The following is a 256,983-nucleotide window of genomic DNA, read 5'->3' as shown; positions in this document are numbered from 1 at the left end:
GGCAGGTACGAAAACAACATCAAGAAAACAATCCAGGCCTTTGCATGATGCTCAGGGCAGTTATTTATTTAATACTTGCTTTTGTGACGGGGCCAGCAAATGAACAGCTCCTGTTCTCCGCGAGAAAGCTCTCCTCTGTTCAGAGCTCCTTCAGCTTCTGCCAGAACCACCGCCCTACCTGCAACAGCAGGAGACACACAGAAACACCGGGATAAAATGCAGCTATGGAGCTCATTTTACAGCGCCACTACTGCTGACAGGGTTTTGTTTCTGAGCAGTTATTTTCATGCTGCAAATGGACATGTTGTTACTCATAAAGCACATATTATTCTGCAAGTGTTATAAACAATAAATCATTCTGCCAGATCCCAGTATCTCTGGCACACGCCAGGCTGCTGGTTTCTTTCCCTACATTGTCATGCTTTAAATCTTATTACCATCAGAAAGACGACCAGGAATTTCAAGCTACTCCAGTTCATTGCCACCCAGCCTTCCCCTCCCATGAGGAGTCCACAGGCTGCACCATCTGCAGTACTCATGAGTTAAGGACAGAAAATTAGGAGGTAATTACCCCAGCCAAGGGCTTTGTTCAGGAGGTGTTTAGACTTCGCTACAGCACGCAGGGCTCGTTCAGGGTTGCCAGTGGAGCAGCTTTTTCACTTGGTTCTGAATTCCCACTGCATTGTCCATACCGCACAGCACCACATAACTAGCTTGTCTCTACAGAACTACGGAGACATGTGAACAGGCTTTCACATCAGCAAAAGCAGTATAACCACACAAACCAGTTTACACTGCACCTGGATTATGCTGCATACCCATGCGGGACTGTCGCTCCAAGTGCCTGCCCTGACAACTCTGCTCACAACCAGATCTACAAAGGGCAACAAGGGAAAAAAAGAGGGTGACCAACATGGTGCTCTGGGACAGCAGGGCTGAAGAAGTTGCTTCTGTAAGTTCCCCCTTCCCGCTCCACCGCTCCACGATGCCTGCTGCTTCTCCGTTACACCCTTACCCAAGAGGCCAGCACAGCAGCCAGCCCGCACATCGCACAGCTACGGGGCCACGTGTGCTCTCTCACTTCCAGCAACGGAAAGCTGCTCTGATTTTCTCCTGCTGCCAGAAGCTCCGACAGGCTCTCAAAGAAGCTGGAGACTGCCAAGTGCAGGAATGATTTTGCACCTCTCTTTCAGACTACAGTGCCTGACTGCCAAAGGAGGCTCCCTAGAAGGTGCTCCGATGAGGAGTAAGCTGGTCTAACACATCGGGCCATGGCTGCTGGAGCACTGAGTTACCAGCATGGTCAGGGGGGAAAAAAGCTTCATGTTTGGCTACGTGAGAATGGAGAGTCACAGGCACTAATAAAAAGCTAGGCTCCAGCTCAGTGTCAAGCCTGTACTTTGGGAAGTAGGTATGTCCTGTCCACCGAAGGGTCTGGAGCCTGGTCCCTACCAAGACCCTTTCCTCTCCCTCCACAGTGACAGCACCGAGAAGCAGTGCGCCTTAGAAACGCTTCTAATGTGCTCCACAGCTCTGCGATGTTTGTGATACAACAGAACAGCTGAGATTTAGCCACCTCCATTTTACTTATCCTAGGAGCATTACTTCCAAACAAAACTTCATTATTTTATTATTGTAGTCTTGCTAACAATCAGCCTCTACTGTTAACACACAAGAGCCATTAGAAGAAACATGCACAAAAATAACTTTCATTCTCTCTCCTCCTGAAAGTTTTCAATAAATAACATCTCATAAAATATGAATTCATATCCCGTTTGCTTGCTCATCAAGTAAAAAGTAAACATGGATATCAGCATCTAAAAATCTGAATAAAGATCAGTAAATAAGTAGATAACAGATACTTAATGGGGATGCTTGAAAGGAAAGCATGTAATCTGACTTGTACTGCATAATTCTTTTTGTATTATTTATTTTACACTTTAAATGACCTCATTTTATTTAATGCATTCAGTCTCAGTAGCTCACTCTGACACAGAACCATTTAGCTCCAGCTCTGATCAAGCAGCTGCTCTCCAGTTCATTCAGTCCCCTTCCCAACAAGGACATTTGCTCTCCAAACTCAGTCCCATGCAATTACATGCAATAACCATTTGGCTGCTGAATACTTCTGCACCCTGCCAGGAACCTGAGGCCCCCCTCCACGTCAGAAGCCCCGTGCAGCTGTGTACCACCGCACTGCACAAGTCCCAGCTTCAGCTGAGTCAGCAGGAACTGAAGGGGCTTGGGAAGCTGGCTCCTAGGGAGGTCGGTCCTCTGGCTTCGGAGGGGCTGGAGCAGAGGGCACCCCGGGAAGGCTGGCCAGACAGAACTGGGAAGATCCTACTGGTGCTATACAGTCAGTCCAGTTCATAATATGAATTTCTGTCTCTGTAGTCATTACAGGGATGTTTTTGTGGCTGTAAAGGATAGCTTCATGATCTAGAATGACCTAGAAATAATTATGAGGCCAGAGCAAACACAGATGGGTTTACAGAAAGAGAGCACTTAGGTAAACCTCTTGCGGTCAACTAAGAAATGTAAACTGCACCGTTTTCTGATAAAATATGACAGTGAACTAAGATCACATGGTGGATTTATGCTTATAACAACTAATAAACCAAAAAGAAACATGTAATTTCCTGAAACCCTGTGAAGGAAGAGGAGAAGTGAAGGATGAAAGGCTTTGAATAGAGACGAATATAGTACGAAGCAGACACTTCATTATTTTAGAGCCTAATCCAAGCATATGCTGAATCCCTGTGCTTTTCATGTAAGTCAGCAAGTGCCAAGCAGCTTGTAAGAAGCCCTCTGCCTCTCTCAGAATCAGGACCCTAGTCTGCTATATCACCCAAGAAAACCATTGCCAAGTAAATGCATAACTGGTACTAAGCTCATGCCTAAATATACATAAATATATGTAAATAATCCGCTACAAAATTTTCAGTTCCTCCCGCCCCAAATATGCTACACATATATAAGTATATACCTATGTATACACATACATACATATATATATATATATTCCCCCGAACAGGCAGAGAAACGACAGACATAAGATGTGAGACGTGAGACGCTTGTGGGTCTCCAGCCAGAGCCCTCTGTGGCGTGAGGGCCAGGGAACCCCCCAGGGCAGCCACCAGCTCCCACTGGCAGCCACCAGCAGCGAGGAGCTGGAAGCTGGTGCCTGCACAGGGGCACCCCGTGCAACCTGAGACACCCTGGGGTAGCCGAGGATGGCAGATGTGGAACAACAGCTGGATGCCAAACAAGATGTGCCAGTACATCTAAAAGAGCATGGGATGCTCATCTTTGAGCAACAAAAACTTTGGGTGTTTTGAAAATCTCTGCACACGCAGTCTGTGGGGATTTATTTTTAATTTCTTCAAAGCAACAAAAGATCCTCCATATTCATAACTTTTTAAAGTATGGCACTCTCACATCAGAAGTCAGCACTGCGTATCGACTGATTTCTCCATGGAGATAAGGTACTCACTGAAACAGCAGAAGTGCCGTTTAAAAAAAATAAAAATCAATGGATTTCTGCTGTGCTGGGGTGCAAGTAAACCTGAAACGCTCAGTAATTAAAGTTAAGCGCTATTCTGGAAGAAGCTTTCCGTAAGATCCACATTAGGCAGCTATATTTATTACTGAATGCTTCTTGTTTTATCCCAGCTGAACACATTTGTATTATGGAGCATAACTCCTTAACTCCCAGGCTACATGTGATGCCTGCAGATACTGGTTTTGCAGCCTGCGTGTGCACATTTCTGATGTCCATAGCCTGGTCAGGGGTCTGCTCACACAAGGGTCATGACAACCAGCTGGAAATACCTATGTGCATATCTGTAACTACGAATGTGTATCTAAGCTGAAGAACAGAGCATATTATTCCTTATTTTTGGAGGGAAGATACCTTGGTCACATCATGGCATTGTGGCAAACCTTGCCAATGGCAGGGCTGTGGCTCTCCTTTCAGGGCACCACACAGCCCTCCCAAGGCACGCACAGGGACCGACAGCCCAAGAGAAGCCAGTGACAGGGTCAAACCCTGCCAGTCGGTGTTACTGCTTCTGCGGCTGGATAAACCTTGTTGTCTAAAAATCAGAAATAGCCTTCACAATCCAGGGCAGGTACAGTGAGGCAGAAGGATTTTAAACAAAACTGCAGTCTCCAGGACCCACAACACAACAACGCTGGTTTCCTCCAAACCCTGGAAAACCTACTATTCATTATATTTATACAAAACCAAAGCCCAGCTATAGAAAAAAAAGAAAAAAGGTAAAGCTACACCGATCCCTTTCTGTAATACATAGGTGAGGATCTCAGGCTTTTGGCCCCTTGCCTCTGTTTCATGTATACTCTGCATTCTCGCTGACCTAAGGCAACTGGGGATTTGTTACAGTGAAAGGAAAACTGGCATCCCTGAACTCACCAGCCCATGACAGTAGAGCAAGCTGCTTTCCGTAACGTACGTACAGGTGTCACACATTAATGAGTAGCCATTTCAGAATGCCTGGGTATCTATTGTGTGTTTGTCACACTGTCCTAAAACACCACAAATACACAGCTAATAAAGATGCCCAGACTGTAGATGCAGTCTTGCAACATGGACAGGCTACTTCCATCTAAATTAAGAAGGCTCGTTCTAATTCTGGATACAGAATGGCGTACAGCATCCTAGCTTTTTTTGCATGTAAATCCGTTAAGATTTTCAGAGTGATGATGATTTTGCACACAGAGACCTGTGCTTCCCCAGCTCCAGCAGACCCACTGGATCCTATGTGGTGCCACCGAATGAGAGGAAGAAGAGAAAGCAAAGAATTAGAAACCACTACAAAGGAGCCTTCCTGAATACCCCATCCAAAATTGTAGGGACAAGACGGGGACAAGAAGAGACAATATGTATCCTCATTTCCCTGCCATCTCACACTCCTAAATACCTCTACTTCCACCAGGAAAAGATAGAGGCAGTGAAAGCCCACTACCCCCAGCCAAGCCATCCCAGACAGACAGCAGGGAGCAGCAGTTTTGTAGATGTTACAGACATTTTCATTCCAAATTCTCCTGCATGTGCCATAGTTGTTGCTGAGCACCTCCCATACGGGCATCCACTCCTACACCCCTGCCAGTGTTTAATGCTTGCTCCCCTCAACCAGATACTGAGTTCTAAAACTAAATCTAAAGAATAAAACACCTTAATCTATTAGCCTCTTTTCCGCTTCTTTCCTAATAATGGAAAGGCAAAGGAGTCACTTGTGATATCTCTCCTTACCTCTCATAATCTGGCAAATATCCTTTTAAGTAGCTTCTTTACTCTCTCTCTCCAAGTTACCCTCCACTAGAGCAAACACACTTTTCTTCTGTTTATGGACCCTTTCACCCCAAGTACATGTCTCACAGTACCAGCACGCCAAGCATCAGTTCTAGCTCGTCATTACCAGGTCCATTTTCCCTTCCACAGTGACAAGCATGATTACATTTATGCGGTACAGCATATATAAATAATCTACCATGTAGTCATATGTTCTAAAAAATTGAGCTGCAATTGTTATCCACCACAGAACTTCATCCCAAATATTTATACCCATCATATCTAAGCTGCAGAGTCAAAAGTTGGCTGAATATGGATTACTGAAGCTGGGTTTTGGAAGCAGTAATTTGTCATTTATGTACCCAAGTCCTCCTTTCAAGGCTATGGTGATCTCATTCCCACAGGCCTTGACTCTGATTTTTGAAACAATGCTGAAATCACCTTTTCGTCTGGTAAACTTTTCTTTGGTCCCTGGTTCAGAAGGTGAGCACCCCTGCCCTCACGCACCGCTCCGCGCCTGGCGCCACACCGGCTCTCCATCCCCGCGCTGCGGTCTGCTGTGCCACAGGGCTGGCAGTCACACAGGGAACACGTGGGCAACACATGAAATTTGCCTGACGTCTTCAATAAGCAATGACTAATAGCTTTTTTAATTAACAAAACAGTGACGAAAATAAATGATATTTAATGTTACATTTCCACTGCCTCCTTATTCATATGTACAAAATATGCCCACATAATTGTATCAGCTAATCAGCTCTGCAGCGATTCAAATGCCTTTTCAAGTGCAGCTGTATGTATGCTAAAACGTAGATTTCTCATATCTGAATGATTGCAAACACACAAATCGGAAGTCTGATGAAGATTTGGCTATTTAATCTAGAGGATATTGCATACTGAGTAACACAATCTAAGTTTTAATATTGTGAATTATTGTTATGGTATCCCTTTACACACCTGCAGTTTCTGCATTAAAAAAAACCCTACACCTGAGTAATCGAAAATAAATCTGGTCAGAGACTGTTATAAAATTCAGAATGTGCAAAAGCTCCCACAAACACAACAAGCAAACCCGTGCAACTGGCACATTACACTTTATTTCCGAGTCATTCTGTCTTATTGGCTTATATTCCTATTGCTCTTAAAACCTTTACCTATGAGTTATTTTATGTCCTAATAAATGTTACTTTAAATCCTCCCATTTCTTTTTGTTTAATTTTGAAAATTTTATTGCTTGCAACTTCCAGTAAGTATCTGCAACAGTTACATTTAACCTTCCATAAGCCCCTCTTTCTCATATAATCATTTACCTTCTACGACAAAGACTGGTATCAAATTTCCTTTTTTATTATTATTATTATTTCTTCTTCCTTACTGCTAGATGGCAGGTGTAACCCCTAGCCATACAGTTTACTAAAAAACCTGTCAACACTTTTCAGCTTCCCTCAGCTTCTTTCCCCTCCACCAATTTATCACAATTGATTACACTTGGCAGTTCTAAAAACTTTAAAAATTTGGTCTGCTGAAACTCAACGCCGGTGCAAGATGAGATAAGGACAGTCTAAAACCTTGACAAGAGATAATGCCAAATTTTGAGCACACCTGTCTAGTTATCTTGACCGGTCTTATTTCATCTGCCATTCAATGCCTTGAAGTGTAACTGGGGCATACTACCCACACCACAAAACCAAACGTGCATTCCTTCCTATCCTAGAAAAACATCTTTCCTTCCCTTTCCTAGTCAATGAATAAACAAACATTTCCAAATTTTCCTCCTCCTCACTTTTGCAATACTCCAACCACTTTGAGTGAAACCACGCCATCTGACTGCTTTCCCTGAGGCAGATGGATACAGATTATTTTAACATATCTTCTTTTTTTTTTTCTTCAGAAGGGTGAGGCCAGCAATTTTTATACTAGACTAACAACATACCTGAAAGTCAAACTTTAACCAAATACTCTGTATACCTCCTGCCTTAATTTTAGCTCTGAAAATGAGTATTTCAGAAATCTTATGTTCATTTGAAACCTGAGAAATAATCACATGTGGCCATAACAGGGCCATGTATCTAGGAAAACAAACCCTGTCAGCTACACTGAGATATTTGCGTCGTATCTGGCCTCCTGGTTCTGCTCCAGCACCATCGCTCTAGCTGTGTCGGTGACTTACTGCCATGGGTCACCCGCTCATGGCAGTGCTCGGTGGCTTCTTCAAGGCGATTCACAGAGCATTGAGCTTGAGGTCGCTTCACACCACAACGAACCGTGCAACAGGCTGGAGCACACATGGCTCCTCTTCCTACGGAGCCCTGCCTCCTCCTGCCTGCACCTCCCCCCAGCAGCGGATGCTCCAGAGCCAGAGGAAGGAGGTTATCAGCCTGCAGATGTTTCCAAGATGTGTCCACAGTTAAGTGAAAATATTCCTTTGATTTTGTCCAGCTCAGGAGCAGATGAAAATAAAAGAACTTCTCCCCCGCCCCCCCCCCCCCCCCCCGATTCTTTCTTTTGCATTTAGTTACTTCTGAAATACTTTCCAAATGTTTTCTCAGCATTTGGCCTAAAATCTTGGTATGCTGCCTCCCAAAATTCTTCTCCAACATATGTTATTTGCCTTGAAGTTGATAGTGTCTTTCCACTTTGGAAAAAAACTTCAGTCAGAGGAACCATGAGATTCTCTATTTCCAGACCAAATCCATTCACTTATCTAGGAAAGAATTAGGTCTTCTACAAAACCAAGTTAGGGCACCCGCCGAGGAAGCCGACCCGCTGCGGGAGGAGGTGCTGGCTGCACACTGACGTGCCATATGCTGCCGCCTGCGCCCCGCTCGCACCCTCTGGGGAACCAGCTCTGGGTGCTGCAGCCCCCCCCCACCTGCCCCACGCTATGGGCCCTGTACAACAGGTGTCTAGATGTAGGCTAATGTCTTCTCACCCCACCCCAAGGTGCTGGAATATGTGTTCAGGCTGTAGGAAGGAGCAGATGCACCTTTCCCACACATGTTGCACCAGGTGATGGAACAAGGACACAGATTCCCCCGAGGGCCCGCGGCAGGCTGAGTCACACACCCACCGTGGCTGAGGGGGACAAGTGACAGTCTCTCACTCCATGTGTGACACTGGCTTTTTGTCTCTGATTCTCTGCGAGTAGCAAACAGGGTTGAGGTGAAGGGCAGCCACAGCGCTGTTCTGGTTCCCTGGCCCTGCATCAGGGGAGCAGGGGAGAGAGGCAGTGGGAGAAGACTGAAGCTCTGCTAGACCCAGCCTAAATCTATCCCTACCATGTGCTGTAGCAAACCAACTGCCTCACTACATGGCATCAAGGCTGAGCAGTGCCCCTGTGGAAAGGCAGACTCTTCAGTGCTCTGCCACACCAGTGCCCGTAAGGAGTCAGTGCTGCCCGGTGCAACAATCCTCAAAGCTCCTCCAGCTCCGTCCCTGCTTTCCCCAGCCATGCTTGTACCCAACTGCCAGCTTCTCAGCTCTCCCCAGGTGCAATAAACCCGTCGCCCTGAAAAAGCTTTGAAATGGAAGCTCCAGCCAAGATCCCCCTCTTGCAACCTCCCCTAAGCCTCCTCTCCCACTGCGTCCTGTGCGGCAGGTCACAGGCGGCACTGCTGCCACCGCACCCCTGCCTGCCTACCTCGTCCTCCCACCACCGGCACGTGGGCCCAAGGGCTTTGCCTCTCCCCCTCGACTGCCCCCGTGCCAAAGCAGACAGGATGGAGGCTGGGGACGGCGTCGCACGCGCTGCCCCTCTCCCCTCGGGAAGCAGAGAGGCTGTCCCCACGGGGAAAGGCACAGGGCCGTGGCGGAGCTGCTAAGTGCAACCACAAGGAAGAAAGTGCCCGGCCCGACACACACATTTCATTAAGGAGCTCTGTCAGATTTTCTGTTAAAAATGTTGAGTTTCCTTTAGGACTATGGATTTAACAACCTCTGCTGCTACCACGTTGTTTGTTCCAGAGGCACTTCACAGCATCTCAGAACACACAGTAGAAAATGTGGGTGGGAGATAAAAACTGATAAATGAAACTGCTTTTACACAATCACAAAACCCTAACTGTAACGGTACTAATACCATACTTATTGCCGTGCTGTTGAGAACCGATTGGTGTAGAAAAATGTAAAGTGGGTGAATAAGCAACATAAAAATGTTTTTAAATCCATCCTTGGATCCCTAGAAACCCACATGTTGTTTCCTGGCACTCCAACGCTTACCAGTTGGCTCAGATGAGACTATGGAAGCGGCAGAGGGATACTCGTTCCATTACCACATTCATTCATTACCTTCCATCCTCACTCTCACGGCATGAGAAGCAAGTTGCCTGCCACCAGGAAAATGGGCACAGTATCGTGGTCCCTCTTGCCTTTGCCTTCTCCATCCGGCCCTAAGAGTTTATGGTGTGGGGGGCATGACAGGAGTCGAAGGGAACACCCAGCCAAGAAGCCAGACCCTGACCCAGAGGCTCGGAATCGGCAGTTCTCACTCCGGAGGGCAGCTCAGTTCCCAGCCTCACAGCTCCAGCTCAGGGACTGCTGTCCCACCCCACTGCCCTTCCAAAGGAAACAGCAGGCTCTGCTCTGTCCTTCCCCGGGGCTGAAGGCAACTATGCCTGACGACCACCCCATTTTAACGGGACTCAGGGAGGTACCTGCTCACAGCTTTGACTCAGACTTGGCTATGCGGCAGGGGTTCAGAAACACTCTTGTGGAGAAAAAACCCAACAAATGATAATGACAACGCCTAGGCTGCAGCGCTTTCTGCAAACTGGCTGCACCCGGAATCTACACTGAAGAGCTCCAGATCCCTATTTTCCTGCCCGTTCCCACACTTTGCAGTACTCTGGTTTCCAAGAGCAGGAACCCAGCTGTGCAGGCTGCAGAAAAGCTTTGGGTCACGCTTTCAGTCACATCGTGCAAGAGCTATGTACGCTGCAGCAGAGTGACCAGGGAGCGTGGTGGGTGGGTGCTACAGAACAGGTCGCTCCGGGACCCACGGGCAGCACAGGAACCACATCTGGGGCTTAGCAGCTCATTCAGAAACCTCCAGTCAGGCATTGCCAAGCCTGGCAAGTAAGGAACTGCACCTTTTTTCAGAGGCAGCCCTGTGAACATGCAGCTGATGGCTGTGAAGCCACATCAGGGGCTGAGACACCCATTACCTCTGTGAATCGGGAAGCGAACGCATAAGATGAATGGAGACAAAACTTCTCGCGACGCAGAGGACAGAAAATAATGCCAGATGTACAGCTGAACAGCCAGAACACTGCTGTTCCACTTTGTTCTGGTACCACTGTAAGCCAAAATACCAGTCTGTGCAATTTTACACCAACTTATTTTAAATGAAATGAGATCATTACGCTTATATTATGACTATTTGAATACATTTAATGGCCAGCTGAAATGCCAGCAATGGATGCCTCAGAGTCAGACGATCTCTACCAGCTTTCATAAATGGAAATAGGATGGGAAAAGCAGTAGCTGATACCACACAATTCACTGGAAGGTTCAAGGAACCTCATAATGCGCAATCATGACATGTCTTGCTCTTTGGCGTGCTTTGCTCCTAAACCCAAACAGTGCATTTTAATTTACATTCTGAAAATAAGGGGTCTGATTTCTTTTATACCTTTCTATGCTATTTAGTATAACTGCAGCTGTGTCTCTTGCTTTATTATTTTGCATTGAAATCTCCAGTGATGCATAGAATAACTTAAAAATTGCAGAGTAGGATCTTTCTGTGGTACAATTGCTTTTTCTCTTTTCTTTTTAATAACAGTCCACTTCTGAGAATGCCAAGAGTGGTATAAACTGACATACTCTAGTGGATTATTGAGATTCACGGAAAAAGACAATTAAGAAAATATTGCGCTCTATCAGGATTGCAAATTATTTCTGTGAATTTCTCTGAGACCTGTACTCTGGCTCCTCGACAGTTCTGCCTGCAACCGAGGTTGGTTGAGCTAAGGCAGGTACCCACAGGCAATAACTAGGCCATTGGGAAGGAAAGCACTATCACAATCCTGTTAACTAGGTCATTACGGGCCTTGTTTGGCTCTTGCGACAAAGTTCAAGGCAAGGACCGCAGCAGACTATGCCAGGACCCTGAGGAGATCTCTGAGGTGATGGTGGTGAAAGGTGCTGGAAGGGAAGATGAAATCTTCCCTGTCTAATTAGCCCTGTCTAAGCTACTGCTGACACCATGAAGGCCAGGACGATGGTAACTGGCTTTTCTTTCTTCCAGGAAGACGTGATCCGAGTTTGAACAGGTATTAACAGCTCACCAACTGCACATGCCACCACTGCACCTACTGTTCATCTCACTCTTGCTTGTTAGCCTTCTACAAGCAAGAGCACCCTTGGCTTACAGCTGTAATAATTTAATTCACCCATACTTCCTGGGGTAAAAGAAGAGCAAACAGACACTATCCTTTTTGCAAGGATATTGAAGCATGCGTAATCAGAACAAAGGATGCCAAGGAAGCAAAAACTCGGGGAAAGAAAATCACGTCACCAACTCTCTTTGATCTTTAGATCATGCTTGGAAAATCTTCTCAACCAAGAAGGAGGCAAGAAAAGCCCAGGGAAATGCTCACTCCAGAGCCTTCAGAAAAGAAGCAGGCTGCTGCCGTTGTACATGAGAAATCCTCATCTGACTTTGGTTTTTCACAGTGATACAAGCAATGTGCCCCCCTTATAACACTTTTTATAAGCATCTCAATTAATCCAGTTCATGAAAACACATTGAAGTATGAGTCTTGGATCATACACCTGTCTTCTCTCACTTAACCTAAAGGAGGATCCCTTCATTTGGGGAATAATTTAATTTTAGATAGTATTAAAAAAGAAAAAAAAAAGGAAAACAGAGATCAGCATTTACAGCTGTAGTAGGTTGTTGCGTAACAGACCGTGTTTGGTATGAAACAAAAAAGCGTATTTCTGAGAAGCACGCACATACAGGTCACAGCGTTGAGCAGGTACTATCTGCCACAGCTACCACAGGCACCATCAGAGCCGGCAGAGAAACACAATGGCTATTAAAAATGATTCATCACACTTATTAACATGACAAAGCATACAAACTGTGAACTAGTAATTAGAATGTATGAGATTTGATAAATAAAAGGCTTTTAAATGTTCTGTAACACTCTTGAAACCCCTTACTTACACTAGTCTCCATCAGCTCCAGGATGCCGATATATTCTGTAGGATTGCTTGCGTGCATTAAGAATTACTGGAAAGGGTAAAGTCTGGCAAGATTAGGCACTGAATGTAAGCCCTTTTCACAAACTTTTATTTTAAAGCTAGAAAAGAAATAAAATTAGAAGTTTTACTCTTGCTTAGCCTAAGGGCAACACATTAGTAGCCTGTAACTCTGAAGGTTTTAACTCCAGACCACGGTACAAATACAAAGAGATACAAGAACAAACGTCTAGAGCTGAGATATGCTCTCATTCGTACCATGGCAGATCTGGGCAGGCTCCTTCGATCCACCTCAGCGTAGCAGAGAACACTTCCCTGCCGCCCAGCCAGGGGCTGCTCCCGCCGCAGACCCGCGCCCGCTGCTGGGGAAGCCCTCACGGCAAGGAGCCCCCAAGACCACCAGCAGAAGCTGAATGTGGAATATGGGTTTTAGGGAAACACTAGATTTAATACTAAACTGAGAAATATTTTAGTGACATTTACATTGAAGAATATATACACAGAAGGGGAGATTCGCAGTCTACAGTTACCAAATGCTGGGGCTCTCAAAAGCCGGGGAGATGTGCTGCTCCGGCTCTCGGCGGCTGAAGAACAGGTTGAGCATACTGTGCATTTCCAGGCCTCAAAGGACCCAACCTTTTGTTCCTAATCAGTAAGGATAAAATGGAGCCTTATACCAGCTTCAAGACTACTTCAACTTGTCATGAAAAGACTTTCTACATTTCTCTTATTTCTCTCTTTCATAAGTAACCCCGATCAGCTTCCCTAACCCATGCATATTTTCAAAGGCTTTAGAGTCATACCTGGAAAAGTCCTTTCTGAAACACCTTTGAAGACTTTACAGACATCTAATAACGTTAAAAACTACAATTCAGAAAGGCAAACCTTAATAAACGACCTTGAAAAACATGAGAGACAAGAACACAGCAAGAAAACTATTCTAGGTACAGAACGTGGAGCAAATCAGCTGTGTCTGAACTAGAACTAGAACGACGGGAGTTGCTCCTGCTGCCTTGTAGACTGAAGAGCAGAGACATCCCCAAGGCACTGATGTGGGACTGTGAAGGTCCCTTCAGCAATGAACACAAGCTCAGCCGAATGACAAGCTGGAAAAGGTACATAAAACTTCCCTGGGAACTAAGACTGAATATATTAACATGAGAACTGCCACAGGAACTGTGGCCACGATTAAATACAACAGGGTCAAGACTTTATTGTCTGCTTCTGGATATTGAAAGACATCATATAAGTGATGTCACTCAAAGTAAGCATGCCCATAAGCATCAATAGAAATCACAAACAAGCCCCTTGCGGCTTTGCTGATGGCTCAGGTCTGGCAGGTAAGGCTGGTCACTCTTCTGAGCACCGGGGTGAGCTCAGAACTAGGTCAGTGTGTGCTACTGCACACAAATGTAAGAGCTCAGCTGAACAACCATGTCTTGCAGCCTGAAAAGATGGCAAAAGGTCCAGTAATGGCAATGAAGTGGTACCAGCCTGTCCGTGGAGGCACATAGCAAGTCTGCCATCAAAACAGAACTGCAAATTCACTACAAGAAAAAACTAAAAGAGGAAAGGAAGCATGAAATAAGGAAAGGCAGTATCAATCTTGATGGTCTATCACAATCCTTATTAACTAGAAGCAAATTACAGTAATCTCCAAAAGCAGTAATTTCTGATGTCAGAATTAGAAACTAAAATTTCTGAGGATGTGCTCATGGGACATACCTGCTTTCTAAAGTCGTTCCTCCTTAACTCCATAACATTCTCAAAGGCAGCTTGTGAGGAAAGAGAATTCACTCTTGAAAACCAAGTAAAAAATTTCAACCTGGCAGGTCAGAATAAAGTAGAATCCTAACCCATACAGACTTTAGCCTTTGAAATATTTGAAAAGCTCTAAACTAAAGAGACTTTGTTTTCACTCAAGAGTTTTGTTGAATGAATTTATATTGTGATTGCAGAGTCTCCATGTAGGTGCCAGCTTCCCAGCTTCACCAGTTGAGAAAAATGCACTGATAATTTGAAGGAAAACAACTGTTTCTCCTGCTGTTCATCACAATCTGTTCAGCGCGGAGTACCTGGGGTTCTTGCACTTCACCCTGAGAAGTTCAAAACACCTCATCTTCCCTAAGCTCAGTCTACCCTTTATCCCGTTATTTTGACTGCTCAGCGATTGAGTGTTGACAATGCACTTTCTCTAGCAATTGTTTCCATCTAATTTCCAAAGCAGCATGTTCCTCTTTTTTTTTTTTTTTTTTAAATATATATAAAAAAAGAACATTTTTCTACACACTGAAAAATCCATCCATCAGTGTGATAACCAACTTCAGACAGCTGGGCTGTCTCCTGTCTGGCATTGCTTCACACCAACCATGCAAAACCATGCAAGCCACATGAGCTCAACTCATTAATGGGAACCACATACAGTTTCCTTCATTAATCTACATCACTTGTGTGGTTAAAATAGAGCATTCCCATCGTTGTTGACGCTGTATATGGTGTTCTGCCATTGCTGCGCACCCAATTCAGCATCACTTCAGCTGTAACCAAATTCCGAGTTTAGCTGTGAATGAAACCATTCCATCCCAGGCCAGGAACAGCCCAGAAATCCCAATCCCACCTGAACCAGCAGTGGGATAAGGCACAGAAATCAGGGCTCATGATGCATACAGTGAGTCCCATGGCAAGGGAGGGACGAAGAGGGGCAGGGAGGCGAAAGGGAGAGACTGGGAGATGATGCAAATTTTCACACCTTCAGTCACCCAAGTAAGCAGATCTCCCTAGAAGACACCTGTTTTCAGCTGAACAGGTAACAAAGCAGAATCTTCCTTGATTCAAAGCTGGTTTGATGTGACAAAGATTTAAAAGCAATAGCTTACATCCAGTTCTAACTGGAGAAATTAAAAAGTGGGTGGAAATGAGCTTCCCATTCAGCACCCAGGTCTGTTCAACACTCTGGGTAGATAAAATCCCAGTCTCAGAAATGAGCTGGACTGGAGATGTTTGGCATATTTTTCAGGGGTACAAGGCTTGGCACAAAAATTATTTTCACAGCTGTGCCAAACCCCTGGAGGATGGTTTATCCTAAATCTGACCAGTTTACTTCTCCTTTTTCCTTCATCTGCCCAGTGTCAAACATTTTATAGTTGCAGATGTCTTGTAATACAGACAGTGGGGTAAGTATGTGAAAGATGATGGCACGTGTGAGGAACTTGCTTCACAGCCAACGCATGATGCCTGCTTTACAGTCCATCCGAGAAACCTCATTTTCGGTTCATTCCAGTAACGTGTCTGACTAGAAACATTTTAGAAAAAATAATCACAGGATGGCCAGATATATACACATTCAGCATGGCTCTTCTCAGAAAATAAACACATTTATCATTCCTCTCCAAAGCTCCAAGGAGACCACACTCAAATCCTAGGTGTACCAAGCAAAGCCAATGTAGTGATGGACTTCACAGTGTCAGATTAACAGTTGGACTCTATGATCTTGAGAGTCTTTTCCAAACTAAATGATTCTATTAGGTGTCAGCACCCCTTTGCACCCAGGGAGTGGTGGAGTTCAGACGGAGAAGGGTACCACCAGTGCACTCACAGGTGTTCCCATGGAGCTCCTATTCCCTGAAGGGTGAGCACAGGCATCCTGGCATGAGACAACCCTGCACACACGGACAGGGCTGGATCTTACCATTATTCCCTGTCCAGATGACATCAGCCTATTCATTCTGCTAATGGAGCCATTTATAGAAGGCTGAGACAAATGGTTCAAACTCAGTTGTCAAAACCCCCCACATCACTACTATTTACAAAGTGCTTCTTGTGGATACCACCTCAGTCTCAGCACTATTTGTTTCTTCAAGAAACACAAAGCTCTGAAAAAGATGATGAGAATAATTTCCATAATCACCAGCACATGTAATTCTTTTGAAACAACACTGAAAGGATACATCTTTAATGCTTTATTTCTGTTTTGTCTCAGTTGCTTTAATATTCCTAGAAGCTTGGGTACAACATTTTTCCTTTTAAATGCTCATGTTCTTTCCCATTTGTCTAATATTGATTTACCTCCTGCCGGTTGCGCAGAACTCTAATTTAACACGCTTTAGTTGGATCCCTTGTTTTCAACAAACTTCATGAATGCTACCAAGAGAGCTCACAAAATGAAAGACACCAGTTAACCGAGTAGCACAGAGCATGGAGAACCATTATTTGCGTAGATATTCTGCAAACATAGTGGCTTTATATTTATTTTTACCAATAGGTGGCATCCCAGTTAGCAGCCTTTATTATCCTTATTTTTAATGTAGTCATGTAGAATCCTAAAAGACAACGAGAAAGAGATCATCTGGGACCTTTTCTACTCAGGAGTAGGAACATATTAAAGTGACTTGATTCAATTACCGTAGCCTGTAAAAACTCTTCTTTCAGTTTTCTGTCACTTGGAAAAAATACCACAAACCTCAGTTTTGCTTTAAAGTATTAGATTTTATCACCAAATGGTTGTGAAATGGCAAATTTGTTGGTATAACCTGAATGATTGTCAGAGATGCCAGTTCATGTGAAGAAGCTGGGAGACTGTACTTATCTTTTTCCAAGGTGGAAAAACATAAAAGAGATTTTAAGTTTTTAAGAAGAATAATGCTCCAGAAATTGCTCTTCAGTGGAAGATGTGCACCTAAAGTTAGTGCAAGCACTGAAAGGTTGAAAATGTAAAGCACTCCTCCTAAAGCTCATCAGCTTTTACTAAGACATCACAGATGATTTTTGAGTTGCTAAGGGCAGAAGGACAGAATTAAGAAAGCAGAGGGACCCCGGCCCCTCTCTCACCTTAAGACACGGGGAACGTGCGCCCATTCTGCTGGGACATCAAGGGGACAGCTGCCCGTCTTGCACCAGCCAGTATGACCAGCACCAGCCTTCAAAAATCTTTTTTTTTTATTCTGCTCACCATTTAACCAAACCACACAGAAAAGCAAGGAGCAAGGAAGAGGTCTTCCACAGACAAGACACTACACAAGAGGCACAGGAGCAACAGCGACTGACTTTCCGTATGGCTAAACTGCCGCCTGAAATAGGACATAGATTCAGCTGTGATGCACAGTAACAATGCACCAGGAAAGCAGTACAAAGCAACTTAAGTTGTTAGGTTTAATCAACAGGTACTTAAAAATTCCTGACAAACAAAGCATTAAGGACCATTGGTGATAAAATGTGCCATAATCAGTCTGATGAGGGCATTAATCTGAGTAGGGAAACATGCAAGTCACATAACTCAAAACTGATGTCTTAAACAAATAAGCTACCAAATGCAATGCAAGGCACGCAATATTCAAAAAGACACCCGGCCAGAGCTGATACGGCTTCTTCATTTTTTTAGTAGAGCTACAAAAAATTTTAAAAGGAACAATCTCCATCCTTATCACTTATATACATCTGCAAAGTTTTTCAACCCCTGCTGAGACCCAACTGTATCACAAAATTAATACTCTGGTCCTTGACTGCCTATGTCATTTTTAAAATAGGAAACTGGCTCCCCAATCACTTAGACCTTCCGAAAACGTTTAAGAGTTTTCACTACCTCCAGTTTTCTGTTTCTTCCCTTAATACCATTCAAATTGAACATTTATTTTTATCACCTGCTCAGTCTTCCAAATGCTGCCTCTCTTCCTGCCTTGCAAACAATCTGAGGACACGGTGATCACATCCAGTTTGGTCTTTCCCCCAGTTGCTCAAAACAAGCAACCGAATAGCTGTCTGCATGCAAGTTCACAAGCAAAAAGCTCTGCTGAGCATTCAGGAGACAACACTCCAGATCCATTCACTGCCTGGGTACTCTTACCCTGTACCAACAGTACCCATGCACGATGTTAGCACAGGTCAGCTACAGCATTGCTGGTTCCTGGCAGCTTTTCTGGCTCACGCTCCTCTGATGAGACTGGTCTTGTGCCACAGAAGTGCTACGAGGGTTTCCACAGCATAAAAAACCCCATCCAATGCCGACTTGATTACTGATCCCGTCTGACTGCAGACGGCACTGCGTTCAGTGCAAGGCGCAATCTGACTGCCTGGGAGCCATTTCTTAAACTGTCCTGAAATTGCAGTCATGCATTTGAAAGGATTTCTTCCAGAACCAAACATGATGATGACAAAGAAAAAGATGAGAATCATCTGAAGACCACCACAATCCTGGCTAAACAACCAGCAAAGAAATGCAACTCTTGTCAGTTTTATCAACACAGAGCTGCTAAAGGGAAATTAAAAAATGAACTTGCACATTTTAGGGCTTCAGAACAAGCCACGTAAACAAAGCTGGGTTTAATTAATGGGGACACTGCCAACAGATCCAGGCACCATGAGAGTTATTCATACACAGGACTATATTACATTTAAAAGCTGAGCTGAAACTTTCCTTTGTGTGCTGTTTTAAAACCACTCTGTAATTAAGCCCGAAGAGATGACAGACATCCATTGACAGTTAATGCAGCGCTCCCACGATGTATTATTAGGCACAGGACCAGGGGCACAAGGCCAGATGCTGTTACGTCCCAGTGAGTGCAGCAGTGCCTCAGATACCCACTGCCTGACAATGTCGGGGGATACTGCCGGTATTTTTTAAAAGGAAGAAGTCTTGAGTTTTCACAGAAACCAATATGCTGATTAACCCACCAAAATAAAAGTGTCGTGGAAAAAAAGACCGAGACAATTTGCCTGGTTTCGAACCCAGTTTCTCCACGCCCGGCGTGGCGCATGGGAAACCGCTGCCCTGCTCTGCCCCACCGCGCTCTGCTTCGGGCCACCTCGGGTCCCTCCTGCCTGGCTGGAAACGCTTCCCGGAAAGCGGGAACGTCTGCCGGCCTTTCCCAGGGAAAGGAAGTGCTGAATATTCAGCCATAGGTCTCCTTCCAAATGCTCCGCTTGTTTGTTTTAGGGAAGCCTTAAGATGAGCAAATAAAAGAGGTCTGGAGTCCTCCGAGCAACGAACGGAAGGTCACCCTCCGGCGCCTCGAACCGCAGAACATCGGGGGGGTGAGCTGAGGGCACCTCTCCCTCCGCAATAACGCTGCTGCCGCAGGCTGAGCCGAAAGCCTGCCCTGGGGTGGGGGCTCGCCCCCTGTCTGGGGCCAGGCAGCCCCCCCGGGGAGGGGGGCGCGCTGCGAAGCTCTCGCAGAAGCGCGTGCAGCATCGGTGCACGCACAGCCCGGCTGCCCGGTGCCGGCGGGGCCCCCCGGTGCTGCCCAGGGCTGGCGGGCCCCCCTGGCCGGGGCCGAGCCTCAGCCCCTCAGCCACGCACGGTGCGGTGCGCTGAGCCCGGGCTCCGTCACGACCGGCGGCCCGATCCCACCGAGGAGCCGCGCTCCAATTATCCGTAACGTTCACCAAACATTAACTGTGAGTAACGCGCATATTCGCAGCAAATTTTGCTTCGGATCCACGCTGAAATCCGGAGTCACGCCAGCCGGACACGTCGCTGAGCAGACGCTGCAACCTGACCAAGGGCCCGTTCTGTGCGCACCGGGGGGGACCCGAGCCGCGGGGGACCCTGCCCGAGCCACACCGCGGAGCCGAGGGCGCTGCACGCCCGGCCACCCTCCGCTCCGGCCACCCCTTGCTGTAACTCGGACGGAACGTCCCCCCAAACCCACCCGAGCAGGCAGGGGAGCGTTCCCTGGCAGGTCAGGCGCTGCGCCCCCCGCAGCCCCCAGCCCCGCTGCCAGCGCCGGCAAGGGACGACCGTCGGGCTCGGCAGCGGCCACCACGCAGCCCGGGCTGGGGGCACGGAGGGGACCAGGCGGCGGGGTCCCGCCGCGGGGGGCACGGAGGGACGGCACGGAGGGACGGGGCTCCGGCTGCGCCCCTCGCACCGCACACAGCCCGGGGCGCGGAGGGGAGCCGGTAAGTTAGCGGCCAAGTCACCCACGATCCCCCGCCCCTCGCCCACCGGGGCGACCCCGCCTCGCGGTCCGCTCACCTGGGGCTCTGGCCGCTCCCCGCCGGGGCCGGGGAGGGAGGCGGCGGCCACTGTCCGCTCCCGGCTGCCCCGCTCGGCCCGCCTGGCTCCGGCTCGGCGCGGCCCCACCGCCACCGCCAGTCCCGGCCGCAGAGCGCCGCCTGCCGCCGGGGGCACGGGGCCGGGGTCGCCCGGAGCCGCCGGGCTGGGAGGGCCGGGGTCAGCGGCGGTCCCGGGCAGCCCGCAGAGCACGGTGCTGCTCGGGGTGCGCAGCGGCGATGCTCAGCGCCGAGGGGGCGGCGGCGTTCACATCGCGGTTAATCAATTTATCCCCCCCGCCCCCCGGCGTCCCGCCGCTGGCAGCCCTCGTCCGCAAGCTGCCGGCGCCGTTCGCCCAAAAACTTAATCCCGAGTCTCGCTGTAACGCACTCTGGGGAGCGGCCGCGCTGTCCCGGCGGTGGGCTGTCCTGCGCGCGCGGCCGGGCCCCCGGCCCGCCGGAGCCGCCGAGCGCAGCCGCCGCCGGTGGGCGCTGCCGGGGAGCCCCCGGTGCGTGGGCTGCGCGCCCGCGGCTGCGGAGCGCCGCGCTGCCGAGCTGGGGCCGGGGAGCGGAGCCGCGCAGCCCCGCCGCGCCGTGTCTCTGCGGAGGGGGGGGCTTGCACGGGCCCCGCTCCGGGGGCGGCGTGGGCCGGGGGCTGCCGGGTCCCCCCGGCCGGCACAGTGGGGAGCGACGTCCGCAGACGCTCGGGCGCTGCTGTCTCCCCGGCCGGTGCTCGGCGCTGCCGTTTCCCCGTTCGGTGCCCGGTGCTGCGCCCCCCCCCCCCCCCCCCGCCGGGCCGGCAGCGCCGCCCTCGCAACTCCGCTGCGCCGGTAGCGGGGGTGCCCTGGTGCACCCGCTCCCCCCACTACTACAGCGAGTTGCAACTTACTTGCAAGGACTAAAACACATTTCCCGAGGCACCTGCGTGAGCTCCGGCCAGTCCTTTCTGAACGTCTCTGGCAGCATCTGGCTCCGGAGTTCTGTCAGTCTTTACATCCTTTAATTTATTTACCGTGTATCCTGGTATTCATCCCATTTTAATTTTTTTTTTTTAATTTTTCCTTTTCCCTCCCTTGTGGAAACTTCTGGCTAGTTCTGACATCTGTCATGATTTCTGCCTCTTAAGACCAAAGTAAAGATTATGTATGCATTAATTAGTGTCTTTTCTCAGTTAGTGCATCAGCTGCAAGAAAGGTCAGGTCCAACTGGATAAAAACCACCAGTCCCAGGCAGCCCCTTGACCCTGCAAGGAGCCAGCTCTGCATGTCGCAGGGAAAGAAACCAGCGTATAGTTTTATTAATACAATCTGTGGGTATTAGGGAGGTTTCCTTTGTACATACATACACATTTCATGCTTTTACTGATTATTGCTTACATTCATTCACTACAAAACCTATCAGGTTTCAAGGTAACGCTTCACTGTTCTTGAACTACTTGGTTTTCAAGGTAACACTGAAGAGGTAATTGTCAATTTAAACATATTGCCTTCTAATTTAATTTCATATTCTGTTGTTCTTGCAGTACGAGAAGACAAACAGGACCGCCCATTCAGCCTTGCTTATTCAACCTTCTCAGCTCCATCTTGGCACTGCTTTTGGCATGCTCTCCGCCAGCTCTCCCGCTAAAGTCTGGAAGCAAGACAGACATCACAATATCTGACCTTGGTTTTACCAGTACTAAAGAACCATTTGAAACCAATTGCCTTTCTCGTACAGCAAGATCTTTTTATTTTAATTTGTTTGCTGCTTGGCAGCACACCTAGCCTGGGACATATTTTGGCTGGCATGAGATTTTCATGCATTTACTTTTCTGTGCCTGTTCTGTTTATTTATCCATTTAGCTTCATCTGTATATGGCTTGCACTTCCTCAAAATTTTCTGTCTTAAAATTCACAGAGGTAAGCCTCTATTACTTCTTTTTTTACCCTCTAGTTCCTAACCAGTAATTAGACAAGGCCATGGACATTTGGAGCCCAATTCTGTTCACAAACCGATAGGGGTTCTGTTATCTTCAGAGGTTACCTTCTGGCTTGAACTGGGTCAAGCCCTGCTGCGTGTGGTTAATTGCATGGCCCCAGAAGCAAATAGCAAGCATGACTACACAGGTAAAATTCTGCTTTTGAATATGTCCAAAGCATTAAAAATAATCCCTCCCCTCCACCAAGTTCCACTGAGTTGCAAATACTTTACTAGGTGCAATAATTCGGGTGATAGTTAGTGGAAAGTGATAATGAGGGCCAATGCCAGACCCCCGTTATGGGGTCCATGCCACTTACCCTCAAACATCATATGATTCCACTTTTTTGAGCAGATGGAGAAAAGGTTGCATGGAGCAGTGAGCTGGTTTGGACAGGATCACATTTGAACAGTCTTGGCAGAAGTGATGGAAATCGGGGTCTCTGGCTCCAGCCGTCTTCATGCGGTGGCATCGCTTTTGCACTGCTTTGTGCCCCCGTTCCTTGCAGGCCACCTCGTGTGTGCCAGTCCCTGCCTCCTGTGGCTGCAGCAGCAGACCCTAGCAGCAAAAGTGGGCTGCAAAGGGTAAAATGGCAGCTTGGTTTCATACTTAGGCCTGTAGGAGAGTGGGACAGACACTGGTCCTTCTTATTCATGTTCCCAGGCTTGCCTGGAGTAAATGCAATTGATTCTGGTTTACAATCAAGCCTTCCTACTGCAGTTAAAAGGATATATATGGTTTTCTGTGAGGAGCTGTCTTTACATGGGAGTGTGGGTGCAGCCTCATCAGTCTTCCAGTTTAAAAATTCTGGTTTCTAGTTGGACCTGGTCCTGCTCCAAATGAAATCACCACCTGAAGCCCCCATTATGTCAAAGGGAGTGTGATTAAATGCTTTGCAGGTGTGTTTACCCATTTCGTCCCGATCCATCCCACCAGTGTTGCCATTGCTTCTGTTCCACAGATGGCAGCTACAATTGCAGTGACCGGGCAAACACAGAAGCTAGGGCACACCACAGTTTAATTTGTTCAATTAGTTTAAAATTTCTTAAATATGTTCAGATTTTTTAAAAAAAGTAATAAACTTAAAAGCGTTAGCTTTATATGCTTGCACTGCTCACTGAGGGCAACTTTCATAAAGCAACCCACTCCCCAGCTTCAAGTGCAATACTTACAGGTTTTTTACCTGAAAGCTGAGAAAAAACTGGACTGTTATCCCAGAGCTGCGAAGACAAAAAGTTAACTTTTCCTCTAGACTCACAATGTGATGACTTTTAGCATTGCTTTTTTGCTGATTTCTTTGGATTATTTTATCATCTCATTTGTTATTACTGCCACAATGAATTTGGTTTAGGGATTTGTATCATCTAATCCAGAAAGGATGTCACAGGTCAGTAAGATGTTTCAGCTGAGTCAAAAAGAACTCCTCTAATATCTTCAGCTTCTTGGGGCTCCTTTGGGTAAGTAGCACTAGGGATTAGGGGGTTTGTAAGTATTTATGTGTTTTACAGATTGAAAAACTGAGCCACCGTGGTTAAATAATTCCAAGATAAAATGAGGAATCACAAAAAGGGAGGGAAGGTGATAGTGCCCATGAACTTGGGGCACCTGGGGTGTGTGTAGGCCGTGGGGATGGATGTAGAAACTCGCTTCTCAGAATCGGTGGCAAGGACAAAAGAAAGCCCCTGGGAGCCTGCCCCCTAGTCCTCAGCTCCTCCCGGAGATGGGTGGGTGAACGTGCAGGTGAAGGCTATGTTAAAAACTATTGTTGTAATATTTTTGCTCGATTGTCACAAAGTATTGCTGAGTGTGCTTTTGAAGGGAGAGATGCAGACAGCAAAATCCTGGTACCTGTCATGGAGATAATTGTTTTTTGTAGCTGTAGGGAGGGGAAAAGGATGGGGGAAAAAACAAGAAAGGGAAATGAAGCATCGCTTGCTTCAGGTGAGAGTGATTTATTTTTTTTTTCCAAACAGGAGAATAATTAAGGTGAACTTCTATTTATGTGACTGCAACCAATTCTGTTCAGGGCAGCTGATGTGAACAAAGTTCTCGGAGCTAAGAAATAATGCTGCAAATAGCAATGCAGTGGGGAGGGATAGTACCATTGCACCAATGACAGCAGTAGAGAAAATACAGTATTTTCCCCCTGAAGTGATTTGTAAATCAAGTGGTCATTTGCACGTGTAAAACATTAATGATCTATTACAACAGTGGCCATGTGTATATATTACACAAATATAACTTTTTCTGTGTATTTATGTTCTTTTGTGTAGGAACAAGGAGAGTTTAGAGTTTTCTGCGAACTATATATAGAAATTATATAACCTGCTGCAAGCAGGATGTACTTTTTATATTAAAGTCAATTTTTCAAATTGTTCCGGGGAAAATTACCCAGGTTGGAAAATCACAAGAGTTAAATAAACAAAGGAAATTAAGAAAGTCATGGAAGACATCATAGAGGTACTGTGGTGATGGCTTGTAAACACTCCGTATCTTTTCTGTGTGGCAGTAATATTGCTGTGAGTTACAGCTCTGGTATTTCCTCCTTTATTAGACGCCAGGTTACGTTACTGCAGCTTTGCTGAGAGTCACAGCAACCAATTCAGGTCTTGATAATCTCCTATATCCAGTTGCAAGACCACAGTCATAATAAACAGCATACAAGCCACCTTGCAATTAAAGCTAAACTCAATTTTAAGGTAGTATGTGCAAATCTACCCTGAAACAGAAACCTCGTTAAGCTTGTTACGTACAGGGGTGTTCATTTTCCTCTTGTTGTGTTGATCTCCAGAGTCACGGGGGTGGTAGAGGGGCAAGTAACTCTGCCAAGCAAGAAACTGTTAGCTACTTGGCTCTTTGATTTGAACATGAGACCCCAGTATCCATATTAACAGCATTTATCAAAACAGGAGCCTTAGGAGAACATGGCATGTAGTTAGATTTCAGCTGCTTTTTTCCCCGAGCAGATGCAAACGGCTCTGTAGCGTGTCCCGGTGCTGTGGCCGCGCTGCCAGAGCCGGTGGCTGCCCTGCACCTCCCACCCAGGCAAGAGTGCCCTGGCCCAAGGCCATGCCATGTGTTCGGGAATTGCTCTCCTGCAAAGGCTTTGGATGTAAAAATCAACATAAGTCAGCCTCCATGCTGGTATAAGAAATCCCAGCCGCCGTGCTCAGGCTGGAAAGATATTTTGCCTGTGTTGGGATTTGCCCACTCAAAGTACCAAGGCAGAAAACATTCTATAAATGGGAAGAAACACAGAGCATAAACTGCAGGCAGTTTTGAAATTAGCTTTCATCTTTCAGACCTAATGCCAGGACCCAAAGCTCCAAAGATGAAACCTTTCTTACTGAATAAAGACATGTTCAGGCAGCCAAACACATGGAAAAACAATCCAACAGTGTTCAGCTCGATCCTGTCTTGATTTGGGCAAGATTTCAAGCTCAAGAGTTAATGCTTTTTAAATACAATTCATTGTGTAAACTCAACATTGTGCCTAAAATTATTGTATTTGCTGCATCACAGGCTTTGCGGTCTGAAGGGTTCTCCTAAGCCATTTGGCTGAAAATAAAGGACAATGGGAGAAGCATAACATCAGGATGATCTCTGTGGGGTTTATCTACACTGTGGTTCTTGGGGAAAAAAATAATCCAAATTGACTAGTTTCAGATTTAAAAAATGGATCATTAGACAAAGCTAAGCTCCTGTGTTGACTGTCATTCAGAACAGAGGTTTTCACAGTAAATGGTAGTTCATTTTGGAAAAAAAAAAAACAAAAAACCCCCCAAAAACCGTACATCCCCTTTAAGTCTGAATGTCAATACAGAGAAATTTAAAACAGTTTAACTAAACGACTCTGAAAGTTGATTCAGATTAATATTTAATCACCCAGCATTCGGGCTGTCTGGAGGCTTACGAACATGGCAAACAATGTGCTGCAAAGTAGCTTTTAGAGTTTCATGGAAGGCGAATACACCATTTTCAGGGAAGAGTAAACTACTGCTAGGGGTGGTCTACAGAAGGAGTTAGCCTATGGTAAGTTCAGAGTCCCCCTCACTCACTTCACAGTAACTTCCTCTATAGGCGTGCATCCAGATGGGCACAATGTATGCATTATTCAGCTTGCTTTGCATGGGTACAAAGCAGGTCAGAGCACAAACAGCGAGCGATGGCTATGTCTGCAATTAGGAGCAAAACGATGCCTGGCATCCACACTGTGTTTCAGGAGTTTTTTCCTCCCGCGCAGCTGTAGGGTGCTCCGGGGACCCAAAGCCCATTAGCAGCTGGGTGGCACCTTTCAGTCCAGCTCTGCAGAAGGACCCTGGGCTGGGCAGTGTGAGCCCGAGCACAGTAAATGGGGAGAGTGAAGGAACTATTTTTGAAAGCACGGTCCTAATCCGAACCACGACACCAGTGTAGACATTGCCAAGCCGAGCCTGGCACCCATGGAAGGGCTGGTCTGACACCAGGCTGGTTGCATGGCACGCCTGGGGTGACCAGCGCCCTGCAGACCTGCTGGCGGGTGGCTCAGCGCTCCTGGGGTTAGCAGAGACGTTGGTGTTTCCCATTTTGTGGAAAAAAGGATGCAGAAAAGCACTTTCCATCTTGATGCCTGTGGCACCGTTCAGGCGCTCACAGCACTTGAAGCAGAAGGAAGAGAGTTTGCTCAGCACACACAGAGCACCACGGCACACAAACCACATTACAAAGAGCGCACGCAGAACTGGCCCTGGAGCTTTCCCTCCCCCAGCCTGTTTGCCGCCAGAAACAACAAACTAAATGGCATCGTGAGCGCTGGACTTCTATACGTAATGAACGTGCAGCCCACTGAATTCACTGTGAAGCAAGAGGTCAGTGAGCTTAATGAATTTGCCTGGGTCTTTTAATTATTATTAATATAATAGGAATTAATAACAAATTACACATAATAAAGATGAGCCTGACGTGTATATATACACAGATGGGTCTTACATGCCCTATAATATAATATTAATATTATTATTAATAACATTTTCAGCTTCTTTATGTAAGCTGAAGTTACTGCAGAGCTTTTGAAACACATTTGAGGGGAAGGGATGTATTACCCCTGACTCCAGTGCTGTGTTTGTTAGCTATGGACATTGCTGTGACTATCATCTTCTGGCCGTGAATCCACTTCGCCATCAAACAGAAAAAATGAGGTAACTGATTTGCTCATGGTGCTGTTGCTGGCACGTGTGGCATCTTTCTCATAAGAAAACAACAGACCTACCGTTCCAGCGGCTTGCAACATAAATTAGAGAGAACAGTGAGGTTCTGCAAGTGTGGTTTTGCTCTTTACATGGCAATTCAGATTGAGAGGAACACAGCTGGCCACAGGTGGGTCCCAAGGAGCTGTGCACAAACCTCCGGTACCCCCCTAGGGCACCTGTTGGGATTCAGGTGGCTTTGGACAACCTGGGGGCTGTTCGTGAGTTCTTCTTGTGGATGCCAGCCTGCTCCTACAGGTGGCGATCGCAGGAGAGAGGTGGGGATGGCTGCTGACGGGAAGGTTGGGGCAGCCAGCTGCACATCGCATCATCTGTGAACGTTATGGGCTGCGACAGCAAGGGACAGTTGGGATTTGCAGGAGGCAGCGCAGATGCCAGCGTCCAGAGGAGGCTGCTCTGGAGAAGAGGGAGGGAATGCAGTCACCCCATTAATTCCAGCATGGCTTACATTGATGCTGTGTCTTTAAAAACCAAATAAGATGCTGCTAAGACTTGTAAAGGAAGGCCTGACGTATGTTACACGAGTTGTTAAGTTGAATGATGTTTAAATTTATTTATTTTTCTCCCGCAAATGCCAGTGGCTGAGCTATGGCATAAAGCAGAACAAAGCCACTGCAGTGAAGAACATGAGTAATTCCAGCAGTGCTACCTGCAGAATTATTTAAGCAGATTTGTGCGATAACTGGGGCTTTTCTCACAGTGTTTAGTCTTGATGAGAACAAGACTGATGTCCTATCTACAGCGCTTATCACATTTACTGCTTACTAGCAGTGGAGCTGCTGAAAACAAACAAACAGAAAATTGTCAGGGAAGTTGAGTGATTGCGTTACCACATAATGAATGCCCAGTTGCCAGCAGTATTTTTGGCAAATAAAAAAGGGATTTTCAGAATCCGCAGGGCTGGGATGATCATGGAGAAGCCCCTGTGGGGGCCGTGTCAGCGGGAGGCGTCACACCGGAGCAGCCTGCCCTCGGCTCTGCTCCCTCCTGGCGATGGAAGAACCATCTCCACTTCCACAGCAGGGAACCATCGCAGAGCAGAAGGATGGGGAAGCAGCAAGGGGAGGGAGGGAGGCGGCTTGTCAAGGAGCTGCAGCCACCTTGGGCGCCTTTGGCTCGTTTTCTGAAGCGCAGCCAGTTTGGGGAGAAGTGGGTGCTCTGGGAGCTGGTGGGCTGCCCCTTCTTGACCAGTAATTAACCCGAGCCACAAGATGAGGCCACTCCTTTGTGAAATGCTTATTGTCATATAATGGTCATGACAGAGATGAAACTGCTGGGGAGTGCAAGACTGACTCACTGATCAAGGTTATAACCCGGCTGCCGGCACTGCCAGCAGCCTGATCAAACCCTGCTTCGTGCTGGGGCGTTCTTGAGCTGAATGCCTGCAGGCAAAAGGTCGCACTCATTTTCCATTGCCCTCTTTCAGATACTTTGGAGATGCAGTTTTATTACTTTAAACAGAACCCAACAATCCTTTTCATACTGTTTTTTGAGCCTTTTTTTTTTTTTTTAGATAGATGTACCCCATAAACCTTTTTGTTTGATGGTACACATTGAGAAGGCATCTTTGCTGAACTATTCACAAAGATCTTGCCAGGTTATTTTTACTTTTTCTAAGTGGGGAAGTGGCAGCTCATTTAGAGCCCAAGAACATGCCCGAAACAGTCAGAGGAGTTCCAGCTGAGACAGCTCTGGGTGCCGTGTGAAAAAAGGGGGTTTGCTTGGCTGGAGAAGGTCACCTTACAGCAGGGCATCTCTCCTCCTCCTAGCTGTCTGTCTTCAGTAAAACCAAGGTGACAGATTAAATGTCATCAATAGCCTTTGCACTTTTCCTTTTAATTAATGGTTCCATGAGTGAATGAGCAGACACGCAAGACTCATCTTTGTTATGAGTAATTTGCTATTAAATCCTATTTCACTATTTTAGTTCAATGGTGCTATTGCTTCCTTACAACACACATGGCAAAACACTGTTTCAAAGCCTAAATGGAAATTAAAATTGATTAAACACCCAGTTACTTTGCCAAAAGCTGTATGAAAATTGAGCACGAATAGCTTCAGAAGCTAGAAGCTTTATTGTAAAGAATTTTCTTCTAATTACAGGTTCTCTGCCCCAGGTGAGTCCAGAGAATGATGCTGCTGTTTACAGGGATGCTGGCTAGGGAGCCCAAGCAGGCATCGCTCCCATGGGGCACATGAACCTGGGGGTCAGCTTGCCCCAGTCAAAGCCCAAGGGAGGCTCGATGGCTAGCTGGGGGGCTGCAGGCTGTCCCTGTCCCTGGTGGTTCTGAGGGGATGTTAGTTAGACCAGAATGTCTGTTAGAACAGAAACCCACCTAAAGTACTGAAAACTTTTTCTATGTTGCTAGGGAAAGCAGGACAGTGGGGCAAGGACAGTGTTTTTCTTTCTTCATCCACCCTCCAAATATTTGTAATTTCTGTGACCGGTCCCTGGGTGTGTTCTTCATTATCATTTTTGCAAAAAGTATTAATCTCACACTTTCTGGATAACAGTAACATTTCAAACCCCCTGATTTTTCTCAAGGCAGTACAAGTGAGACACACTTACCTTATTCTCCATGGGGCTCCTAAGCTGTAAGCAAAGCAGGTTGTAGGTCAACGAGATCCATCTTCTTTTTTCCTCCCCAGTTTCCTTTTTTGTAGGCTTTTTTTTTTTAATATAGTAAACAATTCCATTTTAACCTCTTAGCACCCACTATCTCTGAAGCTGACACACTGACAAAACAAGGCATTTAAGTTTTGCTATGACAAAAAGCTACCCCAGTGCAGCACAGAAGACACGGTACCCATGATATGCCCATGGTGTGCCCCTTGAGCTGCGGGGGCAGTGCGGGTGCTCAGCAAGCTACTGCAGAGACCTGAGGCTCAGACCTTGCTGCCTGAGAGGGCTGGAAGTAGCTGCAGCAGCTGCCCTTGGGTTTGCTATCAGGTGACAACCCCAACACAGCTGCCTTCCAGGGCTACAGCTTTTTCTCTGACCTGTCTTTCTGAGGCTTATTCCAATAAAAGCCACAGTTAATCATAATTTCTAGTTAAGAGAAATATATCTACTTGGGGTTTTTTTGTGATATTACCAAAGATGCTATTTCTCATTTCACTCTCTATTGTTGGAAAGAGTGCCATGCTGTGCTCTAATCCCATTGAAGTCAGCAGGTTTTTCTGAGCTTGCACCACGGAATTATACCAATTCTGTGTGTGTTTCTCATTGTGCTGCTCCCCTTGCTGCTAAAACCTTCCCATTTCCCTGCACTCTGCAGAACTTGTAATCACCGAATTAACAGATTCCACATCACCAGCTCCCACCCACCCTCACCCTCCAGTTAATTTACAGGTCATTCTGCCTGGGACACTGGGACACTGCTGTAGGGGAAAAGACGACCTCCCACAGCTGGGGCTGAGGGTCCCAGTCATCTGAGTGGGAACTCATGGCACCACCAGCTGTTGTTAATCTGCTCCCTGACCTGAAGCTCTAGAGAGAAACCACCCTGGTAGATCAGAGGAGCATCATGTACCAGAGCCCCGTTGCTGGACAGACATAACCTTGCAGTGCTACAGCATCTAGCAGCTAGCTTGGCAGTGGGAAAAAGAAACTCTTCAGCTGGGGTATCAATTAAAAAGATGCAGCATAATAAAGCTCAAGATTGTTATATGTTCTGCACATTAAGCAACATCTATCCAAATGCTTTTTCCATCCTACTACTTAATCAATTTATAATAATACAGCAATTGCCCAGGAGCATGAACATGTTCATATGCAGGAAGCAAATTAACTCAGTAAATTTCTGACAGAAACAAACAAACCACGTGTTTTTTGCTCCAGGACAACATCCTCTCAACCATTATCAAACAACAGACACCTGTGTGAAAAGGTTATACTTAAGGTGCCCTCCCCAGCACTTCACTATTCGTGATACAAACCCATGCAGTTTACTGCAGCATACAAGAAAATTATTTTTATCTGCAAATATTTTGCAGTAGCTCTTTCTTGCGTACGAATTACAGGTCATTAGCTACCAAATGAGAAATACGTACTCGCACATGTGGCCTGTAGCCACCTTAATGGGGACAGTGGATGTGTGTCCCCAGTTGTCACCCTGGGACATTCCTGCAGAGCCAGGCAGCTCTGGGTAGCAGCCTAGAGAAGCAGGGACTGCAGGAGATGCTTCCCCATCACTTCCAGCCTAGGCTGTACAGATGGCACTCACTCCAAACTGTTCCACTTTGTGTTAGAAAGTGTTTAATATGCAAGTTCAATCTATTTTATTCCAGGCTGAACATATCCAAGAACCTGAATCAAACTAGTCTCAGGGAAGGCGTTAGCACAACATTTGCAGCTTAACTTTTCACCAGACCCTGGAAGTTATCTTCAGACCTGCCTCTTGTGGGAGGAGTGTCAGTGAGGGCTGAGTTAAGCTGATAAATTTAATGTCAGGATTTAGACATCTAAACATATAGTTGTCTTCTTTTTTTCATCATAAGCGCTTTGGTTCCGGCAGCATGAGATGCTTGGGCTTTGACAGGCACCGTGCCAAGCGCCAGCATGGCCCAAGCCCTGTCCAGGTCCATTGGACTGGCCATGGTGGGACAGCAGTGAGTCACCAGCACATTGACTCAAACGGCTGGATAGGAAGGGAAGCCATGGTCTATGTCCAGAGGCTAAAGGCAGGTACGGAAATAAGAAAAATCACCACAACAAGTGCCACTTTATGGCTGCTTGGCCTGACCCCTCAGCACAGTGTACCAGGAAGCTGGAGAGGGGTGGGGGCAACTATGGCTGGGGGAGTGCAAGAGAAGAGGAGCTTCATCCCCAGGAAAAATAGTGTTGGCACATTCAAAGGTGCACAGTGAAACGAAGAAGTAAGCGCCAAACTTCCAGCCTAGTAAGAGAGAATGGGTTATTGCATCTTTGCAAGTTGCAAACGTGACCATAAAATAGCATTCTTCTGCAGAAAACTGAACACCAAGATAACGCTTGAGCAGGAAACTACAGTTACAGACAGAAAAATGGATGGTCTGAAAGAGTTAATCAGAAGAAAGAACAGAATGCCCAAAGAGCTGGATATTACAGAAAACATTGGACTGTGAAAAATCAGGAAAATATTTTATTTCTAAAATGGAAGGCACCATTTTTCAAATGGAACCTACCACTTGCAGTTTCATTATTCGTAACACGTTATTCACATTACTGATCCAGAGGTGGAGAGGACATTAGATGACCCAGGTAAAATCTGAAGAAGAGTGATCACAGATCTTTAAACAGGGGTGAACTGAAAAAAAAATATTAAAAAAGATAAAATACATCTGCAATTAAATTGTAACTCAGCTATAACCAAGTATGCACAAAGTAAAATGAGCTCTGGCTCAGTTTCTCAGAGAAAATTAGATAGTTCTGCTTAAAAAAAAAATAAGTGGGAGAGAAATGTATCCTTTTTGAAATGCATTTTTCTACTTATGCTTTTAACTACCAGCTTTTAAATCGTGTCTGAAGAGGCCTGGGAAAACACATTAGCACCTCTCCATGAGCACCGTGTTTGAACATGGTTGGCTTAGGGAGAGGGGAGAGAATGATTTCCAGACTCAGTATAGACAAAGCCCAACGGCTGTTGGCATAAGCGCAGATCAAGAATAGGGATTCAAGAAAATTGAAAGAAAATGACTTTAAAGCAGAATTTACCAAAAAGACATTAAACAGCAAACAAGAGGCAGGGCCTCTGAGAGCAGCATTTAATAATTGGGTCACTGCTCAGTTGCAGAGCTCTTTTGTGGGTGATGAAGGTGCTCTACAACAGGAGTCAGAAACCTGTTGAAAGCCAATTTGCCTGCCTCTGTCAGAAACCCTCCTGGATCTCCCGGTTCAGCTTTCACCTTTGTAATTATCGGGCTGCCAGGGCAACTGATACAGCAAATTGGCTGTTAACCTCCCGAGGTGCTCACCACTTGTCTTAAAAGAGTTCCCGCGGACTGGGAGGCAGCAGCTGCTGGCAGCCTGCCTCGGAGCAGCTCCCGACATTGTCTGGGGGAGTGACGGACTGGCCAGGAATTTTTGTGTGCACAGCATCGTAGTGCAATGCAAAATTACCAACTGCATTTAAAAAGTCTCCCTTTCTGTGGTCACTGCTCTCCTTTCCCTGCCTCCAGGCCAGCAGAGCCCTTGCACATGCACGGTGTTTTAAAGTGCAAACTGCTCTGGCGCTGGTAAGACCCTGGCAGACAATGCCATCCCAGTGAGGAGCAGCCAGTGATTGCCCCCTGCATCCGGAGGAGCAGTTCATGTTTGCAAGAGAAACGATGAGGCAGCTGCGTGCTGCCGGCAAGCGACGTGGGGGTAAGCAGAGAATGCCATCCGCCGGCGTGCAAGGCGAAGCATGTCAGCGGAGTCTCAGTGAATGTGTTTCCATTTCTTTTCTTCCTTTTGGCTTAAATATTTTATTATTTTCGAAAAGAAGAACATGTGAGCAATGAAAAAAACGGTGTGCGAAGGAGAGCAGTTGCATTCTCAAGGCAGCCTCTAGCTGGGAGAGATGGCACCTCAGAGGCAGGTGGATATAGATTTCCAATCAAACCAGTCATTAAGCTACGCAGAGCTGGGGGTGAAGCTCGGTGCGGGTTTAGGCAGGTCTGTGTGCAGCGTGGCTGGTTTTCCAGCTTGTGCTTCAACTGACAGTGTCGTTTTGTTTCCCAAGGAAAGTTTTGGCAGCCCGGGTATGGTGCGCCGGGCTGAGCAGACGGGGCTGCTCATGGCAGGACCAGGCACGGACAGAGAGCTGGGTGTGCGGGGCTGCCTGTGCCACTGCTTGCACAGTGCCGAGGGGCTCCTGCCTCCGGGAAGCGGAGATGGAACCAGCGTGAGGATCTGGGCAGTTGCGGTGGGCTTCAGGAAGGCAAGTGGGAGCTGCGGGCAGGGCTCATCTGTCAGCCAGAGCCGGCAAGGGCTTGGCCGGGAGCCAGAGCAGCACCAGCACCGGAGCAGAACCGCATCAAGAAAAAGCTTTGGCCCATCGGGGCAAGACTAGCGCTGCAGCCAGAAGCTCAGGCAGCCCTTAAACAGGAGCTGGTCCCAGCAGAGCAGAGGCACGGCGGAGCTGTGGCTGGCCCCAGGTACCCCCGGGAGTGCCGGCAGAGAGCAGACCCCGCTGCCTGCAGCCCCTCCATGCCCCAGGCTGGTGGGCTCCAGCCAGGAGACAGCCAGGCACCAAGTGGTTTCTTAGCCCAGTGGGAGCAACACTGTTCTCTGCTGTTCCTTCTTCAGTGCAATTAAATTTTGCTTCTCTTTTATGCTAAGGGAAATAGGAGAAAGCATCGATAATGCTCAGAAACTCTTCTGGGGAAATGTGTTATAGGTATAGGTGCTTGTGATTTTGTAGTACATATTTTGAGGGTTCTGTGTTATAACACACAGCTTACATAATTTAAAACCACTTTTCAAGGCTAAGATGAAGCTTTCTTTTATGTTTTTACACTAGTGCTGTATAATCATTATTTTAAAAGATGGACAAATCTTCAGTTTTTGTTTTTTAGTCTTGCCTTCCTGTGCAAGATCTGCTTTAAGCCATCTGAAATCACTGGATGAATTACTGAACGGCAAAATCTACTAAACTGTCATTGGGCTCTGTACGATTAATAGAGCTAAAGAAAGCGCTGGCATATGTGCCAGCATATGACATGACTGCTCCTAAAAAGAACCGTTACTCATTGGCTCACCATCTGAGATTAATTGGCTTTGCTTGTTACCAGGGGGAAATGAGCAAAAAATGAGCAAAAAGGTCAAGTTGCACTAGCAAAACCGTGCACTATCGCTTAGCCATCTCCTTCAGCAGGAAATATCCACCCATTGAGTGAGAAGGGTTGTTTGGTTTAGTGGTTTGTTTTTCTTCCCCCAGCCTCCCCACCCCCGCCGGTTTTGTTGTTTTTTTTTTTTTTTCCAGACGAATCCATTCAGTCTATGTAATTAGGGGCTGACACCAAGGTATGGACCCTGCGGGGCACTTCATTGCCCACCGCCAGTCCTGTGCCACTGGAATGTGTGGTCAGTGTCCTCGTTTATGTGAGATGAGTTCAAGGCACTTCTGACACTGTGTTTTTGCTGCGAGTTTGATTTTGCAGGAACAAATCAGGCCTGCTTTGGCAATGTTTGGTGCTGGTTTAGGGCCTACAAAGCTACTTAGTGTCAGTACAACAATCTGTGCAGGCAGCGATTGCTCAGCTGAGACCTTCATGTACTTTAAACCATCTTTTTTACAGCGTTTGCATGAGCAATTCTGCAATGCTATTTACAACTGAAGTGAAACTGTTGCTGAGTGGCTGCATGGAAAAATATTCCATCACAAAGCAAAACAGATAGAGGGAAGGTGTGGTGTAGGTACGCTGCTTACACAGCCAGCTATGGTGGCGTGAGACGTGTGGCTGGTTTAGGCTGTTTCTGAGTCAGCAGGGAGAAAACCATTATTAAAAGAAATATTGATAAGGAATTGATTTGCAAAGACTTAGAGATTTTGCAAAGTCCTTCAGTATCAGGGTGGGGAGGAGCATCCTAGGGGCCTGAGAGTGACCTTCTCCCCCCAAACAGCGAGAGTCAGTGCAGCCCAGCTGGGCTCCAGTAGCGTTGGCCACTACGCCCTTTGTATCACAGCTGAACATGGCAAACGTGGCACAGCCCAAGGCTTTCTAGAAGGTTAAAGGTCGTTAAGAGCTGTGCAGGATTTTCAGAAGAGGCCTAATCTCCTGCTCCAGGCAGGTTATGGCCTGAGCCCCAGCCAAAGAACAGCCACCTCTCGTGCAGCTCTTGGGAGCCTTGGGGACACTCATGGTGGTGTGAAGGGTGGGGGGCACAAAGGGAGTGCTGCGGAGAGGCACGAAGAGGAACTAGAGCAATGTGAGAGCAACTGCTTGTCCATCAGCTAGGAAAATACAAAGGTCAATGGGGAAACAGGGATAATTTGTTCCTCTTGAAGACATGGGTTTAATGACCTATATTTGCAGTTCTGGGACAGGGTGCTCACAGTGCATTGCAAATTTTTTTTTTTTTTATTCTTGTACATAAGATTTGAAACAGGGAAAAATGTAGAGGAAACCAATCATTTTCCAATAAGTTATTGGAAGAACTGAATTATGCTTCAAAAAGCAGAACCCTGATTTATGCTGTGAAAACCAGGATTTTATCTTTCATGCGGGTGATTCCATACGCAGTCAGCATTAGGCCAGATTTTTGACTAATTTCACTGAAAACACAAATAATCGTGAAAGCTCTTTGCTGAGCTTCTGAAGCCAGAAAAAGTAATTTCTCGTCTCCAGTAGTCTGGTGTAGGTTGCCACAGAAGGAAGACAGTCTACTTTTTCCTTTGAAAGGTAATGTCCTTCCAAAGCCACAGAATTTAATTAAAAAAAAAAAAAAGAAAAAAAAGAAAAAAAAGAAAAAAAAAAAAGAAAAAGAAAGGGTCAATAATGCAAAGCACAGAAATGCCATGTCTTTCTGAGCATCCTTTTTTGTCAAGGTTAATAGATAACAGCAAAATTACAAAACAAACAGCTCTGAGAAAATAACATCTGTAACGCAGATCCTGCAGACACCGGAGCCTGCAATGGCTGTCTCACGCGGCCGCCTCCCTGTGCTATGTTTGGAGTCACTCGTAGAATATCTTATGAGAGTGTCCATTGAATCTTCATCTCAGCATCACTTACTAGGGTTAAGAGATGATCACATCTTCTAAAAAGAAAATTAAATATTATAAACAAATGGTTTTGGTAATGACTTACAGGTCAGCAGGGACACTAGCAGAGACATTTGTTAAACAATGTGCATCTGTTCTTTTATGCCTTTACTAATTATCTAAAGTAGAGGATAAAGAACATATTAATGAAAGTCCCAGATACATTAAATTGAGGGAGATTACTAATAGAAAAGAGACATGAAAAAAATAGGAAAGAACTTGTCCAGATAAAAAATACAGGAAGAAAGTGAGAAAATGAGATACCATTTATGGGATAAAATCCAGTCAAAATGACAAGCTATTCTGAATCACAAGGGGAAATAACAATCTAAGACACGCACAATCAGACAAACCTGTTAAGAAATGACATGGAAAGAATCTTAGGGGACTGTAATTGCAATGCGGGGCAGCAAGGTAAGGCAGCCAGAGCAACATCTAATGAGGCTGGAAAACACAGATACGATCTTTTCTCAGGCACACCTGGAAGAGCCTGTTCATTTCTTTGTGAGATGAAGAAGATCTGATAAATGGGAGGGAATTCAGATCAGTGCAGCAAATGGATTCATCAGGGTCCAACGTTTGATTTACAAGGAAGAATGAAAAGACTTCAAAACGTATTAGATTATTTAGATTAAGAGACAAGTACGGCCTGAGAACAAAGGAATAGCCTTGAATTACATAAAACCTATACGTAAGGTAGATAAAGGGACTTCACTGGCAAATTCAAAGCAAACATAAAGAAACAGGTGAAACTAAGAAAGGAGGAGGCCAGGCTGGAGGCCCTTCCCGGCAGCAAATGCTGTTCTGTTTGCTCGCGCAGGGGTCTCACCAGGGACGGAATGAAAGAAACTTCGCTTGGCCCGTGCAAAACCTGCAAAGCGTGCAGGAGAAGGCAGCCGGCAGCGGGCAGGTTCGGCTGCCCAGCCAGAAGTCACCGGTGCTGCCTGCCCTCCCCCGGCCCCCCACATCTCGCCAGGGGGACGTCAGCCGGCAGCACCGAGGCAGCGGGTCACAGACCCTGGCCGGTGCTGCCCCCGTGCCCCAGCCCTGCCCACGGCTGCTCAGCTGCTGCTCGCTCTCTGTGGGACTCCTTCGCTCTCTGTGGGACTCCTTCGGGCACGAGTCACCCGCCACCTCCCACAGGGCAGCCCTCGCCTTGCCGGGCTCAGGCGATGAGCTGTGCTGAAGGGAGCTCCCCGTCCCGCACACCCAGCTGTGCCAAAGCCAGCCCGCCCCGCACCTGCCCACAGGAATCCTCAGCCTGGCCAGGACGAGGGTGCCAGCGGGTAAGGGTGTCAACTGGGAACAAGATGCCCTAACTGGGCAGCTGCGAGGCGGACCTGCTCTTCAGAAAGAAGCGCAGTTTGTGTCCTGTTTTGCAAGGCAGAGGAGAGCAGCTGGTAAGGTTTGCATGGCAAATTTAGGGAGGAAAGAGTGATGCTATGGCTTAGCAACCTGGCAGTGCTGAAACTGGAAAAATGCTTGTTAAATTTCTTGGCTTTAATGTCCTGCTGAGCAGTTAAGCACAGAAGGCGAGTTGCTGGGAGGTAACGTCTGCTCCGTCCACCTCTCTGATCCAAGGGGATATTTCCCTCCAGCTCAGTTTTCTCCCTGGGCTGGTGCTGAAATGTCAGCCCTGCAATAAAGGAGCATTTGCTTATTAGCGCAGACAACCCTCTTTCATGTACGAAGTGCCCCACCACACGGTTCCTGTTTCCCTAAAACAACTTTTCCATAGCTATTGGTAAGGATATCATGTTATTCATTAAACCTTTTATTAGCACACTGCTGGCTTTCATTGTCTAACAGCACCCACTGTGTTAATGATCATAGAGTGTAACGGTATGGTGGGAAATAATGCACGTAATACAGGCAGGAGGGCAATTGATCGGACAGTTTAATCTACTGGTTTATTCCCCTGCTGCCATTAGGAAGCCAATATCAGAGTGAAAATGCCAAGACATCATCTTGTGAGAAAGCTTGCCTTTGGTGGGATTTAAGGAAGGGATGAAAAGTAAAGAGAACATTAAAAGTAAAACAATACTTACATAAAACTCTTTCAGATGCAGATTAGTCACACTGGGTTTGCAGGTAGGCATTGGTTTTGGCGGTACGTTCCTACAGGAGCACTGAGCGGCTTTCAGCTTCATTTTCTGGCTGAGGGAAAATGCAGTGACCTTTCAATGTTTTCTCTAGATAAGCCCGAATTAGAATCCCAAACCCTAACACCCCCAAAATGCTGGGGACACTTGGATCTGACAGACAGATTAGCTAGGTAGTTAGGGATAAGTTTAGATATTTGTGGAGGAGGGAAAAGAAATCTTCCAGTCGTTACAGCCTGCGTAATCTTCATGTCTGCGTGGAAAGTGCATGCATGTGAAAAGGGGACCGCAACTCGATGATATGGAGGAGAATGAAGAGGAATACATGGGAGAGGGATAAAGTTTTCCAGGCACTGGGAAAGGCACTGTGATGGGCATGAGCCACCTGCCCTGCTGTTGTGTGCCTGCGCCCTGCTGATGCGATGCCTCAGGAGGAAGGCTTGGGTGTCTGTGGGGCCAGCTGGGGGCAGCTGCTGCAGCAGGTCCGCTGCCTAGCGAGGTGCTAAAAAGCAACAGCCAAGGTTGAGGACTGAGACATCAGCCTGTTCAGCAACGGAAAGAGAGGCATCGTCTCAGTGATTTACATCAACCCTGCCCAGTTCTGCCTCGGCAACGGGAGGTGTGACTATGGCTGAGCCACATGGACCACTTGGGAGAGGGGTTCTGGTGTTAAGGTAGGGGCGCCGGGTGGGCCCGGCAGCATCGCTTCTGGAGTTCCTTTCTCTTCTTGGCTTTATGCTGCCAGGGAGAAGCTGGAAAGCTAGGGGCAAAGCCCCAAAGGCACGTGATTAGAGCTGATCACAGAGGTGCATCTCCTACCAAAGCCTGAGAGCTGAAGAGCCACAAAAGACTGACGTGTTTGTGGCTGTGACAGTCCTGGCATTGGTGGAGTGCAAGCAGCAAAGTTAGCAAAAGCTGGCAAAGCTGACCCCTAAAAGCTGTCACTCAGCTATGGGGAGGATTAGTTTCCTGGAGAGCAGTTTGGTGGGGGCCACTCCAGCGAAACATCACCCTAAGGAAATGGCTAATGTCTTCATTTTGGATTCTTTCCACTAACTCAACAAACCACTGAGAAATTTATTACAAAAGAACACTGAGCAGGAGGAGTAGGTTAAAACAATTATGTGCTTTGTAGCGACAATTCTACAATGATCCTGGCCTTTATGTGCTAAAGGACATGAACTCCAGCTGCAACTGCACATGCAGAGTTTGGTATGGGAAGACACCGGTGCAGGTGTTTTGCCACATCATGGCATTGGCAGGCGGCAGTGCCGCAGGGTGCATGCGCCCTGGGGCTGATGTCTGCAGCTGGGGCTACTGACAGCTGAGGAGCAGCCGATTTTTCCAGGGGATGCCCTGCATTGCTGGGCAGTGGGGGGTGACTTGTCTCCATCCCTGCTGTCCTCAATGCCTTTGGAAATAGGATGCCAGGCTGCTGGCAGGCCCAGGAGCTGGGGCCTCTCGGGACTGGATGTTAGAGCTTGGAGTTGGGCAGCGTCACTGCTTTTTTTCCAAAACGATTGGAAGGACAGGAGTCTGAAGCCCTTGGCACCAACAGCACTTCCAGCACCGCTGTTCCTTGGCACAGTGGGAAGCGGTCACACAGCTGTACCCCTTTCCCTCTCCTTTCCTGCTTTGCGAGGGAACGATGGGGTGCGACCACAGCAGCACACTGCCACGCACGGATACGAGAGCCGGGCATACGTGCGTGGGCGGTCTGCGGGCGCCTTTGCTGGTACAGGCAACCCTACAGCGCTGGTGCGGCTCTGGTGCAGCCCATGCTTGTTACCGCTGGGCTTTCACTGCTCAAGGCAGTGCCTGGAGCTGCAGTGTGAGTGCTGCCAGGCCCGGGGCCGGGGGGCTGGTGGAGATGCTCCTGTGAGCAGCTGCAGAGGGTTGAAGCCCTGGCTGTGAAGGACGGGGTGCAGTATCAGCTGGGAAGGATGGGGTGCTGCATCCCGGGGTCTGTGCTGTTAGTGGCACACTTGGGGGCAAAGCTTGTCAGACTGGGAGTGCTGGCATTTAACTCTCCAAACACAGGGCAGGGACATCTCGGCTTTGCTGAGATTAGTGGGATGGCAGCCTTGGGCTTGGCAGGAATTCAAAAACCCCATCCACTGTAAGTCATGACAGGCAATATTTGCAAGCCTGAGTGACTCATGCAGGGATTGTACCTAGTACTGCGCAGGTCTGTCTTGGGGTAACCGCTGCCTGAATGTCCCAGACAAGCCCCTTCCCACACCTGGAAGGGCAGATGCTGAGCACCTCTGCAAACCCCTGTGGTCAGCCGAGGGGGGCTGAGGTGGCACTGGGAGTTCAGAGCTACCCAGGAGGACAGGCTGCAGCCACACTGCTCGGCTGAATTGATCTACTTTATAATTAAAACCCCAAGGCTTTTCATTCCCTAACAACTGGTGAAGATGTATGACAAAAATCAAGAGCAGATGTGCACAGGAAAAGCCAGCTTTGGGGGTGAGCCGGGAAGCCTGTTTTGGGGATCCCTGGGAAGTGTCCCCTGCAAGGACCCGGCAAGGCAGCCTGGGGAACACAGCATCATCTGTGGGGTGATCCCTGCCCTGTGCCTGTGGGTAGGAGACAGAGGGAATCAAAACTCGGTAAGAAATCACAGCAGGGCGCATCGCGTCCTGTGCCGGGTACGGTAGCAACACAGCTAAATGCCTGGAGATGCCACCATGGCGTTGGAGCCAAGCCTGCCGAGTGCCCCCAGAGCAGGCTCCCCGTGGGGACAGCCAGGTGGGCAGCAGCACCCGTGCCCCGTGCCGCAGCATGTGCACGTTGCTGTGCCAGAAAACAAAGCCCTTTGTGCAGCATGAGGTCCCTCAGAGCCCCACGGGCTGCTGCCTGGGGACACTTGTCACCTCGGTCCCACCAGCTTGCAGGATGCAGAGGCACGTGGCAGTGCTTATCAGCGGGTGAGGAAATAATGTGCTTCTTTTCAGCTCCCTGGCCTTCCTCCCTTTGTGAAGGCCACCATCTGCCATGCTGGCACCCCGACCCCTGGGGCTTTGCGGAGGCCCAGCTGCAGCAGGGGAGAACCGATGAGCCCGGTGGAGGAGCGGGCAGCACCGCCAGAGCTGCGAAGGGCAGTGACAGGCAGGGTGAGTGCTGCCCCAGGAGCAGCCTTTGGAACCTTCACACGAATGGGACCCCTCGTCTTTGTGCCTGAGCGGTCCCTGCCAAACAGCCCGAGAGCAGGGCTTTCAGTCCTCACCGTGAAAAGGCAATTGCAGTGCCGCCACCCTGGCCCTGGCTCTTGCCTCCTCCGCAGCTCGTTTTCTCCTCCACAAGCAACAATAAGCCTGAGCCCCACAGTGATGCCCGAGGAGCAAGTTGGTTTCTGATTTCTCAGGCACCTGAAGCCCTGCAGAGGGTGGCAGAAGGAAGGGGTACAAAGCCCAGTGGGGACCCCTGCCTGGAGGTGGGGGCCATGGAGCAGGGCTGAAGGTACCCCCTTCACGAGGTGGGACTCCCACTAACAGGGGCTTTGCCTGCAGGAGACTTGAGCCCATGCCTGGGCTCACAGGCCTGGCCACATTGTGATTTTTAGTGAAAGAAGTAGCTAGAGAAAACAGAATAAAATTCAAATCAATTATGCTGTTCAAAGTCAGTCTCTAAATTAATCTAATTATGCTGCAGCAATCTTTGCTTAATGCCTAGAAGCTAGGAAATGATTGTTAAAGCAGTGGTTGGGGAAATTAGATGATAATGACAATAACCAACAATAGAAGATGCTATTCTGAAAGGGGGAGCAAGGGGGAGAGAGAGAAAACACTCTATTATTTATCCTTCAAGTGAAGTATATTGCTTAGCTGTTAGAGGATAATGCACCAGAGCTAACCAAGCACAGCACTGCCTCCAGGTCTCGGTGAGGAAGAAATCGAAACTTGCTTATCACTCTAATAAGGAAACCTCCCAGCACTGTTGTTATTGAAGTACAGCTCTTAATAACCATTGCACAGCCATCTTCTGGAACAGCTTGCCCACACAGCATCTCTGCCTCTGTCAGGCAGGCTGCTAAAAGCCTATTTTTATATTTTCAAAATTTAGTTTTCAAATCAACTTGGTGCAGCAGCTCAGCTCCAGGGTCTTGATGCTTGTCATAGAATCACCGAATGGTTTGTGTAGGAAGGGACCTTCCAAGGCCATCTAGCCCAGCCCCCCTGCCACGGGCAGGAACACCTTCAGCTGGATCGGGATGCTCAGAGCCCCGGCCAGGCTGGCCTTGGACGTTCCCAGGGATGGAGCACCCACAGCCTCTCTGGGCAACCTGTGCCAGTGCCCCACCACCCTCATCATCAAGGATTTCCTCCTCACATCCAGTCCGAATCTGCCGTCTTCTAGTTTAAAGCCATTCCCCCTTGTCCTATCGCTACAGCCCCTGCTAAAGTCTGTCCCATCCCTCCTGTGAGCCCCCGTTACGTGCTGGAAGGCTGCAGTGAGTGTCGCCGGAGCCTTCTCTTCCCCAGGCTGAGCCACCCCAGCTCTCCCAGCCTTCCCTCACGGCAGAGCTGCTGCAGCCCTCGGAGCATTTCTGTGCCTCCTCTGGACCCGCTACGACAGGTCCATGTCTGTCCTGTGCTGGGACCCCCCGCACTGCAGGGGGTCTCACCCGGGCAGAGGGGCACAGCCCCCTCCCTCCACCTGCCAGCCACACTGCTGGTGATGCCACCAGGATACAGGTGGCTTTCTGGGCTGTGGGCACTGCTGGGTCACATCCAGCGCTTTGCCCACCGCACCCCCACGTCCTTCTCCGCAGGCTGCTCTGCATCCCTTCACCCCCAGCCTGTGCTGAGACCGACCCTGACACGGGGCCTGGCCTGGGCTGACACAAGGGACCACAGTGACTTGCAGCCGGGGGCCTGGACAGACCCTGGAGCGGCAGGCGCAAGCAGGACACACCACCGCTTTGATTAGCTGGTTCGTGTGAATGCAGCTAGCCAGGCAGCCTGGAACCTTTGCAAACACTGGTGAAGAATTGCTTATTGACAATTACAGGACACTGAAAAAACTTTAAAATGTTTGGCCCAAAATGCCTGAGTAATGGATAGCAAATAGCAAGTGGAAATTTGGCCAATTGCCCCAAAGAGATTGCACTCAGCCTGCATCTCAGGTAGTCTTTACGGGGCCAAAAGCTGTCTGAAAGATGACGGATGCTCATGAGTTTTGTGAGACCCCCGTATTTGTGCCACTACATGGAAGTCGCTGGTATCTGGGGTGGTTTGTGTGCCTCTCAGCCCAGTATTGCCGAGTCTTGGTCTAGCTTCCTTGTTTCATAGAATATTTCATAGCAAGACTTTATTTTTGAGATCTAAATCCTCTTCAAAATACATTGTTCACATCCTCTCTGCTGGAAAACAGATGCATCCTCCAGTGCCCTATCTCACATACCAGAACATAGAGTGAATATATATATATATACACACACACACACATATAAAAGATACTCTGCTCTGAGAATGCTTGGCTGCAATTTCTGAGGCAGGATGCTTGCTTGTTGACGCTGGAAGAACCTGTTCTCAATACTGCAGTCCATGTGCTGCTCAGAAAACATTTCTTTCAGTTTTCGAAATTTCACAAAAGACTTGAAGGAGCCTCATTTCAGCCCAGTGGGGAAATCTCACATTGTTTACACCTTTCCACCTACTTGCCTCAAGAGCACTGTTATTATTATTCATAGCCCCTCACATGCAGAATTTCATATAAACCCTCACAAAGCTGTGAGCTTAGCTTAAAAATCTCCAGGTACACTTACTGGTGCTGTGCTTGTTTCACAGCGCAGCCAAGACATACTTTCAGGTTGGTGAAGCAAAGTTTGAAGGAGTACAGGAAAAAATTTCCATTTTCTTAAAGTGCAAACTAAATTATTGTAGTTAGTAGATGCCAGAAACTACAGTTTTAAATGGGAAGAGGGTTAGTAGCAGTTTTGTAGCAGAAGTGCACTGCAAGAGTTGTGCAGCTACGTTTAGAGATACAAACGTATTAAAGTATACTGATTAGCTAAATGACTTCCAAGGAAGCCAGGTGAACATCGTAACAATGGAGCTGCAGGCACTGAGCCTTCAACGTTACATCAGGAAGCTCTTCAGCAATGAAAGTACTCTCTCCTCTGTGCTCTCCAGGTTTCCAAATACCACTGGCTTGCATGCACAATGACCTAGAAGAGCATCCTGGATTAGTTCTGAATTCCAACCTCTGAGCCAGAAAGTGGTCCATCACAGCTTCCAGAGATGCCAGAGAGCACCTCCTCAGCCAGCATGGGCTCCTTGGAAGCCTTCAGGGTTCAAAGCACAGGAGCCCCAGCAGCGTGCGGCAGGTGGGAGCTGCCCTTTGGGAGCCCCGTGGTGTCCCACAGCCCCCTGCAGCACTAGGGCCATGCACCAACACAACAGGCAATGGCAGGATCTGAACAAAGCCCCCCATTTTGTGCCCTAATACCAAGACCTGGATTCCAGCTGAGGACGCGGGGCGATGGAGCATACGGGTCATGCTGGCACAGGGCTTGCTACCCCCAGCCCTGCCAGAGCCCGGAGCAGGGGGGCTGTTTGCATGCCCCTTCCCTGGGCTCGCTGCAGCCAAGGCAGCTGGGGTGCAGCTCAGTCTGTCTGGCTCCCCCCCTGCATGGGCAATGCCATCAGCGTTTGCTCTTTGAAACGAGCAGCCGTTTCTGCATTGCTGCTCACGCCATGCGTGTGCTGCATCATGGCAGGGTGCTGTGGCTGGGGGCTGCTCTTTGAACACCTTACATTTTCTGTGTGCAGCTGCTGCGTCCCAGGTGCAGGACTGCGAGCATGCTAACCCCCGGCCGCAGGCACGGCGAGCTCCCTTGGTGTGCCTGCGCAGAGTTAGTTTAGCTGAGACAGGGACGTGGCGCAGAGGCATGTGAGATCTATTAACTGAGCAAGTGAAGAGCAGCTGAAGGCTGCAGGCAGTACCATAATGAGGTAAATGATATAAGCTGGGGATAAAACAGGAATTACTCACGGACTTATTCCTTGGCACTTCCACTGCAGCTGCTAGTGCCTTAGCCTCACCCATGTCAGATGAAGGCAATTAAAATAAGAGTCACAGAAGTCTGCGACTGCCACTGAGCCCTGCCCTGCAACAGCTGGCACCTGTGGGTAGGTGGGGTGTGCAGATGAGCAGAGCCACCCTCTGTACTGAAGCAAGTAAGGGGCCTCTGCTCGATGGCATGTGTAATTCTAGTTGCAAGGACAGCGATAGCAAGGGCCTGGTACCACCCCACTGAGCTGCAAGCAGCCCCAGGACCTGCCGTAGGGGACAGTTTCTGACCTGATGAACTGCTGTTTTGCCACTCACCTTCCCCTGGGAGACTGCTGACAGTGTCCAGCCTTGGTCACCGTGCCAGATTTCTCCTCCTGCCCTTAAAAGCACCCCACTTTTTTTTTTTAAAAGCACAAACACTGTGTTTGTGACATGCAGACACCTGTGTTGTGGTGCCTTATAGAAGTGGCTGGGTACAGCGTGGCAGAGTGGGGCACGTGTCCCCCATTTCCCCAGAAACACACGGCCTGTGCAGACAGGCTGATCTGGTCACAGCCTCGCAGAACAATGCCGGCACGCACCACAGAGCTGCAGTTCCCATCGCAGGGCCATCAGGAACAACTGTACTGTCACAGCACTCTCAAAACTGACTGGTTGCAGCAAGGCTTTTACCATCCCATCCCAGGTTAACTTCAATAAGTAGTTAGCACGCCTCGCCCCAGCACGGCCACTGATCCCCCACAAGGTTTCAACAGTTCATCTACTGTTCGTGTTTTTTCCTCACACTCTTCAGGCCAGTCCACCCTGCTTCTTGCCTCTGCTACATCCCTCTCCTTGCCTCTCCTACCTCCAGAGCGCTCTCTCTCCTCCCTCTGCTTCTTCCAGGTCTCTCTTCACCCAGTGCCCCTCTTCCATCCCCCTTAGAGCTATTTAACTACTCAGCAGGAACCAGCCACAGCTGCACTTTACCCACGGCAGCCAACCCACCGCCCCTGAAGCCAGCCCACAGCTGTATATTGTTAATCAACGTAGTTTCATTCCTCTACACTGTACATTGTACCACGAGCTGGAAAAATGCACGACCGATACCTTTTCTTGGCTGATGTGCCTGCTCAGAGGAAATGCACGCCAAGCGTAGCCTCCATCAGAGAGGTGAGTTCCTCTGGCAATGCGTTCAGCCTGCCGAGTTTCTGTTCCTTCCCCTCCCATAGCCCACCTGGGGCCTGCTTTTATCTCCTCAGCTGCCTTCTAAATTTTAAAAAGGGAGAGAGATTGAAAGCGCAACGGAAAACCAAAATGCCAAAAAGTGGCTGGAATTACTGAGCTGGGGGCTAGCTGCAGGGAGGGCATCCCTGCTGAGGCAGCCGGCTGGAACTAGGGGTTCTTCAGGGTCCCCTCCCACCCAAACCATTCTGTGAGTCTGTGATACCGTGCTTCATGCAAGCCAGCTGAAATGCCATTTCCAGCAGCGAGGGGAAGGCGATGGTCAGTGGAGCAGAGGGATGCTGGAGGACAGCGGGTGTTGCTCCGAGACACACTCAGAGGGGCTCCCTGCCCTGGTGGGGGCAGCCCCCGAGGGACAGCACAGCAGTGTGCCATGCTGGCTGCTGGTGCACACTGTGGCGCTGGCCCAGGACTGCTGTGCACGTGGTCCCGTGGTGGGGCTCCCTGCGGGCTCACAGCCTGGCTCAGAGCTTGCATCCAAGGACAGAAAGTAAAAACCAGAGAAATAAAATGGAGCATTCTTCATTTGGTATTCAGTGTCAAGGAAAAGAAAGCTTTTCTGTGGGTTGCAGCTATAAGATTAGGAGAGACAAAATTGAATTATTAAAACATTTATTCACCCAAGTACATGTTGAGCTCTTCGAGGACCAAACTCATCCACTTAATTAAAACAGAGAACTTCCCAAGGACCATTTATATTGGCGCTAAGTGACACATTTAATACTTGCGTCCTGAAAGGGTCATACATATCTGTAGCCGTGGATCTGAGAAGATAAAAAGCTCTTCTGACTCCTTGCTGTACTCCTTGCCAAAAGGCACTGGCGCTCAGTCTGCGGCAGCGGCAGCGCAAGGAGGAGGAGGCTGCTGCCTGCGGGCTTTGCTGCTGACAGCTGATCAATAGCGACGGTAGGTTGTGCTTGAGCGAGAACAGCTTGCCTGTTGTGAAAGAGCAACAACACCCAAAATCTGACAGATAAGGCGGGCAAACATTCCTGGGGACTTAGAGCTGTTGGTCTCCTGTAGGGAAGGGAACGGGAGGAGGGGGCAGCCCGTCCAGGCACCCTTGGCCAGGGTTACTCCCTTGCGGCTCCCATGAGCAGAGACACGTTGCCGCAATCTGCTTTTCCAAGCCCTCCTGTGGCAGATGTGGAAGGGGCAGAGGAGACACATCTGCATCACTCATGTCCTACAACGAACTTAGAGAAGGATGGACCTTTTGTCATCGCCTGTTAAAACCAACGTGGTTTTGTGATATGGCTACTGTCTGCCTGCTCCGGCAGTTTGCCTGGGGAAGAGAGTGGCGGTGAGTGGGGAGGAAGGCCTGGCCCCCCTCCCCCTCCCAGTCTCCCAGTGGGTCACCCGAGCTCACAGAGGGCAGCTCAGTGGAAGAGGGCAGCGCCTAGCAAGCTGTGGGTACCGCTGTCCATCCCATCGCTGCGGCACTAAAATACACTTTTCTTACCTCTGCTTACCATCTGCTTGACCTTTAAAATGCCTCTAAACCTACCCAACGGCTAGGTCAGTCTGGCTTCTTCTTGGGACGGAGATATGTAGAAGTGCCATACATGCTTATGTTGACCAGATTGGCTCCTTGTCTTGTCAGGAAAGAGGATTAGGACAGGAGGTAGAAAGAGCAAAGAATTCCCCACAGGGGAAATGCCCTCTGCCATGGGAGCTGTCTGAAGCAGGTGCTTGGCTCCATCAACGCGGCAGCACATGGCACAGGACCTGCAGAGGTGAGAGAGCTCCAGGGGGGTTACAAGTGGCAGTGCGTGTTAGCAGCGTAGGGTAATGCACACACCTCAAACCCAGCCTCCGCTCAGCGCACACTGCACAGAATCTGTGTCAAAGTTGGGCTCCATCTTGCCAAGTAAATGACCTTGGTGCTCTGGGTTGGGACATCTGAGCATCATGCTCTGGGGTCAACCCACAGGTCATCTCTGCTCCTCCAGCAAAATGAGAAAGTGACAAAGAACACAAAGTGTGAAGCCATAACTGGCTGGGGCAGAAACAGAGGTGGTGCAAACCAGGCCCCTGGCTTTTAGCTCATCTCTGGTTTTCCACAGCTCTAGCAATCCTGCATTCCAAGTGCTTGGCATCCTTCTCAAGCCTTGTTCCCACATGAAAATCTGAAGGGGCTCAAAAAACCATCACATATGTATTAAAATCCACGCTCTTCTTAGCATGGGGTAGGGAACCCTCCTGTACAGTGGCTAGGATTGGCAGAAGACAACAGGATCCTGTCAATCAGTCATCCAAAAATTTCAGTTCTTGAAGAACACAACAGTGAGGACCACACCTGCCTTATGCCTCCTCTGTCTTGGCCAGCATGGAATAGCCAAGGAGCTTGTAATGACATATACAACAGCAATGGTGCTCCTTGTGCTCGTTCTTTTTCCCCTTGCGCATCCCCTAAAGAAACCAAAAAATCTTTTTACTGTGAGGGTGACTGAGCACAGGCTGTGGAGTCGCCATTCTTGGAGACACTCAAAACCAGACTGGACATGGTCCTGGGCAGCCAACAGTTGGTGGCCCTGCTTGAGCACAGGGTTGGACTAGATGACCTCCAGAGGCCCCTTCCCACCTTGGCCATTCTGTGATTCCATGAATTTCTCTGTTTATATGCATGTACTGATGACAGAGGGCTCAGTCTTTCTTTTTCCTTGGAGGAGAAAGATCACAGGGGTACACGTGGGCCCAGTGGAGATGCGGGAAAGCAGCTGGCCTGGCTTGCCAGGACAGTGACCTTACTGGGGCTGGGAATGGTCCAGCTGAGCAATTCATGGGAGCCCAGAGCTGAAGCAAAGGTGAGTTTCTTCATTTACGGTTATGAGCCCTATGACACTGAGGAATAAAGTTTGCTTAGACAAAAGATGTTCCTCCCTCCACATGGAAGCACTCACATAGCCTGCAAAAAGGCAGTGCTTTCACTTCTCTGCACTATTTGTTACTGCTCTGTTGCTATAGCTCATATATATATATAAAATAAAACCAGTCAACGACTCTTAATGAAAACAACTTTCCTATGAATGAAAAGCTACTTTCCCACCTGGAAGAAACTGAGACTTGCCTAGGTGGGGGAAGCCTCCAGCACCACAGTAATGACTGCGTGTGCAACAGGTGGAGCACCATGTCCTTCACCCTCCTGCCGTTCCTGAGCCGGGCTACCTTCCAGCACGTAACGGGGGCTCACAGGAGAGACAGGACAGGATTTAGCAGGGTCTGTAGCAATAGGACAAGGGGGAATGGGTTTAAAAAGTAGGTAGATTCAGACCAGATATAAGGATGAAATGTTTTACAATGAGGGTGGTGAGACACTGAGAGGCTGTGGATGCCCCATCCCTGGACACATCCAAGGCCAGGCTGGACAGGGCTCTGAAAAACCTGATCCAGTTGAAGATGTCCCTGCCCATAGCACGGGGGTTGGACTAAGATGACCTTCCAACCCAAACTATTCTATGATTCCATGACTCTATACCTACCGTTGTGGCCATGCCCAAGAGCTGCCTCTGTATCTGCTGGGTTCATGGTTGGGGAATCCAAGGCTTTTGCTGGACTGGCAGCTGGGAGAGCAGCAGCATGTCAGGATGAGGAGGAGCCCGTTGACGGACCTGTGCCGGGGAAGGAAATCTAGTGCTGGTTTTGGAATTTTTATGGGGAGATCTGATAGGTGATGTGGTTGCAAGAAGAGGCGCTGCATAAGCTGCATAGTCTTTTGGTGTGATTCAGATGGGGAGGGGAAAGGCAGGTGCAGTCAGAACAACGCGAAAAAACAACAACTACTAATGATGTGTGAGTAGGAAGGAAGATCTCATTAGAAAGAAAGTGCAGAACAAACCAGCCAGATCAACAGGCAGAGCCCACGGTATGCAGCTGCAGCAAAGCAGCCTGCTGTAGGTAATGCTCCCTGGGGGACCAGACACTACTGCCTCCCGTCCCTTGGGGGGAGGGGAGAGGAGGCTGTGCCGGGTGCTGGGCTCCAAACACTTCTGAAATGACAATGGAAGGTGGTATTGGATAGGAAAAACAAATGTATAAAAGCTTGCATGCAGGCAGCGAGAACTGGGAGACTTCTCACGCTTGATTTCCAGCTATGCAGAGATCCACTTCCCTAACAGGACCTCTGCGTGTTCATTCTCCAACTTGTCCTCAACTTACGGTTCACTGTAGTAAAATTAGGCAGAGCTGAGAAATCTTTAGGTGTAGCTCCAGGTTTGTGTGTGGATTTGCTAAGAAAGGAAGTTGAGACTTTCCACCCTCCGCAGAGGATGTTATTACCCAACACTGAGAACTTGAGGCCCCACTCCACATACACACAAAACCCGACAGTGGAAGTGTTTGCATGCTTGGAGTTTTTCACATCTCGGCACTAAGCGACACTGTTCCCTCGTCTTCCCCCTCCTGCCCAGCACACGCACAAAGGGAAAAGCTTGGCCGCTGCCCGGCTCTGCTTTTATCACGGACCCCACCACATCCCCTACACAGAGCTGCGGTGTCTTCCCATTCTCTTCAGAACTGCTGCCAGCAAACTGAGGTGGGAAAAGTAAACTTTACACTGAAATGCCTGGCCTTACCTGTTCTTACAGGACCGCCGGACCTTCAGAAGCTGCCCTTCCTCGCAGCAGTGGCAGCACGCCCTCAGGCGCACTGCGTGCCCTGTCTGTGCTCACTCCCATGCCTGGTTCCCCTGCAGACCAGCACTGCCCAGCAAGTTCAGCCGCCTCAGCACCAGTCTGGCCCTTGCTTCTGTGCTGCGAGCCCTTCCCAGCAGCAGGTCCCTGCTGGCTACGGAAGTAGGGCAAGAACATAGGATAAAACAACTAGTCAAGAGATGTGGGTCACTTAATAAGGAGTTAAAAGCCGTTTCACAAAGCACGTTGGCTGCCTTTCCTAGGGTGCTCCTGCATGTTAAAAAAATCCTAAGTTAGTGGGAGTGAGTGGCAACTTCGTACATCAAGACTTCTCGCTGGCAGGTTAGCCAGGGCATTTAACTCATCTATTAAATTTAGAGTCTCCGTTTCTCTCTCCTGCCCAGGCAGAGAGGCTGGTGCCCAGTTTGATACAGCTACCTGAGCGAACAGGAGCCTGCTCCTGCAGAGAGCAGGCTCAGCACCCCCCGGACCGCTCTGGCAGCGAGCAGTGGGTTGGTGTCTCTGCCCTCACCCCCCGTTACTAGGTTCCCACACCTCAAGGACGGGAGAGCAGGGGTTGTTAGAGCTACCTGAATAATTCAAGTCAAAATAAGGATTGTCCATGTCGTAACAGTTGTAGCTTGGCTTTGCTTTGGCAGTGTGCTGCCTGCCCGGAGCTCAGCGTGCGGTACCGGCTGCGGGTTTTGGCAGCTCCCATGGAGGCAGAGGAGCCCTCGCCGGCACCAGATCTCTGGTAGATGCAGCTCAGCCTGGCGGGAAGCTCCGTGTTTACCTAGGGGTCCAGATGGTACTGGGTCTAGTGGAGTGCTGACTGCTTTTAGGACTCCTGCCCAGACACATGCACACCACCAGTTAAACCGAAAGCATCAGCCATAAAATAAAACTGGGAAGGGGATACAGCCTTTCACACCAAAAGCCTTGTCAAACTTCCCACGTATGGAATGACCCACGAGCACGGCGAGCCAGCTCCCGTGGCAGGGACATGGTGCCCGAGGAGCAGCTCGAACCCAGGTGGAAGGTGGCTGAGCCAACAGCGCTGCCCTGCTCGGTGCGCTGGCTGTGCTCACATTCAGGGCTTGAATGCTGCCATGTGGAGCAGCAGCCAGAGCGGGTGTCCGCCAGAATCTGTGCTGTGAGGTCATTTGCAGCATCACAGCAACCCAAAAAGTTGGTATTACTTCAAATTCTTTCACCAGGGTTTGATTTAAAAAAGCACAAAACGTACCCCACAACTCCTGACATTTTAATATTTAATTGCAAGGAATCATCCCTCTGGTAGCTGGGGAGGCTGCGTTTAAGTTGCTGAAAAAAAAAAGAAGTATTTTGACTTCCCATTTCACAAGCATTAGCCTTTTTCTTCTGTCATACAAAGCAACTCACCTGGAGACAACCTGCTTGTTTTCACAGAGAGCCACCGCAGGGAGGTCACTGTAGACTTCAACAACGTGGCACCTGTGTAAATGTCCATGAAGTTTGACATTTTTCCACATAAAACACCATTTTTGTCTTGCAGATGCTGACCTTGTGTTCTGAAGTGGAAAAGCAGTATTAACCTGAAAAAATTCTCCTATTTTCTCAGTCTTCCTCTTATTGCCATTATGAAGCTTTGAAAACTGGGCTGTTATTTGTAAACCAGCTGGGATTCTGTTGGAATATTCTGTTTTACTGCTAAGTGACAAAATTAAGTACCTCTGCACCAGAAAGTACTTCCCTTTAACCATGACGTCTGAATTAATGAGTCTTCTTTTGCAAACATGTTTTTAAAAGGATTTGTCTCTGCAGTTGCTAGCAATTGAGAATAAACCACAGCTCTCCCCTCTGAAACTCAGCAGCAGAGCAGCAACTCTTGCGATGCCTTCAGAGGCCAAAGAGACCAGAGAAAACACCAGAACGTCAGACTTCACATCCCACAGAAAAGCAAACCTTCTGAGCCAGTGCTTTTCTCCTCTGCCTGAACTTACAAATTTGCACTTGTCTTCAATGTTTTTCATCATTTTCATGCAGAGCAAAGGGAAGACAACACGGAAAAGTGCCTTCTACCTGATGGAAGCAAATGAACAAGAAAGGGGAACAAAGTGTACAAAATGAATTTTTATTAAATGAAAGAAAATCTGTTTTGTGGGTCAAATATGAAATAGAATATACAAAAACTTTACATCAGAACTCTTGTCAAAGAAATTAAATCCTATCTAGACTGAAGTAGCACTCGCTCTTTCCAAGACAACACGAATGGGTGAATATGCTTCTCATGGCAGTACAGGATCACAACAGTATGCTGTGCTAAATTTCCGGTTACAGAGAAGAAAAGTTATAAATCTAAATGATGACCCTAAAGAACCCAACTATTCCACAAAGTAACTTAAAAACATGAGTTTTGATCATTATGTATTATCTCAGAAGCAAATGACAGGTGGGTCAAGTGCAGAGTTCACAAAGCTTGCATATCACATTCTCTGTTTCTATACAAATATAAATCGTTCATTTATTTTAAAAATCCTTTTATATTTGATAGCATTTATTTGTGGAAAAGGATGACCAGTTCCTCAGGTTCCTGCTGTACTACCCAGACAATTCCACCTCCTTTGTCTCCTCCTTTTTTTTGAAGACTCTCACCCATATGCCACAGACCGCGATATTTTTAAAAAGTTACTGTACTTCAATCACAAATCTTTGTATCACTGTCCTGTATATGAAGGTTCTGCAGAGCTCCTAACATGTCTTTGGCATAGCACACCAAGTCCCATTTAATACTTTTTTTTGTTTAAAAAAGTATATTTTCCTTTAGTAAAACACCTTAAAAACATCTATTTCCGATTTTGTAAAATAATGTGTCACCTCTTGTGTTGCTTTGCAAAATATACACACACATTTTGGAAAAACATTGAGTACTGACATAAGGGACTCATCTGAAGTCCGATCTGTTTATGAGGAGTACAATACCATCACAAATTCCGCCTTCTGCATGAATGTCACATGAAGTCGTTCAATTCTGCTTCAAGCGCTGCTGCCATTTCATCTGCTTCAGAACTGCTTCCTTCCTCATCTTCATTGCTGGATTCTTTACTGGATTCACTGGCAGCATCGTCTTCATCCAGTTTGCGCTTGTGGCCCCTGGAAAGGCAGGCAGAGATAACGTGTGTGAATCAAGGCATCTTGTTGCTTATTAAAACTGACCACTACTTAACATGAGAGAAAAAAATGGGGCTAAAGGACTCTACTTTTTTCCAGGTCTAGACAAAAAGTACAGCACTTGTTCTTAAGTGAACAAAAATATTTAGTTCACACAACTGATTTTTTAATTGCTGTTACTTATTGTCAGCTGTAGGTGCAAAGAACAAAGTACCATTAATTTTGTTTCTCCCATTCCCCTGAACAAGGAATGAAAACAAAGTATGACTGTCTGAAAATCACAAGCTGATCTACTTTCCTTTCACATCCCAAAAGAAAGAAATCCATCGTATGAACAAGAGATTACCAAAATGTAGTGGAATGAAGCTGGGTTAATTATCATCGATAATATACAACTGTGGGCTGGCTTCAGGGGCGGCGGGTTGGCCGATGGAGATAAGGTGCAGCTGTGGCTGGTTAAGTTCAGTGGTTGGGAGGCAATGAAGAGAGAGCAGCCGAGGAAGAGAGGGGAGGAAGAAGCAAGAGGAAAGAGAACACACACCCTGGATGAGATGAGGAGAAGGCAGCAGAGGGACTGGCGTGAAGAGTATGCTGGTATGAGATGGTAAAAGACCTTGTTGCAGCTTGATAGTTTGGAGAGTGCTGTGACACTGAAATACATTGTGTATTGTTACATGATTTTGAAATATTCAAGTTTCTGCATTTATAAATAGAAAAAATATAAATGTATAGATATTTATATAAAGAAAACCTTAACAGATTAACCAAATCTGACTGCACCAGCTTCTACGCTTTGATGCTTCCAAACACAGGGGTCTCATCCTTCCCTTTTGTGTCTTTTTGGATTAGTGCTGCCAGGCTGAACCACACATTTCCCAGCGTCTCCGGAGAATTACCCAGTTTACACAGGAAGCTGAAAGAATCATGTTCCTGGTTGTGAAAGATCTCCAAGGAAAACCTAACGTTTCAACTGGGACATAGCCATAAGCAAAAGAACTTGGATTTGTGGAATCCTAAGATCTCTCTTCCTTGCCAAAAGGGAATTTTATATTAGACATGTTCTTCTGAGACAAAAATAAAGTTGAGACTTTGCATTGCATAGAATTCATAATGAGCTGCAGAAACACCTTCAAAATCCTTCCTTCATCATTTGATCAAATTTCAAGCAGAAAAATACATGCAAAGTGGGTATTTCTTAAATAACCGTCCTTTCCATTACCAGGTGGGGTTTCACGAAGAAGAGAATGCATCCACCTGCAACCATGAAAAATTAATAAAATGGTCTTTTATGTTGCAGCAAAAAGCAGTAATTTAACAATGCTCCCTTTAGTTCTGAGAGTATAGAGAAGTAGCATATAGCAAGAAAGGCCTTGGATAAATACTGACTTGAACTATGTATATCTAAAAGGAATAAACACAAAGATTAACAGTCAAACCTGTGAGCCTGTAAGCAACACTGAAATACAAAGCAATTTTTATTTTTACAGACATTCTTACTGCCATTTTCCCTGAAACATTAGCTGTCAGGCTGGCTGGGTGACACCTGACACCCCCCCCCCGCCCCTTCTCCGCTTTTCAGAGACAGACAAGTTGGGGAGTGAAGTCCGGAGGGGAGTTGGAGGGAAGGCAGCAGTGCCGCGTTCCCTGCGGTTCCTCGCTGCTGCGCCAATGGGACCAAAGGATGCGCTGCTGCTGCTTTACTGCCTCCTCCAGCAGCCTTGGGTGGGCTTCTCTGCTCCGTACCAGGCAGCAGAAGCCACACTCCAGGGAGGTAAGGCTGATGCCCCAGGATTCAGTCTGGGCTCTGAATCCGTAACAAAGAAAAACGGGATGAGGTGAAAGCATTTCCTGAATATTTTGCTATTGAAACTCAAATGTGGCCTGCGGAGGGACCACAGGGCACTACATGCAGCCTAACACACAGCAAAAAGCAGTTTCTCACTCACAACTCTGATTTCCACGCAGCCTACATTAGCACACAGCTTGGATGAGAAGCACTCAGACTAAAAATGACCGCCTGGAAGGACTCTCAGCACGTCTCCATTAAAAGCTACACAATGTGTGGAGCTTGAGTTCCACTCGCTCACCTCGTGATGATTTCAGCCTTCAGAGACACAGCCCTATTTCAGGCACGATGCTATTAGCTACAGAAAAGCTAACCGGGAACTAAAGCAAGCCAAAAGAGCCTTACTCAGCAAAAGAGGAAAAAAGCTGTGCGCAGGTCGCAAGTAGTAGACACATGGTGCAAACCACGAAGTATGGGTGAACAAAGGCACCAAGGGAACCTATAGCCTGACGCTCACGGCTGCAAACACTGGCATTGATCTCTTTGAAACAGTGCATCTATGGAAACTGATGGTGTCTGCCAACTGAAAAATAAAATGAACAGCCTGACAGCTCTATTTACAGATATGAAACACGTATGCACAACGGCAGGTGAGGGGTTACAGAACACGGCGGGACAAGCAGGATTGCAGAGCCAGCCCCGACACCGTGAGCTCGCCCAGATCTGAATCCATAGCAAAGATCCTGTCGAAAAAAGGTCTGTCAAGGAACAGTCTCCTGCTGCCAGCTGACTATTTGTTGTAAGTGAGGAACAGTTCATTTACTAAATAATTAAGGCAAAGACTAGCAAAATTACTAATCTATACAACAAAGCCACCTTTTAATTTAAATCTGCTCCATAGCAACTAGACTTCAGTGAGGACAATCAACAAAATACAGGGACCTGAAATACTCAGCGTAACCGGTTAGCTAAATAATGCAGTTCCAGTCTACAAAAAGACTTCCCAGAGAACTTTAAGGGACGGTCCCGACATATTGTCATCCCTCATTTGGTTGTATCAAACACTATCTTTGGAAATGCAAAAGACTGGCTGTGATCTATTTTGTCAGCTCTTGTTCTTTCGGCACGGCTAGAATGACAGCTCTAGTCAATCTAGATATTAAAACTTCCTCACTCAGAGGAGGAAAAAACCCATCAAAACCAAAAAAGAAAACACAGCTAAGTATTAGTCCTCTGCTAGAAGAAACAAAAAATCTCTCAAGAATGTACTGCTCTTATTAAGATATAAACACCTTTTGGTATTTGTGTACTGTAAACTGCAGCTTCATAGATATTCCAAAAACATTTAAATTAGTATTATGGAATCAAATGCAAAGCTAACTCTGAAAAAGTAACCTCAGTAACATAGTGCTGCATTTTTATTTGCAAATTCAGAAAAGAGAAACAACATCCCATTAATAATTTCTGTCTTCAGAAAAAAAGCAGTATATCCCCACAGCAGCACGTCTATTAACATAACAATTTAAAACGTATATTTTCCTCATTATTTTCTGCCCACTCCCTGTCATTTCCAGTTTCACAGCCACAGTACACAATGCTTTTGAGTGGAAAAGTTAAGTGCATACAGGAATCCTCCTTAATATTTAGAGAAAATGATTCAGCAGTATGGTGCAGGCTTCCATTAGCCTGATTTGCATGTTTCAAAGGAATTTTGCTGGCCCGCTACTGAAAACCAAACATACGGGTAATAAGTTAATATCTTTATAACCTTCTAGATGAACAATTAAAAAGACTGAATGTAGAATTTTAAGTATCTGACAACTCTGTGAAAAAAAGTGTACAATTCATATTTGCTTTGCCTTTGCATTAAGTACCCAGTACTGGGAAGCCCACCAGTCTGTGTGATGGAGAAGTCTTAGAAAGAGAACTAAATTTAAACCCCACATATTTCAATTAATTATCAAGATATTTAAATAAACTACAAGTGTAAATCATAGTGTCATTAAAATTTAAAAAAACCTTGTAATTATACATATATAAAAGTTATTTCAAGGAAAATTTAGTCTACAGAATGCAAATGAGAAATACACTTAGTGGTATTCCACTAATAATAAATGAACACCCAGGAAGAGCTGACATCACAAAGTTGCAGCAGAGCATGGTGTATGCATGTGAAAAACAGTAGAGGAAAAATTACTGAAAATAAAAACTTATTCAGCTCTTGATCTGTTAAAATGATCACTAAAACATGACTGCAAAAGTTCAACTATAGGTTGAATGAAAGCTTCATGCTTATCATTTCAATTTAAATTCAGTTCTCTGAAAGAGCCACAGGAACAAAGCAGTGAAAAGAAAGCTAGTATTTGTTGCTTCTATTATCTTAAGGCCTTAATTAATAGTTAGCTGAAAATAAGAAATGCTGGAAAAAACATTTTTTTCCTATTAATTGAAAAGCAGGTTGCCTCTGGTCAGTTTTGCATCCCGATGGCTCAAATTTAAGAAATGCAGCGCTACATTAAATAGAAACATCTAATAAGCAAAGGAACTCAAAGGGCAACATAAGGCTTGTTTTAAACAAAGCAAACCTAAAACTTTTCCAAACCTTGTTTTAAATTTGCAAAAGAAAATGATAGCAAATATTTAAATAAATGTTCATGTATACTGTAAACTCCAAGTACCTGCAACCTCCATCCCTACTCTGATAAGAAGTAAACGTCTAAATTATTGCAAATTGACCTGGTGTTTTTTCAATAGCTCCTAAAATCGGTGCAGTAACAGAACAGTCTGGGGACGGGATGTGTTCAGGTTTCTACAAGCCATCAGCTTATAGCGTGGGCATCGTAAGCAGCACTTTACAGCTGGTACCAGCTACAGTCAAGCGACTCCGATGAGAATCCTGCCCTGGGAGCCGGGGCAGTGGGGAAGGCAGCCGGCACTCTGGAACAGCGTGCTGCCTGCCAGCGCTGACCGTGCTGCCCAGGGCACCCCTGGAGCCCTGTGGGAAGGTCTGTCCCCATCCCCACACTCACCCAGCCCAGAGCCGCCTGTGACTCCTTCCGTAATGGATAGAAGGTGATGCCGAGTCCGGCAATGCAACAGGAATTGGACTCCCTTCCATAGGAATTTGACTATGAGAACAGTTTTTTGAGATAAACCAGTTCTGTGGTGATGCCTTCAGTAGCCATGCGCTGGAGCAGGGAAAGCAGAACTGCTCTTCAACCCGTTTTGAAGATGCCAGCCCAGTACTGAGCTAACGAGGTTCAAGGACACGAGATCTGTGTGGGCAGCAGTACGTCACACCGGGCAGACAAGGCATTACATTTGCAGGGAGATGTTCAAAGTTTTGCAGTTCTGTTTTCTTAACATGCGACACTGAGCAACACCCTTGATGTGCACTCGGTATGGCAGCGAGCGACTGTCCATAGCTGGAATTTGGCTGTAAGTTTACAGCTTTACACCTGTAACACTCGGGCGCCTGCCCCCTGGCAACCCCTGCCACGCATCCAGGCAGGAACATGGAATTTTCCATCCTGGTGCCTGGCTGGCCCCATCCCAGCGTGCTGCCGAGCACGCAACCTTCCTGCAGCAAACGCCGCTGGCCCCACGCGGGCAGGCAGGAGCGTCGGTCTTCCCCTTATGCTCCCGCTATGAGGAACAGGACAGTATTGGCATTGCAGGAACAAAAGCCAGACACCTCACGTATTTCCCCCAGAACCCATCAGCATTGCCGGCAGAATTGCAGGGCGATCCACCAGCCCAACGCGCAGAGAAATGCACGAGAAGGCTCACCGCGCCGCACCGGGCAGGGGGAGATGCTGCTGTTGGAGGAGCAGCGGGCTTCCAACTCCGGTCGCAGGAATCCACCCGTTCCAACTGACAGCTCCAAAATGTATTTTAAGTAACACACCGGTAAAGTGAGACATAATTAAATGCTGTACAGCTTCAGCGCCTTCCTGCTTTCCAATTCTGCACACCGGCACACTATTCAAACACTGAGAAACCATTCTGGAAACTTTAAAAACTATTTTAACAACAGTTTTATAGTTCTCTAAAGTAAACGCTCAATGTATATCTAAATTGAAAGGAAGTTTCTAAAATCAGGAAGTCATAGAAAATTTAAAATAAATTCAGAAACTACTACAATATGTCAACATGGGTATTTTGTAGATTTTGCTGAAATCGAGCATTTGGCAAGGCTGTGCTTTCCTGATATTTACACCAATGGGAAAGTTTAGTAACAAAAACCCCACCCCAAGTCACTGAAAACAGTTCTTAATTAAACATTCACTTGGGGTATTTCAAAAACAGTGTAGCAATAAAGCTTTAAAATGAAAGCCTACACCGAACTAAACTAATTTTCTCTGCACTGAACTAATTAGATACAGATAATTATTAAATTGGATAATGCAAAAAGTTGAATCTACAATTTTGCTTATAAAATTAAATCACAGATAAATAAACTATATCTCTAGAAAATTGCTTGTTATTTCATTAACTTCAAGTTTTATTAACTTCAAGTTGTTTAAAAATAATCCACCTAGTTGTTGTAAGAATTTACAACATGTAAGAATTTACAACATCTTACAATATGTAAGAAATTACATTTACAACATGCAACACTGATTTCTTCAAAAGGTGAATGTGGCAGTGGTGGTTCTCTGTCACTTAACAGATACGCTTGTCACTGGTTTGCAGAAGACAACAGAATGCTAATGATCCTTTCCAACACGGGGAGCACCCAACTACTACCTGATGCTCTCACCATGGAAAGTGCAACGGCGCCACTGCCATCACGTCTCCAGATCCTGCTGCAAACAGGCAGGGACACGGCCATCTAGTCACCTTGCCGCAGCAACCTCACCCCCTTCCCAGACCCTGCACCTGAATAACCAACAGGGGAACAACCCCATACTCAGACAAAAAATAGGTGTCCACCAACAGATCAATTATTTTCCAAGCTAAACCAGGCCTTCGTCACTTGCAGCAAGTTCTCCAGCTTCTGCCAGTCTAGAAGCATCACCACTGTGACAAGGAACGGCTGGGGGCAGCCGTGCCACGCTGCTGGGCAGCTCCGGGCGGCTGCAGGAGATCCCAGGGACCAGGAGTGAGCAGGGGGAGCTTCCAGCCTTCCTCCACCAGCGCTGAACGGGCAGAGTGTAGCAGCTCTGCCTGGATTTGGTCTGGAAAATGTCCTTTGAAAACGGTGACACTTGGATTAATTTCTGCTACAGGAAGCACTGCAGGAGACTGTCTCAGGCAGTGACGAAGAGTAATGTTCTCACTAGAGGGCTGAATACGAACTATTGTTAAAATTGGTAGCATGCAGTAAAAAAATCAAGGTGAAAAGCAGCAAAAAACCTGTATGATGTATGGGCAATTAAAAAATTCAAAACCATAACCAAAACAAGGAGCTGGATGAGAAACAGCACCCGATCTCTCTGAGAAAAGCCAGCCTGCGGCCACTGCTCTGGCCGGAGCGGACGCGCGCTGAGGCACCCCTGTGCGGCACAGCGCAGCACCACTGTGGTTTGACGACCCCCTGCTGCAAACTGATGCTCAGGATTCACCTGCCCTGCCGTACCGGCCGCATGGCCAGCACCACCCCAATGTCCAGAACGTTCTTCAAGGTGCATCATCAGGCATCAGTTTAGTCATAACATGATGAGTAAGGTGCTAACCAAGGAGGCTGGAAGTAGGACTTTGTATTCTCTTACTTGTGCGGTGGCTTTTTAAGTTAGATATTCACAGATCATCTTAATATGTATGTTAACATGTACATTACAGGCTACACTAAATTATACTGAAAACTAACATGATTTTGTTAAAGCTTTTAACTCCAATTTTTACTAACTCTTCTATTACTTTGTCATTGTTTTCTATAAATTGAGATTAAATTGCAAATAGCTAAACCCAACGTCTTTCTAGCATGTTCATCCACCAAGCAGTGGCTTTACTCACAAAAATATTAACTAAGAATGTCTCTGTTTCAACATAACATGTCAAAAAACAACACAAACACATTACCAACTCTGTGTGGACATTGGTAACACTTCCATCTGCACTGGAGCACAGAAAAGACTTAAACCTGCTTTAAAATGTTGTGCTCCAAAGGGGTAAAACACACCCATTCTTTCCATGCAGGTATATTCTTCCATGCAATGTGCTCCGTCACTTCTGCTAAACAAGGGAAGCCCTTCATCCTACTCACCCCGCCAGAGGACTTACTGGGATGCTCCCTCCGTGCACAGGCTCTGCTGCCTGCCTCGCGGCGTGGGAAGGTAGCGCAACCCTTGCCACAGCCGAGCGCCCAGCGGCTCCCAATGAGCAGCACCTCATCGTGCGGGTGCTGGGGCGTCACAGCTGCCGTGCCAGTAACATGGTGGCACTGCCAGGTGTGTGGCAGCCAGACCGCTCTGCACAGCAGGCAGTGGCGAGATTTGCTCTGCTCCATCCCACAGTGTTCTCCTGGAATATTACATTCCTCTACTACTTCTGTTTGTCAGAAAACGTCAGCACCCCCAGAGGCAACACATGCTACCTTGGCGCTCCCGATCCCCCCAGCTTGTCCTTCCCCAAATTCCCTTGTATTGTTCAGCTGCAGCCCTTCCCGTACCTCTGATGAAGGCGACATCTGATGGAGAAGATGCTTCATATCTGTTACCAGCCCAGGGCCACAGGCTGCTGCTGAGCACCCGGAGAAACAGGCTGCTACATCTTACTGATGCAGCGGTACCAGCCACGGGCTTGTACAACGTCTGATTATCCACTTACCTGGCTATACAGATGCATGCAACAGGAATGTGTGAAAAGATGTTTCTCTGAGCCCCAAATGACTACTGAGAGCATATACAAGATGTTCTCTTTCTAGTTGCTATCCGGGATTGATACAGCCACACGGTGCAGGGACAGAAGCAAGGTCCGACATGCCAGGCAGGGGCCCGACTGGAAGGAAGACCAGACACTTCCCTTTGCACGGCTTTGGGAATAGAAGCACTTTGCAGGCTGTCTCCAAAGTGACCGAGCGCACTCCCCAGCTGAGCTGGCTGGAGCCAGGACACACTGGGCTGCCCCCCTGCCCTGCCAGGGGGGTTACCCCTGATCCCCTGCTGGGGTCACCCCTGCCAGGTCAGGGCACGAGTGCTGCCGTGGCAGGAAGCAAAAAGCCTGGCCGTGTATCAAGACAGTGCAGGCAGCTGTGGCTCCCCAGCTCAGCTGCTGTTTACCCACTCTTGTTAACACCTGGAACACTAAAAAACTTGTCAGACTTTCAAGTATTACCATTCCAGACATGATGGCCTGAAGTAAATAGCAGCATCAGGTGGGAGATGTGTCCTTTATATTGATGCTGATGGTGTCTGAAAACTCCACAGGCACTCTGCCTAGCAGGAATACATTTTGCATGAGCATTTAACATGATCTGGTTTGTCTGATGGGTTTTTTCACTGTGTGCTGGTTTCAGCTGAGATAAGAGTTAATTTTCTTCCTAGCAGCTGGCACGACGTTGTGTTTTGGATTTAGTATGACATCGATAACACACGGATATTTTAGCTGTTGCTGCGTAGGGCTTACCCTGGTCAAGGACTTAGCAGTTCCCGTGCTCTGCCAGCAAGGAGGGGCACAAGAAGCCGGGAGGGAGCTGATGCCAACCGGCCAAAGGGATATTCCATACCATGGGGCATCACACTCAGTATATATACCAGGGGGAGTTGGCTGGGGCAGGGGGAGCACTGCTCGGGGGCTGGCTGGGTACCGGTCAGTGAGGGGAGAGCAATTGTATTGTGCATCACTTCATTTTCTTGAGTTTCATTCTTCTCTCTCTTTTTGTTACCTCCCTTTTCATTACAATTATTATATTTTAATTATTAAGCTGTTATAATCTCACCCCACAGGTTTTACCTTTTCACAGTTCTCCTCTGCACCCCACCACGGGGGGAGCGAGCGAGCGGCTGCATGGTACCTAGCTGCCAGCGGGGGTTAAACCATGACACACTGTAACTGGTGAAAGAATGACTATCATTTATTCAATTTAGTTTTCCAGTAAGTCTTTCCTGGGATAGCTAGGATAACTCAACCCACACTGGTAGTTTCAGAGACAGCAAAACAAGATGTTCCCTTCGGTGAACAGAGACCCCATCTGCACAACACGGTGGCAACATTGAACTGCCTGGCAAAGGACACTTCTGCTGCTGGGAACACCTGCTGTGCGTGGTGAATTTAAACATCCATATTCTGCTTTTCATGTACTTTCTGATAACACAGGGAAATTCCTCACAACCAGCCTGATACAACAGAAATAAGTTCAGGTTTTCCACAAAATCTGACTTTGTTAATCCTTTGAACTCCTAGTAGGTTTTCCCCTTGGGAAAAACCAACTACTTCAGAAATTGGAAGACCTACTCATTCTAATTCCTGTTCCCTGCCCCGCCCTCCCGCATTAAGTAGCAGCACTGCTTCTCTTTTACCAACATTTTTAGCACATGCTACAAGCAGGCATTTTAATTCTTGATACACGCTGCTGTTTAGCAACCATCACAGACTTGCAGGGGTCAAGATTAATGCACATGAGTTGTTATATGAAATTTTAAGCACTTCTGGAATTCTTCAGGGAGACGAGAAGGTTGTAATATATCAGCTATTTTTCCTGATCAGAATGACGCTGCCTTCAGTATTCCTGCTAATGTCCTAGGTCTCAATAGCGGCATAGAATGAAGGATTAAAACCCTTCACTAGCAGTTGTTAATGTATTACTTTGTTTCCTTACTCTCAAGGGATATTTAGATAGATAGCTGTACATTTTAATAAGGAAAAACATGAATTGTTTAGTAGCTTATAAATTGCACTGAAGCACTCAGCCTGATTAAAGGAACAAATGCTGCCTGAATCACCTGAGGACCAACCCCGGGCTACTCTTCAGAGTCTTTGTGCCAGCCTTCTCACCCACACGTAAACTGAAGCAGTATGTTACTACCTTTCCTCAGCCTGAACTTCTACTTTTTATCTTCCTTAGCCCTCCCCATTCCTTCGAAGCCACAGATGCAAAACAGCATCAGATCTATGGACTGCCAGAACAGGGTAGCGGTGGCAGTAACAAGTGCTTACACGTGCGCCTTGTGCTGGGGGAGCCGCATCTCTTACATGAGTTGGAGCAGGACACGGGAGCCTGGTGTTAGGTGCTGCCGTGGAGAAACAGGAATAACTCCACAACGATCCAGTGCCTGGAGTTCCTTACCTGAATTCAGACCACATCAGAGGAAGGAACTGCCCCCTGTGTGAGGAACAAGTGCTCTGAAGTCAGAGAGTGAAATGCTTCATCTACCCCTTCCCTTGTGAGTGAACACTAAGAGCTCAGGTTTTTCAAATCTGGCCGGGATTCTGATTCTCCCCTTCTCGCTCTGGCAACTGCAGAAGCCAAGCTGGAGCTGCCGCGTCCACAGGCTGGCAGAGCAGGTAACAGACCCTTCAGCAGATCGAGTCAAGAACTCCCTTACCTTTTCCCCATTATCTCAGTTTCCTGCAGCCTTCATTTCTTCAGACTTAAATTGTACTGTTGGCACTTTCTGGATGTAGGCGATACCTGCCCTTCACACAACTGCATCTCTCCCGGCTGGGCAACAGAGCCCCTGGTTTGTGTGCTGCTGTGCAAAGTCTCCCCTCTGGCCTTCGACACTGCTCGAAGCAGCCCCCAGCCAACAGCCCCTGGGGGCACCCCATGCTGGGAGCGCCTCAGCTGGACTCAACAGTCGCCTCCGTCCTCCCCAGCACACCAGCACCGCTGCCGCAGGCTCCCAGGACCTGCCCTGGGCTCCCTTGATGCCCGGCTAGCTTAGGCTCTGCCAACTCTGACCTCGGCAGTGTGGTTTGGCAGCTCACTTCACAGTTGATAGGATAATTACAGCAATCAAAACACTTGTCCCTTGATTCTGAGACAAAGGCATCTTTACTGCAGAAGCGCAAGAAAAACTGCTAGTAAAAAAGACAAACATGTCCACCTAATTTCTTCCTCTCACTAGTCTACATCACTCGCTAGACTTAAGGGTGAGGTCCCTGAAGTGTGCCAGGACCCTCCCTGCGGCACACGGACTCTGCCCCAAACCAAAGCGCTGTTTTCCAATGCTTTGCACTTCCTTCTTCAGCTGGTCTCAGTTACACAAGAATCCTGTGCCAGAAAGGACATCTCTGTTCTTTCTGATTACACGAATGCCTCTCATAATTTTTCAGCCCTCACTCTTTCAAAAATGATAGTAACAAATACCTGATTTCTATAGTCTGCTTCTACAAAGTCTAGCTGCTGTAGCCTGGTGCTTCTTGCAGATCTATCATAGAAAGTTATTTTCCCTCAGGCTCCTGTCACTCCATTGTCCTGGGATGGAAGCTGCTAGTTAATGGCTCTGCAGTGACAAAAGGCAAGGGCTGCAGGAAGACTTCTGCTTCAAACACAGACACATCAGTAAGAAATCAACTTCATTACTTCACCCAGAACTCTAAGTTATACACAAATTCCCTAAGACATTACAGAAAGTAAAAGTCAGAAAAAGAAGAATAACAGCAATTCCTGTATATACTTGAGCATTTATTAGCACATTTAAGGAGATAGGGAGAACAAAGTAAATGCAATTACGCCTGACAACCTGCATTATGGTTCCAAACTTGTGCTCCTGTATAAACTAGAAAAAAGCAGCATTTTAGATTCTCCGTTGATTTTGCAGATATCAGCACACTTCTTATGGAAAGTGAAAGTGAAGCCTATTTAATGTTAAAGTAATTTGAGGAAATAAAGATATATTTTAACAGCTCCTTCTAATTCTAGTAACATAGACTTTTAATTGCCTTTCTATCCTTCCCCCAAAGTATTAGAACCGTTAGGACTTAAGCATCATGTAGACTTATGCTGTTAAGCTGCATAATACCAAAATAGGAAAACCCGTTAAGAAAAAATGGTATTGATGACTTCATTTTTAATCCGTTTTCTATATATGAAGACACACTAGCTTTCAAATCTGTTCCTGAAAACACTTTGTATATGAGAAGTTTATGCTATTTTTCACATTTCCCAGGGATGCCTCTTTTCCTGATCTTGGCTGTGTAATGCCTGTGCCCATTAGCAGGTATGGCCTCATATCACACGCGACTGAAGCCCCGCTAACTGCACGCATAATATGGATAATACCATATTATTCCATCTAAACAGCTTCCACGTATTTTGACAGCAGAGCGCCAAAGCAGCTGAGGGCAGACGGTCACTCACCAGTCTGTATTTCAAAGCAGTTTCAGAGTTGCCACCTGCCGCGTCTGCCACAGGCACAGGTACTGTGAGCCACCGCTCCGGCCAAGGGCAGACGGGCGCAGCTTACGCACCCTGCAGCAATCTGCAACGATTTGAACCCTCCGTATTGTGCGGGGAAAGGCAAAGACACCACAGAGTCACGTCAGTATCTCACAAAAGTCCAAAGTACCACTGTTTAGCTATTTACAATGAAAGAAAGTGTTGATAGAACTAAAATTTTGAACTTATGTTATTTTAATGCAAAACTTATTAAAATTAGGTGACAGTTAAAACCAGAGAATACCTCACTTATACCACCAAATGCTGAAGAAACTTGGCAAAAAAGCAACATCATATCCGTATGGAGAGCGACTTCAGAAAAAATCTCTTAGAAAAAGGAAAGCAGGTTAAAAAAACGGAGCTGCTGTTTGTATTTGATAGATTTGATCTGAAACCACCTCATGTTTTGTGGACATGGATGTTACTGAAAACAATTTATTTATTGAAGTTGTTTAGGAGCTCTGTACAAGAAAAGCAGTTGAGGTTCTCTCCCGGAAGTGCCACCCCAGGAGAAACCAGCAAACACCAGCGGGTCCCCTTAAGCTCCAACTCCAGCACCAGTTATGCAAGGCTTAGAACCCCCTGTGCACTGGTGTCACCGCTGGCATCTCCCAGGACAAGAGGGCCACCACCACCCAGCTGACAACAGCACGGGCCTGAACGCTGCCGTGCCGCTGCAGCAGGGCCCCAGCACCCGGCAGCCCCCAGCCTGTGGGCAGCGGGCCAGCTCCGCAGGCCACCGCCACGCATCTGGCACGTGCCACCACCGGCACTGGAGGACAGTGGGAATGGCCCGGCTACAGCCCAGGAGCTGCCGCGGACCGGGCGGCAGGGCCCACCGCGCAGGGCGGCCAGAAGCCAGCTGCTTGTCCCACAGTCCTGCACCAAGGTCTGCTGGGTCGGGCCAGGGGTCAGACCGTACAGCTCGCTTCCCAAAAGCCTCTGGGAGGGTGAGCACCTCCTTTTTAGAGAAGGAAAATTAGCTGCCACAGAAAGTTAGCAGCTTGACACCAAGCAAACACGCACAAGCTGTGCACTTGTAGCAAACAAATACAAGACCACTTCAGCCTCACAATCTAAATGTAAACCCGCACCCTCAGTTAATTTTAGCTCAAGTTAATAGTCTAAATGTGTGAAAGTTTACACTCTCACTGATCTCTCCCAGTGACTTTTTTTTTTTTTTTTGCTTATCCAGTTAATGATCTGAGGCTTTCCAAAATGCATACTCCTCTTCAATTAACAGATACTGTATTAGACCTTTGCAATAACTCATCAGCAGCTCAAACTATTTCAGAATGTGTAAGCAGCAGCGATGAAGTGAACGATGTCCTTCTGGGATGTCTCCAGAAGCACACTCTGCACCCGTTGCTTGTGCTGCGTCCATCAATGATGCACACATGTGCCTGGATTCTTAGAACCACCTCCCTCTTCCCCAAGCAGAACAAGCATACCTTTGCTTCCCTGCTGATTTATGCATCTCTGAACATACAACAGACCTAGTCAGGCCTATTTTTTTCTCTGTAATCTTTCAGAAATTTTGAGAGTTTTGATTTGCTGTAAACAGGGATAGAACCAGTTTGAGCCTCTCAATACCCCCCTGCACAGTGAAATCCTATTCTCCTTTCTTTGCACACTAGTAATTTTGACACAGAAAAACTATTTTATCAAGGAGAAAAAATATTTCAGGATACATCTCTGACAAATAGGATGAAGAAAGAGAGACCTGTAGAATGTCATGCAAGAAGATACATATAAAAATAAAAACTGTTTCTCCATTTTGACATGAATTGTAAGCCTAGTGCAATAACTGGAATTTCAGAGAATTATATTTGAAAAGCTTTACTGAAGAATTTCCCATGTTCTTCTGATGCAGAACTCACATTCAAACATATCTTTGTTGAACTTGAAGTCCCAAAAACAAAAGTTTGAGGGCCAGATGTCAGATCAGCTCTGGAGTAATCCATATTTCATGCAACCACTTTCACTATGGAGCAGCAACCCATGCTGGAAGATCAGGATGAAGATATTACATCCCCTAAATCTCTATCTATGAGAACTCATGTGTCAGAATCCTTAGTCTTTTGCAAAACTGACTTTCTCACTGCAAACTCCGAACGGCAAAACCAGCTGCTTTTCATCTGCTCATTGTACTAAAGTATTTTCAAAGCTAGGCTAGTGCTTCAAATACTGCACGTTTCATGCCTTTATTCTAGAATCACTTTATGCATGTTATGTAACAGCAAGGATAAAATGATATTTTTTTTATTTTAAACAAAAGGGGACTTGAGAAACAAAAATTGCTATGCCATTCAAAGGTTTGTATCACACTCTGAAAGTTTACTCCATGCTTACATCCTTCCCGTTGCAGCACGGGCAGTGACATGTCAGAGGGCTAGTCGTGCATGCACAGGATTCCCATTACTCCACTGGTACTGCACATTCTGGGGAATAACAAATCTATACTTAAAGAGGTTCCTGTTTTCCATGGGATTAAGGGTGTGCTTTATGTGATGGAGAAAAGTAGTACACAAATGTGAGTAGCACCTAGCTCTGCATGAGTTGTAGCTTTACATCTGCACTGTTGCCTTCCTATTTTTATTTAAACACACTGTATTTCTTCCTTGAAAACTGGCTGGAAAAGCCTGATACCTTCAAAGGAAAAAAATACAGTATACTTTGAATTGATGTATGCTTCCTCCTATCAGTTCCTCTCTAGTGATCATCATTCTTTTTGCTGATTTGCTTTTTAAGATTAGTGAAGACTACACATTTCTCCCATTTGTCAAACACATGCTAAGCACCTTCACCAGAAACATGATGTAACACTTCATCAGGCACAAATGTGCAGTGGGAAAAGGTAATCTCCCCCAAGTATTCCATATGGAATCCATGAAGAATTTCTTAGAGTTTTTACTTTCCTCACAGAATCCTACCATAAATTTGTAATAGGAGTTATAAGGAAACCTAAGGCTAATGGCTGTCAATGTTGTTGTTTAATTTTAATATACCATATAAATAGGAAAAATACATCACTGTCAAGAATCATACTAGAGGAAAACTACAGTAAATGTATGCTTCCATAATGAAGCTGCAAGCACAAAGCTAGCTTCATCGTGCAACATACCTTTCTTAAATCCCCTGGTCTTCATCCTATTCGTCAATTTCTTAAAGCATTACATACACACACAAAGACTATATAAGATTCTATTCCAGACAAGCATATGAAATATTTTTTAATAAGAATACACAGTCAGTTTCTTACAAAATTCACCGATGAGTCTTCAGGGCAAAACTGCCCAGGTCAAGAGCAGCGCAGATCCTTCCGTTACACCCAGTTGTATCCCTCAGCACAGATGCCTGGGTTTTGGGGAGAGTTCCCCAGTACCTTCCCTTCCCTTCTTTTTTTTCTTTTTTCTCTAAATAATTGGTTAAGGTAAAAAGAAACTATGTATATATTAAAAGCGGATCCCTTAGTATTAATAACTAGCATTTTCACTGTAAAAACTATTCCCTTCAAAAATCTTTACTTTCACCACATACACAAGACAACAACCACCTAAACCAATTTATTCTAGAGATTGTTATTTACATTTTTTGTGCATTGAACATAGCTGTATATCCATGATGACCAGGAAATCATGGGTTTCAGTCTTCTCCTTCCCATCTCTTATGATCTCCAGATGGGAAGGCCCATTGAGACACACCAAATTTGCAGTAAGGACTGATTTTTAGAAGGAAGCCATTTTGAGGGTGTAAGAGTTTACAGTCTCCTTTCAAAATCAAAGCAGGGATTTATCAACTGTCCTTTCTAACAACAACAAAAACATCATCTTAAAATTACCCCTCTCAGTTGGCAACTTTCTGAAGCCTAAGGAAAGAAGGAAGATAACAGATGATATTGAAAGGAGAAAAGAAGTGATTGGTAACAGAGGGAGTACAAAAGCCTCAGCCAACCCATGCAAATTATTCATTCACTTTATTTTTAGAAAGATGCTACAACATTTTCCTCTAGAAGATCTGCTTCAGGTAACAGGAAGCCTGAGCAGTTACAGGGCTTTTAAATGCTACCAGTGGGCCTAACCGACAGAGAGTATCTGAAGGCAGGCACACTGTACTTGAACTCTGAAGACATTAAGAGTATAATTCAGAAACTTCTCCTCCTCCAGCCTGGGAGCCACTGCACGACGTATCTAGTAGCAAATGCAACCACCCTCTCATCCCTGAAAGCGCTGTCCCACCCACACAGAGGGTGCCCCACAGCAGGAAGAAACTCCAGCGATGACTCTGCCACGCAAGGTATGTGGTGCCCTACACCCAAAGTACGTGGGTTTGATTTACAAGAGCCTATTTTCCGCTCTGTTGTCTTCAAGATTTGATTTTGCTGTGTTCTCTTCCCTCTGCCCACTCCAGAACTACCTGGTTCCTTACACCAAGCTACCATCCCTGGCACTTCACATCTTTTCTATTAGTTTCCCTAAAATTTGTACCTTCCTTTCTTCTCTAATTCAAATTCTCCCTCAACCTCACAAGAGAAACTTGACTTTTTGCCAAGACATCCAGCCATGTAAGAACTGAAAAGCAATGAAACTGAGAAGGGATCCCAAGCTCGGAAATATTTATTTTTTGGTTGCTGGAAAGGAAAATACATTCCTTTATAAACAACATGGATGTCATAGGCATCACACCCTAATATTCACCTTTTAAACAGGAGCTTGGTTTATGGAGAACAGACTTAATTATGGCAGCTTTTCACCTTTCAGTCTTCCTGCAGGCTGTAAATACAGTTCATACACAACCAAGAGAAGACCTTCTAATATAAATTATGATTTTTCAGTATAATTGGATGACAGTAATTCTTAAAGAGAACGTATTATAGGAGTAAAGCCAACTGTAAAATTGCAGAAAAAACTTACCTGAAAAAAACCCAACCCAACCTGAGGTGAACCGCAACCACTTCTGCCCCTAACTTACTAAGTATTCAGATTCATTTTCTCAAGTATTTTTCTTACAATTTTCTTGAAATCCACACGCACACTGTGTACCAACAAGACTAATCAGCAGCTGGAAACACAATTGTAATTTAATCTGCAACTTAACTGAAGTTGTAGTAGGTATATTTTTAGTGAAAGCTTGAAAATTTAGGCCATTAAATTCATTAACAAACTTGAAGATATGAATGTCTCATCTACTTAATTGAGTGCTTTTATAAAAAACCTACGCCATGCATTCATTTGGTTATATAGCTGATTTTGCCATTCATGAGTGCTACTCTTATAATTTAGGGAATTCACCACTTGAAACTTTAAAATAAAGCCGTGTCCTGCAATGTCCCAAGATTTTAAATTACTACGAAAAAATCATACTAAATTGTGGTCACTGTCTAGATAAGAGAAACTATCAAAATGATAAGAAAAGGAATCTAACCCTGAAAGCATACAAAAGTTCAAGCAGAATAACATTCCAGGTGGCATATACACTACTGCCCTGCTTACGCTGTACGTACCGAGATATACATCTGGCATTGGCACAGGCGGGCTGTAGGGCTGGTTACACCCGGCAGGACCCGGGATTTACTCTGGACAAGCTTTAGGCTCATCCTGTGGGCTGAAGGTGCATTAGTGGCTGCAGCACAGCAGGCAAGCTCTTAGAATGAAATCCCAGTTTAGACTGAGCTAAAGGCCAGGGTGTGCTGCGAGGCTCCCCCGGGAGGCACGCCAAAGCACCCCGTGGAAGGCACGCTCCGACCCGGGCCAATGCGCTGGTGTAGGCACCACCTCCAGGGACCAGCACACGCTCACTGCCACCATTCGCTGCTCCACTGTGACCTGGGTGCTACGACATACCCAGAGACTGCTCCTCATTTCTCACAACTTCCTTCAAGCGTTTACCATGTGTGCTACAGTTCCTCCTCTGATTTATTTCTGAAGAAATTTGAAAGAAACCATACAGCCATTTATTTTATGCTTTTGCTAATTTTGTTTCCTGAACAGCCAGGGTAGTTCAAACTATGCTTTATGATTTATGAGTTTTTAGACTTGTCCGCATGAATTTTTTCCATATGAGATCATGAACCTTAATTCCTTTAAATTAGGAATAGAATAAAAAAAAATTCTTTACTACAGCAGCAGCAGAAAACTAAATACAAAAGCTAAAGTGAAGGACACGCAGACCAGCTCTGAAGGTTTAAGATATTAATAGAAAGATAACTTCTCTTTAAAACCCAAGCAAATTGGTATAGCTTATATCTCAAAAATTCCCCTGGGGAACAGTTCCCTCAATCAGATAGCATATAATAGCAAATTAAGAGGAAAAATATTTTTCACTGACATGATAATTTTGAGGGTTTTTTTTTTACTTGTATTAGAGCACTCCATTCAGTCTTCCTAAAAAAACATGCTCAGTGCCAACCTCCCTTTCTAACACTGTTGTCCTCTTTTGTGGCAGATCTCCTAGATACCCTTTCATTTGTGGGACTTAATTTTAGGGTATTTTCTTTTTAAAATATAAATGTAGTATTCCTTAATCAATTTAGCCAGGCATGCCTGACTTTTTGTTATACCATCAAATAAAAGAGTATACTGAAAATAGCACCACACATTTAAGTTCCTTAGACCACATCTACCTACCAATAACTTTCAGCATCTTTCCATCCACCTTGGGTTTCCAAGGGTGTAGAAAACCCATTCCTCTGCACCATCACCTACTACCGGCACACCAATGCCACAAAATCCCAATAACACTAGCACATACTAATTTTTCAACTCAGTATTTCCATATGGTTTAAAGTTAGTCCCGAAGGCATAACATACCATGGCTACACCTCATAGTTTTGAGGGAAGGAGGGAAAAAAAACCTGTCTGGTTTTACAGGGCAGTCATCATAACAGATTGGAGACCTAATTCCAATCAATATTGAAAAAACCCACCCTTGAAAATCACATATTTGGCATAGAAAGACTTATAGAGACCCTTCTGTTATTAAAAACTTTCTAGAAAGATTATCCAGAACAAAGTGGAGCAAATTGGGTATAATCCTTTCACAGTAATAGAATTTTGAATCCTCTGTGAAAAGCAATCTATGAAGCACTACAACTCCTCCTGTGCATCCGACAAAGAAGAGACAAGTGAACAAATTAGCTAAAATACGTAATTCAGACACAGCAAATGAGTAGAATATTGTTGCTATTTTGCAAATACCATTATTACAAATACTGTTTATAAAAGAGCTACATGATTCAATCTTAAAAGTCAAAAGGATTTCTCTGAACCTTAAGAAGAGAAACTGAATCAGTAAAGTAGCTTTGAAGTAGCCTACACCATTAACACCTTAAACCTTTAACAAAAACTATTTTCCAACTAATTCCTCTATGCATCTATTTTGGCCAAATTCAGAAAACTTCTGAATTTCTCAGCATGTATCTTTGACAGGTAGAAAACCGCGAACGTAAACCTGTAAGATGCTTCAACATTTTCTTGGAGATGTGTGTGTGCATCTATAAACCAGGCAGAAAAATAAATATTTAACTCCCCAAGTCACCTGAGATGTAGAGCTAAAGACAGAATCCCTCACTGACTTTCACCAAATCTGTGTGTTCCCTGGACTCCTTTAAAAGAAAGCTTTAAAGGAAAGCAATATTTCTGCTCAGGTAAGAAAAAGTCTCGAGAACAAAAGCTGACTTTCAACAGAAGTGAACAAACCTCTAAAAATAGCCAAAGGCTGAACAGGCCTGAGGAGGTAGGAGGAATGGGACAGGGACCCGGGGGGCAGCCGGAACCCTCCCTGCTGAGCCTGGCAATCCTCGTGAGACAGCAACAAGTTAAGTTCCAGATAAACTCTGTTTGGTAGCTTTTTTAGAAGGTAGACTTCTTCCTAGTGGAAAAACCTCATTTTAATGAAAGAAAAACATTACACTGAAAAAGAAAACAGATTTCTGCAGCCCCTCCCCGCAGGAGGCACCTCTTCCCCTCGCCTGACCGAGGGGCTTCCCTGTAAGGATGCTCCTCTCCAACCCACCACAACAGTTAATACGGAGACACTGAGGAGCAGTGAGCAGTCAGCGGAGTAACTTGTCTTCCAAGCCATGAGTAACAAACGAGCCTCACCGTTCCTCTGGTTGCTGCAGATGCAAAAAACAGCTCTGCTGCAACAAAGCCATCTTGGGGCGGGGGAGTGGGAAGCCCTCTGCCAGCACGCACTGCCTGCGGCCACGGCTGCCACGGGGAGGAAGGCATGCGGCATCTTCTATTTTGCTCCAGTAATCAGAAGGAAAAAAGCAAGAAGTTTCTCTGATAAGACAGCTTAAAAACTATCTTATGTAATAGCTTTATATTAATTACAGAATAACTCAGCATTTTACATGAAAAACCAAGCGATGCTTAACCCCCTTAATGAGGAGAGAACTCCCCACCTTTCTGCTCACACTGCTACAGTACTCCTGCCTTCAGGCAGTCTGAAAGACCAGCAGTTACCTAACAAATGACAACTAAAACCAAGGAAAAGCTTTAAACAATATAAATACAGGGGAAATGCTTCCTGATTTGTTAAGAAACTTACAGGTTTGCTTCTACAATGATTCAAGTCTAGTGAGCAATATATGGCAAAATTTAAACATTTAATTCTTTCAGGCAGTTGTTTCTCTGTTTCACACAGGGATGGTGTAACTCTCCACATCAGAAACTGCAATGTCAGAGGCGATGTTTTGGTGAAAATATGCATGCAAACTTGCAGACTGATGACATTCAAATGGTTATTTTCTCTATTGTACAAGTCTTCAAAGAGTCCTTCAACAGAAGGACTGGCTTAGCAAACTGCAATTTTAGTGATTCCTGCAAATGAAGCACAACCCATTACATATATTATTTGTGAGGCCATAGCATAAGAACGATGTTTAGAAGTATGTTTCCAGTCAAATGATATGATTGACATCTTTAAAAAGAGAGATTAGTTTAAAGATAATAAGTGGGGTGACAAACAGAAGCATGGCAGCAAGTAGATGTTATTTTAAGAGTAATATTTCCAGCTCTCTTGATTCTTCCTTCTGCATTTTTTAATTCTCCACTGACAATTATAAAACGCTCCCAATATGGTGTTATAACAGTTGAGTTTGTCAGTGACTTCTCTAGACATTTGCAATTACATTCTAATACTGTTGAACTTTTCTGTTTAAAAATCCACTTGATTTCAAATGTTGGTTAAAGCTCCACAGATCACCGAGTAAAGACACACTCGGAATAACTCACCAGTACGTACTGAAGCTTTCTCACAAAGATTGCTACAGGGAAGGAATTACTTAAGAGCTTGGATAGTATTTTCATTCAATCAATCCGCTTTTCGTGAACCAAAGCTACTCAAACAAAACAAAGCATGGAATATAACTACGTTTTTCAAGTACAGTTATACTTAGCATGGTTTACTCTTAAAAGGAGATTTTTGTGCATAAAATAGAGAAAAGTAGTACCAAAGGGTGAGATTTACCTTGGTGAAATGAACTATCTCCCCGAACTATTTTTCTCTGAGGAGAGGCAGGGATAGAATGACCGGTTCAGATACACATAAATGTGGAGAGGACAGTTTTAACAGAAATGCAAGACACACACAAAGATAAAAAGCTGAGAATCAACCACATATTCATATACATATATATCAGTATATTTGAAACAAAAGTATCAACCATTAAAAGAAATAATGCTCTTACTACTTAAGGAATGTGGTTAAGTGTTGATGGGATGCTCTCCAGCTGCCTGAAGCAACCCTAATGAACCCCTGAAGGTGGTCACTAACTGGATCTGAACCTGATCAGGCAACAATTACAGCTGAAGGGGACTCCTGGTTTTTTTTAGGATATGTCTGCCTTTTAAAATGCTGTAATCCAGAATAGTTAGCATTCTAGTTTCTCGAGCAGGAAATACTTGGTATAAAGCACTGTACTAATCACATAACATGTGAATAAGGGTGGGCTAACACTCCCCTACAGCTGGTGGGAGAAGCACACGTCCTTGGAACTTTGCCGTGTTTGGACAATTTTCAAGAGGGATCGAGAAAGGCACACAGGCATGTCCTTGCTACATACGGAACCTGGCATGTGAGGTCCAGCACTCCAAAAACCAAGGGTTACCAAGCCACAAACCGGTTTTTCAATACTGGAAAGCTAGTGTGGTTTTTTACCGACCACCACCACCAATTTTGTCCCCCTCCCGCGGGTTAAATGGCTGAATCCTTTTTACTTAATTTTTCCAAAAGCAAGGAAGTGTGAAGCACAGAGCAAGCCTCAGAGTATTTTAGCTCTAGCAGTTTCTCTGGCAAAGTTACAAGCCAGTAAAATGGAGTTATGCAAGAAGAAAATGTCAGGCAGCTGAACACTACTGATCCCACCTATTAAAATACCACCTGAAGACCATTTCTGCAGGAAAACCACTTCCCATCACAGCTCACCACCCACCACAGCCTCCGTCCAGCCCCGGCTCCCCTTAGCCCTTTTGAGGCTGAGTAAGTCCAGAAGGACTTTGCATGTAACAGGCTCACAGGCACTACAGCAGCGTGATTTCTGGTTGGTACAACAGCAAAATGTTTAGGCTAGGTAAGTTATTTTAGATATATGCCCCACATGAAAAAAATAGTTACCAGGCTGCAGTTTAATAATCACGCAGTAACTCTTTGCTGCCTACATCTTCACACCACTCCAATACATTTTTACAAGACACCTGTGGGCACATCAGCAGTTCATTTTATATCCGTAAGTATTTCATTACAACTCTAAATAAAAGTAATTAGGAATATTCTGATTCTAACATATTAGTCAAACAGTGTGAATACGTGGGGCGAAGAGGGGGATAGATACAATATAGATACTTCAATATCAAGTTTTCTGTGTGAGAAAATGTACACAAACTGAAAAATATTTCTGTGCTACGAAAAACCCCCACAGTATAAACAATCAAACACTAATTTCTTGTGTGTTTTTGACGTTATTGTTTAACGTAAGGATCTATCAATACCTTTTATTTTTTTGTTTCATTGATTCAACCCTCTGAAACCAGGATCTACAATTTTCTAGCTGACAGTGAAAATGAGTTGTTGCTTCAACGCAGCACAGAGGACAGAGCATTCTGGACTAGAAATGTTAAAAAATGGGGAAAAAAAAGGAAGAAATCACCTTTGGCGTAAACAAATTTATTTAATGAAAATGGTTTCAAAAGTCGTTACTGTCCCAGTATCAATTTTGTTGTGTAGAAATTTTGGATAACATGAGAGCTTTCAAGTAAAACATTCCTAAATGGAATCTGATCTTTAAGTTCACAGTGGACACTGATTCAATAATGACATTTAAGTACAAAAGCAAATTATGCTTTGCATGCCCAGAGCCTTCTTACTTTTTCGAGCCTTCAACGAAATCACTTCCAAACAGAAGTGACATTAAAATTCTGCAGAACAGCCGGCTCATGTGAAAACAGCAAGATGTGCTGCCAACAGGAGCACTCGCCTTTAAAAGCTGATCCTGGATTTCGGTCTGGACTGTTTCACCATTGCTTCTGGGAAAAAAAACTAACTGAAGCTGCAGTAATGTTTTAATTGCTTATGTGTACTACATATGAAGAGCCTGTTTACTTCCAAAGCATTAGAAATGCAAGGGAATGCAGTCATTTAAACACACTCTGCTTCTGGTAACTATAAGAACAATCATCGTACCAGGAAAAATTTGTACCACCAGGAAACAACAAAAATTTCCACTTGCAAGTGGAATTCAGTCAACACTTTTGGGAAAAAGGAAGTTGGTGGCCATTTCAGATCTTAATGCCTCAAAATTGCCCCCCTGAACAGCCACATAAACTCTTCACAGGAGCACGGTACAGACCTGAAACACGCTAGCTCGTCCAGGTGCTGTACTACCCATATGAGTTATGTTTTAGACCCAAGAAAAAAGTACTTGTGGTAACCTTGCAAAATTTTTAATTTTAATTTTCTGTTACATAAAACTAATATTAATCTCTTATTCTGATTAGACTAATCCCTGTAATAGTTATAGAGACAAATTTGGGCTGTTCTCTATGAACAAACTCAAACTTCTCCCAACAACTTGAAACTTCAGAAGTGTAACAATCTATAAGATCGCAGCCATCACATCACCTATATTGAGCTTCCTTTACTTGCTCTACCTTAAGAACAGGGATTTCCAGGGAAGTACCTTCAAGCTGACAAATGCCACCTACCACTGCAGATTCTCAAAGCAAATCAGCTTTTCCCACAAGTGGGAGAGGAGATGGTTGCCTGTCAAGGATCTCTAATTTTGTAGAGTTTAGGTCTGGTTTTTTCCCCCTACTCAGTGATTATTCATTGTCTTCAAAGGGTGAGTGGGCTTTCTCCTTTGGTGAGGAGACATACTGCATCTCACTAAAATGGGACAGAGATGCTCACTAAAATGCAGTAGGAAAACCACATTTATTTACAAAATTACGTGAAGGAGCAATAATGATCTGCTGCTCCCATCAAACATATTTTGATTGGGGATTCATTATCTCATTGCCTGTAATAAACAGGCTGTATGTGCTTTCTGAAGTTTTCCAGGGATCTTAGTTCCATGCAGAGATCTTAAACCACCCAAACAAGCTGCAAGATTCAACTTAGTTCAACACTTAACTGAAATGCCGCTTCTGTGATCCAAAGCTAGACGTAATCAGTTTTGAGGGACCCCATCTTCAATCCCACAGCCATTGACATGGCAGGCCCACAGCCAAAACCACAGGGCAGTTTGAGAAATGGGCTGATACTCCAGCTCAGGCCAATTCCAGTAACTAAATCCAGTTCTCAGAGAGACATCTGAACAGGAGGCTTACAAAAGGGCTTTGCTATTACGCATGACTAAACTCCACTGCTCCAGAAACTTCAGTAGTTCAGAATAAACACCTATCACAGAGATTCAGGTTAAATGTGAGAAGGAATTACTTGGGAGAAGATGTATCAATGAGAGCAAGATGAAGTTATTTTTTTCTTCAGACAAACAAAATTTTCCAGTTACCTACAATGGCAAGTAATTGTTTGCTTTAGGATTTGTCCGCTCCAGAATGAAGCGCAATGTTTTCTTGAACATCCAAGCCTTCACCACATACAGAAGTACTGATGCCCCTTCTCATTTAGCGGTTAGCCACCACCAGGTGTCCCTTTACTGAAAATCTACTTCAAGGGAAAGGAGCTAATCAAAGATTTCATTCTTAAAATTAACTTCACAGAACGTGTTCTGTCTCAGCAGACCTTACCGAGAGGCTCTTTAGCGGGCAGATTGCTCCAGGAGGCAGGACAGGGCAAATTTAAACCACCAGTATTCCTAAATTCTGATCTTCAGCTTCTCTATATTGTAAATACCAAATCAAAGTATACTTGCATCATTTAGAGAGGAATTCTGGAAGACTGTACAGTGTAATAACATTAAGACTTTACTCATGAAACAATGCAATGGGTTGCTTGGATAAGAAAAGAGAGGACGACCATTCTGTGGCAAAACACCTGAATTTCTACAGTTACTTTGCCAGCCGTATTTGAGATATACCGTTGGCTATTAAAGGTACTTTCAACAAGACTTTGACCATATACCAGTTAGTTCCTTAATATATTCTGAATAGACTGTCACTGAAATTGTTTTTTGAAAAGATTTCAGATGACTATAAATAACAAATGCAAAGCTGACAGCCTGGGAAGCACTGAGCTGTAAAAATTTAGGTCTCAAGATTCTCAAAGCTGTGTGTCTCAAAATTGGGAACTGGAAGAAAGTTGTAGTGACAGTGAATATACTGGTTCAATTCCGATAAAAGGAGTCATCAACAAAACTTTGCACAGGAGTTTGCAGCATTCTTTTCTGGCAGCATGAAAGAAAGCAAAACTAGAGTATCTGTTTTCTGGAAGAGTGGCTGTTGAAAAGAAGTGCTATTGTATTTGAAAAACACAACACAAAATAATCAAAACATCACTGTTCCTACATGTTCCTACACTGTCTGTATAGAAAGTTGAAGTTTTACCTTATGTCATGAATCATGTAATACAGCTGTATCTTAAATTAAACCACTACTCTTATCTGTTAAGACAACAAAGAATAGACAAATCGACAAAACCTGTTTTGGAAGCACTCAAATGGCAGGTTTAATATGCAGACTTTTTCTGATCATATAGCCAAAAAAAGCGTAAAATAATTTGCTTTACTTCAACCAGAGTTCAAAGTTTCACAGAGTTTCACAGAATGGAGGCTCCCTGAAAGACTTCAGATCAATGCCACTCTGTAGCACAGTACCTTAAAATACCTCCTTATTGAATTTAAGAAACATGTATCAGAAACTCACAGTGTGAATGTACAAAAGCAGAAGGCATTTTCAATGTTTTGCAAACAAGCTGAAGTCTAAGCATAAAGAACCATTTCATATACAACTTTTATAAATTACCTATTTGTTCTTAAAATAATGATTTCTTCATCAGTCAAAAATATAACTACTCAGAATCGATACAGAAATTATCAGTAAGAAATTTTGCTAAAGAAAACATGTCACTGAGCTATACTTTTGTACAGGAAGTTTAAATCCTGCAAGCAAAATTTTGTTGCTAATAGATTAGATAATCACTTCAAGTTATTAGATTTCTTATCACTAGTTATTCAGAGGAGAATACTTCCTTCTTAAGCTGAAAAACACGTCTCAACACAAGTACTGAAATTTCCATTCCAAAGTTAAGAAATTCTCAGTAGAGCAACCATTAGCCCTTACATCAGATTTACACAAGCTGAAATTACCAAGACTGGGACCAAACACTGTAAAGGCACTGGCCTCTGCACTGTGAATTCACAGCGTTCAGAAGGAAGTTTATTAAAAAAAGAAAAACAGGACACACTGGGAACCTGAACAAAACCTATGAAAATGAGAAATCCACACAGGTTTTCTGTGAATAGGTGACCGAACCTGCCTGATGTACATGAAGTCTAAATAAAGTTAACTGTTCTACCTAATATCCAACAGTAGATACAGACAGAAGTGTGGTTTATGAGCATACTTCAGATAACCTTTCAGAACTAAAATAAACCCATTCAAAGACTGCACTGCACCACTGTATCAATCTGTTTCAGGCCTGCAGCCTTCCTCCTTCATTCCCACTCACTCTCAGGTCTTTCATGTTGGTGGCCAACCTGTGCAAAAAACAGAAGAAACCCCCCACCCAGCTCCCCACACCAGAAAACTGCCCCTTGCCACACAGCGACCTGCAGAAGCCCACGGGCATGCTGTGCACCAGGCTTTGGCAACAGAGGGATGCAAAGCCAGCAAGCTGCCTCCAGCCTGGGCTTCAGGGAGGAGTTCCTGCACCAGACCTGGGAGCCTTCGATGGTCCCGACACCAAAATAGTTCTTCCCACGAAGCAGCCGCCACCATCCTTTACTTCCCTGCAACTTCCCACAGTTCAACAAGTCCTTAGGGTTATTAGAAACTGGAGACCTCCAAGGAAGACTCCTCATATCACAGTGACTATTAACAGCAAATAGAATACTGCTACAACAGTTCAGTTTCCTACTTAGAAGCTATTAAAAAATACAACATATTCATTCTAGGAAAACTAATGTTACAGCCTAGGTAAACAAACTGCATTATTTTTTACTTCAGTGCCACTGCTGGGCTCATTTCCCACTGTTTATAAAGCACCCTGCACCCCAACTCCACAGGCACAAGTGAGGCACGTGAAGAGGTGCTGGATGCCAGCGTGTTGGCTGCACGAGCCAGCCTTCCAAAATCTGAAGGTTCCTATCATGCCTTTTCCCTCAAGAATCAGAATCCGACTGCAAAGCCTGCCCTAAGACATATGAGCACAGAGACGGAAGGGTTCATCCAATCAGTCCAGCATCTCACCAACATAAGTACTCATAACTTAACCACCATTATGTGATTTGTTTCTTTTCTGCTGACTCCCACTTATTGTTGAATACTTCCAATATGTTAAGAGAAATTTTAAGTGTATGATAGAAGACCACATGCCACAGCTATATGCCATGCCACTGGAAGACAGCAATAGAGATGGCACATCTGCAATTCCTGTTTTGTTGCCCCAGTTCTTTAAGATTTCAATTTATTAAGTGAAGTGCTCTCAATTTCCTAGCTTCAGTAATACAAATGAAGTATTTCGTTAATTATTTTCAAAGTCTGCTCTGCATCAGAAAACAGGCAAGTCAATAGACACACAGCACACTTACACAGGGCTTCACATCTCCACTAGAAATTGCCAGGATCTACAAACTGAAAGAGGCTAAACCTCAACCTCTGGCATATTGCTTGGCTGATTTTCTCAACAGCATTCACATGCCTGTTCATCCTTCTACCAAATACATTCTTTTGAGACTGCAACAGCCTTTCACCTGATTTTCTCCTTTTCCTACAAAGACCAATATTAAAGCATACTAACATGGAATATATTTGTTCAATACATATTATTATGGCAACAACTTAACAAGTTTAAGATAAGGGGAACTATGAGAACCGCAGATGTGTTAACTACCACTCGAGTCTTGGTGGACACAGCAGAGTGTGATCAAGATGCACTAGAAAAATAAAGCAACTGTGCACCGACATCTGAAAGCTTGAAATACCTCAACAAATCAGATACCACAGTATATACCTGTGCAACAAGAGGTACGGAAGCAAAGCATTCAGTTTTCTCTTATGAACAAATTCCATTTGTACTAGTCTCAAAAGCCTTTTCATATTATATAGCATTAATTGCTGCTAACAATTATTAAAAACACCTGTTCACTTTCATGATTTGTAACTCCTGATTCATAACTTACAGCAATAAATTTCACGTGTGACATGTTTCAACTGCATTAAGTGGAAATTTATTCTAAGCAGAAAATTTTAGAACTCTGTGTGGGGCTCAAGTCCACCTCCTGCTGAAGTCAGGCTCCTGTTTGCTTCAACAAAAGCTGAATTGGAGCTCTAAATAGCAGTACTTTTATTTAAAAAAAATTAAAGAAGCATCTCTATTTACACAAAGATCAAGCCTATTTAAAAATAAAAACTTGTCTACCTCCCTTAGATTTTCTGAAGAAAGGTAAGCCACAAATGCATTTTATTGTTATGCAAGTCATAATCGCAGCGGGCTGATCAAATGTGAATAGTATAAACTATGTTTTTTTGATTTACTAATTTCTATTTCATCTTTTTTAGACAGTATGAAACTCACATTCATCGTTTGGTCCATGCCATACCCTTTTAACATAACATTCATGAGATAAAGGCAAGCATTTCATTAAGCTGCATGAGAAGCTAGGATTTTGAAACAACTGTAGGCTGTCAAATTGCAAGCTAATGGCATGGTACCTACCAAAAGTCATAAAAGTAAATGGATGTAGGAAAGATCATGCATTTCCCTGCCCCTAGCAGCCATCAGATTTCTCAAAGATTTTTTTTTTTCCTCTAGCCCTCAAAATATTAGAGGTAGCACCAATGACTGAAATGATCCAGGTGTTCCATAGATCTCAAGACTGAAGCCTGACATCAGGCAGAAGTGCTAGATTTCCGCCGTGTCAAGCGCTATGGTCCCCGCGCCAGTAACACTGGGAAGGTGTAACGGAGCAGTGGAGCATCGCTCAGCACAAACCCACAGGCTTTGCAGCCCTCAGCTCTGCTGGGCACAAGCTCAGCCAGAATACCAGAGTACAGGATCGTATCTGCACTGCCTTCCCCTCGTTCATCTTTTGCTTTCTGGAAACAGTAATCACTAAAATCTGGACATCAGGGTGATCCCAGCCAATTGAGAAATAATGATTTAAACAGCTGGTCCAGGGCAGTTTTACATAACAAACAGTCTGGACTGGCCTTTACAACACAAAAACTTTTCTTAACATGGCAAGAGATGATGATTTTCACAGTAACAAATAACTCATAGCTTCAGGCTAGATGACAGAGCAGAAATAATGGAAAGTTATTAAACACAATTTCAGCCCCATTATGCTCCCAACAGCCCAAAGACTCCAATTCTCAGAGCAGAAGCCTCAGGTGCTGTTGGGACGCATATGCTTGTGCAGCCCTTAGCTTTTAGCAGTGTGGCTCCAGAAACTGTAGCTAGTATCCATGTTGGGAGTGGACCAAGCTCCTGGAGATTGTAATCCTGCTGTTTAACAACTGCTCTTACATTACCCCTCTGGTACGGTATCTTTTTAGCGCACACAACACCGACTGACCACAAAACCAGCAATTTAACATTTCAGACTTCAAATGGAATTAGGATGATGGGCAGAGGCTCTTTTCCAGCAAGCAGAATTTCCTGCGCAGCAGCACTGGGTCAGCACCTGAACCAGCACTTCGCAAGCAGGTTTTCCAGCACTTCATTCAGGTTCAACCCTGGATGCAATTTAACAAACTGACAGGGAAACTCTTAAGAGGTAAAAAGGTCAAAACCAGAAAAGTTACTTAAGCAGCCACTCAAGACTTCATTCTAGCAGTGACACTACTACCTCTACATGGCTTCTGAATGCAGAAGTGGTGCCAAGCTCACTTATGAACTTACCCATATAGAGCAAAAGTTAATTACAAATGTACTTGCTCTACCTTTGTAAAGCATACAAGGGAAATAGTATTTAGCAATCACCCTAAGCAATATTCCCCCATCGGATTCTTTCTGACTTTTGCCTTTCAGAATTTGGTGCATTTGCTACACAACAAAACATCACAGCATCAGGGTGAATGAACAGCAACGAGCCGCCACCATGCCTTGCTGCTTCAAAGGGTATTCTAAAAATCATCACTGGCTTGCCTCTCCCAGTCCAAACTTTATTTGGGAGGGAATTTTTCTTCTAGCTATTAGTGAGAGATTAAATTCTCATACCTGTTAGACTGACATTTTTCTGAAGATGCTCACTGATTAGGAATACCCACAATGAAGTAAAAGGCCAGCACAAGCTTCCCGTGTGGCTCTTTCTCCAATAACCCCCAGCACACAGCAACACTGCTACCCCATCAGGACCTCCTCACAAATGTTTCTATAATCACATTCGGTGGTGGGTTTTGTATTTTCTCATAAATTCTTTGTGTGCTAGTAAAAAGCTCACAAAAGTTAAAATAACATAAAGAAGTTGCTTCGGTCCTACTACTTATATTATCCTCCATCAAGGAAAAACTGTTAGAGCTTAAATTTGTATGACTGAGAAGAGAGCCCAGTTATGAGAGCAAAACAAACTGCAATGCACATCTGAGTCCTGTTTGCACGTTTAGTACTTTGTGGTACAGGAGATGATCCCAGCAAATCTAAATTAAAATGGCTATAATCTTACATCATTCTCCACATATTGTTGGGCTTAAAAACTGTTAAGGGGCTACAGACTGAGAACATTCCTTAGCATTTTTAAAATTAGCATTTATTTTATGAAGTTCTAGATTACTAGCAAATTGGTTGATAGTCATCATTTAACAGCTGATGCTTGGACACTGAAATAAATTTTGCAGAAGAGACTAGCAAGTTTAAATTTCTGCCTAAGTAGAAAACATTCTCAACAACTTCATTTTTATGCATATCCCATGTAAAAGGATCTCAAAAATCCCGGATGAGAAAACAGCTTTCCAAAGCCATGCTTTATTTTACTTCAAGGAACACTGCAGAGTACCTGGTCCTACACCTGACTTGGGATCAAGCCTACTTTAAAATAAGCACAGTCCAGTGGTCTTCATTTTTTCCAAAGGAGGCGATACCCTGGCTCCCAACAGACATTCTCTATGACCATTTCCTTACATCAATCCCAAAACATTGTGGAGGAAAGCACAACAGTTTCACAGGGTTACAAAAACATTACCTGCATGCAGAGGCTTACAATGATAGAAAGACTGAGTTGCCAAAAAGCATGCTGAATAGCACAAGCACAACGAAACATCACTAACGCTTCTTTTTATATTTGAAAAACTCATACCTGGGTACACTGCCTGTTAAGCTTCTTTCACTTGATGATGATGATGATGACGATGATGATGATCCAGGTCTCTGATCTGCTTTCATTCCTAGAGTCTCTGTTGCACTAATCTGAGGTTTTTCACCTTCTTCTTCTGACTTTTTTTTTTCACTATCACTCTCATCACTGCCTTCTCCTAAGATGTCATCCACCTGCCAAAGAGTGGAAAGTCAGTGTATCCTCTAACAGACTCTTCTGCATTATCAATCTTTCATAATTATTGGATTGCACTTCAGTAACTGTTAAGAATATACTTCAACTTTCCTTGACCTCCCCCTTGAAAATTCAAATTAAACCCCAATGTCTTAAATGTAGTTTCTGTAACAGCTCTAGCAACATTCTATCCAACTTAAATATATTCAGTCTACATTCAACTTCAGGTATACATATGACTCACATAAGTGATACAGTCACATCTGAGGGTGTTTGCACTTCATTCTAACAGCATGAACAGCTGTAAACAAGAAACTGCATTATGAAAAAAGTGTTGTTTTATGAAATTAAAGGCATAGATGTTTTATGGTATTGTAACATATAGTAAAAAAACCTCTATACAATACGTATTTTACATTTACACTATTATACAGAATGTTCCTTGATAGATATATAACTCTAAAGAAGTATATTCCCAAATAATACAGTATGAATGGAATGGAACATACAGAACCACATTCTAACCACATTGCCTGCTTATGCTAATCGATGAAGACAAAGCTATCAAAGTGTTTCCACATTTCGTTAAATAATTGTTTGGCTTTTGCATCTGAAAAGTTAGCATGGGATTTGATACTCCTCTAAGAACATGCTAATTTGCTTGGACAAGTCTGGAACTGCTGAAATCATCATTAAAAGCAAATCATACTCATGAGCTACTCCGCTAAGCTTCAAAAGATTATGTTCTCTTTGAAGTGGCATTCAACCTTCAGAAAGAGATAAACACCAGGAAACCACACAGTCCCTGTATTTCTGTGAATGGCAAAGGACATGGAAAGAAGCCACATGAGTATTTCTCTACTGATGTTTAAGAATTTTTCCTAAAAGCAGCTTATCTTAGCACAAGTTAAAATACACCTCACAACTACCCTCTGTTCCCACTGATGCCACACCTGCTTTATCAAGAAGAAAAACTCTGTATATGAACATGGACCAAAAGATTTTACACTGCCTATCCACCGCTTTTACACCGATAATCCCAAAAGCTAAGAGAGAGCTGTAAGAAATCAGGTCTATCTGGCCCTTCATACATGCACCTCTAATTTCTTTGTTTACCTTTAGATGTATGGAGGGAAAGTCAAAGCTGCCCTGTGTTTATCAAACTAAATGTCAAAGACCTACACCTTGCCAGTACTCTGCTGGAAATACGGTAGAAGTAAATGAAATACCTTTTTCAAATAAGGGAAACTCAAGTGAGAGCTTGCAAGCAAGGAGTGAGCAGAAATAGCAAATATGGAAGTTTGATAACAGTCAAAGATCTATTCAATTTCTTTTTCTGATGCTGTAACAGAAAGGAAAGGTGTGTGACCCATGATGATGAAGGTGCTCCACTGGGCAGCTTCACCCAGCACACAGGTGACTCCCATCACACCCCGGGTGACTTCAGGAGGATGGAAGATGTGGCATTTGTCTTCACTCCTCTGCTAAACAGATGGATTTGGGGCATTTCTTATCCTTCCAGAGGCCTCACTTGGCTGTTGCTGTTTGAGGGCGGCAGCAGCAAATAATTTTTCTTCCTGATCTTGTGCTATTTTCTACCGATGACTCTGCCAATGTATATTGTTGCACAAGAGAAATGATGTAGAAATAATAATAATAATGATAATAATAAAAAGGTAAGTAGTACCTTCAAAACATCCTAAAATAATAGTTTTGAGGAGACTTGCAGACCTTAAGAGAAAGCAAGGACATTTTGTTACAAAGTTGACTTGTAAAAAACTATGTCTTTGAATACGTAACTGTACCAGAGTTCTACAACTCAAGCTTTAAAACTGGATTTAAAAATCCTGGCTATGCTATCCTTGGATGGAATGACTTCTATACAAAATGAGAAGTAACTTGCAAGTTTCTTAGATCTGCAGTCCAAGCTGCTTGCCCACTGGCCCTTGTCTTGGTACATTTTTACTACCTGAACCGCTGCCGCCTGGCGCCCAGCTCCTTCACTGCTGAAGCTGTAAAGAAACCGTAAGAAAAAAGGAACCATGTACCAGCTCAGTGCATCTAAACACAGGTAAGTTTCAGGTGGAACTGTAGGAATTGCTGTGTCAAATCAGATTATGTCAGTCCAAAGAATACTTTTCCCGTCACCATAAATTGTCCTATTCACGGAAGATAAGAATCATGAAATCCAGTCCAGGGTCAGGGAGTCTGAAGGGACTGACAGAGCCAAGCCAACAGTGAACCTGGGGAAAGCATGGCAAGTACGCAGTGGGGGGATTTTTTGGTGTGTACAGAACACAGAGAAGGTCTCAAGTGTTTAAAGTATTATGCTTTGGGATGGGATGGCAGGAACACCACGCCTGTATACTTTGCCAGAAGATACTCACTGTAGCCATGATGGCCAGCAACTGATAGTCAAATGGCAGCACAAATCCACAGCTCTGATTACTTCTTTCTAGCAAGTCTTATATTTAAAATTGCATTCCTCCATTGCAAAAGCAGTACTTTTCCAGAAAGTCAAGTTTAAAACTATGTTCTCACTACAAAATATGTTAAAATTTTCCAAGGACCAAGCCAGACTGATGTTCAGTGTTACAAACATCTCTCACAAACTTATCTTCTAAAAAATCTGCTTTGTCTGAATAATTTTGACAAGACTAGCAGTCTAGTTATTGCCATGTCTTTTTCTTACATTCTGCACAAAGATGACATTCTTTTGAAGTCTGGAATGCCATTTAATATTATAATTACTAAGGTAGTTGTACACATACATGCCCCATTTTGGTGGAAGGGCATTTAAAATGCACGTATAAATCACAGAAATATGGCAAATTTTGAAAATCATTGCATATGAAAACAAATAACGTGAGATGGTTCTTAGAAAACACTTTTAACTAGAAAGGCACCCAAAATACAGATTCCTGCCTAACTATGGGCTAAATTGCAAGTTGTGCTGAAAAATACAAAGATTACCATCTTCATCTTCCAGAATTCTCCAAAGAAATGAAAACAAACTGTGTTTTCATCGAGGCAGCAAGATTTAAGCCCTTCGCTTGAACAAATCCATAGGTAAAAAAAGGACATGAACATTTAAGAAGCAACTATCTATCCAGACACATCACTAACTTTAAATATATAAAAAAGCTTAAAGAACAGAGGAAACTTTCAATCTTGGACAAAATTTGGACCAAGACAGATGTACCAATCACAACTTTTGCTCATAACATTAGATTTTATAGGATTAATACAAATGGAAAATATAACACTTCAGAAGAAAATGCCAGCTAATACCAAATCTTACTGGTAAGATACAGTGAGGGGATGTTTACTGCTTAAACACTACCATAGCATCTATCTTTAAAGGCTTTTATAACACAGCAAGAATGATTAACATTGAAAAAGAAAAATGATTCATCCCTTGAAGACGACAAATTGTTCCATTTAGCAGAAGAATGAAAAGCCTGACAATTCTTTTAAACACCTGATTTTAAAAGCTAGATAAAGTTCTCAGCTGACAAAGCTGTTTTATTTCTCATTTAGGAGAAGCACAGCATGCACTTATGCAGACAAAGTATAAAGACCAAAGAGCAACGAGATTTGCAGTCTCATATTCTCTCATGAGCTGTAAAGTACCTAAAGCTTTGTTAAAAAGAAAGCAAAAACTTTCTGTAGTATTAACAAACCAGGTCAGCTGGAAAATGTTCTTAATCCAGAAGTTGAGTTTACACATTCAAAATTAATCAAGACTCTGAGAAAACACCAAAAAAAGAAACTGTCATGAGCAACCTCAATTTGTTAGATAACTTAGAGGCAATGTTTCGGGACAGCGTTCTGGACATGACAGTGACCTATTGCGATGCTTTACATTTTCTGGAAGAAGAAATCACATATGCAGTAATGAAAACTACATATGAAAAAAAAAGAGCTGTGAATAAGCATTTAATTCTTGTTTTTAAACTAGAAAGTATTTAATAATTCAAGTTTTACTAGAACTGGGGAAACAAACTACCTTAGCAACTGAACACCATATGTAACTACCTAAATGATGTCTCATAAAAGCGGTATAATGCTCTGAATCAAGTCCTCACTGGAATTACGGAACATTCTACAAAAAAAAAAGTCTGGTGGACAGCTGTTCTTTTTGTGCTCCAGTTTTGCATGGAATATGTACACATTCCCCCTACCTCCCCCACCCCAGTCCTTCCCAAAAGACCAATTCTAATTTTGCTCCAACTGATTGTGTAAGTTAAGGGAAAAACACAAAACCCCCAATTATTTCTAAGAGTTCTTTAGTTTTATTTCTACTGCCACAAAAATGACCGTTCTTTGTTAGCAATTGGAACAACCGAACCGGTACTGACAGCCAGCACAGCTGAGCCTGCAAGCACACACCTGAGACTGCTCTGAATACACCGCACCTTAGGCAGAACTTGCAGATACTTCGGTCATCTGTCATCCCAACATGCCACAAGGTTTCAGCACGTACCTTATATTCCGCCCCGGTAAATAAATTCAAAAAAAGTAACTTGAAAATGAAGATAAGATGTCCAAGCACACCAGTAACTGTAGGTATCTCCATGTAAAACACGGTATTAACTCAACATACCCTTCACTTTAAAACGCTGCCATCTTTGGCGCCAGGGACCATGATGCCCTCCCAGTAGTTACTAAGCATAAAAGCTAGCTGACCACCATCTCCATCTCCTTAGTGGCTAAACTGATGCTCTGCAAACAAATACCAGACTAAAGAAGGCCAACAGATGTTTCACACGTCAGTTCAAATGTCACGGCATTTCTTCCAGTGTTCTTTCACTTATCCAAGTCTGACTCTTGGTGTTTCTGGCCAGGATGATATACCTACACCATAAATACCATCAACACCAGTTTGCTTTAGTACATATCTCAAACCGTATGTGTACAATTACTTGAAATGTAATAGGCCAGTAGTCTTGAAAAAAAAAATCAATCATGAAATGCACACCACGCCTTTTTTGAATATATTTCAATGCATTGCTGACATCCTGAAATCCCAGTGTGCTCAAAACTGTTCCTAAGAACCAAAAGAGCGCAGTGCTTGACAGCTTGTTCAGCTTGACATTTTCTCTTTTTACCAAGACAGATTTTAAGACTGATCTCCTACACTTGCATGACTTATACGAAGATTTATTATTTGTTATTAAAAAAGAAAAGTAAAAAGCTAGGTTTTACAGGTTACTTCTAAACTACAGGACACAAACTACTCAAGGGACCACAACTGTAAATATATTGCATGTATAACAGAAGTTACCAAGTAAATGTGCATAAACGGGCACAGAACTTAAAGTATCTTAAGCCGTATTTGCATCAGAAAGCTGTCCCTGAAACAGGGGCACCTTCCAAATGCTGCTGACATCCCAACTGCTTTGCAGCCCACTAGCAGTACTGCCAAAATAGGCTTTTCCATGCCACTCGTTTCTCCAGCAGAACTGGTTGCCACGCTGCTTCTGGAATATGGAAAGTTTCCCCAGAGGAGAGAGAGACCTTGCTTTTACAAAGTCCCACAGTTCTCCATTTGATCCAGTAATCTTTACCCCTGCCTCCACTCCCAACATTCCCTTCTGCTTTGTTCCAAACTATTGCTTTTGAGTAGATCAGTGGAGTTTTTACATATATTTTACATGAAATATTAAAGAAATCAGCAGACTATTTCAGGAACTTTAACACAGCAGTAAAATGAGAAGCCAAAAGAAAGAGTAGAAGGGAAAAGTGACATGACATCAAAAACGATGAATTAAAAAGCACTTCTGAGCCTGTGGAATCAACAGCGAACGATGGTATTAGATTGCAAATCATATCAGAGTGGTGGCACCATCTTCCTGGAGTTGTGTACTGAACTCTCCAACCTTCCAGCACAGAGGCATGAGAACAAAACTGTTCCGTCAGTGGCAAAATAAGTGGAAATAACGCTGTGGAATGTTTATTAACTCCACATTCTGAAGCAGTTAGTCAGAGTGAATACAGTGGCAGTAACTGGCGAAGGTGCAGCTGCCTATCCAGCTTCCAAACGCCAGCCAGGAGTGCTCTGCCACCGCGCTAACGAGACCACGGCAATGTGGGTCACCCAGAATATTTCACTGGCGGTGTATCGCAGTCAGAGAGGAGAAGAGTGAGAGTTCTTTTAAGAAGTTATGTTCTTCAAAAGGTTCAAGCAAGGCTGCCTCGCTGCTGACACTGACGTGGCATATAATTGCCTGACAAATTGTTGTTCTAGCACATTCCCAAATGCTTGTCCTCTCTTTTCTCAAGCTCCTCAGATCATACACCAGGTATCTGGTAAAGCAAGGAGAGGTTTGTCAGGAGTGTGGCAGGCGAAATGAGATTTGTGCAACTGACTTGGAAAGTTTAACTCCTTGACACACCAAAAAAAGTAGTTTTGTAAAGAAGAGTGAGAGGCTGTGAGGGGACTGATAAAGCACCTTCCTGAGCACAAGGCAGAACGACAAGCACAGGGACATTTCACTTTTGCAGGCAGCTGTCTTTAATGTCAGATCCTGCTTGATTCTGTGCTAAACAGTATAATACAGATTTTACCCATACATAAAATTTAAGCAAGATCAGGTGTTTTTGAAGTAACTTTCTATGTCAAGAGTAAAACTGCTACAATGGCTGCTTATTTGATGTGTCTTCAACCAAATACAGCATTAATCTAGCTTTTACACATATTTTTAAAGGCAACTGATTTGTATTACATTGTATCCTTGAAAAAAGGGGCTGAGTTCAGCAATATACCTATAAAATCTTTTTAATTACTAGTGAAGTCAAATAGCAAAAAAGAAGCAGTATCAACACCAAAGTTTAAAGAAAACATAAGTTGTACTTTTAAGATAGAGTTCCACAGGTTTTTTTTCAGTGGAAAAGCAAACAAATCTTTTCTAGGAAGAGAAAAAAGTACCTGAAATCAAGTGAATTTATCTCAGTGATTACAGACAATGACAGTTATTTACACTATGAAAAAATTCGAAGTTGAATTTGTTTGTAATGGTTAAAAAATAGTTTCATGACAAGCTTTCAGAACATCCCATTAATTTAAAACTAAGGGAACTTACTTGTCTTCATAGTTTTTACTTTCTACATTTGATTATTCTTTGTTCTTATATTCATAAACACACTTGTTTGTTTCTCTCTACCTTTCAGTAAGAATACATATGCTCCAACCCCACCCCACCCCCCAAAAAAAAAAAATTTAAAAAATCAGTAGTTTCTTCATTAGCAATTAAGGAATCATTAAAGAATTCTACTTATTTTTTGCAATACCAGAGTATTAAGGAAATAATCAAAGACACTACTGCTTTGTTCCTCAGCAGCAGAAGTTCCAGAATAAGAGATCTTAATTCTCAAAATGTATTATTTAAATTACACTTCACTTTTCTAAATACCTTATGGCATATTTTTGAGTGGGAGGGGAAACAAACTTTTTGCCTTTTTCCTGTGCGAAGGGGCATTACCCATGGATAAGTTTTTTTTTAGTTTAGGCAGCAAGCAGATTTGTGAACTATATCAGAAGTTTGGAATGAGTGCAAACCCAAACCTGTAACCTGTGCTTCCTGGCACCTGTGGTCTGGAATTCTGCTCACCCACCGATACCGCATTGCGCTCAGACATACCAGCAGCCTCTGGCGAAGACCTACCAGTTCTAGGATGAAAAGCAATTGCGTGAAAAGAAAAAGCTTTAAGCCTTGGCTCTGACCACAGCTGCTATGCTCACATTTGAAAAACAGCAATTAAAAATACCATGTGAAAATGACTTATGTGAGCTCCCAGTGACCATCCCTGGGGGCTGCGCTGGGAGCCTGCCGGGGAGCCAAGAGGCCACGCAGCCCCTGCACTGGCTGCTCAGCACCCACGGTGCAGCCAGTGCCTGCGCCTGCACACCTTTGGGTGGCAACCCCCAGTGGGCTCCCCAAAGGCAGGTACTGCAGGGAAGCAGGCCAAATCGACCAAACGGGTTGCCTGTAATAATTGGACCGCTTAACTTTCACAAATGAAACTGTAACTGTGGCTGCAACTGCACAGTTCACTACATCTGGGTTTTACTACTGCCACTAGTGCTTAGAAATGAAATGAAGTGTCACTTAGATATTACATACCAATACTGTTATTAAAATGCAACACTAACAACAATCTTATATCCTTGCTTATGATTGAGACTACTAATGCTTCAAAGAAGGCCATTTAGAAAGTCTAAATATCTTTGAATTTCCTGCCTGGAAAGCAATGCCTAGGTCTGAGTAGAAACAAACATTCCGGAGACCGTTGGGACTAATAATTGAAACTGTTAAAAGAAACACGAGGTCAAGTATTTCCTTGGTAATTAGGGTGCCTGAGGCATCAACATAAGGATTCTAGGCAGTCCCTCTAAAACATTAACATTATTATTAGTATAACAAAAATTACTTTCTTCAATTAAATTATTGAAGAAAAATAAATTTCTTCATGATGTTGGAAAGAGAAAAAAGGTCTATTCCCAACTACCAACTTCTGAAACATAAAATAAATTCACAAAGAATAAAAGTTACTAGTTGCAAAATTCACATGGATGTTTTAATTTAAAGTCTCTAAAAAGAAAACATCTCAAGGGAGATAATATGATGATTTCTGCAAAGCCTTCCTGAGTCGGCAACCTCACTGCAGCCTAGAAGCTATGGTTTTATCCGATTATAAAGCCATCTATACCTCTAATCTTCCTTTCCTCTATTTTCAAAAGAAAACCTCTGCCAAAAGTTCGTTAAATAGTAATAGGCCTATAAATCTACATTGTAATGTTTTTTAAATGTGAAGTCTGGGAATAAAATCAGAATTAGCACAATAGCTATGCCCAGAATACAGCTGCTCACCTGCCCAGCAGCACAGAGTTGATGTGAATCGCTGAGCTCAGGCGGGATCCCAGCTCTGCCCTGCCTGTGTGTCAGGCTGCGCCGGGGGGGGTACCCGGAGCCTCCCAGGGGCTGCGAGGCTGCAGCCCTCCATCACTCTGCCCGCACCATTTCTGAAACAATGATACCTTAGTAGAAATAAGAGCTCTCTGGCTGCTAAATGCAATGATTCTGGCTGCTAAATGCAATGATTCCTCAATTTAGACTGCTGAAAACATCCATGCAAAGATTCCAGAGGAGGCTCCGATGACAAGTTAAAGGCCAGTGAGTAGCAGGACGATCTACAGCCACCCTTCAAAGGACGCGGGGTTTAGCCTGTTACTGCCACGACTTGTGGACAGTTCTGGCTCCAGGCAAGAAAAAACGCCAGCAGTACAAGGAGGTCTGGCGTGGGGTTCTTTGGAGGGAAGCGATCCTCACGGTGGTGGGGGGAAGGTGGCAGCGAGCAGCCTGTCCATGGGTATGTCCTCCCGCCCCACCACACCTCACAGCCTCCTCCTGTCCATGGGGTACGTCCTCCCGCCCCACCACACCTCACAGCCTCCTCCTGTCCATGGGGTACGTCCTCCCGCCCCACCACACCTCACAGCCTCCTCCTGTCCATGGGGTACGTCCTCCCGCCCCACCACACCTCACAGCCTCCTCCTGTCCATGGGGTACGTCCTCGCGCCCCACCATACCTCACAGCCTCCTCCTGTCCATGGGGTACGTCCTCGCGCCCCACCACACCTCACAGCCTCCTCCTGTCCATGGGGTACGTCCTCCCGCCCCACCACACCTCACAGCCTCCTCCTGTCCATGGGGTACGTCCTCGCGCCCCACCATACCTCACAGCCTCCTCCTGTCCATGGGGTACGTCCTCCCGCCCCACCACACCTCACAGCCTCCTCCTGTCCATGGGGTACGTCCTCGCGCCCCACCATACCTCACAGCCTCCTCCTGTCCATGGGGTACGTCCTCGCGCCCCACCACACCTCACAGCCTCCTCCTGTCCATGGGGTACGTCCTCGCGCCCCACCACACCTCACAGCCTCCTCCTGTCCATGGGGTACGTCCTCGCGCCCCACCATACCTCACAGCCTCCTCCTGTCCATGGGGTACGTCCTCCCGCCCCACCACACCTCACAGCCTCCTCCTGTCCATGGGGTACGTCCTCCCGCCCCACCACACCTCACAGCCTCCTCCTGTCCATGGGGTACGTCCTCCCGCCCCACCACACCTCACAGCCTCCTCCTGTCCATGGGGTACGTCCTCGCGCCCCACCACACCTCACAGCCTCCTCCTGTCCATGGGGTACGTCCTCCCGCCCCACCACACCTCACAGCCTCCTCCTGTCCATGGGGTACGTCCTCCCGCCCCACCACACCTCACAGCCTCCTCCTGTCCATGGGGTACGTCCTCGCGCCCCACCACACCTCACAGCCTCCTCCTGTCCATGGGGTACGTCCTCCCGCCCCACCACACCTCACAGCCTCCTCCTGTCCATGGGGTACGTCCTCGCGCCCCACCACACCTCACAGCCTCATGCGCGCCACGGGCACAGCGCATCTCACGTCACTTTACCCAGTCACTAACAGCCAAATACCGTGAGGCAAATGTGGATGCGGTGAGCACAGCCAGCGAGCGCCTCTCCTTCCCTCCTCGCGGGAGCACCTCAGGGAGCATGCTAGGACGGCAGTGGAACCCTCACCGGCTTGGCTGCTCTGATGTCCCCTGCAGCACTTGTATAGCTCACCTGCTAAGACCTTACATAGAAGAATTTTGGGTCTGCATTTCTGCACTTCTTGGTGCCTTTTCCCAATATTTCCAAGTCCATTATTAAGTTTGCCTGACGTGAGCTAACAATATTAATTCCTTCTAACTTCCATAGCCATAAGCAGCTACGGGCTGCAGCATGAGGCCATTTCATACCAGACAGAAAAGAATCTATTCAGTCTGACATCAGGAAAGTTTTCTCCAAATATGGAAAGTCTAATAATTTTTAACATACCCTTGATCTTTATTTTTTCCTCTTTACAGGCAAACTCCTCCCCCCCGCCCCCCCAGCCCCCCCCCCCCCCCCCCCAATAAATTTAATAACTTTTTATGTGTATTCTTACCAACCTGAATGTTTTGGAACAATTACCTGAGGAGCCAGACATTACCACCCATGCCTCCAAAAAAGCTAGCGATTTTTTAATAGGCTTTAAGAGGCAGCATTATGAAATCATGCATGTGAACAACTGAACTTTCCTACAACACACAAAGTCTGCATTAAGAGATTTGGGCTGAATGTAAGTCACTTTGAAACAAAACATTTCCTTCTACAAAGACGTCACTGGAAGGATAAACTGTCTGAAGTAGGTTAAGTTGTCCTGCAGTACACGAAGTTTAAGGGAGGATGTGTGATATAACTCAGTCCCATTTCTTCCAAGTAACCTCAGAAGAACTTGCCTTTCACATCCTGTTTAATCTATTTTCTTTCTTTGGCATTACAGCATTTTATCCTTTGGCATTTCGCCTTGATTTTGAGTCACACAATGCAACACCCCTTTGTCTCAAGCACGTCAGATTTTACTGTTCTTTCACAATTACCATTGGCTCCTCCAAGCAGGTGGTGAATCAGTAAAATTAGAAGTGTAACAAAAAAAGTCTTGTTCATTATTAAAAAAAAAGTAAAAGAATTTTCTCCTGTATTTAAATCTCCGTACACTGAAAACTGTCTTTGTACTATCCTGTTTCTGATAAAGCCATGCTTCAGGTTAGAATATCAAGTCTGGCAGTGCTATTGTATTTACTTCAACAGATTAGAAAAAAGGTGCTGTGAAGAGTTTAAGGAGTATTACCAAACCTTAGAAAAAAGCTTTTATGAGATTTATTTACATATAACTCATTTACAGGTTGACTGTTGTGTCTTGGATCACTAAATTTAAATTAAAATGTGTTCTGCTGGAACAGTTGGTGAAATCAAAGCTGGTCAGATAAAAGGCTGTACATTTACATACTCAGTCACGAACTGCACATTCAGTACTGGTTTCCCTACTGAAAATCGTAGGATTTGACTAGCTAATATGATCGACACTTGCAGGGTTGAAGGAAATAGAAGCCAACTGAGTATTCAGCATTTCCATTAAGCAGAATATTAATCTTGCTTTTTCTATTTCACTTATCTGTTTAAAAAAAACCCAAAAAACAAAAAACCAAAAACCAACCAAAAAACCACACCCAAAACCCACACCACCTTACAGGACATCTGAGAATTTGTTAGTCTGTAAACCCCTAGAATCACAGAAAAATTTAAGTTGGAAGGGACTTCTGAAGGTCACCTGGTCCAGCCCCCTGCTTCAAGACAGTCCAGTTGTATCAGGGGGCTCAGGGCTTTGTCCAGGGGAGTTCTGAATATCTCCAGACATGGAGATCCACAACCACTCCAGGAAATCTGTTCCAAAGCCTGATCACCCCTCAAGACGAAAATATTTTTCCTTATACACGATCAAAGTAACCTATGTTGAAATTTGTGTCTGCTATCTCCTGCCCCACCACTGTGTGCCTTTGACAAGGGTCCACCCTGTCTTCTCTAAACTTATGCAGCTCTTGGCAGCTACTGTACTCAGGTCACCATGATTAAGCGAGTTATCATGTGTTTGTAAGGGCACATATTTTTTAAGGAAAACCACTAGTTTGGATCTTGGGGAGCTCCAAGCAGGACCTTGTTCTAATACTGCATGGCTTTTTCTGTTAGGACAGATAACCAAGCATTAAACTGAGTAAAACAATGGGGTTTGATCTCTCAAGAGCTGATAAGCTTAATGGCAATGGAAATAAAAATATCAAGACTACAAATTAAAAAAAAAAAAAAAGAGAGGAAACTAGCATGCTGAAGTTTGGCTTTATATTCACAAAATCAAAACTTCCGATTTGCTTTTTCTCAGACACCCAGGACAAGAACATTGAAATTACAGGACAAAAACTGAGCACCAAAAGGGAAGAGGAATTTAGTTAGATTTATCCAAAGCTTTTTTCCCTCTCTTGCATAATACTACCAAGCACCAAGCAGAAACACAAGTACACCTTCAACAAAAAGGTGGCAGGTTTAACTATGGGGTTTCCTGGTCTCACAGGAAAGCAGAAGGAAGGAGGAGGAAGAACCGCCGCTTCCAGCATCCTGCTGCTAGACTGGTCCGTGTGCAACAAAACTATCTCATTGCTCGATAAGTGCAAGTGACTTAGTGATTCAGTGACTGTAACAGCTTAACCACCTCCAACTACTTTTTGAACTGGGTCATTGCTTCACTACACCAGTTCCCTGTCCCACTTCATGTCTGTCTACACAAACACTCACACCATAACATTACACGACAGCAGGAACAGATCACTGGGAAGAGACTTTGGATAAGCATCTCTATTAAATGTGTAGCCACAACCCAAACAGTGGAAGCCTGCAACAGGAGACAGGCCGATGAGTTGGAGAAGTTGTGTCAAAAGCATTATCACATCCTCTTTCGTGGCCAATATAGAATTTCATTAATTGATGAACCAAATCATCCACTACTATTGTGGCTTACTGGCACTGTCAGCAGATTCTTACGGATAGTAAAATTATTGTCACTGGACAATCTTTCAAGTTTTTCCATACATGCAAATCTTAAAAAGGAAAGCCAGAGAGCCTGCAGTGGAACAGCAACTGGAGTTGCACGCTCAAGTGCGACACTTTACTAGTGTTCTTTTTTCATCTTAGGCAAACCTTCATCTTAAAGGAATGAGCCAGTGAGTGAATCCACAGATAATAGTTGTACTCAAATACCGTTACAGTCTTTTTATAGAGATAAGCACCATCTAAATATCCAGAGACTGGAAAACCTAGAGTCTGTTGATGCTATACAAACAGAATACAAATGTACACAAACTCACAGAGGGAAGGGAAAGGACTGAGGAGAAAATTCTTACACCAAGACCTTTGATGATCTTTAATCCACAGGAATTATCTTTCAGGTGTGCAAAATAAAGACAGACAAACATCAATGTACTCTTTTCCTAGGCAACAAAAAGGCCTGGTAAAGACTAGAAGTATCCATACCTGTTAAACAAAAAAGGTAACACAGGTGGATGCTTCAGCCTGCTGCAAACATTTATCAGTATAGCTCCCACCTTGTAAACCTTCATAGCAATAGGTTAAAGAGTTGAGCAACTTACAGCAGTACTGCTCACCCTTGTTTTAAAACAAGACAGTCCGTGATACTTTCGGTTCTCAAAGCCATCAGTTCTATTTTAAAGCAAGTGTATTTTGCCAATATGCAGCAAGAAGCAGCTTTGTTTTATAATTTTGCAAGTCTCTTCTAAGAGCTGCCAATCTAGCTATTAGCAGAGGCCCAGTTTTGCCAGATGAACCTGTAACTTTCTTCCTATTCCTAGAGATTTACAGAGACATGCACAGTCCAGTGATCGACATTTTTTTTGAACAAATTAATCTATTTTGCTAATGAAAGAACACTTGCAAAAGGTGTTTAAATACTATCACAAAATACCACTGATATATCAAGTCAGAAATCTTAACTATTGGAAGTGACAGATTCCAATTTGCGAGGGCACAGTGCCTAGGTCTTAAGTGATCTTTTCTGACACATTTTGCTGCCAAGGGGAGACGTCTGTAGCACAATGTTAATGAAGTACCGAGGGCAGCAGGGTATCAAGGGATTGTTGAATCAAGGGTTACTATGAAGGGATTGGAAGATTTCCAAGCTCCTAATTTCTTTTTTATATTATGTATGCTATTAAAAAAATAATAGAAATTTGGGTATAAAATCACTTAGCATAAAAAAAATATTTAGTTTACTTGTATCACTTCCAATCATTCCCTCAGAGCAAGTTTTCTTTGGACATAAGCTTCCTTTTACAATTTTTGATCATGAAAATATGTTCAAGTGCCCTCTTGACAGCATCTACTCTCATCAACTTCCATTTAAAAACATAAAACAAAAGTGAAAAAAATCCCTAGATGCTGATCACATCTGTTACAGTGTTTATTTTCACAAGTATTTTGTAGAGGATAGCATACTGATTGCCCAAATGTAGAAAGCAATGGGATTCCGAAATAACAAAGACGAGGATGAAGTGTAATCTGCTGTTAAAACTCACCGGCCCAGTTGATACCATGTTTCTAGACATGCAGCGGCAGCTTTCAACAGGTATGGGCAGCATCCCTCCATCAATCCAGCCTGTTGTCTGTCTGATTGGTTTTAAAAAGAGAATGGGACGATTCTCTCCATATACTCACTATTTTATCTGGCAACACCTGCTGAACTGGTGGAAGAGGTTTAAAATAATCCCCCCCCCCCCCCCTTTTTTTTAATATGAAAAGTGATGCAGGTTTTTGCAGCCTGCACTTCTAACCAGAAAATCTCGACTTTTAAGGAGGAAAAAATAAAGTAGCAGGACACTAATCTACCTAATCTCTTTCAAGTCACCCCCAAAGGCATTAATTAATGCTGTAGTTAACCTGCAAGCACACTTGGCACAGTATCCTTGAAAACCTCTGAGAAGCATTTAGGGCTTAGCCCATTTGGTTATTCCATTAAAATAATAATAAAAAAAAAAATCCAAGAGTGGGAGGGAGCTTGACTTGCACTAATTTCCAGTCACTTCAACCTGAATTACAGACTATTTAGAATACATTTAAGGCTCTAACGTGCATCAGCTCAGAGACAACCCCCAAACTTCTGAAATGCTGCAACCGAAAACGCTGTCGTGATCAGCCACTGAACGGTGTCAGGAAACACCGCCTTTGTGGAATAACGGTCACAGCCATGGACTTCACTCCAACAGATATGAGAACTCACCCTAAAAAGAAGAGTTTCTGGTATACACAATATGCACAAACTTTTTTTTTTTGGCATCTCATCTGTTTCCAAGCTTTCTCATAATGGTCCTTGTTACCAGATGTTTTAACGACAATTAGCACAATGCTAGGTTCTACCATCCCAAGGTTAACCGAAAGCATCTCTTTCACTTAGTGAGACTGAATAAATATTCATTGCTACATATGGGTTTCAGAGAAAAACAAGTTTTTTCCATTTCAAAGGTTGAACTCCTGAACTTGTTCAGCATTATAAAGCTGTTCAGAAGTCACAGTCTACTAAGTGAAACTGAAAATATTAAAGTGAGAACAAAAGACAGGCAAAAAACTGCTTTCATTTATCCGTTAAGTGCAGACTTTCTGCAGGCATCGCAGCTGCAAAGGAACCTAAAAACTACTCCTGTGTAGAGCAGCTGGGATAGAGTAGGGCTTGCTAGCTCAAAACTACTGCTATAGAAACATAGATACACTGTGTTCAGCATAGATTTATTCACGCATGCTGTGAACATGCTAGTAAACCCATCCTGATCCAAGCTAGCTATAAGCAGGGCCAGCCTGGACCTGCCATGACTTACTAGTTCTAACCTAGGCTTAGAGTTAGCATTTCCAGACATCAGCTGGCTTCATGAAGCATGGCTTTGTTGTTTCCCTCTTCAGTAAACCTGATTTGCTTGGTCTCATTGTCACAAGAGCCAAGAGACATTTATCAATGCACTCAAGCTAACAAAGTCACCTCAAATAATGAGCACTGGAGAAAACTATTTCTGAATTTGCTTTACTAGAAACTGAAAGATGACAGTGAAGCCAGGTTAACGTTTAAATGGTTTCTGCTGAACTGGGCAATGGGGCTGCAATCAGACTCTGTACAATCAAGCATGCAGCTTTTAAGCAAAGTAGTGAAGAAATACGAGCACTGTATTCTGCATAGCTCGCCCACACTCAATAGCCAGAATTAAGCACAAAATAAGGAAAAAAAAAAAGAAAAAAAAAGAAAAAGAACCAGTCCAAAATACAAGTGGTCAGCTTCTACAAGCAGGTCACTTTTAAGGTGATGAATACATTGTAGGTTCTGATATGATCTCTATGGTACACCAACTGTATCCAGTCCTCAATCCCTCTGTGATTAAGCAAGTTTGATGCTGGAGCACTACAATATCTGAGACAGGCAGCTGTCTGTGTTAATTTCAGAGAAAACAGTATCACTGTTTGCCATGAGAAGCAACTTGAGAATATTGTCTACAGCTGACTGTGACCTCGGCAAAGAGAAAGCACAAGCTCATATACAAAAACCATAACAATACAGAGCAACGCTGACATTCTCTTAAAGTCCAAAACTAATACCACTACTGTAGACATGAAAAAGTTACAGCAGCCGGCCATTCGGGTAATTACTCATTTTGTGACTGCATTGCAGCAGGAGATTTTTTTACATCAGTAGGGGGCTCCAGTTCTGCAGCTTTTCACCATCTCCGTGAAGTTACACGTGGAATTGAAACATTCCTTGTGATGCTGACAGCAGGTGGGACATGCCCAGCTGCAGAAGGATCACAGGGGCAGAGCTGAGTGGCTGTATTCACTGCGCTCTGCAGCTGGCACCTGACAACAGTGAGGACTACCAAAGCAAAAGGAAGAGCTTCTCTCAAAGATGTCTCACAAGTCAGCAACTGCAATTATGCATAATTTAAATTTCAAAATAAGTCACCCTATGATAACTGATCAAGAACAGCTGATTAAAGACTAATAGTACAAACAGTCATTCACTGCTGCATTTAGAAATAACCTGGCCTTTATGTCACCAAAATGGATTTGTATTTTTATAACCCCAGAAATCCAAACACAAATTAAGTCTGCTAGGTGACTAGCAATATGCAAGTGATTGTAAAGATCCTCCATAGCACTTAGCATATATTATGCTATACTTCACATCTATATTTGCTGTTATGTTGCAATCCAAGTATCAGGGTATTTTGATTTAAAAAAAAAAAACACCCACAAAAAAATAGTTATGAAGAAACAGTTCAGACAGACCAAGACTTGGCCAGACACTTTTAAATACCACTCAGGAAGAACATCAGCTCCAATTAAAATGTAAAAACCGTATTAGACTTGCGATGAGGCTCAATCAGACCATATATGCAGCTGCTCACAATTGTGTTAGGGATCATCTTGCAAATTGCTTAACACAGTTCAGACACCCATTTTTAACTGTGGCCAGTTAGTGTTGACAGCCTAGCTGCACTTGATTTAGCATATGGAGGTAGACATACACCTCCAAATGCGGTTATTGAACTCTATTTAAAGAGGTTTTGCCCCATTTTCAGTGAGCAAGCCAACAGTTGAAAAAGGCTTTCAGTTTATCAAGGCCAAGCAGAGAAGGCTACAGATATATAATGCACTATCGGTGTCAGTAGAAAAACCAAAGAGAATGTATGGAAAAGCCTTCTTCCCTACAGGTTAACCAACCTTCACTTTTTAACACCCTGTACATACATTCTAGAGGTGGGAGCTTTATAGACCTACTTTCCATTTCACATGGAATAGCATTAAGATAATGCATTTGCTATATAACCAGTCATACTTTAAAAGCCAAAGAAGTTCTTATCTGCAGAAGCAAACACATAGAGCTTAGATTTAATCTTATTTGCATAATAATTTTTACTCTATGCTTAGCAGAATGTCAACAACATGTAAAAAAAGTTACTTTTCTACAAACCCAAGTTTACTTACAATGAAACAATTTTGAGAACCTTTTTGGGAGAAGAACTGAATCAGCTGTTGATTGCATCAGAAAAGTATGAAGAATATGTAAGATGGCAGAAGCACCTTTACTGACAACTAAAATCAATTTTTGATGGACTGTCAATAGAAGAAACAGGGACATCCAGACAAAACGCAGGCAGGCACTCATTACTATAAACTTTTATTAAAAAGAGGTCAGCTCTGAAGTAAGCATGGTTGTTTTTTTAGTTGATGTCCATTTGGTGCAGCCCATTAGTAGTATCTATTGTAGCATAACCATTTGTACTTACGTCATGATTAAATTACCTGTTAAAATATCTGGGCATAACAAAAGTAAATCAGTCTCAATCATATGTTTTATTTTCTCCTAATAATCGCCTGACCAGCCAGGAATTTGACTGATCATGTTCACTTTGCACAAAATTTTATATAGTAATATCACCTTCCAATTAAAAACTTGCCATGAGCACCATCAAACTACTCCTTATATATATAGGTGATTTCCATTTTTTATCTACAAAATGCAGGTATTTATACAGTGTGCTGTCTGAATGCCAAAAGGTTCCAATATGTTACCCATATTCCCCCATGGCATATAAGTTTATAAAAATAAATCTAAAATGAAAATAAAATATCCAAGTACACCAGAAACTGTGCTTAAATAAAGCTTTCTAAGCAATCTGTGTAGAAAAACAGAAACGGTCCAAAACTGTTTGCCTACCTGAGATAATATCAAATTCGATAAAAATCCTTTTCCTATTAAGACAATCAGTTGTCTCCTTGTAAAATATGGTATTACATAAAAAAAGCCTCTTTCCAAACATTTGAAAAGGCTGCTGTGGCAAGCTTGGACCATGATGCCCTCTTAATAAACAAAACCCAGCAGATAACCAGCTCTATGCTATTAGTGCATAAACTAATGGTCTGCAGATAAGTATCGGGCTAAAATAAGGAAAATACATGTTTCATATGTTTGTAACGCATACCAATGTCACTAGCCTCACCTATACTGCATCTCTTTTAGTGTTTTTTTCAATTAGCTGCATAACAGTCAGTGTCAACGTTTCTGGTCAGGAAGATTTGCCTACAACTTAAACATGGCAAATATTGTTTTGTTTTTTCAATATGCTTATATCTTATGTAATCAAAAATAAATAGAAATGCATTGCTGCTACTTGGAATTGCATCTTTTTCAAGGAATTCTTCAAAGCAAAACAAGGGCAGAAGCAAACGACTGACATCCCACTTCCTTGAAGCGCTCACCTTTCCTCTCTCCACCCCACCATACTGATTTCTTAATTCTACGCTGCTGATTCTCACTGCCAAACTATTAAAAATAGTACTGGACAACTTAATCTTCTCTACTAATCAGATGAGACATGGGTGAAATGATTGCTTTAACATTATAACATTTTAATGTTCAATTACTTCTCTGTCACTTTAATAGTAGAGACGGGTGAGTGTCAAAATCTTAAACAGTGGAAAGCAGTAAAACTCTCCTTGGTTTACAACAGCTTTAAGCTATGTTGATTACAAAACAAAGTCATATTTCTCGGTGCATCAGGCAGCCGCCACAGCACAGCCATCGCTCCGTGACGGCACACCCGCAGCGGGACTCCTAGCACCACTCTGCTCCTCCACAGAAAATGAACCGCCGAGGGACAGCGAGCCAGCCACACGTCCAGCCCTGCTGGGTTAAGCTCTTGGCACTGACGATGAAAAGCTGAGGGGGCTGGCAAATTCAGTTTTTCTAGCTTCCACATTACCTGCCCTTCTGGGGCAGCAGCCCCCGGCCAGCCCGCCTGTGCATCCTCAGGGCTGCTGTGCCATGGGACCTTTTGGCAAATTGTTTTCATATAGCCCCTTACTGCCTTGTAAGTTTCTGGATGAAAAGTAGCATGTTTTCCTTTGCTACTTCTCCATATTATACTTTCACCAATAGTTATCTCAAAAAATAAAGTTTAGTTCAAGTGGAAGTGGCTGTAAAGCAGACCTCATTACTTGTCTGGATGATAATCACTGACAACAGCAAGTGCACACACAGGCTCCTCCTTTTAACTTCAAATAAGGGTACAATTTTTAAGACTGCTAGCCAAATTTAGCATCTGTACACTTCATGCCATGCTGTATATTAAGGTGTTACACAAGGTATTTTGTATGAGAAACACATTTGAGGAATTTCGGAGAACGGTTAATGTGCAATGCAGTGTCCAAGTGCATCCCAGGCAGCTATTATTTTGCACTACAGACCACATCCTCCGCATTAAGTTAGTAATTTTAAACTAACCAAGAGGCTAACCATTACTGAGATAATAGCTTTCACTAAATTGAAGGAGAAAAACACTGCCGCTTAATTCACGGCATGGTATAGCCACTAACTTAAATATAACAAACTTAAAATACAAAACAGAAATCAAGAGATAAATCTGCTTATATGAAAGAAAAATGCAGAGTGATAAAATGGCCTTATGTAAGAGCAGAATGCTGTAATTTCAGTCTTTATACATTGAACATAAATTCCAGCTTAGTTAAAAGGGAAAGAGTGTGCATAATATATACCAAATCAACAGAACCATTTTGAATGCAAGTAGTTCATTAGGTCATTCCCACTCAAGAAAAATCTCTGGACATAAATGCACTGGTGTGGAGCACATACCTCTGCAATGTGGTCACTCTGCAGCTGCTCAGCATGCATCCAGCCAGACGGCAGGAATTTTGCAGCCCCGCTAACCGAAGCAGAGATGGGAAAGCTGGAGGTCTGACTGGCACCAGATCTATTCCCTCTCTTACCCTCTCCCAAGTCCCAAACTAAGAGGAATTTAAACCAGGGAAATATTTTACCGTAGATGGCAGAGGTGATGACGTTTGACAAGATACAGACGCTGCTCTCAAACACTCCAAAAAACCCCACGGTAATAAACACAAAAGCACAAGCATCATATAACCAGTAGACTATGTGTGCACAGCTGTGCCAGGACATTAGTAATCCCAGGCCATCTTGGATGAGATAGCACTGCAAAACACTATTAAAAAAAAAAGTATCTTACTGCCTTACTGGCAGTTCCTTTTTGAACTTCCCATCAGTGAAGCCGGTACTGGGTATCTGCCCAAGACTGGTCCTACGAGCACTGACAGTGACAGACGTGAGTCCCTGCGGCTGCCTGTCTCCTGCTGTTACTGTTCGTTCCAGCCTATACATGACCAAGACAGCACAGCCCCTTCGGTGAAACCAGCAACATGAAGATTACAGCATACTAGATACAATCCGATATAAACAGCATTTTTATGGCGTAATCTTTTGCAGGTTATGTATCAGATAACCAGTTATTTAGAAATAAAAATTTACACAGGCCTTTTAAATGACTATAAATAAGCATTTAATTCTGCTTCCCTTTACCATTCCACAGCAGAGACACAGCAGCAACTGGTTGCAAAGCATCTGTGTCTAGCTAGCACAGAGAAGAAAGGGGGGAAATGTTCTCTCAGCTGTGAGGCAGCAGCATTAGCAGGCTGTGTATTGCCCAATACAGATCCATTCCTTATGCACTTACTCTGATTTGACAATTGCCTTTTTAATGGCAACCCTAATACATTAAATACTCTTGTTCTTGCACTTTCCTACAGTTCAAACAGTCCCTCACGTCAGAGGGAAGTTACCATTGGATCAGGTCTCCCAGATCTCTGGCACTGAAAAAGATACAAAAGGTTAAGTGGCCTTAAACAGCAACCCCATGGCTGGGATGCTATTCATTTCCTTTGACTTCTTTGGTATCCATAGCACAACTACAGCTAAAATAATAAGAGAAGATAAGATTCAGTGTAAGACCAAATTTTAGCAGAGATGCCCATCCATGGCAGTTCTTCCCCATGGAATACTGGAACAGAGACTGCTTTTTCACTAGGAAAAGTGGCAAGCAGATGTTTAAAGAGGTTAAGGATGGAAAGAGATTTAATTTGGGAATAAATCATACTTGAATTCTCTTTTTTGGCTTCCATCTTGATTCTTCTAACAAAACTCTCCCATGTATAAACAACATGCAAATGCTGTACTGCTTGGGGCTGTGTGGCCTTCTCATAGATTTTTGCAAAGAAAAAGCAAGATTTCTTTTTGATGTTAGGTGCAGAGGAGCTATTTAAACTTGTTACGTCCACAGAAACAGTATATATAAACTCTCGCATTTCCTGAATTTCAGTTCATTTCACTGAAAAAAATCCCAGTGCTTAAAGCTAAGTGACTCATTTTGATCTAGTAAAAATCCTTATCTGAATTTGCCAGGGAATTGTGAGGATGCATTTTTTAAGCTAGAGGGTTACAGTTCGGCCTTCACTGCCCATTCCCAGCTCTTCCCATCTTCTCCCTACTCCTGGCACCAGCACTCAGGCAGCAGCAACGGTGAGTTATTTCAGGAATCTGGTAATGATGAAGACTAACCTGGAAAATGGTCTTTTCTGATCAAACCAGCTCCCAGAACGGGCTTGCTGAAAGGCCCCATGATTATCAACTGTGGCTCGGGGGCAGGAACACAGCAGGTGAGACTCTGGCTGGCTTACACTGCAGCAGAGTCACACTCTGACTTGCTTTCACTCTTGTTGGACCACGTACTCCTAACCCTAACAGTCCCAGCACTAGCATTTGTAACTGTGGAGCAAACCATCACCACTGTGACTGAAACAGACTCCCTCGCCCCACCAAGGCAGTCTGCAATTGGCTGTAGATCTTTGTGGCTGGCATAGCCACTAGAACGGATACAAATGAAGGAAATACCTGTTTGTGTGGAAATAGGCCATTTGTGCGGCAGAAAAGCATTCACACCTCTTCGTGACATGATTGCAGAAAGGTTCTTACGCTGTAACATGTTTTGATAAAGAATGAGATACAGGCAAACACCTTCCTGTGGAAGCTGAACTAGTCACAGTGTCAAAGTGAACTGAGCACCAACCGGCAATGCTTATCAAGTTTATTTTCACTTTATTTGATAATGCCCCTGACAGCGGAATCTCCTGTGTGTGCTCCACTAAACTTTTATATTTTATGGACTACGTTACCACACATCATCCCTCTGTTTTGTTAAGTGTACGCCCACATGCCGCCATAAAATCCTGTTTGATTAGTCACACTACATTTCTTGTACACAAATACATTATGCTTACCAAGGTGATGCTTGCAGTCCCCAGGCTGGTACACAAAGGTTACTCTCCCTTGGCTGTCTCTATGGCAGCGGCCAGGAGCTGACAACCTGCTGGCACTACCATGTCAAGTTCAACCTCCCCAGTGTATGTGCTGTATGCCCCCTTCTCCATGTTTCACCGCTAATGTTTGATCCTTGATCAAACCATGTTGGGGAGCTAAGATACCAGACACTCTCATTCCCCTTCCCCACCAAACAAACCCAAAACATAGCCGCCCGGCCCAAAAAACCCAACAAAATTCCAAATTTACAAGTCAAGAGTTTCTTCTGGTTCAGTTGCACAAGGATCAGAGAAATAAGCCAGGATGGGAACAGAGACTAGTGGAAATCTTTTAGTAGCACCTGTAACCTTAAATCATACTCCTGGAATCAAAGCTAAGCCAACTAAGAAAAAAAAAAACCCACTGGAATTTGGGCTTCATTTGTTCTGAAGTTCACATAGTCTAATTCCCAGACATAATATGCAGCTTAAGTAAAGCATAATTTACAAACAAATCATCACAATTTAAGATGTTTATATTTGTAGGATAGGTAGAAAAACTTTAATTTCTTTAGTCTAACTGTAGGTAGCAGTATAGAGACCAATCAATCACAAAAGAAACAGCACCAGGAGATTCAGATTTTTAACAAGGTACTTAAATAGTGTCTTTGAAAACAGAACAATAAATACTTTACACAGTAACTCCAGCAAACGTGCACACCTTCTTTTGGCTCAGTGCGCACATCACAACAGCAATTCATTAATGTTTTCCAAAAGCCACATTATTAGAAAAATATTAGTACACAAAACCATAAAATCAACCCATAATAACAATTTGCTTTAAGTACCACTGACAACACAGAAGGAAACCAGATGGATTCAGGGACTGGCATTATGACAAGAAGAAATACTGTTTTTTCTGAAAGTCTGACATCAAATGGGCAAAATACTTTGGAACAAACAGCAGAAGAAATCAAAATTTGTTAACTTCAAGAGTTACCAGGAAAAGTTAAAAGCTTGCACTCATCTGAAATTCAGATTAGATCATCACAGTGGTTGAATGTTTTTGGACCTTTCCCTAGAATACCAGCTCGGAGTTCCTCCCAGACCTGTCTAGCAACAGGACATCTCAAAATTATGCTATGCTGTATACACAAACTCTTTTCTTCCTTGATGAAATAATGCAGTTTACTTCTCACGCTTCCATTATATTTAACTCTTGTTAAATAGCCTGTTATGGCTAGAACCTTGTAATCAATTTACTGCCAGAAGCTGGCAAGTTATACGTTCCTGTCCCCACCCCAGTGAACGATCAAAGCTAAAAAATGCATTTGAGCTCCAGTGTTGCTAGGTTTTATAGTAAAGTCACACACAATGTAACAAATTCATGATAACATAGTGTGCAGATGGGTATTTTTTCCTCTGTGTATCATGTAATATTATGTAAGATTGTGGCTCCTTTGACAAAAGTGCATAGAAGTGTAAGTGAAAATAATCAGCTGCTAGAGGTTCACAGCGAATTTCAAACAATGTGTTTATGTACGAAAGTAGTACAGTACGCTCTGTAACAGAAAGCTGCCATCACCTGCAGAACTGTGACGGCTATGACTTAAGAGCACCGCGATTACATGGCTATGATAATGAGGCTCCATGCTCCCCTTTGGCTCTCTGATCTCAACAGCCTGTGCCTTTTACATCCACAGACCTCTCTTCTCCCATCTCACCACTGATTTTTGTCCAGATTATCTGAATATTTACTTTAAAAGACCAGTTTAAAGTGATACCTGGCAAAGCTAAACACACAGCAAATGTGATTAACTCGTTTAGTGTGACAAAGCTATACTTAAGTGAAGCTCTACTTCAAAGGCCTGCTTACACACACAAGTACTCCCTTTCCTTAGTTCAAGTTTGCTTTGCAGAACATATCTGCATTTTAGCTTGAACCGTACTTCTTACCCTGCCATGGCTTTTATTTGAAGTTACTGCAGTGGCATACAAGGTCAGTTCACATACATGCATAATTTAACCGAAGTCAAACTGTTATGCATAGCTAACAATGATTATGTTAGAAGCCTGTCAGAATTAGTTAAGCTCACCTCTTTATCCATACTCTCTAAATCCTCTTTACATAGGGTGTACAGGGGCATTGTCTCAGACATACTTGGCTGGCGTTTCCGCTTAGATGGACCAGGCTGCTCTTCATTTTCACTTGCTGGTAGGTCATCTTCTTCAAACATCTGCTGCTGATGTGGTTGAACAACTCTGAAAAATTTCAGGGGTCCCACATAAGAAAAATTTACAGCTTGTCAAGAAATACAATCCTATAAACAATTTATGACTGCTGAATATCTACAGCTTTGCCTAATAGGGTTCTGTATTCATTAGCAGAGAAAGATCAAGTCTCTCAATGACTCCTTTTATTTTCAGTCTGAAGGCTTAAGTTCCACCTTTGACAAAGCACTCTCTCCTTCCTCCCCACTGTAACTGTAAGTAACCATCAAACCTTTCTTGAAGCCAAGATCTTCATTAGCTGCAGATGTGTTGCCCTGAAAATACTTTCAGATTTGTGCTCAAGTGGAGGTTTGTCTGTCACTTGAACCATCATTCAGGAAACAGTTCTTACATTCTAATATATTTTTTTTCTGGTCTATGTTATGCTTGTATTCTTGAGTTTCAAAGTATACCTTTCTATTTCTGAACCTTACAGACAAGAGGTTTGCAAGTAGAAAGCTCACTCCTGCAGCCTCAGTCTTCAGACACTTCTCAGATGCTAAGCCTGGATGAGATGCAGAACAGAACATATTTTTTTTTGGCTAGTGTATTCAAATAAGGTAGCATTTTCTCTTAGTCTGTATTTTATTACCTTGTTAGTTACTGTATTTAATCAGAACATGCAGATAAAAAAGGGAATGTCAAGATGTTCATGAAAATGGATAAAAGAATCATAACTTCATGGGAATTACTTTATAACAGCAATAAAAAAATAAACTACATCTAAAACAACTGCAGGAGACTTCTACCTTTCTTGGCTAACTTCTTTCTGTGAATATTACTTGACTACTACAGACTTGCAGAGGCTGGAGCTGCTACCCAGGGGTCCTCAAACTACGGCCTGCAGGCTGGATACAGCCCCCCAGGGTCCTCAATCCTGCCCCCGGTATTTACAGAACCCCCCCACCCTGCCCCGCCGGGGGTTGGGGGGGGGGGAAACCAAGCAGCAGCAGATGACTGCCTGCCACTTCATCCGTGCGCTGGCCCCCTGTTTAAAAAGTTTGAGGACCCCTGTCAGCTACACAATACAGTTTAGTCACATATCTTGGGCTGTCACACTAACCTCCTGGAACACGTTACAGCAGCTCAGCACCACCCAGAACGCTACCCAAAGATCTTGGGTCACAGACTTCCCAGGTCACAAATTATTTGTTAGCCACAAGACTGTGGGGGGGGCGGAATGATTACCACAAGCAAGTATAAAAACGACTGTATTTGAAATCACAAGCTGTTTCAAGCTGTAACTACCAGGCGAGACGCCACCAAGCTGTTTCTGAGAGCAGTGGTGGCTGAGAAAGGGTACAGTGTGGTCTTTACCAACAAGTGTTTCAGTTTCTTGTTTTTCACCAAGCCTAGATTTTCAAGATAAAGCTATAAATCAGCAGCCCCACCCAAAAAAGCCATTAATAAATTATGTAAATCCAGTCATAATTACAGGTTCTACAAAAAGATTTCTCCTATCCTGAACTTGACAGCTTCTTGAGAAGCTTACTAAGTATCAACTTTTTTTTTCTACATCAGTACTTCAATCCCAGAACATATAAAATCTGAAAGCCACAGGAAGCTGTCAATCAAGCTCATTTTGAGGGCTCCTATTCCCTAAATACACATCTCTCCTCTCAGGTGCCATGGATAGGCGCAGGGGATGTGAATTCATTTTTCTTTTTTAACTGGAGTTGGTGGAGGAGAGCGCCAAGCCACGGCTGTTCTACCCAGCACTGCCTGCTGCAGAAGGCGCCCGGCAGCTCAGCACGACATAGCAACGCGGCGGAAACCTGCCCCTCCGCAGTCCGTCGTTTCTGTACCGCAGAATTTCCTAAGAAGCCAAAATAACTATTTGGATGTTGTGCAAATGAGCTAGCCAAAATGTTTTCCATCACAGCTTAACAGTACTTTCGGCTTTGTGAGGGGTGTTTCCCCCCTATATACTAAATGTTTTCTATGTTACAAGACCACACAGTTTTCTTTTGCCGTTAAACTGCTCTCTGACAGTAATTTTCACAAGTAAGAGAGGAAAAATACAACATTCCACTATATTTCCTCAAAGGATCTTTTAAAATAGGATTTCCATGCTTTTTTATAGGTTCCCTAGCCAAGAGAAAGGTGGCAATGCTATTTGTGTTCTTAGTAAAACAGAGAATGACAAAGCAAAAATATAAGCATCATATACAACTGTATTTAAAACCATGACAAGCTTGACCACGCCAAGAATTATACACAAGTTATATGTAGCAGGCAGCCAAGCAGATTCTTAGACTAGAAATAAATCTAGCATTTTTTAAGAACACATTATCATACTGATGACAGCAAGAACTTCTTTTGCAGAATAAAATATGAGATCAGCCTTGACCACATTATTATACACAAATATTAACTGTAAAATAACGGTATTAATAGCTTCTGAAGAGTTCTGTCAGGCTTGCTTTCTTGTTTTTATTTTATTTCCAGTATTTTCCAAATGATACTATATAAGAAACACTGGGACTTTTCACCAAGCATGCCAAAAAGCAATATAAAACAAAGACTTCTTTAAGGTATGTAAGAAACATTTTTATTTTATCAAAGACATTTTTCAGGCTTTACATTTTCAGCTTCTGGTTAGGTTGATTAAAATTTGAAGACATACAAACGCAGGAATTTACATTTGTTTCTAATCAGGTGATATTCACGAGTTGTTTTTAAAAATAACACCATATTCAACCCTGCACAGGTTGGTTGGCACTTGCCAGTCTTACACGCACAAGGACATGCATGTGCAGAGTGGGTTCAACATTTGTGAAAGTAACAAGCATCTTAACACTTTCATTGATATAGCATCAGGGCAAAAGCTAAAACAGCGTTATCATCATGAAAATGTTAAAAATATTTCAATTCCATTTGTGATTCCAATTTGGTAATTTGTATTTTTGCTGTCATAAGGAGACTGATAACATTGGATGGGGAAAAATGTAATTATGAGCATGTGAATTAAGACACAAAAATTTTATAAGTGAAATTAATTTATACAAATCTTAAAGAAATGCTTCAGCCACCAACATCTGCTTAACACACCTTTTCAAACCAAACATTCGGTGCATCTTAGCATTATTTAAAACCAGAGTGTCACTTTTAACTCCTCAGATATAATTTATATCCGTATTTGAAGTGTTGTCTGATCTGTTAGTGTATTACTAACACTCACTAGAATTTAACTTGTACTATTATTTTTTTCTTTATTCTAGTTCAAGATGCCATCATCAATTGCATTTTTTTGGACAACACTATATTACACTCTCACGACCTGTTACAACTTCAGCATTTACTGTAACATTTGTAGAATACTACTGCCATATGAAAATGCAAATTGTTGAGATAGATATGGTGTCAAAGCTCTGATACCCAGGCTATTTTTGAAGAGGATTCCTTCCCATTCTCAGCCAGAGAAGAGCTCCTGCCAGCTGCCACTAACACCACTGCATTCCCTTCCCTTCCCTTTCAGTACAGCTGCAAACTCCTTGCCACGCTTCTGCTCGGGCTGCAACAGCCGTGACAAAAAGCAGGGGCTCAAGTCGCAAAGCCAAGCACAACAGCAAGACCTATGCCAGCCGCACGGAACGTTGACCAGATTAACTGAACCATCTGTAATTCAATGGTCACAGTTTCACTACAAATTGTGTGTAGATATTTAAACTAATCATATCCTATTTTAAATTATCTTCCAAGTTGAATCCCAGAAAGAAATAAAAAATGTTGAACCGAAAACAAAAATGAGAACTGAAACTGTTCTTACAAAGTGGTGCTCGGATAACTTGAAGCCCTTCGCAGCAACCAGCCTTGCAAGAGGTATCTTCCAAGCACAAGGTCTACCCTTACAGCAAGAGGCTGAGCACCATTGCTGTGCCATGTCCAGCCACCATCTCCCCAAGGGTTTCCTCTCACAGCACTGCAATTTTGTTGCTCGCTGTATGAAATTCAGAGTCAGATGAAGTTTCAAAGAACTATCGGAAAAGGTTATTGGAGGCTTTGACTACATCCACCCACAACAGGAGCAGTTGTGAGTGCTAACATCTTTATCTAATTCTGCTTAAATTCAATGCCTTAGTTACAAATACTCTCTTTCTGCAGCAGGTGAACATATGAGCATATGAAGTCTGTCAGGACACAAAATACATTGCCCTCTACCAAGAAACTGCTGCACTAAGGAAGTTTTCTCTGAAGTCAAGTATCACATCAATTTCTGAGTTGGATGCAATGCTTTTTTTAAAAGCTGTCACTGATGTATGCATTAAGACAAAGCAAGGCAAAAATACAGTACTTCTGCCTCAGCTCTTGCTCAGTCAAAACACAGCAAAGCTGTTCTTATTTGGTCTTCTGTTACTTCTTTACAGCCTTCATGCTCTGCTTGCACTGTACTTCCTATCAATTAAAAGTACTTAAAGTGGTATTGATCGCTGCACTGCTTTCCTCCTAGATTTTACCAAGATACTCCTCACCATCTTAATTGAGGACAGTGGAAGTGCTCTGAAGAATACAGGCATGCCTCAATTAAGAGGTCAGTATTTACAGGTCACTAATTTTACCACTAGAACCAAATCAACAGGAAATGATGATGAAAATATTATTTCCCAGGTTATCTTATGCTAATCTCTTTTCTTACAGCTGCTTAGTTACAGGCTGTAGTTGTAGCACTGAGTAATTGGATTCATTTTCTTAGATTAAAGCATCTCAACCCTGAGCATTGACAGTCAAAAAAAATGTATAAATGAAATAAAGTAAGGAAGTAGAAAGGAGATACAGTCTTGCTCCACCCAAAAAACCTGTCTGGGGCTCTAAGAAACTCAACTAAGGACAGGTGAAGTGTGTTTCTCTCCTCCATAAGATGTTCAAGTGAAGAAGCACATCTGCATTAAAGAAAAATAGGCTTAGGTGTGGACAAAACTCTTCATTAGGCTGGTCACAAAGGTAAAGCAGACATCAAAATCTACTCCTCTTAAAGCATTGAACGATGTATTAATACCAACATAAACAATCATATTAGAGAAACTTAGAAGCGTCATGCAATTATATACATGTACAACCTTCTCAGCTCTATTTCTAGACAAATTCCTTCTACGATAACTGAGAAAGAAAACCAAAAGCTTTTCAGCTCCTGTCTGGATATATGCCGTCTCTTGCTGAAACTTTTTTCTGTTCATTTAACATGTCATAGTAAAGACACATTTAAGACGCAGTTAAAAAGGAACTGAAAACAAGATGTCTTAAACTAAAAGAATCAAAAAACCTGTATTGACAGAAACAAGGAAGCTGAAATAAGAAAAACCCTATAAAAAGATGACAACTGAAAAAACCATAGGTCGAAATAATTTAGCAACAGGAAGATGGAGTGGAAACTTAACAAGCTACACTTATAAAACCTTTAAGTGATTTATAAATATAAGTGATATACTGCAAAAGCAGCAGGGGAAGGAGAAGAAAGGTAGAAAACTGTGCATTTGTAAATTGTGCTTTGGATTTTTGTAGTAGTTTGGAAAACTGAACTGCTTTATAACCACTGCTATATTCTGATCGCATTGCACAAAGGAATTCTGATCACTTTTTACAAAGAGAAAAGCTCTGCCTTCAGCTGGATACTGCTTCACCACTGGAGCCAACAAGCCTTGCTGAACTTGTAAGCTTTCCAGAAAGTTAGATCTTTTACATAGATACCTAGGGATAAATTTCAGATGTTTTACCCATCCTTAATTAAGAGAAAAGTGTTGCTGTAGCTTAACCAAATCCACAACTTTTGACAAAGTCCAGATGCTAGCCTTTGTACTTCAAAAAGCAGGCCGCTGCCGCCTCCTCCTCCTGGTTTAGTGTCTCGATTTAGTGATATAAGGATTATTAACTAGCACTCAGTCATACGGCTTTATTTAGTAATACTCCGCTAGCTACATCCCTCTTCCGATATGCCTCAAAACAAAACACAAAGCTAACATCCCATCTGAAGAAATTAGGTGAAAAGGAAAATTTTATTAACAAAAGCCAAATGCTATCAGATATATTTTATAGACAAAAAACCCAACTCAATATTTTAAGACTCATTCAAATATGTTAGGCTGCCTCACTTCACAGATGAGTTATCAACATTCTTTAGAGAGTACAGACCACACTGCATTTATTTGTTCTGATGTTTCCAGTTGCACTTGAGTGAAGCACAAAAAGTATCTGGAATTCTAACATCTTGATTTCACTTCAGCCGACTATTCAGTTTTACTCATTTCCTTGGCTTTTTAGAAAGCAAATAAAGGAACTACAGCAAAGACGACAATTTAATCAAATGCAAAGATAACAAGAGAGTTATATTTACTACAGCTTCTGAAAGTATAGTTGAAGTGACTCTAGCTACGCTTTAGGTACCTGAAGGATGAGTGTTCACCATGGACTGGTAAGGTGATGGGAGGAGCTGGAGACTGGATGTACATCGACTGCCCAGAGGTCTGAGTGCCCTTCCTGATTAGCTTTCCGGTGTTAGGATCATAAAGTCGAACTTCAGGACCAGGTTGAGACTTTGGATGGATGGGTGTTGGGTGAAACAGAGCTGTCTGAAAGGTGCTGTGTGTATCAGGAAATGTGGCAGGGCTATTCTCTCTGTTGGATGGAGTTCAGAAAAAATTGCTTTAGAAATTTAAATAAGCAAACCAACCAGGATGTAAAAAATTAACATTTTTTGTTTTTTCCTAAATGAGAAAGTTGCGGGGGGAACTGGTTTGGAAAATTTCTGAAGAAACATTTCTCCTCTTGCACTCCCATTAAAGCCTCATAAAGCCTCACTGAATTTAAAACAGAAAAATGCAGAAACACAGATAATGTCATATTTACATTATTAAAAAAATATTAAAATGTGCCTTAAATATTATCATATGAAGTTATTGAAATTGCTTCCACATAGTAACAAATGCACAACCTGAGTAGCGTGACAATCTGCATATATGCAATAAAGAGAAAAAGCATGCCATTGTATCACACCATTGGATCTGCTCCCCAAGATTAGCTCCGAGAGAAAATAACACACAGTATTAATTTGCAAGTCATCCAAACTAATTCGTTAAAATACCAAGCAACCTATGATCACCATGCTGCATTTTAAAACATAATTTTAGAAGTATCAGCAGAAACATTCAGAGATCAGTCTGCAGGAATTGCCATTATGGCATACTATCTAATTATGATGAAGTGCTGCAAAAAAAGAAGCAGCAAACTGAATAATTTAAAAAAATATAAACCAAAACAATGTTATGCACCATGAAGCCAATGCTATAGAAAAAAACAACTGAACTATACTGTAACAAATACTAGAAGTGCCACAAAACTGGAGTTTTTACCATATGCTTTCACGGATGATTCTGAAGTAATCTTGTAGCATCAATACTTAAGGTCCATCGATTCCAAATTTACTTACTGGTTTTTTGCTATTCTTAAGCTCATTTTACACACAAATCTCTTCTCAGAGTTCATCCCTTCCCCAGTTCCTAAGTGCTTTGGACTAGTAATCACTATTTCAAGCAGCTTCATTAAGAAGAAAATATTTTCCAAAGAATTTGCACACGTTGAACTGAAAGTATTTGCATTAAGACAGCTGTCTTACTGACTGAAGTTTGGGGGAGGGGTGAGGGAAAGTATGAAGTTAAGGTATATTGTATTTGAAACATAAAAGTAGGAAAAATTACCAATTTCCAATAAAATGGAAGAGTGCATTAACAAAGGCAGAAAGACTAACATTCATCAAAAAATGATGCTTACAAGTCACTGTCCAGATTTCCACTGAGAACTTTGCAGTGTCAGGCCTCAGACAAATCAAACATCCCACACAAATATTCCAAAGCTGGATTAAAAGAAAATCTGATAGAACTTTTTAAAAATAAAGTATTCTAGTCAAGCCATAAGTAGGCTACATCTCTTTCCTGAGTTTTAGAGATCCTGTGTCTCTGCCTAGCTTCCCATTTGATAAGTGACCTCACTTCCAGATGTTTCTACTTTTAGTGCCCAGACATCGCCATAAGACTTGCCCATCCTGCCCTCCAGGGGCTAGCATCTTCTAAGCAGAACACCAATCCCTAGCCGAGCCAGTCAGTCACACCGCGATCACTTCGGTGCTGGCAAACCCAGCTGCGATGCCCCTTCCTGCCCACACCCAGACGGGCAGCCCCTCTGCGGCCCTGCAAGATACTATTAATTTGAGTCTGTTCAAACAGCAAGTCAAGAAGCAGAACCTGGCTCTACAGGATCTTGTCATGAGTTATTTTAGCCATGGCACTTTCCTAAAGGGTACTATTCTTAACAGCCCTTTGACTTCTCTATTAATAAAGTTTTTGGCTATCCCTTCTATTTGCTGTCACCCTAGGGCAATGATTATTTTTAACCCTTTCTCTTCCAACACTTTCCTCTTATCCTCAAACCTCCTCCCACTACTTCCTTTCTTCCAGCTACTGCTTTTATCTTCATGTCTTTCAACCCCTCTTAAGATTTTTCTTCTGTATTTTTCCATTTCTCCCTTCCTCCTCACTACCAAGTCTCAAAAAAATGCCATACTTAACCAATTTTTCATGCTGTGGGAATGTGTACATTTTTTTCTTCATTTGGCAGAATGAACGATACTGCACCTTGATGGCACTCCCTGTGTTAGTTTGTGGATGAATTGACAAGGTCAGCTGCTCCAGCTGAAAATGGCTAACAATGACAACTGCCGAAGAAACTACTTGTACCACGGGTTTCTCCTAATCCTGCTAGTTGCTGAACTGCCTCTTGATCCCTTACCAGTTTTCAGTTTAAGCAGCAAAGACATGCACAAAAATAGAGGGTTCTTTCACAAAATCTGTAAGGATTGCACACCATTGTGATTTGGTCAGAAACCCATTTTATAGCTGTATTAACCAGTTAGCATCATTGCATGAACAGCCTACTTTCACGGCCCCAGCTCCCCCAAGCTCCCACTTACCTGTGTGTTTTTATGTAGTCATCCTTCAAGGGAAAGAGCTGTTCCTCAACCTTGTCCCAGCGCTCCAGGCAGCTCCACAGCCAGTCAGGGTTTACAATGTGGAGGTCCTTGCAGTCCTGAGCTTGCCGTACTTTTTCTGTGCCTATTATGAAGTCAAACGTAACATTACAGTGTTCCCAGAAACACAAAAGATAGTTTTAAGTACACACTGGTTTTAAAAGAACATTGTGTGATCCATCTTACAGAAAAAATTCAAAACACCCCTCCCCGAGCCAACAAAACAATCACAACTGATACAAGTGAGACTCTATAAACAAGATGCAATAACCTCAGCCTCAAACTGGATGAAGGTTATTTGTAACTTTCCGAAGCACCGGCACCGTGGAAGTAGTCCACTAAAATTAATCCATATGGAAAACCTCTACATCTCCGTGTTAACTAAACAAACAATACAAACGCACTTTTCTATTTCGTCTCCTTAGTTTCCATGTACCAAGTCTAAGCAGCAGCAACTCTTCAATGCTGTCAAAGCCTAACACTAACATCATCCTAACTTTCTTACGCAGATCCCCCTGCACGCACAGTACGCTACCTGTAACAGCCAGCCACCCCTCAACCTCCATTTGCAGAAGTGGAGGCAAAGCGGACAAATGGATAATTTCATGCCAAAGGGGAACAACAAACATGAAGTTAAAACGCAGCAGGCTAGTGAAATCCACATGAAACCAGCAACAATGCAGCATGCAAGTAACAGGTGATCTCAAGTTCCACCCTCTGGAGAAGCCAGAACAAGAGAGAAAGTAGAGTTGCTACATATCTTTGCCAAGAAGCATCATAACCAGTAAGCAAAAAGGAACAAATAAAATAAAGGTTAAAATTAACCTTGTGGTATAGTCTGTTCCCAGGAACAGCTGACTGCCCAAACCTTTCAAGAATGTATTTTTTCTATTTGACTGGAACAATTAGTTTTGCCAATTGTGGTACTTGCTTCAGCATTTATCAAAGATCTATGGAGGGACTGAACACCTGGAGCCAATGCAAAATTGCATAATCTGGCCATAAATCATTAAATATATACACAACAGAGAAAACCCCCAAGGATTCTGACCTGATATATTACGCCTGACACTTACACATGGTATCTTTACACTGCACGAATACTGGTGTAGCTGGAATGCGATAAAGGAACTCAGTCTGACAAGTCTGTCTCATAACAAAAGCCATCACTCTTCCCTTTTGTTATAGCCCTATAATTTATAGCATTTCATCTTATTTACACGTTATTTAAAATGCTTATCAAACTTAATCATTTGTCCATATTCTGTCTTGGTGCAAAGCTATTTAAATACACTTAGTATTGCACCACATTTTCTGTTCAGAAATACAAAGCAGGAGTAGAGCATCAAGAGCTAGAGGCAGGAATTCAATTAATGCTAAGAGCAGAGCTCTCAGAACTGAAGGTGAAAAATGTATTACTTCAAGCACTACCCGCTCTTGTTGAAGCCTGTCAATTCTGCACAAAGACTCCAGGGCTTCTTCCTGCAGATACTTATATGAAAACACAATATCCCAATCTAGTTTACCTTACTAATGACAAAAAAAAAAGTTTAATTTAAAAAAAAAATTATTTAAAGTTAGAATTTATGAACCCTTGTCTATTTTCATGTGTGCCTTCGGGAACGAAGCCTCCAGAACAAAATCAAATTTCAGAACAGTTCTGACAACAAAACACAGACAGCAAATTAATCTGATAGTTCCCTGGAGTTTTGTGGTGAAACTATCTGTGTGACTGTCATTTAAACAACATGACTTTACTTGTTTCAATTAAGGTGAAAGTCTTGAAGTACCCACACCATTTGACGATGAGAGGGAACAGTTAATAGCAGATAACTTAAGGCCTGTGTAAAACCTGAACTAGAATCCACTGGGGTAGACAGATCAACAGAAATGCATTTGAGGACTGACCTAACTAGTTAGTTCCGTTTCCAGATGCCTGTAAATTCAAATGACTAAACCAGAAAGGCAGAAGATCACTGTCCTTTACCGAAGTGCTGAAAGCTTGTTCCCCTACTTTTCTTCCCCAAAACCCAACAGAATACAGTAGAGCTACCTTTTCCTTTATCTTTAAATACAAAACTGTTTTATTTCTTGAATTTAGATTAAGGAAAAAAACATTCTGTGCACAAAGGCATTTCTCCTGTTTTCAGTACCAAATGCAAGCAATTCCCCAGTTCAGGATATAAAAGCTGCACAGTAAATGCAAAACTTTGCTCCATACTAGTATCCCTGCAACAAAAAAGCATTAATTTAAGAATCCACAATAAACACAAAAATGAGTATTTAAACAATAAATCATTTACAAATGCCTTATTGATAAGTTTTGCCATGAAATATGAAGAAAATACTGTCCAACAAAGACTCAATGAAAATTGTTTTACAATTCCAACCATGTTAATCCCAGCACACCTTTGCAGCTAAGACTTTTAACTGGCTAAAAAGCAAAACCCTTTAAGAAGGTCAGCACACCCAGACCATTCATGCCCTGATAAGAGAAATCTGTTGTCCAATTAATCATCAGTTACAAAAGTAATTAGTGACCCAGAGCACTTTCACACAACAGTTGATGGAAATGAGTCAGTTTACAGTGCCAGAGGGAGCTTCCTGGGGCAGTATTATTATTGTTTGTATAGCCTCAGTAGGAACTGTAGAAATACTTGCAGTTAGAAACAGGTAAGTATAAAGCTGCATTTAATTTATATGCCAGGTATGTTTCAGAGGAAAGAAAGCAGAGGTTCTGAAGGAGAATGAGACTGAGAGATCTGGTGGAAAGAGGATTAAAAAAATTGAAAGACTTGGCTTGGAAAACACTTTCTTTTGAGAACAATAGAGAAAAGCAACAACAACATAGAACAAAGAGATAAGGCAACAGGTGTTATAAAGAGGTTGCTGACATCAGGTTCATAGGCATAGGAGTTTCAGGGGAAAAGAGCAACAAGAGCAAGAATTCCAGTGGCAGTTTAGGTACTTATACCTGGTATTAGATACTGAATCAAATACAGACATGACTAGCAATACTGCCCTGCACACAGCTCTGGAGCTGACAGAATACAACAAACAATAGCATGCGATTTCACTAGTAAGCATACAGCACAGTTAGCCAGATTTGGTGGTGCTATTGGATAGGTGGTATGTGCTTATAATACCCTGAAAAAATGCTTATCTGATACTGCAGTACATCCATTTGCCCAGCTAAAGATACTGCTACTCCTTCTGGACATTATCAGGGAGAACCTGAACAAAACCATAAAACTGCACCTTCGCCTCATGTTAAGTCTGTGAAGTTATAAGAAGAAACTGCTTTTTCCAACTATTTTTAAAACTGATGTTTCTGCACTGATGATTTGTCAGGTGCTTCAACTTGCTGCTCATTCCACACACATACACATTCTGTGTTCATGCATATCTGATGGTTTCATACCAGATGTATGCTGAGGAGCTAAGTAAATTCTTCTTTTAGTCAACAGGATTGCAACGGAAGCCTTAAACACGGAAACGGCGCTATTTTGTACGACACTGTTATGGTTCTGAAAAAAGGTGTAAGCCATTAACATACAGTTAAAGTTGGTGACATGAGGACCAGTGTGCAGCCAAACCCACCTCCTGAGGGTCAAAACCATACCCTTCCCACCTCTGCAACACCTAGGCTTTCTACTCCCTCCCCCCCTGCAAAGCACAGCTGCCTACGGCACGCTCCGGGGTGCAGAGAACCACACGAGCTAACACAACCCTCTCATCCGTGGGGCTGCCTTCTCTTTCCAGCCGACACCTTCACAAATCCAGATTTCACACATATGGTGTTCTTAGAGCAGGATTTGGTGGAACACCAAATTTAATGGGGTAGGAGAAACAGTATTGCAATACTTAATATCCTTGCCTTTTCTCCCTTTCCCCAGTGTAACTCCCCTTTTGGAAGCATGCTTATTAAGAAGAAACAGCAGAGAATTTTAATCCATCCAAGCAATAGTACTTCTGATGCAGTTTGTAACATCTGAACCATCCAGCTGGGCTAAAAATCACCGTTTTTTTTCTGGACCACTTTTTTTTTTTTTTTTTTTTTTTGTATTGTTTGCCTCTAATCACCCTTCCCAACTTCACAATTGTTCCAAAAAGTTAAAAAGGCACACAAGCCTTTCCACATGAAACAGGTAAGGTCCAAGTTTGTCACATCTATCCTCTGATGGATAAACCCTGAAGCACATAATATAGGAGAAAAATTACTTTGTTTTCAAACCTGGGGAGTCATCAAATATACTTTTGAAGTTGCAAACAAAGGCTGAAACCACAAAAAAGCTCCTCCTATTAATCTTGACAATTTGTTACTAAAAAAAGTGACGAAAATCAATAATGCAGTGATAAACTCCTACAGCTGTTCTCCAGGACACACTCTTCCACTACAGCAGTTTATTTGGTCTTTTCCAAAATATGGAGCACATTAGGCACTCAAGCAACATAGAAAAATGAAACTTCAGCTGTATGTTTATGAAGACTAAAAAGAAATGTTATACTGCATTATTTGGCCCCATTCACATTACCAAGTAGTGCAGCCCAATCGGGAGACCTGCAGGGCAAAAGGGTGCTGGAGGAGTGGTGCCCACCTTGTACGCCTTTCAGGGAGTTTGGCTTTGGATTAGCTCTACCTGTTCCTGGGGGCCAGACGCCTGTGAGCACTCAGCTGCTGGCACCCTCCAATTCATTCTGACCCACCAGGAACGCAGCAGGCATGTTCCAGCTGTGCCAGGACAAACCCAAGTACATGCTGAGTAGCAGCCACCAATTCCCAATTCCAACTCGCCAAAGAGCCCTTAATGGCAGTTTGTAACCAGGCTGCAGACACTGCTTGGAAAGATCTCATCACTAGAAGTGCATTTGTCTTCAGACCATTTTGATACATAAATCTTGATTTACGACCAAATCCAAAAGCTCTTCTGCAACAACATTAACCTAAGACAAGTCATACAGACCTCAATGTTTTGTGCTACCAGAATCCAGTGACCATGAAATGGTGATAGATGTGCTGTTCCGAGGCCATGCCTACAGCTCAGCTTTAACACTGCACTGTGCTTTACCAGCAGAAGCGTCAGGCTTACCTGCTCAGCACCAGAGTTTGGAGCAGTGCTTAAATGGACTCTCCCCCCCTTTTTTTTAAAGGCATACCCTGTGAAAATATTCTGAAAAAATACCTGTGAACACACCATAGCTATGTCTAGTGAAGATACCACAGCAAGCCACAGGCCAGGCTAACAAGACTTCAGGAGCTGGCAGCTTTCTCTCTTCTCTCAGTACCTCAGAGCCAGACTCAGGAGTAAGCATTTTTTAATTGGATAGATGAGGAAGAACAAAAGAAGCCACAGTTCATAGTACAATTTGTATTCTAAGCAAGCTGATATTTAATGATAGTAAGCAAAACTTGACACAGGCTAAGTCACCAAAAGTAAGGAAATTATCCCCACATAGCTTTCAAAGTACTGGAACACACATAGAATTAAACATATTTTGAAAAAGAAAAGAAAAATCCAGGGCCTAAACTGACGTATTTCTGCTCCTACCCCATTAGAATAATTTTTCAGTGACCTGAACAGCTTTATCTGCTTCCCCAGCAGAAACTCAATATAAACATCAACCACAGGATCTTTCATCTGTATCTTCAGCTGAGGAAGGAACACAACAAGATTTATGAAACCGTGTGGTTACTGCTTAGCCAAGTGTGTACACAGCTGTAACAACTCACCATCCAGTGCAGTGTGCTGCTGCTGAAAGCAAACAGCACATGTTTCAAAAACTGAAGTTTTAGGTATTCCACAGGTAAGTGGGAAGGGCTATAGGGCAGCCTCCTCTCAGTCACTCAGAGTTATGAAGACTGATTAGAGGATACAAAGATCCTTGTGTTTTACAGTATTTCAGGTAGATAGTATTTTCGTCCCCATATAATGAAAAAAAAATAATAAATCCTGATTTTCCCCAAGAACAAGAATTAATTTATTTTCAGAATTCAGAGTATCTGTGTCTGCAGAGAAAAAAGCTGCCTATCTGCAGAGAAAGAGATGCGTATATACAAAGAACAAAAGAAATTTCTATTATTTACTGCAATAGGCTGGGAAAGATGCTGTAAATACTTTAAAATGGTATTCACTAGCTGTTCACTCTGTACGCCAAGATACGATGTGGTCACTTCTTAGGGGGAAAACCAACCAGTCCAGAGCCCTTGGGGGTGACTTCTTCCCTTTATTTCCTTTGTCTTCAAAACTCAAAAGCTAACAGTATTCCACTGCTGCTGCGGATTAAGTATATGCCTTTTACTACAGCTCAGCTCATGCAAAGTAAACATGTAAGTTAACTTGCTTGCCTGAGTCCTAAGTCTCCTGTCACTACTGGGGTGATCTAGAAATGCTGAACTGATACGTAAGTTTTAAAATCACCTTTTGAAAAACACATTAGAAAAAGAGAAAAAAGTAGAACATTATCTAGTCTCAGATCATTGACTTCTGAATAAAACTCAAGGGACATGCTTTTGTTTTCCCTTTCACCAGCAATTAAGACACTCAGATGTCTGCCACGAGAGCCAGAGATGCAATACTTGTATGGCTTGCCGACAGTAATAGACACTGGTAGAATTTACTTTCTAATCGCACAAGAATCGGTATGAAAACAATGTCGACAGCTGAATAATCACAAATCCAGCTATGACAGAATGCAACTTATGTCCTTAAAATCTGATTAAACTTCAGAGTTCCCCTCATGAAATTAGGATGATGCAGCATAACTACTCCCATCTAAGCAGAGAATATATAGTTTTCATTTGAAAAACCAGAAATAAAACCCCATCACAAAACTAGAACCACAAGCAATCCATGAGAATCTTAGAAAAAAGGGTTACTGGAGACTATAGCTTTTTCAGTCTAAACTCCCCTATTTCACAGTGTTACAGAAAATAATTATTAAGTGATGTTGAAAGATGACACTAGTCTTGCTCATTAGGCAAAGATTGCCACGTTACCTCTTCTAGAATTAGTGCAATTCTTACTAAAAGCAAGGGGTCAGCTTCTACATACTGACAACAAAGGTTTTTTTCACCCCAGTAAATCAGGAATAGTATTCTTGTGATATCTTGTTTTAATTAGCAGGCAATATTTGAATATGTTTCAAGTATCAAGTGCAACACCAACATTATAGGACTATTCTGGACAACCTAGGTCTTGATGAAATCTGAGAAATATGAAGCACCCTGAAATTTAAAAGTTTTTCAAAAGAACACAGAAAATTTAAAAAATGTTAAAAAAAATCAATTCAAATACTGTAAAAGTACATTAGCGTAATGCAACCAAAACTTAAAGTAGTTTTTTGTATTAAGATCTACATTAATGGATGATTTGCAAAGACTATGCAGGTAGTAAAGAATTTGTTTATAAAAGCTGAACACAGAGATGTGTATATGTATCTATATAAACATACAACCCCCCTCGAACTGTACATTCTGAAAACAAACAAAAAAAAGCCTCAACTGCTTCTCATTACCACATGCTGTGCACCTTAACATGTTACCCAACATTTTTCCTTCTAGAGAAATGGGTATGTTTGGGACGGTCTCATTTACATTGATCCTATCAATTTTTACCACATCACACAACAATTGCATCCGATTTACAACTACATTTAGAAGCTATCTATTCCAAGTTAAACAAAGCAGCTTCAAAATGAAGCATTTTGAGATTTGAAATTGGAAAAACATTAAAGTTAAATTGGTAGCTATCAGGTCTTCAATGAAATATGACAAACTTGCATAATTCTTTGCTGATAAGTATGGCTATTCCTGCAGTTTTAAGAGCTGTTCAGCAACTATAGTTAAACTACGGAGTTCCAAACTGATGCTTCCACTGATTTTAACACTTCTCATTCACTATTTCAACTATCACACCTTCACAAATCAGAATCCCAGCTAATTTCAATGAAACCAATTTCCACCTCTCCTGGCTTTTAGGTTGTTGTCACTACTTAAATACATATCTGCGTCAGGACAATTAACACAAACGTGCTACTTCACTACAGGTCTGTTGGTACAACTTTTATTCTGATGCTTCTTGACTAGGTCCTCACTACAGCTGGCCTTACCAACATTTTAGTAAGAGCTACCTGTGCTTTTTGTCACTAGAACTGTACATTTAGATAACTGGAAAAGGAGGTAACTTTACACTAACCTAGCAAATATATAGCCTTACTGTTATTCAGGATGATACATTAAAAAATAGCTGATATTAGAGTATCACAATATACTAATAAATTGGCTGGGTTTAATCCATAGATTTTTAACATTAATCATAGTTCAAGGGGTAGAAATTAAGAAACTGCAACATTCTCTTTTTAGTCACTAAACATGGGAGGGTTTTTTTATCACTGCCTCTTTGACAGGAAGAAATTATTCCTGATCAGCTGCTTAAGAAATGGAACAAGATATTTCTTGAGTCACACACAGGTTGAGAAAAGTATACATATCTTCAGTACAACCAGTGAAAACATACTCCATTTGTTTATAAGCCAATGCAACAGAGCTGCTGCTGATGTACTGAAAGCTTACATGAATAGCAGTCAAGAAGAAAATAATCCAATAGATGGCAGATTTGCTCATGACATCTAAAGATGTCCTAAATAACCTAGGAGTTTTAGTTAATCTAAAACATGCAGTTTTACTGTTGGATTTCATGGTTTTGATTATCAGATATTTAGATTCCACATGACTTCAAAAAGGCCAACACTGAGGGAACCAAGGATCAGGGGGCACACAAAAAATGTGTACCAGAAGCTAATGGTGGCCTGTCAGCTCCTCTGTGGCAGCTATGCAATGGTACATTCCTATCCATTAAAGCTGTGTAAAACCAGGTAGCTTTGTGAAAGATGTATCAAAAGTTAGGACAAGCTCTCTTACATCTCCCATGACAAACACATAAAGGCTATGCATGCAGCAGTAACAGGGTATCATCAGATTCCAGTCTCTTAAGATAATCCATACAAAATGAAACTGAACCATGAGAGGTGAAATCTGAGAAACTGAGGAAGTCTTGCTATAACCTTACAGAAAGACCATTATAAAATTTTATCCAACACAAATGTTAAAGTTTCTATTCAATATCGTCAACAGTCAAAGACTCAGTATCACCTACTCTTAACCAAGAAGTGAGATATGACACATTACACCAGAGGCTCCACCTTTCAACAAATAAAAGCCATACTTGATCAAAAAGCAGCAAAAAAGCCTTTAAAAAATGCTTCTGAATTGTTTTAGGAATAATCTCCCCTTCAATTTCAATTCTAATCTCAGTTACATTAAAGCCAGTAGATTACACAAAAAACACCTCAAGGCATGAACGAACAGGAAAAAAGCTGATGCAAGACTCAAGCCTTCTATACCTACCTGTCCTTGCCGCAATGAGATGCGTTGCTTTGTCAGGATCATCAGCACTCAGTACTAGATTCTTCACAATTTTAGCTCCAAGTGCTGTGGCATGATAGTGTTCCCGTGTTTTCTCAATGGGGAAGTTTGTTGGGTAAAGTCCACTAAATATTATGGTTACATCTGCCAGCACTTTACTTTTCAGTTCTGGTACTATTTTTCTGATGTCTGGAATTTCCTCAATCTCTTTTTTCAGGTATTTATCATATTTTGTGTAGTAATCAGTGTGAACCCGCACAAGGATCTCTTCGAGGTATATTAAGTGGTCATCGTCATCTGTATCATCCTCCTCCTCTTCTTCCTCCATACTCTGGTCTAAGGACTCCCCCATTGTAATTCCAGACTGTTCACTATTCTGAGACTCTGTTTCAGCTTCCTTCTTGTCTGCACACCCATTTCCTAAATCACAAAGGCTTTCCTGTTCACCTTCCTCTTGTGCTTCAAGATCAGTTTTGTCATGAATATTTTCACTGGGTAGAGATTGTGTGTCCCCAGAATGGTTCACCAGACCATCCTTTTTTTCACTTGCATCAGTATGACTCCCTTTCTGCAAATTTTCATCCTGCACAGTCTGTTTGGATTTCTTCCAGCTTCTCTTTTCCTCATTCTCACTGTCTGATACAGAAGTAGATGACTTTCTGGTATCCAAACCATCATCACTTTCACTGTCACTAGACAGTTCAAAGTCCAAGTCATTTGTTGTCTTCTCTTGGGTTTGCTGCTTCTCTATCACTGTTCCACCAACTTGTTCTGAAGAACTCTGAGATTCTTTTGTATTTGTCAAATCATTAGTGACCTCATTGTCCATTTTGTGATCAGTGCTATCATTTAAGGAGTCCTGGGCATTAACTTTATCACGGGAGTTCATATCCCAGTCAGATGTTTCACTGCTTACAGACGTACTCCCATTTGTGGTGCAAGTGTCCTTTGTAGCTTTCTTGAGACCATTGCTTTGTTCTTCTACACGTATATCGTTCTTTATTTCTTCAGCATCTTTTGCTGATGTCACTGCTGAATCCAGTGCCTCTGGTTTTGTAGAGTGGTTTACTAAGACACAGGAAAGAAGGAAATAAAACACAAGTATTTTCTCAGGTTTGTTTTATTTTTAAGCTTAATAAAAAATTTATCTTTATTTTTCCTTAAATACACAGTTTACATATGCAGTTAGACTTTGCTATGTTTAGAAGTGACAACTAGGCTTTTCAAAGTCATTAAGATACTTCAGGTAACAATGATTACTAGAAAGAACTGGCAAACCTAACATTTTACTTTTGCGAAGAAACTGTGTAAGCAGCTGTTTTTAAAAAAAAAATTCTCGCAGGTCATAAGTAATTATTTGTTAACCACGCAAGCATTAAAGGATTTATCTTCTAGCATGAGTTTTTACAGGGCAATGAAACTACTGCTGCGAAGAAAAAAAAAAAAAAGAAAAAAAAGGGGGCAGAATTCATCTCAGAAGGTTCCAATCCCAAGAACTACAAGAACTGCCTTTATTAACTTCTGTGGCTTTTATGTATTTCCTATTCTTCATAAACAAAATAACTGTATTTTAATATTTGAAAAGATATACATGTTTTAGCAATACAAAGATGCTGTTTGAGGTTTATTTGAGACTCTGCTGGAATACAAGTAACAGGGTAATAGACTCAAAGGCAGAAAAATAGTTTTAGGATATGTCTTCAGATGTCTGCAGAGGAGACATGACAATTAAACAAACCAGACAACCTGAAATTTGCGCACAGGCATTCATCAGGAACACTGGATGAAGTCACCCTACTTTGTCCCTCTTTTGCGTGCATGTCCCTGCCCTGCAAGTAACACTACCAGTCACGTGTAGAGGTCCCACCTCACAGTGCCCCGATTCAGTTTGAGTACATTATGATTGCTTCCACATGGGACATCTCTAGTTCAACAAGGGAAAAAGGAGTGTTGTCACACACATTAAATCAAAAAAAAAAAAAAAAAAAAAAAAATAATCAAGCCACCAACAAACCTTGGCTAAACTGGAAAAAGTCCTGCAAATCCTTCTTAGACATTGTCTTTCAAATACATTTCACCCCAAATTAATACTAGCATAGTGATATATACCTTCTAAATCCACTATCTGTATCATGCTGCTGTGACTGCTGAAGGTAAGGTTTCATGTCAAATGCCAGAATGCCACATTCACCAGGTGCTAAAAGTCCCACACTAACTTAATTACCATGATTTAGGCAGGGACGTAAGCAAAGCACAAAACATTTGTTTTCAGCAGTATGCAAGACGAGAGTTTATTAATTATTGCTTTAAAGTGGGGCAAGGAAGGGGTCCAAAAAGCAGAACCCTACAGACTGCCTGGTTTTATACAGAGGGGGGAGAGAGAACCTGCCCTCCTCTACATGTTCTTGAATGACTTGATGCGTTGCCAAATCAGCTCTCCAGCATAACAGTCAAAATGCTATCACTAGGCCTCCACTTTTGCTGTGGGCACCCATCAAAAGCAAATCCACCAACAAGAGCAGTTCAGGTTTACTGTGCTACCTGCGTTTCTGCTGGAGGAGCATGCTCTGCCAACTGCAATAGTCTAGGATTGCTCATCTGAGCACAACAGCAATACTAGTAAGACTACTACAATGATTTACATCAATGACATCTGAAAAGTGGAAAAAGTTGTAAAAGCAGTTTAAAAATCAGGTAATTACCTTTCTTCTTTATTTGAACTTCTCTTGATCCAGGAGGTGCATTAATATCTCCTATCCCCTGAAAGTATACATATTTCTTCACAGTTATCAAATTGGGTGCAAACTTCCAAACATCCTCTCTATCATCAATGATGCAAACCATGGAATCCCCACACGGGAAGAGATCTCTAAGAAACAAAACCATTGACAAAATGAGTCCAGTTTTAGGAATTGAATGAACTATCATTGAACTATCAATTAAAGTAGTTTCTGTGGATGGTCTGTTTTATTATGAGCATGTCTGTAGGACACGCTTATACATGAACTTAAAAATCAGCAATATTAAAATTACAGAATTCAAAATACAATATTTGAATTAATTAAAGGTTATAAAAAAAGGAAACCACTATTTTTAAATCTCTATCCTAAAGGCTAGAAGCAGGAACCAACAAACCTCTGCAAAGACAAAACTTTACAAGATTTTGGTCTAGCTTTCAGAGTTGACAAATATGTTGACAAATAGCCCAATGCCAACTATCACATGGTCAATATACTATCTATATATAAATAAGAAATAGACACAAGAACAGTTTTTAACAGGTAGACTCGCTCAATCCAAGACAAAAGTGGGAAAAATTACTGATATTTGTATCACCTAGGAAGAGGTGGTAGAGTACTTAAGATATATACATGCATATGAAAATGGAGCAAGAGAAGAAAAATGCTTCCCATCAGCAAATATAGTCAGATGGGGAAGAGGCAATCATTTTTAATCTAGCTTTATGAAATACTAAACATATCTGTCTTTTAGAAAAAAAAAATCTTGGCCTTGTACTCTGAAAAAAGATCAGAACCTGATTTTAGACTAGAATATGAATCCAAGGCTCTAGATGACCTAATTTCAAGAAACATTAGAGAACAGAAGCTAGTCATATAGCACATTTGAAGGCCAGAATATTAGATAATCAAATACAAATTAACCTCAAACTGAGAATTTTGGCTTAATTAAAAATCCCACAACACAAGTCTTATATTTAAAAGCTGTGTAGATATGGTGCTTAGGGTTTAGTGGTGAACTTGGCAGTGCTGAGTTAATGGCTGACTTGATCTTAAAGGTCTTCTCCAACCTAAATGATTCTATGAATCTATCATAAGCCATAAAGTGGAAATATGGTCAAGTTATTACAAGAATAAAAAGTACAGAGTCAAAAACCATGATGCCATTGCTTCACGTTCTTACTGTTTTAGTACCACAGAACACATCAAATAGATGAAATGCTGCAACGCCCAACATCTCAGTTTGTTGGGATGGTGTTGGTATTTAAGAGGCAGATAAAGGGCTGCAAACATGTTAAGTACAGAGGGAGTAATTGTTACTATATTTAGCATGTTCTGTCTCTTTGTTGTTCTGTTCTGTTTAATGCATAAGACCCACATACATACCTAAGATTCCCAGTTTTAGAAAATGGATCGATACATTCATCCCTTGACAATATCCGATGGGAAAAGAGCTTCTTTTCAGGGTCCAAAAATCCTTTTGAAAGAAGAAATTAAAACGTTAAAGAAGTTTGTTCCTTGTTTATGTTCTATATAATTCAGTTATTTTAATCTGTGCAACAGCAGTTTAAGAGACAATTTTAAGGTAAGAGGTATTATATGGGGGAAAAGGTAACCACAGTGGATCAAGTATTTCTAACTAATGCAGTGGGATTAATTTTAAAAACCCCCATCTCATTTTCTTTCAACATAGCAACAAAACTGAAATTAAAATAACTAAATCTGTAACAGCCAAATAAATTAGGCTGAAAGAGATACAGCAGGTGATAGATACACATGATTTTGCAACTTACATTTATCTCTATATAGGTGGTTCTTTAAAGCTAAATGCTCTCCTTAGGTCATTATGCCTAGGAACTGCAGAGAAGTCTCACAAGAGTCGGCAATGTGCTGCAATACTTAAGCACAACGGGCACGTTAAGGGATGGTTTCAGCCAGAGCTCTTGCATTTGTAGGTTTTAAGTTGTACCACTAATAGCTACCTTAATACACTTACATATAATGAACGTATCTTGGAATTCCTAGAAATACTTAAGCCCAGTTGCTGTGACTTTTCTGACTACACTCTTTATAAAAAAGACAAACCAAAAACAAAACAGAAGCAGCTGTGCTAGCTGACCTTAAAGCAAGATAAAATGCCGTTATTTAGGAAAATGATGACTTGGGTGTACAAATATGCATGCACACGCTTCTGAACCTAGCCTCTAATAATGATGTTCATCTTCATGAGCAGATCACAGCCACATAATTGCTGAGAAACTGGCATTTTACACACCAATCTGAACCTTTCGTTTTACTGAATTTGCGATGAAGTTAGCATCAACTTGTCATTATTCATATGAATAATACAAGGCAGTCAACACTTATCTGGGAATGAATTTTTGAAGTTTTACTTTATTTTATATGGTGGAATTCAAAATGACTACAGGCTCTAAGGACCAACTTTAATTTTCTTTCAAGGAGCTCTGAGATTTGTACAGAACACATGTTCAGGTCCTTTTAGAAGTCCAGCTCCCAGAAGTACACTAAGTTGGGTCTTCAAAAACAGAGGGTATAAATTAAAAAAATTTTAAAAAATCAGTCATCACTTCTGAAAAGTTGATCCTGTATGTATTTAATATTCATGTGTAACTGGAATAACTTAAAACCCATAAAAGCAAGAAAATTCCGAGTTAAGGACAGAGGTTCAACCTTAACTCACCCGACTATGCTTAAGAATTGCTGCAAACTCGTAGAATCATCCCCTGTAGTGAGACCCTTGCAGTACCTAGGCATAACGAATTGAGAGAATTAGCTACAAAGATTTATTGCCGTACACACAGATATTTTGACAAACTACGTAAGTTGTCATACAAGTTGCTGTTCTCCTCAACCAAATTCTCTTCTGCTAATTATCTGACTACACAGGGACTCTCTACACTAAATTGGACGGGAGTGCACTGATTAAATGGTAAAACCACAATGAGGTACTCAGTTGTAGTGTTATCTAGCTAAAACAGTAAGAAAGGGGAAGTTGAACTAAAAGCCCGAACACAGAAACCCTGGCTGCCAGCGATCAGAGATGAGGTAGTGTTCTGGAGCTTTTCAGCGATACTTTGGTGAAGAGTTATTAATTTGAATATTTTTCCCTTTGATAATTCGCTAAAAATACACAGAGGATACAGGTCACCAGACATGCACGCACAAAAATAAAAGCCCATCTTAAGAGAGTGGGATCTTTCAAAGCTAACTACTTGAATAGCAATATGGAAAACAGCACTCGTCTTTTAAAGAAGTTCTTTACATGTCTTAAGATGTTTGGTTTCTTTTGAATGTTGCCTAGGCAATTGAATCAACCTAACAAGCATAATCCCGATGTTTCCACGTTTCTGGGAAATGGCAGGTAACATTTCATTTGTCATAGACCATTTGTTTTCTGCAATAGTATGTTAATATTGTGTTTAAATATTCACTATTCACTAACCTTTTTAGAGATTCTGCTCCATGCCAAAGCAAACAAGTAGTGGCTAAATTACATGCTATTAGTTAAAACATTAGCTTTTAATAGGCTTGTGATTGCAAATAGAACATAAGTCTGAAGAAATAAAAACTTTACATAGAAAGCAAGTAGATGCAGATACACCCCTCCAAGCTAAAAGTAAAGGCTAAGATTTAACTTCATTAAAAAAATAAAATCATCATAGTGCTTTCAGTAACAAAAAAGTGAGAAACTTTCATTATGAAAAACTCTAGTACCTTTAAAATAAAAATCTTTTCACAACCTACATATTTAAATATTTAGGAAGATAGTACACTGTTTAGATATTAACCTTTAAACATGAAGCTGCAGGCTTCAAATTGATGATGCCTTCCAAAGTGCTGGTGGCTTCTTCTTTAAAAAAAGTCAATGCAGACCACCGAAAAAGCATTGGGTTAGATGATGTCACTTTTCTGTGGGGGCATTTTTTTGCAAGTTTCCATGACTTCAGAGAGATGAAAAGGTCTATGTATAAACTCACTGAATATACAGAAGCTGCTAAAGTTTTCCTGAGATTTACTCTAAACTTTTGGTTTTCATTTTTTTTGTTTATTTATTCCTAACCATTTCCCAACACCATGTCCTGAAAAATTACAGTCATAGTTTGCTGCTTTGGTGCCGATAATGAATCTTTTTTTCTTGACATTTTTTTTTTATTGGAGAAGTTTGCACAAGTTATTCCTGCAGAAGGATAAATGTTGATGAATTTCTCATGTTGTAAGCATGTTTAAAAATGTAAAGTCAAAAAGACTGAAGACAATGACTTGCTGTTTCAAATCAAAACTGAGCTTCCATTTACTCTCATAAATTAGACAACGTGCCCAGTTTGCCACTAAGTATTCTTGAACAAAGAATAGTGAAGACACTATCGCTATCCTTTGACTGCCACATCACGAGGGACTATTCAGTAGACCTACCTAGCAGAAACTATTCCCCCCAGTAGTTTGTTTTCCAGTATCTCAGACTGGATCTTTGCACAATCTTATCAAGCCATGTTACCCGATTTTACATGGTGTCTCTTTGAAAAGCAAACTTGTAAACAAGACTTGTAAAGTTAAGTTAAAAAACCATCACAAGATGCAATGCTCAAAAGCAACTCACTCATACTGGAGAAGTCTCAAATCTTAAGAGACAGGTTGAGTTAAACTGCAGTTCCTAGTAGAAGTGACAATACACTAGGATCCAACATGCATCTAAAGAAGTTCTTTTTAAAAATAAATCTAAAATTGAATTTCTGAAGAATTAGGTCACCTCCCATTCTACTTCAGGTGCTACCTTAGAACCCGGAAAGAGCTGTTGACCTAACCGTCCAACCGCACTAGAGACCTTCAGACACTGATGTATGCACATATTCTGTCAATTATTTATTGAAAGACATCCTGTAATATACTTGCTGTAACAAACCATACATATGAATGCCCTTAACTTAGTCCTACTTTCTAAGCACCACTATAAATCTTACCAGTGATTTCACATTACATTATTTTTGGTTAGTGGCCTCTGAACTCAAAATTCACAGTGGTATTTACTTTTACAACCAGTACTTAAGCTGACTTCAGTATTAAATACACCTAACTTCTCTTATGCAGAGTAAGGGGGGGGGGGGGGGGAGTAATAATTGGTCAAAGTAGTTATGTAGAAGAGAAATATTACAGGAAGCTCTAAATTATAAAATCCCAAACTCTTCTTCATAAACATACTACAAGATACGACTATGTAAATGTGTCATACTAAGAAAGGTTTTAGGATAAATGACTTCAGCAGACACAAATGGTGTTTAAAAATATCAGCTAATCCCACTTAACAGCTGATAGGAGTCAGCTGGGGTGAGGGAAGAGGAAAGACGTCATCTGTCTGCAAAATGAGGAAAAAGTCTTTCAGGACATGGAAGGAGCAGCTCAGACTTCAGATTTCACAAAAAAATACCGGATGTATGTGGAAGATCTAAGTAAACAACCTTTTTCTTATGAAAAAGATTTCTGGCATTTTATTACAAGTCCTTCCTTTAGGTAACATAAGGATAAAGGTAAAATATCAAACTGACAGCTCTCTGTGAGAAAACATTTAACCAATACTGCCATCAAGTGTTCTCTATATGTACAAGCTATAGATTTCTCTGTTAACTGCACCTTGGTTACACAGGTGAGTATGTGCACCAAAGGCTGTATCAACTGTTTCTCCATAGCAACATATTTCAGCTGAAGCTATCATTGTCACTGCACACGTAATCCACTTGTAGTTCAAATGCTTTTGATGAGGTTAGACAGCTTCTGGCAAAAATCCAGAAGTCTGGAGATGTCAGGACGCAGCGATGCCCTAATTTGCTCATTTGGTGGTTATCTCCTCTGTGGAACAAATTAAGCAGCTCAAGTTTGATGCCCACAAAAAGGCTTGTCACACTGTAAGTATCAGTCTGTGCCAGCTGGGCAACTGCGGGTAATCCAAATTTTAGCTGAGAGATTAAAATGAGCAAATACAGGACCAAATCACACATTGAAAGAAGATCAATCACTGACAAAGCACTCAGATATAATGAGTTAACTACCCCTGCAAGCCATTCTTCTCCCTGGCTCTGAAGCATATTTGCTGTAAGTCTTCTGACCTCAGGCCACATGCAGATCTGGCACACAGATCCAAGTGAGGAAGACTGTCCACCCACTTTCTTACCACCAGGTAGTTAAACCTAGTGTGTAAAAAACCCTTCTCTTTTTGCTACACAAGAAATAACCATGCTCTAAGAACAGCAGGGTACTAAAGTGTTAATGCATTAGCAGTACACAACGTGTGATCCAACAGCAAGACTGACAAAGCTTTAGGAAGATTCTTCAAACAACTGGGCCAATGAATATTGACTGATGTGGAAACGTTCACTTGGATGGGCAGGACAGGACATGCCTCTCCTGAACTTTTTTTCAAGAAGAATTAGTTGGAGACCACAAATAGGTATCGCTTTCTGATTACAGAGGTGTCTTGAATTTGTCATTACAAGCATCTTCTATGGCTTATTTAACAAGCATAAAGAATTCTGGAATTACACTACTTTTTTTCTAAACTGTTCTAGAGCTAAACAGAACAGTCAGCTCTCTAACTGTTTTGGAATCTTCCTTTCTTGCCAAGAAGCAGGATCATCGGGATAGCGTTGCTCAAGGCACTTGGGGCAACATGACACAAAAAAAAGCAGATGTGAGAGACAACTTAAAAACAGCTGAGACACACCACAGCAGCAAGGACAGTTTGACATGCAGAGTCATAACCTAAACCATTGTTAATTATATTGTCTTAGTCCAACAGACTTAATAAAGGAAAATCTGAGGTGAAAAAGCTATTCTGTCAAGGAAGGCTGAAGATGGGGCGAAAGCCAATTTTTCAGTTTAAACACACGGTCACACTGCTAACATGAATTTGGCCCCTATGCTTGCATAACAGGGTAGGTTTCTTTTATGCCTGTTGGAAAAAATAAAACATTTCAGCCAAGGACCTGCACCACAGACTACTATAACTAAAATTTAAATGCCAGTTTTCAGTTACTAGGAGAAAATACTGCTAAGTTCTTGTGAAGAATATGTGAGAATACTGCTAGATCTGTGACCTTCCTCAAATAAGCACATCTCAGCAAACAGAACTGCTGTAAATTGATTTACAGCAGCCAAACTTCCTTTGTTTGTCCTGCAAACACAGTGTGGGAGGGGATAGGGAGGGACAAGGGGATATAACTTCATGTTGTTGATTTTTATGGAACTGTTACTTTAGGTTTCTAAGACAAGTGATGTTGCAGATTATTTTTAGAGCCCATCAGCATCATTTCTAACTTAATTCAACAGGAAGGCACTAGCTGTCATGCCACAATGATTCTCTAACCATCAGGGAAGCAAAAAAAGCATGTCTGATGGGAAAAAAAGGATTATTTCTAAAGTTACAGGCCATATAGGCACCGTCTTGTAAATGAGCCAAGAATTCTGCTTACAGGACGATTTAGGAAGTTTTTGCACAAAGCAAAGAACAAATACTTGAAAACAACCACAGAAAGAAAACTAGTTATATGAGTATGAAGGCTGATTACACAAATATTGTTAGATGTAACATATACTCACCTGCAATTGTATGTGCATAGAGTCTGCTGCCAAAAGTAAAAACATGTAATTCGTACAGCTTGGCAATTTTTTCCAGGAATTCCTTACAATGAGGACGTAAACGAGTATGCAACATAGGCTCACCTCGACCTAACTGGAAATGAAATATTCCCTAGAAGAAAAAGCATGTTTCATATTATCAAAATACTAAACAAAAATGCCAGCATTCCAGAAGTGCCCTCTTCCATCGCTTCCACTACTTTTATTTGGTCTGACTAGGCTAAAGCAAGTTTCGGCCACAGAGATTATGTGGATGAATAAAATCCAAAGCACATTTTTGCTCTTTGTCAGACAGTCCAACACTAAGTTCTTCCAATGCAGGAAGCTGCACTGTTGAAGTTTATGACCAAGGTAACTTTCATTCAAACCTTTACTTACAGCAAACCAATCTGAATAAAGCAGATTGAGAAACTTCTCAGAAAGTTCAGGATCTCACTCCTATCAGTACTACTTAGTGAACTTCACTCAGATATTAGTTTCCAAACATACTAAACTCAGAGAAAAGACTTTGCTGGATGAAAATCAATACTATTATGTCTATGGAAACATACCATCAGATAGCAAACCAGGAAGGAAATTTGCACATAAAGACTCCAGTTAAAAAAAAAAAATAAAATTCTCAGTTTTTTAAAATGTTTCTTTTCAGACCATCATTTATACAGATGAAGACATAGCCTTTCAAATACACAAGATTTTTTTAATCTTTAGGCTGAATGTTCACTCTTCCTCTTTTTCTCAATTGCAATTTACATTTACAGCTTGTTCTTTGCTAGCAGGTGTGAACACATGCTGAACCTACTGAACACATTAGAGTGGCAGAAGAAAAGAAAGAGGAACTAAACAACTGTAGTTTAGATGACACTCGTTTAAATTTGCATACCCCTGTACAAGACACTACAGATACATTCCAACATGCTTCTTGTGTTAAAGTTTCCAGACAGGAAATGTTACAAGCTAATAGTCCATACCAACTCAATAACAAGTGTTGCATGAAGAAATTAAACAGCAACACTGAAACTGTGTCACTGTCATTCTCCCTCTGCCCCAAAACAAAACTGAAGGAAAAAAAATCACTAGACATATTCATGGAATGACAGATGTAGTAAAACACGGGATTACTCAAAAAGGGAGTTCAAACAGTAATTCACTGTAACTGCCTCAGACTTGGAGGGAAAGAAGTCTCATTACTGAGTACTCTGCTTGTGAGCTGTAGAGGAAGGAAAGCAGAGATTAAAAATAGCTACCTGAAACTTGTTGCTTAAAGTGACTGGAATGGAAAAGTGCAGGAAAGCGTAACTAGAAGAAAAACATCAATTTAAACATAGAGAAAGAAGGACCATATCTCAGAAGACTTGTTTCTCATTTTGTTATTCTTCAACTACTGTTTTACCTAACCACAGAATGTTTTCTTAAAGAACCATCGTGTAACTATGGTTAGAAATATTCCTGTTGTTACTTTGGCTTGAAAGCCAACACCTAATACTTACCTTATTAGACATTTGTTGGCAGTGCTGTTCTGTAGTATGGATCAATGTCTGGTCCAGATCTACCATGAGCACCAGTTTTCGATTTCGATGAAGCCGCTGTTGATCTTCTCTTCCTAGCTGCTCAGCTTGCTGTAACAAAATATTCACAATGAAGCTTATCTTAGAAGAAATAAAGTTAGGTTTATTGCCTTTTGTCTATTGTAAACTTGAGAAGTTCTGCTACAAACTGCATAAGAAACGATGCTTCAATGTAACTGTAGTGATGGCATCTTTGTCAGCAATTCTTCTACAGAAAAAAATACTCCCAGTCTACTCCCAGATCTTTGTGATACTAACTCTTAAAAATCGATAAACTCAACACAACAACATCCACATTTAATAAATAAAAACCCACCACATTAAGGCTAAGAATCTTGAGAGGAAATAGCAGTAGCTTTGGGTACACAAAGGCTAAGTTCATCAGTAGGTATGAAAACTCTCGCTGCTGTGTTCAGCAATCTTGATTCAATTACGTACAATATGGCTGACAACACTAGGCTGAGTATAAATCTGAAGCTGCTAACGACAGAAATGATTCTCACTGTCAGTTTAAGATTAAAGAATATATGCCTTCAGACGTAAATAGATTGTGTGGTTCTATGTGGCCACTGATATCAAAGACCTTATACCCAGGAAATCTGAGTTGAAGTTTACTCCTCATGCATATTTACAAACTTCTGAAGTACCACATTAAGCTCTGCATTCAATTTAAACCCCTTCTCATAGCAAGCTGCAGTGTTACCCACAAGACAGCTAAACTTAAAAGCAAAGTTAAGTGGAACATTATGAAGAAGCAGGAGTTGAGTGCAAAGCACCCTTTGAAACACTCCTCTATGGTGGGGACACTTCTAGCCACTTATATCTTCACTTTTCTCCTCATGGTATTCTTTAAAGAATTACAAAAAAAGAGCAAGCAGTAACATAAAAAGGTAAGAAAAGATCAAGTTGGTAAGGAAAATAAATAGAATGTTTACCTTCAAAAGAAACATGCTTTTTCCTCTAAAAGAAACCGCTATATGAACAGGCATATTTTGATAACTTAGCTGAATGTAACATTTGAAAAGTAATTAAATAAATTTAATGTACAGCTAAGTTGCAAACATACTAGCTTTACTATATTTTGTGAGACCAACTTCAAGGTGAAAGGCGAAGCTAGTTTTCAAAGACATTGCAAGCTTTGAACACATTTCAGTTAGTGGAAACTGAACTTTCCACAAACTGCTCATTCTTAGAGACAAAAATCACTGAAGTAGGAAGTTTTCAGGCTGCTGTGACAGAAGCGCCATCTTTTCAGCGGACAGCTCTAAAAGAACACTATGAAAACTGGTAACAATCAATCTGCATTACAATAAACACACAAAATCCCTGGGCTACTGATATTCAACAGCAAATTTCTCTTTGAAAAGGGAAGCCAAACTTTCTGTATGAAATACACACAACATTGAAGAAGCTGCTATAACCAAGCTTCTCAACTGTGGAGCTACAGTGAAAGGTATGAATAAAGAAAGCATGATAGTACTTACCTCAGAGCTGACTTTCAGTTCTGGGACACTGTGAACCATAGACACAGTTGCTGTGGATAATGGCATATTCTGCTTTCCATTCTTGCTTCGTATCCTAATCACACAGGGAACAGAAGCATCAAAAGAGAGAGTAACAGTTTAGTGAAAAGCTGAATGCCAGTATGTAGCATCGAACTAGTCACCACCAAAAAAAACAGGATTAAAAAGAGCTATTTTGACTAATATACTCTGTCAAATTATTGTTAATGCAAGTTACTGAATAAAATGGATAAACAGATCAAAGCAGCTCACCATAAAAACCTTGCAAGAAGCCACTGTAATTATGCTTCCATATTACTATTTCATGAAAAACGATAGTAAGATGAAACTGGCATCCATGTACTGATTTGCCTTAGAAAAGTTATAAACACAGCATAACTACCAAACCATTAAAATTTAAAAACTATTCCTTTCCTTTTTTTGCAACCACAGCATCCAATTATCTACTTTTCTCCAAGACAGACTATGAAATAAATTGAAGCGAAGGACAGGTAAAGTTACTTTTCAGGTACAGCACAGTAACTTATGTGTCACTGCTGCTTCAAGAAAAGCATCCAAAAAGTCCCCATACATGCTTTTCCCTTTGGCACAAACAGAATGAGGGACTACGTGTGTGTGCCTGTATTTATTTTATTTATGTGTACATTATACAGTCTTACTTGTATATATATCTATGTGATACAGATGCATGTATATACAGATATATATTCTGTATGTATTAATATTTATCACCCTTGTATATAAGAGTGCATGCATCTGTATACACACAAGTATGACATTCCCTAAAAACTGACAAACTAACCCCACATTAGCGTCAGTATCACTAGCTTCCAGCTTACACAGATCACTTTGTTGGGAACTGATTCCTAATTTTAAAGACATTATTTATGGTTCACCAACATTAAAAAAATACTGCCATACAAATTTTTTCCTATGTGACACATCCACATCTTTTCACTCTCCCAAGTACCTGTCCTACCAAGGACAAAATTTGGTATCAGACCTACAGCCAGGGTTAAACTTCACCCAGTTTTCACTTCACAACAAGCAAGCTCCCAAGGAAAAAAGTGGTACTGAGCTGTGTTGAGGCAGACACAATCAGAGACAGATATGCTTTTACTGTACCACAGTGTTTGGAAACGCTGACACCCAGAAACGAAAGACAGATTTCACTTGGTCCAAAGTTTACATGCACATTTTAGCATCCTACATCCTTTGCTTCAGAGTTCAGAACACCTCTTACATGTAACGCTGAACAGTATTTAAATAAGCCTTTAAAAAAGATGAACTGTTTTAAGACAACTTGTTGAATCAGCGTAAGAATTGTTGAACAGAAAGGATGCACCATGGACTTAACACCCAACAAGCTGAGGGTAAACTGGCTGTACTCACTTTTCTTTGAGCAAGAAAAGTACTGATGCTTTTGAATTGCCTTCTGATACAGGCTCGGTAGACCTAACACATTCTTCCAGATGTATAAGCCATTTTATACAAAAGGAAGTCATCTGAAGTAGAGGAGTATTAACTGAGAGAACTGAATTCACTGCATACCCTGAATTTATCTAGATTTTTAATGAAATAGCAGCAGTAAAGCAAGACTTAGATGTGACTGTATTCAACCCTCAAAATCAAGTATTCAAGGCAGGCAAAACCCTATTTGCTATTATCCTAACGTTTTGCTGGGTTTGCTGTTTTGCCAAAAAACACTTGTTTACAAAATATTAAGTCAACTTTTCATTAGAAGTTATATCCAACCATTAACTGGGCTACATATTGCAAAACATTTTAAATATTCAATGCGCTGGCTTATGGGATAATGTTCACAAAACAATTCTTAATAGCAGGTATGAATTAAAGTGAAACCGAAGTATTTCCTTTCAAATGAAGTGAGCATGCAATATTTATTTCTAAAATCCAGGCTACTATATAGTCCATTTTGGACAATAGCTGTTGAATTAGTAATATGATATACATAAGAAGCATTCTCTTTACCAACTATATTAGCAATGAGACAGAGCAAAAGAGAAAAACAATCATCTTTTCAATTTGCTTTATTTTTGGCCTAAGGCTTAAATGTCTTTAGTTCCATGGCAGACTATTTCACAAAAAAAATTGAAACCAGTTCTGAAGCCTTAAATTTAAAGCACTGGAGACAAGCTAGCTCCTGTTCAGACACAGTACAAATGAAGCAAGGTCACACGAATGAGACTGATATTACCTCACAGTTACTTACACCTATACAGATAAGACTCTCGGGTTATTAAGTCACTGTTGATGCACCTTAGAACTTTTTACCCTCAGTTACTAGTACATATAAAGCAAAGCAGGATACATTGTGATGAGAATTCGTCTGTATGTAAGCTCTTTACATTTTCTACCTAAGGTAGTAAGTTACCCTACATTTATCTCCACAGAAAGCAAGCATGCACAGTTATTAAGTCATAAATTTGTAACATGAGCTGTAACTCAAGTACCCACATGGCGTCTTATTCACCCATATCCCTTGTTATGAATCCTTGTAATGGCTAGAAGGAAATAGAATTCTAAATAATGTATCTGTGACTATTGTGACATATAAAGAGAAAGAGGGGGCATATTTGAAAATTTCAGGGTGACAAAACAATTGCCTTGTGTAAACAGCAAACGTAAATTAAGACACTTTGCAACAGTGGCACAGATCTTGCCTATTTCCTCTTCACATGTTGGTTTTACCCACAAGGAACACAGATTCCTGCCTACAATTTTTCAGTTAAAAAACACAGGTTATTGAATGATTACACTACTAATAATGTGATCAAGAATTAATATATTCAGACCACTCAACTTTAAGCAACAATTCTGTGAGTCGTTCTCTACAGATTTTTTTTTTTGAAGCAGCAGCAAACGTGAAAGAGTGCTTTGTGCTGAAATTTACCTTTTAGAGGAAACTCCCTCTCAACTTTCCTTATAGGAGCACTCTGAGTAGACCTACTTATGTTAGGCAGTACAAATAATATTCTCCCTCCCTACTAATATCTACAGCTTCGGTCACCCTTATATATACGATTCACAAATACCAAGACTCAGAATGGAGAAGCACAGATGACCTTACAGCAGCATTTCAGTACCTAAAGGGGGCTTGTAAGAAAGCTGGAGAGAGACTTTGTAAAAAGGCATGTAGTGAAAGAACACAGGGCAATGGCTTTAAACTGAAAAAAGGCAGATGTAGATTAGATACAAGGAAGAAATTCTTCACTGTGAGGGCAGTGAAGCACCGGCTGCCCGGAGCAGCTGTGGGTGCCCCATCCCTGGCAGGGCTCAGGACCAGGCTGGGTGGAGCTTTGAGCCACCTGGGCTGGTGGAGGGTGTCCCCATGGCAGGGGGTTGGGATTAGATGATCTTTAAGGTCCCTTCCAAGCCAAACCACTCTACGAAGTGGGAGAAGGCAGAGCTTGGATCCTTAATCACAAACGAAGAGAAGCTGGACAAAAATGCTGAGCATACTTACTGAGTCAGGTCCTGGCCACACTCTGCACACAAGCCTTTCATAACCACAGGATGGCTGCATCCTTCCAGCCTCACCAGGACACCCCTGAAAAAGATGTAGGCGTTCAGTTTACTGCAGGCTGATTTCAGACACTTAGATTAATGACCGCAGATAGGAAGAGTTCAAAGAATCCTTTCTGGTTATGATTTCAGTGTCAGCCCCCTAAGATATATGTTTTTAACCCAAAATGGGGAAAAAGACTCCAAGTTTTTAAATTATTCAATTTCACGCCTTTAGAAGTCACCAAAGCATGTATTCATGTCAGTTTCTAACCTTAGTTTAGCAAAGGCCTTTAGCATATTAACAAAACAAGTGGTGTTTGTCCAGAAACAGTTTATATTCAATTAGATATGATTCTCCATTAATATGATACTGAGCTACACAGTAATGACATTCAAATATGGAAACTTTAGAAGGAGAGAATCATTTTGATTAGAAAAGACTTTTAAGATCATCAAACCCACCTGCAAACCTAACACTGCCCAGGCCACCTAAACCCTGTCCCCAAGCACCACATCCACACGTCTCTGAAACGCCCCCAGTGCGGGTGCCCCCTCCCCGGGCAGCCTGTGCCGGTGCCTGACCACCCCTCCAGGGAAGAAATGTCCCCTCACCCCCACCCTAACCCTGCCCTGGCGCAGCTCGAGGCCGTTCCCTCTGCTCCTGTCGCTCCTTCCCTGGGAGCAGAGACCGACCCCCTGCCCACAGCCCCCTGTCAGGCAGCTGTAGGGAGCCATCAGGGCCCCCCCGAGCCCCCTCCTCTCCAGGCTGCCTCCCCCCTCAGCCTGTGCCCCAGCCCCTTCCCCAGCCCCTGCCCGGCTCTGGACACGCTCCAGCCCCTCAGCGTCCCTCTGGCAGCGAGGGGCCCAGAGCTGAGCCCAGGGCTCCAGGGGCGGCCCTGACAGGGCCCGGCGTGGGGGGATGAATTCCATGATGGTTCCGTTATTATTTATTATTATTTTTTTTGTGTCATGATAGAAACATACATTGCTTCAGTCTTCTCACAAAAATATATTAAATTTTGACCTTAAGCCTTGGATTGCCACAATTTGCAATAAAGACATGCAAAAGGCTAAAACACACCAGAAAGTGGAGCTTGAAATGCAGAGAAGTGTGACCTTTAATATTCCAAACCGCTTAGAAGACAAAATATGTTTTTCAGTTGAATGATCCAAGTGAAGTACTCCTTTAATTAAAATTCAGTTCTCGAAATTCAGGGTCTTGAAAAATCTCATAATTTGTTTTCTCTCAATTACTTCAACATTCACCATAAAAAAAAAGGGGGGGGGAGAATTCTCTTAATACAGTTGAAAGAGCTGATCTTTCAGACTAAGCTTTTTTTTTTTTTAAACTCTAATAAATAGATATAGTTTAGCTACCACAAAATTTCCCCAACTCTGTGACTATGACCTGCAGCATCTCTCTAGTATCGCAGAAAAATAAAAAAAGTCAAGCAGCTAAAAAAACAAAATCCAAGCTCTTTCATGAGTTGGTTGTAGTGTTTTCTCTTTAGGTTCAAGTCTGCATTGCAGTAAGCAGACAGCACCAGGAAGAAAACTGCTTTGCATGCTTACATCTCTCATTCATACTGTTGACTATTAAGCATTTGGGAATTCCAAAAGGAAACCCACTTTCCAAATTACATCTGCAACTGCTCACTTCCAGTGTGTCAGCCATTTCTCAATGATCAGAAAACCAATGATTGCTAACAAAACTGCAGTTAATGCCTGTGCTGAGGGTAAGACAAGCTATTTTTGTGGCCCGTCGCTACTGGCAATCCACTGTTTGATTATTTAGCTGTCCTCTCATCCCCCTGTGTTTGCGTTACTTCATTTGAGCTTCCCTCTGACAGTATGTCTGTCTTGCTGTCTTTTACCTTGGTTCACAGCTAAACTCCTTCTTTTCATGCTACTAACTCACACTAACGACCACGTCAGGACTGCTCATATTCAACCCGTGTTCAGTGTAGGAACCTGAAACTACACAAAACACCTAAGAGGCCACCCCCAACCCTGCCGTGAAACAAGCTACAGCAGTGTGCGTAAGAGTTTACAATGACTGAAGTTTTACCCCAGTTTAATTGGTTTTCAGCAGTTCAGGAGCAAACTTGCATCTTTTGATGCCAGCTTAGAAGCCAAAATATCTTCAGGCATTCTCTGCTTTGCATCCAAGGTAACGTCACATTCCAGGAATGAGACCGGAGGAGCTGGTATACTCCTGGGCTGAAGTATGATTCAAATTCAGGCATACAAGCATTTCCATTCACATACAGGTACACATCAACTAATCCTTTTGATTTTAACAGAGCAGAAATTCTTTCAAGAAAATTATGAGTACTAAATTATTTATCAATACTGTTCCTAAACAGCACCACTACGCCTTATCACATACCAAACAGCACCACTAAGTATCAGTTCTGCCCCTGCACACTTAAATATGACCACAACACTTAATTTTACGATGCTTGCTGGAGATAAGTACATGATACCAAGCCCTCTGCCACACCATTCCCTGTTATGACATTTAACACAAAGAGCAGAGGAAGAACTCCAGCGCACTGGCAAACTTCTGAACACCATATTACCAAGCCGGTCAAGTTTCAAGTACAGCTGTCAGGATTTTAAGCAGACTTCTCCCAGAGGAAAAACCCCAAAACCCCCACATACTACTTAATGCTGCAGAAAGAAGGCCTGAACTCATACTAAGGTTTAAGCAAACTTAGGTATTTTATTCACTTAAAATTTTTGCACATATGCTTTAATTACTAAAAAGGACTATACTATGGAAGAACAAACATGGAACTCAAGCTAGATTACCTTTTTGAGTTTCAGGACTGGAAACACTCCTTTTACTGCTGGAAGTGAGGGACTTTCAAGATATAGTGGCCAAGATCCAAGACAATTATCAGATAAGAGCAAGCTGAATCAAAGTGTGCATGTCTATTTTTAAATGGCTACACATACCAAATAGGGGTTCTGGTTTCTGCTTGTTCTCTTCTCTGGGTCATGAGTAAAACCCACTTGAACAGAGCCACTCCCTACTCCATTTCTGGAGAGAAGAAACAGATTTCCCCCCACCCAAATCTTAAGAATTACAATATATTCTACTGCTGGCAGCATTAACAGCATCCTCCTCTTTCTCCCAAAACTTCTCCAGGACCCACTTGGTGATAAGCAGAGCTCATCAGCTACTTAAAACAATAACGTTCCAAGGAAAACTGCCACAAAACATGCAAAATGTTTTTTTCAGTTTTACAGTCACAACTATGCAAGTGAGTCAGGAACTAAGGATGAGCTGCTGGGCTGTGAAAGGCACACATTTTTTGGGAGGAGGCTGTGAAGGGTGTAGATCATTCCAACATGCACCCTGAGAGCCAAAGGGCTGCAACAGGACAGCGAACTGCTCACACAGTTTCTTTTAAGTATCAAAATACAATGGGATTTAAGTGAAATTTGAACAAGTAAATAAAGAAACCCACTCCAGGATCTTACTCACATTCTTTCCAGATGTGCTTTTAATAAGAAACAGAGATACTAGGTGTGCCATTATAGCAAAATTTTGTTTTTGTTGCAATAGTCATGGACAGGGACATTAACTAACAGCCTCAGGATGCTGATGACCATAAGCCTATCACTGTTCTCCCAGTGCTTCCATACTTACATATTTTGACTGTTTCTAAACCAAAGTCTTTTAGCAATATCTGCTTTCAATCAGCAGCATGGGAAAGGAAAAAAAAAAAAAAAAAAAAAGGAAAGCTTTCATGAAACCCAACACAAGCATTTTGCTTTAATTAACAGAGGAAGTCAATGCCTTTGCCAATTCTAATGCCTGGTCATTAGTGCTGACTCCAAATGTAAGAATTTTGTATCAAGCACAACCATGGCTGTGGTTCCCAGTAGGTTAACTACAGCAGGAAAGCCAGCATGTAAAGTTCTTATAGCTACGCTACAGTTTGCAACTCCTCAGTTGTAGCAACCTGTTAACTGGTTCACTTCAGTGAACCCATCACAAACAAAAGAGCAATCCCCTAAAGTTTTTATTATTTTTTAAATCTGGGGTTTTTTCAGCATGATCTAACACTTTCAGCAGCAAAGAATGACGGTAGCAAGTGCAAGAGTTATAGAAGGACAGGAGCAAGAACTTCTTGAGCTGACTTATGGAGGAGAACACCTACCTGCAGCTGGGGGATCAGCCAGCTGCAGCACACGAATACAATGGCCATCAGATCACTTCACTGAAGAAAACTACAGAGCTGTACCTTAAAGGTACCCAGTTATCTCTGTTATTCAGAACTAGTCTAACTAGCACGCTAGCTGTGGCCTTCTGATATAGCTTGGCTCCACTTCCAGAAGCAACTGCTCCAGTAGCTTGCTGCCAAAGAAGGGCAATGGCTTACCTTCTTTTCCCCCCACCCTGTCTCCTCTGAAAGCCCACCCCTTCCTTTGGCACTTCCAGAAAGGACTATTTCAGTCTCCCAAGGTAGAAGGACTAACCAGGCTTTTTGCTCGATTTAAAGTCTCAGAGCAGCTGATAGAGGAGTCCAGCAAGGATGACTGATGCGAAAAGATCAGTGGTGCAAACGTTTTTACAAACAGTGCCAAGACTGGGGAAGGGCAGAGGCACTTTCAACAACTCCCATTTTCTCCCCACACTAACGAGGCCACTTTGCCAGCATTTATTTCACTGATCTGTTCAAGACTAGCTTGAACATCTCTGTGCCATGGAGATGTAAGTTTTATTTATTAACAAAGTCTTTCAAGAAACCATGCACTGGCATAGAAAATATAGCAGTTTTTCAAAGGTGAGAATGGGAAAACAGACAAAATTTGTAAGACAAAGCTACTGCCCTGCACTTGCTTGTATCTCACAAGTATCTCTCAAAAGCCAAGAGACTGCTGGGTGTCCTCAGATTAGTTTGGGATAAACAAAGATGTCAAATACCACAAAGTCACATACCCCAAGCCGTCATCCTTAAAGCCACTGTTCTCAATCTGATGCCATATGCCCTTGCAATTAGCATTAAAAGATGTAAACCCATACAAATGCAGCAAAATGCAATTCTGGTGTACAGGTGAACAAAAGCCCCCAGGCAGCTTTTGCAGCATGCTTGAGGGGGTGTAAATGGCAAATTGTCAAGGGGCAAAAATAACAACTAAACACATCTCAGATCAATGATTACTAATACCAATTATTACTGGATCAACCAACTGATCTAGAACAAATAAGAGTACACAATCTTTTAGCTGTCGTAAGACTAGAACGGCAGACAGATGAAGTATGATTCAACTTAAAGCCTGCTTCTACAGTTTAATTTACATAAATTTGTGAAACAGTGGTATTTTTGTTAGCTTATACCAGAACATTTTGTGGTATGTGGCTGCAGCATTTAGAACCACCACAAAGAGCCTTCAAGTGCAATTTACACCAAACTACACCCTCTGTTACATAGGATTCCAGTTCTGTAGCAAGGATTTTTCAAAGCCTTAATTGCCTTGAAGTCACCATGTAACAGTTTAGATATTTAACCCATTGTATTGATTTATTGAATTAACCCTCATCAATATCTGTAAAGAAGCAAAGAGAGTCCTTGAACATTTGATTAAAAATACCAAGAATGACAAGTACATGTGGCCCTTGCTGCTATGGGCAACACACGGCCTGCAGTCTCCTCCAGATGTTGCAAGAGACTTGTCTCATCAGTTCTCTACAGAATTCATTTGATTTACACTCCAGAACAAGCAAGCAGAGAAGGCTGTATTTCAAAAATGCATAAGCCCCAAAGGCCTCACCCAACCAAGGAGCCATTTTGATAAACCCCCCCAAAACAAACAAAAAACTCCCCAAACCCATGCCCTATCCTAGCATGATGCAAACATCAGGATAAAGACACCTTTCTAATTACAGTAACTATATAATAACAGCTGCTGCAAGTGAAAGCTTAGGTTCACACTTCAAGGCATCATCTCAGCTCTCCAAAGCTAATGGGGAAATCATGGGCCTCAAGATTTTTTATGTGGTTTTTTTTTCTTTTTCTATTAAGCACAAACTATTCACCATTATGAGTTAAGGTGTGTGTGAACTTTAAAACATCTTAGAACAGAAAAGCTGAAAAGTCATTTTCTTCTACTTTTCAGACAAGTCATCTGTTCAGGTTTAGATGTAGGTCATGAATGCCATGAGAAACTCAGGCCCAGAGTTTCTGGATTTTATTTATAACCCAAAAGATGCCTTAAGCATGAAGTCTATTTCCATGATTTGCAAGCCTTAAGGAAGTATTTCCGTTTATCTCTGGAGAAGAGTTGGCATTACAAGGAAGGAGGTAACCCTCTCTAACCTTCCATGCACACATCTATGGGCAGAGCTTCTTACACGTTTCAAAAAGCCATGTCAGAAGTTAACAACATACAATAACAAGGTTCAAATGCAGCAAATTAGTTTGCCCTGCCCCTTACACAAAGTCTAGCGAATCTTTCAAAGATGAATTAAAAATGTTCAAGATTAAAAAAACCCAACAAACAGAGATAACAAACTAAAATCTTATTTGGGAGAACTCAAACCTTTTTTTTAAAGGTAGGAATATAGTTCTCCATACTTGTACATAAAAAAACCCTCAAAACAATGAAGTTCATACAGAATGAATTCAAGAGTACAGAGTTAAGAGTTCATGTCTTTCTAACTTGTTTCTTCAGTATTAAGCAGTACTTTTAACAGTAAAGAGAAGAAAATAGGCTGTCGCATCCCAATAATCCACTGAAGCAGCAAACTGTTCCGCAGTCCGTGCCCCCATAGTTATTGTCGACTAGTGACATTACTATTTTATGCATTTGCATTTCCACTGCCACCTCTCTCTGATTGCAAAGTTAGCAGTCACACAGCACTTCCCAAATACTTGCAGCACAACTCTGGTTGAGAGCTGAGGAACTGCATCCAACAGCACAGGGCCATAGAGACTGGAAAATTACTTCTGTGTTTACACACAGATTACATATTCTTAACTGAAGAGACAACTACCAGTTGATGCAGTAACAGTAAAATCAAAGTAAACTCGCATCCTTTGACTCCCTGACTACACTTAACATAAGTACTTTACACCAAAGGTAGAAACGTTATTGGAAAAGCCCCATGGGACTTCAAACTGCTGACAGCATCTAAGAGGTATTTGCAATTTCTACACATAAACATCACAGCAATAGTCTTAATTAATGTCAGTTACAGCTGGAAACATAACACATATCATAGCCAGCTTCCTTCTACCACATAACACATCTTAGAAAAGTAAGAATTATGCAGGGTATAAAAGATGTTCTGAAATAGTTAAAACATAGTAGCTTTAAGAACACATCCAAATCTAAAACCAATGAACTGTGACTGTAGTTTTAATATGAATATCCAGGATTTTCACTGTTAGACTAAAGAAGGGATTTCATCTTTTATGATTTCCCCTCTCAGCATTTCATAAATCCACTGCCATCAGCACCTGCTTGTATAAGAATCACAGAGCAAAAGCAATAAATGCTAAGGTTTTTGGGTTTGTTTTTGTTTTGTTTGTTTGTGGGGTTTTTTTGGTTTTTTTTGTTTGTTTGTTTTTTTAACAAAAGGGAAACTACTTCACTCACAGGAAAAGCTGTCAAGGGAAGAATGAGGCATGGTACAGCTCCTAAGAAAACCTACCTGCAGCTTTCAAAGGAAACATTTCTACAAAGTTTCCATTATCCCAGTATCCATTTTCTAAACCACTGAAGTGCAGCTTTTTAGCACACACACTTCAAGACAAGCTCACTGGTTCAGCAACATCCGACAGCAGGATCAAAAATCAGAGTCATCCAAGTGGCATATATAGATATATATACACATCTATATTATAAACACTGCCTACTTCACTGGCATTTGTGACTGTACATTCTTCTAACTGACAGAAGAGTAATTAACCTAGAACTGCAGTCTTCTCAAGCCACACTTCAACTTTCACATCAGTTAAGGAACAGTATACACAGCTAAACTGCCTCAAGACCAGGTGACAGCAGTCCTGGACTAATCCCACCTCTGACTCCTTTCTGTTCCGTTTAGGTGTATACCTTCTCAGATCCCTCACCTCTCCAGGGAAAGGCAAACAATTTCCCCTTATCTCAGACCAACTTACCACTGCACTCCCACCCCCAGCCAAGATCACCTGTGATTACCTGAACAGATCTGGTTTGCCTTCTGCACCTGCAGGCACACTTCTAGAGCAGCAGCTACAGATGAACGCCAACACGGCCTGGACACCAAAGCAGAGAAAGATGACCGAGGAAGAGACAGTCTGACACACACACAGCCTGCAGCAAAGCTATATATACGTGGGTTTTGCTGCTTCATAACAAATCTGGGAGAGCCTTGTGATGTACGGGCATTACACTTTCTCCAAACATTTTATCACCATCTTCTTAGAACAAGACAGTTAAGCAATCATGGTCCCTCTGTCTATTACTTCCAAACAACAAATAAAATGTGAAGCAGCTTACTGTAGGATGCAGAATCCTCAAATGTAACAGCTTCCTCCTCTCCTTTTCCTTTATTGATACTGTGACAAACTTACTGTGACACTACCCTCTGCATAGGTTTTCCTCTGGGACTTGCTGTTAAGCCAAATGAACACAGTTATATAGGAAAATTTAATAACTCTTAACATCCTTAAAAGCAATTATGAACAACACTGCACAAGTTATGCAGCAGCATTTAGATCAAGGAGCAGCAGCTCCACATTTGGCAAGAGCCACGTGACATTGCACGCCTGTCAGGACATCCAGCAGCATCACACGAGCCCAGAATCCCAACACACACTCTGAAACTAGAGTGCAACAGTTTAGAAGGCCACTCAGCACATAAAGGGGAGGTATTATAAGTAGCTGCGAAGTTACTTGGAAAGTTAGTTAAGTTCCCTTCTTGTTGAGCGATGCCTTCCTCAGTTAGAACTGCCCATTCAACCTCTCCCCTGTGAATGGGGATTCACACAGTTCACCCAGCCTGCACCGAGACCTTTTGCCTTACACCCCAGCTGAATACTGCCAAGTTTTGGATGCAATTTTTAAACTAGGAAGAACTACAATGCACACAAATCAGCATTATTCAGTTCTACTCTAAATGTCTAAATCACTGCCTATCCATACACTATGTCCTATATTTTTCTCAAAAAAAATTGTAGGAAAGTGTTGGGGTTTTTTTTAAGATTATTAGTGAAATAGTGGCCTGGCAATATCCCATTATCCCATCCTCTCTTTAAAAAAGGGCATACTACAAAAAAATTGATGTGTTGATAAGAAGTAATCTACATGGTATACTGCCACCTTTTCCATAGGAACACACAACAGAAAGAAGTCCTTCTGGATCTAGATGGTTCTCTGAATGATACCTTGTATAAATCATCCAGCATCAGCCCGGTCACCCTAAATCTAAATCCTTCAGTCCCATCAGAAAAAACTTTGCTCTTTGTTTTGGAAACAGGTTTTGTATTTGCTTTCCCCAGCGCCTCTGCGCCACGCCACACCCACCCACCCCACACACCCCCCTTCCTTTTTTTCAACAGAACCAGCACTTCAGAAAACATCAGAAAAGATACAGTGAGCTCTCAGAAATGACATGTGTTTGTCACTCTGGCTAATTCCTTTTCATCAACAGGCTAGTCTGAGGCCAATTGAAAGAGTTTTTACTGACTGGAAACAATGATTCACCCTTCCAGACAAGCAGCACCTCTTCATTAGAAGTACGGATATAGATGCTGAAGGAAAACATGCAGTTGTTGAGCACTGTTGTGACATTCTACAAAACACAGTGAGAAATTCTCACCCCAGTTTCACAGTGCACATTACATATGGCAGCTCTTTCTTGTCCACAACAAAGGAGGGGGAACCTTTCCATCGTCCAAAGTCTTTTGAAGATGGTAAGTCTCTCCTTTTAGCAACAGTATCTATCCTCCTCCTATAGCCCCAGGGTGAGATTTCCTATTGCGTAGGTCTGGGTTCAGCAAAACAAAACCTAGACAAAATGTATAGTCAAAATCCTTGAACCATAAACAGTAATGCAATACTACCTGCCTTCCAGGAAGTCATTTTATGCTCCCCTGTATACTTTAAAAGGCAACTGCTGCACATTCAACTATTCACATGCGCTAGAAGACCTTAGATTAATTACTTTTGCCTATACAAAACAGATATTTGTAAGAATATTTTCTAAGTGACAACTTGCAATGAATTGTCCATTATAATTCTTAAAAAGAGATCCCAAAATATTCATCACCATTACCCCATATTCATTCGTATTCAGTGAGTTCAAATGTTCAGTCATCAGATTACCTAAGGGGAGTCTTCCACTGGGTAAGACTGACTTTGAAAATCCAAACAGCTCGGACCCCTACCAGGGCCAGCCCTTAAGTTAACACCAAACATGCAGTCAGCAAACCAGACAGTTCCACACAGGGATGCAAGCTGTACTACTAAGATTTCTCAAAGGAAAACACAGTCTTAGGTCAAGATAGAAACTCCTAAGACAATTCAAAGCAAGTGTCTTATCTGTCTCTTCCTTCTTCAAACCCTTCAAATCCCTTCCAGTTCTAGGGCTAGGTATTGCGCAGCACAAAATTTAAAGGTCTCATTACAGTCCTCCAGTCAGAATTTCTGCCCATACATCTTCTCTTCAGAAGACTATCTGTTTTACAATTAAGGAAAACCACGTGGCAGTTTCAGAGAAGAAATAACATGCACACTTGCCTTTGAAAAAGACTGTGGTTTTCTAAACAACTCTAGTATTGACACAAAGCTCAAAAATACGGTAAAGAAACTAGACAGCAATGAAATAATCCATTACAATGTGGGTAAAAGTCTATTTCCAGCACAGACATCTACAAACATACACATTTCTAAAGAGAGCTATAACCAGCTTGTAGTTCGACAATGGGATGTGTAAAAGTCCTGTGAGCTATCTCACTCTGTCTGCTGGCCTGTGGGATTCTGCATATCCCCACATACAGTGACAAAGTTCTTGAGCTCAAGTAAGATAAGCAACTTACAGTAAGAACTCAGAGCAGAATATCCCCTGGTTTAGGAGAAACCTTACTAAAGGTTATCATACAAAATGCCAATATGGGACATATACAACTTCAATAATGTTATTTTCCAGTGTCGACATGTCATTTATCCCCCTAATGACTCTACTGGCATTCACAGAACCACTTTGATCTGACCTAAAAATACAGACTACTGCTGAAAGGATAAACCACCCTCCCTTTCCCTACACTACAGTGCTGTTGCAGCAACTGAGCAGTATAGACCGTTTCACAGGAGGTTGGGTAGGAAGGATGGAAAGGAACAAAACAAACCAAAAAATAAGACTAAGCCATCTTTAGCTACATGATTTCCAAATCCCATCCCTGCAAGCTGGAGGCATACAGAGGCGTGAGCATCCCTTCCAGCCAGCTCTCTTACTAGCCTGAAGCAGCTGCAAAACCATGGCCTAAGGAAGCTGCACCAGGCACTGCAGACACAAGGCTGCTACAACCACCCCACTGGTAACTTCTGAGCCTGATGCCTCCTTCCAACCAAACCTGAGCAGCTTGGTTCTTTTAGATAAGGAAGTTCCTACAAGTTTTGTGAAAATTGATGGTCACATAAAGAAAAGAGATTTTATACTCTAACATTCAGCATTATTTGCTCTAGCATAAGCTTCCCAATTTGTTAATTGCCAGAGAACTAGGAAGATGAGAAAAAGAAGGTAATGAAGGATGGAAACGCCTCATTTAGAATTTGGATCTTTTTCAGTATCAAGTTCAAGCAAACACAAGACAGATGTATTAAAAAGACAGCTTCCTTAGTATCACAGTGTATGAGGGACAGGGGGGGTGTGTTGGGGGGGGAAGATACCCAGGAGACACGTTGGAAAGCCACGTACCAAAACACATATAATAAAAATATTGAATGAATCCAAGGGTAAAAAGGAGTTGGGTGAGAGACATAGTAAGCTAGGATTTTAAGCATTTTTCAACAATCCTCAGTGTTTGGCAAGGACCTTTTTTTGTAGACTCTAATAAGCTCACTGACTATTTGACAAGATAGACACATATGTTTTCGTAATAACTGAAACAGCAAGTTATTTTTCCTGTAGTTTATTACAGGTGTCATCACTTCAAAATAAACTAATTCATCAGCATTTTATTCCCCTTGAAGACTGTAAGATGAAAAGTATTGGGGTCCAGGGTTAAGCATCCACACCTTAGCTGGTAAACTAGGCCCTGAGGCTCTGTGACATTAGATACCCCAAGGGAGATCTATTTTTTAAATATATAAACAAGTTTTTGATAGAAAAATCAAAATCTACAGTTTTAGAGAACAAATTCCCACCTCTTTCTTGTATTTTCTCTTTTTGGAGAAGATAGCAAGTTTTGCTTCACTAGAATCTAGATAGGTTTGAACAAGATTTTTATTACAACACTCACATACTTTATGTTCTGTAGAAGAATGCAAGTTTTAGCTATTAAAGCTATTAGTAAGACATAAAGATATCCAGTTGAAACATACAGGTAATAACTATTTTATTTTGTTCACTTCAGTAGTCTTCCAAAAGACTTTAGTAGTAGTCTAATCCATCAATAGGGCCTGAGAGGGGACAATCATTTCACAGTAGAAATGCTTATGTAAATACTTGCATCAGATAAAACACTGACCCAACCCAGAATCCTGACATACCTGTAGCAGCTTTGGAATGATTAACCTTGATGGGTAACTGGCATTAATAATACACAGAGCAGTGCAGGTTTTGACATTTTATTTGTTGCTCCTGCACCCACAGAAATTATGCTTCATCAACATCCAAGATCTTTCATTAACTGCTCACTGTCATCCCTGCTCTTTGCAGTCCTAACAGGTCAAACATCTTCCTCTCTCAAGTCCTAGTTTGACATCTGATGCAAGCCTACCTCTGCTAGCACAAGCAAAAGCCACCTCCTGCCTGCCTCGGGCTGTCAGGCCCACCCATACCATCCTCTCCCCTGGGGACAGCTTACACCACTGCCAATGCCAGAAAGTGGGCAAATCAAACTACAAGAAAACTAAGTGCTATATATATGGAAAATTACTTTCATGCACTGAATGATTTAATAATCATAATATAAAAGCAAAATAACCAAAAGTTAGACATGTATCGTCTTAAGAGGGAGAGCCTTGCCCTAAAGGATGTAATTATTTTCAGAAACAATGATGACCCAAATGACATGGTAAACAACTTAGCTAGTCACATTATTTACCCTCAGATAAAAAGGTTTAATCAACTTATGTTCTCATGTTCTAATAAAAAGGAAAAATATTTGGAATGGAAACAGTATTTCTAAAGTGTTTAAGTACCTGACAAACATTTGCACATATATTTGGTTTATAGATAATTCGGAGCTAAACTGACCAAACCCATCTTTTTTGAGGGCAGCAAATGGCATCTACCACCTTGGATAGTTTGAATTTAAAAAAAAAAAAAAAAAAAAGTATTACCTTCTGGATATACTGAATAAATTTCAGCTATGTTATCTCCCTTAATCACATTTTTATTTTAATACTCCACAACCTCAATCTATGTTTAAATATTGCTGATAGGTAGTAAAATGTTATTATTTCCATTCCACAAAATGGGAAGCTGTAGGCAACAGATTAAATGCTCACCAGAAAAACCTACGTTTAAGTGACCAAAGAAATGCAGTTATCTCCAACTGCTGACCAGCTCTACTGCCCTTAGATCATGCTTCTTCTACCTCTTTGCTTGAATTTTTCTTTCATATCCACCCAGTAAATACCAGTACAGCATGCACCAGAGAACACACACTGAAAAGTCAAAATTCCAGAAATGTAATGTGTAGCAATGGTCAAATATTGAGAACCAACTTTTAGTAGTACAAGACAAAAATGTTTTAGAAGCCAAGAACAACACTAATACAGAACAGTATTGATTTTCTAATTGTCTCAAAACAAGGACTTAACAAGGACTTGCTAATTATAATAAAGTTAATCAAGACTAGACAAATCCAGTAAAAGCATTCTATAAAGACTGTTGCATTTGAGTCCTAAAGCTTACGTAGAGAAAACCTAAACCTAAAATGCCGCTACATCAGACCCAGCATATTTTAAAGTTGTTTAAATTCACCAGTTAAAAACTTTTTTTTGTTTTGGTTTTCCTGCCAAGTGTTATGCAGTGGAAAGACAACATAGAGTTATCTCCCCTTCTACTCAGTCCTATCAAGATGAATTTCATATGCGTATGGAGTTTTAAGATTTTTAGTCTAACCTAGCATTTATGGCACCTTTGCTCTAAGTCAGATATTAAAAGATTGCTCGTGCTACAGAACGCTGATGTGGCATAAAAGGAAAGCCACAGTCTTATCTTAGAAAGAATAGCGCTCTCTGTAGCAAGAAAAACACAGCTCTTATCTCCTCTGCAACACCTTATATTAGTGACTGGTAAAACCAGAATCAGATAGCTTTTTTTCCTGAATATTTGAGAGCACCTCCACACACAGATGTTTTGCATGTACTGGTGATTTTCAATCAAGAAAGTTTAGGCCTGGCTGCACCCACCCAAAAATCAAGAGAACTGCAATAAAAGAAAATAACTTGCTGTCATAAAACAGAGGAAGCAGAGCGTTTCAGGGGTTTCCTGTTGAGGAAAAAAAACTGCTTGAAGTACAGGGTAGCAAGCAATTAACCCAAGGTAACCTAAAAATCTGAGAGGCCCCATCTAACTATTAGCCAATTAACAATTTAAGAGTCGACCAACGCACAGTCTTATCAAGACAAAGCCACTGTTAAAACTATTCTCATTGAACGCCTTGCTCTTCTGAATGTTCACACTGCGCCATGCCGTTTAGATTTGTCAAGCCTTAGACGCTAAAACAGCCACAGGCACGTAGACTGGCAACGATCCCTTTGCCATCCGAGTTTTGCACCAGCCTAACAGCGAACCGCGAAACTAAACCGAAAGGACTGCCGAGCGTGTCGGCGGTGGGCACGCAGCCCGCGGGGGCAGGGCTGTGGGCGCAGCACGGGCTCGGGAACTGGGCTGGGGCTGGGGCATCATGTCCTCAGGTCCCCGCACCCTTCCTCCACCTCCTGCCCCCCGCGCTGCCCCGCGCGGAGCCTGGGGAAGGCCCTTCCCTGGCGGCACGGCACGGCTGCCCGGCCCCTCGGCCCTCAAGGGGACGCGGGGCTTACGGACGGGACAAGGCGGCCGCTGCCCGCCTGCCCGCCGCCCGCGGCTAGGGGAGCGCAGCGCGGCCGGCCCGGCACCGGCGGGAGGGACCGGCAGCGCCTGTGGCACCGGCGGCGCGGCCCGGCGGTCACCGGCTCCCCGCGGCCAGCCCGGGCCCTGCTCTGCTGCAGGGAAAGAGCGCGAACCCTCCCCGCCCCCCCGCGCGCCGGGTCCCCCGCGCCGACCCCGCACTCACCCGGGCGCGATGACCTGCCCGGGCCGCGCACACAGCTCCCGCACCACGCCGGGCCGCTCCGCCTTCAGCTTGCGCTCGGGGCCGGCCCGCGGCGGGCGGGCGCTGGCGGCGCTGGGCGGCGGGGCGGCGGGGCGCGGGGCGGGCGGCAGCGGGGCACACAGCGCCAGCACCGACCCGATCTGCACCGCCGCTCCCACCGACACCTTCCACTCCAGCAGCCGTAGCGGCCGCGGGCCCGGCGCTCGGATCTCCGTGACCAGCCCCGCCGGGCCCTCCGCGCCGGACCCGCCGCCACGCTCCGCCGGGCCCTCCATCGACCCGGACCCGGGGACGGGTCGCTATAGCAACGCCCGCTGGCCCGGCAGGGGGCCGCAGCCTGGCGCTGCCGCCGGGGGGGGGGGGGGGGTGTCGGGGGTGCCCCAATAGTCACCGGCGGCACCCACAGGCGGCGAGGTCACGGCCTGTCTGCGCAGGCGCCGGGTGCTGAACTTCCGGCCGGCCTTAAAGGCACAGGCGCGCTCGGCGGAGCGGGGGCGGAGACCGGAGGGGGAGATTGTCCCGCCGTTCCGCCGCGGGGGGTGGGGTGGGTGTGTGTAGGGGGCGGGGCGGGGCGGGGCGGGGCGGGGTGGGGTGGGGTGGGGTGGGGTGGGGTGGTGGTAGTGGTGGGTCTATTGAGCGACCCTGCCGACTGCAGACACGCTTCCGCACCCACGCGCGAACTACGGCTCCCGGCAGGCAGCGCGGCCGCCGGGCCCCGCGCACCTCAGTCGGCGGGACGCGCGGGGCATGCTGGGTGCTGCAGTCCCCCTGCGCGGGGAGCATGGCGGCGCGGCCCTGCCCGAGCGGCTCGCTGGGGGCCCCGCGCTGCGCTCCGCGGCTTCCCCAGGCGGGAGACGGAGGGCCGTTTACTGCCCCCGGGCGGAGGCAGCGGCCTCGGGCCTGCGGCCAGGTCCGGTGCCGGTGAGCCCTCACGGGGGCGGCCCCGCTGCTCCCTGCCCGCAGGGAGCAGCCGGATTGTGCGTGCACCTCCCCCGCGGGAGCCCGTGAGCTGCTTCTCGCCCGCCGCAGCCCTCTTCAGGCACATGACGGGAGGCTCCGTGCCATGTGCCAGGCCCTGTGCAGCGTGCTGAGGAGCGACGGCCACTACAAGCATCCCTGGGAATGCTCAACTACTTAAGCATCCCTAGTACTTGTGTAGCAAGTACCACAGATGTTCGTGCCTTGGTGGCACTCCCAGGGTCAGTGTGACTGGACCCAAGGGCTCAGAGCAGCAGGCACATGGGGCTTCACAACAGCTCCTTCCCAGAGAGTGTTTGCCTTGCTAGCAGCCAGGATTTTGACAGGGAGAAGCCTGACAGCCCACAGTCTGCAGGGAGTCTATAAACAGCAGGTTCTCCCGAGGTTTTTCCTCCTAGCATGTCAGTAGAGATACCTTAACACAAGAACAGCGTGGGCTGGTTGGGAATTTGGCCTGTAAGACAGTGCTGTGAACTTCATGATGGGATTGGGTTGGGAGGCAGCCACTATCAGCGACAACCAGGGATAGGGAAATTCTTGAGTTGCCATGCATCTTTTACCAGGTTTTTTAACAGGCATAGTGACACACTGCATGTTCTCATAAGTTTTCTAGATCCCTTTCTCATACGATGAACTGAAGGAAGCCACTTTTTGGGAAGCCTCAAGGTTACATAGTAAAGGAGGCTGTTAACTGCCCTCCACTCATTTCCTGCAGAAGTTGAAAGGTATGTTATGAGTAAGACTAAGGAACTGCAAGAGGAATAGTTCAGTTTCATGGTGAAGGCATTTAGGCACTGCTTAGGAGAATGGTATTTACTTTCTTTCTGCTCCAGTGCTCTTGTGCAAGGCAAGTGTCTTCAGCCACAGTTTTAAGAAAGTGTGTGTGGGGGTACTCTGACCTGGAGTGTGTGTGGGGAAGGTAATGCTGCCTTGCCCTTATTGGAAGGACTCACTTGTAAGACATTTTGTTGTTTTAGCAGTTAACGGGGCTTGAAGAGTGGGGAATCTGTAGAAGGCCATACACTGAACAGTAGATTTAAAACTGAATACTGAATGTTAGCTACGTGAGGCCCAGCTGTTCTTCATATTTTGACTAGAAGCCTTAGTTCTCATGTTCCCTAGTTTCCCAATAACATTCTTTTAATGTTGCTGTGTGCATGCGGTAAAGCTACATCATAAAAAGTGAGTCGTTACCTTTTATAGTGTTCCTTCCTTTACAAGGCTGCACCATTCTCAGCAGTGAGACTGATAGTGCATCTCTGCTACATATGTTGCTGTTTGTTCTTTCTTGATCTGAAATAAAAATAATCAGCATCAAAGAAACCTGTCCATGTCCTTTTGCACGTGAAAACTGAAGTTTGCACCACCAGTGACTGCTGATGAGGCAGCTCCAGGGAGCTCCACCAGGAAGTGCTGACTTCCAGCATTTCTCTTCAACTCTCATCTGGCCAGTACTTTTAGCTCACACCCAGGCTTCTTTCTTTTGCAGGGTGGATTGATAATGTTCTGTTCAGGGACAGCAGGCTGAGGCCTCCCTCAGGACTGCAAAGGGAAAGAGATAGCCTCAAAGACCACGAGAATTCATCAGGAATTGGCCCCAGGACTGACCCCCGGCCAAACCGCTGGTGAGTGGGTAATGACTGGCAGAACACTGTAGTGTAACATGAAGCACCAGGAACTGACTTTATATTCATGCAGTATCTTGCACTCCCCCTCCCTCCCCCACCCCAATTTCTGCCATAGAGAATAACTTCTTTAAGGAAACCAGAAGACTTCAGGTTTTCTCCAGATTCCCTGAGTGTAATCTTGCCCTTTGTTTCAAGAGTAACTCAGTTAAACAAACTGTATTTGTTGGTACTGAACATCTCCTTACTGTATGTGGAGGTGACAGTCTTGGCAGCAGAGCTGAATCATGTCAAATCACTTATCGGCTGTATGGTACCCTCAGGTTCCCAATCCCGCAGGGAGCACAGCAGACCCTGGCCACAGTGTCTCCACTCTGCTCCATCCTCCACTGCTCCTCTAGGACAGCAGGTTGTGTTGCCTAGGGAGCCATGGTAGAGTAGGTTCCCTGCATACCGACCGTCCAAATGTGGCGATTGTATATTTCCCTAGAAGGCTGTTATAATACTACAACTTCTATTCCCCCCTCCAAGCAATTTTCCCATACCCTTTAATAATGTTTGTGGCCCTTTGCTGCACTTGCTCCAGTATGTCTGTGCCTCTCTTGTGCTGGGCTCAGCAGACCCCACGTGGCGTCACTGGTGCCCAGTACAGGGGAAGGAGCACCTCCCTCAGCCCTGCTGGCCTTGCTTTTCCTCCCGCAGCATGGAATGCAGCTGCCGCCTTTATGCAAGGCTTAGGTTGGCGAGTTCATGGTGAGCCTGGTGTCTATCAGGGTCCCCAGAGCCTTCACTGCAGAGCTGCTTTCCACACACTTGGCCTGGGGCCTGGGGTGGTTCCTCGCCAGGGGCAGGACTTGGCAATTCCTTTTCTTCAGCGTCATGAGGTTCCTCTGCCCGTTTCTCCAGGCTGCCAAGTCCCTTTGGATGGTAGCACAGCCATTTATCCTGTCACCCACTCCTCCCTGCAAACTTGCTGAATGTGACTCTGCCCCATCGTCAAGGTCATTAATGAAGATATTGAACAGTATTGGCCCCAGGACTGCCCCCCGGCCAAACCGCTGGTGAGTGGGTAATGACTGGCAGGACACTGTAGCGTAACATGAAGCACCAGGAACTGACTTGATATTCATGCAGTATCTTGCACTCCCCCTCCCTCCCCCACCCTGATTTCTGCCATAGGGAATAACTTCTTTAAGGAAACCAGAAGACTTCAGATTTTCTCCAGATTCCCTGAGTGTAATCTTGCCCTTTGTTTCAAGAGTAACTCAGTTAAACAAACTGTATTTGTTGGTACTGAACATCTCCTTACTGTATGTGGAGGTGATAGTCTTGGCAGCAGAGCTGAGTCATGTCAAAAAATGATGTGGCTTTGTTTGCCCTACAGATATCTCAGACTGATGGTTACTCCGTTTCCCTTTTGCCTGCTAATCCCTCTCACCCAAAGGTGTACATTTAAGGTCATGCAGCCTTCTGAACACTTTCTTCTTCTGAAAGCTGAAGGCTGAACACAGCCTTCTGCCATTTTCTTGAAAGCTGGCCTACCACACAGCTTTTATATCTTTCAGTGTCCTATCTGTCCTACCAGACCTTGCTAGATGGACAGGGACAGACAACACTTGATCCCTCACTGGCAGGTTTGATGCGTCTAAGAACTGAGTGACTTAAGCCTGACACTGCAGGGCCGCGCAGGGCTGGAACTGGCATGTTACAAGTGAGGGATGAAGCGGGAAGAGCTCACCTCACCCCACCAACCCGGACATGTTAACTTCTTTCTCTGGAACAAACTGTGCTGCAGCTTGTACTGCAGATCTCAGAAACCTCTGCAGCCCCTTCTTCCACATAAATGATTTTGTGATTTTCTCTCCACCTGTAATTGTGCAGATGAAAAGTTTGGCTGGGAGGATAACAACAGAAATCTACATAATAATTATTATTGTTTCTGGTTACTTTGATTGCACTGAGACAGAGCTTTACAAAATAATTGCACCAGTCAGTCCTAGGTAGGTGCAAGGGAAAATCCCTGAGATGGTGTGTGATGAGAACATTAGGGGAAGAATCTGTAATTCTCTTAAGTAACTGTAATTCTGAGGAACACACTGTGTTAAAACGGTTGACTTCATGTCTGGTTATGCCAGATGGCTTCCATCAAGAGGCAGATGTTTTCCCCAGTCTTCCCCTCAAAAAGGACATCAGAATTTAACCACGCCTTTGTATTCAAATACGTAGCATGAAGAAAAGCATATGCTGTAGATACCAACTTCGTATAACTGCTGAGTGAAAGCACTGGGGTGGTAGATACAGCCTTGCGGGGAAGCGTTTCTTGAAAGTGGTAAATTTTTAAAAACACATGCATTCAGTACAGCTGACTTCCAAGAAGATAAAGGAGATAATCTGCAGTTTATTTACTTGAGGTTGAAACACGTTTAGCTAAAACTTCTTTTAAAATAAAATACACATTACCCTGCTTTGGGTGCTTCAGCTGTAATGAAGATGCAAAATGCATCATATGATGCTCCTAAAGGTGACTTGGCTGAGCATTTCCCTATTCAGGCTGATGACTGATGCTGTAAGCCTGTCACGGCGTACTTAATCCACACTAATACCTGCTCCATGCTAATTTTCAGAAGGCTGTAGAGCACAAGGTGGCCAGCCTCCCAAAATCTACCGGCAGCTTACAGACATCTGCAAATGGGCAAGAGTGAAGCACGTGCTGTATGCCTCGGTGCTCCCAGGAGAGCTGCAGGGTGGTTTGCAGGCGCGGGGTGACAGCAGCTCAGCAGCCACCCACAGACCCTGCCCCAGCGCAGGGCCTGGGCGCGCGGGGGGCTGCGCAGTGTCGCTCTCGCTTTCCCCCGTGGCTGGGGGTTTGAGTGGCCCAGCCACCCCGGTGCTAGACAGCCCTGGTGCCAACAGGCTGATGTAATGCTGTTATGAGAGCTGTATCTGAACTACTCAGAAGTGATGCAGAAGTTGTTCAAAAGTCACAGATTGGCCCGTCCCTATGGCAGGGAGTTTCTTGCTATTTATATATAATTGCTCAGGGCAAGAAGTCTGCGGGCGGTATCATGTTTAAATATTACAACACAATATGGAGACATTCAAAAGCCCTTCCAGCTCTTCCATTGCCCAGACACCTCATTGGATCCACTGTGATAACCAGTGGCAGGTTTCACTTGGGGAAGCGAAATAACCTCATCCTGTAGTTTTGAGTGTTTGCAGTGGGAAGGGAAGCTCTACCCCCCTCAAACGCCATCAGGACTTGCCATCAGAAACTGGAGCAGCTTTTGCTGTACGTGAGTGCCCCATGTGAAAGAGGTTCGGGTAGTTTCTGTCGTGGCAATCCTTTCCTGTTTCTAGACTCTGGACTTCTCAGCCAAGGACCTTCTGCCAGGGTTTCTGCTGGCTTTTACAGAAGCAGCTCCAGGAATGACTTTAACACACGGAATACAATAAAATGTGCATCTGGTGCTTGATTCCACTCGCACTGAGCTATCACCAATGTTGTCAATTGCCTTCAAAAAGAGGCGATGCAAATTCTTAGCACCACAATAATCAGTTAGCAGTTTAAACTGTGGTCACCAACTTGTACATCACCTGGCTTCCTGCATTTGAAAATGCAATCTTCATGCTCTGTTAGCAGAGGATCTTTCTTTCCCCAGCAAATATCTTTGGCAAAGCTCTGTGCTGCTCAGTGGAAATATAGCAGAGACTATTTTAGCTTCTCGATTTTTTTTTTCTTGGGCAACCTGAAAGAAAAGGATATAAAAAAGAAATAATTTCTGGAAGTTAGTTACATTTTCCCCATAGCTCCCTCTCTAGGAGTGGGGTTAGTTTTGCACTGACGGATTCTGCACAGGTGTATTTTCAGCAACGCAAATACTTTTGCATTGACACTTTTCTGTACAGCAGCACATGAACTGGCTCACACTGGACCAACTGCATAAGGGGTTACCACAAGCACACCCCGTAAGTGGGGCTGGCTACCTATACATAACCCAGCATAGACACGGCCTCGAAAACCCTACAGGTAGTTGTCCTTACTCATAAATTAAACCTTATTTACTGTGTTGGGGCTACTCCCATGGCATCTTCACAGTCACGCTTCGCATCTTGAAGCCCACATAGTTTTGAAATGCATGACTCGGAAGCATGAATCAACACTTCTCCCTTTGCCTAGCAGGGATGCGTACAACTTAACATCCCTTCCCTCCTCTGCAGAAGGAAAGCGTGTCTAAACACATTCATTTCAGAAGGGAAGCTGATGACAGAGATTCCTGTGCCATCACAACAGAAGTTCATTCAAACTCTAGACGGGGCTGTCGACCAGCCAGGATGAGCAATTTTTATAACTGAAGCTGTTTGTCTCTGCAGAACTTCAGAGCAGTGGTTTCCAGCTGCAGGGGCTGGTGAGTCCATGGGTGGCAATTAAGAAAGACACTTTGCTGTCTAGTAATCTACAGATGGGAAACTTCTTTTCCCTCACCTCCACTGCAAAATGTATAGATGAAAACCAGCAAACAGCTGAACAGCCCTGCCATAATCAAACGTGTGCTCTTCTTACTGGACTTGTGTGAAAAGATTATTCAGACCACAACTTTCTGCCCTTCCCTTCTCTTTTACCCTTCTCCTCCCCACTGCCATGAGTGTCCAGCCCAGGGAAAAAAATGGGGGTGTTGGATGGCCTTTGGTGACAGTCTGGGCAGGCGGCACTGTGCATGTCCCTGCCGGGTGCAGAGCCCCGCTGCTCACCTAACCTGGCGAGGCCTGCGTTCCTCTACAGTCTTCGTCAGGCAGGGTGCCCCACGGTCCCTAAGGAGAAATTGTGGTGCAAATACAGAGTATGATAGCTTTTATTTAAATGTGAAAAAAATACCTACTTAGAATAATGCGGGAAAACCCACTCAGCTGGGAAACGAAAAGTGTGTTGGTCCATCTGCACAGGCACGGGATGTAACAGGTGAGATTCAAAGTTCAGAAGATAATTTAAAGTGATACTTTCCTGCTTATGGTGTATCAGGAAAAGTTCAGAAAATCAAGTAGGAATGTAGGGGGGAAAGGAGGAAGCTGTCAGCAGTGATTTTTAATCAAAGAGAAAAATCTTAGCACTGCAACGAACATAGGCAGAATCAAAAGTGATCAAGAATGGAGCTGCTGATAGAAGTGATAACAAAAAAAAATTGTTTGGTCTGGTGCCTTGCTGAGGAAAGATATGCCTGGAGACAGAAATCATTAGCAGGTGAGAACAGGGTGAGGCAAGCATCATTATTTTTATGAGAGCAGGGATGAAAACAAGTACATCTGAAGCGGAAGAGGGAAGATGGTACAACCACATCAGTGATCAAAGAAGACATACCATACCTGTGTTCGCATAAGAGATGAGCACGGTAGCTTCATAAGCTGATCTTAGAAACCATAAATTATGTCAGTAGTGTTAGCCGTGAGCATCTGAACTGGTGAAAGTGGCGTTCACATCACTAAGCAGAAACAATATGGGTGTCTGCAAAACTGAGAGCTAAATCCTTTTTCTCCTTTTACTTTATCTGAAAACTTGCTGTATAGGTGGTGCTGAGATTTTTCTTTTCCATTATTCCAGGAATATTTGGGGGGAGAGACATTTTTATATTCTGTTCTCGTAAAGGCAAAGTTTGTACTCGCCCTGATGCTGCTGATGGGCAGTTTTAAAGCGAAGGAGAAAACCTCTTAACAATGACCCATGAAGGGGCCTCAGCCAGCATCCTCTCTGCTCCAGGTGCCGGCTTCTTACGGCTTTTGATGCAGCCGGCAGGTGAGAGGCCAGCGCTCAGCTGGCACACTCCTGGCGTATGGAGCCAGTGACCAGAGCAGTCCCCCGAAGGAGAGGCAGTAAGAACTCAGAAGCCACAGCACACTGGGGTACGGCCATCACTGGGTGTTGGACACATCTGTGTATTGTATGTGTCTTGGTTTGACAAAAATGCTTCTGTCTTAGAAATGCAAGTGAATAGGGTATGTGTCTGGGGAGCAATGTTTGGTGTACTTAACGCACATTTTTATAGTAGCGAAATCATAACCTAGTAGAGAAACAAGCTTCAGGTGTGACAGCACAAGTCAGAACCATCCTTATGCAGAATTCACTTACGACCAAGACTTTCTGATAAACATCTTACTTTTCAACTGCGTGTTTTGCACACTGCTTGCATGAGATCTCTTTTCTCTCTTTCCCTCGTTGGCTGACTTCGTGCCCTTTTGGCTTGTCCCTTTTTTCTTTTTAAGCCTACTGGTGATTCACTGGAAAAAAATCCATTTAGCCCGTGCGCAGGAATTTATGACCTATTTACAAGTGAACTTCACTGTACTGCCCGTCGGCCAGTCAGCCCCCGAGGTACCCCCGGAGCGCCTTTTAGAAGCCGGGTGACCTCCGCCGCGGTTCCCGGGAGCTCCCCCAGCCCGCCCGTGTCACCCCTGCCCCTCCGCGCTGCGGGTGCGCCTCGCCGTTCGCCCCGGAGCACGTTCTCCGGGAGGGACCCGTGTGCCTGGGGACGGGCTGCGTGTCCCCAGGGCTCTGAGAAGTCGCTGCGCTGCGGGAGGAACAGTGAGGAGTAACAGCAGCGGAGGGTCGCACCGTGCCCGCTGGGGTGGCCCCAGCCGGTCCGGTCCTGCGCCGATTCTGCTGCGGCCCCGGCGCCGCTCCCGGGGACACCCGCGCCCACGGGGACACCCGCGCCCACGGGCCGGGCCACCCGGCGCGTCCCCGCATCCGCCACAGGGTGGCGCTGCGAGATCTTCATGTCAGCCCCGGTGCCAATGCCTGTGTACGTGCCTGTGCGTGTGACAGCGTCGTTAGGCAGCAAATTAAAACCAGTAGTGCTTTTTTCCATTTTGAAAACAAAGATATAGTAGTGTCCTTTCAAACAGGGCTGGAGTATGGAAACACGGAACCGAGAAGAAAACAGTGCTGCTGCTGCTGCTGCTGCTGCATGTGAGGTGCTGCCATAAATGCCACATTTCAGGAACGCACCCCAGCTTTGTTCCTATGCTGACTATGCATTTAACTAATTTACATACACATATACACCCTCCAGTATACAACTTATATTGCAAAGATCATTTAGAATATGTATTCTAAGTGCCTTTTGAATTCAGAGTTCCTAACAGCCCAGCTCTGGCCAGTGCGCTAAGGCACATCCCTACTGGTGTGTCCCAAAGCACGCTCTGCCGGCAGGGCCATGAGGCTGCCAGGTTAGTGCAGCCTTCCTATGCTGTCTCCAGCTCCACATTTCCATTTTCTTTTGGTGAAGCAAATCAGGGAATTTTCTTTGTGTGAAAATGTACCTAGCAAAACCAAACAGTCGGCATTTAACCTGGTTAGCCCCCTGCCTGACTTGCAGCTTGGGTGCCAGCGCTGGCAGGGGAGCAGCAGGGAGCCTGGCATCAGCGTCCCAGCTGCACCTCATGCCCAACTGGTTCGTGCGGTGGCAGAGCTGAAGAAGCTTTCAGACTTGGCCTCCACTAGTTGTACGTTCAACTGGCTCACTTGCCCTTGCAAGCGCTATTTTCTGGTTTGGCGCTGACAGTGAAATGCTGATGGCATAGCTTGCTCTGCGACATTTTTGTCGGGATGCAACACAGCGAAGTATCATCAGGGCTGTATTAATGCCAGGGGCGATGCAGGATCTAAACAACGCATCCTGCTTTGAACTGCTGCTGAAACACACCCCCACACTCAACTCCTTACTGGTACGCGTGCTGGTGAGTTGCACTGACTGCACGGCTGGGTCTCCACAGAAGGGCTGCACAGGTGAGCTCCCGGCAACTGAATGCTGTATTGCCAACTGTGACAATGTCACAGCTACTGTGTTTATACAAGAACCCTTTTTGTCACTAAAGAACTTCACAGTTCAATGGAAGAGCTGAGAATATGAACTCTCTGGCTCAAAAACACAAAGACACATTTAGTTTGTAAATCCATTTTCTCCAGGATAACACTTTGAATGCTGGGGACCTGCTTTATGACTTTTTTATGATCCTTGGGACTGGCAGCCCTGTTGTTCCTTCCCTTAACGCACCACCGCCGTGGCTGAGCGAGGCAGGGGCTCCGGGTTTGAATGCGGAGAAGCGCCTGGGCATGTGCCGCTCCAAGCTCTGCCGCTCCTGCTCTCATCACGCCTAAGCTCCAAGAGTCGGAACCGGGGCACAGGTAACCTTCACCCATTTGCTCAGGCTGCTGCTGGGGACAGATAGTTTGGCAAACAAAAGCCAAAGGTCCTTCAGGTAGCCGCTATCTGTCAGTGTTGCTACTTCTTTCAGGCTTATGTGCCTGTGTTGAGTAGTCCCAGTAGCCCACTGCCAGGTAAACAAACGGCACAGTTCAGCAGTGCTGCTCGCCGCCTAATAAAGGCTCCACATAAAAACGGTGCAGCACGGGCTCTCTCCCCTTCCCCACAGAGGGCAGTTTTATGTTTCAGGTATGATCTGGTACAGAACCAGTCTGTATGTAGCGGGAGTCTGCGCTAGAAGACTTGATGGAGGAAAAATGCATTTTCTGTGGCTGGTAGCAGCCACAGTCACAGCTACATCCGAAAGCGGTGTTACTGTAACACTGCCAGTCTCACACTTCAGCCCCTATCAGTAACATTTCCGAAACCCGGTACTTTTCCTTTGCAGGGTAACTTCAGGTAAATGCTCTTTTTGCCTAAAAATAATATTTTGCTAGTTTTTTGGGACATACCTTTTTCTCCATCTCTTCTAATGGTGTAGTAATAACTGAAAAGTGGACAGAAATGCCTTTTTAGTGGGCTGCATTCCTGTGAGATGTGGCTACACTCTACATCGTCTAAGTAGGACTAAGAAAAACCATCTACCCCTTCACTCTAAACTATACGGAAGCTTTTCCCTTCTTTTCCAGACATGATATAATGTGGGTTGTCTTCTTTGTACATAGAAAACAGTAACACATAGTCATAAAGAGTACGTGTGTGTGCAACTGCATTAACCCTTCAAAATCAAACCTTTGGTGCTACTGCTAATACTCTCACATGTTTCGAGATGCAGTGCAGCGAAGCAGAGATGCTGTGAGATCCCAACTGCACAGACCTCGCGCGTGTCACACGCCTGTAAGGAATTAAGCTTCATGAAAGCCCCGTGGCACAGGGAAGTATTTTGCTTCCCGATGGAGATGGTACATATTTCCATAGCAGGCAGCAGCAGGGCCGGCTGCAGCGGCAGGGCAAGCGGGGAAGCGGGGGGCTCTGCAGCCTGTGACCCACAGCGTGAGCACCCGCTGCCGCAGGCTGGTGTGGGTATGGGTTGTGTGTGGGATGTGTGTGGGGAGCAGGGGGTGTGGGGCGTGTGGGAGCGGGGGTTGTGCATGGGGAGTGGGGGGTGTGGGGTATGCGTGGGGAGCAGGGGGTGTGGGGAGTGTGGGGAGTGGGGGGTGTGGGGAGCGGGGAGGCAGGGCGTGGGGCAGCCTCCCTGCAAGGCACCGTTGGGTGGGGGGTCCCACTGGGCTTCTCACCTCGCAAGCCCGTGTAGAAGCGGTTGTTCTTCTGGACAGTTTGCAATGTGAGAGGCCAGAGCAGCAGCGTGGCGGGGGGCTGGCGTGCAGCTGTCAGGAGCACAGACCGGCCGATGGCACCTGCCCCCTGGGTCAGAAGGTGCAGGCACTGATGGAGACAGACCACAACCGTGGGCAAACACTACCTGTGCCTCTGATGCCTTTAATTACTCGAGCTGGAGCTGGGCTGTCCCCCTTTGGAAGGCACCGCTTTGCAGGCGTGTTCATCCCTGTGCGTACACTTCCAGTGCCTCTCTCCACACGCTGTCCTTAGGCAGGGGCAGTTTGGGGCTGAAGAGGGGAGGGGAAGAGATGGTCAGAACCAGAACCAAAAATATGTGCAGGGAAGAGGAAGATGGGAAGGAGGAAGAAAGAGAAGGGAGGAGGGCAGGAAACACAGAGAGCACAGAGACTTGAGACACCGGCAGAGGATCTACAGGGGTGGGAGAGGGTCTTGAAAAGCAACAATAATCAAAGAGCAACAGACCAAGTGATTTTGCCTGTATACAAGCACATGCTCACACGTATGTCAGAATTGACAGAAAGTGGGTATTAGGAGGAGGAGGAGGGAGGCTATCTCACATTGGCAGAGGGCGTTAAGCCATCTGTGTCTCTCGTGGCTACAAGAAGGCTCCCAATGCCTCCTGCTCTGCACCCAGTGGGAGCCCTGCGGCTCTGGAGGTGCCCGCAGCTGCTCTCCCAGAGCATCCCGCAGTAGCAGCAAGGATGCTGAGCAGCAGGGCAGGCAGCCAGGGTCTATGTGGCCACTGGTGAGCAGGCAGGTCCAGCTGTGCATCGGTGGGAGCTGGGCAGAGCTGAGAATAAATCTCAGATTTCCTGCACCTCGGGTCTATCCACGAGGCCGTCACTTCCCCACGCACTGATCTGACATTACAGAACGTATGGCAATGCAAAGCCACAAAAAAACTAAATTAAGAGAGTAGTGGGCGTTTGACTTGCATGCAATGTTTCCCTTTCACTGCAAATTTCTCATTTACTGTTATTTTTGCATAGGCCCGTGTGACTGAATTCCCATAAAGTGGTCCCCCACACCTTGGGCAGTTATTTATTAGAGCAAGAAGCAGTCACTGGCCCGATCTGTGCCTGGAAATTAGAGAGAGACACAGACCAGGCATCTGAGAAAGATACTGCAGGGAAGGGATATATGAACCACTCTGGCACAATTCAGTTGTTAGGCAAATGATTAAAGCTAAAAAGGAGGAAAAATGAACTGCTTCCCTGGTTGTATATATAAGCTGGACATTTGCAGAGAGTGAGCAATGGAGTGGTTATCAACAATAAAGGAGTAATAAAAAGATAAGATCTTTGCATTCCAATTAAAAGAAAAATCATTGCAACAGGATCAGATGTTTTCCCTGGCAAAGACGCAAAGAATTTCTCTCCAGGAAAGAGACAAATACCTACCTCTTCCCTTTTATCAAGTACTAACCCGTCGGCCTCTGATGGTAACAGGCAGAGAACCAGCACAGGGATTTCTGTTGCAGATGGGAAAGCGCTTCCCCCTACCCCTGTTCAAATCCGAAGAAAGATTGGACCGATGAATCAATGGGGTGGAGGGAAACCAAGCTATTAGGAGATTAACATCAGGAGAGACTTTAGAGCAAGATGTCTTTTCTGATGGAACTGTGTAAGAAATTAAAGAAACAAGTATCAGCTTTGCTTCCCCTTCCTGCCACCCCCACATTAGCCACATCTTTGCAAAACACACCATGCAGCAGGTACTGATTCAGTGGCAAGGCTTACTTCTGCGATAAAGATTTTTCTGACTGCGACTTTCAAAGCTCCAAACAATGGAAAAGAAGTATCAGATGAAAAGATCCAATATCTGCAATAAGCAATGCTGAGGTGACATACGTACAAATACTTGTCGGTGGAACAAAAGTAGTTTTGCCTTTTCTGTGCTGTTGTTTTCAAGATTGTTCCAAAGTAACCAGAGTGATGCCTAATGGTTAAGCACACGATTTACTGAAGACCTTTCAGAGGCCACATTCGAGCTTGTCTTCTCTCTGTCAGTGCCAGGCAGGTAGAAAGGTAATCAGAGAGAAAGTTGGTTTCACTGACTAACCTGAAGGATCCATCATGGAGATTGCTGCTGATTACAAAGTCAGGAAATGTCCTTGATTCACCTCCTCAGGAAGCCTGCTAACTGCTCAGCCAAAATTTCGGAAATAATTCGAAAAATAGAAGCGCTTCTTAATTTACTATCAAGTATAGTTCTTAAATCTGATTGTTGCATGAAAATTGTCAAATATGTTTTCAGTGGAAGATTAAGTTTTTAATTTTGTTATGTGTGCAGTGTAGACCTGAAAAGGGTAACTGCTTATCATGGAAAATGTTGACTGTAGCTGAAGAAGAGAATGCCTGAAAACGTAAGGAAACATGCCTGAAAATATAAGGAAATGAAACATGTCAGCCAGCATATTCAAGCCAAAGTTATTTCGTTTGAATCTGGCACAGTGTTACCTCTTAGGAAATGCAGTGCAGTGACTCGGTTTCCCAATTCTCTTCCATAAAGAAGTTTCCCAGTCCGGCTTCACCCCTGCCACGCCGGGGCAGCCGTGCTGGTGCCGGTCCGCTGTGCCGTGCTGGGGGAGGCGATGAGGGGGTTGCTCCTGCTCTGGCAGGTTTGGCTTGGCGCCTGTGATGAGATGCTGCAGTCGCATTTATAGATCACAGTTTTGAAGTTATCGCTCCTCTGCTGAAAGATGTCAGTTTTCCAGTGGGAAATCCATTCTCCAAATTTTCTGACTAGAACTTATGTTTATCAGTCTCCTAATTCCAAAACCTCTTCTCCAGCACTTCCTTTCCTTTGACAATTCACTAATAGCTTCATTCCCTTCCCTATCATTGGCTCATCTTTCTTCTTATGTGCAAGCGTAGATCAGCTGAAACATGTATATCTCTTGTCTCCTTCCAACAGCAATCTGATTCTTTACATTAACCTTAAATTTCAAACATATTGAGGAGAAAAGTAAGAGGCTTTTGTACCTGTCATTTGTTTTAGCACTTGACTCTAAAGCAAAATTCGTTACACTCCCCCACTTTTATGTTTTAGATACATTATAAACAATGTTTTAACAGCATTTGGCAGAACACAATGAGCCAGTGAACAGATCTTCATGATAAATATCCACAGGTTCAAACCTGCAAGCAGTGGGCTGAATTATTGTCTACACCTATTGCATATGTTAAGTATGATGTCTTGGAAGTACTTCAGCAAGTTTCTAATTCTTAGTGGACTTATTCTGTAATCATGGGGGAAAAAAGTACACACAAATATACATATACATATATATAAATAAAATCCAGCTGTTGTTCCAGACAAAGATTCCTCGTGTAGGTACACAAGTGGTGTCTTACACTCACTCCCTGTGGTCAGTGAGTATGATGAATACATCCTTAGTAGCAAGATGACAGTTACTTCCTCATGCCAGGGGAATACCCAGAACAGCATTAATAGATGTCAGTTGCAGGAAAATTGTCTGACCCATTGAACCTTTATGTTTTGCCGAATAGATAGTAGCTATTTGTTTAAACATTTTTAATGTTGCATATATTTCATGAGGTCTGTATGTTAAAAAGTGGGTTCCCAGTACTGCGCAAAGCATTTGTCTAAGTGACCTTTTCTCAGTTATTAAGAGTTCAGGGAACGCCAAGACCCACCTTAAAACAGGCCAACAGCTGAGCTTCTCATGGGTACCTGCTGACCTCGGCATTCCTAATCTAGCCCTGACTTGGAGCCCTTGGAGCCTGACAGCCTCTGAGAGGAGGTACCTGAGCGTGAACCCTCCCTGCCACATTGTTCCATGCCTTTGGCCTTGGACAGGGCGTTGGACTTGGTCTCTTGTGTTCCATGTGACTGCCTGAGCAACCAGGCTGCTGGCTAATATGGGATAGATCTCTCATCGTCTCCTGTGAGGAGTGCTCCACTTAATATCAATAATTAAGTACTTATTTGAGAAGGTATTTGAACTCTGAACTCTGCTGTATTTCCCAACTAATGGGCTAGAGTCAGGGTGTCGTCTCTCTCCCAGCTCTCTTCCCTCCACTTCCATTTCTAGACCAGTAGTAGTTAATAATTTATATGAAATGGAACATTTCCAACAGTAAAGATGGAAAGAAACCGACCCCTTGGTACCTATATCACCCCCAAGTTATGCCACTAAAGAGAGATTTGGGAGAAAGTGTTTGGAAGCAAGAGCTATCTTTAGACAGACAAGAGTTTGGATCCACAAAAATTTTTGATCGAGTTGAACATAATACTTTATGGGTCTAATCTTTATCTGCTCTTCCCCATATGGTGAAATTTGGGGAAAATGAGAGAGCCTGAACCATAAGAAAACCTGTTAAAAAATATTACCACAAAAATGCAATACTGAGACACATACTGCAACTCTGTTGACTTTACACTGTCTTTGAAAGATTTTACTAGATCTGCTTCCTTTCGTTCAATTTAAATGTTATATTCCCCTGGTTATTTTTGTTAACTGTGTTTCCCTAATTTTGCTTTTAAATATTAAAAGGTTAAGGTTTCCTTTTTCTGCTTCCCTCCCCCTACCTTTTCTGGTCTAGCATAAATGCCAGCAGGAGAAAATGCACTCTCAGACTTAACTCATCCACTCGCTTTAAATATTCTGCACTAAATTAAGTACAGAAACAGATACATGGTGCTCTGGAAATATGGCTTTAACCAAGAGAATTGTGATAGCTCAGGAAGCTGTGCACTGACAATCAGCAAGAGCTCTATCCTGATGAGTAACGGGGGAGATTTGTCATTGTCTTCTCCCCCTGAAGTATTTACAGATGAACTCTACATTCAGAACCAATTAGGCATCATATACTTTTGCACACAGGCACATTTTCCTGAAAAATATGGGAAGAACAAACTTTTGAGTTAAAAAAAAGAGAAGTTCAGATCAATCACACTTATTTTCATCTTGCTTTAAATGTGCTGTTTCCTTTTTCTCTTTAAATAGTTTTCTGTGTGGTTGCTGAAATGTCTTTGTAAGAGAAGTTACAATACTCAGACAAGGAAAGTCCCTGGTGGTTTTTAAACACCATTTTTATTGAGATTTCTTAATTAAAAAAAGAAAGACCTAATAAGCACATCAGTCATAGAAAACCCATATCATCGTGACTGCCGTTTAAGTTTTATGAAGAGTAACTAAAAGGACATCTATGTCACAGGTTAGTCTACAGAGATGTTTAAGTGGTTTGGGAAGGTACATTCTAAAGAAAACATTTTTATATGCAGAAGAGTTAGGTCTGAAACTGTTCACCAGACAAGAAGATTAGCCATGCAGATGATTATTTAGGTGTGTGGTTTTGCACGGTTTAATGTGCGCAGTAATCTTGGGAAACGAAGATACACACATAAACCAGCAAATACATGGATTATCTGCAACAAACATAGGCTTTTCTTCCAAATATTTTCCCCTGTAATGTTAATTTTCTCTAAAAAATCTCCTAATGACAAAAACTGACAGCTCTGAGGACTGACTGTTTGTCTATGCCCAGTACAGGTAGGTACAACACAGATAATGCTATTCGACAATCTCTCTGTATCACCACCTAATTTTCTCAAGAATTTCTGACAGACCCTTGAAAAACACTTTGGAAGAACCAGAAAAGAGATTTTTCCTAGGAAATGCCTTCACAGTATTGCACCAAAACCTCCACAGTGTTGGTGAGTTGCTCCAGGCGTGAGTGCTGGTAGGAGGTGTGCTGCAGGGCTGGCGCGCGCGTTGGGGATCTGGGGTGCGCACCCGTACAAGGTCTCTGGTGTTTGGAGAGCATTATGGAAGTTTGAATACAGATTGAGGTGGGTAGATGAATTCTGTCAAACCATGTTTCCTTCAGGTGGGACAGAAGGTCGGATTATCTAAACTATGCCAGTTGTCGCTTTTTACTGTGCAAAGCTAGACCAGGTTTGCAGGAGGTAACTATGGATTACTTCTGCAATCAGGAAGCAGAAGGTAAAAATAATTCCAGAATTGTCTGGACAAGAGTCAGTGTGTCTTGTGGGCTGCTTTGTTCTCGGACTGCAGCCTAGCACAGAAAAGCTAATGACTGGGATAACCTCAAGACCCAACTTTCGGTAAAGGTAATACCGTATCTATTAGGTAGCTTTTGATGACTGTGAGGTATTGACGACTTGACTGCATCAATTAGCCAGGCCGGACAGGATCGATTCCTCTCTGTAGCATTCCACCACCTGCCCGAGACCCGGCAGTGGGGTCAAGCAGTTGAAGTCAACTGGATAAATCTAAGGAATGGCTTAAGAAGGAGCGTGTGTAAAGGCTGTCATGATGGCATCCCTCCCATTGCAGCTGCTTTGACGCAAAGGGGTTTCCAGGGTTCCAAACAGCCGTCTTTGTCTTGTTTCCCCTGCTACCAATTGGATACGGGAACAAATTTCAGGTACGGTCAGAAACGACTTACTTCAACTTGAGAATGTTGGAAGATACGGCCTTCACATCTCATCGCAGGAGCCCACATCTAGGATTGTTGGTGACTGCCGCAACGCACGGCTCGTGGGTGCCAGCCACGCTCGGGAAGCTGCACTAAGCGGTGGCCGCTGGTGGCATTGCCGGCGAACACAGTTCAGAACCATTTTAGCGTGCAAAGCCGAAAATACTATCGGGCAAACCTGTGGTGTTGCCTGCTGACCTGCCTCTTGCTGCGGAGCTGGCAGACAAGTGCTGGCGCGGTGTCACCCTGAGCAGGCGGGAAGCCCAGGCCATGCGGTTGATTTCCAGGGATTTTTAACTGTGCTTTTTCCACATACATGTACAAGCAGCCCAGATTCCTTTCTCCTTCCCTGTGAACTACTTCAGAGACCAAAGGTATTTAAGTGTGTTGCAGGGCTACTAGGGGTTTACTTTAAGCATATTCAGATACTCTGGAAAGGTTTTATCTACCTAGATGGACAGGATACATTATGATCATTCTGCTTACTGGACTAGGCTGCTTTCCCCCCCTTAAACTCTTGTTTTTAATTATATTTGAAATAAGCACTCAGAGGCCTTAAGGCATGAATCCCTTCTTTACTAGCCATCATAATTAGTCCTGATTGTTCCTTTTTGTGTCTGTTATGTGACGGAAGCACAGACGCTCAGAACATGTACTGCTATGCGTGATTATGCAGTGTCTTTCCAACACCAGGGAAAAAGCACGGATTCCTCATAGGTTGGCTGATCCAAATATACAGTGTTGTGCCACCAGAAGAAGTACTCTTATTTATTATTAAAAGGCAGCAATGAGGCTGTCTAGGTATTAATTTCATATTCCCCATAATTACCGAGTGCTCACCTCAGCTTGCAAGCAAGGTGGTGAGTCACCTTCCAAACCTTCCTCTTCCTGCCGCTCGACCCCGCTCTGCGTCGCCCTTGGTTCAGCAAGAGAAAATCCACCAGGCAGAGCCGACTTTCAGCAGGGATGACTTAGGCTTCATTTACAATGAGGCTGTGAAATGAAATCATAGCATTTTGTTTTCTCGAGTTCCCCTTAGTCCATTCACAGTGGCCTCCTCCGGTGTGCAAACTAAGTCTGGCTCTTGTGGTTCAGTCGCTTTTCAGCGTGGCTGTAGTTAGCAGTTGGTGGAACACCCAGCACTGTCACTTTGTTTCATAGCTTTGCCATCAGCAAATGACAATTATAAACCAGTTTCTTTAGCTTGTTCCCCAGGTGCCTGCCTGAGACTGGAAACCCAGTGTTTGAATCAGTAATATTTCCTTTTCTAAATTAGCATCCCTAAAAAAAATATAAATAAACAACAAAACCACCACCACAAAACACATAATTTCTGAGCCTGGCTGTCTCAGCTTGCACGCTGCGGTAAAGGACAGCGCTCCATTAGGACTCAGGCAATTCAATAGATCGAGCTAAGCAAGCACCGTACGGCAGCAACAGGAGGTGTGTGTCACTTCATGTGCGTTACACAGAGCCTTCATGACAAATCAATCTTCTAAAGCATTTCTAAAGACTGAAAAAAATGTAGTTAATAGGCTTTTGAAGAGCAAATGGAACAAGTATCATCATCTCGTTTCACCTACATTTCGTTGGACCCTACCGCTAAAGCTGAACTTCACTGTTTGCTCGGACTGCTGGGACTCTGTAGTGCCCAGAGATCTCCAAGCACCATCAGAGGAGCAGGTTGCGCTCCACAGCTACCACTGCCAGCTGTTCCCACCTCAGCATTAAAGCACAGTTCCACACCTAAACTTCTCCTGGCCATGGGTGGCCTTGGACCGGGGCGGTGATTCCAGCTGTGTAAGTGCTAACCAGATGCTAACGTAGCTTCTTAAGGCAGGGACCCCTTCTTCATGCAGTGTCAGTGTTGGTGCATCACCAGCCAAGCTGGTGCAGTTTAGATTAATCTCTCCTCCTCCTCTCTGCTTCACTGGTTTGTTACTGATTCATATCTGAGTAACATCGTTGGCAATATGAGGACCCTGTGTCTGCTTCAGTGCAAAAGAAAAAAGCCACCAAGGCTGAACAAGATCCTACCATTAATACTTTCCAGACAGTGCTTTCCAGCGCTGAAATATACACGACTCATCTGCTAGGCCAGCAAAGTTACCTGAACAGGCTGGATTAAAAGAACAAAATAAGAACATAAGCAAAGCAGCATCAGTGGTAGGGGAGTTGTTAAATTATGATTGCTGAATTAATGAAAGCATTAATTCCCTGAACTTATGAAAGGAGGGACATACAACAGACTGACCGTCTCTTCCACTCTACATAATCTCTTCTGCACAAGTGACTCTTCCTCTCACTGTCTGGGGTATCTGTGGGCGTTGGGAAGGGGAGATGTTCAGCCTGCTCTTCTTTTAAGCCCTAGCAGAGGTAGATATAAGATGCTGTAAAGAAAAAAAATAATAATGCAAAGCCCACAGTACATTAAGCACTGCAACAATACTAGGAAATTAAAGATGCCTCCTCAGAGTGTTAACATCTCCTATTTTCTCCCTGCAGCTTCCACACAAAGCCCAGGCAGGCACTGTGCTGCTCTGGGAGCTCCTCCTGCTGCCTTTTTCCTGGGGAGCCCTGTCCTCCTCTGACACAGGGCAACACCAGGGCTTCTCTCCCGGGCCTGGCTGCACAGACTGCCCTGCTGCCTCGCGCCTCTTTATTCTCTCATCTTCAGCAGATAAATTGCCCTCCTCACTTCTTCTTTTTGGGGTTTTTCCAATATTCTTGGTTTTGCTGTTCCAGACAGTACTTCATACTGTGAAATCTCGGCGTGGATGAGGATAGCAGTTCTTTATGATGTCTTTCTGAGTGTCCTTGCACTGAAAAAGTGAATCTCATTTGTGTGTGTTGGTGTAAGAAACATGAATGCAATTTCCTGGAGTTTTGCATGAGACATGTGGGAGCAACAACATACCTTTCATACCCTGCCAACTTGATTTCATAAGGTCTTGGAGAATGTTGACCCTAGGGACGGTTGATAGCCAACTAGTTATTTTGTATGGCCAATATTCGTTATGTGATCTTTACACGAGCAGGTCTGGCTGTACGTTGGGATATGCATGTGCCTGTCCCTCTACCCGTGGCCTCACTTGTTAGATCAATAAGGCAAGCTCACTATACCACATCCTGGCTTTGGAGACAGTTTTGTAGCAGTTGTCCGGCAGAGTAAAAGGGCCAATTCTTAAATGAATTACTGCTTGTTTAGAGGGCCTAATAAGTTTAACCAGGGCTCTTCCCCTTCCCGCAGTATCAGAAAACAAAAATTACTGGGTGCTAGGCAGCAAATGCTGCTGTTGGCATATTTATAAGCAATGCCAAAGTTAGATGGAAAGTAATAGGTTCTGTTTAATGTGTGTCCCCTCCTCCTGTCCCCAAATATTCAATGCTTTACCATTAACAGAGTATACATTCTTACAGCATCCTTGTTAGGCATGTGGGTGGACAAACATGGTTATCCTTACATCACAGAATGAATGAAGTGAGGCAGACTGGTCTCTAAGGTTATGTCTATACCAATCACCCTATTAGTGTAGATAGAATAACTAGTATACAATAACTCTAAATTAATAGCAAATAATAATAAATTTGGCCATTGCCCATTTCCTGACACCAGAATGACTGGCACAACATATTTTGTGTCCGTACAGGCAGGGAAAGGCTTCAGCCAAAACGGGGTGGCTGCTTTCAGGCTGCCTGCAGGGAATGATCCCTTGCCTGTATTCGCACCCAAAAGGATGCCTAGGAATTGTCTAGGAGAATGTTCGTTTGCCTGGGTCAAAATGCGCCATGAATAATTTCACAGGATGCCTTGGCCCATAGCTCATGAGTGCAGACGTAACCGAAGGATTTTACCTAATGGCATGCAACAGCTATATTGCTGTAATTAATTTTGGCATCATCTTTTGCTTTTGTGAAAACTGACTTTTGCTTCTTCTGCCTCTGTTGCTCTCCTCCTCTTCCAGCTGTCTTGGGTGTCTTGCCACTGGGGGACAGGTCTCCAGAGCAAACAAGCATGTTTCTTTCCTACCGACTCACTTCTAAGGAGGCAAAGAGCCTTGGCAACAATTTGGCATTTCGCAGATTTTTCTGCAAATGTCTAAGTTAGGATTAACTGGAGTTCCTGTTTAAGGACTAGATTCTGTCACCTATACTGTCTTGAAGTGACACCCGTGTGTAATGCTGTGTTGAAAGCAATAAGGCAAGACACTGCTCATCATTAGAAAGGAAAGAAGATTTTGACCATGAAGTGTTATGTTACACAGGAAAATAAAAAGACAGGCAAAATTCGATACAAAGCAAAAGTGACACACCATACATCTGCCACCATCTCTGCAAAAGGCTCAATTTTGAGCAACTGGAAACGGGTGCAGCTCTGCCAACTGGTGCAGCCCTGTATCGAATGTGTAGGAATCCTACAACATGGTTATTATAAGGGAGCTTAATATCCTTCGTTACAGAAAGTATGTGTAATATGGGCCAAATTAATCTCTGGCTCAGTTCTACCCAATGCATTAAAATCCCTTGGTTTATTAATTAGTCCCAGAGCTAAATATTTTTCCACCATTCTGTCTACCACTGTTGAAGCAGCAAGATTTTCATTAATTTTCATGCAACACAGCAAATTGCTTCCTAGAATCTAAATCCCCATTTATCTTGTAAAAGTTAGGGGCCTTTGATGAATATGGGAGTTGAGCCAACACTAGTGGGACATTATATTCCAAAAAAGCTGCCTGTAACATAAGATGCGCATTTCTATACACAACCCATCTACTGCTGTGGGCAACATATGAGTCTGTTAGAGTGGACTTAATATTTTATTTTCTGAGTGTCTCTTCTAACTGGCTGGAACAATAGCAGCAACCTGCTATCGAGACCCAAATGCAATCTCTGTGCATCCGTCCTGCAGACGGGGAAGATGAAACAGAACATTCACTGGCTGTGCGTGGTGGGAGGCAGAATCCCTTTGGTGGTGGGGTGTGAGGGAAGGGGAAGAGATTGTAGGTGCACACAAACAGCCAGAGCAAACTCATCGCAGCTGCAGAAAAATGAAATGCCACTCATCTTGTCTCCAGAATGTCTAACATCACTTCAGGGCACTTACTAGCTGTCACTCACACGTGCTGCAGTTCAGAAGGTGGCTGTACATTTTAATTTCCATCCCACAATCTGTGATCCACCTAAAAATAAAATAAAATAAAAATCCTTCTAAATGGAACTTGCTATGCTTTTTCACAGTCTTGTCACCTCAAGATTAGCCTCCTGTAATATGCTTTGCTTTAGGCTATCACTTGAGATCATTCAGAGTCTGAAGCAAGTCAGGAATGCAGCAGTCACATATTAATCAGATCTTAAGTTGGCAGCACGTAACCCCAGTGCTCTGCGAGCAGCATCGGCTGCCAGCGGGATGCCAGGTATTGGTGCTGACCTTTAAATCTCTGGGCGCAGGCTGTGTCCCCAGACACGCTACCAGGCGGCCACCAGCGGGGCATGTGGGTGCGAGCCCCACTGATGGCCACGATGGCCAGCGGGGACAGCTGGCCGAAGCTGTTGGGCTCAGCGCTTCGCTGCATGAACCTGCCAGGTGTGCTGCTGGAGCTCCTAGATTTTTCTGAAGAATTTGGAGAAAGGTGATCTGAGAGATGAACTGCCTTTTCTCTTTTCTGAGCTGATTCCAAAGCTTAGTATAGGCATACCCGGTTTCACCACACTTTATAAATAAACCCGCAATATCTGAGATAGATTAAAATACGCTTGCAGTTAGCACCTGAGATGCAGGCTCACTGTACTTGCAGGCTTGACATACCTGTCTAAACAGAACCTCTGTTTTACCTTACAAAGTACTAAAGAGCAAATCTAATTACTGTGCTTCAATGAGAAATTCTGTATCAAGTCAACGGGACACAAGAGACAAGCGCAGAGTGCCTGTTCTAAACCTGGCCTGTGGAAAAACAGGACCTAAGCTAGTTAACGTAAAGTCCAGCTATAATGTGGTGTTTTCTTTCGAGTGCTAGAAATGGCTGAACGTTCAAGCATCTGTAAGTTGGCAGTAAATGAATTGTGTAAATGACCCCGGCTATAATACTGGGTTTTACCATCCACAGTGCTAATAGAAAACACACTGATGCATATTACTGAATGAGGGTCCTGAATATGAAGCGACAGAGTTAAGAACAGTTCTTAGGCAGGAATGGATAGCGATAACGGAGATTTCTGTCCCCTGAAAGGGGCTTCTCTGCAGTGACAGGTGACGTGCAGCAGCAGTTGCATGCTGAAGCATGCATGGCAACCTAGTTATGGTGTGCAGCTGTAACAAAATCCCATTTGTAATGAAGCAGGATTGAAGTGTGAAATTATTTCACAAGATCTTTGGATGGTTTGGAGGAGATGGTTCCCATCATCTCAGGCTGTATGTTGAGAAAGCTCAGGAACAATGCAGCCCTTGTTCTGCCCTGAGTGACTGTCGTGTCTATAAGAAAATAATGATGTATTCTCTCTAAAGGGGAACCACCGGTGTTCCTTGCAGCACTCTGAGGCTTTGTGAAGATGCTATAATTTGATAATTTTTGTGCTTACGTGTTCATAGCAGCATACACGGCTATGTTAAAGACACACTTTAAAACACTAGAATGTGTTAATGATTTTTAAAATTCCTGCTTAGCAAATAGTTATGCAATCACATATGAGCATGCATTTGTGAAGATATATATTTCTAGAGAGAGTGGGCAACTATGATATTTGAAAATAAATCCATACACAGGTAGTTTTGCCAGTGACTACCTGTTCTATTAGAAGTTGTGTCATTCAAAAGAAGTTGATGGCAGTGATACCGGTGCCCAGCAGAGCTCCTTCTAGTTTACTATATTGATCTACTTAATATTTTTCCACATTATACATACCCAGCCTGAAAGTCTGCTTGGCTGGTGAATAGTCTCTCCATTACAGAAAATAATAAGCAAGTATCACTGACTGTATCCCCTGGTCCTTAGTGTTTGTCCGAATGGCTCTCACAGTTATCTCTCTGTCAGAAGTAAAAGATCCATTATCAGCTTTTACTCTTTTGTCTGGTTGCCCTGTGGGATTATTCGGATAGGTAAAAAGTGCAGAAACAAGTAAAAAATCTAGCTTATTGTGATGCAGAACAAGAGAATAAAGAAGTGAAAAAATGCAAAAAGTTAGGGTCTGTGTGACCTCTCCTCCTCCTAACACCACTGGGAACTGAGAGCACTCTGCACCTTGCAGGATGAGGTCCTGTGACAGAGCTTGCCTCTGCAATAATTTGTGTGAAAGCTGCCCACCCACACATCTCAAATCTGATCAAGTGCGAAATGCATCTTTCAAACAGAACAGTGTTTTACTGCAAATAGAAAAAGGTTCTTTCTTTGCAGATCGAATCACTGCTCAACTATGGGCAAAATTGTGAAATTTCTCAGTTTTAGACTGCAGCCTAATTTTTTACAGAGATGTTTCCGCTATTTTTGTAGCTATGGAAACAGCCTTTTGTTTCTTTAGAAATAGGCCAAGAATTAGGGGCCAGGCCACAAAATATTTTGTTTTATTACAAAACCACCAAAACGTGATTTCTCACCAGTTTAACTGGCAGTGAGAATATTCCACACAGCAGTACCATGTACTGTGCTCTCCTGGGGAAGCTCAGCAACAGTAACTTTGGCTGAGAGTTAGGTCTATTTTTGGAAGCTTCAAAAGTATCTAGGGAAAGTACTTTTCACTTTTATTCATATAAACAGTATCTCTATTTATTAAAAAAGTGAGAAATGGCTTCTCTTCAACTTCAAATGGCTTTGACAATAAAATTCTGCTTATATCAAGGTCTTGGGAGACACATGAAGCCTTCTGACAAATGGGGTGTTGGGATGATTAAGAGATGACTTGAAGACTCAGGAAGAGATGCTGCAGCCTCCTGCCCCTGGAGCACGGTGAAATAAAGGTGAGTTCACTCAGATCCTAGCTCTGTGTCGCCTACCTGTTTAATCTCTCATGTGCCTGCCTAGGGATGGACTACGGTGAACTTGTATAGCCTTTTCCATCTTAAATTACTAAAAGGCTAAGTAAACCTGCTGTGAGAAGAAGGAAGAACCTATGTAAATGTTTAGGTTCCTAAGTACAGGTTTAAATCTTATTGAAGTCCATAGAATTTAAAGTACGTGCTTAAATGTTTTGCTGAATAGGGATATGTTGCTGAATCGTGGCCAAGACTTCTGAAGTTGACATACTGTTCCTCATGAAATTACTGATGTGCTCAGTATCAACCCTGCACTTAAATGCATTGTTAAAGGGGAACAGGCTTTTGCAGGGCTTCTGTTTGTTCTCTACAAGAGCATCTGGCTGATCAGGGATTCAGAATAAAGTTGATGAGTAAAACTGATAGAAAATAAAAAGCCTAACCAGAGCAGGAAATTGTGGGATGAGCCAGGGCAAGAATTTTCTAGACAACTAAGCTGCTATTGACAACTTAGAGTTGTTCAGTACACTCTGCTGTGCTGTTTCCTCTCGTTTGGAAATTTGTTTTCCAGCAAACAAAAAAGAGATCAGGAATTTTATTGGAAATGTATCATCTTCATTGTTATAAATCAGGGGTCCTCAAACTACAGCCTGTGGGCTGGATACAGCCCCCCAGGGTCCTCAATCCGGCCCCCGGTATTTACAGAACCCTCCCGCCTCCCCACCAGGGGTTGGGGGGGGAAACCAAGCAGCCACAGATGACTGCCTGCCACCTCATCTGCACGCCGGCCCCCTGTTTAAAAGGTTTGAGGACCCCTGTTATACATTGTCTGATTTCCTTCCATTTGTGTCCGTCACCTGAGGATATGCCCAAATGTTTACATCGGCAGCAGGCTAAAACTCATGGTGTGAACAGGAAACAAAGGAGTTTAACACTGTCTGTCACTGCATAATAATTTCCAGTACCCTTTTCTAACTTTCTTTTTCTGTCTTCCACCACTTTGCAACAAACCCTCCGGTCCAGCCATGTGTCAAACCTGCAATGTACCCTGATGCTCCTGCAGCAAACTGCGGGTCAGCGTATCTGTTTGCAGTTAAGCATATATATGCTGACAGGATTTGCTGGTTGTGGCTGGAGTGATCAGCAGTGATGAGATTAAACCAAAATTTTTGAACAAAACATCGATGAGACTTTAGACATCAAAGATAGTCTTAAACAACTGCCTCTGAACTTCAAAGAAGATCAGGTTTAGGTTCAAACATTGCACCCTATAGCTGTTCAAATGAAAATCCACAGTGAGGTTTGTGCCTGTCGTTCCTTATCAGAAACACGAGCCTCAACAGTGTGGCAGCATGCCTTCCCCTTCTGTGGCACGGCATTATCCTTTGCCCTCGGTTTCTCTCCTTCTTGGCATTGGTGGCTTCCTGGAGGTCAGACACCAAGAAAAAATTGTTGGGCGTCGATTTCTGAATCCCAGCCATTCTTACGTGTGCAGGTAAGTAGAGAGCAAACCCCCAAGTTAAAGCATTAAGTAAACAACACACTGAGGAGCGCTGGGGGGTTGCTGCTGCCGGCCGCCCTGCTCCTGCCGAGTGCCACCGCAGCCACCGCTGCCACGGTCCCCACTCGCCCCCTGGCCCGCAGTGCTTCTGAAAAAGAGGAATGGGAAAAATGCTCTTCAAATGACGGCAAGCCAAGCCGTTGTCCGCTGGGTAAAACATGAGGCTCCATCTGATCCCTCTTTTCATTGCGCCCAGCTCTGTGCTAGAGTGCTTTTTGTTGCTTTCAGTAGCTTTCCTTTGCCAACAAATAACAGGCGTTAAGGATAGAAAACAATAAAATTACGTGAGGAGAGAACAACAATCAGTACACAAAGATAAACATCAGCAATAAGCACTTTCAGCTGCCAGCCCTACAACATGTATAAATACAGAGGGGTGGGGGGAGGGGAGGGAACAGCAGCAGTGAGTGCAGATCCAAGGGACGGTGTTCAGGCTCCTGGCAGGGCCTGGGGAAAGCCCACATGGTTCAAGAGTACTGGAACTACAAATAGTTTAGGCAGGAGAGCCCACCGCTCCCAAATGCCACATGACTGCATGTCCCCTTGGCTTCCTGCAGCTGAAAATTGAGCTGTAGGGTTAATGTGGTGTGTCCAACAGCCAGGAAGCAAAGGTGGCATACGTGCCAGAAAACTGACCCTCTGAGAGCAAAAGAGGAAAAAAAGATATTTTTTTCCTTTCTTTATGATATTGAAGTTTAGTCTACAAATAGAATAGCATGGTTTGTGTTTATAGGGGAAGAGGAGCTTTGCTAGGTACTTGCTAGAGACGTTTTTCACTGTCTAGTATTCATTTCTAGATGGCAGGTCTCAGCTTTGCCATTCTCCTCCCAGTCTCAATGCTGCCCAGCCCAAATCGCAAGTTGCTATTATTTTGTGAAGGACAACTTTGAATCTGGTTAAAAGAATGTCACCTCTTGCCACAGACTGCTTGGAGGAAAGCAGAGCTTTCTGCCTGGCGCTGCTTTGAGTCCTGGGGTGTCGGAGGTGGTCCAGCAGGGGGGACCGTGATGGGCTGGGTGCAGGTGAATGGTGAGGGGCACACGCCGTGTTCGGTTTCCCAAGTGGCTCTGTGGCTGGCAGCCAGGTGGCCCCTGCAGCCAGAAGCAGAGCCTCTGCACTACTTCTACATTCTCCTTTTCTTTTTTTCTCTTACCTGCTGACATTAAAACTGCAGACCGTTTCAGCTGAACTTTACACACATAGGAAGTGCGGCTGGCAACAGATATTCTCTGGGGTACAAAACCCTACAAACAACTGCTCTCAGAAGTAAAAGTTTTAAAACACTGGTGTTTTAACTGCTTCCCTGCTAGTAAAACCGATGGGCATTCAGTTTCTAATACCACTCTCCCCTCCTTTCTTCCAAAGTTTCAGCCCAGGCGCCATGCTACCATTTTGCAGCTGCCAAAGACCATTTTGAACTGCTGAATTTATTAAAAGGATTAAGTGAAGTAGCTACTACAATGAGAAGCCATTTGACTTAGTGTCCAAGGAGCTCCTTTCCAGGCAGATACAGGCTTGGTGTCAGTGGAGGGGCACTGTGGCTGCACAAGTCAGGTGTGCTCAGCCACGAGGACCACTGCAGGTGGGGTGGGGCAGACACGGAGATCCTATTGCCCTCAAACACACCAAATAGGTATTTCCTATTTTCCCAACATCTGTGAAACTCAGAGGAAAAACTGATGAACCATCATCCATGTGACAGGGGATTTGTCATGTGCAGACTGTGACTTTAGGTACAACTTGCATGGAACAACAGGAGGGTTTCATCTGATTCAAGGAATCACGTGCTATGGAAAAGCATTACAGATTCCCCAAGTCAGAGCCATCCTCCCCCATCTCAGATTGTTGCTTTGATAAAGAGGGATGGATACAAACCTTGGAACAAACAAAACCTACTATTTACTTTAAGGAATACTAATATGAAATGGATAAAATACCTCCTGATTATATTCAAGGACTGTCATAATGAGAAAATATTTTCAGCTTTGATTAAATAGAAATGGTGCTTTTCAGTGCTTGAGGCAGACACAAGTAAGCTTGCACAGCAGCAAATCGGATAGCAGTTTTAAAATACCTTAAATGTGGTCATTGTTGTCTGTAGAGCTCCTTTGAATATGTTTCTTTATGTCTGAAATGAGGCTTTTATAGATTTTTTCTTTTTTTCCTATTGTTTTTCCAATTTTTACCAATTCTATTTTCAAGCAGAGAGCTCGGAGAAGTGACTTGTTTAGAGTCACATAATAGATTAGTGGCAGAGATGTAGAAAAAACATCCCAGTCCACTGATCTCCAGGCCTAAACCACCTTTCTTGGTCACTCCTTGGTGGTGTTACAGCCTCCTAGCTTGTGCATTTTGCCTGTTTTTCTCCAACGCTTTGTACTAACGTTACACTAAGCACTGAGGAACAAAACCAGAAGTTACTTCACATATTGATTTGTCTTTTTAAACTTGAAATTGCTTTAGTCAACTCTTCAGAATGTCTATTGTTTCTTTCTTAGCCTACTGACGAGATTTTTCATCTAATCCAGTCCCCCAGTTTTAGCAGAAGCCAGTGGCAAAAGCAATACCAATGTTAAATGGATTGTTATAAACTGCAGGATGCAGTTCTATTCCTGCACAAAAAACTGCCCATCACTTAACCTCTCTGTGGCTGCCTGGTGTAGCACAGCAACACCTGAGCTAGCTTTAAATTAGCTAGGTGTGACAGCATTAGCACTTGAACTGCAACAGCACGGGGCTCAGCACTGGCTGGGAAGATTATGTTCAGTATTGCATGGAGCTCTCAATACTTGCAGTGAAAGAAACAGCAAAGTAGTATCTCCATGTTATAAAACACTGTCCTCAAAATCTCATTGTACTTAGTTCTGCTAGACAAAACTGCTGGATGCATACATCGCATTCGTTTCCTTTTTGCATCTGGAAATGGTGAAGTTAGTACAGTGACAAACTGGCCGTGAAACCGATAGTCTGGGGCTGCAGAAAGCCAGCATGCACCGCCCTTTCTTTCAGGTCATAATTAGTATGAGACTCTAGGACAAGCCCGTACTGAGTAATGCACATGTGAGGATGCTGAAAATACTCAGCTCTGCCTCGTCCTTTGCTCTGCACCCATGTTGAGCGTCACTCAGCTTAACCATACGGAGCCCAACCCAAAGCCCTTTATTGCCAGGCAGCAGGAATGACCCCCACACAAGGAATCTCATCAAAATTTTCAAGCATCAGATTAACATTCAGTTTGATGCTCCCTTAGCTGTATTTTGCATTTTTTTCTTTTCTTTAGGGAGAGGCAGGATGTCCACAAGTAGGCTTAGTCCACCTTCAAGAATCAAAGAGAAACCAGCACAAGGTTTAGCAACCACCTCAAGAAGAAAGACCAACAGTAGCCCATGTTTGATAGTCTCCTTGCACACTCTAATATGTCTTCTATAGCATATCAGGATGATTAATGAAATCTAAGCATGGCTGGCTGTCAATAGACCATTTGTAAACAAGTTAACAATAGCTTCAGTTTTCCCAAGTGAACTTTTAAATAAATGACTCCTCCTTTCAGTGAAATAAGTAAATAAACAAACCGAGCTGACAATAGGCATCTTTTTGAAACACAGGATGGAAAAGAGGATTACATTTTTGTCAGATACACTCTTTGCCACTGGGAGGGAAAGCAGAATCTCTCTTTCTCTCTGCCAAAATACCCTGTTTAAATGCTGCTGAGATGCATGATTTAACAAAGTTGTTTCATCCCCATCAGGGAAAACTCTTATCTGTACTGGAGGTCATAGTAACTCCTTGAAAAGAAAATAGACATAATGTTTTCAAGCTGTGAGAAAACACATCTAGTAATTTTTTACTGGCTCATCAAGACAGTTTAATACTGAGGTGATAATGAAATGACCTCATAACTCTTGCTCTTGGGTTATGACAGGCCAGTCTGGTAAATTGAATAGTTCTGCTATCACATGGGAAACAAGTCCTGCTTTATATTAGCTGGAAAGAAACACTATTATTAGTGTTCAAAGTAGCTGCAGTTCTACAGCAAGCAGCATATCTCCAGCCATAATGCTTTCCAGCAGAAGACGCAGCCTTGGTGAGTCCTTCCCTCTGGCCTTCTAGGTGGTCTTTCCTACAGCGCTAACGATAGGTCTGTCAGGGTGATTTATGGCGTTTGTCCATGCCTCTGCGTTCTTTGCTCCTCAGCTTTGGGTCAGCTCTGCTCTCCAGCGCTCTGTGGTTGTTCTTCACACATATTCAATAATCGCACAGACCAAGACTTTGTTTTTCTACATTTGTGTTTTCTTTCATTCTGCCTGTCTGAGAGTTTTCAGTAACACTCACCGCCACAGGATTCTGCTTTTATTTCATCTCTCAGCAAAGCTTGAGCTAATCTGCTGCCACCAACGGTCCTCTCTGCTGCCTCGTAATTACAAGCGTGCACGCAAACACAAACTAGAAGTATACAGTCACATTACTGCTAGTTCTGGGTCCTTGTACCTCTCATGCTTGATCCACATCCCATTAAAAATCAGTAGCAAGTTCACCATAAATGTCAACAGGAGTTTTAACAAGCCCACTTTATCTAATGCGGGGATGGACTGAATTCTCCTGTGCGGCACACAGAAGGAAATACTACAGCACATAAAGCCCACTTCCATGCTTCTCCTTGCATGCAGTCACACTAACGTGAAGTGTTGGTTACCAGTTTTTGAGAGAAAAACACTGAGCAGGGCTGTGGCAGGAAGAAACTCTCTGCTCTGCATTCCTGGGGCACTTTGGTCACCTCATCAGAGCGCAAGCGAAATGCCTCCGGGATTGAGGTTGCACACTGTTCCAGAAGGCAGGAGCAGCAGCAAGTAAAACGTGTGACAGAGCCTGAGACTCCTCGGGATGACGACCTCCTCAGGTACTTGTCTCGCTAATAATAAATCACACATCACTTGCTGCATAGATGCCAAATAGGGCACCACCCATTCTTTTCTATTTAGCAACTGTTTCTATACAGTGCTGATTTACCTGATCACAGTTCCAACAACCAAAGCATCTCTGAGATCAATACTTTTAATAGGATCGGTAAAATTTTGGAGGTCTACCTAAGGTGTTCTGAAGTATTTCCATTGAAAAATATATAAAAATATGAATTCCAGTGAAGGAACAGGCAGATAAAAGAAACTCAGACCACTGTGTTAGTTTTAATTAAATGGGAGGAAGAAAGGGCTGTTGTATGTGTTTTACACACATGGGATAAAACCCTACAGCTTTTCTGTACGTAAAAATTCATCTCAGGCCAATGTGAGTTTTGCCTTAGTTGCAGAATCAAGCCCATATTTACATTTCTTTGCATGCCTGAGCCTATATTTCATGATTAAATAAAGTTCCACTGATTATGAAGAATGGAAGCTCTGTCCAAGTCGGAAGCTTCCAGTCCCCAGTGGTTTACCCAGACTGTGGTTTGTCCCCATCGTTTTAGAAGAGTAATCATTTTGAAAAGCAGCAACCATGAAAACAAGCAAATGAAAAAACAAACAAACAAAAATTAGACGAGGATGCAACTTTCACAGTGTTTTATCAAAGATGTTTCACCACCGCCTGAGAGTCATGGTCTGCAAGAAATGACACCGAAGTTGCCAGTGGAGCACAAAGCGCAGCTCATCAAATTATGAGCTAAAATTTCCAGGAAGTGTCTGTGATTTGTTTCATATTTTAACTTGGGCTGCAGGAGAGACAGCAGGAAGTTTAGTTAATTTGAACAGGAGAAAGCTATTTCTTATCAGTAAAAAACCTAGAAGATACTGTATTTTCTAAAATTTTTGAGATGTCATAAGACACAAGGAACAAACTGAGGTAAGGCATCTCTTGCAGTGGGAGTGTGATAGGGGTAAATGTAGCTGGCTGAGGTAACCCAATGTGAAACGTTGATTTGGGACCCCAAAGCTGATGGGATTTTTCTCTTAGTCTGGGCTTGACTGACAACAGACACCAGAACTTTTCGCTGAGAGATCCCACCTCAGTTTGTGCCTTTTCCTTACATAATCACATTCTTGTCCTAGAGCCGGGAGATGTCAATCCTTCCCTCCTACGAGGTCTAGCTGTGCCAGAGACCCTGGATAGTCTTCCTACAGCTGGGAACCAGAGACACTCCCTCATCCCAACACTCTCTGCATCTCATAATAAACATTTCCTGGCTGGACCCAGGAAGACGACAGGAGAAGCAGGGGGTTCTCCTGTGGAGGACTAGCCAGGTCTGAGCCTGATTGCTAGTGGCTAGAGGAACATTATAAGGGGCACTAAGTTTTTTTGTAGACCTGCTCAGGTGCCACATTAAACCTTAAGCCCTAACTTCAGTTTTCTTCCATTTGGGCTCAATTAGGGAGTGCAGTTGCTCTCAAGTGGGGGTAGCAGGCTGAAAAATCAAGGACATTTATCTCAGAATTTTCATATAGTTTTCTGTTCAGGAGACGCAACAGATTTGGAAGCCCCGAAGGGTTGACCTCGCTGAAACAATGTGCTTGAGCATTGCTGTGACCCTGTATTTACTAAGCTTTGCTAGCATTTTGGAGGTGAGAGTGTCTCTTGGCACTGCTGGAATGAGAGACTTCTGCAGGATGGTGGGAAGAAGCACAACAAGGAGGCAACATCCTCTCCCTAGCAGGGATCACCAGGAACAGCATCATTTTGGTTTACAGAAGTCTTTTGGAATATATGGGGGGTGGTGGCGGTTTCTAGCTGACAATGTCAGTCATCCAGCTCAGATGCTGACCTTGAACATCAGGAATGGCAGATCACTGCTTTGATCCTGTGATCGAGGCTTTGGATAAGCTCCTTCTAAAAACACCCCCAGAGAGACAGAAACTGAATAAAGCTACTGGGTTGAGTAGCACTTACTGTGCTACCTAGAAGCCCTAAACTCTAAACAGTGATGGACTGCGGAGTAACATTACTTGACCTTAAACTTTATGCCCCTGTCTTTTGGAAATCTCCTTTGCTTAAATAATAATAGTTCGGTTGGGGGAGCTCACACGATTTAAAAACCTACCTAAATACAAGTGACATCAAGCTGTCACAGAAAGTGATGGAGTACAGTGGCAGGGGACAGGATTTTCTCTAGCAAAGTGTTAAAATGGCTGAAACACCTGAGTGACATCTGTTCTGCTGCCAGTGAACCGGTGTGGGAAGTACTTGATGGTCCCACAGCCTTAGCAATGCATATAGCCAAACCTGCCTGCTGGGAGGGAGCAAAGGGGGCATCAACGAAGAGGGCAGGAAAGCTGTGCTGGTCCCTTCCAGCAGCCACCACCGTGGGAACACCTGGCTCCAAGCAGGGTTTGGGCAGGGTAATGTGAGGTAAAGGTGAGAGCAGGAATGAAGAGCAGCCTACAGCAAAGGCTTGGAAGGTGCAAGAGATCAGGGGATGGTTTGGGAGAGACAGACTGAAAATGTATATGGATGGTCCAGCCGGATTTGTCCACATGGAGGGGTTCAATCACATATCTCTAGTGAGACTGCTGAAGCTGCAGGCCCTTTTCTGCACACCTCTCAGGCACTGCAGTCCAGACAGCACACGGCGCTGCTTGTTTCCTTTTAGCCGGCTGCTGCTGTGAGACGCTATGCCACCCCAGTGAGACCCACGCTGCTGAGCTCTGGGCTGCGTGCCTCGCTAGTGGCGTGTGAGGTCTTACACCAGCACCAGAGCTGTTCCACCCCGGCAGGCTGGACCCACACAGGTGACGTACCGCTTCCAAGCCCCAGTGATGTCACTGGGCAGACTAAAAGCAGAATGTGGTTTGCAAGCATGGGACCTGCTCGCTTTCCCTGTACATCAACATGAAAACTACCATCAACTCGTATTTGCAGTATCTGAACCGTAACAACCTGCTGAACTCTGTATAATCAGCTCATGGCAATGAAAGTCTTGTTCAGCACATCTGGAAAACACTTCACTGGAGCAGTTTGGTAGCACTCCATAATCTCATTGAGCCCGATTCCCTACGTTTGCTCCTGTGGTCAGTTGGAAAACACTGAATGTGGGGAAAAAGGCACTTTTTTCTTTTCTTGTGCCTAACGTACCATTGCATTTAACTTATCACCTTATTTTAAGGAGAACCGTGCTCCAGATGAGATTGGCGCTTGGGACTCTAAGTCCCCACTTAGGGCTGGAGGAGCTTCTTATAACTACCATGGAGGCTAAATTACCTGCTGTTTTCAGAGAAGCAGGTGCCTGCAAGCACTCCTCTGTGCACAAGAGAGAGAGGTTACTGAGAGGACAAGTAATAATAATGGAACTACTTGTGGGCTGCATCTGGCATATGGAGTCATATGAAGTTTTTTGTTCTGCACCTTTCTGATTTCCAGGCAGCAATAGCATTTTCTTCTCTACAAGCAAATAATAGTAACAAAACAAATAAACAAACAAAATTTAAAAGTTTTCTATACAATACAGATGTTATTTTTCTGCTTATAGAACAGATACAGCTCTGTTTGTGTGGAGCGTAGCAGGTCATGAGTAAACAAGCTGCATGAGTCACAGAAGTGCTGTCTATCATGGCCTGAGAGAAAGCTGCCAAGTGTTTATCTTCCTTCAAGTGACACTACTCTCCAAGAACCAACTGAAAAACATACAATACTTAGAGTGGAGTGAGGGAAGAAAATGCATTTGCTATTTGAAGAAAGTAGTTTAGACTGGCTGTGAAAGGTGTCCAAATGAAAGGGAGCTTGTAATGAGTTATCAGGTTTCCATTGAGCTCTTAACACTCTGAAAAAATGTTTGAGGATGCACAGGGCTATGGCTATGCAAGACATTCGCTATGGAAGAATTTTAAGCCTCCTGGAATACCAAAATCTCATTGGGAACTAAAAGTCCCAGTGTCCAAGTTCCTTGTTGTGGTGCCTGCTTTGGGCTGGGTAGTAGAGAATAATTTACAGTCCATTCCAAAACTGCTGAGTCTAGACCATGACTTAAGGGGAGTCTGTGTGGAAACACTAGCCAGCCCTGGCTGTGTTCCTATTCGGGATGGAAGAAAGGAAAGCTGTACGAATCCAAGAGACTGAATAAAGGTTTCCCTCTAACGTGCATTTTTGCAGTGTGTCAAGGGTCTGAGTGACTCATACCATTCAGCGTTTGCCATACCAGCAGATAAGCCAGGCTGTTTGCACCAAGACCTTAAACGTGAACGGCAGGGGTCCTACACCCTGTCTGCATCTGGCATGAGCATTGCCATAGGTCAGAAAACACTGAACTGAGCCTGATCACACTGAACACTGAATGGCTCCAGCTGTGGCCATGAGCAAGTCTACCCGCTCACTGAAGTTTCCTGGAATAAATGCTGGTTGAGAAAGCAACTGTGCTTTCAGAAATACTTGATCTTCTTTGTTATGCTTTGCTTTTTATGGTTTTGTTAATGGTCAGAGGAACAATTAAATAAGATCAGAAATGTAAGGTTAAGTGAGGATGTGAAAAGAAGGAGGCTCCAGCAGAGGAGGAGGGGAGTATTGATTTCTGTGGCTTGTCACAATGTGAGGAGGGGTCACAATGAGTCACCTTGTTGTCTATGGACCATAATGAGTGCAACGGGAAAACAACCCTGGGAGAATACCCCAGGAGTCAATAAGAAAAAAGAGGAGACATTAAGATCAAAGGCAAGGATGGTACCAAAGTAGAGATGGAAAGAACGGATGTGGAAACATGAGAAGTAAAGAAGAAAGGGGAAAAATGAAGTGGCAGCACTGCAGAAGCAGTAAACTAAGGACAGGATTTTCAAAAGCGCCTCACTGTCCTAAAAAATTGTAATTACTTTCCCACTGATGCTGGCAACAAAAGTAGAGGTGGCAGAGTCAGGCTAGCAATGAGCACTTTAAAAAAAAAATCTCACCTTACAATTACATTGCTTTCTTACAACTGCTGCTGCAACAATGACGTCAAGTAATACTCATGGCTACTATATTACAGCCAGTGCCCACTTAGATGTTCTGGAAAACTTCAGATGTCTGTGGCGTTAAGACACCCAGCAGCAATTACAAGGCAGGAACTTTCTGAGGCCCTCAGAGGCTGGTTAGAAAACTCACTTGTTTTAAATAATGTAAAAATATACATTATTGTGGAGCTTAGAAAAATCTGTTTCTCAGAATAATTAAAATGAGATCACTAAAAGTCAAATTGCATTTCCAAACAGCTTAGGCTTCTATGTGCTCTTTCATTATTCTGGTTTCCAAAGTGCAGCACTCGGGAAAAGTGCCGAGGTTGTGTCTCCACGGACTGGGCTTCTCCCTGTTTATCAGAGGCGGATCAGAGAGCAGGGAGTGGCACCGCGTGTCCCAGCGCTGCCCTGCCAGCGAGCCCCAGCCCTGACCTGGAGGGACCATCGCTGGGCGTGAGAAGGCAGCTCAGGCTCCACACCTTCGAGACCTTTCGCATCTTTGCTGAGCCTAATAAGAAAGAAGCCAGTACTGCTGGTGATGTTTGTGATGCGTCCTTTTATCCACAGGAGACTATTGCTGTTCATTTCGTTTCACATTCTGCATTGGTGATTGAATAAATAGCTAATGGCAATTCTTTTGGTCACTACTACCTCGAACTGGGTTCGTCCCAGTGGTTTAGCATCTCACTTTTTATCTCTGAACTCAAACATGCAGCAAGGGATTTAGGGTCCTAAGACATAATTCATTTGCATTTCCACAGGGATCAAATTTGAAGTCTAACAGATGAAATATTTACCGCTTGGACACATTGGAAAGCTCAGATCTTTATGCTTATTAGTTCAGAGTGCAATAATTATTAGCTAGAGAGAAGGCTATCTCTGCAATCAAAAAGAAAACTAAATAAAACCCACCTACACAGATTTCTCACACTGGGCTCCGGGCATGACTCACTGGTTATGTATTAGGCGCTGTGGGTGGGTACTCTAATTTGTATGTGTTCCATTGTTTAGATGTGTTTTGTACAGGCTAATTCTGATTTTTTGTTTTGGCAAAATCTCACACAAAAAAAAACCAAACCCACCACCCTCCTGGGTCACAGCCATGAAACGCAGCCGCGTGAGCTCGCCTGCCTCCCTTGGGGTGGGCTGCGCCGGGAGAGGGGTCAGCGCTCGTGGGGGCTGCCGGGAGCAGGCGCCCCGCCAGCAGCCACAGCCACTACCTGCCCACCGACGAGCTTTTGCAACGTCATACCTGCTGCGCGGAGAATCATTTTGCGTGCTTTCCGGGCCACTTTTTCAAGACCAGAAAATATTTTTTTGTGCTTTAAAGCATTCACGGGAGAAATAACTTGTCCTGTAGTTTGCAATGCATTTCTGAGCTCAGTCTAACACACCAACGGACAAGAACATATCAAAAGCTAAATGGAGAAGACTTTTAACACTGAAGAAAAAGAGCAACCTTCCAAAATACTGTAATGCCAGTGCATGCCTAAGCACAAAAAGAAAAGGATTAGAAAAAGTCATGAGAAAATTATTAGAGCTGAAAGTATTTTCTTGGCATCAAACCATCAATAACCATCCTCATTTGTGGAGCATAAATTATAACTAGGAATTCAAATGCTAATTGTATAAATTATACAATATATGCATTACAAATATATAAATATATTTTTCTATTAATAGTAAGATTGTTTACATGGCACTTGTCAACATGAAGTGAGAGAGGCCAATAGAAGAGCATGAAGAATGAAGTGTGATGACGACTAGAAAAATATTGTGATGTATCTAGGAGGCTGGCTAGAGCTGCTAACCATTTTGGTCACTCGGGAAAAACGTAAGGCTCTCTCCTGCTTTCACCTTAAGATGTGTCTCCGTGACAGCCTAATGCATGTCTCCAAAAGCATTCTCAGGAAGGTTCTCCTGGCTATGCTGTGAAGCTTGGCAGGCACTGTCAGCTGTGTTAACTACCATGGTGATCACCGTCGAGGAGCAAGCCTACAGTGGGCACAATGGACACCGCGATACTGTGGTAGCTATCACACCATCCCTGGATGACAAGGAAGGAAAAGGTCTGCTTCATTCCAAGAGTTTGTGCACTTTCTACAGATGGATGGGCTATTAAAACATAAGCAAAGAGACCAGAGGAGTCCTCCAGAGCCTCCTGAAGAACAGAAGGAGCTGGCAGAAAACCACAGGTGTGAAGTGACGCTGTCACAGAGCATCTTAAGGCCCAGATGACTCCGACCCACCTGCCCTTCGCTGCCTCTCTGGGCTTCCCACACCTCTGTAACTTGGCATCCTCCTGGATCCTTCAAACTTTCTGGACATGCCACAGCTGCAGCTGACCTCACTGGCATCCCTGACAGTATCGATGCCCAGCTTTGTGGAAGGCAGAGGCTAAATCAAAATCCTAAGCCTTTATATTCCACAGCTAATAGAAGGAGGTACTCAACACACCGACATTTCTTGCTCCGCTTGTTTACTTCACTCATAAAATATGCAACTTTCTTGACCTTAAGTACACTCCTTAGGAGTGTTCAGGCTGAAAGGGTCTCCACACCAGCCAAAAATAAGCATGGATGACCTTAATAACTGCTTTCCTTCAATCACAAGGGAAACACCAATGCTACAGCATTGTGTGCATCACTTTTCCTTAATGCCTACATTTGCGGTGAAAAAAACACGTGCAAGTTAACCCTTTTGCTGCTGTTACCAATGCAAAAGCTTACAGATTTGAGCAGGTTTGTTTTCAAGGGGATGTTTTTGAGATAACACAGTCATTCAAATTTTCCACCACATCACAAAATGACACTCATGCCTGTTCCCACTATTTCTTTAAATATAAAACAGCCCTCAACTTTCCAGCACCAGTTTCCTGTTTAACAAGTATTTAAATGAAAGGCTGGGTAGGCTTTACCAAGCACGCTTGGCAACACTAGAGGCACACAGCTCGGTGTCTAAGCAGCAAACAGCACTTGTGGGTGCCGGTGAGGCAAACAGCAGGTAGCCAGGGCGGGGTGACGCTCCTGTCCCATGTCCCATGAGTGCTGCAGATGGGGCTCGCTGGCAGGTTGTCTGCAAGAAAACAAAGTGCAAAAGCATAAGAGACTATATGGCCTGAAATGAGCCTGGGAGAGGAACAGCAGACTTCCTCCTCACTCTTTTTGAAACACACAGCTAAAGAAAGAAGCTGCCTCATTGCTCAGACACCACGAAGTAGCTGAGTTGGAATAAAATGCTGTCCTTTATCTTGCTGCTCTCTATTACCTGGGGGCATTGGCTTTGGAACCAGCCCCTGAACTGCACTAAATGGGCAGGCAGAGGTGAACCACAGGCCAAAAGGGACAATAAATTTCGGGTTGTCAGGGTGAGAGTTTTCCGTGTTTTCCCCTGTTATATCCAGTATGATTTCTGTGAAGTCTATGAAATTATGCCAGATTCAAAGAGGTGCAACTGACAGCAGTATTTCATCTTTATTACTTAATACTGATTCTTCTTAATTAATTCATTATGCCAGGACCAAAAGCATGCTAGGTGCCTATAACATTCTCATTTACTTCTCTATTCCTTATAATTTTATTTCATACTGCAAAAACATTTTCTGTAATTGGACCTCTGGATACCTATTGACTTTCCATAAAACTGGCTGAAAACTACCATTCTGTTCTTATATTTTCATTGATATTTATTCAACTGTAAGTTCCTTAATGTTTTAATTGGTTGCAGCGGCTCACATATAAATTAACGGCTCTCAGGCAGAAAACATTCTTCCAATGATATATCAAGGAAGTTACCGCACTGGGATGAGATCAGCAGCCTTGTTAGAGGTGTATGGAATTCAATTAAAAGCAAAATATGTAGCACTGTACTAATTGTCTGTATTGCAGGGAAAGAGCACAGCATCATTTGATGTAAATAAAAAGAGTAGTAAAGCGGCAAAAAAAGAACGGTCCAAATTAAGATAGTGTCAGAATTTCTGGATCTGAAGTGAGATGCAGCATGATGCTAATGCTAAGTAGGTATGGTCAATTCTTGCATTCATGACTACAGAGGCTGCACAGCTCACCAGCTAAACGATTTGCCGTTCAACGTCCCAGAAGGCAGAGTGAGATTTTTATTCCATATCACTGTAATGAACTTAGGCTGCTGAGAAATAAAGGGATATATCTGGGAAAGCAGCCATTGATTCTGGCTGTCCCCGGGGGTGGTTTGATGTTTTGTTGGTCAGGTATTAGCAGTTTTGGGTACTAAGAGATGCTCTTTAAGTTGCTGGAAGTAAACCATGTGAGATACTAAAAACCAAATGAGACTCCAGAACTCTTGACCACATGGTTTGAACTTGCAGGATAGCAGAAACTATGAGTGGACTTGTCTTTAGCTCATTTTGCTGTTAGAGGGGACTGGGGACAGTTTAAAGTCAAGCTGCAGTAAGTTCCTTACCACTGGTTGCACAGACCTAGAAATAAAATTCCGATTGCCAACAGCCTTACCATGCCATTCAAAATGTTTTTGTGCCAAAGTGTCTGTGTAGCTGTCTGATTAAAACACATTAGAACCTTTGTGCGAGGGGAACCCTCCCAATCTTTAAAGGTGTATTTTTAAAATCACTCTTGCTCCCTGCTTTAAGTTTCCATGGGCTGAGTGTTGCTCCTGGCTTGGCTTATCATGGGAGGCTTCCTGTGAAAACTTGTAGCCTTGATGGTTCAGAAGATGGAAACTCTGTGTAACAGGGCACCAGAATTCACATTTCACAGAGGGTTTTGCTGGGGAGATTGATTGACGTATATGAATCCACTGTCTCATGCCTCTCAAGAAGGACTTGCTTCCAACCCATAAAACAGAAATAAAGTGCGCAGTTGCCAATGAAACAGTTTTGTTGATTCAAACATGACAGGTAACTTAGATTAAATTGCTCATTATGGTTTGAAGGATGTATTGTGGTAATACCTTTAAACTCACTGAATTGTTGATAAACTTTGAGGTTAAGAAGTTCACTATTATCTCATGCGCTATGAAGAGGGAGAAAGTGCACTGATGGAGACCTGCTGGCCTCATTACAGTGCCGCAGGGTGAGCCTGCCTTCCCTGGGGTGCTGTTAAAGCTCACTGGTCTGTTCAATTCGTGTGGAGGTTGCAGCGCCGCCATGATCCCCTGTGCCATGCCGCTGCTGCTGGGGACGCGGAGGCCTGGCTCAGCGTGAGGCCGTGCGCTGCTTCAGCTGCCCTGCTGCAGAAGGGATGCCAAGGAGAGGCTGCTGGGGAAAGTGCCCTGAAAGATTTGCTGTCTGTGGTTAAAAAAAAATAGCAGTAATGATCACTTTTGGAGCTCTGGCAGTGAGTGCCAAGTTATACTCCCTTTTAGGTAGTAAGTTTTAACCAATAAATGATGACAGATACCTAAAAGAGAGAGATGGAAACCACACAATTTTGATAATGAACCCTTCTTGCTCTTGCTCTCAGATCAGCTCTTCTGGAAACAGTGTTACAGAGGTTTTGGCTACCCATTCAAACCCACCGTTTTAAACAAAACCATTTCCTCGCACAAGGCACCAGCAGCTCATACCCAGAGCCATTTGGCCAGTAACTTGAGACTGTGATTAAGAGCACCTTGGTCACAGCTCCTGGGCTAACTGCAGCTCTTGCCCTTCCTGCCTTCCAGCTGCATCTGCTCAGCCCTCACCTCACACGTGCTCCCTTGGGGTGGCATGAGGCAAGGCCACGGCTTGTGCCCCTTGCTCATTGTGTGTGACTGCCTAAGTAGCCTGACTTGCCTTTGACATCTGTGGTTTTAGGTGCTGTGGCAATGGCAGTCAGGAAATCAAACTGATTTTCTAAGCCAGAGTTATTAAAAAACAAAACAAAAACATGAGAGAGAAAAAGCAATATGTAACAATATATCAGTACAGTCTACATGCACACCTGCCTTTTCCTGGAGCTTTATCATTCGCTAGAGATGGCCCCAAATCTCTCTGCAAGATGTCCCTCTCAAACTCCTCTGCAGCTGCCTCCACCTCCATCTCATAAAAGATGTTAGCTGAGTATTCAGCAATCTTCCAAAATCTAGGTTTTCAACTAGGCAATGCATGTCATGCTTTTTCATTGGAATCAAAAAAACATGATACAGCTCTCCAGCTTTGCTGACTGCCCTTTCAAGCAGAAGCTAGTGTTTGCATGTTTGGAGATGGCATGTGGGATCCCCAAGCACTTTCTCAGCAGCCCCTATTGCATTCGGTAGCACGTAGGCATAAAAAAAAAGAGCCCTGATAACTTCTATGATATGTTGAATCCAGCTCATGGATAAATTACATAAATTATTATAGACCATAATGTTGATCATTACACACCAGTTTCATACTTGCTGGAACACCCCTTTGGACAGGAGATCCTGCAAAGATGCTAAGATTGTTAACTAAGGCATTAAAGACCATGTGGAATTACAGACAGCAAAAGAAAAATCAAACTGGCAAAAGTATGTGGGTTTAGAGAAGTGTTGCAATTTGAGTCCAGATCAGTTTGCCTCACTCACACAGGGCACCAATTGTCACAGCACAAGCAAAACTAGTAAGCTGCAAAAAGGCTTTACCGTTGGCCAGATTCTACTGTCCATGCTATGTTTCTACCCTCTCAAAGCCAGACCACACTGCTCCTTGTCTCTGTTACAGATGGTTTTTTCCTTCTCTAGGCTCCTCCTCTATTCAGCCTCCCTCTCTCGTAATCCTTAGAGGTATTTAACCATGTAGCGGAAAGAGCTACAGCTGCACATCATCCATGTCCATCAACCCACTGCCGTTGAAGCAAGGCCACAGCTGCATGTTATCAATGCTAATCAACCCTCTGCCTTCACTCCTCTACAGAGAAGGAAAATGTGAAGATGAGCACCAGTACAACTAGGAAAGTTACTGACATAGGGAATTTGAAATCTACCTTCATCACTTGCAATGATGCTGCCAGTGAAATTGTATTGACTTGCATAATTAGACAGCAGATTTTCTATTGGTACATCAGAACAATAAAGTATTAGGTTGTTTCATTTTTTTCTCAAGTAAATCAGAAGCTTGTGATTCACTACCAACAAATGTAAGCTATTTGCTTTTGCCTGCCATATGAAAGAGGTCATCTGTCTTAATGAACCAAAAGCAATCCACATAAAATCTTGAAAATACCAATGGCAATAGCAGCAGCATGTCCTTGCATGGTACTAAATGAATGAAGAAATCATCTGCTTGAGCAGAAAGTCTGCAGATCAGCACGCTTGATAGCTCTACACACAAGCCTTGGCTATCTGTGCACACTTGCTCTGGCAGACTCAGGGGGCCTCAGCAGGTGGCCCTGCTAGATGGCCCCTGGCTATTTAGAGGTCCTGTCTAACAGAAAAGGAACATGAGAAGCAGTTTCTGAAATGACAACTGCGCCCAGTGTCTCTGGCCTTTCCCGTTTCTCCATGTAGTCTACAGGTTCACAGTATTACAGCTTTTTTGATGCTTTTCTCCCCTTTGTTGCATCAGAAATAAAAGCAACACGGCGAAATGGGAGACCGGGCTGCAGAAAAAGGGGTGAGAAGGAAAGGAAGCCAAAGGGAAATGCACGAGCCTTTCCCTGTATTATTCAGTTTGGTAACACCAACATCACAAGTAAAGCATACTCAGAAAGTGATGCCATTTGTAAGTCGACCACTTCCCTTTACATTTGTCACCTGTGGTATTTCTAGTCTTAGTCAGGCGGCTTTTGGGAAATGTTTCAGTTTTTTCAAAGGCTGTTGTGTTTTGCTCGCTGGGCATGTACAGTACCTTCCGCCTTGCCTTGCTCCTGGTAAGCCTGTGTGTTTCCCTCGTTCATGACAAAGGTAGGAAGGAGCCTGCTCAGGGACTGGGCTGTCCCTCTGATGTGCCAGTGCCACAAACCCTTTTCCCCACGAGCTGGCTTCCAGAGAGCAGCTCTCTGCCAAGCCATTCGCTATGGCCACATGCTGCCACTGGAGTTTAATTATACCCTTCATCACACAAAAGCAGCTAATTCATGCTATAAATCATATCCCGACATGCAAACTTCTGGCGTCTCATTTTGTTCGCCTGAAACTATTTAATGCAGCTGACTTTGAGGTGAGGAACTCTTTTATGTTGTTGATATTTAAAGAAAGATTAATAGATTATTTGTTACTGGTTTAATAAATGCACTCCACAAACTGCAATCAACTGTCTCCTATTCATTTCATGGCTCCTAATTGGCTCAGGGTACAGGTTCTATTTCCAGTCTGAAGTGCCAAGCTTATGTTATTAAAACATAATTAACTTAATGTAATTGTTTTGAATTATTACATCTCCATTAAGTAGGACATAGTTAAAACAAATAAAAACATCCCTTGATCAGCACTTATTCTCTAACCAATTATGGAAATGACCACAGGAAAAAAAACCCACAACAAACCAAACCCCACACATCAAATTAGGTTGCTTTCCTCATATGAATTAATCATAGTCTTAATACCTGCATTGGGGCTTTACTTAAAAATGATTTTTTCATGTACAATTTATGCATCACTCCACAAGCTTCAAAATATACAAAATTTGCTGTTTTAGAGGCAGGAGTTCAGGGTCTGCCCCTTTTTCACAAAGCTTTGATAGGCTAGACTGAACAAAGCAGAGGTCTCATATTTTTGTGTCACCGAACTCCAGGCTCAGACCAATATCATAAGCCTCAAATACGTGAAGAGTATTCCGCAAGGAGAGTTGAAGTATTTCAGTACATCAGGGTTTCCAAAAGCCAAAACTGGTTCCAAATGTGTATTTTGCAGTTTTCTCCTATCTTTAATGATGTACTTGCAGAGGCAAAATCTTTAAAGGATTGGCAGGAAGGAGGAAGAAGAGAAGATGATCAACTAGGCTGAGCTTGAGATGTTTAAAAATTGGCTTGCAGTGGTGCAGTTTGAACTAATTTCTAATTTCCAGGAAACTTCTCTGACCAAATTCAGGTGCTTTACATAAATTCCACCTTCCAGTTAGGCTGTATTTGAAGGCCTGGATGAATTTTCACTTGCATAAAACTTCAGGAGTAGGATTCACAAGCCAGCCTGTCTTATTCCCACGATTGATCCAGATTACTGAGACTTACAGTGCTCTTGGTTTCTTTGGGTAGAGACACCCATCCAAAGAGAGGGGGAACCTTCACTTTAAACCATTATTTTTTACTGTCATTTTATTGCAACCCTTGCTCTTTTTCACCCCCAAAGCTACAGAAGCAAATTAATTTTAGTCTTCCTATACCCCATATGGAACAAGCTCTCCCAGGATCACACCAGTGGTCAATGGCATTTCTAGTGTTAGGTGGGTTCTCCACATGCAGAGACAGTAAGTGTTGGGCCAGAAAAGTAGACTTGTCAGAAAGAAATCTTCTCTGAACAGCACTGCATGTTCAGGGGATCTGAAAGTAGCCTGATATGGCTTGCACTCTTCCATAGGGACACCAAACAGGGCTCCCAATTCCAGCCTAGCTTTCTCTCCCCAGGTCCTCTGCCCACACTGAAGATGGCACGAGGTAGGACTGCTGCAAAGCTGGGGTGTATGAAGCAATGTAAATTGTAATGATTTCAAGACTGCCAGTGCTCCTGATTTAACTACAAATATCTCAGTATTCATTTCTTTAATTAAAACTCCAGGTCCTGGATTAACATCTGCTTGCAGCCCTCATGGGTATGGAGAAAAGCTTTGAACACTGATCTGAGCTCCACCTAAAAGTAAAAAGTGAAATAATTTTAAAAAGCAAATAAAAATAAACCCATGTTTGTTTTTATTAAATTTCATGATCATTAAGTCAGTCCCATGATTTTTCAAGACCTGATTCATGTGTTTTGAACGTGAGGGTGTAGCCAAAGAACAACTATGAATTAGGTCTCCCAGCTTGTGCAGCCTGCCGAGCTGTGTAACAAACTCAGCTGCGCAGCCCCTGTGCACATCGGGGAGGCCGAGGGGTGACTCCGTAGCTTAGGACAGAGCCACAAGAATTACCCGGAGACCAGAAAAGGAAGGGCAGAAAAGGAGGGGTCTGTGCTTAACCCAAGTTACAAGAGCAGCCTCTTTGGCAAGGACTGCAGTGGCAGGGTGCTCCCTGGATGGCACGTGCTCAGCATGGTGCAGTCTTGGAAGGGTCCTTTGTCAAGTGCGTTTGCAGGACCGAAAGGGTTAGGGGTAGTGCTCTGCGCTCCCCGCTGCCGCAGCAGGGGATTTCCAGGGTGCCTCCTTGCCATCCCCACAGGCATCCCAGAGACAGCGTGGTCAGGAACTGCAGCTGCCCCAGCACCAGACACATAGCTCTTGCAATGCAAGAATGCATTTCCATATTCATGCACCTCTCTATTAAGTTACTACCACTAAGAAAGCAGAAAGATTAAATCTTGGTCTGGTTTGTGAATCACAGTTTTGTTTTTCTAATCAGCTGAGGGGTTTTGTTTCTTCATTCTCTAATCCTTGCCTAGTTGTTTGTCTGCTTTGGTCTCCTGGTTTAGCTTCTCAGTTGCCAATAGTTTCGGCCTTGTAGCTAAGGAATGGTCTTTCTAACTCAGCATGTATATGAGCCTGTCCCTCGAGTGAGGCTGCTCAACACTACCGTAATACCAACAGATCTAGTACTCTGTGTTCTGCAAACTGCAGTCCAATTTTATAGCTGCAAGAATCAAACTGTCCTTTAATACGGGGGATTGGTGTCACCTCACAAGAAAAGTAGCTCTAGCCTTAGACACTCAAGAGCTAGCCATCAGCAGTGGCATTCTCATATCCTCTCATGGCAAGCGATGTTGCCCCTTATGGCTGCAGCCTGGAGCCCTTTTCTGCCCTGAATGAGCATGTATCAGAAGGAACAACATATAATTAGCCACACCATAGCAGAGGGGCTATGGTACCCTGGCAAAGGTGGCAGCTGGCAGCAAATGACCTCCAAAACACTTTGTAAGCTTCTTCCCACCCTAATTTTGAGTGGCCGTGGGGAAAGAGGTTGGCCTGGAGAAAGATGTGGGCTCAACAACCCGGCCTGGGTGATCTATGGCGGCTCGCTGGCCTGTGGTTTGGCATGCCCACCACGTGTTTTAGCACTTATATTTTCAGGAAGCTCTTCAAAGCTTTTAAGGAAGAGTTAATGGACTGCCAGAAGGGAGTTTCTAATGCCATTATCTGTCTACTCATTCACACCCTCTTATTTTCCCTTTCTCCTTGCCTGCCCACAGAGGTGCGGGATGCTGGCCGGCACAGAGAGCAGCAAGCGGCAGGAGCCCTGCAGCCAGCGGGGTGGTGGAGTCACCCCTTACGGGGAGGTGAACATCAAAGAGGGGTTGATGGGCTCAGGGAAGACCTGTGGGCTTTGTGCCGGCTGCAGCGCAAGGGCTGTGGTAGGGCAGTGGAGGGAAGCAGCAGGCAACGCAGCAGTGAAAGTGGCACCAGGACTGGGTGAGGCGGGGGCTGTCTGCCGAACACAGATGGCTTCAACAGGGTGGCCAGAGAGGACTAAGTAAAAATCTATGGGAAAGGCTTGTAGCCCCTTGCTAAAAACCTTGCAGTGCTATACTCTACCTAGACGGGCATAAAAATGCCAGTTGTTAAACGGGCTGTAAAGCCTTGGGCTCAACTGGAGCTTTCTGTGCGGTCACCAGTGATACCTGGAAGAACGGTGAACTTGTATGCGTGCTTTGTGAGATACATGGATAGCTGCACTTCTAAGGTGTAAATATTGTAACTGCAGGGCCCTTAGTACTCTCTGGGAAAGTGCATCTCTCACTGGCTCTACCTGACCAAACCAACTAACTGAACTTTTTGCAGAAAGCAGAGCGTGGTCACTTTGGCTTTGGACCCCACGGCATCTGAGTGACCTTCTGCCAGCGGGGCAGTGAGGAGCGCTCAAGAGAGCTGGGGCTGCTAAACAACAAAGGCAGCAAAATCTGGTGTAAATTCTGCTTAGAACAAAAACGACAAAAAATGTGACCCCAGACAAATTCCTCAGATAGCTGCAAGGCTGGGTGACTTTCAGAGGGGAATACATGGAGACACTGGCAGAAGAGAGGTGTGAAATGGTGCTTCCTTCCCCTTGTAGCAAGGAGATCAGCAACAAACCCAGGGAGCTGAAACAGCAGATATTTTTTATGTCAGTGTAAGTAAAACATAACATGATGAAATGCAGAGAATCTTCTAGAGGATTTAGATGAAAAATAAAAGTTTCAGCCTTGTGGAGATATGGCAACAGATCAGCAGGCTCCAGTGCAATAGTAAGAAGTCCCCTTTAAATGAGGGCAAGACAGTTACAGTTAGTTATCGCTTTTCAGCACCTTTTGATAAAAAAAATCAGAAGGTAGCCCTAAATCAAAGGATGAAAGTGTTCAAAGGAACAGGAACAGTCTGTATCCTCACATGTGCTGCCCAGAAACTCCATAGTCAGATGAGAAACACCATTTGGGCTATTCGAACAGTCTATGCATTTGCTCACTTGCAGAAAACAGAAGAAAGAAGAAAAATATCGGATATGCCAGTTAATCATCATGACATTTTGTTTTAACTTGAACAGCTTTAATTTGGTTTCTGTAAATGAAAATAAAATTTCAGAAGAGGGGTAACTGAGGCTGACATTTGCCTCATGTATGTATGTAAACATGGTTTACATTGCCATTTGGTTACACTACAGGCAACCCTTTCGATAGCAGAGGTGAGGTACTTGACATGGGTTTATTTTTTCATTCAGGGGGAGGGAGCTTTGAGAATTTTGGTTGCACAGCTGCTGAGAGAGTGATTTCAATGTTTGGGACTGAGTACTCAGTTAATGCTCTTCTGCACAACCACGGCTCTACCTGCTGGCTCATGAGACTGATGGTCAGTGGGTGCGGTGCAGGTTGACGGGAGAGGAGACGAGTACTGAAGGGCAGGCGGAGGCTTTGCAGCCCTGCTGGTGGGGCACTGGCCGACCCCTCTGACGTGGAACCCCATCTTCATTAAGGGAAATCTATCCTGATTAGACTACTCTGCCAGTTAAAGAAACGGCTTATCCCCTGCGTGCACCTCAGAGACAGCCTTCCAGATTATTTCTTCTATCTGTCCTACATGCAGCAACAATGACTATTTTTCCAAAGAAGCTGTAAAATCGTACACTTCATAAAGACCCATATCACTCTTGAACAGGGATGGTAAAATCTTCGCCAAGGTATATACAAATAGCCTAGCACCTTTTCTGACATCCATTATCCACACTGACCAGTCAGAGTAACCCCTCCAGAAGCAGGCCAACAATAACATAAGGAGGTTATTAAATATTATTCATTACCTTCAGTGGAACAAAATAGAAGCCTAATTCATAGTCTTGGTTCCAAGAAAACATTTGATAGGATCCCAAGGGATTTTTTTGTTCTTTACTTTAGAAGTTTTTAATTTTGGCTCTGAGTTTAGATCATGGATAAAAATGTTTTTCCAGCAAACTATGCCTTGGTGATAATGATTTGAAATCCCTCCCACCTTACCTCTTGATTTAAGAGGAATGAGGCAAGCATGCCTCCTCTCCTTATGCTATGTGTACCATCTGAGTAATGCTCACCAGGTCATGAGTGAGTAACTGGGAGGCAGCAATACCAGAACTTGTTCTTTCAGGGTGCCTTGGAAAACTAACTCAGCTCTTCCCAAAGCATTTGCCACTTACCCCTGTCACAGCTAGGACTCAAAACCAATCTACCATAAGTCAGTGGCCATTTCTATTGGCCCATTTTATTAAAAGTATATATATAATCAGTGAATCCTTTGGCGAAATGGGTTTGAAATATTTTAGTATAAAGACTCTAGTAGAACTATGTCCTATTTTTCAAGAAAATATACCAACCCTGTTAAAAAAATATCACTGAATGTAGTCATCTGGCAGAAACTTTTGGCCTTATATACTTCTCAAACCCAAGCACTTTTTTTAACCCTTGCTCCTTCACTCCTTCAAAACCACAGATAGAACTATGAAACAAAGCAGAGATTTTCTGTGGAAAGCCAACCACTGAGATAAAGCATACTCAAAGGAACAACCTTTTCTACTTTCTCATTCAGTAAAGAAAAAAAAAAAAGGAAAGAAGAAGAAGAAATGAGCCAAGGCCATTTTGGGTGGTAAAACCCTGCCTTCCAAGTAATATCTTGCACTTTCCATTACCAGTATTTTCCTGTTCTAAAATAAAATGCCCCTGCTTACTTGTGAAAACCCAAGAAAAATGACTAGGAGACTGATGAAGAGTTTGATCCTGCTAATGAAAATCAACAGCAGCAGCTCACAGGAATAAAGCTCCTTAGTGACAGGATGTGTGCCGGCACAGCCCTCGCTTACTGCACCTTGCACCTGGAAGCCACGGCTCCCACTTCGCGCTGAAATGATCCTTGGCTTGCTTATACTTTCCTTTTAAACACCACCAAAACAAAAAATGTTAAGGCATATAAGTGCTAATGGAGCCCATCAGCTACAATCAAAAGAAAACACAGGCTTTTCTCAGCTGGCATTCTTCACCTCAGTAATATTTTTAAGAACAATAGGGGAATGCATGTCCTCAAGACATGTTGCCTGATGTCTTGAGGACATTTGCAGCATTATTTCTGGGGCCCAAGTTCCCCACAAGTGGTGCAATGGAGGCCTGGAGCTGTTGGTCTCATCACCCCTCTGGAAACCAGTGGAGTTACAGGAAAGGATTGAAGACAGAAAGCTGTCTTGGAGCCTATGCGCTAACTGTAAGGCTAGCTCCGTCCCGGCTGGCTGTATGTTTCCATTACTGGAAACAGGTACCAAATTGACACTTGAGGAAACCTGAGCCATCTCATGCTGCTTCTTAATCAATTTGTATCAGTTATGCAAACACTAAATATGGGTGAGATGAATGATCCAGCGCACGACTTCAGGCCTGAGTGGTCATGATCGAGGCACCATTTCATTACCTATTAACTTGATTTTTATGATCCTGGAAAGTATTTATACATGAAATTATTGATATAATTGATTCTTTCTAAGGCTCACTGGTTAACATATGTTGACATACTCCAACAGTGACAGAATAAATACGTACATTGAGAGATTTCAGAGGATGAAGAGACAGAAGCACTATCTTCTTAGCTCTTGGCTTGGTAATCAATATGGCTGGATGTAACATTTCCAGTACTACAACATGGTTTAGTCTCCAAAGCCTGTTAAACAAGAAATGTTCAAAACTGGTGCAGAATCAGGTAATTTATTTTAACTGACTAAATATCAGGCACCACGTTTTAATCTGGCAGTTTAGGCTGTGTCCTTATGCAATTGCAGAGACATTCTTGGAAAGGATATACTGCCTAGTGTGACTCACTTCAGCATCATAAAGTGGGCTCTTGAACTGGGAGCCTGAAACTGCTACCTCGGTGTCTGAGCTGGGGGGAACCCTGTCCTCTGCTGCCTGCAAGGCCATGTCTGGAGTCAGAGCCGTACCCTTCGATCTGCCTAGCCTGGAGTCCAGCAGCAGGGAATTGATGGCAGCAGGTAGCTCCCCATCGTCTGGCTGACAATGCGTGCGCGGCTGACAGCCCACATCCTTACAGCTGCTGGGATATCCACTACTCCAAAGACAACTTGTCTATACACTGGAATTATCTGTGATTATCCATTACAGGGCCTGTTTAATTTTACTTTCTGGACCCCTGTCTATGGCTTTAGTGGTGTGATGACCAGGAAAGAGATAGGGTTTTGTTGAGCCTAATTATGAATGGGATTAACTGGTAAGCAGAAACTGTAACTGGCAAGATTTCAGATATAAAAGCAAGGGAACTACAGCTTTACTGAAAGCAACAGTTAACTGATCAGTTTTGGTTTTTTAATTACTGAAAGTAACATAACTCTAAAAGGGGATATCCTGTCAAATTCTAAGAGACAAATTACCTTAATTTTTAACAGCTAAATACAGGAAACCTGAAGTGCTCTCTGTAATTCCACTGATGGAACCACTTCATGGAAATAAAACTGTATAAAACTATGTTTCTAATGCCCTGAGGTTATCTGCAGCAGCAGCCTTTGCACACGCTGCAGATAGCTCCACTCTATGGAAGCGTATCAGCAGAAGCAGCAGTCCAGATGACCTGTGTCTTAGCAGGACATTAATAGGAAGCAGATACTAAATCTGTGTGTGTGTTGGGGGAAGGATGTATTATTGGCTTTAACAAAGTTTCAAAGACCAAAGTTTCACCTCACCAATCAGATGAAGGGAGTGGGCAATTTCCCTTTGGAAACCTTCTGTGATCTGCTTAGTCACTTGATGCAGACAGCAGTCAGACCTGTTCAAAAGAGTGTTAGAGAGGAGAATGGAAAAAGGCAAAATCAAGAAGGGGGAGAAAAACAGTAAGCATTTTTGTTAAAGATCAGAATGTAAAGGAGTTGGGGAGGGGATGGGTTGGAGGATAGCCTGTGCATCAGAGTAACTTTGTTAGATGTGTCATTCCAATGCGTGCGTTAGTGGGAGATAATTAGGAGCTGAAGTCTCCTCCAGCCAATCAGCCTGCAATTTATAGTATATTTAGCCATGCCTCAGTGATGAGGAGTCCTGGGCAGACATTCTCAGAGAGTTACTGCCTTCTCTGCAGCCCTTACATCACCATCCAAACTCTGCAGTCATCATCTAAAAATTTATACCTCACAGCTAACTACTGTTTCAGTAGAGCAAGCGCCACACTATTTCTTACCAAGGAGAGAGGCTGTGATGATATGGAGCTTTTAAAAGTCTTGTGAGATCCTGCATGTATGATAATGCACTGTAGGCAGCTTGTCAAGGAGAGAACTGTAAAAGCAATCGCCTTGTTTTGAGGAAGGGACGATGACTGAAGTTTCTGTGGCTTGATGCAGAACTGAGACAGAGAAGAGAAAAATGATGAGGCCAAGTACACAGCTGATATTAAATTACAAACACTTCATTTACTTATCCTCCAAACAACCACTCAAGATCTCTTGCTTACTGAAGAAGTTAAAAATAAAACCTCTAAGAACATTTAAAGCTGGCCACAGGCATTTCACGGAAGCTGGTGTTTCCCAGCTCCCCATAAGCCATTAGGGCTTCCCTCCTGCACCTTGACATGCTTCACTTAGAAACAGCTGAAGGCACTAAGCTTTTAAATGAGAGCCTATTTACATGAAGCTTTTGTCGGTGTACAGCTTTTCCACTGGCAGGAGCAATGATGGGAGTCAGGGTAGACAGGCCCCCAGGCAATTTAAGCACCTGTCACTGGTGAGAGCACATCTGCATGCTGTGTGCTTGAAAGGGCAGTGGCTTGGGAAACACCATCTGCTTCCCCATCCTTCCCGTGGCAGCCGCTTCTGGAGGCAGAGGGGCAGGCTGGTGGGAGGTGAGCCTTGGGGCTCAAGGCATCAGTCCTGGAGAGCAGGTGAACCCTCTGGTCATATTGGCTCTGCCTGCCAAACAGGCACACTTTGAGGTGTTTATATTTTTTGAATGCTGTTTCCAGCACCAGTGTAATCATTCTCTTGTACAGCAGTCAGAGGGTACTGTGCCATACACCCCCTTCTATGTGGACTGACAGTCACGTATGAAGGCAAGCTATTGCATAAATTTTGTTCTTCATACCTTTGAGTCAGACCAGGCAAATAAAAACACAAATGTCCTCTCTGTGATTAAATTTTTCATTCAATAATATTTTTGCCATACTAACCAGGCAGTATAAGTACATGGAAGAACATCACCAAGGCAGTGTTGAAACACAGGCAATTTTCTGTCCGTTTATCTACCTCACTGTCTTAAACAACATTGCTGACCTTGCTGTTCTTCCAGTTTAGCCCCAGAAGTGACCTGATTTGAGGGTTGTTGCAAATATTTAACGAGTTACTCCTGCCCTTGTTTATGCCCAAAACCTTTTTCTAAACCTCTAAGGAAAGTGGAGGTGAGTTCCAGCTGTGGCAAACAGGGTGAAAAGGCATGGGCATTCAAGTTTCTGGATAGCTGTTATCACCTCTTCATCCCTTATGACTACAGAGCACCTCTCCAGCAGATGTGGCAGCTGTGCCTTCTTCCACGTGCTCAGACTAAGCAGAAGGTAGATGAAAAACAGCTGAAAAACCAGTGAAGGCAGATGCTTTGCCTGGCCTGACCAACTGCTGCCTGTGCACTTGATCTGAAACTCCCCAAACCTCCTGACACGAGTGATCTGTTTCTGGCTGAGGGGACTGGGACAGACCAGATAGAAAAGGAGGAATGTGGGAAAGAGACACAGAAGAAGAATGATGGAGGTCATGAACAGAAACAAAGTGTGGGAGAGGGAAAAAGGCAGAAGGAAATAGGAAGAAAAAGTATTAATACAGTACAATATTCCACAAGAAGGAAAATTATGTGGAGGGAAAACAGACACTGGAAAAGACCCAAGAAAGGAGAAGAGAAGGAGGTGAGGACTTGGCAAGGGAGATAAGCAACATCAACAAAAGCAGTAGATTTTTTATTTTATCTACTAGAAAACTGCTGCCAAAATAAGATAGTACTTAACCATAGTTACTGTTATTAATGCACGTGTGTGGACAATGTGAAGGTGAAGAGGAGATTACTAAAGAATGTAGCTCTGGCAGGAGGCCAGGCACTGGGGAAACTTACAGGAGGACAATCCAGCAGTTTTCCCGAAGGGAATGGAAACTCTCTAGGGCAACCTGGGTGGAAAGTTCGGAGCAGAGGCAAAGCCCTTTGCTTCTGCTCACCTGTGAGGGAGGAAGGGCTGAGCAGGTCATCAAAAGAGCCTGTTGCTTTTTCCAGTCTCACAGCAGGTTTGAGTGAGGATGTCGTGGTCAGACGGAACATGCCGCTCTCATGGCATATTTTGGGTCAGGGAAACCCAATTTTTATTGTAGTTTGCATGCTAGTACTGGTGGTAGTTCAACAATGCTTTTGCATGGATTTCAGCTGAATCAGCATTCGTAGTTAATGCAGTGTAGTGGATGTAGCACTGCAGCAGCAGGGTGTTGGTGCTATTCCTAGCTGGTACAATGGGCAGCCTTGAGCCTGTGAAATTCCCTGCTTGTTCCCCAGTTTCCCCATCCCTAAATCAGGTAGTGGTACTCACTGATTCACTGCGGTCCTTTGAGATCCACAAGAGAAAAGCACTAAATAAGAGCTGGATGTGACTAAAATTACCTTCTACTCCTATGTACACAGAATTAATTTTCTTCTTAATTTTCAAGCCTTCCACATGCTCTACATTGCTTTTCTGTTCTGCTTAGTATTTAGATCACATCAGTGGATTAGTCTTCATGCTTGCTCTTCTGCTTCATAAAAATGCTGATATTTCATAGCCTAGTTTTAAAGTAAAAGAGTGCAGAATATGGAGTCCTATGGAGTGATAGTAAAAACATCCAAGTCCCCAGAAAACTAAAAAAACCCTTCCTCTTCATCTAGGCATAATCTGCTAATTCCCTATACCCCACTTTGCAAATACATACTGCATTGCACTGTTCATTAGGGACTAAGGAGAGATCATCCACAATACACAGTGAAAATCCTACATCCAGCTGTCTAGGAATAGGGGGAAACATAATGATCTGCGTGTAACTTGCTTAAATTTTAAATTTAGTGATATATTTTGCTATAGATTATATTACCCTTTCATTTTGAAGGTATTTGCTTGCCAGGAAGCCTATTTTTAAAAAATGCTTTAAAATATCCTTCCCACTATGCACAAGCACCTGTCAAAACCTCCTTTCCCTGCACCCTGAGACTTTTACATACTATCACAGATGTAAAATATCCCACCTACGCACCACTTATATTTGTAAGCATTAGTGAAGTCTGTACCCTCAATTTATCCTTTACAAGTAATAGACAACCTTCCAGTTATATTCACCTACAAAAATTGGGATGTCATTCACCCCAATAGCTGCTATACTGAGTAGAATTTTCCCTAGTGGTGGCTAGCCATCCCTAGCAGGACACTCAGGCTCCTCTTATAAATGTCTATCAAACAAATGAAGATCAGTCCCAAAAGGGGGAGATGGGACTAAGGAAGTTAAACAATAAAATTTGATATTATGTTTGTAATTAAAAAGTTATGAGTGATTTCCAGATATCAAAGAAGAGGAAAAAAAAAGTAGTTATTTATATTTGGCATGATTTTCAAAGTTGTCATTGTACTCACAGGTTCTCATTGAAATCAGTGTAAACCATGGGTACGCAGCACCTTTGAAAACCTTGCCAAAATTGCCTTTAGACTGTAAGCTCCTTAGGGCAGAGACCTGTTACTCATTTGGCAAATTGTATTGCAATGCTCCTTTACCTCAACAGGGCTGTTTGTGTAATAATAATAATAATAGATAACAGATTTGTTCTGGAATTCAGAAATATCTGATGTGGTTCTACAGCCTTCTTATTAACACAGTATTTCAAAACATTAAGTAAAAGCTCATTTTATAGGCAAATCACCAAGGAATTGTGACCAAAGGAAGCTGACTGAAAACAATTTAGAACCGGAGAGGTGTTTGCTTGGTCAAACCTGGAACTTCCCTTCCACTGTGCGTTTCAGTTTCACATGATTTGACTCACAGGCTGTCAGCTGGGAGCCTCAGTGAACAGGTAGGCCATGAAATATGCATCCACCTGCGGTTATTTTAGAGCGTAGAATCTGATACATGCAAGTACATACATCAGCGCACACACCCTCAGCCCTGGGGATGTTGCTACACTCCCCAAATTCATGTGCGGTCCCTGTGCCAGAGACAGCTATGAATGTGTGTTGACTCACTTTGCCTGGGAAGTGCCAGAGCATTAGGTTTCAAATTCAAAGAGTATCAGCACAGCAGCTATTATTCTCTGCTCTTACTTCAGAAATCTTGCTCGGTTCAGCAACTCCTTCTGCCCCAGCTATAACTCTGTAAAGTATTTTGCAGTTTAATTTACAAAGTAAACTAATTACACACCTTCTCAACAGACATATGAAAAGCCAGCAGTGACAGAAAGAGCACTCTCACCCTGGGAGTGCCAGAGAAGCTGTATAGTCCACACCTTCTTAAAACTCTCTGCTTGTTTCTCTAAGCCCTGCTTGCCTCCAGCTGTTCTTCATCTGCAGAGCGGGGATAATGGTACCCACTTTTCTTGAAGTGCTTGGAGGTGGGTGAGGAAGAGCACTGCCCAGGGAAGGGGCAGGATATTCTCAGAGGCATGTCTGCTGTGCTGCTGAATTAGCACCACTGTGGCTCCAGGTGCTGGCTATGTCAGCAGACAGCAATGCAAAACCCCTTTCACAGTACTATTTATCTAGAAGATAATTACGAGGAAAAGGAAAGAAAACTGACCAGTCCTAATAAATACCAGCCCTTTCAGGAATGAATTTGAAAGCCAGTTTTCTAGGTATCAGATGATAGGAATCATAAAGTTAAAACATGTGCTTACTTTAATGAACCTGGTCAAAAGCACTGTCTGGAGTGTTTATTTATTCATTAATTTTTACTTGAGTAGACAAAGTAAATCTGCTCTTGGTTTTCATAAAATCTTTCTTGCTACATTCTATTTAGTTTAAATTGGCATCTATTTGATTCAACCTGGAAAACCCAGCCAAATCCAATTAGTGTCACTGAGACTCCTGGAGTTCACTTCTTACCCCCCCACCCCATCCAGTTTAAGAGCAGAGAAGAAGAATTCCAGAGATCTAAATTTGAAAGTGTTTCCACTTTTTACTTGCACAAGGGATGGGATGGGAGTAAATAACAGTAATGTCACAAAAGTAAGGAACCAGGCTAATAGAGCCCGGTTTTGCCTGGCCGGCTGGTTTTCCTTTCTTGCTACAGTACTTTGCTTTTTTGCATTTGTTTTTACTAAAACCTCTGAGCTCAAATCCTGGTGGGCTTGCTTGCAGATGGCAAGCCGTGGCACTTCTCCTTTTATTCAGTGACCTCAGCGTGCTGCTTGCCCACAGACATTGTGCTGTAGTACCCATTTCTTTGGGGTACCCCCATCCCTCTGCAACTGGCAAGGCCAGCATGGGGCCAGGGAAGGTGAGGGGCCATGGAGCATGGTCTGGCAGCTGCAGGGAACCATGTGGCCCCCCTGGTCTCTTGTCTTCTTGTCCCCAGTGGGCCACTGGCTGCCCTGCGGGCATGGCCTCTGCCTGGTGAGGGAGCCAGCCATGGTGGCTGCCCTTTGCTTCCTGAATGGGTGTAGCTGGGCAGCCTCCGGGCTGCGGGTGGGAGAGAAACAAGTTAATTTTGCTCACAAAAGCTTTGGTAGCTCATTACAGAAAAGGAGCCTTCAAAAATATTGCTAAAATATGAATGTTTTTCAGGGGTTGCCACAGAAACATGTAGAGCATATAATCCAAAATAGGATGTCTAGACAAACTCCTACTGTCTGACCTTTTATGTATTTCCTAATCCAGCCAATCTTGCCAAGCAAATTGGTGACTAAGCAGCAATTCACTTTACACGGTGTCGTAAAGGCCTGACAAGGCCCAGGTCACGGTTATAAATTTCAGTCTGGCTACTTCAGCAACTCTCAGCTTCCTTTACCAGCACAGCTCCCGTGTGGTTTCTGGGCTGTGATGTGTGCTCTGGATCATCGTGAAGTAATTTTGGGGCTGTAAAATCCAAAAGCCACAGCTCGGCTGTGAAACAGAGAGCACTTTCATCCAGCAGGACCCCAGAGTTTACATAAAGCTGTAAAAAGGGAGGCTGGAAAGAGTCTCGGGTGAAAGCAGGATGAAAGACAGCGGCCCTGGGGCCTGTGGCAGCTGCCGACTCCTGGGGCTTGGCCTGGCATCCCTCCTTCCCCGCATGGTGTCCCTCCTTCCCCACACGGCATCCCTCCTTCCCCTCATGGTGTCCCTCCTTCCCCACACGGTGTCCTTCCTTCCCCACATGGCATCCCTTCTTCCCCTCTTGGCGTCCCTCCTTTCCCACACGGTGTGCCTCCTTCCCCTCATGGTGTCCCTTCTTTCCCTCATGGCTTCCCTCCTTTGCCTTTCCCTCATGGTGTCCCTCCTTCCCCACACGACATCTCTCCTTCCCTGCACACTCCTGAAGCCTGCGCTCCTTGCAGCGAGACATGGGGTTCTTCCCACACCAGGCTCCCCTCTCCTCCCCTCAGCAGCCCCGCCATTTTCCTTTATTTTCCAGAAGAGGACCTGCACAGCTAGCTCCGCTCCCCCCGCCAGGGCAGGGAGTTCACCCAATGCCCCTCAGCGGCCTGGGGTCAGATTCCTCATGAATCTGAAAAACAGCTTTAAAAGCAGGGGAGGAGGAAAGGGCACCAGCTGGGTACCCAGTGACCTTCAGAAAGCGGCGTGCGCCTGGCTGGGTGCAACACCTCTGTGCATCGCCTGTGTACATATACATGCATATCTGCACATATGCTTACACATGCTTGTATACATGCCGACATAGCGATGCACAAGCTCATAAAGGTGAATCAATTTTACAGCAAATTTTACAGCAAAAAGAAACTGAAGCAGTAACTTTTATAATTATTTTTTTTTCCCCATGTTTCCCATTCTGCCCTGCAGAGTGAGGTCGGGGCCCCGCTGAGGCTGAAGGCAGGAGAGCTGCCCTGTGCAGGGGTCTGGGGCAGAAAAACTGTGTGTGCTTCTGAGTTCGATTGGTCCCAGGTCCATGTTCTGGTTGGTTTGAGGAGACCTTGTACGCACTGCAGGGACGAGGCTGCATAACGCAGCTGGCACTGAGCAGGAAGCAAGGGGGAGAGAGAAGAGAGAGCTATTGTCAGAGGGAAATGGGAGGGGGGACCCAGAATAGGTAAGGGGGGGAGAAAAGTTAAATCAATTACAGTTTGATCGGCACATTAAAAGAACTGTGCGCTGTGCAGTATTATGTAGCAGTAATTACACACTGTGTATTAAACAGTGGTAAGAATTAATGACTTAATATTTGGCCACTCCACATAGCTTGTTATAGAGAGGTGTTGGATTTTATATATATTTTCTGTGAAGTTTAATTTTCCATGTGGTGTTTGGTCAGGAAATGGAGAGCCTTTCAGGTGGAGTGCCAGGAGAAACCCTTCCGAGGAGGATGTGTGCTGTGATGTACGGGGAGGAAGATCCCAGGGGTGAACATTTCATCTTCTGAGCCGCTTGCTTCGTTTTATGCACAAGATGTTATTCTTACCACAGAGGTTTCATTCTTAAGAAAGAATAAAATAATAAAAAAAGTGAAGAAAAAGATTTCTGTGATGCATGGACATCAATCCATACTGGCACAAAAGAAGCTAATGGCTTGTGATTAATTAGAGATTAATAAGAAGCACATAAGGAAAAATACTGCACTGAATCCATGTCCTGCATCGCTGGTAAATGGCTGCTCCTTTCATCTGGAGATTCACAAGTGTCTTCTTCAAAGGGTCATTACAGTCACCCCTGCAGCACAGCCCAGTGGGTCTGTGTCACTTCTTCCCGTGCCTGATATTTCTCTGCCTGGTTTCCTCTGCTCCTGGGGATGGGCAGCTCCTCCAGCTTGGCGTTTGTGCAGTGCCTTGTGCAGCCAGGCCCTAATGCCAGGTTGTTGGTTTATGCTACCACAAAGAAATGACTAAGCCATCACAGCAGTTAAAATCTGACAAATTTCCCAGATCCTGAAAAATTTATCTCCTGGTAGGAAGAATCGGGTACCACATACTTTGTCTGTAGAGCATGCAACTCTTCTTTGAATATAAACATACAAGAACAAAACAGCACTCACATAGCCTGGGCAGCATGGTCCAGCTGAAAACAGAGTCAATAATAATGGGGATGGCAAGGAGGTCATAGAGGTCTAGAAGGGACAGATAAACTAGTGGTTAAAGAATTCCAGTAGTGCAAAAATGCATAAAAGAATGAAACAGGAGTGCAGAAACTATAGCAATCCTATGTGAAATCAAATCTGGAAGTCTCTAATTCTAACATTAACCCTAATCTAAACATGCATGACCATAAGCCTAACCCCAAGCTTAATGACTATAACACTAAGCCTAACTCTAACCATTAACCTTTACTCCTAACTCTAACCCTAATGACTCTAACTCCAACCCTGACAACACTAACCCTAAGCCCAAAATGTCACCCTAACCCTAGCCATGATGACTATAAACCTAAGCCTAACCCTAACACCTAACCTCAAGCCTAACCCTAACCCTATTAGCCTTAACTCTAACCCTAAGCCTAACCCTAACACTGAGCCCTAACACTGGTTGCCCTAACCCTAAAACCTTAACCCTAACCCTAATCCTACATGAAACCAAATCTAGAAGTGTCTAACCCTAATCCTAACCCTAACTGGTGTAAGATTGGATCAGACTGCTCACATTAGAAATCATACCGTTCAGCTTTTTTCATAGCAGTTCCCTGAGGCCGTTTTGCTGGGCAGTTTGTGTTACAGTTCCCCCTTTTTGTCTGAATGACAAAAGATGAGTGCGTGGTGTGGTCCTCTTTCACAGCTTGGAGGAACAGAGAGTTCTGCTCTTTGAACTGCTTACACCGGGGTTAGTCCCCGCTGCTGGTGTAGCTGGCAGTCCCTGCGATGGACTCAGTGAAGTCATGTTAGCTACTAGCTGCAGCAAGCTGCCTGCCTGGGGCACAGTGCTGCTGGCCATCCTCAGGAGGTGCTGTTTTATCCCTCCTTCCTGCTCCCTGCTCTCCTTAGAACCAGGACTTACCCTTTTTTTAAAAAAAAAAAAAAAGTTTTTTTTTTTGAAAGGAAGACTCCTGTTCCCTGCAAATGTAAGCAAAATGATACTCAGATGTATGGTTAGTTTTCACTGAGAAAACATCAGTCTGATCTCTCTCGCTATCTCTACTCCCCTCACACACACAGAAAATTCTATTATATGTACTTGTGTATAAGTTCTGTCATTTTCTGTCATGTAACTGTCAGCTGCACCACTATCCCACCCTTGAAAAAATGGATTATTTAGTGTGATGTTTGCTTTAAAGTCTGAGCAGGGGTGTTGTGTGTTGCTGTACTACTGGTTCTGGCAGGCGCCTGTCCAAGCACAGCACTCATTACTGTTCTCTCTGCTCCCTATTAATGGTCACAAGACAGTCCAGTCAATCAATAGCACTCCTCTGGAAAATACTTAAAAGAGGAAGGCAAACCAACACGCAACACATTTGTTAACTGTAAAATTAGCAGGCTCATAGTGCTCAAAGATGGATGACTTCTAGTCCATTTTCTCAGATTCATTTTCTTATAACTGAACAGAAAATGCAATTGTGCAAAATACCATGGTATGCTTTGTTACAGAAAACATAAAATGTAACCTGGTGTATAAAAGGAACACACCTTCATCTTTTCAACATAACAGTGAAGCAGGTGGCCAGCAGGAACTACTGAAACCATCAATCTTTTTCCTCTTTTTATATCTTAGAGAAACAAACCTAACACGTACTGCAAAGTTACAAATTTTACACACAGTCTATATAGCTCTGTTTCCTGTCACTGCTAGCCTCATCATTTCTCTTCCACTCCCTCTATTCATTTATCACACCGACTTGTTGCATCATGTAACAATTTTGATTTTCAGCTCCAGAGGAGATAGCTGTTGTTTGGTATGTATTCGCAGGATGGTGCCTTGATATAATGAGAATGCCAGATGAATAAGTATTACAGAACAGCAAAAGACAGCACGAACACCAAGAAGACCCAAACAGAAACATCCTGGCTTAATTTTTTTTTTTTTATAGGGCAAGTAATAGTTTTGTCTTGCTTGAAAAACTTAATTTTCGTGGTACAGGCAAACGCAGCTCATACCTCGGATTTTGTGGGCTACACAACACTCAGCAGAGCAGTAGGACTAAGTAATATTAATGTTGCCTTGGACTAACATTTAATTCGACAATGAAATTGTCCAACCAACCAGTACTAACTCCATCCCAAAAATAAATGCAAACTCCAGGCTGACTGGAACTTGGAAATCTTATGAGGACACTAACATTAACTGCTCCCCTGGAACGCCTCAGCTCTGTCTGCACACTCAGATGGTCTCACTTTACATGCTCCCCCCGTCTGAGCAACAGCGAGCTTAAGGCGATCGAGTCAGCAAAAGGGAAGCAAGTGCTGAAGTGAATGCACGCAGACACAGCCCAGTGCTTGCCGTTAGCTTGTTTAATGGTTGTAGTCACTGCCATCTTCATAACACCATTAGAAGTTAAGTTTATGTTGTCTGAAAGTAGCTCTTACCCTGTGAGGCGGAGGAGAGCCTCGTGTAGATTATTATGTTGCCCAGCTGAATTGTTCGGCTGCTTTCTGACATAGGGCAGTAGCGAGTATTCATTTCACACCCCTTTCACTCCATTACCACGAGAAGTACTAAACCCGGGGGCCACAGTGACAAGGCGACAACCTGCTTGTCTTTGAAAGATCCAACGTCTCACAGATGTCTTTCAAAATCTCTTAATCCAGCCCATGTCATCATCATCTGCAGTCCGTAACTCCTGTGTTACCGTACAAACAACAGGATCATTGTGTTTTATGGGACAATTCCCTGGTGAGGAAATCTATTTGATCTTTGACCTTTTTCTGTGTACAAGTTCAGGATGTTTATCATCACTTCACAAGGTACAGCACTGACACCATTGCTTAAGCAAATACCACTGTCCATAAACATGGCTGGAGTTGCCAAGGGTCTGCTAGCTGAGTCTTTTAAATGAAAACAAGAAAATGAAAGTTAAAAACTGTCGCACTGTGGGCTTAGAGATTTTAAGAACAGGTTTGATCCGAAAAAAGAAAACGGTAACAGCAACCTTTCTATTCATTTATGAACAAATCAGTCATTTTGATCTGTGAGACCAATATGTAATCATCAAAAGGGTGATTGGCATCATCTTTCAGCAGCTAACCACCATTAGCACTGCTTTTTTTGCAGAGAAGCATCTGCAGGTCTCAAGCTGGCACCCTGCTGCATAAAGTACTGTCCAGATATAAGCAAGGGTTGGCCAAGCTGAGCTGGCTGTTGTGAATTTTTTTTCTTCAAAGCACCTTATTATTAAAAAAACATTCACTGTTAACCCCACTTTTTTAACAATTAACTTTTAGAAACCCAAGCAAATGAGAAAGCATTAGTTCCAATACAGTCAAGTCTGCCATACAGTTTTTGCTATATTGTTTTCCAAGGAATGAAGAAAGTTTAATGAAGGGAATTTAGATGTCCTCTGTGCCAAAGTAGAGACTTGTAAGAAAGGCTTGTGAATAATAGCTCACTGCATTAGTCAGGGACAGAAAGCTATTTCATACAGCAAAAAGAGGAAAAGCAGTGATGCTAACAAACACATAAAAGAATATCCATTGGGACTCACAATGTTGCTTTCGGTCAGAATGTCCCAGTCATTATCCAAGCGGGTTTCCTCTGGCACATGTTCTGTGCAGAAAATGGTCATGGGGCTGCTTGCCAAGCTCTGTCTGAAGGGAAAGAGCCAGGAGTAAGGGTAAATAAAGAAGTGGCATGTTGTAGGAAACACCTCAGCAGGTAGTACTGCAGAGAGTCCAGGCGCCATTGCTGGCTGGAAGGCTGCCACCTTTTACAGAGGGTATCCAAGTGCTCACCTATGTGACAAAAAGAAGGTGTGATTGCAGCATGGATAGACATATCTGGGATAGCTTTAGCCTGGCAGCTGTGCCTAACAGCAGCAGTAAAGACATGCTGGCAAAGGCATCAGCATCTTCCTACAGCGCAGCACCTTTCTCAGGACCATGGAGCCCCATGGACCTTAATTTTTTGATTGCTGTGTTGTGGGGTAGTCTTCATCACTCTTGCTGCCCAGGCTAGCTACATTCAGTCTTGGACAGATGTCCAGGGATTTCTTCTGTCCCTAGGCAATCAGAAAGCACAAGACTTGAAGAAGGTCCCGTAGCCACATACATCTTATTCTGGGTTTTCATTTTAACCTGGGAGAGAGAATCTAGAAAGAGCTGCTTGCATTTAAACGATAGGCTTCAAGAATCAGTGCCTGCCTTTGTGTTTTGGGGAATACCGAGCATCCTGCCATTCCCACTCAAATGGCTTTGTGGGGTGTGAACATATGTGAGAACTATACAGGTATTATTGTGATCCTACCACTTTTACACTGTGATTATGCTGAATTTCTCGGGGTAACTGAGAGCGAAGTCAAGCACTGCATTCAAATCATGGTATTGTGCTGAGCAAAGCAAAGTCATTAATTTTCCCTTTCCATTTCCTTATTTCTAATTTTGAATAAGGAAGCTGTCCTGGAGCATCTTCATCCCCTATTTCTCAGTGTCATAACGCATGTTCCTCTTTGATGGATGAGTAGTTTTCTCAGACTGATGATTTTCTGGTATGTCCCCAAAATGTTGTTTCAGAGCCCTCAAAAAAAGCCACATCTAAACAAACTAGACCAATGTGGATCTTGCTTAAATTCAGGATGCTACAAATTCAACACACAGATCCTAACCACTGAAAGATTTTATGAGTTCAAGTTTATCCAAATCTGGAAGCAAAGGCAATGCGAAGGAATGCAGAAGGAAGGGGGAGGCCAATCATCCAGTCACACACCCCCTCCCATATTTGCATGAATTGCCTTATGCTAAAATAATAGAGTTCTGTGTAGACCCAGCTGTTTCTTCTATTAAGTTGTCTAAAAAAATACATCTTTATAACATGCAATTTTGCCTAGAATTGTGGCTCTATTCCACTATAAAAGTTCATTATTTTATTTACTAACCTGTAAAACCAGACCTTTCAGGTTATGCTTTTTCTCTCTGATCTGCCTGAATCTAGCCTACAGGATGGTTCCACCAGCCCACAGCATCCATAGGGCAGGAAAGCACAGGACTGGAGGCGTGCCAGGGATTTAGAAACAAGGGTGCCATTACTTCTTCCCAGCCCAAGGAGAGAGAATCCTGATCAGATTTTGGATGTGCTTTGCTAATGCAGTTGAAATAGCCCGATCTGCTTGAGACAGTATTTTTCCTCAGTTAGTCCCATCTCCTTTTTCACCTCTTTCTGACTTTGCTAAGGCTGAGATGGTTGTTTCTGTCCCCCTCTAGGTGAACATCACCTGAACACAAATCCACCATCTCCAGCAGCTCTCCCTTCCAGAACCCCAATGCAGAGTACAGAGCACAGGCTATGACCTATACAAAGTACAGGCAAGAGGAGATATAGACCCAAGGCAGCAAAGAAGTGCCCAAAAGATTCCAGAAGCACATCACACAAAGCCTGGTGAGAGAAGGCATAAAGCCAGCGTTCAAGAGGGGTTGGCTGGTCTTTGCTGGAGCAAAGTGCCGCTGCTGGCTTTTTGCTGGTACTTTTACAGCACTTCTCCTGTTCTTCTTTGTTCTGTTCTTTCTGTTTGCAGCAAGTCATCAGAAAAATTTCCCCTAAATAACCACTGTATTATTTTATAGATTTAACCTTGTAACTCTTTCCTCTTGTTTCCCTCTAAGTCACATGTTATCTCTTTCACTGCTAAATATTTCCTGTCTGTTCATTCATCAGGTTATTTTAGCTTCTTCCTTCCTCTTTGTTGGCTGCCTGCCCCCTATACGTCTGCCCTACATGTTTATACTCTTACCCATTGTTGCTTGTTTTCTTGGCTGGTAGATTGGTTCCTATTCTTTGCCATTGTGAAACTCCCAAAGAATAACCAACTTACTTCATGTTCTCTTTGTGTGAATCATGACTCTTTGACTCTTGTGGCCTCTACCACAGCAGCCGTCTTGCCCTGTGGCAGCCCCCTGGGGACCAGTACCATAGTGGGAGTAGGCTCAGTCTGGTCAGCAGCCCTTCATACTTCACTTGCATTTAACAGGTAGCTTCAAGTCTCACATAGAATTTCTTTAAATTCTCTAATTTCCTTTTTCTCTTGAAAACAAACCGAAACTAACCTTCCCTCCCTTTATAAAATTCATACAGGGTCCCCAAGGGAACAGAGCTAACTTAAACTTTGGAAAGCTTTATTCCTGCTACTTCCTAGCAACCCATTGAAAGGAGGCAACTATTCCCAGATAGATACCCTCAACCACTCTCCTTGTGTCCGATATAGACCCAAATAAACAGATAATGTGTGAGGTTCCTTTATCCCCATGAAATTCTGTGGAACAGCATGCAACAAACATTATGATGTTAGGAGTCTCTTCCCTGGATTCATGCTGATCTAAGAGGCACAAGGGTCACACCTCAAACTAGGATTCTTCAGAAAAAGGCATTATCTTTTTTGATGCCTGTTCCACTGCGATGATGTCTCCCAGCACTTACCCCCTGCTGTTACTTAGATGCTCCCTTCTTCTTTATATTAAGGATGCTAAAAAGAAAAAGCAGCAAGAGAGTGAGTGGGAGATCTTATGACTCAGATTTGTTTAACTAGCAAGAAGCACCCACTGATCTCCTGAGAGCACAACTCAGGACTGGGTAGGACAATGCAGGGTTAGATTTCTCTACTACTTTTTGCCTATTTAGCATATTTTTAATGAAGATTTTTGCTGTGAGTCAAAAGTTCATTAAAATATTGAAACTGGAAAGAAAAATATGTTGAATATGGCTGAAACACAGATCACTAAGAGGGAGGCCCATCTTGCAGCCTTGCATATATAGCCCACACTGCTAGAGACAAGGAACGTGCACCCCAGATAACCTGGTGCTGTGCAACTGCAGGGGCCACAGCATTCAGCCCCATTAGAAGGTAAATCTGATCATGCATGCAGACTTCTTTGGATTTTACTGTACAGTAACCATAAAAAATGGCAACAAAGCGCTGTGTATATTTACTTTTCTTAAAAAGAAAAAAAGGGCTGATTTTTTTTTAATAGCATTTTTTCTTGTATCAGCTTTGAAAGCTGCAGACTGGCTCTGTACTTATCTGAGCATAAAATAGTTACAAAAAGGGGAGGAAGACATCTTTCATACTCCACAGCACCCTGATGCAGACTGTTAAAATAAGTAACTGTAGGGAGCAATCACCCTTAGAATCTTAGATGTGTACACAGTTTCTGTCAACTTTTGAAAGTTTTATTTCTCCCTTCCTTCATGTATACTCCCCAGAGAAAATTGATATTTGATAGTTTCCAGGGCAGACTTTTCACATACAAAAAGATTTGTTGCCAAAGTATATACACATACACACACATATATGTTCATATATATGTACCATACAGATATATATAGTGGAATAAATGTGTAAGTACTGCCATTTTTGTAGGGCTTTCTGTTTCCTTCTCTTTATCTGTCTCACCGTGGCTTCAGCATTACTTGTGACTCTTCCCCAGTCACTGGATTTTAGTGGTGACACATGTCTTTCAGTTTCTCACACGTATGCTGTTCTTCATTCAGATCACCAGATGCATGATTAGTCAGTGAATCTAAAATTTCAGGTTCACTAACCACTTCATGAGACATCATAAGAAGCCAAGAGAAGGCTACCTCTTTGGTAACTACCTGCCCTCTCTCAAAAAACACATTCAGTGGTAATTTCAGGTATAAAACAGCTTGTCATATCGTCATACAGACACTGGAAAGCTTCCATCTTCAGCATTTGCAAACTGGAGGGTTTTTCCTTAAGAGATGCTATCACAACCCAGCAGCAGTCTCTCCTTCCATGCTGATCAGTTTTAATTACAAGAGTGCTTTATATCACTGTGTAAATAAATAGATATTAATAGATAAAATACCAGGAGAGAGACATCAGCAATTGGTCTCTATCCTAGACAGCTCCCTGGTTTTTCAGGTTTAACAAAACACATTATTGTGCACTGCAGTTGGCTTCCCTCTGGCCACCCACCCTTCCCATCAGCTTTTGGGCTCTCATAGTAGCCCATGCCTGCGGAAGTCCCACGTTCTTGCAGGAAGGCTCTTATGGCACTGTTAGGGCAGACCTCAGCTCCAGCTCATGGCCATTCTCCACCGCACCATGCCACCCACGAGCACGGTTTCTTGCCTTAGTCCCTGAGTGCAGCTCAGCAGCCTCCTAAGAGCACAGAGGTGAAGGGTTAGCTCAGCATTATGCTATTCAAACTGCTTTTAAACAAGTGGCATTCCAGGTATTGGGTTTTTTCCTATGCATTACCTCAGCTTTGATTGTTGTGGCCTTCCCTGATTGCTTAGGTAAAGGCTTCCTGAAGTTATTGGGGAACATTGCAACTCACAAAATGGGAACCCACCTCGGTGACCCTGATAGAGCTCTCAAAGGGAAGCTAATCGACCATACTGATAGCATGGACCCTTCTGCTCAGGGTAAGCTCATAACTCATCATCTTTTACCACTAGCCCACAGCTAGCACTGGTGAAAGCCAGGTTTGGTTACTGGAGGATGGCTGGTCCAAGGGGCTTGCCTTCACCTAAGAGGTACTGCAGCTTATCAGCAATATTATCTGCACAAATCTATTTCTATGACTCTAGTACTAGCCTAGGCCTATTCCTTCCAATGCTCAAGCTTATAACATCACTGATTGCTATTTCACTGGAATATCCTGGCCCAACCAGGTTATCTGCCCTAACTATCCACCTCTGAGGTGGAGATGCCACATTCAGATACCCACTGCCCTCTCTTCAACATTTGAGGCCAAGATGTTAGACAACAACCTGTCTGGCCTTTGGAATGACAGCCTTTAACATATTTCATGCCCTCTGATGGACAGAAGCAGTGAAGAGAGAGTAATCAAACTGCCAAGAGATGCCCCATAGCAGGAAACCAACCTCTGGATGTTGGGCTAGCACTCAAATGTAATGCCCACACTCCTTCTAACCACCAATATGTCAATGGGTTGCTATATAAAGATGGCTATACCTCCAAATGAAACCAATATTGGACACCTTTCACAGGAAAACACCACAGAAAACCTCTTAGAGACTGAAATTTGATTAAGAGTCTGCTTACTGATCCTCGCACTCTAAATACTCACACAGTCTCCCTAACTTTATCTGTTGTACGCTCCAGCCACGACGAACAGAAGGATTCAGCCCAACATTTACCATTTCCATTTAAACCAAAAATGTTCTGAGGGACAAATAATCCCCCTTGAAAAATGCTACACATTTAAGGTCAATGAAACATGGATAGGATGTTAAAGAACTGGGAAAGATGAGCAGCTATTAACCATTACAGGCAAGATGCTGTGCTATACAGTCATATGCAGAGTCACACATTCAGATCGCTACTCATATCATTTCCTCTAGACATCTAATTTAAGTACCATGCAGAACCTCAGTTAGAAGCCCAGGTTTATTGTAAAGGGAAAAAGAAAACCATTCTCAGGCAGCAGCTCAGAGCATAGATGCATGCCTAAAGGGACACTTGGTCTACAGTCAAACGGCAACATTCATCTCAGCTTGGATCGCTCTGGATTTTCACAATCTATGTATGGCATCTGCTAATTTACAACTAGGGTGGTTCAGTTCAACCCAGTCCTCAAAACAGGCAGTTAGACGGAGAGCTGCCTTGAATCCAAGCTGCTGCTTGTACAAAATATGCAACTCTCCTGTGATTGAGAAAGTTAATTTATCCAGGTTTCTAAATGTGCCAAGACTAACTTGGTACTTGCCTTTTACAAATTTGTAACCCAAGTCTTGTCTCTTCGTGAAAAATCTAAGTAATAACAACCCAAGACAATGTTACCTTTGCAAAGGCTGAGTACAGGCACAAGCACTAAAGCATATCTTCCAATGGAGCCTACAGTGCCGAAAATATTGCTTTGTAGAATAGAAAAGACATCCTTTTGCTCTGGAGCTTTGTTCTCCAATGCTTACCCAGGAAAAAAAATCCTGAAACTGATGCTGAATTAACTGGTGTCCCCAGAGGCTTAAACACACACCTCCTTTTCTGCAACGGCAATGAACCAACAACCCCACTAGACAGCCATCATGAAGAATCACAACACCCTCCTCAGGTACTTTGACAAATCTCTGTTGTCAGTGACTTGTACACCCAATGGTCTCACCCAGCTGGCAATCACCTGGGCAGCGAAAAACATAAAAAGCTCCTCAGTCACCATGACCCCTGGTTTCAAACCACTTGCAGCTCTGACCACGTGGAGGAACTCCTGTAACTGAGAAACATTCAACCTTGGAAGCTTAAAAATACCCATCGAGCTACAATTGCTTGAAGTCATGGAGAGAAAAATTAGAATCAGCTGTTCAAGGAGTTTTCATGTTATGGGAACTTGAAAGTACTGCGCCTAAACTGAGAGAAATAAATGTGGGGGTCTTGCAAGCCAAGGAGGAATATGTTTTGTCATGGCTCTTTACAACGGCAGTGGTAGAAGTCACTTTGCATTCCGGACTTACTGTTGCTTTAAAAGAACCTCACTTGCTGTCTAGGTATTGTACAGGTGGAAATGAGCGTGACTGGGGAGAACAGATTGTCCATTCATTTTCTAAGTTATGTTTTCCTGTCTGAACCGGGCATTTCATGGGCTGTTGCCATCTCTTACTAAAAGCACCGTTTCTGAAATACCTATGGCAGCAACACTGAATAGCTACTTCTCTGCCAAGTGACTTAGAAAACAAGTTGCACGGGGCAAGTATAGCTCAAGAGCGGACGCTGTGTCCTGCACGACACTTCCCAGGCCCTCCCTGCTGTGCTGGCGGGCAGGGACGCCAGCCGCCCTCGGCCGTGCCGCTCTCCCTCCTTGGCTCTCCGTGGCACTTGGCATCGGGGGGAAAGCAACGGTTGCTTACTTCCTCTGAGTAAACTGAGGGTGTGGAAAAAGGAGTCGTCCCCTCAAAAACCAAAATGAAAAATTCAAGGAAATCTGAAAATCGTACCAGCCCATTTGCCACAGATGAGAGAAGAGAGGAATTTTAATTTGGTGGGGTGACCCTCCTGCCCCTGCACCCAGCTTCGCCCTTGGCGTCTGCGGTGCCATTCCCAGCTGCCAGTGTGGAGGAGGGCAGTCCGCTCCTTTGTGCACACTTACAATAGCAAGTGCGTGCCCTGGGACCACTTAAATCCTCTGCATTCTTAAAAAAAGGTATTTTCAATCTTTGACATTTTAAGTCAGGAAAAAAAAAGCAGCCAAGCACATTATTAAATTCGGCCTCAGCTTCAAGAAAGGGATGGGTGTGGGTGTGCCTGACCATGACTACGCTGAGGAGATAACTGTTTCTAGAAGAGTGTAAACTTTTATTTTTGGGACAGCAGAGTTGGCAGATGCTCTTGGCTTCCACTGCACGATTCATGTGAAATGAAAAAAAGAAGAAAAAAAAAAAAAAGAAAAGAAAAATTTAACTGGCGCTGCCCAAGAAAACCAGACAGACACAGATGAAAAAGGAATGATGTACCATATAAAGCATTAAATACACACACACGCACACACAGGCAGGACTCTGCTTTATAGGATTTGAACCATATGCGCATATACACATGCACACGCACTAACTTGCACCCATAAATCATTCAGCCAGACTATCTGTCTGGTGTGTGGAACAGAAACACACTTATGAAATCTATTTTCTTATTTTAGCAGCGGGCTAATAATTGATAAAGAGCCAGACTGGGGGCTCTGAGTTTTATGTGACAGATATACAAGGCTGCAGTTCTCCTCGTGTGTGCTTTGCCCGTTCTCTCGACTGCAGCAACTCCAGCCTGAGAGCAAGCAAAGCCCCTCACCAGCTGGCACAGACCAGGCTCCTCAGCAGCTGCCAAGTAGCCCAGCGAAGGCAGGGCAGATCTCCTGATTTAGCTAAAGCAACAAGAAAGAAGTAGCCAGTGGGGTGACTCAACAGGGGCAGGAGCCATCTGTGCATACAGCCCTGCTCAGGCGGCTGCCAGCCCAGCCCTCGGGGTGAGGTCTGGACGCATGCAGCATGGTCCCCAGCTCCCGCTGCAGCACCCCAGCAGACGCAGCAGCATGGGGGTGGCAGTGCGGTCTCGCCATAATGAGAGAGTGGGCAAAGCAGCAGAAGCAAAAATGCCCTCTGAAGGCACCTCCATAGGCTCCGGCGATGGCAGGAGGCAGGGAAGCGCAGGCAGTGCCGGTGGAAATGACAGGCTGCTCTGAGGGCCAGGGCTTTCCTCCCTCCTTCGTGTGTCACCTGAATTACAGTGCCAGACCCAGACACTGTATCAATGGGATATTGTCTGCAGTTTATTTTTGTAGGTTTTTTTGCCTCTGTCTCTTTTCTGCACGGCCGTTTCTCACCCTTCCCGAACTCTAAGGCAAAGTATAGTGTACTGCAGCAATAATCAGTTTCTGGGTGCAGCAGCATCGGGGGGTGACTGCTCAGGTCCGTTGGCTTTGGGCAGCCGCTGGCAAAGGGGCAGGTCAGACAGAGAGCCAGGCTGGATCCAGGGCAGGCAGAGGAGGGGTGTCACACTGTGGGACCACCCATCCCAGCCTGTGCACTACCCCTGGAATAACTTCCATGACTGCTGCAGTCTCTGTAATGCTCTGCAGGGATGTGCTCGCAGCAAAAAATGGTCTAACAATGTGAAGACAGGATGAAAAGCCGGCAGCTGCCAGCTATGGGCCCTGCATTTCCATTGGGATAGAGCATCTAAAGCAAGCCACCAAGCCACCTGGGTTTTAAGTGCCTCTGTTTGCTCATGCATTAAAAGGGAGAGAAGGTAGCAACAAGTAGAAGGTAAAATAGTACGTGTGGTGCAAATGTTTGCCACCAGTTGGGTTTAGCATAAAAAGACAAACTGGTTATCATAACGGAGGCACACCAAGAATGCTGTTGGCTGCACAAGCCCTCAGCACCCTGAGTTCTGCTTGAAGGAGAGTGCTGATGGGAGCTTCCACTGCCGCCTTGGCCAGGTCCTCCCGGGGGGCACGGCTGTGAGTGTTGTGAGAGGGAGCACAGCTCACCCCTGGCTGATCTCCCTGCTGGGAAACAGCTCCCCTTCCCTTGCACTACTTGAAAACTGGTAGGCTAAACTAAATCCTCTTAACACATGGCATGCCAGCCCCTAGAAAAGCCAAGAAGGAACGGGTGGGTCCCCATGCCCAGGTGGGTTGATCTTACACGCCCCAAGAAGCAGCTTCATGACAGCCAGCCTGCCTCTGCTCTGGGCTCAGGGTAGTCCAGAAGACGGCGTAAGCTCCATCTCAGGGCTGACCCTGGTGGGAGCAGGAGGTTGTTAGAGACCTCCCAGGGTCCCTTCCAGCCTCACTGCTCCTGTGCTCCCCTGGGTACCACTGAGCGGCCAGCTCGCACTGGCTGCTGTGCCCAGGCTTTTTGCATCCTGTTTTCTGCTCCCCACTCTCTCTATTTACATGGTAATGACTCTCTTTTCTAATGCACAGTGAGATTGTGAAGAAAATTAAACATAAATGAAAACCCAGGCTTAAAATACAGTGAGATTATGAAAAAAAAAAAAAAAAAAAAAAAGAAACACAACCCACTGAAATTATTTCCATATTGCTTGCAATATCTAAGGGGCAACTCTTTCTCAGGCAATTCCAGTTTTCTGGCCACTTAATTCCCTCACATTAAAAGGCAACAACTGGCTCCTCAGACTCTCTTGAGAGGCATGACAGGGATAAGCCCCGCTTTGGTGATTCTCACACAACAGAGAGCGTTTGCTTCAATGCCTGGAGCCTGCCAAGTGAGCCTGCCAACAGGAGGTGTTGCTGGCACGAAAAGAGCATTTACCAGGCTTCCCACTAACAGAAATACCTGGTGCTTGTAGTGTTCTTCCTTCTGTTAGGTTGTAAGGAGTCCAAGGCTCAGGGGAGGCTGCTTTGTTTGTGATGGGCCCTGCACAAACACAGCCGGGGAGAGGAGCTGCACTGCAGTTTCTGATTTTCACTAGTTGCATCTGCCTTGGTTTTCTCCCCCGCACCATTCCTGTGTGAAAGGGCTGGAGCTGCCTCAAGGATATGCCTCGTTTTTTGACTCCATGACAGCTGGAGTTTAGTGTTCACCTTCAGGCACGCAGGCATGCCGTGCACACCCTGTTGGGCAAAGGGAAACAAGGTCTGTCAGTGCCATCAAGGAACCAGCTTCTCCCCTTCTCTCCGAGGCACAAACCCCACCAGTGAGGCAAAAAGAAATGAAACTTCACCTTTGGGATCTACAGGCTCTTTTACGTATCCATTTCTCAGCAAAACCATCAGGATTTAGAATTTAAAACACATTTAAAGCAACAATCGCTTCAGATGCTGCTCTGTCAGAACGGTGCTGACGTGCTTACTCCGACCCTGGCGCATTTGTAGGGCAGGTCTGAGCTGCGCTCGCTGGGGGGCTTTGCTTCCAGGGCAAGCACCACACTACCGGCCGCCCCGCTGAGGTACACCTGCAGCTACCTGTCCTGCTAGGTGTGCTCACAGAGGATTTTTTCAGGTCAACTTAGCTTCAAAACCACATCACTGGTGAAAAGATGACTACGCAGCGCACTTGCGCCAAGCAGCCTCTCCAGCATCCCAGACCCCAGCTTAGTTTGCAGTCGCGGCATGACCGCTCACTTTGGTAAGAAAGCCCCGCACCACGCCAGGGCTGCGGGCAGGTGCCGGCTGTGTGTAGCTGCCACGCGCTGGGCTGGGGACAAACAGGGCTCCTTGCGCTTCTGTGGTGACAGTTTAATAATAAACCATTGCAAATCTTGGTGATGGCTATTCTGCGGAGTACAGACCTTGGCATCTGCTCATGGCCAGTGAGGAAAGGGTAGAGGAGCGAGGCTCTGCTCCTCGGGGCTGGAGGCTTCCTGCTCGGTTCTTGACGCTGAATTCCCCTAGTTGGTGCAATGCCTACCGCTTTTGGCTGACTTCAAATCAAGTAACCCTGTTTACATCTTCAAACAGTTTGATCCAGGAATTTCATGGCAGCTTTACCTTCTAATTCCAAGCTGCATTTGGTTGAGTTTGGCCCTGCACGTGGGAAAAACCCATTGGAGAAGCACAGTAGTTACTGTACAGACACAGCTGCTGTTTTTCCAAATGAAACACAGTATTTCATCTGTTCCAATGCTGTTTTAAGTCAAATCAATTTGGCCCATGACTTGCTCTCTATTTCTTTTGCCAGATTTGACTTTTGTGTTCGTATTTTGGGCTGGTAAGTAGTAATGACAACAATGTGTCTGAAACAAGAAGATATTAACTCTATTTATACCAGTGCAAGCAGAATTATGAAAGGCATTCGGTGCCAGATTTCAAGCAAGCTTTGGTATGCATGGAATACATTCAGAAGATGAGAATTTCGCAACAGAGAAGCACCAAGGAGCTGGGAGGAAGGTTGGCTGGAAAGAAGGTGCAGGTTCTGGCTGTGGTGGGGAGATTCGATGAAACAAACCATCTTATAAGGAGAGGACTAGATCTGGTCTAGGTGCCTGAAGCAGCGATGAACGTGTGCTCAGTGCAAACCCTGTTGCGTAGCGCACACCCTGTGACACGCGGGCTGGGCTGCAGCTACTCACTCCAAAGATGAAATGGTTAAGACAACTGCGGAGCTGCCATGTACAGATCAGTGAAGTATGCAGCATCTTACCAGCTGAAATATTTGAGGCCAAACGTTAAGTTGTTACTCATTGGCAGCTCTGCCATTAAGCTCCCTCTCCCCTCATATTTATTATGATTAACACTTTAAAACATCTGCATTGCCTTTTTGACTCAGAAGAATTACAGTTAAAGGGAACCAATTTTCTGCAGCAAAGTTTCTGAGTGTTGCAAAACAGGGAACTTTAGTTCAGCTATCTCCGTCCTGTTCCCAAAGCAGTAATTGCCTCTGGGAAGGAGGTGTCTCCTGATGCTCCCTCCCTGAGAGCTTCCTCCAGGCATGCCAGCTGCAGCAGCTGTGTGCCCCTCTGCACCTTGCCAAGCACCGATGAGCACCAGCCCCCCGCCCCGGGCTCCCCAGCTATGGAGACACATGTGAGGGAGCACTGGTCCTGCGCGTCCCCCTGGCCCTTTGCAGTGCTAGTGCTGGGGTGCGGGGCCAGGCTGATGGGCTCTCCCTCCGACAGGCTAGGATGGAGGCACTTCCCTGACTGAGGTTTTGGTCACAGCTCCCAAGAAAGGGAAAGCAAAGTCTGTATGAAGATGAAATAAAGGCACACGAGTGCAGAAGGACTTCAAACATAAAGAGTGAATGTTTTCTTCTTTCTACTCTTACCAATTAAAAGAGGGAGAAAACAGAAAGCACTTGAAAATAGGTCTGATGGTTGCAAAACCACATTTCTGAAATACAGATCTCTCAAGTATCAAACTACACTGCAGAATGACTAATTGTGGGGTGACTAATCCCTGTCTCCCCTCCAAAACTATTACTTCACAGTGGCCAAGAAAACATACCATAAGGATGTTGTTATTGCATCACTCACATTTGCTTGCATTGAGAAAGACTGAGCCTTTTACAGTACTTGTCTGATTACCAAGAGATATGCTTCATCCATGTAAGAAAAGACCACTTAGTCTTCATAGTTCATCCTGGACAGTTGTGAAAGTGTTTGGTTAAATGCCTAGGGACTGGGGAGCTGGCTTTCAAGCGAAGAGAAAAAAAATTATTTTGAGGGAGGGGGCAGGGAGATGGCAGGAGCAGATGGATATTCAGGTTGACAGAAAATGAAAACCTGCCTTCGTCTTGCTTTCATTAGTCTTCATTATATGACCACGACAGCTTTAATTGCTGCCCTGCATACATAAGTAATAAAAATGTAAAATGTTTAAATGAACTGTGGCTCCCAAAAGCCATTATAAAAGATTAATGATGAGTACTCTTTGCGAACTTAAACGTCTTCAAGAAACACATCTGAGCAGCCCTTGTGGTTAAGATGATATTAGAACAATATTTGCCGGACCACTTGTCTCAAACCATTATGCACCAAAGTTTGATGGTTTTGATTATTCCATCATTAGCTAGTCAGAATTCTAGACATATTTGATTCCAATTTACTCATTCCTGACAAATTACCCCACTCCTGCAATCCAAAGGAAGAGTTTTCGGGTACTCATAGTTATATTCCGTTTTCAAGAATTGCTGATGCTTGCTTCGATGTTTTTTACTGCCAAAGTTGTTGAACATATATTTTATTAGTAATACTCCAGAAGTTATCATGCTAATTAATACAATATCCAGCTGAAGGGGAAAATACACAATCTTTTCTGTTTAAATTGGAAGCAGTACCAAGACCCACCTTTGAACTGCCACTTTCCCTTGAGGGGCACAGATTTGGCCCTGTGTGAATTCAGATGTGAGAGTGGAGTTTTATTTTTAAAAGGGCATCAAAGCAAAGCCAAGCTTTGGCATGGTTTTGGCCACCCACCTCTCATTTAACTTAGAAACCCATCTTTAGCGTAAAGCAATTGCATAATTAGAGATGAAGGTACCAGCTCTTGCCTTCTCGCTGCTACCACTCGGTCTTTCTTTTGTATTTTACCAACATACTTAGCGCTGCATCTGCTTGGCAGGGTGCAGTGCCAGGCAAAGACCTGCAGTTAGCACCAGCCCGTCAGCTCATGCATCCCTGCTCTGCACACACAGCAGTGCAGGTCTCAAAGGCAGTATAGCCCCAGTTTGCTATACCCACCCAAGTAAGTTACACCTCTTGGCAAAGCTCAGTTTTGGGACGAGTCTAGCTAGTGGCTTTTCAGTGTGCTTCATCTCTGGGTGGAGCAATGGGTCAGACCACGGCTGAGCCCTGCACATGCGGCCAGCAGAGCAGGGGCAGGGTGACAGAGCTAAGGCGATCTGCTGTTCTTCGCTCCCTGTTGTCTAAAGGCAACAACCAAACTTCTTAAATGGGCACTTACAGCTTTTCCATGGGTAAGCACCTCCCTTGTGAAGTCAGCTAGGTTCTCTTGACGCTACACATCGATGGGAATGAAGAGATCTGCACGGGCAAGGTGAACTTTTTCTACGTGGTGTACTCTGATGTTTGGCTTTCAATCCAATTTTCAGTTAATACTAACAGATTTGGGAAGAATTATAAAACCTGATACACTGTGGCATAAACTACTTTCTTGCTATTTAGGACTGAACTAGGATTTTCACAAATGGCAGGAATGTGCTGGCTGCAGAGCTTCTGTATGCCACCCTTTCCAGTGCCATTCGTGGAAGCCAACAATTAGACTGGGGGACCACTAAATGATATATTTCTATGTTCCTTTCTGCTTTAGTGCTCATCTTGGTATGTTCCACACAATGTTGACTTTCCTAATACAGTCTCCTCTGCCAGGAGTGGATTATATAGGCTACTTAAGACCTTCCAGGCCTTCACCAGGTCTCCTGCACAGTGATGTCCAAATTTTCCTGTTTCCTGTTCCACTCCCATTAGCTCTCTGGGCTCATTTCTGTACACATGGTCCCATTTCTATTGCCTGACCACCGTTTGGAAGCTGGCTTCTTAGTAAGTCTGGCTCTTGGGTTCTCATCTCTTCCTGCACAGTCTTCTGGGCTGGTCCCATTCCAACCCGTAGACCAGAAACTTTTCCAAGACAGCTATCCTCTCTTCAGTGCTGCAAAAAAACCCCAACCATCAGCAAACCCATTCCCTGTTCAGCATCACAGAGTAGGCTGATACAATTAGAACCACAGGGTTAATTATATTAGGCGAGGGGCGGGGGGGGCAGGGTAAGGTTGCTGTTCCCATGGAGAAGACCAGGGTGCTGGAGAAAGAGGAGTGTGATTTAATGTTGCTATTTCACAGCTGGCTGAAGGAGAACTTGGCTCTGCTTTTCCCAGCCCAAGAAGTAGGGGCAGGACCTCCAAGTCACAGAGGCTGGCTTGCCAGGTCTTTTAAATCAGTGACAGGAGGAGCAGGAGGAGCTCCTTCCCCTCTCTGCCTCCTTCTCCTGTCGGGGAAACTCCTCGGGGTGGTGCTCAGTCTCCCGCAACTCTTCTCCTGCTGCTGCAGCTGCCCTGGAAGCCCCAGACATTCCCAGCAGAGTCTGGACGGCTGCTTTGGTGACAACCTGGGCTCAATTTAATGAGAACGTTCACGTTCACTTGCTATGCTGGCAGCCCGCCAGCATATTTTCTTGAGGCACATAAGAGAGAGAAGGGAAATGGTGATTTTTAACAGGGTTTTTTTTGTTGGTGTTTTTTTTTTTGTTTGGTTTTTTTTTTTCTTCGGCCAGCCAAACCTGACTGGAATTTCATGGATGAAAGAAAAGGCACTTCTCTAGCCCAGGGGCTTTGCCCCTGCCAAATTATAAGGGCCTGCTGCAAACAATGGAGGTGTTAGAGCTTCTAAAAAAATAAAAATGTTGAAAGAATCTTTTATAACGGAAAATATTAGGCAACCTAAATCTCAAGCCAGCTGGTAGCGGGCAGTATAATATAAGCTCTTTGGAGGAGAGCTGTGCAAATAATGGATTTTCAGAATTTCTCTTCTCCCACTTCCCCCTCCAAGTTTGAACTATTTTAGCTATTTTCTCCAGCTGAAATTATTTGCCAAATTCAGCCAGTTGCTAAATTCTCCTCAATTTTTTCTTTTCTCTGTTGACAGTTTCTTGTAAAAACAAACCCCTTCTCCCATCTCCAGCTTGGAATTACGGCATTCACCAGTGACACAGTTAGGAAGAAATCCGCCTGTGGTCAGCTCTTTCTTTTTTTCACTACGTTCCTGTCAGAGCTCACACATTACGGCAACCGAGCTGGCCAGAGAGCTGCCCTGGCAGCGTGCAGGGGATGTTTGCCATCGCTTTCCGCCATCCGCAGATCAGCCCGCACCGGGCTGGAAGCCTTCACACAGCGTGGGGCTGGAGGTTCATTAGGTTGTGGTTTTCAGGCTGAGTCTTCAGTGGACCAGTTAATAATGATGAAATTTCTGGTGTCAACTGCAGACCAGATGTTGCACCTCAGTGCCGTGCCACTGGAGGGGAGAGCTTTGAGGCGACACGGGAGGCTCTGAGCACTCAGAGTCACTGAGCCCGCGGTGTTTCTTGTATCCATGCAGGTGTTAGCTAGCCATGGAGTCCTGGCCAAATCCCATTCTGGCACATCACCAGCTCTGGCAGTTTACCTACTTGAAATCACCTCTGTGCTTCTAATTGCAGGAGTTGTTCCTCACTTCCCTTCTTTAGCAAGTGATCTGTGCATTAACGGCGGGGGGCTGCCTGCGGCATCCCTGCCCTGCTGCTCCAGCGGGTGGCCAAGCCATGCAGTCTCTGACATCCCTTGGGATAAGCAGCAGCCTCGCAGAGGGCCAGAAGGGAGCTGCCCCGCAGCACCAGACAGAAATGACGAAGACCCAAAGTGAGTCTGCAGCAGGCCTGCCCATGGCGGTGGGTGACTACAAACGTATTTAAACAAGCTGCCTGAGCCCTAAAACGTGGTTCCAAAGTAATGAAATGTGCTTGTCTGGCAGTGGCAGACATTGCCTTGCTTTCAGAGGTTGCTTTACGACTGCTAGCCTAACATAGCCCTTCCAAAACCTCCCCGCTGCTTTTTTTTTTTTTTTTCCCTTTTAATTATTAAATCTATCCTCAGAACGGCTGAGCCGAATTTTCAAACAGAATATTCAGGTCTTCTGTTTAGGGCTTTAAATGAACAATGAAATGCAAGCACATATTATTGTAAAGCCCATAAACTTCAGGATCGGACAGATAATGTAGGTACCCATGTTCGAAAACAGAATACTGAGAATTTTGCCAAGAAAAAACAATTAAAACAAATTAATCTCTGGTGGTGATTTGAAGTGAAGGAAAACTCCTAGGGTGGATGTAATCTTTTTTTGTTGGTGGTGGCGTTGCATCTTGGTTGGAGGCTGCTGCTCAGCAGCGAGCCGCAGTCAGCGAGGTCTTTGTTCATGTCTAGCGCTGCATAAAGTGAGCCAGGCAAACACTGGCTGGGTTTACGGCCCGTGGCCACAGGGACTTGATCAGGGCAGGCTTGGATCCACCGTGTTTAATTGCATCGGCAGAACAAGGAGGGCTCGAGACCACCGGGAATGGAGACGCTGCTCAGAGCTTTGGTAACGTCTGTAAAGTTCAGCCAGACAGGAGCAAAGGAGGATTCACCCCAGGCCTCACAGTCAGCGATTTGGCAGTAAACACTGAATGCAAAAAAGGCTGAAATACTAGTTTTTCCATTTTCCTCACTACATAGCCACTTAAAACATTCCCCCTCTTTTCTTTTAAATCTGGGAACCAGAGTGTATTCCCTGTCCGAAGCTCTGGACAGAAAACTCCTTCTGAAGCTTCCTTTTGCCCTTTGCTTTCCTTTTCCATTCCACGATGGAAACTATACAGGGGAAAGATTGTGCTGTAGCTACAGGTCTTTTAAAATAATTGCTTCATGCATAAATACTGATAGTCAGTGTTGGCTTCTATTTTTACACAGTGTAACTGAAAAATATAAACATAAAACTTAACAAAGAATATCATCCTAAAATAAGGAGCAAAATCAACCTCAAGTATAAAAAGCAATGACAAGAAAAAACTCAGGAATTATTTTGGGGCATGTTCCTTTCTATTTTTTCACTCTTTTATCATTATTCTTTCTCTGAATAAAGTCTCGACAAGGATTACTTTGGGAATCTTTGAGGCTGTGTAAATATGTATTGCTGCTAGGCTGTGAAGCATCCCAGCTCCGTGCAACACAAGCTGCACACTTTAGAAGGGTAGGACTAAAGGTAGCGAAGGCCACGGAATCAGAGTGAGTGGAGACTGGCTCTCTGTCGCAGCAGTATTGATGGCTAGCGAAGGCAGCAGCCAGCAATGGCCTGGTACCTCCTGGCAGAAGGTGTGCACCCCGAGGAGGGGCACCAATTTGCGTGCAGGAGCAAGTGGCAGGGACGTCTGCTTTGGGTGGTATCTGTGTTAGGAACTTGCAATATTGTAAGACTAGAGCCAGCATCATTTATACTAAATAGCTTTGCTCAAACCTTTCCAAGTGTGATTGTTGCCCCTGCGCTGAGACTTCCCCTTCACACTGTTCGGTCCCTCCAGGTTGCGGTCTGGGATATTGCAATGATAGAAGGATTTGGCCTCATCGGTTTGGTCCATTTGGGCAGCAGCAGAGAGCCTTCCTGAGCCCAGTGAACTTCACTGGCTGGAGAAAGGCTCCAGCAGCCTGGTGACAGTAAGGTCTCCCTGACTCAGTGCCTGCCGAGTGACTCCCTGGTCACCCATTGACTGCCTACCCGGCAGCAGGTGTTGCAGCCTTTCCCCGGGTGCCTTGCACCATCCAAACCGGGACCCCTCCAAGAGCCAGTGTATTTCTCTCTCCGGATTTGTCTCCAGGATTCAAACCAGCAGAAGCCAGAAATGGTGGGATTGCCACCACTGTGCTCCCTGTGGCATGCAGGGAAGTCACTGACCTGCTGAAGGCAGAGGAACAGATTGGGGGGACAGTGGCAGCAGGCATGAACTCAGACCTGCAGGTTCAGCCAGGCATTCCAGGTCAGGACAGCTGGCTCCTGGGCCTTGCAATGACTATCATCAGCATCTACAGACCCACGTACGTGGCCAGATGGAGCCTGAAAGTCATCTGGGATAAGGGTGATGCAACTTCACCTTCTCTAAAGAGCCAGGATGGGGATGGGGCGCATGCGCTTTTTTCTTCTGCAAGACAGCCAGTGTGCAGTGCAGCTCTGGCACTAACACTTTGACTGAAATAAGCTGATTTTCCTCTGTTCCCTTTACCCCCTCGGTGTTTCTTGCACAACAAAACTCTGATCCTAAAGCTCTGGAGAAATAGGAATTTGAGCCCAATTCTGATCTTGCATATTCTGGCATAATTCAGAAGTAACTACAGTTACACTTGTAGAAGATCAAAATCAGTCCAGTTCCTTTTAACTGGGCAAAATTGGTCTGCAGAAAGAAGAAAATAATCAAAGATGTGAACAATAGACCCAGCTGAAGAAAGAGGTGGTTTTCCTCCTCCGAAGTTCAATTGGTTTTTTTGGCTAACTCTTCAAATAATTGAAAAAATAGTTTTGTGGGGAGAAAAAAAAAAATCCCGTAGTACCTAAACATTTGGCATTACAATGCAAACTTTTATAGGAGAAAACAAAAATTGGAAAATTCCTATCCTCTGAAAATAGTACTGATACTGTCTCCAGTGACAACTTAAAAGACAGAATATGACAATGCTGGGATATGTGGTTTCACTTATAAAAGAGCACTGACTGAACTCCATTGAGTAATGTCAAGTGGATACTCGGAAAACAGACTTGAAAACCACTGCTCTTTTCCCATCCTGATGCGGCAGATCAGTGCTGAGGAGCGACATGCAGCAAGCAAGGTTTCTGCACACAGGCCTGGAGCTTCTAACGTTGCCCTGCTCAGTAAGCTGCAAAGCAATGGGGAGCTCAAAAAGCCCTCCGAGGGTCAGCGTCATGCTGCGCCTGCCATGTCTGCAGGTCCTGTCTCAATGCCCACAGCACCTAGAGGAGCCCCTGAAGGCCAGACCTGCCGGGATGCCAAGCTACAGGCAGTGAGAGAGGGACAGGAGGGGAGAGCCAGCCCAGGCACTGACTGGCTTTATCTTCCAGCTGAGTATTGGTCCAGATTAACTGCATGTGTGACCATGGAGGCTTCAACTCATTCCTTGCCATGATTATGAAGCATGGCTGTGAAGCATGAAAAATCTTAGAAACAAAGATATTTAGAGCCTTCACATAGTGCAGTCCAGTGCCGTGCCATGCAACTCCCTGGGCTTAGTAAACGGGAGGCTTCATGTGCAGTCAACCCTTGCACGCCCATTAAAGAAATGCCCGAAGAGGCTAAAATCTTGATTTCTTGGGTCAGAAAATCCCCAGAGTTTTTGGCAAAGTGCTGTGGCAGCTGCTGGGACCACGCCAGCTCTGCAGCAGCTCAGCAGCAGTGGGCAGCGTGTCCGTGGAAGCCAGCAGCAGGTGAGCTGCCTGGCAGGGGAGGCAAGCACGGGTATCCTGCTCTTCTGAGAAGCGCCCTCATGCTGGGCATGCCCGGCCAGGGCAGCCGCAGGAGTCCGGATAAAGCAATAGTGTGTAAAACCACAAACCCCAGGGCCAGGCTGCCGCAGCGTCTTTCCTCTTGACCCGAGTGGGTCAGACACATTAAGCTGATAAAGATCTGCCCAGAACGAAAAGGCCTTTCTGTGTTTTCCACCGTGGAGCAGAGCCAGCAGGAGCAACGCTCTGCAAGACCCTGCTGCAATCTGCATCGGGACTGGGGTGCGTCAGCAGGCGCCCCGAGGCGTGCTGGGCACCCTGCACCTTCCAGCCCCGCTGTGGGAAGGACACGTCGGGCTTTAGGGCAGCTGTGGGACCAGTAGGCAGCAATGGTCAGGGATGGGCTGGCACAGCGCTTGACCGCTGCTTTAGAGCTCAGGGAGCATACTTGAGTCAGCAGAAATGTGTGTAATTCAGCCACAAAAATGTTTTAGGGACACACTGTGTTATATAAGAAGTTATTTAACATTAATAGTCAATCGCTCTGTTTAACTCTTTAGGGCCTATAAAGCTCACCCAGGCCACATACATGTGAAGCACAAATGTAACAATCTTCCATCATTATTTTTAGCAACAAGTTTTACTTCTCTACTTATCTTTTGGCCCAGCCATGTATTTTAGAAGGGGTTGGGTAGACCAATTTTTTTTTTTTACTGCATCTAAGTTTTTATTATGCTTTTTACTACGTGGTCACCTGCTTCACCAATACACCCTGCTCAAGCAGTGGCTCCTTGCCCTCTTGGTTGCTGGCAGCAATACCAAAGGGTAAATCTGCTGAAGGCAGCATCCCTCCCTGCAAGATGGGACGCTGCTGGAGATGCCCTGGCACACTGTGCCTGCGGGCATTGCCAGAGGTCACCAGTGCCTGTTACCTTGCATTGAAGCAAGATGATCGTTGCTACTGAATGTTCACATGGATGTTCAAGTGACCATCAGCCCTGGGTCTGTGACAGGTACCTCACCACTGTGGTTCGGTGGGCATGTAGCAGTAGGGGGAGAGCAGCACCTGCTGCCCACTCACCCCACTGGTGCACACCTGTGTGCTCACACTCTACAGGTTAACGAACCCTGAAACTACTGACTTTCTAAATTGTGAGTAAGAGTTTTCTGATCTTGTTCACCACTCTTGAAATCAACTTTCTAAAGTGTCGAAGGCAACATGCACTGCAGGGAAAACCGAACCCGAAACTCCTACACCAGCCTACGTCTTCGTGTACGTGCTGGGCTTGTCATTTGCATGGCTGAGGTCAGCGGGAGTCATGTGAGTAGCTGCACAGGAGCACCCCAGAAATACCCGCTGCCTCCTGCTTCCAGGGGCCCTTCCCTGCTGAAAGAGCGGGTTTTCTCCCAAAGATAAGGAGGGACAGGGAAATGGTGTTGGGGTTCCCCTCCTCCTCCTCCAAAGAAGACATTGTTCAGTTGGAAAGTTAAAGAGAAAAGAAGAGTTTTCATACACCCACCTGCGCAGACTCATCCTGGGAGTCAGACAGAGTTTGCTCCCTCCCACGCACCACTGCTGCTGTGTACCCTTGGCCCTGGAGTCCATTCACCCCGCCCCCCCACGATGCTGGACGGAGAAAAAACCATAAACCTGCTTTAATTGCTCTGGCCGGCACCCTGCCAGAAGGAAGGTGACGGGTGGTCTCCCTAGGGCACATCCCAGGGCACCCTGGCACAGGGTTTGTTTCCACAGGTGCCCTGAAGTGTGGCTGTTCTCAGCCCCCAGCCAGGCGTATGCTCACCACCAGCAGCGGCAGCACGGGCAGGGTCCCACGGGCTGTGCTGCGGTGGGTCTCCCCTCCCTGCCCAGCCCATGACATCGCTGGGAGGGGAAGACCCACGGCTCCTGCTGCCTTGCTGGCAACCAGGTCAGTGCCGTGTGGTGCTTCTCCTCCTCTCCTCCTGCTCTTCACCCCTCCTCCAACACTTTTTTTTGCAACGCCATTTCCATCGCTAAATAACGGAGTTGCCAAGGGTTTGTCACAAGACATGGTGGGGATGGAGCCTGCCTGAGGGCAGGACAGGGTGGCTGCTGTGGGGCAGAGCAGGAGGCTCAGCATCCCTTCCTTGGCACCGCCCGGCCGGGCAAGGGAGGAGGAGCGCTTGCCTGGTGAGGTCCTTCACCGGGTCCCCTTGCACTGAAGCCCCTGAATCACCTGTGATGAACTCTGTCCCCTTTGCATGTGCAGCTGGCATCTCAGCCCCCTGCTGTGTGGGATGCCACAAGGAGCTCGAAGCCCAAAGGAGCATCCCGCTGTGCCGGCAGGGCAGATGGGGTTAACAACCAGAGGAGTGGCTGCCTGTGCATGGAGTGAGTTGAAAGCATGGGAGTAACTCGTTCAATATGCCAAAAGGTGTGTGCTCAGTTTAGTGTCATCATCTGAGTAGGGCCAATCTGGTTTATAGGATAAAATATACAAGAAGCTTATGGTAGAAAAAGAAATAATAAAAAGAAGAGATTGCCAGGAGGATGAGAGCAGTGGACTGTATCAGCTCAGCCCAGGCAGGAGCCCTGGAAGGGGGCCAGGGAGGCAGGAAAGATCCATGAGGAGTTTCCTGAAAAAAAAAACAAAAACAAACATTCAAGAAATTGGGCAGAGGCAGTATGCATGTGACGCTCTGCTCGGTGGAGAGGGAGTCAAGCACTGAAATATTTCCTGGTGAGGCCCAGAGGTCTCTGCTCTCCCCTAGTACCGTGAAACTGGTTTCACTGGAATGTCCCCCTGGCTGAATGGGAACAACACCGCATTGAATTTTGGGACTCCCCACCATGGATATTCTTGGAGATTTCACCCCTCAGAATGGAGTTTGTCAATGTCACCAGCACAGGACATAAAAATGCATCTGAAAAGGCAGACATTTCTCCTGGGACATCCCGGCGTGGCAGACAAACAGCCGGCGAGTCCCTGTGCCCCCATCCCAACCCGCCCAACAGCTGGCAGGTAAGGGATGATCCTGGAGCCGGCAGAAACCTCACCAGGAAGTCAAGAGAGTGACAGCAGCCGAGGCAAACCCGCGCTCAACTTGGGCGCCAAGGGCTTGCTCAGAAACATCTTCAGCATCACGGGCATGTGGTGGCCCCGGCAGCACGTGTAGGGCCTCCTGAAGCCAGGCAGGGGGAGCGATGGCCGAGGGGATGCCTCAAACAGCTGTATGTGGTGCATGACTGGGTGGCTGGTGCCACTGGAGCAGCTCTGGGGCAGTGAAGTCATGCCAGTGAACCGGCCATGGGGCTGAGAGACTGCCCTGGGCTAGCGCAGCTCTGCCACCGATACTCACTGTCACTGTTTGCTCTAGGTTATTTTTGACCCAAAAGCCCTCGACGTCAGCGGTGCTGGAAACTGGCTGGGTACGGGAGCTGCGGGTGCAAAACTAATTCAGAAGTGATGCTGGAAACTGATGCTGACGGCATTTTTGGAAACTCTTTCCCTGAGCTGAAGAAAAAAAAAAAAAAAAAGGGATTTCCTAAAACAACTGAAAATGAATTTGCCACATCTGTGAAGAGTGACTTGCGGGTTGCCTGACCCTGAAAGCAGCTAAGGAAGCACGACAGTCAGCAACTTTTCAGTTTAAATGACAAAAGCTAATGTGCCTATGGGCGATGGGAAGTGCCAGGTGTACTACCAGTTGCCTCATATTCCTGAAAACCCAGCCCTTTGAATTGTTAAGGCTCCATGAGTCTGCACGTACAAAAGTGCAGTCTCTTTGGCCAAAAAAAAAAAAAAAAAAAAAAAAAAGAAAAAAAAAAGAAGAAGCTGGGTTTGGAATTAAGAATGGCTTGCAATTAATGCCAACAGCACGAGAATCTGTAACTGATCTGCTCTGAATAAATTATCTGGCTACCTGAAAAGAAGACAATCAAAACCTTTATATTTTTTTGGAAAGAGGTTCAAAGAAGGAAAACATTAACTTGCTGAGAAAGAGGAAAGAATACAGGCAAATTAAACCAGGCAAACACGACCTCTGTATCAGGCAAGCGTGTGCAGAGGTGGAGAAGATGGGACTCGCTTTAGTTTGATGAGCAGTCCAATCACATCTTATGACATAAAATTAAACCATTTGTTTAAAAAAGAGCTACAGAAACCAGGAAGATCTTATGCTATTGACCTTAACACTCCTCTGTAATATACTTGATGAGAGGGATTTTGTTTTATTTTTACTGAGACAAATTCAATAGATTTACAGTGATGAATGCAATAAAGTTACACACATGGTGAAGGAAAGCTTAGCTTCGAGGCAGTACAGATCTGTCCAAGAAACTTAAGTCCTTGAAATTTGCCATTTTCAGCTGGAAAGGAAAAATCTCAGAGGCATGACTCCAGCAAGGCTATTTAGTCAAACAGTACCAGATGGATCTGTGGGATTCACCTTCTGCTTTGGTTATGAATGAAAGTAGTCAGCTAGAAGTTTGCTAAAGGCTCTTTTTCCCTACAGGAGTCTGGTCAAGATGTGGTTAACGTAGCCATGCCCAGGCCTGCTGCGCTTTGAGGAGGCGGTGGATGAGTGGAAGCGAGAGGGAAAGGCAGCTCGGAGGAAGCCAGGGAGCACCACGCTGAAGTGCGCTGCTTGGATGA

General features: G+C 44.0%; 1 protein-coding gene across 1 annotated transcript; it reads right to left on the bottom strand.

Moving 5' to 3' along the window:
* Nucleotides 1-54,508: 54,508 nt before the first annotated feature.
* CTDP1 (CTD phosphatase subunit 1) lies at nt 54,509-165,982 on the bottom strand. The gene is made up of 13 exons (XM_037379542.1): nt 165,588-165,982; nt 150,098-150,181; nt 146,572-146,665; nt 145,010-145,138; nt 143,484-143,634; nt 137,262-137,352; nt 135,840-136,006; nt 133,120-134,205; nt 123,657-123,798; nt 121,079-121,309; nt 114,526-114,691; nt 88,586-88,776; nt 54,509-55,543 (listed from the first exon to the last, which is right to left on the bottom strand). The coding sequence occupies exons 1-13, from the start codon at nt 165,899-165,901 to the stop codon at nt 55,402-55,404; spliced, it is 2,988 nt and encodes a 995-aa protein (XP_037235439.1). The 5' UTR covers nt 165,902-165,982; the 3' UTR covers nt 54,509-55,401.
* Between the last annotated feature and the right edge of the window lie 91,001 nt (nt 165,983-256,983).

This window comes from Falco rusticolus, chromosome 3 (assembly GCF_015220075.1).
Source record: "Falco rusticolus isolate bFalRus1 chromosome 3, bFalRus1.pri, whole genome shotgun sequence".
Lineage (NCBI taxonomy): Eukaryota > Metazoa > Chordata > Aves > Falconiformes > Falconidae > Falco > Falco rusticolus.
Note: the sequence above shows the minus strand (reverse complement) of the source record. Positions and strands in the feature narration are given on the sequence as shown.

Bases quoted from the DNA above. Each gene is read 5' to 3' on its own strand.
- CTDP1 (XM_037379542.1), bottom strand. From the start codon at position 165,901: ATGGAGGGCCCGGCGGAGCGTGGCGGCGGGTCCGGCGCGGAGGGCCCG. The intron at 150,182-165,587 runs GTGAGTGCGGGG...CATCTTTTTCAG, and splicing joins GGGCAGGTCATCGCGCCCGG to GGGTGTCCTGGTGAGGCTGG. The intron at 121,310-123,656 runs GTAAGTGGGAGC...TCCATCCAACAG, and splicing joins GACTACATAAAAACACACAG to AGAGAATAGCCCTGCCACAT.